This window comes from Paroedura picta, chromosome 1 (genome assembly GCF_049243985.1).
Source record: "Paroedura picta isolate Pp20150507F chromosome 1, Ppicta_v3.0, whole genome shotgun sequence".
Taxonomy (NCBI): Eukaryota; Metazoa; Chordata; class Lepidosauria; order Squamata; family Gekkonidae; genus Paroedura; species Paroedura picta.
The window spans coordinates 133,113,983-133,402,340 of record NC_135369.1 but is presented as its reverse complement, the minus strand read 5'-3'; the positions used below and the strand labels follow the sequence as shown (position 1 = coordinate 133,402,340).

At 41.7% G+C, this 288,358-nt stretch overlaps 1 protein-coding gene and 1 pseudogene across 19 annotated transcripts; both read right to left on the bottom strand.

The window, feature by feature from the left end:
* Positions 1-148,182: 148,182 nt before the first annotated feature.
* Positions 148,183-265,267, bottom strand: LOC143820823 (uncharacterized). Of its 19 annotated transcripts, none has more exons than XR_013225547.1 (8): positions 265,129-265,267; positions 242,820-242,965; positions 226,602-226,690; positions 210,159-210,266; positions 172,332-172,460; positions 169,611-169,680; positions 166,983-167,066; positions 154,850-155,079 (listed from the first exon to the last, which is right to left on the bottom strand). XR_013225547.1 is itself a non-coding variant. In XM_077304118.1 (5 exons), the coding sequence occupies exons 2-5, from the start codon at positions 242,824-242,826 to the stop codon at positions 154,844-154,846; spliced, it is 438 nt and encodes a 145-aa protein (XP_077160233.1). In that variant the 5' UTR covers positions 242,827-242,965; positions 265,129-265,267; the 3' UTR covers positions 149,550-154,843. The 19 variants fall into 19 exon arrangements, 2 of the variants coding, with proteins under 2 accessions (XP_077160233.1, XP_077160254.1); XR_013225545.1 differs by lacking the exon at positions 154,850-155,079 and adding an exon at positions 161,717-166,002 and having other exon boundaries at positions 166,983-167,107; XR_013225546.1 differs by lacking the exon at positions 154,850-155,079 and adding an exon at positions 161,717-166,002.
* On the bottom strand, positions 204,053-204,152 carry LOC143828079 (U6 spliceosomal RNA; annotated as a pseudogene).
* Positions 265,268-288,358: the final 23,091 nt, after the last annotated feature.

Sequence of the window (288,358 nt, the reverse complement as noted above, 5' to 3'; positions counted from 1 at the left end):
TTAGCTAATGATGTTCCAACTTGGGAACAGCTTCCTCCGATCTTAGATGGTTCAAGATGCTTTCTAATTATCCCTACCTAAACTATAGCAACTGGTATTATTCCTGGCCAAAACCCAACAGACCAGAACTAAATATAGTATATAACCACGCCAGAGTAAACAAACCCCTCCTCTCTTCTTGGCCAGTTTAAAAGGGCCCCCGCCAATCCCTGCTCAACCCCTCAAAAGCAATCCACTAATTCAAGAGTTGGGGCTCATGCTCCAAACCGCTTAACTGGGTGCTCTATGGAAGGCAGCAAACGGCTCAGCAAAAACAATAGAGCTCTCGTGCCTTATTTACAGTAGGAACTGGGAACTCAATTGCCTAGAAATCTCCCTAATAATTTTGACGATAACAGTAATGTTTTTTTTTTATTATTGATGAAGAGTTGACAGAGATAAGGGTCCTAAGAGTTTCACTCTTCTAACTCCATTAAAGTCTCTGGACTTAGAGCAGTGTAACTCAACTTATGTTTGCTCTGTAAGTTGCCTCAAGTTATTTTTCTTGGCCCGTTCCTATCAGCTGCTTGGCAATTAAGTAAACCATGACAGTGATGTTGTCTGAAGAGGGTGTTGTTGCTGTTATTAATATTGGCTTATTAAAGCAGCCTGAGAAAGCCTAATAGTTCCAATAGCGCTGCAAACAGAGGAACTGCCACAGAAGACCTTGGAATGAAAACAGAATGATAGCACACATTTTAACTGCCACGGGCTGTGTGTGGATAATAGCTCTAATTTCAACGGAATGAGTAATTCTTCCCATTACTGAGTTGCTCATGGGCATGCGTTGAGGCTGAGAATAAGGACTATAATGAGAAACATAATCAACAAAATGAATTGCTTTGAGAAAAAACCCAGCATGGTGTCCACCTTGCCATAGTAATCCTAGTTGTCAGGCTGCCATCCTAAAAATACTTACTTGGAAGTAGGGGGCAAAGAATTCCTACTATGCAGCACTGCATAAAATAAGGAATTCTAAATCAGATTTGTACAGTTCTGAATCAGGAATAATACATAGAAATAAGTAGGAAACAAATGTCTTTATTAGACAGACATGCAGGCCTGATACATTGTTTGCTTTTGTGCTCATGCTATTGTAATGTTCCAGATGTCTTGCTTTCATCTTGGGATCGTGCCTTCTGATGGCTTCATTATCAGTCCCCAACTCTGGTTCTTCAGTAGTTAAGAGTGCAGTGGGCATGTAGGTTCAGAAACTTTATTGCTTGAAAAGCCCCCATCCCCCAAAACAGGTATAAAATACCAAAGCTACTCCTTTGGTAAAGTATGGGTAGGGGTGACTGTGTGGTTACTCGTGGGAAGAAGAGAAGCAATATTTCTAGTGCATACCTGATGAAAATGCACAAGGGTGTGATTGCAGCATTCACAAATGAAAAAGACACACATCCATAATTCATCAGCCACCCTTTTGCAGTTCCTTAAGAAACTTTCTGCTAGGAAGAAAGTCCTATTGAATTCAATGGAAAGTCCTTCTCAGTACATGTACTTAGAATTGAGGTGGATCAATGTAGTGCACAAAGCAAGCAGGGACACCTAAACGTCATGTCGAATGCACTGACAAAAAATCAGAGTTTAAAGTGGGGAAAACAACTTGCATATTTTATAAAACATCTTTATAAGTTCTGTAGTGGAAACAAGGGCAAATTGGTGGCCATTCTGATACAATATACAAGTCCTTAAAGCCCAGCAGGATTTCCAGGTCATAAGCTTAGACTTTCTAAAGAAGAGGTGTCGAAATCATTTGTTACAAGGGCTGGATCTGATATAAAAGCCACTTTGTAAGGCTGGGCCATGCTTACTATAAAATGTAATGCAAGGGATCAGACATATAAGCTTTATAAAAGACACAGGCAAACCCAATTAACAATATTATTTTTACTCAAAATACAAACAAAAGCAATTGACTCCTAGGAGTGAAAGTATTTGATTTACTAGGGAATCCACAAAAGCCCCAATAAATATACTTAATCATATTCAAGACTATTTTCTCCCCAAAGGGATATTACAAGGGAGGGAAGTGTCTTACATTTCCATACATTAGTTACTTTATGTATATAACTAGTAATTAATCCCGCTGTACAAAAAATACAGCAGGCGCTAGCGGGGTGGGTGGATGGGTAGAAGGAAGGAAGGAAGGAAGGAAGGAAGGAAGGAAGGAAGGAAGGAAGGAAGGAAGGAAGGAAGGAAGGAAGGAAGGAAGGAAGGAAGGAAGGAAGGAAGGAAGGAGAAATTGAATTCAGGAAGGAAGGCAGGCAGGCAGACAGGTAGGTGCCATGAAAGGAGATGGGGAAGGGGTGGAAGGAAGAGAGGGAAGGGTCTGCTGGGCGTTTGGGGGGGGTGAGTTGCGAGGGGGCAGGGGGGAAGAGTTGGGCGTTACAAAGGGTGGGTGTTTGGGGGCGGAGCGGCGGTGGCGGCAGAGCATGTGGTTGAGTGGCAAGGGGGGGAAGAGTTGGGGGTTGAGAAGGGTGGGTGGCTGGGTGTTTGGGGGGAAGCAACGGCGGGGGAGCACAAGGTTGAGTGGCAAGGGGGGCGGGGGCAAGAGGGGGGTTGAGAAGGGTGGGTGCCTGCCTGCCTTGTCGGCAGGCAGCCGCATAATGGCGGCTGTTGGCTGAAGGCGGCATAGCTTGGGGGGTGGGCGCCTCCCGTCTCATCAGTCCAGGGGGCAAGGGGCCAATCATTGCCCCCCATCCCGGACCGAGCCCTTTCCCACACCCCTTACCTTTATTTATACCGCTCCCACTGAGCGGTGTAAGGATACCACCTTTAGAAGAACAAGAAGAGTTGGTTTTATACCCTACTTTTCAGTGCTCAAAGGAGTCTCAGAGCAGCCTTCCCTTCCTCTCCCCACAACAGACACCCCATAGAGGTAGGTGGGACTGAATGAACTATGATATTACTGCTTGGTCACAACAACTTTATGAGTGCTGTGGTGAGCCCAACATCACCCAGCTGGCTTCAAGAAGAGGAGGAGTGGGGAATCAAACTTGGTTTGCCAGGTTAGAAGCTGCCGCTCTTAACCACTACATCACACTGGCTCTCTTTTAGGAGATGAGTCATCTTCCTTGCAAGAAAATAAAATTATTTTTCAGCATCACCTCATACACTCAGCCTCAGCAGCCAAGCACAGCTACAATCCATCTCTCACTCTTTGATTCCTCTTTCCCCCAATGCTACCCCTGAATATCCCAAGGAGGCACATCAAACTCCTCCACCCACTTCCCCTTCCCCATCAACAACCACCACCCTGTGATGTGAGCCAGGCTGAGCAACCAACCATGGGTAACCAGATGATATGTCCTTGGCTTGGGGGGGGGGGGGGGGGCTAGCTGAACCTAGCTCTCCAAAATCCCACCATCATCAGTTCTCTGCATTCCTATTGTTACCATAGAAGCAGAAGGACTGAGGGGAAGACCTGAAGAGGCTGTTTTTCTGACACTTCCAAGGGATGTTTTTTGGCCTCCCATGGCACTTTTTCATTCATAGTCTGAGAACAGGTGTAAGGAATGGAGACCACCATTTCCCACAGACTCACCCCAAAATTCACTCTGCCTTTCTCTTCCACAGTTGTTAGGATGTTGTAGTGATGACAGTGGTGTCCTTTCTTCTCTTCACTCCTCCCCTGGTTTCTGAGGCCAAGACATCTTTCCCCACAGGGTGGCATCCACAAGACAGCCTCCCAGTCCACATGCCAGTCCTCCTCCTTTTACTCTGTCCATGCTGGTCCTGTCTCTTCATCAACAAACCACCATTTCACACACCAGCCCTTTCCAAGCCCCTCCTCATGGTCACCATTTGGTATGGTGGTGGCACCAGCCGCTTGGCTTTGCCCTTCCATGTAGTTAATTTGCTAATCCTTGCTGAGCAGCTGTTGGAGGAAGTGGGAGGGAAAAACACATGTTTTCTTTCTCTGCCGTCATTCCATTCCCACCAAACTATTTCCCCTCAAGTTATGAAGTCCTTTCCTTTCCATTTTTTGGCATCTGTGACCACATGCACCTCACCATGTATACCCGCTGGCCTGCTCTCCCTAACCCCAGAGCAGCCACTTGTTAGTAACTGTTGCTTATGGGCTGGAAAATAAGCCCTGGATGGGCTGGTTCTGGTCCCCAGGCCATATGTTTGACATCCCTGCTCTAAAGCATATAACCTGGAGATCTTATTAGTCTTTAAAATGCTATTCGATTTGAATCTTGCTGTTCTACTGCCAACCAGCATACCTACTCATCTGAAACTGTTCTGATACAGCATATTCTAAGCCAGCTTGGTGTAGTGTATATTCTAAGCCAGACTTCTAACCTGGCGAGCTGGGTTTGATTCCCCACTCCTCCTCCACATGCATCCAGCTGGGTGACCTTGGGCTTGCCACAGCACTGATAAAGCTGTTCTGATCAAGCAGTAATATCAGGGCTCTCTCACCCTCATCTCCCTCACTGTGTGCCTGTTGTGGGGAGAGGAAAGGGAAGGTGACTGTAAGCCACTTTGAGACTCCTTTGGATAGAGAAAAGCGGCATATAAAACCCAACTCTTCTTCTAAAATAAGTATTGCTTTAAGTAAATGTTACTTTAGCTCTACTGCGACTGGGTTAGGGTTGTCAATCTCAACCTGAGGCCTGGGGATCTACTGGAATTACAAACAGCTATCAGCTCCCCTGAAGAAAATAACTATTTTGGATTCTGTGGTATAATGCCCTCCAGAAATCCCTCCCCTCTCCAAATCCTACCTTTTCCAGACTCCACCCCTAATTCTCCAGGAATATCGCAACTGGCAACCCTGTCCACACAGGCCTGGTATATATGACTATTCTCTCAAAATGGGCTGCGGTACTTATAAGCACACAGATTGAGACTGAACTCCATGCACACAGGCTCATTCTGCATTTATCCCCCAAATTCAGATGACGAACAAGCCCAGACATGAATGGGCACATTGGCCCCATAAACAGTTGTTACCTTGTTTAAATGAATCTTCCGTTCCCCCTAGTTTAGGAATCAAAGATCTGCCATGGGCTACATGTGGAGTACAAACTGTTCAGATGTCTTTAATGGTCACAGTGTTTTGGAATGCACCAGGTACACTCACCACTCATGCCAGCTACAGTCCCACCTCCATTTGTTCACATCTGCTTCTCAAACATAGGTCATATTGTTTCTTAGAGAGAAGGGTTTTTTTTCCTGCAAAAGATCAGCTATCCATCATATTTTTCCACTGGAACTGCTACAAGGCCTCCTAAAGCTGAGTATGCTGAACTAGATCCTCATCTTAACTGATGATAGATCTTAAAATGGTCTATGTGGCTCTGCATCAAATGCTAAACTGGCAGAGATACACTTAGGACACCTGTTCTAGATTAAGCTCAGACAGAGGCCTACAAAAATCACCAAAGTGTTTAAGCAAAGACCATATATAGGCATATGGCGAGGTTAAATTCGCTAACCATGTTTGGCACACAGGCTGATCTACAAGCTCCATCTACAGTAAGATCTATATACACATCTGCAAAATTCAGAGGGCAGAACAGGAGATAAACTTCAGTGGCTTGGTCAGATGTAAGCCTGCCAAAAGAGCAATGCTTTACTTAATTTAACTGGATCAGATGCTGCACTGATTCCATAACAGACTTTTCCTGTTTATATTATGGACAGATCAACAAAATCCTCTGGGTTGAGAATGAAATTAATGTGTAGTGCAAGCATGGACACCCATACAAACAAGGGACAACTGCATTAGATATAGATAACAGAAGTTCAAGTCCACTTTGTTTCCTTTTGAAACATAGAATGTGGTAATATTTATGAGGCTCTATTTTTCTCCCCTAAGAATCTCTAGGTCAAAGGCAAGTAACATTGTGCTTTAATCAACCATCTGCTATTGTTGTCTTTCTGGGACAAACCAAAGAGGGAGGTTAAAAAGCATCTGATAGGCCTCAGTACACAGTTGGTGGATCATAGGTTGTGTACATGGGCTTTATGGATATGCTACTGCTGTTTACTGACACACAAGAGCTAGTCGTTTCCCCTTCTCTTCTTCTTTATCATTTAGGGTTGCCAGTTCTGGGTTGGGAAATACCTGGAGTCTTTAGGGGTGTAGCTGGGAGTGAGCGGTATTTGGGGTGAGGAGGGGCTTCAGTGTATAATACTATGGAGTCCACCCTCCAAGGCAGTTGTTCTCTCCAGGAGATCTGATCTCTGTAGCCTGGATATGACCTGTAATTTGGGGGGATCCCCAGGTCCCACCTGGGGACTGGCATCCCTAATCATTCCTTATCGTCATTTCAAATGTCACCGTATCAAAAGAGGGTTAGGCTCCGTGCATGCTCTTCTCATGGAGTACTGTCACCCATGCTAAATAATGGACTTTGAATCCACTTTGCAGCTGGATTTTACTGTGCAAAATGATAAAATCCACTTGCCAGTTATCACTGCAGGGCATGGAAAGAAGACTGAAAGTGGCCATGATGGAACAAAAGTTGAAAGGGATGCTGGAGCTGAAAATAAATGTCTGCTGCACTGACTTGTAAGCAGAGGCATTTTCACAGAGATAAGATCTAGCTTTTCAATTTGCAAAACGTAAAACAATATAAAAAAGTTTCATTTTAATGTGCTCCATGTGTCACTGATGAAGAAAACATAATAGGTTTTTCTACATGAGTTTATAAAAACATCCAGAGGCTTAGATGCTTCATAACATCCAGGTTTCTCAAAATATATTGTAGGTTAGGAGGATTCATTCAACCACTTATCACAGCAATTGACAACAATCTGAAATAGCATTGGAAGTAACAAAAACATTCATATTATGGCTATCTCATATTCTCTGTGTCAGACAGCCAAGTCTGCAGCATCTTGATTTATGCGCTAAAGAGCAAAGTCTTGTATGCCAAAGCTGTTCTTTCCATTGTTGCTGCTTCTGGATCACTTCACTGTTTCCAGGTAATCTCACCAGTGATTCAATTTATTTTAAGTGTTTTAAGTATGGATAATTTTGTTTCAGAATGCAACGTATTAGCATGACCATGGAGAACATGCTAAAATATGAATTCATTTCAAAGACTCCCCTTTGGCATACTTAAATGAGAAAACAGACATGGTGTAGGTACTGTACAAGAGGGTCCTTGATAGATTAACACCCTGATATTCATGCCAGGCTAAGACACCAGAATGTTCACACCATCTTGAGATGTTAAAAATTATCACGTACCTTCAAACTAATGTGGGATGCAGCTAAGGAATGGAAAGAGAGAGAGAGAACTATAGAGGTGGATGGATTTATTTTTAATGGCATTATTTATAGTTCACCTTTCTCACAGAGACTCAAGGTGGATTACACATACTGTGTCACTACTTTCAATAACCAAGGCATTAGACTGGGACCACCAGAAAGACCTGAAGCATCGCATAAGTGTTAACATGACACATCAAGCGACACAAGCATTCCATGATAGGATCTTACTTACAATGAGCTGTACAAAGTCACGTAGATCACATTCTGTAATCACTTATCCAGGTAGGTTTGTGAACCATGCTGTACAATGCAACACTTTTACCTATGCAGAAAAGCCCTCTTGAATAATTCAGTTTTGTAGAGCTTATGGTATGGCTTCCGGGGGGGGGGGGGGGGGGTCAGGAAGACTGCCACAGCACTATCTTCATACAACATGTTCAAAACAGAGATGTTCAGGAGGACATTCTTCTATTGAAACTGAACTGTAGTATGGTCCAGAAGGGTACCTTCATATTAGAGTGAGAAATGGATACTGTGTTTCTTTGTACCTTTGCAGTCCCTTTGCTTACACCATGCAGGCTTGGGAAGATTACTGTTGAAAAGTTTGTATTTAGAGTCCAAGTGCACCGATATTAGCATTTGGCTTGTATGCTGCTGTGTAGTTAGAGGAAAAGTTGAAGTCAGCAGGAAAAGAGGAAGACCCAACATGAGATGGATTGAGTCAATAAAAGAAATGCTCAGCAATCAACTGTGCTGCCGGTTGACATGGCGGAAGGAGGGCTGGAGGCTGACGTGACTGCCCTCTTGTCCATGCAGCATGCGTACTGCGCTTACGCAGTGTGCACAGCGTAAAGAGGCAGGCAGGGCCCACAACGCCTATGAAGGCACTACACATGAGGGTCCCAGCCTCTTTGCCTGGCACACTGCGGAGCAGCTTCCCTCCCTCCCACCCTATGTGATGTACAAACAGGCGTCAGGCTGCGTCTGAGGTGGATATTTAATGGTTAATATTTCATCACAGCAGCAGGTTTCACATGGGTTGGAGCCTGTTGGCAGGGAGTCTGGTGGGTGATCGGATTCCCTGGGGTTCAGGGCCTCCATAGGAGGTGGCATGTAAATGAGCATGGCTTACCCAGCTGGGAGGCCAGGGGCTCATTGCCAGGCGGCCTGGGGGGCAGCCAAAGCAGGTGAGCACCTGGTGGCTCCCCCCACATAGGTTGCCTCCTGTAGGGCAGACTTCAGTTAGCAAGGGGATTTGCTCTCCTGGCTGGGAATGGTGCAGATACCCAGGGCGCCTTGGGAAGCGGGTTTTGGTGCAGTCTGCTGATTGCTAGGTCAGGCTCCTTCTCCCATCGTGCACCAACCCTCCCATGGGGAGGTAATAAAGCTGTGGCCATGTTTATATCCAATAACTGCGTCGCATCTTATTCCAGTCCAAAATGCCCTCCTGCAAGTCAACCAAAGATTCCAAGACCCGAGAAATTTTGTTGCCAACAGGAGGCTTTGGAAATAATGACTTCATAGGGTTATCATAAAGTTGAAGTGATTTGATGCCACTTCTCTCTCTCTCTCTCTCTCTCTCTCTCTCACACACACACACACACACACACACACACACACTGAATAGTTCATTATCCATTGTCTGTCTTATATTGTATGATGATCAGTTTGCTTGCATTGCCATTTAGTTTTGAATTCCTGATGCTTTATTTATTTGTCGTCCTATCCTGTATGATTATTTTCTTCCCTTTCTGTAGTCTGTAATCCACCTTAAATCTCAGTGAGAAAGCTAGGCTATAATAAACAAAAAAATAAATAGTATTAATGGGAAATTGTAGGCCTTTTTCAGTCTCCACAGAACCAGGGAAATGGAGAGTAACACAAAACCCATCCAGAGAGACAAGGAGAGCTTTTATTTATTTTTAAAATTAAAACGATTGCCCTGTGTACTCAGGAGTAGCTCTGTTATTCAAGAAGTGGCTCAGGGATTGTTTTGAATTCTCAGGCAAAAAAAAATAAGGTTACTGTATGAAGCAGTCCACAGACTGATAAGTAAAAATGCCATCCTCACGATTCCTCCTAAACAAGGTTTCAAGGTTCCCCCTGGCCACTGGCTGGGATTGGCGGTAGGGTTACCTGATCTAGATTTGGAAATTCTAGAATATTTGGGGATGAAGCCTGTGAAGGACAGTAACTTTACTGGGGTACAATGCTATACAGTCACCCTCCAAAGCATCCAATTTCTCCAGGGGACTGGTTGCTGGAAATGAACTGTGCTGGTATCCCTACTTCTAAACATAGTTTTATTAATGTCCACAAAAGTTCTTCTCCATTGATGATCATTCTACTTTTATTCCTTTAACATTGCCAAGCAGAAATCTTGAATCCAAGTCACTCCAAGTTTTCTGTCTCTTTTAGTTCAGAGAACTCTGAATCCTGATGCTATTGTGAGGTCATCAAAATGCCAGGAGATTGTTGTACTTAATTAGAACTGTGGATATGTGCCTGAAGCAATTACACACATACACAAATCATGATTAATTACAAAGTGAACTAGCATGTTCCACTCATGATTATGGAACTATGCCAAATAGAAACCAACCGCAATAGTAATCATTCCTTTTTCCATACCTACCTGGAACCTATAACAAAGTGGACGTTTCAAGCACCTGGATAAGTACACAAAGTAACTGGTGGTGTATATTTCCTTGGTGGGACTTAAGTTTTGTTGAATAAAGGTGATGTCACCCAGAATGGAAACATTCCATGACTGTCTGAATTGGTGTCCAGATGTACTCTAGACAAATTTCATTAGATCAGTCTTTGCACGTTCTAGATATATCATCTCATCATCCTTGTTAATGGAAACTAGACAGAAGACAATTTCTCTTATAGCCTGGCTAATGCTTATAAAATATTGACTTGCAATTCATCTACAGAGTGAGGAATCACTAGTTTCACTGTCAGTAACAGATCCTTTTGAACCTCGATGAGTTTGTCTGCGCACAGATAAGGAGCCCACACTTTATTTGTAGTATGACTATCTTTTGGACTTAGGGAAGATTGCTATTTATAGTTTGGCTAGTAGACATCTTGTGGCGGAGTATAGGCACAGTCCTCAGGAAGGGAAGTGGCACATATGATTGCCCATGTACTTTGGATATTCATACTTTAATCAATACAAGTCACCATATTGTGTCCTAGCAAGAATGAATTCATTTCCACTTGTTGTCTTGCTTGGGTGATTTACAGACCAACAAAGTGGATCCAGACTTTATATGTGTAGAATTTCCTGATTATTTCTTCTTTTTCTGTAATTTATTCAGATTTGAGAAGAAAATTCTCATCTGAATGAGAAGTCTGGTCTCTCTTCTATCATTTAATTACTGTTAGCAGACCTGGATTTTAATATAACATTAGATGTGTGCAAATATATAGCTGGTGCATTTAACAATCAATTATTTTAATGTCTATTGAACAGCATTAAGTTTTCCTTATATTGCTATCTTTTTCTGGTCAAACAGTCAATTAGATATAAAACCTAGATGGGACATATTCAAAAAATTCCCATTTACCTTGTTGCCTTTTTTTTTTTTACAAGCAGCATGAGTTATCTAATGTGAGACTATCATTAGCCTCTGATTACGGGGGGGGGGGGGGATTTATATATATATAGGGAAGAGTATAAAAGGAGCTGCATAATATTTAGTTTCCAGATGGCATTGACTTGAAAGGGGGACTGTAGAAGAGGCAAACAGCAGCTTCCCCAATGCAAATAAAGGGGTGTGGGGATTTCAGTGCTGCATGTGAACAAAATTAAGGGAGGATGACAGCACAGAATGAAATTTGCATGACATGTAAAGGAAGAGTGGGAGACAGTGGGATGGGAAGCCTAAAGTTTTGAAAATATTTTCCTTTTAATGCTTTAGTGAACAAAGGGAAACCATTTGGGCAGTCTCTAGATGCCTAAATATTGAAATGGGGGCTGAGCCTCATGGACTGTATGAAAACTGCCAAATTTAAGAATTGCTTGGGATCCATCCATTTGGAGGAAAGAGTGCAATTTTCCCAGGAGGGGCTTTATGAAATTGTCAAGATTGTGATCAGTGTGCAGGATCAAATTTGAGAATCACAAAGGGAAAACCATGCAGATATGCAAGGAAGGGCAGGAAATGAGTGTTACCTTGCAATTGTGTTAGAGCATCAGCAAAAACAACAACAACAACAAAACTTGGCACACTAGCAGCTTTCTAGACTCTTTGGAAGCCTTTTTCAAGTCTTCTGCCTGAGATCCTTTCAGCTGGAGAACCACACTGTGTGCTCTACCTTTCCATGGCCCTTCTCTTCTTGTGAGAGTATTGATAAATAGTCCTCATCGTAATCTTCTTAGGAAGAGTGCTTGCACTTGAAAGCTCACACCTTGAATAAATCTTTGTTGGTTTTAAAGGTGCTACTGTACTCTGATATTATTGTGCTTTTTAAATCCTGGTTTTCTTTTGGGTATTGTTTTGTTTGGTTTTTTGCCATATTCTCTTTAGTTTTTGAATTTGGTCATTTTTCAATTAGTAAACACAATCTTCTCTGAATCAATAATAATTTATGTTAAATGTTCACAGTTTTTATTTCACACAGTTTCCTTGCAAATGCTCTTAATATATAGTTAAATTATGATTATTATGAGGGATTGTGTATCAGAACTTTTATCGGTTAAGGTAAGCTACTTAATACATTATTTCAATGTTTTATGATGCTGAGATTTTTTCTCCCCCCCCCCTGCCATATAAACAAAGAATTAGGCAGAGTTAACTAACTAGATAGATGGTCTGTGTTGCAGAGCCATTAGAGTAACCTAATGAGGTATTAAGTTTGTATTGTAGTCTGTTGTAAAAGCCTTCTGGGTGATCTCCAGTCACTTATTTTTCACCTAATCTGCTTTACAGGGCTGTTGTTATGAGGACAAAATAATGTTGTAAGTTGCTTTGACTCTGTATTTGATAGGAAAGTGATATATAGTTTATTAAAGTGTTAATATTAACCCCATATCAGGTAAATGTATAACATAATGGCTGTTTTTGGATCGACTATCAATTATTCATGCTATAAAATAGACATGATTAGCCAAAACCCAGAGTGCCTTGCCCACTTCACAAAATTACCCAAAGCAACTTCCATATTTCACAGAGAACAGGTAAGTAAAGGTAATATGTGAAGGATAATATTTTAGCTGAGAACTGGAGACAGTAGCTTCTCCAACAGACATTTGTCAGGATTGCCCATATTTCTAGTAATCATGAAGCCAAAATCTGACCATGACAAATACTTAAAAAAATCCCAAAACTTCTGTCTTAGGATTCACTATAGCTAACAGCATCCCTTTGACTCTTTGAATATTGTCACCATCTTCTCTGAAATTTGCAGACTGTAGTAGGAAAACTTGTAGTTCAAGGTGTAACATAAGAGTTCACAACCATGTTTTATTTTAAAAGCCAGTTACTGTTTCCCATAAGTTCCTTCATGTACAAATGTCTTTGAGAATCACTGGTGCATCAATTGAAAATTAATTTCCACGTCTAGAAATCTCGAAAATTTGGTGTTCACATCCCTTTTCAGTTCATTACAAATAGCATTAAGTTGACAATTCACATGAAATTATAAAATAAATCTCATCTTTGTAAGGCTTCCTCAAGATTTGTTTTTGAAGTCTCAGCATGAAAAGCTTTATAAACCATGGAGCATTTTCTTATTTTGTTAACATTCTCAGGCACTAGGAAGATTATATTTGTATATACAAATCATATCGTGAAAATCAGGGGAAAATGAGGAAGAAAGGATGGAGGACTGTCATTTCTTCAGCGCATTCTGTAATTGCAACCAGACAATGTCTTTGCAACTAGTTCTGTTCAGACAAAATGCTGCTTTTTTAGATGTGGAGATATGCTTGTTCTTTTCTCTCACTGAATTATTTTTCAAGCTGTGTCTAAACTTTCAAGTACTATTTGTCTGTGCTTTGTTCTGTGTTAAATTAGAAAATGGGGGAAAGTTATCTGTTTTCATCACATGAATGGAAGTTTAGATTCCGCTCCATGATTTCAATACATACCAATCAACTGTTCTTTTGTTAATAGTATATATTTAAAATATATAGAATATAAAAGAGAATCCTTCTTTAGGGAAATGGCTTCACATGTTTCATGTTTATGAGAGAGAGAAGGCAGCATGGTATAGCCCAAATCAGATCTCAGAAGCTAAACAGGGTCAGCCCTGCTTAATACTTGGAGGGGAGACCCCCAAGGAAGACTCTGCACAGGTAGGCAAAGACAACCATCTCTGCTTCTCATTGGTCTTTCTGGGGGCATCATCCCAGGTGTCCCCTGGGTCCTAGCGCCCATTGCAATCTTGCTTGCAATGGGCTTTCTTGCTAGTTATATTATAAAGGTAAAAATAATAATGGATAAAGACTCCTGTGTTGATATTCAACAGGTTAAAATGTTTGCTGGGTTTTGAGAGCATTTTCTGGGATACTTGTAAAATGTATGCAAATCCACATGCTGTGACAGTTACCCTTCTGTCAGCTTGGTGTAGTGGTTAAAAGTGGCAGACTCTAATCTGGAGAACCAAGTTTGATTCCTCACTCCCACAAGCAGGCAGCTTGGGCTAGTCACACTTCTATAAAGCTGGTCTTACAGAGCAGTTCTGTTAGAACTTTCTCAGCCCCACCTATCTCACAGGGAATCTGTTGTGAGAAGAGGAAGGAAAAGGTGCTTGTAAGCGACTTTGGGACTTTTCAGGTAGGGAAAACTGGGATATTAAAAAAGCGCTTCTTCTCCGAGCCATATATGTTTCCCTTTCAAAGGGAGATAAGTTGTCATGTTGTGTAGCTATTTAAACAGTGGATATGCCCTGATTGGTAGAGGAAAGGGTATCTATCTTTCCTGAAATTACCTTCCCAATATTCATTACCATGATTTCCAGTGGGGTTGCTAAGCATCATAGTTTTCACAGCATCTCAAATTAAATTAGAAGGCTGAGAAAACTACCGTTCCCTTGAACCCTAATGCTTGTTGTGCTTTTCCAATGCTCATCAGGTGATCAGGGAGATTCTGAGTATTGAACCCGGGACTCTCTGCATGCAAAGAAAGGTACTTCCAAAAGTATGAGAGGCGACATAATCAAAACCCAGTAAACTTGTTCACAGATAAAAGGGAAAGTGTTTGATGATATTTAGGAAGGAAGTAATATTATCTTTTGTTGAGATAGGGAGGGGGGAAGGAGAAGATACCATCAGACAGCATTGATGACCTGCATGAGGGTGTGGGGCCATGTGAGTCAGAGCTGAATCCCCTTCTTCCATTGCTATATCCCCTTGTTTGTTCATGTGTATGTGCGCCTGTTATAAGATATTGTGAACATGTGAAACATATTAGATTCACTGCTTACTGCCATAAATTGTCACCCCTGACAGAAAATAGGTCAAGCTAGAGCTCTGGATATTCTTCTAATAAAAGTCATCTTCCTAGATGTTGCCTTAATCTCTCAACATGGTGCATAGGTGATATTATTAAAGGGCAATCTCAGGATCCATGATGTGACACAAGGATGGAGCCAAAAGAGTCAAATGCATCATTTCAGGAAAGGGATGCAGTCTGTAGTTCTTACTTGGGAATAAATCCCATTGAATAAACTGGGCCATACTGGCGAGCAAATGTGCATACAACTGTAAAAAACTCCTAATTAGGGATGTGGTGAACTTTGCTCCAATCAGCATTCAAATTTGCCACAAGTGAACTATTCATTTATTTAAAGACCATCACCTGATCAGCTCAATTATTTTGTTGAAGTTTGAACGAAATGCCATATTGAGCTACTTTGCTCCCATATAGTAGCCATTTTTACAGTAGGTGTTGAAGAAACATTCACTTTCCATAAGACAGTGCAAGAACACACATGCACATCTCACCCCAAATCTTCATAGTCTGCCTGCCTTTGCCACAAGGGACATAGAGAGTCACAGCAAGTCATAAAGGGCATCTTTAAACCACGAACTATGTAATAAAAATGTGTCATGTACTTTTGTATATCTTGTGAGAGCACAAGATGGAGAGATACCAATTATTTGTGCATTGTGTGGGCAAAATCCACAGGAGAACATGCTTTCTTTCACAATCAAACATATGCAAACTATCTGAGTACAAGTCATGCACTAATTACAACTTCTAGGCAACCTACAAAGGCTATCAATGGGTGACTGAGCATTACTACCACTGATGTGATTCCATAAAGGCCCATATGATCTTGCCATAATACCAACCCAAGACATACTATGTCAGTGTTTTTCAATCTTTTGACCATGGAGTGACCCCTGAAATATTCTTCAGGCTTCATGTAACCCCTGAAGTGATGCTAGCTGGCCACCTCCCTGCTACACCCCTAGAAGTCACACATTTACAGTGTGCATGGCATCACTTCCCTAATAAAATAAAATGCTTGTTAAATGAGAAGGAGGTTGGCAACCCCAGCAAAACCTGAGAATATATTTTCAGGGGATGGGGAAACCTGGGAGGAAAGGAATCCTTGTGCAACCTGTGCACAGTGCTTGCGCTGGATCCAGGTGTAGTAGCTCTCAGCTAGGGATGCCAGCAACCAGGTGGGATTTGGGGATCCCCTGGAATTATAGTTCATCTCCAGGCCACAGAGATCAGTTTCCCTGGAGAAGACATTTGACATTGGAGAAGACATTGGCATATTGATGGCACTCAAGGCCATATCTCCAGACCACCTGTGCAAGAGGACACATATCAGTGTTAAATAACATTGGGGAGAGATTCCTGCCCTGAGACATTCCACAAGGGTACCTGTCAAATAGATGCAGGCACCCCACTGTACAAATGGCTCTGGCCCAGCCCAGTGAAGCAGGAAGAAGATACCAAGAGAAGTGGAGTGGGGAAATCTGAAGACCAGGGCTGCGGGGTGGGGGTAGGGTGGGGATCAAGGTAGGTTTGCTGGCAGGTTGGAAGGAGAGAAGGAAGCAGGAGTGGGACTATGAGGGATTTTCATGGAAGGAAAAAAAATAGTAGAAGAGGTGAAACCGAGATGCCATGCCACAAGGTTTTGCCAATCCAACACTTGTGCTGCATACTTTTTTTAGCCAAAACTTCACTCCATTAAGTTGATCAGGGAAATATTTGTAGATCAGGGAAGTATTGTAAGCAGGCTTTGTTGGACTTTCTGATGTCCTATTGTGGATATTATCTTTTAAGAAAATCCTTAGGTATTGCAAAGATTGGTTCCTTAGCATTCTAGAAGTTTTCATGCAGGCCTAAAATGTTGAGCTTCAGGAGCTGAAGTTTTAATTAGTTCTTTTGCAAAGTATAAAAATACATCAGGTGTATTTGGACTACTATTTTAAGCATGAACAGCTTTTTCTCACTTCAGAAACAGCAGCAACTGTTTTAAATGCCGTTACTTTCGGCTAGCTTTTCCTCCGAGTTTTCTTAGTATCTTTCACTGTTTTTTTTCATTTTTTTTCTTTTTAATTTTAACATCTTTCTTATTTTTATCACACAACAGGAAAATGTGCCAATTGCATAAATAAGGAACATGGAAAAAATTAGATTTTCATTTTTTGTGACTTGATTTAGTCTCTTATAAGCTCTCGCCATCTGTATGTCCCAAGCTATTTCTTTTTCACAAGCTATCATACTATTTATATTGAGATTTTTCTTGACCTCCACTGTTAGCTGGATTAACCATGGGACATTTACAGCTGCTGTAGTTCAGCAGAGGTTTCCAGAAAAGGCAAACCCTGCTTAGCACATTTCCACATTTTCCTCAAAATATAACCTCTGTCCCTGTGTCCCACATACATTTTCTTGATGGTTTTGCCTGGATGATATTCAGTTTGAATTTTTCGCAACAAATATATATTCATATACTTTCACAATAAATTCTTTGAATAACAAGAGGCATTTATATGGATAGTAGTGATTAGTGAATTATAATGATCTCGGGAGGGGGTTAATACCTGGTAAGTGAAATCAAAATGTTATCACATTGACTAGACTGTCTTAACTGAGTTCTCTTTGTCAAATCCTACACAAGCATATTGATCCTTTATCTTTAAAAGTTTCCTAAGAGACAGCTGGGCGTGAACACCTGACCCTTGGGAAAAGGCTTGGGGTTCATGCAGCCAGGTGGCCCGTGGTTGGCCCAATGGAGGTGTGCACCCCCTGCGGTACCTCAGGTGGGACACTTCCGAGGCAGGAACCCTAGTGGCTAGGAATCCTTTCTCCCTACTGGGAGAAGGGGAGGGATTCCTGAATGTGCCACTAGAGTCAAATATTTAGGTTGGGAGTGTGGTCGGCCGACCACAAGGCAGGCTCTCCTCTATGCCTTACCAACACTCCAGGTTAATAAAAGCTGTGGCCGGTTATGGCAATACAAAGATTTGTGTCAAGCGTCTTTCCTGGGGCCCAGTAATGCCCACCTGCCTGTCAAAACTGTAAATACCTAAAGAATAAGTTAATGTGTTTGTGTTTAGGAAGAAAGGATATGAAGGATACACTTGTTAATTTTGAATATTAAACAGAGGGAGTATAAATACATTAAAATTATTGATCATATAAGATCTTCCTATTGATGTTTAGAGAAGAAAAGTTGGGGAATTGCCTGGATTTTGTTATTTCTTCCCTTCAGTCACTTACAACTCTACGTGGTTGTTTAGGCTGAGAGTGTGTGACTAGTCCAAGGTCACCCAGCAAGCTTCATGCTAAAAGAGGGGATTGAAAAAATCAGATCCCAGACTGATACTACACCTGGCTCTTGTGTGGTTGTTTTCCCCCTCTCTCTTTGCAAATGCTGCACTGGAGCAAGGTGTTTACATTTTTGGGTTTGTCTTGGGTGATAAATGTATATGCCTGAGTTGGTAAGAAACTAATTTTCATTATTTCTTTATGGATTTGCAAATTAACAAGGGTAAAGTCTGTCAGCTCTTAAAATATGAAATCCTGTTCTTATTGAATATTTTAAGCACCACAGCCACACAAATCTTTAATAATAAAATGAAAGTGGGGTTTAAATTGTACTAAGCAGCAATGAATAGGAAGTAGCAGTGACAGAAGAATATTGAAGAAGTATGATATCGCTATTATAAACAGACAAGAACTTCGAGCAGATGGTGTTATCAGGCAAGTAGAATTCCCACCAGGCTCTATGCAAGCCTAAAGCTTATGGAAAATTTTGAGAACTCTTGCACTCAGAATAATGAAAATAATTAACAATGTGATGTCGGCTTAAAAGAACTTCCCCAGTTTTGATTAATCTTATTTGTATAGTTCAACTTTAAACTTCACATTTGATTTTTTAAGAAAACAAATAAAATTCTTCAAATACACTGGTTATATTCTTTAAACAAGACCTATGAGTGCATTGTGGTGTTTGTTTTTAAATTATATTACAAGGTTTCCCTTTGATCAAATTTCCAGAGGGGTACCCATGTTTGTCTGTTGCAGCCCCATACAAGAATGGATCTAGTAGCACCATAAATATGACAACAATTTTATTCAATTATAAGCTTCCATTAACTGTAAACTACTTCTTCAGAAGTAAAGAAATTCTGAGTATACAGAACTGCATTTCCACCCCAGAGAATGGTGGATTTTCTAAAAGCAGTGTCTTCCATTCTAATAATTCCAAAATACCCCGCTGAGGAAGTAGAACTTTTCAGTGAATACAGAACTAAGCAAAGATGGGGGCCAGTTTCCTAGCCTCAGAATTCTGTGTGAGCCCAAAGGAAGGGGGCATACTGAAGAAAGCTCAACAGTATCTGCTTACTGACCTCTATGGAACATAGCACTTAAAGGTAGCTGATACATGGTCAGAATGGTCCCAAAAGCACTGGAAAGTTGGACTCAGATAACTGAGTAGTCTCAACATTACTTTGAAGAAGCAAATAAGGTTACCGCTAATGAGCAAAGACTGAGCTCATGTGGATCAGACAGAAGGCTTACCCAACATTTACAAAAGAGTCAATTTTTTTTCAGGTTTATCTATTGGTACAGAAGTCTAGTATGTGGATACTGAGTCTGACTCCATAACAGTTCTTCCCTTTGGATCTCACTGTGATGAGATTACAAAAATGTCTTTGTGAAGTGGGAAGATGCCATGTGACTTCACCCTGAACTTTGTAGTGGAATGTTTGCTTCAAATCTCTGCTTACTCATGGATTCCCTTCTCAGATATTAGAAAACTGTTTTTCTGGAACCTCCAGCCTAGATCTGAGCCACATTTTCTAAAACAAAAGGCACTTCTGTCAGCAGAAATGCAGGAACTTTCTTTTGTCAATTCCACCCTTGCACTTCATATCTTCATTTCACCTCTGTGTTTTCACCATGGCATATAATTCACAATGTAAAATCCCAGAATTAGTAGAAAATAACAATTGGCTGTTTCATAGTTAATTTTGCATCTAGGTAGACATATCCAGATGCATTCTGGTTCTCAGATTTATTTAGACTATACACAATCTAGATATAGTCATAAAGAGCTAAATGTTGCGTACAGCTAATGGCCTGACATAACAGATGGGGATGTACATGTTCATCCACCCTGCATGGCAGATGGAAGGTCCATCCCCATCCAAACAGAATATTACTGCTGGGGATTGAATTGGATGCACTGCATCCAGTCCACATATGTTGTTTGCAATTCAGCAAAACATCCATTCTTCTGTGCTAGATCGGAGGGAAAGCACTTTTACCTTACCAACCTCCAAACTGTATGAGGAGTATTTAAGGCTGGGCATTTAATCCTTAATATTCTTGCATGCATAAAAATATAGCAACAAAAAAGAAAAAGAAAATCAGTTACATATTAATCGACACATAGAAGCCTGGCCAAAATTATGATAAAAAGCAGCAGAGACTTACCGCGGCCTCTCATTGACGCCCACGGAGGGCTGGCTGGAGGCGGATGCAACTGCCCCAGCAGCCTGTGGGCCGGGCACACGGCTGGTGCGCATGGCATCAGGGCGAGCCATGACCCGCAGTGCCTATATAAGGTGCCATGTTTGCGGGTCCTGGGCCTTTTGCCCAAGACACCATGGAGAGCAGCTTCCACCCAACCAACGTTAATGTAAATACAGCCTTGTTCTGGGTCTGGAGGGGTCATTTCACGGTCAATAATTCATCACTGTGGTTTTGCATGGGATGGAGCCTGTTGGCAGGGGGTCCCGTGGGCAATCAGACTCCCTGAGGTTTGGGCCTCCCTATGAGGTGGCATGTAAACAAGCGTGGCTGACCATGCTGGGTGGCCAGGAACTTGTTTGCCAGGCAGCCGGGGATAACCAAATGAGATGGGTGTCTGTTGGCTCCCCCAAATAGGTCACTTACAGTACGGCAGATTTCAGAAGGAAAGGAGATCTGCTCTTCCGCCTGGAAATGGTGTGGATCCCCAAGGCGCCTCTGGACTCTGCGAGTTTTTGGAGCAGTCCACTGACTGCTAGGTCAGGCTCCCTCTCTCATGCTATACAAACCCTCCCGTGAGGAGCTAATAAAGCTGTGGCCGTGTTTATACCCAACATTGTTGTGTCATGTCTTATTCTAGCGCAAATGCCCTCCCGCAAGTTAAGTGTCATATTAGATTTCTAAATGGAAGATGTGATGGAAATTATGAGGAAGAGCTGTGCTTTGAAAACATGTCAAATACAACTTTAATAATAATAAATAAATAAAACTTGAATAATATATTTTAATTTTTCAAAAACTTTTGAGAGCCTGATCTCAGGCCTGAGAGTGGTGGCACCAGGCACCCTTGTTACCTTACACATCCCTTTTCAAGTGCCAGAGAAGCCTTTAAGCACTGTTTACTACTAAGGCAGACAGAGAGATGATAGATCAGGCTTCTCAGCCAGGATTTTGTGAAACTTTGGGGTTTCTTGACTGTTCTGGAAGGGTTTCCTGAATGGGTGGGAGTTCATCTTATCCATGGTTCCTCTTAATATTTTTGAAACCGGCTGGGGGGTGCAGCATGTCCAAGTTGGAATAGGGCCAGTCAGGGTGTGGCCAGCCCGCTGCTGCCATGAGCTGCCACCACCACACCATCAGAGCCCACCTCTGCCCACCCTGAAGAAGATCCTGGGCTGACCTTCGAGGCCACAGGAGCTGACGCACCGACAGCAGTGACCCACCTGCCCATCTTGCGAGCCATGTGCCTGCCCCGCACACTGAGGGTGAGCCTCTGACTGCACTGAACATCAGCCCTAGCCTGCCGCAGATGCTGCAGGAGGTGAGTTGGGGGCCACAATTACTGATCTGCCCATGGCTGTCATGAGCCGCCAGCCCCGCACACTGACCACCCAACACTGAATGTGCCGTGGGTCCTCCCCAGCTCCCCGCCGAGGGTGAGTTCAATAAGCCCAGATCCCCCATGAGTGATCTGCTCCTCGTGCTGAGGCTGCGCCACCCAGGGTGGCGGTGACAGTGAGTTCCCTGTCCAACGCTGTCAAGAGCTGCCTGCTCCACCTGCTCAGGGTCCCTGTCACTGCCTGCTCTGCTATGGGGACTGCCCACACCACCAGAGACGCCATCAGCCTGCTGCTGCTTCTCTGGTAAGCTGCTGCCACTGCTGGAAAAGGGCTAGAGCCCATTTTATTTCGCATACCGGCTAGAGCCCATTTTATTTTGCTTATCTGCTAGTTTTTTTTAAACATATTTTTTAAATATCTGTAAACCACTCCTGCAGAGTGGTAAAAATAAAACAGCAAGGGCATTGTGGGTGGAGAAAGGTGCGGGGTGAGTCCATGATAAAAACTTGGAGGGGCCAATTGGAAGCCGCGAAGCAGCTCCCAATTGGCCCGTCCAAGTGTTACTCTGGGGTAAGTGGCCAATAGGGAGCTGCGCGCTTCGACGAGCCAAAGGCTCGATGAGCTGAGAAGAGCAGGCCCACCGCGTCGGAGACATGGTGGGTCTGCTCCTTTTGCCGCGCCAAAGCTGGGACCTCGGGCAGGAGGGGGGAAAAGACTTTGCTGCACTAAGAAGAGCAGGCCCGACGTGTCAGGGATGCGGCGGGCCTGCTCCTGTCACCATGCTGAATGGCCAATGATTGGGGCCCCAAGTGAGTGCGTATAGAGCTAAGCTTCTCAAACAAATTATGCACAATCGAGCCACTTCTAGGGTTTCTCAAACTCCAAAGAATGTTTCAGTAAAAGTATTGATTGATAGAAGGACAGACAGATGATACTTTGAATCCTTGTTTCTTGAACTTCATTCTCTTCTACCCCAGGCCACAACAGAAAGTCACTTTGAAATAAGAGAACATTTTAATGTGGTGGGGAGGTCTGCTGTGCAAAAGAGAGAGAGGCAAAAAGAACACAGGGCATACAACAAGTTAAATCTGGTTTAATCCTTCTTGTCATAAGGTAAAGGTAAAGGTGCAAGCACCGAGTCATGTCTGACCCTTGGAGTGACGCCCTCAAGCATTTTCATGGCAGACTCAATACGGGGTGGTTTGCTATTCCCTTCTCCAGTCATTACTGTTTACCCCCCAGCAAGCTGGGTACTCAATTTACCGACCTCGGAAGGATGGAACGCTGAGTCAACCTTGAGCCGGCTGCTGGGATTGAACTCCCAGCCTCATGGGCAGACAGCTTCAGACAGCATGACTGCTGCCTTAACACTCTGCGCCACAAGAGGCTCTTTCTTCTTGTCATATACAGCTGTAAATTTGATTAAGATATTTGTAGATTAATTTATTTTTGCATATAGGGCACAATGACATTTATCTATATCAATGTATTATTTCCTTATAAAACCTTGTTAAATACAATATGTTGTTTTGGGGAATAGATGGTACAACTTTCAGTTGACATCAGCTGCATTTTCATGTGTCAGCAGCACAGCTCACATCACAGCCCACAGCCTGTTTCATTGTAAAAAAAAGTTTTTCTGAGCTGAGTGACGCTCCTTATGACGCTTCATTCCATTGCTTCATAAAAGCCTGATGAGCCGGAAGGTAACATCAGTAACATGTGTGGCATGCATACTTTTTTACCTGGACATTATCCCACTTTGCAAAGTGGCTCATTGAAAACTTCCTAAATGAGTAAATGTTCTGTATTATATTTTAATGGAAAATCAAGCAGAATTCCTCTGAGCACTCTCAAATTAGATATGCGTATAATTTTCTGCAGAAAAAGTAGCCTTTTAACTTCCTGATTTTTACTTCGTGGCTTGGTGAGTCATGGATATTTCAACCCTATCTGGAGGGAATGCAGAAAAATTCCCATGATAAAGTCTGCTTCTGGTTACCATTATTTTCAAAACAGTGAGCACTGTCCTTCCCATAGAAATCTTTTGTGAATTAAGGTTGAAATACATCACATGAGCCCCTTAAGGCACACATGATTTAACTTGTGAGACTCTGCCATTTGCACATAAGATGTTCTCTTTATCTCCAACTTGATTTATCCTTTGTACTAATGAAAATAAGGAAGTCTAAATTGAAAACATCATTGAACATCGTGTCGCTGTGAGAGGGCGGAAAAGTTAAGCAGCCAACATGTAATCTAAAAACGTATGTATAACAACCTATATTGACTATGGCAACTGTCCTTGTTGGCTTTATTGCACCATTTGGACAAAACTGGGGGAAATGTCAATATTTATTAGCCAGAAATCATTCCTCAAGATCTCTAGCACTTTGGGACAGCATGGATCCTAGCTTAATGCAAGAGAGAATAATGAAAGGAAGATGAATTAACAGTTCTGTACTTCCAAATGCATATCTTAATTGACATAAATATACATTTAACATAACAGATGCTACAAAACATTCCTTTTAGCAGAATGAGCATTTCCTTCTGCTGTCCATAAGCGAATGCATAATGTTAGCACTACAATATAGGAGAATACTGGCACAGTCAAAGTCTCAATCAAATGAACTAATCAGGATATTAGATACTATAAACCAGTGCCCAAGTTCTAGAATCATAGAATCATAGAGTTGGAAGGGGCCATACAGGCCATCTAGTCCAACCCCCTGCTCAACGCAGGATCAGCCCTAAGCATCCTAAAGCATCCAAGAAAAGTGTGTATCCAACCTTTGCTTGAAGACTGCCAGTGAGGGGGAGTTCACCACCTCCTTAGGCAGCCTATTCCACTGCTGAACTACTCTGACTGTGAAAATTCTTTTCCTGATATCTAGCCTATATAGTTGTACTTGAAGTTTAAACACATTACTGCGTGTCCTTTCCTCTGCAGCCAACGGAAACAGCATCCTGCCCTCCTCCAAGTGACAACCTTTCAAATACTTAAAGAGGGCTATCGTGTCCCCTCTCAACCTCCTTTTCTCCAGGCTGAACATTCCCAAGTCCCTCAACCGATCTTCATAGGGCTTGGTCCCTTGGCCCCAGATCATCCTCGTCGCTCTCCTCTGTACCCTTTCAATTTTATCTACATCCTTCTTGAAGTGAGGCCTCCTTCTCATTGTCTACCTTTGGCAAGAATACCATCCTGGAGGAATAGCCTAAAATTGGTAGCTAACAGCTACTTCTCATGGAAGCACAGTACCAAAACTGATTACAAGCACTGATTACAGACTAGAATGTAGGGATATGATCAAGTGCCTTCGTTCCTCCTCCAGTCAAATCAGCAAAGTTTGAGTCCAGTGGCACTTTTAATTCAAGACATAACCCTACCACTACCCATGGCTACCCATATGAATTAAATTACTAGAATGTGACCCACTGTGATTCCTGGGTATGTATTCATGAGTCATCAGGGGTACCATAAGTAATGAACTCCTCCAAAAAGCTATTATATAGTACAGTCACTCTCAACTTGGGTTACTAGTGACCACAGCATTACTCCAGAGCCCCACCGGTTGCGGGGTGGGGGGGATTTAATTAAAAAATATTTTTGAAGAAATTTAACTAACTTGGGAGGAGTCAGGAGGACAATGTGGCTTTCTGCGCATCTGTCTGGTGTGCTGTGGCCTTGTTGAATTCACGTACAGTGGGAAATGAATGGGATGGAAGAGGAATGGGATGGAAGAGCCCCTCATTGGCTCCTCCCATTTCCTCCCTCTCAGAATTTCTTCTCAGAGGCCTGCCAGCAGATGATGGCTAGAGGAAAGCTTCTGCAAGCAAAGGGATTTGTCAAATTATGTCAAATGTCTTCTCCAATGTCAAATGTCTTCTCTGTTAACGAGTGGTCAGCAGGATACACCCCCAATTTTGCTGGCTGACTGTCTGGAGGCTGTGATGGCTCCAGCAGAGTTACCTGAGGCTTAACCCCTTGAAGATGGAGGTCCTGTGGCTGGGGAAGAAAGGACCAGAAGATGAAGTGCCCCTCCATTTGTCACACTGTCAGGAATTTGGGGGTGATCTTGGATGCCTCCTTTTCTATGGAGGCTCAGGTCACAAATGTAGCACACCAGTGTTATATCAGATAAAGCTACTAGTGCCCTACCTGGCCCTGGAAGGTCTAGACACAGTGATCCATGTGATGGTCACCTCCAAATTGGATTCCTGTAACTCATTCTACTTGGGCCAACCCTTGGTTTTGATTGCTATAGCTGCTACAAAATGTGGTTGTGTGGGTCCTCATAATTAGCGATCCCCAACCTGTGGGCTACGGACCACATGTGGTCCTTCAACTAATTATGCATACAGGAAGAAAGTGAGTTAATGTTCTGAATGAAATCAGGGACCGGTACCAAGAAAAATGTGGGGTTAGTTATCACACATCCAGTTATCCATACTTCGACTGTAAAATCAAAATCACGCAATGCACATACAAAAAACAATCAATGGTACACAGATGTGCACAGATTGTGAACAAGGCTATCGTCTTTTAATTCTGTACTATTGCATTGTTTAGATGTTTTATGCTGCATGACTAAAGTGTTTCTATTCTGTAATCAGCCTTGAGTGTCAGCAAGAAAGGTGAGCTATAAAGTAAATGAACAATTGAATACATACTGTTCTTGTCATTCCACAATTTCAAAACAGTTGCATACAGTAACTTGTGTGGTGTCAATTAAGAATAGCTAGTATCATCTAGTTGAAGAATTAGTTCAAAATGTCATCCGTGACATTTGCTACCATTTACAAACGCAATAATTGTAAATAAACAGAGAGATACTTCATGAAGGAGAAATTCACTCCTGAGAATAGACAAGGCTGTGTGCACACATTGCAAACAGATCAGAGATACTCAGAATAAAGCTACCAATACCAAGTACCAGTTGGCAAATATTAGCTGAGTCTCTGTGAATATATCTGAGGAAAAGGGGTCTGATGCCTCTATTGTACTTGGTGTAAATGGGAAGTAGTGTCAGTCAAGCCCCTGCAATCAGGCTTGCTCAAAACCCACTGAAATGAGAGAGGAATAGGTACAGTATAGCTCCACAATACAATCAATAATAGCTTGATTTCCTTGATTCCCAAGAAGAGGAACTGCAAAATCAATTTACAATCTATCTGGGGGGTGTCTTGCATTTCAAGAAGAAACAACTCTGAGTTGTCCATCAAGATCAGTTATTTCTGATCTCCTTGACAGCATTTCAGCGTTCAGGTTATTCAAGTGGCTTATCTTTCTTTGGCAAATTTTCAAAAAGCAAATGTCCATAGAGGTTTTGGGAGGTTTTGTTTATTATTTTTGCCCATTCCTTCAAGCTTTGATGTTCATGTCAAAAAGAGTAGGATACTAAGCAGAGTAAATGACATTTTGACTTAAGCTGACCAGGGCTGAACTGTTGGTGCTAAGGTAGACATTGCCAAGGCCTCAGACATGTGTTCTGCATTATTAGAAATATGTACAATGGGAAAACATTATATGTCCAGCCTTTGTTTTGCACATCTTATGTCTATCATTAAGCTCATGTCTATATCTAAAAGAATGTCCCTGAAGCAAAATCAAAAGATGTCCGGGGGCTGGGGGGGAGAGGGAAAGGAAGAAAACTATGAGAGTATGGTTTAATGGTTAGTTTGAGTTAGGCTCTGGGAGAACTGGAGAACCCAGCACTGTCATGAATCATGCTGCTTGATTTTGCACTAGCCACACGCTTTCAGCCTAACTAAACTCATGTGTTTGTTGGGTGGATAAAACAAGACCTTGTGTCTCCTTCTGAGTTCCTTGAAGGAAGGATAAGCTAAAAACGTAGGCGACTAGGGTGCATTTATTTATGCAAAATCCCACAGTGTTTCTGTTTTCCATCAGTCAGTCTTGCAATTTACAGGAAAACTGAAGGAGTGGGCATGTACCATTCTCGAATGAAGACTGGCAGATTCTAAGTACTTGTATCCATAATAAAAATAAAGAGAATCCCAAAGAATTGCACCGGAGGAGAATAAACCATTTGAACATTTTCTACAGTAGTGTGTGTTTCCTTCTGGGAATAGATGAGTAGTTTTCTATCTATAGAAGAGTAGCTTTCTACTCATCTGTTCCTAAACCTTAGTACAGGGTGTACTGGGATGTAGAGTCAGGATATGTTTGGGGGTGATTTTGTTTGTTATTATCCCCTTTTGGATCTGTTGTTTACTCTGAGATTCATTTCATTGTTTTCAATGAGAAACATATTTCCAGCTGTAATTTTTTTGTCTCTTATCCCAATGAGATGAAATTCTAAAGGATTGTTTTGTACCCTATACTTGTGGGATCCATTCCATTAAATTCCAGGCACATAGGAGCAATTACTTCACATGCCAACACAGGAAGAAAGATGTATTTCTGAATGTATCTCGTACCTGTTACCTAAGAAACTGACCTTGGCAGGCAGAGATGACTGGCCACCGTCATACTCACTTGAAGAGTGGGCACAGGGAGGCATTTGGCAACCCTATGCTGCTTTCCACCACCACCACCCCTGCCCAGCTTAGCTTGGGCTCTATCAAGTGAGATCCCCACCTTTTCCTGGAGGATGGAAGGTAGGCTGCAGAACAAATGCATCTCTGCAGCCTGTCTGGATGGAACAAATGTAGCAGTGCCATGGCATAAGGCATGCACCTCCTCTCTTATTCCTAACCTCTGACTGCCACATGGAGAGTGGTAGCCACCAGTCTATTGGAGAAGAAGGCAGTGTTTCTTGCACTGGTTGTTATCCTCTACCAGATCCATGCCACAGTGTCAGGGTCCAAACTATATTGTAAGATACTGCTAAGGCTTCCACATTCCCCCTTCCCCACTGACAAGGGTATAGGTAGGGTTGCCAGATCCAGGTTGAGAAGTTCTTAAAGATTTGGGGAGGGATACTCTAAATCAGGGGTAGTCAACCTGTGGTCCTCCAGATGTTCATGGACTACAATTCTCACGGGAATTGTAGTCCATGAACATCTGGAGGACCACAGGTTGACTACCCCTGCTCTAAATCATCCATCTTCTCCAGGGAAACTGGTCTTTGTAGTCTGGAGATGAGATGTAATTCCAGGGAATTCTCAAATCTCACCAGAAGGCTAGCATACTATAATCTGCCTTGGAAGCAGCAAGGAAGTTTTGTGATGAGGCAGTTGCCTGGTGTTGCTGATGCTGGTCTCCGTAATAGGTGTCCTGCTCAATCCGCCTTGGATCTGTCAGTCTGCCTGCACAGTCTGGTCAGTCTGCCTGCTCAATCTGATTACTTCTGCTATCATTTCCAGTCTCAAAAACATAAAATCATGGAGAGCAGTAGAAAAGCCAAGCACTTGGGGGAGCCAAATAAATTGGACCAGCCCTGTTTATAGTGCTGCTACCCCAGCAGCCAAAATGGGCAGCACAGGAAATACTTATGTGGTCAATTTAGCTGCTTAGTTTCTCATTGTTTTAGCTTCCTTGTCTGCCCCTGCAATCAAGTGACCACAAGTTAAACATTGATTTATGTTTTTAGAATTGCATTTTCATCTGTGATCAGTGGACAAACCAATATCTTTCCACCAATTTGGCTTCTATTCACAGAGGTCAATGAATCTGACATATCATTAACCGTGTTTTGAAGAATATGTAGATCATTCTCCAAGGAGTAATTTATCAGTATTATGACACTTTCATCCAGAAAGAAACTCCATTAAACATTCATTTTTGTTCATGAAAAGAAGCCATCACACATTAGAAAAGTCCTTGTGGGTTTTATGGATCCCCCTCCGTTATACTACTAAATAGCTGAGAACAAGGTGGTTTACTCTTGCAACAGCCACCCAGTCTAGAAGCCAACCTCTTTTATTGTGGCCAAAAGTGTCTGACATACATTTTTTTTAAAAGTACAACTAGAGCCTATGGCCGTCTCTGTCCAGAAAATATACATATATACTATTCCAAAGTAATTTGCATTATAATAGTCATAGTTACATTACAATCGACTTGTAATGTAACATACTGTAGATTGTAATATAACTATGACTAGTATAATTCAATATAGTTTGGAATTCCTGAAGATTTGGAGGTAAAACCTGGGGAAAACAGGGTTGGGGAGTTGAGGGACCTCAGTGGAGTGACTCACAAAAGCTCATAAAGGTAAAGGTAAAGGTATCCCCTGTGCAAGCACCGAGTCATGTCTGACCCTTGGGGTGACGCCCTCTAGCGTTTTCATGGCAGACTCAATACGGGGTGGTTTGCCAGTGCCTTCCCCAGTCATTACCATTTACCCCCCAGCAAGCTGGGTACTCATTTGACCGACCTCGGAAGGATGGAAGGCTGAGTCAACCTTGAGCCGGCTGCTGGGATCGAACTCCCAGCCTCATGGGCAAAGCTTTCAGACGGCTGCCTTACCACTCTGCGCCACAAGAGGCTCTTGTTTTCTCAAGAGGCTCTTTTTTCTCTACAAAAGCTCATACCCAGCCACAAATCTTGTCAGTCTGTAAAGTGCTACTGGACTCTTGCTCATTTCTGCTGCTACAGACAGACTAACATGGGTACCCCTCTTGACTTAACCATAAGTAAGAGAGGTGACATCTGCTCCAGATGTCTGTGTCTTAAAGAGCCCAGGATAGGTATTTTAAAGTGGATGGTGCCCCTGGCTGCTTCCATGCTTGGGGGGACAAGCGGGGTGCAAAAGGGCAAGAGCTCAGCTAACTGCTGTCAGTAATTGACTATCTATTTGTCCATTCTTCTCTTCATGTAGACATTTACATTTTTATTGTGGCCAAATGTTTCCTGTGCAGTTCAGACTCAAGGATATACAAACAAATCCAAATGGCTGTTTCCCCCCTATTTAGCTCTGGAACCTGCTAACCATTTTCATTATGCAGTAGGTTAATTTACTCTCACGCTCTACCTATAAGTTTGAACTGATTACTTCCATTCCATGGCATCATATCTGAGCTCTTTCCTTTCATAAAACTTTGTTGGTCTTAAAGGTGCTGCTGGACTCTACATTTGTTCTTCTGGACCTTTGCCCTTGGGGTTCCTGGCTGCTAGGAGGAAGCCAAGCCCTAGTGATGCTAGCTTGTCTTGGATCCAACCAGCAGCAGTGGTTCCAGGTCTATATTTCATCCATAGCCTTCTCCTGTGCTATCCCCCCACAGGTAAAACTGAAGCAGTAACTATGGTGATGCATCACAGAGGCTGCTCATCTTGAACTCACACAGTGGCAGGAAAAACAGCATATTCCCTCCTCTCATGCTGCCACTGGTTTCTCTGATGTGAACAGCTGCAGTTCAATTGCTTCCATTTTAGTATCCCAGTTCCATCAACTGACTTATGGTGACCCCAGAAAGCGATTTTCAAGGAGAGGAAATAGCAGGAATAGTTTGTCATTGCCTTCCTCTGCAGAGTCTTCTCATCCAAGTAGCAATCCTACTTCTGCAACCTGATAAGATAGAGCTATACTGTGCTATTCCATATCCCTTAGCATCACAGTCCACCCCTGAAAGCAGAGACAAGTGATTTACTAGGAATGGGTAAAGAAAATAGAGGTGGTCCGTGGTAAACTGGGTAAATAGTTCTAATACATAAGAACATATAGTTAATAAGAATCTATATAGTTAATAAGAATCTAGTACACCTCTCTGGAGTGGTTGTGCACATTTTCTTAAACGCTTCTTACACGTGACCATCTTGAATGACTCCTTGTCAGGAAACCCAAGGCTGGACCCTTCTGAACCACAGCCTCACTAGTAAGCAGAGCTCACACTCAAGGGTTCCTGTGTTTAAATGTGCACACGAAAACCAAAACCTTATGAAAAATGCATACAGGTTTATTTAGCAGTTAAAATTAAAACTAGAGCTAGGCAACACGGTCCCTGGAGTTAATTAGCAAAAACACAACAAGAGCTAACATTTTTCTTTCTGACACTTTTGTGCTTGGCATTAACTGGCACCCCTTTCAAGACTGCAGAGTCCCGGCTAGATGCTTATGCACCTGTCCCATGGGATCAAAAGTTAGCGTAGCAGCACCTTCTCTAAGGCCCAATGATAGGTTCTTGTTCTCTGGCCTCAGGTGGTCTGTGGAATCCAGTCAGAGGGCTCATTCACTGGAGCCCTCCAAGAGATGAGGAAACTTGCTCCTGGATCCCTGCTTTCATCTCCTTACTGAACTAAGTGCAGGTTTTCCACTTAGCCAGTTACCACATTCTGATATCAGGCCTTGAAAGAGATTCAGATCCACGAGAAAGGCTAATTACAAACACCTGCCAGCTGAAGCTGACCCACTATTATTCATGCTAATCCTTCCTAAAACTAGTGTGCTTTCTCACATGGCTGCTTTAATATGTGGCAATCACTAATTAATACCTGTATAGTATGAATTTGTGCGCAACAAGCTCATAGTGAATCCAGAAAAATATAAAATCATAACGTATATCCAGTTGCCAAAAACCCGCTCTCTCCTAGAAGTCTGTCATTCAGCTATGAGAGCCAAAACACCTGGCTCTTGCAGACTGTTTGGCTTAATCCCCCTAGTTTTACTACTGTGTCCATAATAATGTTTGGCATTGCAGTCGCTTGCAAAGAAACAGATCTCTAAGAAGGAAAAAGAGAGAGTTATGGCTGTAGTCTGAGTACCAAAGCAGAGATGCGTGATTTAAAGGACTATAATGTAATGGATTGAGTATTAGAGTTCTGTTCACACTGTGGATTGGGACAGATAAAGAAAGAGAGTAACCATAATTAATTGCTGTCTTTTACTCTCTGTTTAGTACTATATTTCACTTTCCATTTGTGACTATAAAGCAATTCCCTTTACAGCTTAATCTTGCTTCCTTTATATCTCCACTTTGAAATTATTCAGGCCACTGAAGGCATGGCAGACCACTTATTTGTGAGAATAACTTGCTGATTGCAGTTTATCAACAGATCATTTGGGGGTTCCTCCTGTACGGGTCAGATGCAACATTTGGTCAATCTACTTCTGTAAGGTTTATTGTGATGCCCTAAATTGTGACTTGTCTCAGCTAGCTATTATCCTGGTATCTGTCCCATGAGGAAGTTCAGCATGCCCAATTTGCGATCAGTTTAAACAGGGGAATGTGGGCCGCTACAGATTGACTGGGTAAGGTCCAATTCTACAGCAATTAATCTGTTTTATTTAATCTCAGAAAGTCTTAGCGTAGTTAACATGGTGCTAAATTGCAACTTTTTACTGTGCATATGTATGTGCTGGAGGCATTTTTGACGTATTCATCTATCACAAACTTTGCAAGTTGTACTTCGCCATACAAAGGCCCTTTCTGGTGCTGAATAGATTTTTTAAAACCAGGCATTAATAGAAACTACAGCTGCTGGGTTTGCCCCAGTGGTCTCTACTAAATCATGAGATCACATAATGGGTGCCATCCTGACTCCAGTTGAATGGAATTATATGACACTTTGAGGAAAGCTTGAGCATTGAAACAGAGGGATAGAAGGAGGGTTAACAGTACTGCAGTGATTGACTGCAACTCAGATACAATGGGGAGAAACATTCAGCTTAATTCAACATAAATCATGGGAGAAGGGGCAAAACAAGAGAAGAAAGCAAATTCTAAGCTCAAACTATGGGATACTGACAGCAATTAGGAGAAAGAAGAAATGTCTGTAAGTAGCCAGGAGTGACAGTGGTCACTGCTATCCCAGCTGTTGGTGAAGAGCCAGGGGCCAGAAAAGGATAAGAACCTTTTTTCTTCTAATACTATAACCAAAAGAACTCACTTGATCCCTTAAAATACTTTATGACAACCCCCTTGTGTGTATATGTGTGTGTTGATATATATCCAAATATATATATATATAAAGAGAGCCAGTTTGGTGGAGTGGTTAGGAGTGGTTAGGAGTGCGGACTTCTAATTTGGCATGCCAGGTTCGATTCTGCGCTCCCCCACATGCAGCCAGCTGGGTGACCTTGGGCTCGCCACGGCACTGATAAAACTGTTCTGACTGAACAGAGATATCAGCGCTCTCTCAGCCTCACCCACCCCACAGGGTGTCTGTTGTGGGGAGAGGAATGGGAAGGCGACTGTAAGCCGCTTTGAGCCTCCTTCGGGTAGAGAAAAGCGGCATATAAGAACCAACTCTTCTTCTTCAACAGTGGTAGGGGACCTTTGGTCTGGCTTTTATTCTGGTAACTTCTTGGTTTTCATTTTCTCAGGCAGTGGGAATTAAAAGAAGCCTTAAGATGTACTTGATGGGGATGTCAACAATTCAGAATTATATCCAGTCTTCCCCCTGTATGACCGTTTATGCACTGGGAACTTCACTGCCCCAGCTTCCATGCAGGAGCACAAATCGGGGGCAGATGAGGTACACTGGGCCAAATGCTCCCCCGCGTGGGTGCAGGAAGAGGTGGGGCAACCTGCCACAACTAAAACTCCAGCCTGCAGCTGGGCATGAAACCTCCAGTGCGTAAACGGTCTATGAAATAATCATAACTGATTTTCATATTTTCAGTATTTCCTTTTTTTACCAACCATCATACTTCCAGGCTTTGAGATGGCTTTCTAATTCCAAACATAGTTTCCATGTTTGTATGAGATGTTTTAATTATCTGGTTTCTACTTACTAGACAAACTGCTTGCACATATGCTGAATAATGCACTTTCAGTTCAATTTCAAGGCACTTTAGTGATTATTTACAACTGGATCTTGCCATTTTACACTATAAAATCCAGTGGAAACTGTACTGAAAAAGTGATAATGCCCAAAGACTTTGCTTGAATAAATAGGGCAAGGTAGACTGTAGATAGTCTATGGCATCTGCTCCATTTTTTGTACCAGACTTTGGATTGTGAATAAATCACCAATGCAATCATGTAAGCTGCTCAACTAAACAACTGAACAACAAACAGGTATTGCAAGCAAGGAAAGTTCAGTTTTTGAATGCCTGTTCTGCAAACATTCAATGATATCACATATAAGGCTTCTATCTCTGTTAATGTAAGGGATGTAATGTAATGATTGATTGATTGATTGATTGATTGATTGATTGGTATCCTACCCCTCCTGATATTGCTCATATCCACTTAGGAAATGTGTGTGATGCATGTGAGAGAGATTAGTGAAGTATCTGATCATCTTTTATGGGAGAGAACTGTTGATCTGAAATCCAGCAGGTTGTATTTAAAATCATTGGAAGGCCAACTATTTTAATGAAGTAGGGTTGGCAGGCCATTTTGAGAATGTTTTATAGAGATGGTGAAGTTTTAGGGGGGTCGGGATGCTCTGGGAACTACTTTACGGTCTCTACTATGGAGATTGGAGTAACTCCTAGATTAGCATAGAAACTGTGATGTCACTTTGGGATGCGGGGTCAATGAATGTGATGTTACCTCAGGGTAATATTGTAGGAATTCTCCCCAGTCTCTATGCCAAAGACCGCAGAGATTAGGAGGACGATTAGAATGCCACTGTCTACACCATGGGGGTTTTATCTATCACTCTCTAAGGGCCTTAGCTAAGTTCCGTTCCTGTTATATTGTTTAAGATCACTGAAATTGTTTTATTTAGATTATTGTTGTTGTTATATTTGTTTTTGTTATATATTAATTTGTTCCATGTATCCCCCCATGTTGTATGTAAATCGTCCTGAGGCATATGGAAGGGCGATATAGAAATCAAATAAATAAATAAATTATTGAGACTGAGAGACTGAGAGACTGAGAGCAGGAGTGAAAAATTACCTGTTTACCCCTGGGAAAATGGTAAACTTGTTGCAGGAGTCCAGCTGTTCCTAAGTAAAGAAGGAGGGTCTATGTGTGAACAAAAGCAAATGAGTAGACAAGGAATGATAGTCCCATTTCTCCCAACTGACCTTGCATCTCTTGATTGCTTGAAGCATGTTATCTTCTGGTCAGGATCTGATATGGAAAATCAGTTAGGATGAGAAAGAAAAGTTGAAAACAACAAAGAATACAGTAGAATAAGGTGTGAGAGGAATCAGAGTTTAGTTCCCCCAGGCATGAGCTGCATTTTTATAAAAACACTCCATCATCCCCACTATCAATTTGAGTCAGGAGGAAAGAATCCATCTCCATGATCATACCTTCCTATGCCCACTCTGCAAGTGAGAATTTTAACTGTAATACTCAAATCAAGTTTTTGAGACAACATAAATTCTGAACATGGATTCTGAACATAGATTCTGAAGATTTTTGAAAGGTCTCCATTTGTCTTCATGATGTCTCCTAATTTTAGATTCTGGAATTTTTAAATGTGTAATGTAGAGTGCCTTATCATTACAGCATCAGAGTTCAAAATACTTATTTAAATAACTTTGATCTATTGTTTAGCAATGCTTTATTGCATCTTCTTAAATTCCATCGTATTTAAATTTTGGTTTCAAGGAATATGTACCTTTCAGCACTTCATATTTACAAGGCAGAAAAAGGCTGTCCATATGTAGCAACAAGAAAAACATCTGGAAACACCACTGAAGCAGAAAAAGGGTTTTGCTTACTTCTGGCAACAAAGAACTTCTCCTGGAAGCTTTTCAGAGAGGGAACCATAGTCTGTAGGAAATTAAGTTAGACAGCTGGCATTGACCAAGGGACTGATCTCAGTGGCTGCCAAGCCAGTTCATTGTGGTAAATGAGAAGCAATTCTCAGTGGTCTCTTCCTCATTAAACAAAGTTGTGAATGGATAGGTTTTCTCTTCTTATAATCTGTCACCATAAAAGAAGCACAAAGCTTTAGAAGAGAAAGTAATTTTGGGACCTGCTTGTCATAGACGGCTACACTGCAGAAGCTAAGAGACTGAGTCATAAATGAAGAAATCCTTGTTTCAGTTCTTGCCCAGGTTAAGAACTTGTTTATTGGCCTTAGCTACCTTTCAGACTTCTCTCAGTGCATGGAGGTAAGAATAGGCAATATGGGGATCATTTACATCATTTTTAAAAATTCTTATTGTGTTTATTATTACATATTCGTTTTCATTCTTACATTTGCTATTTCCGTTTATTTTAATGAGATAGCACAGCAGTCACTTCTTCATCCACCTCCATCCCTTTGTTGCGATTTTCTCTCTCCTCTCAGATCAAATATGATGACTACATTTTCCAAACTGCACTAGGGAGTGGTGTCTCAGCCACATTGATGCAGCATCTAAGTCTCTGGAAGAAGAAGGGTGAAGATTATTTTCCTTTCCACCCATCTGTTTGTACATTGGCCATGTGCTTTTGCTGTTGTTAGCACAGTGATAAATGACAAGGGTAAGCATGAAGACCAGGAGAAGGGGCAGGATAAGAGGAACAGATTAATGATTTAATGGCATTTATTCATTGGCTAGGTTGTTTTTTGTGGGGTTTTTTGGCCTTCTTTAACATATATATATATATGTTATATATATATATATATATATATATATATAAGAAATAAAAAAAATTACTTTTCAGCCTACCCTCCTTTGATAAAGAATGTATGGCCACTAAATCAGGTTTCTTCAACTAGAGTTTTGTGAAACTCTGGAGTCTCTTGATGGCCCTGGAAGGATTTCCCAAATGGGAAGGAGTTAACCAATGTGTGTATGTGTGTTAAATACTTATCAGGTGATATGACCATATATGATCATGTCAACCCATCCCCCTCCTCCCAAAATGGCCAGTGATGAGCCCGGGGGGGGGGGTTGAGAAGGGGAGCAACCGTAGGTGGGGCTGTACACAGCTATGCTTTTCAACCATATTTTGCACGATTGCACCACTTCTCGGGTTTCTCGAAACCTAAAGAATATTTCAGAGGTTTCTAAAGGGTAAAAAAAGGTGAGAAAGGCTGCTCTAAATAATACTGATAGTCATTATAAGGCTTTTTAATTTTAAAAAAGAATGGCAATGGGTGCAATGCATGTGTTATGCACTGGGCACTCTAAATGCACGACAAAAGGAACAACACAACACTATGGAACCTGGGATCTTTCTTCTCCCGTCAGAAAAGTCTGCAGTATCAGTCTTAATTTTTTTTCTGACATAGCAGCCATGCTTGCAAGATAGTCCTTGTCTAGCCATACAAAAGAACGGGCTTTCATTTTCCTTCACGGAACTTAATCAAGCTGCTTGCATGAACTAAAACAAGTTGAAAGGCTGGCCGAGAGACAGATTCTCTTTCTCAAGATAACACCATCCTACCAAAGATAACAGAACTCCAGCTCCTTATTTCAGCAAACTACACAGCTCTGTAGTTAAATGTATCTCTCTTTGTTCCTTTCTTTTTCCCTTGCCCTATCCCAAGGGCAAGCCATGTAACGACAACTTTAAAGCACAATGCAAGAGCAGAACCACTCTGTCCTGTAAGACTCCAAAGTTTCAGGGTAATGAACCCTTTTTCTCTGCTGTGATAGCCTTTTAGCCCTATGTACAACACTAAAAGAATAAGAAGTAATTGAACACAAGGCACTTTCTTTTATTCTTGCAGACCAGGTGTTCAACCAGCAAGGCACAATTGCGACCAGTGGCAAGTTTTTATTTAGTATCTTAGTACACAAATGGAAGAGGGGGCATTGTTGTCTGGCAGTCTATAAACACCACCCTCTCATCAGGGAACCAATAGGATTCAGCCCAAGGCAGGATGTTGTTCAGTGTTGCCAGCCTGCAACCAGTGGGAGATGAAGGAAGTAGAGACTCACTTTGCAGACATCAAGCCAACACCAATCACCCCCTCATCCCTTATTTTGTCAGGAACCTTTTCTTCTGTGGCCCAGGTCATGCAGTAATGAAAGACATTTAGGCCTCACTAATCTATTGGACTGTCAGCATTGTTAAATATGTCTACTGCAGAAAGCAAATTTGGTAGATTCGGGTGTGTACCTGCATTGGTGTGAAACATAAAAACAAAGTTTGCATCCAGTCTCATCTTTAAAGACAACAAAGTTTTATTCTAGGTTTAAGCTTTCTGGGGCATGCGAACAAAAACTTATACTTTGAATAAAACTTTGTTAGTCTTAAGGTGCCACTGGACTCAAACTTTAAGGTTTGGTACACATTGCTCTTGCAGAAGATCTTAAATGGCACAGTGGTAGAAATGTGAAAGCAATGTGTTTACCAAATCTCAGCTTTTTTCCTGTAGCCGAAATATCTTAACGATGTCGATAGACCTGTCAGACAACGAGGACTAGTTATATTTCACAACAGAATGATGCCTTTTAGACTGAATAAAATCATAGGGCTATTTTCCATAGTATAAGCTATTCTAACTGGCAGCCTCTCCCCAAATTTTTAGTCCAAGGTCTTTGCCATCCCTGCTTCTAGAGATCCTTTGGTGGGAAAACCTCCCTTGATCTTCTCCATGTTCTTTCCTGAGGGCTGGGAGGAGCAATGGTTACCCTCAGACATTCTAAATGGATCAGTTCTCTGTACAGTCATATCTGGCAAAATCATTACCACAAATTACTCATAACAGATTCCATCTCAAAGTTCCTAATTGTTGTTGTTAGCAAATTTTATGCCTCCTGGTGGAACAAGAGCCAGGGACAAACTAAGTCCTTGTTGAAAATGAATCAGGCTCCACTGAACACCAGGAAAAAAAAAGGGGGGGGGGTGGATTATGATGCTTAATTTGTTGTAAACATAATTACTTTAATTCAAACACAGGAGAAAACAAGAAGAATTGATGCTTGCCAAATGCTGCTTTCCACAGAGCTTGAAACAAATGATTAGAAGCAGGAATAAAATCTCCCAGCGGATTCAATTTTGGTCTGAGATAGCATCAGCCATCTATGTGGATGGGAGACAAAGGCCATAGAAGCAAGTAACTAAAGTCAGAGGCTGAATAAAATATTGCATAAATAAAAAGACATAAAATGGTCCGCATGCTGGTGTAGATAAACCAAGAAACACAGAGAAGAAAAAGAAGACTGTCAAAGATTTCCCAAAGCGAGTGAGACAGATAGAGATAGAGAGGCATAAATGTAACCACATTGGAAAGCACTTTAAAGGAAAAGAAAACATTCAAGAAAACCACTATATGTATATAGTGCAGGGGTAGTCAAACTACGGCCCTCCAGATGTCCATGGACTACAATTCCCATGAGCCCCTGCCAGCATTCGCTAGCAGGGGCTCATGGGAATTGTAGTCCATGGACATCTGGAGGGCCGCAGTTTGACTACCCCTGATATAGTGGTTCATATATTGGAAGAGTAAAAACTAGAATTATATGAGTGACTGAATATTTATTCTATAAATACTTGTTAATGTCTTTTAACATTTAAAACATCCGTGAATCTCACTCATAATATGGTGAAACCTGAGGGTACTTAGATCTGGAGGCTAGAGCCATGAACTCAGCCGGATCTTTTTACAAACCTGAAAAATACTCCAGGTTTGCAGAAAAATCTGAAATCTAAAAAGAAAAAGGGGGGAGCGATTAAATCCCTCCCAAATAATAAGAGCAGCTCCTGTACCTTTAAGGAACAAATGGAAGTTTGTTTGTTTGTTTGTTTACACATCACTCTCCTTTGTAGCTCAGGGTGGTTTACATCAGGGGTAGTCAACCTGTGGTCCTCCAGATGTTCATGGACTACAATTATCATAAGCCCCTGCCAACAAACACTGGCAGGGGCTCATGGGAATTGTAGTCCATGGACATCTGGAGGACCACAGGTTGACTACCCCTGGTTTACATGGAACATGGGGGTAAGTACAATTGAACAACTTCAACAATACAGTAGTAAGAGTAGTCTCAACAATCAGTAACAACAATTTCAACAGCATTTCAATACAATTCCAAAGTCAGTGGTGACAACGTTGTCAACTATGGTCCCATAGGTTGGTCTATATTTGGGACTGGGAGCAGTTCATGGGGAGGAGTTTCTGGGGGCCCAAGCAGGAATTGTTCATTCAGTCAACCTCAACCAAATGCTTGGTGGAAGAGCTCCATTTTAAAGGACCTACAGAACTGTGGTAGCTTAGATAAGGCCCTGATCTCTTCAGGGAGCTCATTCCAGCAAGTGTGGGCCAGGACAGAAAAAGTTCTTACCCTGGTTGAGGTCAGACGTGCTTCTTTGGGGCCAGAGATCACCAGCCAGTTGGAAGTGATGAAGTGAGGGATATTTTTTTGGGGGGGGGGGTGATAAGCAGTGAGGCAGTCCCTCAAGTACACTGGACCCAGACTGTGTATGGCCTTAAAGATGATCACCAAGAACTTAAGTCTGTTCTCGAATTCAACTGGTAGCTAGTGCAGTTAATGGAGAGCGGGCTAGATGTGGGACCTCCACGGTGTTCCTGTGAGGACTCTGGCCACTGCATTCTGGACCAGCTGTAGTTTCCAGAACAAAGTTAGGGATAGGCCTGTATAGACCGAGTTGCAGAAGTCCGTTCTATAGGTGACCGTTGTATGGATCACTGTGGCTAGGTGTTCTGGGGCCAAGTAGGGTACTAGTAGTTTTTCTTGGTGCTGATGGTGGAATGCCAGCAATGCTACTCCTGCAGTCAATGCCTCCATAGAGAGGGGGAGCACAAGCTGATACCATGTCACCATCTGATCTGGTCACTCCTAGTGTAGTATCCAAGATGGTATAGATCAGTGGTTCTCAACCTTCCTAATGCCATTTTAATACAGATCCTCATGTTGTGGTGACCCCCAACCATAAAATTATGCAAGTGTTCTTTTACAGAAATTAAAACGAAACCGACCGAAGTGTGAAGATCTGTTGTTCATGACTGTATATAAATTGTTTTTTTCCTGGGGTTTCTCAGTTCAGTTCTGCCTCTTGTCCCGCTTGAAATCATAGCAAGGGCTCTGTCAGCCTCCACCCCCCAAAAAATCACATGCTATGATTTTAAGTCAAATAAAGCATTAATATGACTGGTTATGGTTTCTAAGAATGGCATTCCCTCTACTTTGTGTGTCTTCTTTAGGTGCAGGGGGAGGCACAGTGGAAAAAATTAAGGTGGTTCTTGGAAACCCAAAGTAAAAAATACATTTAGAATATGAAATGTTCCAAACTAGCCCCCAAAATATCATGTGGCATTTTGGTCCTGTCTTCTATGACTAAACATTTTATTATTGTACCCATCCTTACAGCACTCTAAATACTGGAGGCCATTGCTCAGAATCTATTCTAGAATAAAGAAAGCTAAAGCAAGTTGGAAGCTAAGGCGGGTATCCTCACTGACTCTGCCTTAAAACTTATTCCGATACTATACTTGCGCACTGGTGGCACTTTGTCATAAAAAAAATGTGTTTTCTCTCTATTTTTCTCTCTCATATTCATTTTCAGTATTGCAGATAATCAGCAATGACACATCACAAAAGATGACTCATCTTTTTAAAAAAGGAATGATACAATGGAATTCTTTAGCCTGTATCTTGAGCTGCAAATGCCTTTTGTTTTATGTGCCTTTGTATCATCTGGCAGACGTGGCTCTGTTCTGCAAAAAAGACTTTTAGATAACTCAGCCCAAACTTTACATTAAAGGTCACCTTATCAGCATACCCCTCCTTTGGCTTATTTAGTTATAATCAAAACCTGTCCTGACACATGAAAGATGTTCTTATTATGCAAAAAATCTCTGGCCTGGCATAATAATTTGAAAGACATCCAACAACTTCACTTCAAAACTAATACTGAGGAGTCTTCTTTTTATTCACCCACTGATTGTTTTTGTCTACCTTGAGGTTTGCTACAAAAACACACATCATGCTTTCTGTACAAAGGTAGAGCACCTTCTCCCTTTCTTTTTTACCACATATATATACTAACCTCTAGCAGATGCCAGCAATACAGATATATTTAATTGCAGAGTAGATTTACAGTGAATTACAGATTATAATATGCATTAAAAGGGGTCCAATCCATGATATTAAAATAGATCTATGAAAGAAATGTATGGACCATTCATGTCAGTTCCGCTTCTTTCAGTAGCTTCATTATCCTTTTCAGTAGCTATTCATCTTCATACCATCCTTACAGAGCAAGTCTACTTAGAATACCGGTCAAATCTATTTAATGCGGGTTACACAAACAAAGGTTTTCTTATGGTAATATGATTGCCATGTTATTTGCCTAAACCAATAAATAAATTCTGGTCTATATTTATATGTTTAGCATCCCCTGAATCTGCACAACATGTAAATGGTGTCCAAGCGATTCAAAACTTCAAAACTTTGCCCAGGGCTGCAAAGAAATGGGCGGTGTAGAAAGCTAAATAAATAAATAAACAACCAAACAATTACAAAGTTTTCCCATAATTGTAGTATCCCTTAAAACAAACAAACAAACAAACAAAACTCTGGGATAGAGTCAGGGAAAAACTTCATGGTAAAATTTGCCAGAACACAACAGTCTTTTCCGGAGGGGATTATCCTCCCCCTGAAGGAGCAAATTGGACCCTGGTCTACAGTTGGAGGTTCAAGACTCTTTGGCATGTAGCTTCTTTTAACATCTCTAACTGGCTTGCCTGCTACGGTTCTTCCTTGAGAAACATGATCTGGCCACAGTGATCTATGATCTGATCACATCCAGGTTAGATTACTATAATGTGCTCTATGGGGAACTGCCTTTGAAAATGGGCCAGAAATTTCTATTGATCAGAAATTTGATAGTCAGGTTATTGTCAGGAACTGGTTACAAAGATCATATCAACCCTGTGCTGAAAAATTTATGCTGGTTACCCATCTGTTTCCATGCAATTCAAGGTGGGGCACTGCAGTGTCAGGCCAAATTACAGTTGGATGAGGGAGGGGAGAGAGGTGATTTTTCCTGATATCCTGTCACCACTGCAGTCCCATTGACTTGTGATATGTTTTATTTGTTTGGTTCTCAGAGACCAATTATTCACAGGCTGGGAAATGCAGGCCGGCATCTGCATGCCAGTGGGGCTGATCCCTGCTTACATAGGACACCGGTGTCCAGGCCCCCTCTTGGCCCTGGCCTGCATTAGGGCCTCTGATGGCCCGCAGCAAGGGAACATGGATTCTTTCACATTCCCTGTCTTGCTACGGTGGCCAGCAGAGGCCCAGACAGGGCAGGCCCATGCACAATGGAAGAGGCAGAGGCCCAGTTCCTTCCCACCACCTACAGTGTCCCTGCAGGGACACAAAATGCCCCATTTGGCTTCACAGTGCTGTAGAGCCGAACAGGGCATTTGAACACCCCCTTCAATGGTGGGATAGTGACATACTGCTATTCCACCATCATTTCTGGGTCAGGGACTAGGGTAGGCCCGTGTAGATCAAATTACATAATTCTAACCTGGAAGTGACTATTTAATGGATCACAGTAGCCAGTGTTCCAGGAACAGGTAGGGTGCTAGTACCTGAGCTTGGCGTACATGGAAAAATGCTGTCTGACCTACCTTAGTGGCCTGAGCCTCCATAGAGAGGGAGGCATCAAAAATAACTCCCAAATTCCTGGCTTGGGGTACAGATGTCAGTTGCACCCCCATCCAAGCAGGGAAGACGCACTTCCTGTTCCTGCTCCTTTCAACCACATGACCTCTGTTTTGGAGAGGTTGAGTTTTAGGTGACTCTTCCTGATCCATTCAGTTATGGCTTCCAAACAACTAGGAAATGTTTCTGGGGGGAGATCCGGCTCCATCTAGGCAGTTTTAGTGCTGATGTGCTCAGAGTCGAAATGAACATTGTGATGTGAATGTGGCTAAACCTCTACATTTGCTGTTAGGTGCATGATAATGGTAGTACTAGTTCTAGCTCAATTCTAAACAGATGCATAATAGTCAACCAACGTCTTTTTTTATTAAGCTAGTTTTTAAAACTTTCTTTTATACGTTTCTTTAAAAGGTAGAATATTTCATACCTGCTTATCATTAAATATTTCTGTGTATAAAATGAACTTATAGCACTTCATTATCTTGGTCTGATTTGTTAGCCCCAAATGTCCTTTGACTATTCAAACTTGGAACGTTTTGATTTCAGCAGTCTGTTATCTCTGTAAAAACGGATCTTATATTAACTGTTCTTCCACTGTAAAGTTTAGCTGGATATGGGAATGGGAAAAAGCTAAAGTCTCAAGATAATTTATTAGCAATAAATAGCCAGTCTAGCTTTAGTTGCTCTATAACTTGAGTTGTTGAAACAGCCTCCTTTTCTTCTCTGGTCTGCATGCCAGACACTTGATACTATCTTTCTAATCAGTGTTTTGCAGCTTTGTGACCATTTAAGGCATAATCCCTTGGCAATTTTTTTCTACCACTTTCCTCATTACTTGGGAGTCTTGTTTTGTACATTAAAGAGCAGCTCCTTCCATTTCGATGATTCTTCTCTTTTATAAGGATTGGCCTTCCCATTTTTATCTGGAGATCTAAACATCTTGTCAAACATCTTTCAAGTTCTAATACTGTGACAAAAGCTAGGCCATCCACCAAGCTCTGCCACACTCAAAATGCCTTTTATGCTATACTGATCAAAAGGCTTCTTGGGTTCTGAATAGTTTATGTCTAATGTGTCAACCTGCCCTCTGCCATTGTCCCTGACTCTGAAGTTAATCAAGTTAGGTATGCCTGACTTCCTTTTTGGAAATCTACATTGATTTCCTCAGCCCAGTATAAACTGTCCATGGAATTTTCTCTGCCTTCCTCCAACTTTGTTAAATACTGCACTGCAAACCTATTGTCATAAAAAGTCCAAACAAATTTTGTTAATCCTTCAAAACAAAGTGGCTTCCTCCAAAAGGAAGACTTGCCAAAATTCAGTACAAAATACAGCTCCATTAAAGCCTGCCAAGGCTTTAATAGAATCAGGAGCATGTTTATCTTCATCCATTTACAAACTTATAAGATTTCCAACGCCTATAAAAGATGCAGTTCATTGTGTACTGATACTTAAACTGTTGTGAACCCCACAGCTTCAGTATTATCTTGAACACATATCATAAGCACACCACATAGCTACATAGTACCTACACAACATTTCTGAACAGTTATTTAGATGCAAGCCCTATTGATTTAGAAGGAAATTTACTTCTAAATACATTTCCCTTTGGATCTTACTGAACTTAAGTCAATGTCATTGATGCTGGAACTAATTGTTTGTTTGTCCATTCTCTGCATTGCTCAGAAAACAATCTTTGGTTTGGTGAACCCCAGGAGGAAGGGAATTGCACACTGTGATGACAAAAAAAATATTTACATGCCTTTATGTGTTGTAATTTATGCGTTAAAGTAAATCTTTTGTTGTAGCTCCAGTTCATGATATTTGAGTACATAGTAGTAGTTTGTAATTTATGTGTTACAGTAAAACTCCTTCCCAGTTGCAACGTATGGCTGTGAAAGTTGGACCATAAGGAAAGCCGAGCGTCAAAGAATTGAGGCTTTTGAACTCTGGTGCTGGAGAAGACTCTTTTGAATCCCTTGGACTGCAAGGCAAACAAACCGGTCAGTCCTAGAGGAGATCAGCCCTGACTGCTCCTCAGAAGGCCAAATCCTGAAGATGAAACTCAAATACTTTGGCCACCTCATGAGAAGGAGGGACTCCCTGGAGAAGAGCCTAATGCTGGGAGCGATTGAGAGCAAAAGAAGAAGGGGACGACAGAGAATGAGGTGGATGGATGGAGTCACTGAAGCAGTTGGTGCAAACTTAAATGGACTTTGAGGAATGGTAGAGGACAGGAAGACCTGGAGGATCATTGTCCATGGGGTCGCGATGGGTCGGACACGACTTCGCACCTAACAACAACAATAAAAAGAAATAGACAAACATATGGCAGGCACACTAACAGACTATCAGATAGGAAATTCAAGAGGGAAAAGAATTGCAGGGAATCAGGGATGAGAGCAGCAAGACAGAGTGGCAACACAACTGGCCAGCAGAATGAAGGGTGACCTGAATGGATCCCGGATCAGAAACACATTTTGGTTTGGCAAAGCAAGGGTGTTTGTACCCTTCTGGGAGGAGGGGGTCATGCTTGGCACATAATAGGGACATGATGGAAGCGGGATGGGAGCATGATGGAATTTTCCAGGGGTAAGACACTGGGGAAATGGCCTGGCCGGGTGAAGAGATGGGTGATAATGGGGCCCATTCCACACCAGGATCAATGTTGCAAATTGGTTTCGGAATGAAAAAACGCCATTTTAAATAGTGGAATTCGTTGTTATGCATATCCACCTTTGTAGTGGAATCCAGTTGTGTTTCAATCGTTTCCCACAGGTTTCTGGTCTCGGCAAAAATCGCTATCCAGGAAGCAATATTTGCCGAGCTTTGTCCCGCCCCTGGCCATCAATCAAATGAGCAGCCAATGGGCAGCTGTTATGCTCCCGAAAAGCCCCTTTCCTGTTAAGGCAGGTTTAAAAAACACACACACACACACACACACCCGTTGCAATGAATCTGCATTGATTCGTTGTAACGGAGAGACCCATCTAGCTAGCAGGTGATGTGTGAGCTGCCGTTTCATCGTTGCCATGCTCCCCCGAGTGAAAAAAAAAATCCCCCCCGTCCACAGGCGCGATTTTCGGCCGAAAATAAAGGGAACTAGGAAACGGGCTGCTTGATGACTTAAAACAGAGGGACTGCAGCCAGGGAAGCCTCGCTGGGTGAATGAAGGCTCGCTGGTTCATTGCTCTCCGCTAGGTCTGAGAAAAAAAAATGGCGATCGTTTTGCCGGAAGATCAGAGAGAGCCAGGGGGAGGGACTTTGCTGAAACCGCAACAATGGTAACACACAGAACTTTTCTGCTAGTGTTGCAGATTGTTTGCAAGAGTGTAGCACTTTCCAGAGGGTGTATCCACTTTTTTGGATTTCCCTGGAAGCGCTACAACGAAGCACTTTTTGCGGATCGGTTTCAGGAGTGTGGCAGATTGTCTACGACGTTGTGCATAACTGCATTTTAGTAACTATTACAATTTGCCACACTCCTGCTACAATGAATCTGTGCGGAATGGCCCTGGGTTTAAAGAAAGGAAACCATCATGTCTCCATGGGTGTCAAAGGATTTCTGTAGACTAGATCTCTGGGTTAGGGGAGAGATTTCCCCTGGCAGATAGGTTTAGGAGGAGTCAGAGGTGTGTAGACAAAAGAGATCACCTAGAAGCCTCTAGGCAAACTTGACTCTGTCAGCCACTTGATCAGCAATACAATGTGGGTGGGGAGAAAGAAAGGCAGAACGTGTTTCAGGCTGCAACTGTCATGTTGAACTTGTGGCTTGGGTAGAGAAGAGGGAGTCTGGCCAAAGTTGGTCTTAGTGGACCATGGAAGAAGTGTCTGGCTTCAGCATAAGCCAAGAATGATGAAGGGTGCCATGAGTGGTTGGACACATTGTGTCAGTCTATTGAGGTGTAGTTCTGCCACACACACTAGTCACATGAATGTCCCCATCCATTCAGGAATCATGTACCTAGTCACTTAGATGTAATTATATGATACAACTAAGGACTCCAGGGAATGGTACAGGACAAGAAGGCCTGGAGGATCATTGTCCATGGGGTCGTGATGGGTTGAACACGACTTTGCACCTAACAACAACAACAAGGAAGTCAAGTGAATGAATAATACAGAATATTGAAAAAAGGAAAAAAAAATACAATCATCCAAAAGGAATAGGGAAATGATCAGAACACTACTGTAATAATAACATGAATAGTTTCAGGTCAGTTCTATATATTCAGCTAAAAATTGTCATGGAACTCAGAGCACAGGGAGTCTTTAAGGTATGTAGATATTATGCCATGGAGAAGGATGGCCCAACTCACCAGAGGCCACACCATTGCAGTTGTAGTGTGGCAGGGCCGGAAGAGGGCAAGCAAGCATGCGCCCGGCCACCAGAATCCCGGTGACTGCACCAGTGGTTAAGGGTGCCAAGTGTGGCTGACCAGCTCCTGTGCCAGCAGGGGGAGTGGGGAAGAGGGGGATGGGCGAGGCCCCCTATTTAAGGGGCTGCCCGTGTGCCAGGTCCCCTCTGTCTGCCTGTCAGTGGCACTAAAGTACTTGAAAGAGTAGCCAAGAAAAAAAATTACAAAGCACAAATTGAGTAATGCTTTATACACAAAAGAACGCATGTCACTTTTAATGTTTTTGTATACTTAAATGTATGCAAACTAACAAGCCACAGAGTTGGCTATGCACGTACATTTGAGAGCGTGATTAATACTGTGGTTTCTCCATTGCCAGGCATTTTACATGCAGAAACTATTATTCATGGGATTCTGCTTCCTAGCATGCTTACAGATAACAAAAGTGATGCCCAGCTGCTTGGAATATCAAGAGAGAAATCTGAATATGTGCAAAAGTTTTTTATATTTAACTGGTCTGGTGTGCAGATATGGTGACAACTATCCCAGGGAAAGTGATAAACTCCTCTGTGTCAGTCCTGCAAACCCAAGAATGATCTTTCCAGGAGTCAATAGTGGCTGCAGGAATGGAGAAGAATACCCTGCCTTCTAAGGTGGTTGAAGATTAACTCTTGTTAAAACAAGACATAGCTTTTGTCACTCTTTACAAAGGCCCTTGACTGATCAATGCTTTACATAATGAGTGAACAATCAGTTCAAAGACTGAAAATAAGCCAGGTTGAAAGATTAATTTGGTCCAAGACAAGAGGTTGCAAGGTAAAACTTGTAGCCAGAAGGGCTTCACTTTCTCCTTTCCCCTCAAATGCTCCTATCCCATATTTCCATTAATCTGGCATTTTATGAAACATCTTGTGATCTTGGCTCAGCTGTAGCTAGTGTTTCTAAAAGTGACATCAGCCTGAAGTATGCCAGTAGACTGAATCTAAACTTAAGACTCCAAACTTCGTTAACTGTGTTTGCAGCCAGACCCCCTCCGCACGCTAAGGGGTCTAATTCAGTTGTATTTATGTGGGCATAGACCAGAATACAAGAACAAAAGAGCTAAAAAGTAAAAACAAAAGCTTGTAATACTTTAGGACAAGCATTAGAATAAGTTAATAGATATATTACAGTTAAGCTAAAAGAGATATCATTTTAAAATGTTAATAGGAAAATTAAAAATTTTAAAGGTTAAAAGATCAGATTCTAAGATTTCCTGTCCTTCCGGCAAGTTTGAATCACAAAGGCACAAAATATTGCCGTCCAGAGAGAAGCCTGAGGCTTTTTGTCCAGAAGTTCTCTAATCGGCTCTGCTTTAGTTTGATATGGCATTGCATCTATTAGTGGATGAATAAATTTGAACCATTCTAACTCATAAAGCAGGCAGTGAAAGAAAATATGTTCAGTCTTCTCCATGTCTTTTAGCGGGCAGGAACAGAGTCTTTTTGCAAAAGGGAATCTTATGTATCTGCCCTCTAAAACTGCTGAAGGCAGAGTTGAACATCTAGCCAGTATGAAAACTCTTCTGTATTTGTAAAAAGCAATTGTTGATAAGTAGGCAGCTGGTAATAAGGTGTATCTTGAGGGTGTTGATGCTAGAAAGGTGGAAGCACTCACTTAGTCAGTCTGTCATTCTATATCTTCCATTCTATGTTTGATAACTCACTTTGCCCAGGACTCACCAAGTCTAAGAAGATCATTGCAGGAGAGACTCAGGGGTATTTTATAGACAAACACCCAGAAACACTCTTCCTTTAATATTGCACCAAATATTAATTTTCACCATATTTCTTGGCTCAAATTGACAGCAAAATAAATGTCAGCTATGTCTTGAGTACAGAATGCACTGCTTGGATGCCAGCCAGTCTCCAGGATGTACCTGGACAATCAATTTAGAACTTATGGGAATGCAGGTGCTAACTCATTAATGAGTTCCTCCATACCCCAGGGAAGATGCATAATTAGGACAATTGGTCTCTCAGGAACTGATAAGTAATTTTGTCAGTTTCTCAATATCTCTCTACTTTCACACTGACTTACCTTAATAAGCAATTGCGAGCTCCTTGCCCAAACTTAATAGCTTCCTGCTAAGTAATAAAGAGGTTTTCAAGAAATCTTTTCCATCTAGAATACACCTCATGTAACACAATAACAGGTAATGTCCATTTGCTGGAAACACATCTCATGTAGCATTGCCTTACTCCTGACCAACCCATAACATGTCTTCTAATGTCATTGTCAAGCCCAAGAAATCTCATCAACACATTGTTTTAGGGGCTAGCACATCAGCAAAGCCTGGGGTAGAATTTTACCCTATAAAATATAATACCCAGCACTATCGTTGTGTATCTGTTCTGGGTGCCTTGCACGCATCTTTAGTTGTGTGCAGGTCTTCCTTCTTCTTCCTTCTGTGAAATGCTGTCATTTTATTGCTAAATCCATGGACCTCTCTTCTCATAATGAATGGTGAATGTGACCTTTTCTCCCCCAAATGCTATCCCTTCTCATCCCTTGTTCTCAGAAACAACCTTGTTTCTGTGCTTTATGTGCTTCACATGTTTGTTGTACTTTTAATTCTCTTTAATAAAGAATATTTCCAAATCACACCTGATAGTTTAGTTCAGGGTTTTGCAAAGTCCTTGAAGTGTTTTGCTGATTGGGTAAGAGTTATGTTTTGTATATCTGTATTTAAAAATATGATGATGATGATGATGATAATAATAATAATAATACTTTTATTAGTTTAACCAGTCAGGTGATATGATCATATATGATCATATCAACTCACCCACCAATTCAAATGATGGGCATGGAGTGAGTGGGAAGGGGAGAAGCTCCAACCATACACATCCTTGCTGGCTAAGACTTATCACACCTTGTAGTGATGAGACCAGAGAGGTAAGTACTCTCATTTTAACTTAACTGTAGGGTATGGGGGGAATGGAACTGAATAGGCCTTTCATCGCCCTGTCTCTGGCATGAGTGGAAGTGACAGAATGGCATATATCTGCTCCAGCCATGTTATTGGCATTGGGATGGGGCAACAGAGTAGCATAGGCTTGCCCGAGATCTGTTTCTCGTGTGAAAGGGGGATAGGGATGACAGAGCAAAACAGACATGCTCTAGCTGTTTCTGCAGGCTCCCAGTGCAGGCTCTCTTGGATGAAGAAGAGCAAACTTGTAGTCAGCCCAGTATGCAGATATGGTTCTTTTCACTTCTAGGGTTTTTTGAAGCATGAATAGTGTATAAGTGGTTTCTCAATGGTAAAAAGGTTGAGAAAGTCTGGGTTAGAGTTTCTTGAAGGGAACCATCCTTGTATATGCTGGTGGAGTTACCTCTCCCACACAAAATCTCCAATTAAAAGCTAATTTCCTCAATTAATTTAGGAAATCTCCAATTTGGGTAACAACTAGACATGATGCAAGAGTTGTAGTGATTAACAGCTGTGGCTTTGAATCTGGACAGCCAGGTTTTAATCCCCACTCTTCCATGTGCAACCAGCTGGGTTATCATTGGGTATCTTTGGGCCAGTCCTGTTAGAGCTGTTTTCGTACAGTGGTTCTGTTAGAGCTCTCTCACTCTTGCCTGTAGCCCTATGCACCCAAGGCAAGTGGCCATTACAGTGATGAACTGGAAAACACCTCCCATCCCCATGGACAAAAAAGGGGGCAGTTAAACTTTCAAATAACTAGCCATGCAGCACAAGGGGCAGACTGACAACCCTGCAAGGGCAGGAATGTGCACATGTGACCCTTTCCCTCGCTGATCATGTTTTGAACTTGTGATGAGGCAATACACCCCCACATATCCTATTTCAGCATCTGTGATTAACAAGGCCCTTGAATCCCGTGCGGAATGGGAATGTGCCACCAATTCACAGACCTTGAAGGCCCCATGAAAAGCAGTGCAAAAATCCTCTCTAAACAGGGTTCCTTCATATCATGAATGGCAAACCCATGGTAACTGATCAAGCAATTTGCCCAACAAAGCCAAGGTAACTGGTCCGGGCCCAGAATCCAGGCCATGGCCTGATTATCATACAAATATACCACTTTTTTGTTAGAAAAGTTCTCTGTCCACAGTTACCAGAATGCGGAAAAACCCCAAGAAAGTCAAATCATGACAAACCGCAGCTGACCTTTTATCAGGCCACCACTTGCACACCAGCGATTGTCATAAAACACCCCAAAGCCGCTGCTTCCTGCAGCATCAGAGTGGACTTGGAGTGTGTCCCGAAGCTGCTACAGCATCTGCCATATGGCCACACTATTAAAGCCATGCATGAATTGCCCCTAGACCTGTAAGTCAACCTTAATTGCCTGTGTCACACTAATGTGATGATATGGCTTCGGCACACCCATGGTCGCTTGAGCCAGGTGTGAACAAAAGGCCCTAGCCAGGGCCACAGCTTTGCAAGCAATGTTCAAATGGCAAAGAAGGACTTGAATGTCCTTCAAGGTACATTTGTGCTTTACTGATATTTTGGAAATCAACCCCTTAAGGATGGCAAGCTTGTCCTCGAGCAACATTAAGGTGCCCTCAACTGAGTCCAGCTTAATCCCCAAAAAGTAAGGTGTGGCTGGTCCTTCTTTCTTCTCAGCTGCCAGCGGCACCCCCAACTCTGTCATGATTCCCTGGAAAAATTGCAGCCTGGACTGATATGTTTCAGAACCCCCAGGACCCGCAATCAGAAAATCATCAAGATAATGATTGATTTCTGTAAACTGTCCCTTGGACCACACTGCCCACTCCAAGAAGGAACTGAACTTTTCAAATGCCACACAAGTGATAGAACAACCCATCGGCATCACCTATCCACTCGCCTCGTGTTCCTGGCCTACCTTGCTTGCAGCCTGGACAGCAAGCTGTTTGGGTGGCAACATGGTGCGGAAAGTTAGAGCGAACACATGCAAGGCCTCAAATAGGCCTGCGCCCTGCTCCCTTCACGTGCTGATGGCTGCAGCAGAACACGTTGTCACCTGCCTGATGCTGCTCCTTCCTGGGCACTGACTACTGCACCAATGGCACCCGTGCTTAGTCACAGCCATTAATTGTGTCTGTCACAGACTGCAAACAGTTTTACAGTGCAGTCCTAAGCAAAATGGCACTCTTCAAGCCCATTAATAAAATGAGATGGGTGTCACTCTGCTTATGATTATACTATAAGATTTTTTGAATGAAAGCACTTTAAGTTAGTGCATAGAAGTATTATCGTGGTTGCCATTTTATTACAAGAGATATTTCTGGTACTGGCCAGGGCCTTATCTTTAGTATTTTCTTCACTTTTTGCACAACTGTCTGTAGCTGCATTTGAAAAGAAGATACACACACACACACACACACACACACCTGTGTTTCTGTTTTCTACGTAGGGAAGTTTCACCAGGCTGTCCTGTTATAGAACTGAGCACAGCATTTACTATCATTTGTCAGTATTCTGAAACATCCACTATTGGCAGTAAACTAGACAGGCAAATGGCATTCTCTTCCTTAAATGTCAAATATGCCTCCAAGTTACAGGAGAGAAATTCTTTCTGGATAATCTTATTTGCTAGAATGTACTGATCTTAGTTGAGAATTGATGGTGAGCTTATTATTCTCGAGGGGAGTGGTGATCTTTTTTTTTAAAGCTGAAAAGAGGTGTTCTCAGCTGTTGAACCAGGGTTTGATTTGCCCCAGTCCCTCTTCAAATGAAGCACCAGATTGAATTGACTAAACAAAGATAATCATCCACTGACAAGACAAAATAGAGAGCCTATGTAATTAAGGCTATATAATTAATGCCCCTTATTTAAATATTCATATATATTAAATATAAATAATCCACTAATGTTAATAAAGCATGTTCAACACATGCTGTGGTATGTATTTGGGATTCTGGTACATTAGTGTTATGATCCTAGGATACATGCCAGTCCCTTGTGTTATTTCCCTTGCTTCTAGAAAATGTTACAGATGTAATTTCAGTTATTCTTCTTATAACACAGAGTAGATTACTTCAAACTGTGTTCAAGGCCACCATGAGATTCCAGAGAAGTGGAATTTTTGGCAATTACACCAAATAGGTTTCCCTCAACCCTCTATATTGAAATAGTACACGAGTCTCAATTAGGTAATTTCTTAAAGGGCCTAACCAATGGGGAGCTATGGCTTACATCTCCTTTAGCCAATTTTGCTGCTATCTACTGATCTGTTCACACTCCCTTGAAGGTATCATGGGATTAGCTGGTTGCCATTGGGGCTAAGCAGGAATTTGGAGGGCTTCCCTGGATTGCCTGCTTTGCCATGGGGGGTTTGAACTAAATAAGTCTGGTTGCTGACTGTGTAGGCCATAACTAGGGATAGGGCAGGTTGCTCAGGATAGGTGGGGGTGACCAGCAAGCACCTTGAGACACACGAAATGATGGAGGATGTAGCTAGAACAACACAAGGAATACTCTTGGTGTGGAACAATATCTTTCCTAACTTGGTACTGGCCATAGAGTGCACCAGGGGCTAGAGCAGGGTACCTCTTGGCACGTTGCTGACAAAAGACAATGGTTGAATTTGAAGTCAGGATACATCTATTCAATAAATGCAGCCATGGTCAGACTACCTAGCACAGCCTGGCCTCTTGGATATGTTAGCATATGTAATAATATGATGTATAGAAGCTTAATTAAATAAATTATTTAAACCCAATTTGTTGCCTCTGGTCTTAATTTGTGGTGTACCTGGGGCAAGCTTATTAAAGACTGCTCAGTGAGAAATTCAGTAATAATAGAAAATATACCCTAGAAGACAATTGGTCTGCTATCTTCCCTTACAGCGAGTATCTCAGGCTGTTTTCTGGGGCACTATCCTATTTCGTGTGATTATCCATAGGCTACACCATGATATACATGAGGAGAACTGGGGGGTGGGTATATCTCACTTTTTACTACCCAAAGAGTCTCAAAGTGGCTTACAATAACCTACCCTTCTTCTCTCCACAAAGATACTCTGTAATGTAGGTGAGGCTGAAAGAGCTGTGAGAGAACTGTTACTGGCCCATGGTCTCACAGCTAGCTGCATGTGGAGGAGTGAAGAATCAACCCCAGTTCTCCAGATTAGAGGCCACTACTCTTAACCACTACAACCAAGCTGGCTCTATGCTTTAGGGATAAGTTTTAGAGAATTTCCATTTGGTTCAATTTCATTTAGAAAACTGCATGAACACTGCCATATAACAAATATATAAATGCTAATTTTGCTTTGTAGCCATGGCAGGAAGCTGTCTTCTTTATGCATATACAGCATAATAGATATGCATGCATTAGTTATATGTCTGCACAGCATTTATTATGTGAAAGTAATTTAATTTTTCTGAAGGAGATATATTATATAAGAAGTCCTTAAGCTCATTAGGAACTGCTACCTGAATTGTTATCTCTCCAGAATGCAGACTATCTAATTTGCACATTCCAGTCAAGCTATTCAAGGTCACCAAGTATAGGTAGTGTTAGCCATTCCTCTATCAGAATGTCTGTGGTAGATCATTAGTTCCCAGATTCAGAGACTAAGGTTCCCGAGTCCATTACATAATTCAAAGTAAACGTGAGTCATTCTTAGACAAAGCTATTAGATAAACATTAGGACAATTTATATTTCATGTGTGAAGAAGAGCTGTTGCTCAGTGGTAGAATAACTGCTTTATATGTAGATACAAATGGGTAGCCGTGTTGGTCTGAAGTAGCACAATAAAATCAGAGTCCAGTAGCACCCTTAAGACCAACAAAGATTTATTCAGGGCGTGAGCTTTCAAGAGCAAGCACTCTGAGGATTCTGAGGAAGTCCGAGGAAGAGTGCTTGCACTTCAAACAGGCAGAACAATGGGCAGCATGGACTTACCCGTGCTGCCGGTTGGCAGGTAGGGGGCCGGGAGAGGAGCAACGGCTCCACCGGCTAAGCCTCGGGCTCCGGTGGGTGTGCTGCGGTGGCAGCGCGCACGGCGGGGGGCGAGGCCAGGAGCGTCCTTTTAGGATGTTGCTGGGCTCTTTCCTGCCTCTTTGCCGGCCACGCGGGGCAAGAGACCCACCCACCCTCCCCTTTTTGTATTATGTTGGTTATTGAATTTTATGATGTACATTGTCACAGCGTATATTGGCACAAGAGAATGAAGCTGTTTGAGGGGAGCCGGTGTGCAATCGGTCTCCCCGTGGTGACTGGGGCCTCATTAAAGAGGTGGTGGTAACGAGCCGCAAGCAGATCCTGCAGGGTAGGCTTGGATAGCTCGTTCATGACCAGATGGCCCTGGAGGTAACCAAGGAGGTTTGCACCCCTTGGCCCTCCATTCAGGGTCATCTCCCAGGTATAGGCTCATCCATCAGCGGGGAAAATGATGGGCTCCCTGTGGGTTGGCTTTTGAGTGCCGCAGTCAGCTGACTGTGTAGGTCAGTTTCATTCCCTTGTTGCCTCCAACCCTCTGTTTTGGGTGTTGAATAAAAGCTGTGGCCAGTTTTAAATACCAATGTAACTGGAGTCACGTCTTCTTTCCCAAGGGTGGCCCCTTGCCTGCCAATTATGACTAATCTCTATACAAAGTTGTTTCTTTTCTTAATAAACTATTTTATTCCTTTAAGCATCCAAGTATCCTGGTACTTTGATTTCTTTGTGTATTTAGACTCTGCCAACATCAGTCACCCCCAACTGAACACACTTTGCACTTCCTTCATGATAACTGTATAATAAAGGGCAGATTAATAAAAGAACCATTACAGGTTCAAGGCAAGAGACAGAATGTTCATACTACTTCGAAACAATTTTCTATAGGTGCCGTTCTGAACTACTATTCAACAACCAAAAATATATGCTGAATAATGAGCATGCAGGCAAGATTTATATTTGTATGGATTGAAATACAGTAAAAAATGTGTATGACATATCTTAGTTTATGGCTCTTCATTGACCGTAAAATAAATTATTATTTCAATACTTCCAGAACAGTTTGTACAGATGGATTCACTATGTGCACTAAATATCCTTAGTCAGTGCTAATTGAAAGTATTATAACGGTGGCATAAATCAACAGATGGGCAATAAAAACAAATATGACTTTGTGAACCAGAATTTGCATATTGATCAGTATATGCCAATGTTAGTCTGGAAATTTCGATGTTTATAAAGATAATCTAAGATTGGCAGTTAGTCAAAGCATAATTGAGAATTGAATTGGGGTGGAGATTGGTGAATAGAAGCATTTTACCTACAACAAGCATTACCTATGTTTAGTCTCAACTTGAGGCATGGTGTGAACTTTGTCACAAACTTGATTACCAGGAAACATACCTTGCTTCAGGGCCGGTTCCAGGTGTTGGTGGGCCCTGCCAGAGAGAATCCAGGGGTCACCCATCCACATGTTCTCACCTGCCAGTGCATCCTTCCTCTGCTCACATGCAAATTCTCCAACTACCTGTAGTCACTAATGCTCACACTGTGTGCATGCCCTTTCTCTGATAGTGTTGAGTGGTGGGTGTAATTAGGGTTGCCACTATCGAAGCCATGAAGAACACTGATGCTCTGTGCACCACCCATGTACCATTCTCCAGCAGCACTAGGCAGGACGTGCAGCTGGGAGTACAAGTGATAAAGTACTTGCAAGCAGACCTTGGAAGGGTATGATATCAGAGGAAATACATGAGCAGGCAGTAAGTAGAAGTGGATCCTGGCAGCTGCCTCATCTCTTGGTAAACTGATGCCATCCGTGCCATTCTTGACTAGTTTAGTTTATCCTTTGGCAGACACACAATAACACACAGCAGGTATTGTTCAAAATCAGGGAAGCCATGTACATGGATAATATTTAAAATATATAAAAAAGGTTGGTAGAATTGGGAACTACTAAAAATGCATTACAGTGATGAACTGGAAAAGGTGAACTTGGAATCGGTTATTGAAGACAGCCCCTTGAAATACCCTTATCTGTCTATGAACATTTGACATCCAGTGGATATGCAAGGGACCTCCACTTGAATATAGTAAGGAGCCACTGTTATTTTAGTATTTTTAGGTCGTAAGTCTAGTAATCTTTGTACTAACCCTGGTACATTTTTGTCATCCACAGGAAGGTGGTTTACCATCCTGGTGATTGCAAAATGATATTAAAACATATTTTATGTATGCCTCTGTGTTTTTCTAAAACAATTGTGTGTACTTAATATTAACCTCTGAGGAAAATCTGTATAGGACAAAATGTGTTAGGTATTTGGATGTATATGTGTGACTTGTGTCACTCTTTGCTTTGTTTTGTTTTTTATAAGTTTATATATTTGAGTTCCGTAAATGAAATTCAAATGAAATATATAAAGTAACAGTTTTCTCAACCTTCTCAGGTTCTCAACTCCATTATCCTTCCCTTTTGGTTTTTTTGTTTGATTGGACTTAAGAAAAACTTCTTGATCAGATATTTCTTATCAAAGTTGAATAGCTTTGTGTCTGTGCACTAGCCACTAATTCTACAGGTCCAAGTAGTTGCAGCTTCAATTGTTGCAGTTTCAGTTTTCAATCTCTGAATTGCTTGTGTTGATTGACTTTTAAACAAAATTGAACTTTGTGCTATTAGACCATTGTATTTCTATCATGCTATGAGTTGGATAGGCCATCAGATCTTTGAAGCTAAGCTACTCTATCTAGTATTCGGATGGGAGCTCTCCAAGGAATATTAGGAATATGTGGAGGCAGGCAATGGCAAACCACCTCTGAATGTCTCTGGCCTTGAAAATTCTACAGAGTCACCAAATAACCATTTCTACCATAAGACTATATGGTGTAAAATCACTATTCAGCTCCAAAAACAAAACACCATGGAGATATACTTCTGCCAGCAACCGTAAAGAGAAGTGAAAGTGGGTTCACAATCATAACAAGGAGACATTTAAGGCACACAGAAACATCTGAGCAGAGTTCTGTTTTCATTAAAACTGAGTGCACATTGTTAGTAGAGGGAAATGAGGAAATCTTCTCAGTGTGTGGGCTCAAAACTGAGGCCCGTATCTGAAGATTTTGCTGTGCATATAGTCTGGTTTGGTAGAAAGGGTTGATGTTTTGTGTTCATGTAGTCTTTTAAGCCTTAAGTTTGAAATGATTCAGAACAGTCATTTATTTAATATGGATATTGTTTCACTGGAAGATCTTTCCGTGAAAAGTTGAAAAATCTGTTATCCAACTAAAAAGCATCATGATCCAAAGAGCCAAAGGTAGGAAAAAATAAGATAATTATGCCCTCTCCTTCTTTTGTTCCAGGTATTAATTTAACTTTCCGATTTGACTCTGTGTTTACCCTGTTCTGTATCTATAAAGGCTAATGCAAATATATATAAAAAATAGTAGTAACCTTTGAAGGACACATAGAACAAGTAGGTTTTCCAACATTTTCTTGAAGTGAATGGGTTTAGAAGGGTGTAACATAGTTAAGGACAGTGCTGTCATTTGTCACTACTGGAAATGCTATAACACATGCAGCTGAGCAGACTCATCTGGCAGGAGATGTTGTCTAAAATATACTACTTTCGAGCCAGGTGGGAATTGGAAAGTAAAAGAAAGAAGACATTTTAACCCAAAACTGCAAACATTTAACAATGTTTTATAAAAGAAGAATTCTGTCAATTCAAATGTGTTTTTTTTTCATACGGAAATATAACTTGTATATCATTGTTTAACCTGAGTCTTCCTTTCTGAGCCTGATGCTAGCTCAAAAGTCAGGAAAGAGTCTGTCAGGCTTGTGTGTTCCACAATATTGGCTTCTCAGCACACTGGTGTAGGTAGAGCAGGGCTTGATGTTCTCAATCCTTAGTAGGGGCTACTTAGCCACATCTACTCTATCATTATCCCTGCAGAGACATATGTCATATTCATAGAGCTCTAGTGTTTGAGTGTAAGAAAGAGCCCATTTATCCCATATCTCAGAGAGATGTATTTTTCTTTAGTCAAAGTCTGTTTTTATTCAATATCTCAGTTCCGGGTGTTGTATTTCATGGGTATGACAGAAAATGCTGTCCATTTTCACTGATTTGATCACTCTTTTTAGCATGTTTTGCATGTGACATAAATTTGCTTTCAAAAATGGAATGAGGTATTGTTGAACTGAAAAAAAACTGAGCAACATTTGTTCCCCATGTTGGCTATGCTCCAAGAAGAGTTCATGAAAAATTCATCTCTCTCATTTAAAATCAGAAGTTACTTCAAGAAAGTTGGTTGAAATTGCCTCAAATTAGCAGAAAACAATATATTTTGCTTCTTTCTAAGAGTGGTTTTGATCACGTTGCCAGAATGCAATTGCCTTTTATATAATCTATTCATCATTATACATGTTTCTTAATATGGAAGAGTGGAGGTGGGGGTGCAGTTATCTGCCATACAAAGGGAAGTGAAAACACAGGCAGAATGGATCAATAGATCATAGAAAACCTAAATTAAACAGATATTTATGTGGGTTTTAAACCCACAAAGTGATTTAGAAGTCTGAAAAGATAAAGAGTTCCAGTCATAACTTTGGTGGTTTTACAAGCCAGAAGTCCAATCAGCAATATCAAATCAAGATGCAGGGACAAAGAAGAATCTACAGCCAACAGCTCACTGAAGTGAAAGAGTGAATGAGCCTGACATACGAACCCTATTAGTTGAAAAGGATCACAGCTGTAAAACAAAATGTCTACATTTCAATGATTCTTAGACAGAAGCAAGAGATCTATAACAGATGCAAACTTGAATCTGTTTAAAGGAACAATTAAGAAAAAAGAAATGTAAAAAATAAATTTCTGGGTCCAGTAGCTTTATTCATGCAGTATGCGATAACTCCAAAAACTGCTACACAAAAGAGACTAATGTAACATGATGGTGCTTTTCTATTATGGGGAAAAGTCAAGATACATAACTATCTGACATTAAATTTATCATCTCAAAGAAAACACGCATTATGCAATGCACAGCCCGTTCAGTGATTTGGTTTACTTGATGAAGAACTACTGGACTGGGTCAGCAATATGATGAATGCAGTTCTTGTACATGAAGAGCCAGTATCTCAAAGGAAGGAGCAAATTTGTTCATGAAAAGCCCTTTTAACTGTTGTGTCAAAGAGAGGTATTCTCTTTTGCTTATTCTTGGCGTAACACTGAATTGCTGTCATGTAAGAAGATGCTTCGCCAATTACTTTGCATGATGAAGTGCTTCTAGAATCTACTTGGTTCCAATGACCTTTCCTGTTTCTAAACATATTACAGGAAGTAAGGACTTCCCTATGCAATAGATGTTCTGATCTGAAAACCGCAAACCAAATTCAACATGATGGGAATATCCCAGTGTATTTATTGAACTCTGTCAATCCATGTATAACATTATATTTTGTACTGTTCTCTTTTGATCTGTTTAATAGAGGAAAGAGTGGGTGTCAGTGAGGGCATCCAGACTCTGTTCTTCCATTGCATTACTTCCCCCCCCCCTGAGTCTGGTCTTTCTCTGATATAACTAAGCTTGAAGGGGGAGGGGAACCTTTAATCAGAGGAACTGGTGTTGTTGAAGATCAAATTTATTATTTAATTGCAGTGTTAAAATGTAGATTGAAGGCAGCTTGCCCCTTGAGCAAGCAGTGGGAAATTTAAAGAATGTACTGGGTTTGAATTACAGGAGCCACTGAAACAATGTCAAGGGGTTGCTTACTAGTGGTCCCCAAACACAGATCAGGAACAAAGGCTCCAGAGGTTCTGTGCCAATAAGACAATGCTTGATCCACCCCCTGACCTCCCCCCCAAAATGCCTAGTATTTTTTCCCCCAAATTTTAAGAAGTAATTTCTTTGCAGGCCTTCACAGCTTTCCATAACAAAGTAGTCTGCTATCCTGGGCATAGTTACAAGGTGGCAAGTATCACTTGTGGCAATAGCAATGCCATGAGTGTAATTGTGCAAAGGACTGGACCTTTGATTAATAGTATTTCTGCTGTTCAGTGGCAGAGTTATCTTCATCAATCACTGCTAATCACTGAAATGGTGCATTTGCTTGTCTCAGTTAACATCCTGGCATATTTCCTTGTCAAACACTAGTGCATTTTCTTTCTAAAAGCATGCACATTTATTATCATTACTTCATTATGCAGGATATATATATATTTACAAAAACACCCCCCCTCTTCAACTAATTTCTGTTCATGCTGGGTTATTAATTTCTTGGTTCATTTCTGTTGTCTTCCAACATGTTTGGTGGTTGCCTAGACATTTGGTATCGTAAAATAGTGGACTGAAGAACTGTAGTTCCTTTAGCATGATATATTTGATCAATAGAAGAATTTCAGTGGACAAAGTAGTGTTAAAAGTTTATTCATTCTGTGCACTCTTTAGAGATGATTAACTGTCTTTATTATATTAAAGCAAACCCAAAGCCATCTGCCAAAGGCAATTGTGTCCAAGCACTGAAACCATTTCATGTGAAAACTCATTTTCAGGCTCCTAATTATTTTTCATTATAGTGGCAGTGTGGAATAGATTGGAATTGGACAGTAATTGCCAGGTCTGAGCAGTGTGGACCATTGCAATGTATCAGTTTAGATGAAGTGTGACAAGGATACATCTAACTACTATATAACTTCCATTAAGCAACTTCCCTGTCCCTGCTCATGTAACACTTCATAGTATGTGGTCAGCACAAGGTCATCATAATGGCTTTCTGAGTGACTTCAAGCATTTTGTACAAGCAAAAATTGTCAAATCCCCCCCCCTTCCTATCAGCACAATTCTGACAATGTCCAGCTGTTACAGTTGTTGGGGATATTTCTTCAAAATGTGAGACCTTTCAAAGACATCTGAGTGTCAATGTAGGAGACAAACTATTTCTCACAAAATAAATGAATATAATTTGGCTTTGTGTTTTGAAAGACCTGTATGAAGAAGGGAAAAAATCCAACTAGCACAGAAAGATGCTTGGGATGCTAGCAACCCTTGTGTATTCTTTAAAAAAAATGAAAGAAGATGCTATTTTAAGTTCTGGAATAGGGTTCTGCTATTACTGTTTTTCTTTTATAGTCTGCTCTAAACTAAGGTCTAAGGGCAGATAACATTATTATTCACTTTAATGGGATGCAGTTTCCTTTATCAGAGCTTCAAAACCTACAACAGGGGAAATTATGTAGGAAGGATCTTTTTTTAAAGGAATAAGAGAAAGGAAGGACAGAAATTAACAGAAAAAATAGAAAAGAGAGAGAACAGAAAGACAGAACAAATATGATCTTAACCCAGAAATCCCATCATTAAGATCTGTCCTTAGAATTAACTCAAATAACAAACAAACATAGGTTCCCACTTTAAATTTCGACGATATGGAGACTCAATACAGTAATATTTCTGTTTTATGATGATGAAGAAGAAGACTTGGTTCTTATATGCCATTTTTCTCTATCCGAAGGAGTCTCAAAGCAGCTTACAGTCGCCTTCCCTTTCCTCTCCCCACAACAGACATCCTGTGAGGTAGGTGAAGCTGAGAGAGCCCTGATATTACTGCTTGGTCAGAACAGCTTTATCAGTGCTGTGGCGAACCTAAGGTCACCCAGCTGGCTGTATGTGGGGGAGCGGGGAATAAAACCCGGCTCACCAGATTAGAAGTCCGTGTTCCTAACCACTACATCAAGCTGGTTTATCAGTTTATTTTACATATTGAGGTTTGATTGGGTAGGGTAGTTTTCCCTCAAGAGGTAAGAACATAAGAACAAAAGAAGAGCCATGATGGATCAGACCTATGGTCCACTTAATCCAGCAGATTCTTATCTCACACAGTGCAAACCAGCTCCTCTGGAAGACCTGATGTTGCTACCTGGCTCTAGGATTTAGAGGTTTAGTCCCTGTGAATATGATAGTTCTCCTAAGTCCCCATGCTTTGTAGCCATTGATAGGCAAGCTCCATGAATCTATCTAACCTCCTTATAAAACCTTTTGTTCTTGTGGCCATCACTACATACTCTGGCAATAAATTCCACATTTTATTTACTCCCTGTATAAAGAAGTATTTACTTTTGTCCATCCTGAATCTACTAACAATTAGTTTCTCAAGTTATAGTGTTTTGGGAGCGTGAGAAAAGTTCTCTTTGTCAGGTCTCTCTACCTTAAGCATAATTTCATAAACTTCTGTTGTATAGCCCTCACTATCATCTCTTTTCTAAACTGAAAAGTCCTAGACTGCTCAAAGAGAACGTGGTCCAATCTCTTAATCATCTAGGTTGCCCTCCTCTTACTTTTTTTCAGTTCTGCAGTATCCTTTCTAAGATATGGAGAAAATAATTGTACACAGTATTCTAAATGAGGCTGTACTCATGGATCAACACAGGGTTGTTACATTATTGTCCATTTTATTCTTAATTCCTTTCTGAATAATCCCTGACATAGAGTTTGCTTTATTTATTGCTGCAGCACTCTGGGTTAGCACTTTCATTGAACTACCCAGGCTATTTCCCCCTCTTAGTCTGACCAAATTCAGACTCCACTAGCTTGTACTTGACATATGGAATTTTTTCCCAGGGTACATCATCTTACACTTACCAACACTGAACTTCACTTGAATTTCACATTGTCACCCATTCCCCTAGTATTGTTGTTGTTAGGTGCGAAGTCGTGTCTGACCCATTGCGACCCCATGGACAATGATCCTCCAGGCCTTCCTGTCCTCTACCATTCCCCAGAGTCCATTTAAGTTTGCACCTACTGCTTCAGTGACTCCATCCAGCCACCTCATTCTCTGTCGTCCCCTTCTTCTTTTGCCCTATGTGGAGGTCCTATTGGATCTCTTTACAGCCAGTCTTGGTTTTTACCATCCAGAATAACTGTTACCTGCAAATTTGTACACTATGCTACTTACTCCCTACTGATGAATAAATGAAATAGCACAAGCCCAAATATTGATCCTTGTAGAAACCCACTGCTTACTTTCCTCCATTGTAAGAATTATCCATTGGTTTCTATTCTTTGCTTCCTGTAATTTAACCAGTTTTAAATCCAGAAGAGAAATGCCATGACTAATAAATTTACTCAGGATTCTTTGTTGGAGTGCCTTGTTAAAAGCATTCTGAAAGTCCAAGTGTATTTAATAATGTCTACCAGGTCACCCTTGTCTATATGCTTGTTCCCTTTCTAAAAGATCTCTAAGTTTGGTGAGGCAGGACTTCCCTTTGCAGAAGCTATGTTAATTGTCCCTCAACAAGTTTTGTCCCTTTATGTGTCTAACAATGGCAGCCCTGATTTACTGTAGCCACGTGTTAACATGGCTGAGGAGCTGGGTGCCAAGAGGACACTCCAGGACCAGCATGCCTTGGGGCACACTGTAGCAGGCAGACATCATCAGCAAGGTGGGTGGGGCTTGGGCTATAAAAGGCACCATGTGTAAGGTGACCAGATTTTAACATTGGTAAAGCGGGACACCATTGACCGGCGGGTTCTTGATTAAGATTTTGGTCTATATGGAGCAACAAAAAGTTTCATAGATTGCATAGAACACAAAAATAGTATTGTAATATATATTTTTAATTTCAACATAACGACAATTTGCCAGGTACCCTCAGATGTCCCTCCAAAAGTGGGACAAGCTGGTCACCTTAACCATGTGTGCCTTCCCAGCCTCTTCACCTGAGGCCACCAGAGGACAGCTTGCCTTCCACCCTCCCGTTATGGTTAAGGTTGTTGGAAATGTTGTGATATGTTCAAATGTGTTTTGGGATGTTTAGTGTTGATATTGTCACAGCTGGTATAGCATAGAATACAGCCTGCATTTGCGGGGGGGGGGGGGGAGTCTGGTCTGTGTACTGGACTCCCCATGTTTTGTGCCACCTTAAGTTATAGCAGGTACCAACCCGGCTGGGAAGGTAGGACTGCATTGCCAAGGGAGGGATCCCTAATTGCCAAATGACTGAGTTCCTGGCCAGGAACTGGGGGAGCTCTGGGTACTGTTTAAATCTCAATTGAGGATTCCCAACCCAAATTAATATGTGTTTTCCCAATATAATTCCAAAATATTCTCCATTGACTTTTATACCTTTCTAAGTTTCTGCCCTTAAACAATGCTGTCATTCTAGCCATTTTTGAAAAATCCAATACCCTTTTCTAACTGGGCAGGGATCCTTCTTCTCTCCTTAGAAAAACTCACCTCCTAATTTGACTTGAACTGGGAGTTTAATCTCACTGCCCAAATTCCCACTAACAAATATCTGGCCCAGTGGTTCAGACACTGTGTGGATTCACTGTCAGTAAAAACTTTGATCTCTAACTCGAGTTTCTCCTCAGAGAGTATGGTCTGCTAAGGTTGTATCAGATTGTTCTCTGAACCATAATCAGAATCAGAATGAAATCTCTCCAGCACACAGCTAGAATATCAGCTCCCTCTCAGCTGTTGTTGTCCAGTCAGAGCACTCAGAGGAGCCTTTACTTCTTGACATCTGACCACTCATATAATATCCTGGTTGTTCATGGCTATATTGTTGTGCTACGTTTCTCATGAAAAATCATTTTTTTGTTTCTGATTTTTTGCTGTTTAATTTGTAAAATTGTTTGAAACATATAGGCTGTCCTAGTTGTCTTTGTGCTATGAAGGCAGGATATACAATTCTTAAATACTTATAGAATTAAAAAAACAGAATAGAAGAACACAGAATATTTTAAAGGAAGAAATAGATGAGATAGGGAATAATAAACATGCTGTGCGTAGGAACAGGTGAAGTCAGAAGGTGGAGCATGCAGAAGGTATAGAAAGTCAGATCCTAAGGCACATGGTTCAGACAAATGCACTGAGAAGGAACAGGTTGTTATGTACCTGGCAACATTTCAAAAGACATATCATTTGATTTGGTCTCTGAAGTATCTGGTTGCCATTTAGTAATGAATAATAATAAATCACTTCATTTTCATTAAAATCCCAGTAGTTGGAACACATAATACAATCAAAAGCACCCCAGAGTACTTCTATAATACAATGGAATGGAATGGAATCATATAAATTGCAATTGTGGTCAGGAGTGCCTTTTACCATCTTTGACCATTAGCCTAGAGTTTCTCAACATTTTTCCTATTGAGAAATTCCTGAAATATTCTTCAGGCTTCAAAAAAAACCCAGAAGTAGGATGACTGCACATAATATGGTTGGGAAGCATAGCTGTGTATAACCAACTGTGACACCTCCTCTTCCCACTCTCTCCAGGCCCATCATTGGATATTTGGGGAGTGGAGTTTAACATGATCATATAATCTGATACATGTTTAACAAATTAAAAATATATATTAAAAATTAATTTGCTCCCAACCATCTGGGAAACCCTTTCTCGACTGTCAAGAAACCTGAGGGTTTTTGCAAAACTCTGGTTGAGAAAGCCTAGGTTAGCCAGTGGCAGCCTTTCCTATGCAGAAAAGATCTAATCACATGTCTTGGTTCTATCTAGATTACATTAGTATATTGCACTGTACATGCAGCTGCCCTTAAAAAGTGCTCAGAAACTTCAGCTAGTACAGAACGCTGCAGCCAGGATGTTGACTGGAAAGGTCATAGAGACTATAATGCTCCAGTCATGGATGATCTATACTGCTTCCCAATCTGTTTCCAGACACAATTCAAGGTGCTGGTACTGAGTTTGTACAATATGGTTTGGATCAGCATATCTGAAGGACTGCCTATTTTATGAACCTATCAACACACTATAGTCACCTTCAGAAGCCCTGCATTGGATATCTCTGTTTTCTGAAATTAGGCTGGTGGCAGCATAGGAGAAGACCATAGTAGTTGTGGTCCCAAAATGCTGGAACTCTCTTATTATAGAGATTTGTCTGTTCCTTCTGTTCCTATCTTCTACCAGTGATTGAAGACTTTTTTATTTAGCTACAGTGATTCTGCTTTCTGATCCCATGCTTTAATTGTTATTTAATGTTTCTTATCTATGATAGCTCTGATTTAACAATGTGTTTTAAGAAATAGTTTTATTATGTATGTTTTAATTTTTTAGCATTCTTATGAGAGCAGAAAGGTAGGACATTAATTTTCTAAAATAAAAAAAATATATCTATTTGTTATTTTTAAAAGGAACAGAAGTGAGTGTACTAAAGTTGTAAGCAACAGTCAATTCCTTAAAAAAAAACCTGAGGCAAAACTAACAGTGTGAGTTGAACTTTAAAAGTCTTGAAGACTTTTTCAGTTCTGAGGATTATGGAATGAGATAAACTGAAGTCAATGAGCTCCAGATCCCATCACAACAAAAGAATTCTTCATCCTTCCTCTGCAGAAGTAAAAAGAGAGGACAGATTATTCTCAATCACAGAGCAGACTCAACATTTATAGCAGTAGGAGCCCACCCTCTCACGGCAACACCATCACTTTGCATCATTACTGACTGAAGCTGGTTATGTTAATAGAAGTCGTCCCTTAAATATTTAGAGAAAAACCATCTATTTCCCTGTATTTTCTTTAAAAATCTAAATATTTAAATATTAATATAAACTATTGATTTAAACTGCTTAAGGCATTGAGAATATAAATCCAATCTACTAATTAATCCAATCCAATGATAAAAATTAACAAATCTAATCAAATATATTTTATTTGTTACTTATTTAATGCATTTTACCCAGTTCTGAGGGCATTTCCGCATGCGATAAATATAGTGAAATGTTTGCTGAATGTAGACATTATATTCTGGCCCCTGCACATGACGTCGCCTACATCTAGCATCTCGGCAGCAGGAGGCTCGCTGCATCCTCCATTTTAAAGCACGTCTTCTGGAATTGCAAAAAGGATCCAGACTTGCTACTGTAATAAAATTGCATGTAATATCCCATTAAATGAATAAAAAATTATCTTAAAGCACATCTAAGAAAGTCAAAGCATCAAAAGTGGTCATTTTCGTTACTTCCTAAAGGCCAGGATAAAGCTAGAAACGCAGGTGTCAAGAAAGGGCATTCTCTAAGCAAATACTACCATTGAACAAAAAAACTGCTACATTCTTTAGTTAAATGAGTCAAATTTATAATGGATATGAGACCTTCCTGTCTTGTCTCCCCCATATTAAATGGAGCCAAAATGCATATATGCTATTTTGCAGATTTATTTGACTCCGCATTGGTTCTATAACTCTCTGACCTAGTTCTCACAAACAGCAGATGATGAAAGGAAGTTGTTTCTGGAATTTCCTGCTTCCAATCGCTGATGCTATTTCACATGACTGAACATTGCAAAATGTGAGACCCACCTGCGGTCTGAACTTGTAAAGCCCATAGCCAGGTTTCCCTTCTGATCATGTTGTGAGAAATAGGCCTATATCTTTTCGCAGCATGTGCTTTAATGGGGTGTGTTACAGCAACTAAATTGCCACGCAGCAGCTGACAAACAGTACATTGACATTTTGCTCTAGTCACCATGACATAACATTTGTGATAACTTCCATTCACAGAGGCCTTATATGGTACAGGGCTGACCTCTTTCAATTTAAAAAAAAGTGACAAGGTCATCGTAGTCTTTTTTAATTTTCAAAGTCTATAGACCATTTCAGTGGTAACGATAAATATCATTTGGCAAATGTATCGATTTTACCTGTATTCAACATCATGGAAGCGATATAATTGTGTTTTTTTACAAGAGGGTTTTTTTTAATGAAGAAAAGAAATAAAAGGGAAAAATTCAATTAATGAAGCCATCGATCACCATTCAACCTGCAAATTAGAATTTTTTTTTCAAAACTCAGGAAACCTTAGAAATTCATAATTAGCTATTTTTGAATTAGCAGTTAGGTTTTATTTCCCCAGTAATTCCGATACTAATTTTAGCTGTTGCATTTGATAACATTCTTTCAGTGCTAATTTTTTTAAAGTATTTTCAAAGGTTATGATCAGTGCAATCAGAGATCATCTGCCAGAAAAACCTACCAGAATGGCATCCTTCAATTTTTATATCTGGTTTATACCATCTGAAGAGAAACTAGAAGAGTGCTTACACTCAAAAGCTCACACCTTGAATAAATCTTTATTGGTCTTAAAGGTCTTAAAGGTGCCACTGGTTTGGTTTTGTTGTGCTGCTTCAGACCAACGCGGCTACCCACTTGAATCTAGATTCTTCTGCTTAACCAGAAGAATCATGCTCTATTGTCACTATTGTTTCCAGGCTGTGTATAGCATCGTTTTCCAGTAACTTGTGTGGAACTCCAACAGATGCAGAATTCTGTATGCAGCTACATTTTTTTCTACAGAACTGAGGAGTAAATATGATTTACTGCATCTGGTGCATCATGTATCCTTTCTTATGAATGTGTGCCTAGAGAATTTCCTGTCGTAAACCAGAAAGAGCAGACCTCCGAAATCTAAAGGGGCTGCAAAGAATGATGCATGAGAAAAATTACTAAGTTCAGGAGAGTGGTCTTGTAGTGTATAATGGCTGTAAAATAGGATACAAGTTATCAAAAAGATCATATTAAAAGGAGATAAGCCCAAGCCAAAAGTTTCAATATATCAGTATCATGAAAAATATCAGCAGTAAAACACACACACAAAAGAGTAAGCTGTATGAATCTCCAAGAAACGCATTGATCCTTGCAATATATTGCAGCCATAACACTTGTAATTTACGTAACCATCAAGCCCAGATTCTCCTGACATGTGAAGAGTTGTGTAGCTATCTTGCTTTGCACTCAATCACATAAGTGAAGCAAAGCGTGAAGAGGGAGTACAATTTTGCGAAGTCTCTAGGTACTTAAAATCAACCACTGAATGGCTTTCTCTAAGGATCTGACTCTACAGTAATGCCTCTTGTGTGTTACCTCTCAGCAGAATACTGTGGGGTAGAAAGGGTGATTAGTATTTAGTTATATATCCCAGGGAGGGCTGTACTCATGTTGGCTTCATTCAGGGTCGACATTTTCTATTTTGCAGCAGGAAAAGTGTCAGACCAATACACAAGAGAGTATAGTATTTTAGTTAGTTAGCCTTTTAATGCAAGATCAGACCAGTGATTTTCAATTATAAGTTGAGCTCAGTGGTGAAAACTTTGTTGAAATGGTTTTGGAACAAAAGGACATTTCAAAATGCCTCAAAGACAGGAATAGCAAGGCTCAGATGTATTTTAAAAAATAATATGACATCACTACAGATATTTATTTAACAATGCTGACAGTATTTTACAACACATAATACCCAGATTATAAAGTCTAAGGCAGGCTTTCTCAAACTAGGATTTCTTGATAGCCCTGGATTTCCTGGATGGATAGGAGCTAATGAATTTTATATAATTTTAAAATTTGTTAAACATTTATCAGGTGCTATGACCATATATGGTCATGTTGACCCATCCACCCCCTTCAAAAATGGCCAATGATGTGTCTGAAGAGGGGGTGGGAAGGAAAGGGGCCCGAGGTGGACATGTACACAGCTATGCTTCCCAACCACATTCTGCATGGTCATGCCACTTCTGGGGTTTCTCGAAGCCTGAAGAATGTTTAAGGAAAGGTTGGTATAAGTTAACAGAAGGAATAAATGGGGCACAATGATAATATGAGATCAGTGTTAGCAAATGCATATATCTCTTCCATACCATACAGAAACATACAAACATGTTACTATCCCTACATTCTTTGCAGCTGAAATCAGATCCCTCCCTCATTAATCTTTGGGTATGAGTGAGAAAGCTACAGTGTCCTCCCGTTTTGGCTGCATCCCTGCATGCTGTATTTCTATAGGTTTGGTGGCCCTTAGCAATGACTTGGAGAGGGAACAGTGGCAGAACTTCCACCTCTATGGACTTGTTATTTTGATAGTTTATATGGTCCAGAAACTAGTTTCTGCAAACTTAAAGGCCAGGGCCTTTATTAAAGGCCTTCCTAAATGTTTAAATGAGGTGGGTTTCTTTTTTTTCAATTTACAGAAAATTACACTTTTTTCTAATAATGACTAATTCATCTAATTATAAAAGATAATTGGATTGCAATTGCATTAACAATCATTTGTTATTTTGCTTATACTGTAGTTGTGCAAATTCTTAACATGGAATTCTGATTACACTGTAAATAATATGCAGTCTGGATACTAAGTATTGATGTATTTATAGTAATTATACTTGGCTTGTAAATTTATAGTCATATGTTATGTCTGGGGATCAAAACTAAATTTCCTTGTAACACAGTTCAGCAGTAGATATCCTAGTTGATATTGATTAGCAAAGATTTCCAATAGGAACTGATTAGCAAAGTGTCTCTCACTCTGTGAGAAAATATACCACCTTTCCATTGAGATAGCCTACAAGGTCACTTAAAGGTAAAAGCAATAAGAGAATAAAGTAAAAACCATAACAATAAAACAATGACACAAAGGCAAAAACGAAACACAAATATCCAACCAATATCAATTACAGGCTAGATTAATAGTTCAGATTCTACTTGGTGCCTAGGATCAGAGACTTTCTCCTCAGTGGCAGAAATAACAAATTACATGCAGCACCCTTAAATATTTGGGAAGGGAGATGACTCAGTTTTTAGCAAGTGTTCTAAATTGGATCACAAATATTGCATGTTCTCCAATTGTCAATTGGGAATTATACCTAGGAAAGTCACTCAACACATTGAGTAGTCTTGTACTGACTCAAATGTCTATCCAGATAGAAGGAGACTACGAGAAACCCTGCAAGAATGGGAGGGGCTGTTTTGCAGGGGTGACAAACACTATGTGCCTGCGATAGTGAGGAGAGAGGTTTTCAAGCTGTCATGATTCTAAGGCAGTGGGCCACTTTGGCTTTGTAAAAACCCTACACTTAATTCGGAGGCATTACTGGTGGCCATCCCTGAGATCTGATGTCGAGGAATATGTAAAGGGCTGTCCAGTGTGCTTAACCGCCAAGAGCTCATGGGGCAAACAAAAGGGACTCTTGTAACCTTTACCCACTCCTTATGCCCCATGGAAAGAGATCACTATGGATTTTATTACTGATTTGTCTCCCAGCCAAGGGAAGATGGTGATCTTGATAGTGGTAGATGCATTTTCAAAGCAATCTCATTTTATTCTATGAACGGGACTGTCCTCAGCATCCAAACTCACCTCCTTGTTTGCAAACCATGTGTACAAACTGCATGGTTTACCTGACAGGTGCCTCTCAGACTGTAGAGCACAGTTCGTTGCCAAGTTTTGGAGTGCACTTCTTAAGACGCTGGGGGTGGAACAAGTGTTGACGTAAGGTTACCACCCTGAATCAAATGGTCAGACTGAAAGGGTGAACCAAATCTTGGAGCAAAATTTATGTTGTTTTATAAATTATCAACAATCAGATTGGGTGTCCCTGTTACCCCTGGCTGAATTTGCATATAATAATGGAGTGCATTTGTCTACAGGACTGTCTCCTTTCAAAGTTGTGTATATGGTACAGACTTACAAGCAGTTCCTACTTGGATTCCGAAGGAGGACAGTCCTAAAGACGTGCAAGATTGGGCTAACAGCATTGCCACGGCATGACCCATAATTGTAAAAACCCTAGAGGTGGCCAAGAGGAACTATAAACAACAGGCCGATAAGAAACAGGCTGATGCTCCTAATTGGAAGGTTGGGGATCAATTGTATCTGTCTACCAAGAATCTGCGTTGTCAACAGCAAACGAAAAAACTTGGTTCCAAATATGTGGGGCCCTTTAAAGTGACTCGAGTCATTAATGCCATGACTGTGGAATTACAATTGCCAAAAACTTAGAAACATGTTCATCCTGTGTTTCATTCCAGCTTGCTCAAGAGAGCCCTGCCTCCGGATGACTGGCATCCAGCTTCTGCTGCTCCTATTCTTGTCTTTGTGGATAAGGATACTCACTACAAAGTAAAGCAAATCTTAGATTCTAAATGGCACCGAGGCAAACTGCAGTATTTGGCGGACTGGAAAGAGTTTCCTATGGGGGACAAGGAATGGGTTGACGCTGAGAATATAAAAGCCCCTTAGCTTGTTCATAAATTTCATAAATTTCACAAATTTCCCTCTCCGGCTAATGGAGTTTAGATTGGTGTAGAATTGTTTTGGAGGAGTGGAATGTCAGAATCTGCTGATTATTGCAATTATTTATTTTAGCTGTGTAACCATTCTATATTTTCTTCTGTCTTGAATGATTGCTTAGCCTGTCTGTAGCCGTTTTGCCTGTCTGTATTTTACCCTTGACCTGTCTGCTATGCAGTAGTTTGTAACTAGCACTATCTTGGGAGAAGTACCCTGGCCTCTCCAAGGCCAGAGCTGAACATGTTACCTTGGTTGGATGTGGGCCCAGGGGGCACCTGGTGTTACTTTCTGTTTTGGGAGAAAACCATGAGAAGGAAATTGGGTGGGAAATGCTGGAGTAATAGAACTGCTCTTTGAATTTGCCCTCAGTTCTGAGCTTTGTATCATCTTGGAATGATCTGCAAGAAATAAACTCTTTCTTATTTTAACGAAGAGTTTTGGTTCGAGTCTGTCTTCCTGACAGAGGGGAGTATGTGTGTGTATAGATATAGATATAGATATAGATATAGATATAGATATAGATATAGATATAGATATAGATATAGATATAGATATAGATATAGATATAGATATAGATTCAACCACTTCTACTACCTGGTCTTTGTAGGAATTAGCTACTAAGAGACCCAGGACTTCTAGCTTCCATAATCTGTTCTGAGGCCTCACCTCTGTCTCTCACTATTCAGTGTCTAGTTGGCATAGGGACATCTTACTGCCTTGTGTACCATTGACTGCCTCCCTTTCCTGGTGCTCTTTTTACAAATAGTATGCCTGGAACAATGGAGGTCTAAGGTGGTACAGAGCATTGGTACCAATTTAAAAAGCATTTATTTAATAGAAAAATGTTCACATGCACACTGAGTATAGTACCAGATTGAGGAAGAGATCCAAAAGAAATATGTAAAATGCAGTTTCTTAACTTTTCCCCCTCCTGACTATTCTTTGCCAGGAGAGAGAGAAAAACTTTTTAAAATTGAAAGTGGAGATACAAACCTCCAAAGAAAAAATCACATGTGATGGTGTTCTGTGACTCCTTTTTGTAAAATTAGCCGTTGCAAGATTTGTTATAAACCTTACACAATGCAGGCTGGTGCTCCAGTTAGAGAATAGGAATGCCTCTCAGAATCTGCAGAATGAAATTTTGTAGAACCTCCATTCCTGTCCCTGCTTTTCAATACACTTTCAAACAAATTGGAATTGATTTGAAATTGACTTTGAATTCCTTTAAAAAAAAGATGAATGGATTGCTTTATATATATGTATTGTTATATTTCACATAGAAATCATATAAAGAGGAATTAAGATAATTTCTCTTAACAGTTCTAGTCTAACACCATTTAGGGCCTCAAAGCTAAGAACCAAAATTTTTAATTGTGCCCTGACACAGTGTAGATCTATAAGCACAGGAATGATAGAATCCTTGCATACCTTCCCTAATGGTGGTCTGGTTGTCATGTTTTGAATCAGCTGAAGTTTCCAGGCAGTTTTCAAAGGAAGAAATATATAAACGATTTAATCTCATCTGCCTGTAATCAAGAGTGGGGATCACCAGAACCAGATGTTCCATCCTATATGACAGGCACCTCTAGAACCCTGCCCCCAGGGACTAGGTGAGCAGGGGTTGAGTGGGAAGGGAGGTGTGAGGGTTTATTCTGCTGCCAAATAAATTTTAGTAATTATGGGGTTTCAACAATTTTAATTTTTCCTCTGTAGGATTTTATGATTTGATTGTAACCCGCCGGAAGATGGTTTTGATAATAGCAGGATATAAATAAAATAATTAAATAAAAATAAAATCATACCATGAAAAAAAAAACCAATCATGTAATTCATTAAGTGGGTGAACATGCATTTGAGTAAAGTAAAAACAGAACATGAAGGATAAATACAGTACAAAATAAAATAAGAACATTTTCAATTGACTAGCAGAGTGGCATCCAGCCAAAAAGATGCGACACATTCCTTTTTTGGCATCTGTAAGGCCACAGCTTTATTAACCTTTTCCCTCACCATGAATGAGGGTTGGTGCAACAGGGAAAATCAGTAACGCCCCTCATTGCAGCCATCTGGCTACTACTCAATTGGGCTCCAAATGTTATAGGGATCTGTCTCTTCCCAGCCAGCAAGGCAGATCCTTGCCACTGGAGACCTCACTGCGAGGAAACACGGGACATGAGGACTCATGAGTGCCCACCTCATTCAGCCTCAATCCGTGCCTGGCTCAGAGCCTTTGGTCTGCCCAGCTAGATCAGCCATGCTCCTTAGTGCCAGTCTTTTACTAGACCCCTCTGACTCAGGGATCCAGTGAGCAAACTGGATCCCTGCCCAAGCTTATTTCCATGCCAAAAATTCAGCTGAGATAAACTTAACGACGCATAGCCAAATACACACTAAGAAAAAGAGTTGGTTTTTATATGCTGCTCTTCTCTACCCGAAAGAGTCTCAAAGTGGCTTACAGTCACCTTCCCTTTCCTCTCCCCACAACAGACACCCTGTGAGGTAGGTGGGGCTGAGAGAGCACTGCTTAGTCAGAACAGCTTTATCAGTGCTGTGGTGAACTCAAAGTTCACCTAGTTGGTTGCATGTGGGGGAGCGGGGAATCAAACCCGGCTCACCAGATTAGAAGTCCGCACTCCTAACCACTACACCCGTAAACATGTGGCAGGCAGGAGGGGAACTGTTCTGGCGGCAGGATGTGGTGGAGAGGCAGAAGCACTGTACGTGGCGCCTTATACAGATGCTCACACCCTGCCTGTCTCCTGCCTGCCATGCATGCTCAGCCAAGCACGCACCCAAGACTCGCTTCTTCAGGCTGGCCAGGCCACTTGGTACATCAATCTGCAGCCATTACCTATTCAACGGCTACTCTTTAAATAAAAATGCAAACAGTCGTGCAGGTGAAAAGGATGAAGAGACCAAAATAGAAATCCTTTTAGCAGGTGTAACTAAACAAACTACAAAATTATAAATGATGTTCACATAACACATTTACACTTTTTTAGCCATAAATTTAATCATAACTAGCCTGGCATAAATCCCAGACTAACAGGTGTTAGTGCCTAACTTTGAGCACTAGAATATCTCAGACTTGGCCCATCTCCAATGTTCTTCCTGTGGTCTTCCATCTCATGTTCAAATTAGCTTGTCTGCTTAATTTATATTAGCCTACAAAGAGTGTAACATTACACAGTAAAAGCAAAATATGAAAAAAGCTGACCACTGTCACTACTAAGGAAGTTCACACTTCCTTGTTAGTTATTTTATGAAGTATTGTCAGCCTGCTTAAAAACCTCCAACTGAAGCATCAGTATAGCTTTGGGATGTATGTCTTAGCAGTTTTTAGCATGAATTGAAAACCTAGGAGCCTGTCAAGGTTGGGATTTTAAATGCCATTTAAAAAGACATACCATACTCTATATTCTGAGCACAGTGAGGCAGAATTATTCCTAACTCACTCTTTGAAGGCTCAGACCATTTCTGACAAGAGCTGACAGCATAACAGGTTTTTCTCTCACATTCTTCCCTTCCCATCTGAGTCCTTCAGTTACCAATGGGACCATGATTAGCTGTTATCTATTGTGTACATATACACATCTTGCACAGGAATACAGGGGATTGGTAACAGAAAGGGGCAAAACATTTGCCTCTCCATCATGTGGGCACAATCAGGTGAGCAACAGGAAGATGGGTATCAAATTGGGGAAGTACCCTATAGACTAGCAGATTGCAGGTTGGATTCCATGGAAAAAAATTCTGCTAATGGAGGGAATTTCTATCAATAAAGTGAGACTTCTCTGCTCCCCCTTCCCCACTACAGTCTAAAATTATGCTTTTGGGAGGGGAGGTTGGATGACCCCAAAGAACAGAATGAGTTGAGGTGAATGGGGTATGAGTGGCAAAAATTGCTCCACTTTCAGTGGAAATGTTCCTCTAGGTCCATCCAGTAAACTAAGTGATAATTTAGGATGTCTTATTTTATGAAATTACAGTAAACATTCAAAAAGATCTTTTTTTCTAAACATTTAGGTTTACTATAGTCCAGTTATTGAATAGTTGTGAGTTTGAGAAAAATTCTGAACGTCACTATTCTATTATTATTATGATTATGATTATTATTATTATTATTATTATTATTATTATTATTATTATTATTATTATTATTATTATTACTATTACTATTACTATTACTATTACTATTATTATTATTATCATCATCATCATCATCATCATCATCATCATCAAAAAATGGTCCATGTAAAATATGCGGAGTCTTAAGTACTAAAGGCTTCCCTTGGCAGTTTGAAATCCTTTGTTCACAGTCAGCAGTTTTTCACTCCCCCTGCCCACATTCGTCTTTTTCTATAATCTAGCAAAATGTATGTCTCACAAATCAGGATTAAATTTGGCATGTACTGCACTGCAGAAGCTTGCCGATCCTCTGGAGCTGGAACCTGGGGAAATCCTATTTCCTGCTGACGAGAATCCGAAAGCCCGAGCAGTGAAAGATGACAAATTTCAGACAGGGAATGTAATCTATATTTCTTTGAAGTTTGTCACAAGGAGGATGTAAGTTGAAAAATTCTTACTAATATTTTCCATTATTATGAATCTAGAAATTGGAAATTACAAATGATGTAATCTGTAATTGGTTTCATATGACTGGATTTGTTCTTTCTATTATCCTCACAACTCCTGAAAAAAATAGGAGATGCCAATGAATGTGCATTGAAATAAGGCTTTATCAATAATTGGTCTGCATCATTATTTATTTATTTACACCACTTCTAGTCTACCTTTCTCATGTGGACTCATGGTAAATTACACAGAGTGGGTTAATATAATCAAAAGAATGGAGTATCCAATAAATAATAGGATTAGGAAAGTAAAACTACCCAGAAGTCTAAAAATGGAAGGACAGTGTAAGTAACAAGACGACACATTAAATGATGCAAAAGTCCATAGTAGGATCCTCATTTCAGCAACCTATACAAGTAGGATAGATCATAGTCTCTAATAATCTTTCCAAGTACCTTTGTGAATCATTTAATATGGTGCAACTTTATTGTCTTCATAGTAAAGCCTTCTTCAATAATTTGATTTTGCTAGTTTGCAGAAAGCCATGATAATGTAAGACACTCCTGACCTCCTCAGGGAGGCCATTCCACAAAATGGGGGCAACAGTAGTGAAGGTATAGAGTTGGAAGGGGCCCTTGATAAGCCCAATAGGTAGAATAGAACATGTGTATTCTATTATTCATTTGTTAAACTTCTTTATAGATGCTCTGGGGAAAAAAAAACACCACATTTATTTGATCTTGCTATCTTAAGAATGGTACTTGGGAGGGGCAGCAGAGTAGCTCTCTATCCCTGGAGCCTTATAGCTCTGAAGTGCAAAGCTGTGATAAATTGTCCCCGTTCTTGCTTGTAAAAGGGAAGTGGAAAGTGCAGCAACTAGGTGGGGCCTCCAAATAACAACATATGACTCTGTCTAGCAGAAGATACTCCTAGGCAATTGTTGGATATCTAATTTGTTATTAAAATCTCAGAGGTCCAAATAGAAGATGTCAGACTTTGCAGGCATCCAAACAGAAGGAACAGAGAAGGGCTTGCAAGCCCATTCCTTTTCAGTTACAAGCACTGTTTCATCATAACCACTACTGAATGGCCAACATCTTAAAACAGAGGCAAAAAGCAATGGTTTTTATTCTTGCAGATCATGATACTGATAAAGAAATACCTTCTCTTTATTTTATCAGATCTTCTTTGTAACTGTTGTCCAACATGTGTTGGTAGTCTAACAACCAACAGAGGCTTATGAAAATACCTCATTTCCTAAATTCTGTTGGATCTGAGGATCTTTCTCCAGCAGTTGTCCATAGAGTAATAGTGAGAAATTATATGTGACTTAATTATTTGTAGGAATCCATTAGGACACACATGGATCAGGTAAAGCATTTGGGAATAGGTTGTTTAAATGACTATTGGGCAAATTGTTCAGATGTTGCTACTTACTCTTACTGGAATAAGGGACATGTTAATGCCACACGTTGGAATTTAATCACAACTTGAAAAATATTCAATATTTCATCACTTACATTTCCACTATGAAAGTTTTGTATCAAAATTCAGGATTGAAGTGATTTTATTTTATTTTATTTTGCAGTCTCCTCTTTTTTTAAAATTGTGGAGTGTATCACATATGAAATATTTAAAAAAATATTCTCAGATATTAAATACTATGATTTGCTGACAAATGTTAAAATATGAATGCAACTATGTGTCAGATGACAAATGCCATTATATACTGTTAAATATCAAATGCTATCAAATATAAAACATTTCAGTAAATATGGATGCTAGAGTTCACAGAGATATTTTTTTTTAAAAGCAAATTAATTTCACCTCTATTCCTAGTGATCCTGGTACAAAAAATAAAGTACAATTTTAACTCTCTCTAGCATCTGTACAAATTATCACCAATCATTGTTACCAAGGTAAAACTATCATAAGTGGCAGACTGTTCCTCCCACACCTTTGCCTCAGCTGCATTCCTATGAGAGTTTTAATCTAAACTTATAGTTAATTAAAAATAATGAGGTTATTTTACTTTGATTCTAATAAACAATCTCTTACTGTACATAAAAGGAAATTAATAGGCAATGCTTTTGCTGCAGTATTCCAAAAGCCCAAGGGATCAACTAATACTTTCAGAGAGGCAGTAAAATCAGGTTTTGACTGAGTAAAGCCCAACACTGATGGCCTTAACAGTCAATACCATTCTTCAAGTCGAACCCGACAGAGCCTATTACCTTGATTTGGCTGTGTACCCACAGACGTATTATGGGTTATATACAAGTAGATGATTGAATGTGAAAAATACCTCTATCAAGGGGGGGGGGAAATTGGGATTTTTGGACCTGAGTGCCTGTCCATTAGCGACATAAAGTGCTGACAAGCAGAACAAACGGTGAGAAATGTAATGTCGGTGAGAAATGAAGTTTCATAACTTCACTAGAGTTGATGGATGGGTAATGATAACATTTTCAAGTGTAAGTATGTACAATATTAGGACAACTGTGTGAAGCTTTCCAGGGAAGTATATTGCTGGTTTAGAGCTCATAGTAAGTGGCTGCTGCAGCAGTTGGTTGTATACAAAAATGCATCTATTTTTACCTGGGGCTAAGGTGCCACCTCTCTTCAATATGGCAATGTATTTTACATTTCAGTACTTTCAGAGGTTGTGCTAACACTATCTCGGTCAGAGTAAAAGCTGTCAAAATTTCCTCTGCATGAAAGATAGAGAAGTCTGATGTTGACGGCATTATAAATCTGATGCAAACAATTTATCAGTTTGGTAATTACTTCTGAGGAAAAGTTAGCTGAGGGAAAAACTGCATGGCACCTGTGCTTTATCTAGGAGGGAAATAATCCTTTGTGCTTCTGCAAATGTAAGCCACCTCACTCACCGTAGATTACATAGCCGATATAGTCATCTTTAAACCAGTCAGCTATGAAGGAGTTAGATGTCATTAAATTATGTCTTATCTGTGAAAAAAAAGATTAAGTCATACTAATAGCAGATACAAGTTCATTTCAGTTTAAGGAGTCTGACTTTTTTTCTTTAACAAGTGGGGAAGATGCTAACATCATCTCACCTCGGGGAACTATGGATCACAGTTCAGTTAAGCTATTTGTAAGAGGCTTAAGAAGAGGCTCCAGCATGATTTCTGAGAATTAAGACCTTTTCCCATCTGTGTAACTAGGGAGTTCAGTAATGTTCCATAAACAGCCATGCACAAAATGATAATATGGCACTTTGTTCCTGAAGCTTTAAAAACATGACAACAAGCAAACTCAGCAGGGTCTGTATTCCAGCTGCCACCTCTGAAAGCCACTGATGAAGAAAGCAGATGAAGTGCTTTTATAGGAGAACTTCAGGCAGAGGGTTATAACACTGGTAGAGGGAACTCTGCTGCAATACTATTTAGGCACAAAGCCGCATAGTAAGTTGCATAAAGAAGTATGGATGAGTGGGGGTGACATTGCTAGGTCCAGGTTGTTGAGCACCCAACAAATGGGCTCACCTCTCTTTTGTCCTTGGTGTCCAGGCTGCCAATTAATTAATGGGTTGTTTGGCTGCTTGCAACCTGTACCTGTGTATTCATAGGAACAGGTTGCTTGCAGCCCTGAGTCATCAGCATAGGAGACATCAGCTGGGACCCAGTTCAGATCTCCTTCTGGGGACATTTTGCTCATGTCCTTTCTCTCCATTGCAAGTTGTTGGCTTGGGCTGCAGAGAAAAAGAGAGAAACAAGTTATTTCCTTGTCAATACAGGGATTCATTAGTTAATCAATCAGTTCAAGGCACCATTCTCTTCAATAGGAACCCAAAGTGGCATATATCATTCTTCTTTCCTTTATTTTATCCTCACAGCAACCTGTTGATGTAGGTTCGACTGAGAGTGTGAATGTCCATGAACACCCATCAAGCTTCCATGGCATCTGGATCTTCTAGATAAATAAGCTAAAGTCTTAACCACTTCACTGCACTAGCTTTTAAAAGCTGTGCTTCTCTCTTTGCCTAGCTTGGAAGGCAAGGAAGAGACACAATTATTTCCATCTGGTTTGCAATGCAGAGATCAAAAGCATTAGTCCAGTGGTCCACAACCTTTTCTAGGCTGCGGACCGGCGGCGGCGAGGGCGATCGCCCAGCCTCACATGTCATGCATGTGCGGCACTCCCGTGCATGCATGCATGCACGGGAGTGCCGCAAATGCATGTTTGCAGCTGTGCATGCCCGGCCGGGTGCGGCCCTACAGAGGCAGAGAGCCGCAGCCCAGTACCAGGGCCTTCACGGCCTGGCACCGGGCCACGGCCCGGTGGTTGGGGACCACCGCATTAGTCTGTCTCCACCTAACTTGAAGGGGAGGAAATCCCTTCTGTGATCTAGCTTCTTGTTGTGCCGAGGGGAAAAGGTGGGTTAGAACAGGACTCCTGGCTGATCCCCTGATCAGCCATGAGTCAGTTTTTGACCAACAGGCAGCTACCAACTTGTTCAGCAAGTGTCCAGGTTGCTCAATAGAATCTGAACATATACCAGTAGGCTAATAGTCTCACTAGGAATGTCATTCAAGGTTAGTTCATCTGAACAGGTTTGCTTAGGAATTTGTATCTGTCATATTTTGCCTATGTGGTAGGTAATACATCTCTCATATTTACCTTATTTGTTAAGTGGAGCAGAGAGGTTAAGGTCATTGCTGCATTCTGCTATCCACTCAGTAGCCATACTACATGAGCAACCTGAGTGCCTCCATCACTATGTGGTGACGTCTTCCAGTAGAGGCACATTTCTTTCCCCCTTCAGAAATGTATAATGGTGCTAAGTGTTGGTAAATGGCATCCCTCCCAGCAACCCTCCATGTTATCTGCCCTTTACTACACACTATACAATCTTTAATAAATTAGTGTGACATTGCAGCTACTTGTTATTTTCCCATTTATTATTTCAGATGTCTTTGTAGGACCATAATGATTTTCTTTCTAGGCATGGAAAATATTATGCATGTACTACTTTACATGGTAGGCACACCGTGTGACATGATTACTGCAAAATGCCTGCTCCAAAGCCCTGAAAACTAGCTGAAAACTTTCCCTGACTTCAACCAATTCTGTATATGAAGAACAACAACATGGGGAGGGTCTTTGAGACAAGTGAAGCAAGCGAAACATACCTCAAGTAGTGACAAAGCTCCAAGTACGGTAGAACCAAAACAGCTCTTGATTTATAAATATCTCATCCACTTTTCCTGGGGGAAAAAATGACCCATCCATTAAGCTAATGTTAATCCCAATACCTTCATTTTAATCAGTCCTTCAGGACATCTTGCTCTAGTGCTTTATGAAGTAATGTCCCATGTGTTCCACAGTATCATTATTGGTGATACTGAACCACATGGTTTGATTTCTTGAAGCACAGAGATAATAGGACATCATGAGTTAATTATATAACATGATTGGCAATATAGACAGATGGGCTCTGACATTCAGGAATCATTACCAAAGATGAAGGTAAAAAAAGCAGCAGCAGCAGCTTCAGAGCTTTAAATCTATAAGCTGTGACTGTATCTCCTCACTCTCATTTTAGATCGTTCATTAAGTTGCTAGTTTTATATTCATCTGTTCAAGAAGGGGTGCCAAAGGGAACAAAATGACTGCTCCCCAAAACACTTTTCTTCCATGGTCTAGGGCAGCTTACATTATTCTCACCCCTCATCTTTACCCTGTATTGTAAGTGGGGCCAACTGAGTGATGAATTCTTCTTCCACAGAATGGCAAATTTTAAATGGAAATAAAACTATGACCGTTTATGCACTGGAGGTTTCATGCCAGGCTGCAAGCTGGAGTTTTAGTCATGGCAGGTTGCCCCACCTCTTCCTGCATCTGCATGGGGGAGCATTTGGCCTGGTGTGCCTCATGCGCCCCCGAATTGTGCTCCTGAACAGGAGCTAGGACAGTGAAGTTCCCACTGTGTACATGGTCTATAACTCTCATCCCAGTCCTCAGCAAGTTCCCCATTTTCATTTCAAAAAACTGGCACTCATTTATACGCTTCTCAGTGGTGGCTCTCGTGGAACAGGCTGCTGGAGGAAGTCAGGAAAGTCTCCACACTTCTATCAGTTCACAGAATGAGCAAAACTGAAATGTTGAAGAGGCCATTTTTATAAAGGACTTAGAACTGTAATATAATGTAACACCTTTGGGGCTCACTTTCATAAGGGAATAGGATTGTAGTCCATTGAAATAGGCAGGCTATAATGGAAGCAAATAAATAAAATAAACGTTGACACCACCAGCTCCCATTGTACACTTTGGCAAGTATAAATTCAGGGTAGAGAACTCAAATTATATTGTCCAAATAATATGTACCAGCACACATCTGCCAACAGGCATTCTGAGGTTGCTAAGGAGAACTGCTGGTTTAATTTCAGTACTAGTTTAGGCAATATATCCCAGGGGGCAGTGCTTTTACCTGCTTCTTCAAACCCAATAATGTTACAAATGCCAGTTCAAGGCAATGACTCACACCTTAGATGGAGTGACAAAATGCTATCTCAACGGTTGCAAAGAATATATGGAGGCCAAAACAAAATAATATTTGAAATTAATGTAAGGGGAGATTGTACAAAGTATTGCAAAGGATTAGCAGATTTTCTTATTCCTGCCAGCTACAGTATGAACAAGTTGTGAGTTGCTTCCCTGTCCTCTTGGAGCTGTGCTTTGCACTGTAGCAGAAGGTTGGAGGCAAGAAGTCATGCATTTAGGTGGGATTCAAGTGGTCTAAATTTGGAAAGCAATCAATTGCAGTGTCATTCATCCTTGTCCTTGTTTCTTATATCAAATATGTTGCCAAGAATACTGGCACATTTTCAGTGTTGTGTTTGTATCAGCTGCACCTAAATAAGTGGTCTAAAAGTAACAAAAAGGAGAACAACAGCAATGAAAACTGGCAAAGAAAAGTCAGTGACCATGACAGTACATCCATCTGGCAAAGTATGCAAAAGATTTGAGCCTTCATACTCCTTGTTCTTCCTTAGTCTAGGTAAAGGCAAGAGAAGAATTACAATCTGTTTTGGCATCCCTGAATCCCCATGAAGTGTGCCTATATTTCAAAGCCAAGTGAGCATCTCCTGCCTTGTAAACTGTTAGTACTGCTGTTACTGTTTAACATTTCTTTAGTGCCAAATGCATGCATGCTGGCAGGGACAGTTCCCGCCCAGAGGGCTTGCAGTCTGCGCTGGATGGACAAGAAAGGAGTGAAAAGAAAGAACAAGGGCTGATAAAGAAGTAGAAGATTTAAATTAATGGGTAACAAAAGTAAACATGAAGGCATTAACATAGATCAATTTAAAGAGGCATAAGATAAGTTGATTTAAGAGAACATATCAAATATATTCCATCTGCCACTAAGGTTATTGGCAGCATTCCCACTGCATAAATTGGGAACAGAAACTGGCCGAAGGGATGTCACTGTAACTCTTGTTAAGTCTTGTATTGCTTATGTGGGGATTTCTAATATTGTCTGTCTACTTCAGGAATGAGAAGTGTTTATTTGAATAATGTCTAAACGTACATTCCACTGATTTAACATGTGCTTTCCACAGCTGCCCCTGTCACTTCTAAACTGATATTTATATGCACTTTTCTCTCCTGAATAGAATTCACTCCACCAGACAATGTCAACTTGTGTTGTTGCATCCTGCAAGGGGGCTCAATGCACCCCAAGCAAACTGTCCACACTGAGGGTTCAGGCTGCATATGAGAGTCAGTATGACATAGTGATCAGACCAGGAACAGGATGCCAGGGTTCACATTTCCATTCAGTCATAAAACTGACGGAGGGACCTGTGTCCCATCACACTCTCTCAGTTTTGCATACCTCATAGGGTGGTTATGAGAAGAAAATGAAAAGAGAACCAGATAAGTCATTAAGAACTACTTGGAGGAAAGCCTGGATTTAATGTGCAGTTAAATATAGACCTTAGGTTGGATCCAAAGTGTCATGAGTTGATTGAAAATGGCTGTTCAAATGTTTCACAACATCATAATTTAGCAACAGCCCAGTTTGATCAGGCAACAGGCCCTGTTACTAGAACTGTTTACACTCACAGCGCATTCTAGATTTCCATGTCAGGCAACTTTTATTTTGTACTTGAAATAAGTACAAATGCAATATCGCAGGAATGGCAGACAGTGAGAGAGTCAATCATAACATTTCAATCTTCATTGAACATAGACAAGTAGCAGAAGAAAAGTGGGAAATGCAGACACCCTCAAAGAACAATATAAAATACTAAAACTGGGGAATTACTAGACAGCAGATAACTAGATGGCATAAAATAACTTCACACTAGCATATATTAAGGTAAAGGTAAAAGGTAACGGTATCCCCTGTGCAAGCACCGAGTAATGTCTGACCCTTGGGGTGATGCCCTCTAGCGTTTTCTTGGCTGACTCAATACAGGGTGGTTTGCCATTCCCTTCCCCAGTCATTACGGTTCTACCCCCTAGCAAGTTGGGTATTAAGGTAGCAACAAGCAAATAAGAAGTTTCTTAGTGGAAACTGTCCCCGTTACACTAGATATTCCTCCCTGGATCATAATTATTTATTTATTTATCAATAAATAATCCAGGAGATCCTAGGCAAGAGACATTTGGAGGTGGTTTGTCATTGTAGCCATGTCACTGTCCTGGGATTCCTTGGAGGTCACCCTTCCAAGAGTTGGCTAGAACCAAGCCTGCTTGCTTCCATGATCTGATGGAATCAGGCTTTCCTGGGCTATCCAGGTCACGTACTGGAGCAGAAGGCCACAGGGAGAGCAGGAGCGGGGCTCAAGAAGGCAAAGGCTACAGTTTTTCTTTGAGCAGTGCTTAAAGTGAAGCGATGGGACTTGTGAAGAAGGGAGAGGGAGAGGTTAAAGATACAGAGCAGAAAGCTTCATACATTGCCTGATCCAGTAGGAGGAAAAGTCCAGGTGGAAGTAGTATGTCTTTATCGATATTTTCAGTAGGAGGAGCAATATTTGGGATGAGATTGAATCTAATTTCTTTTTTGTCAGGATATATTTTTTATCCTGTTTTCTCTTGGCCATGACCTATTGTGGAGAAATCCTATTGGGAACATTTTTGGATCCTTTCTGCCATTGGGCCAAATTTCTAGAATTCTATCCATGACTAGAGGAAAGTTCCAAATCCTGGCTGTCTGGTTTGGATCACTTTAATTGGTTTGGATCACTAGATTTCCTTAATCTAGTCTTAAAAGCATGATGAGCGGAGAGCTCATGGGATAATTAATATGGAGCAGTGAAAACATTAAGAAAATACGAAGGATCACAATCACTGAGAAAGTTTGGGAAAACGGAATATTATTTACCTAGGAACCGTTTTGGTTGTGATTTATGATTTTGGATGATTTACAAAGTTTTGAATTATTATAAAAAGAAGAAATAAAAAGATCCATTAATGATTTGAAATAGCCTGGACAATTCCTATACATTTTGTTTGGATTGGAGTTACCAAAAGGAATTGATGGTTCATTTGTAGTTCCAGGTTGGTTAAGTCAAGTCAGTTCCCATGTGTCTCCAGCCATTTACTTGTTCACTATTTACAGTTTCAGACTGTAAATATTTAGATCTTCCTGCATTTTCCAGACTCACAGGACTGATGCTGGTCTGCCTGCCTGCGCCCCAGAATACAAACAGTTGCTGGTAAGGCCCATAGCCCAGGAGGGACACACCTGCACCACTCCCTCCCAACTGCAGGCAGTAATGGCTCCTTTGAAGGCTGGACTCTGAGGCATTGTATGATTTTGAAGTCCCACCTCCAAACCTCCAGGAATATTTCCAACCCAGGGGTAGACAACCTCCAGGTGGGGCCTGGAGAGCTCCTGGAATTACAGCTCACCTGCAGAGTATAAAGATCAGCTCCCCAGGCAAAAAGGGCTACTTTGGACGGGGTTGTGGTAGAGAAGAAACGTTTAAGGCCTCCCACACAGGTTGTTGGTGAATTGAAAGACTTGAGGCCTACTGCACAGGGTTGTTGTGCAGATGAAACAGGAGACAAAAGAACTAGTTTTGTCTGCAGAATAACGCTGTGCAGTGGCCTCAAATCTGCAGAGAGTTTCAAAGAAGAAAGACACATGGCTTGGCTGTGTCCAAGCCCCGGCCAGAGCAGTATTTTAAGTGAGAAGGGGCTCTTCTGTGGCCTCCCTGTCAGCCAACTGTTTGGAAGAAGGGGAAAATTCCCACCCTCAAAAGGAATGCCCTGAGGCTCCTCTGCATTGCTCTCTGAAGGAAAATGCCTCCCTCCCCTCATTCAGGGCCTGTCAGAGGCCCCTTTGCAGCATGCCCGAAGGGTGGGGGAGGAAGCACACTCACCAGCCTCCTGCTAGCTTTGTCAGGGTTCTGGGGCAATTTGCAGTTGGACATGACAGTTAGATCAGCCTTGGGGCGAAAAGGGCTGGCACAGCCTGTCCAAGCCTCTGTTCTCATCCCCCTTGGCAGCCCTGCTGATCTCCTCTCCCTTTGGTGTTCAGGAGCAGGCTGGCAGCCATGTCTCCAGATTGCCCTGGAACTCTGGTCTGTCCTGGTGAGGGCCCAATCGGAAGGCGCTTCCGATTGGCACCTCCCCTTGTCAGTCCAGGGCTAAGTAGCCAATCCGGGAGTTTTGATCACGGACACAGCCCACCCCAACACCCCTTACTGTTTTATTAAGATAAGAAATGTTGTTGACTACATAGATTTAGGGGGAAAACTCAGTTATTTTCTTTTTGCATAATGGTAGCAGGAATAGGAAAGAATCCAGTGTCTCATTCTGAGACAGATTCCTAAAAGCAGCTCAGTTTTTAAGAACATGACATGGGAAAGTGTTATCTTAACTAGATGATATAGCTCCTATGAATGATTTGCTGATGCCTCAAAATGAATAAACCATGAATGAATGTATAAAAATATTCTGTTCCTACAAGTACCAAGGGAGACTACCAGGGAGTAGAATTTGGCCCTTTTAGTCTGGAATGTCACATCTCATCACTGAAACAATGGTTTTTATCCAAGGACTACAGGGATATTCTTAGTACTTTGCTTCAGCTCACCATTGGGGGGTACTCATTGTGTATATGAGAGCTTATTGATTTGAGCAAAGTTTTACATTTTAAACAGGCATGTGTTCTAGCTAGGATTAGGCTAACAAAAAGCAGCTTTTGTAACTTGGCCAATATGGCACATATTTTACATTTATTTTTTCAGGTGTCAAGAAATTGCATTCAATAGCTAATGCAGTTGATCTTATTGACTGAGGGACAGATTGATAAAATAAAGGAATACCTTTTGTAAGGCAAAAAGATTTATAATCAGTTTTCATGAAATTCAAAAGTTGTGATGATCAACATCTAATTTACAATCTCCATATAAAATTCAAAAACCCTATAGTAATTATTGCTGTGAATACCATGGATAGCCAAAGTTACCAACAAGATAGTTTTAGAAAAGAGCAAACCAACTTTGTCATTAGAAGGCAAGATATTATGGCTAAAGCTCACTTACTTTGGACACATCATGCGATCAAACTCGTTGGAAAAATCATTAATGCTCGGCATGGTCAGCAGCAAAAGGAAATGTGGTCGCCAAAGGATCCACTGGCTCGACACAATCAAAGCTGACACAGAAATGACCATGAACCAACTGAAAGAAGCGGTCATTGACAGAGACAAATGGCGAACACTTTCCTATAGAATCACCGAGGGTCAGACACGACTGAATGGATAACATTATCATCATCATCATAGTAATTAAAATATACATTTATTTGTGAACCACTATTCACTATCAAGCAAATAAAAAGGGTATACCCCTACCTTCTCTCAGAAGATATGATGTACAATATAATGATATATGTAGGACTATATGACTATTCTGCAGTGTGTGTGTTTGTGTGACCCCCACAGCTATATTTTATCTGCTTGCTGGTGACATACCCAGCCACCCTAGGGATATTGTAGAATAGCTGGTCATTGGTTTCAGGGGCAAATATGAATTTGGGGGGGATTCCTTGGCTGACCATGTTTCATCAAATCAAAGGTCATTTCCGTAGGGGTAAAACATGAGTGGCATCCTGCTGGCAAATGTGGGTTAGTAAAAGACATGTTTGCAGCCCGCCTCATAAGTCTCCCTTCCACATTTTCCCTCTGCCTCCTGATGAGGCTGCAAGAGAAAACAAGCCAAATTTCTCCCTCTGCTCCTTGGCTTGTCAATCACAGCAAGCCACCAATCACAACACAGCAATTCTCTTGTGGACTGAAACTTTCTCCCCCTTCAGCCCTGAATGTTTTTTTTTTTTAGAAAGGCACTTCCACTTTGCTGTGTGGTAATGATACAATAGAGATGCATCTTTAATAAAATCAACATTGCCTCATTGCTATGGAGAAATGCCAGAATGATACAACACCCCCCCCCTTTAGAGATTTTTTTTTTGCACATTTTATTTCTTTCTAGGTGGATTTCTGAGATGGTACACATGGTACTTGGAACCCAAGAAGACATTTTGTGCTAATGGTTGGCTTTAAAACAAGCTGTTCAGACCGTTGTATGATTGGCATAAGGCAAACAGCTCACCAGTTCCCCCTTCTTTCCTAGCTCATTTTCTACCTCCAGAAGATGCAAATGGGACTGTTTTTGCCCTCCTGAGTTGTGGGAAGGCTTGACAGGTAACTGAAGCCCAAAAATACATTATGGGCTAATAGTAGACTTAAAAGCAAAGTGCACACATGGCTGAATAATCAGGAGAAAGCTGCTCGATCACCCACCCACCCCTTTCCCAGCTCATTTCCCACCTCCAGAAAACAAAAACGGGGCTGTGTTTTGCCTGCCCGATCCCAAGAAGAGCATGGGCACTTTAAAGAAGATTTTATTTCACCTTTAGCAATGTAGGTTTGTAGTGACACTACAACATGGACAACATTTTTTTAAAAAATTACTTGGAGCAGGAAATGGAGGCAGCAGGGAAGTGTAAGGCTGGGACACAGCTGCTGAGACTATTGCACATTTTCCCCTCCATGGTTTGCACAATTTAGGATGATAAATCCAGTTTCCTGGATTCCCGAAATCACGATTTAAAAATGGCCAAATCACAACCCGACTATTGGACAGCCTTGAAATGGAAAAAGGATCATAAGAATACAGATATAAGGCAAAAGTCCAAATTATGCAGTATGGCAATTCTTTGCTAAGACAGCTAATCAGTCCTTTTGAGTTCAATTGTAGTTCACAAAAACATTGGATAAATAAAAATATCATAGTTAGTAATTAATGGCAGACACTTTGGTAAAAAGAAATAATTAAAAGAGACTAGTTGAATAGATCTCTGTTGGTCTTAAGTGCTTAAGTGCTATTGGATTCAATTTTTGTTGTGCTACTTCAGATCTACACCTCAGGCCAGGTATTTGATATCTCTCCAGTCTTGGAGGATTTTGCTCTCCTTCAAAATTCAGATTTGTAACTTGGGAGTGGTGCTCAACACATTATAACTTAGAAAATCAGGTGGCTGCTGTGGTTGGGAGTGCTTTTACCAAGATTCTGCTGGTGTATTAGCTGTACCTGTTCTTGGCTCAGTATGGTCTAGCCACAATGAGCTAAGCCTCAGTTACATCTAGACTGGATCATGGCAATTAGGAATGGACCCAATCCAGTTCATGAGCTGAATGGAAGGGCAGTATGTAAATATAATAAATAAATAATTCCGGCTGACCTTGAGCTGGTTCAGAGATCAAGAACTGATGTTCAGAGAAAGCACAATCCCTGAACATTTGTTGTACTTTTGGCCAATTCAGGGTCAATCATTTAAATCTAACAGCTGAGTGACATGAGGTCTACCACTCAGTTGTTAAGTTTAAATGGCTGGCAGCCATTTAACTCTTCACTTTTGTTTCCCCCAAAAAAGAAAAACCTGTTTTAAGATGCATCATTTGTATATATGTTATTGTAATAATCAGCAATTTGAACAAGACCTTTCATAGATGAGAAATTTTTTAGTGAGTAATTATATTGGATGTAGTTTGGAGGTTGTCATATGAAAGCTTCCTTAAGCCAGTGCCCTGTCTGATAGCAGATGCAACCTCACTCTTGACAGAGTGAGCAGTGTGGCTTCCTTCCTTTGTATTATTTTGAGTTCTGAGATATGATAACCAACAATCTCTGGATTGCACCCTGGGGTTGCATTTTCATGAAAAAACTCTATTATCCCCCCCCCCCAAAACACACACCACACACATGTACACTTTCTTGCACAAGCTTTCTGTGCCCTGTCACTGAGATGACAGCAGGAACACATCAAGGGACAATTTTGCACCACAACAGGGCCAGTACCAGCTTGTTATAAAACATGTAATAATGTGTTACCTTTTGGATGCCCATTATGTGAGTGAGAGAGCTGGGTTAAGACATTGGAGTTGAGACACTGGGGGTGAAATATATAGCTGCCTATAAGATTATTTTTCAAGAAATCTATTTGTGGTGATTTTGTTTTCACTGATTAGGGAATTTCTTCTTTATTGCTCAAAGGTGTCCAAAGATAGCGGCTTAGGACAGAAGTGCAGTGTAAGGTCACATTTCATGGAAAGAGAATCCTGGGAACACTAACCATCCATTTTCTTTGCTGGAACAAGGGATCTTTTGCTGTCTCTCAAAGAAATGTGTTTGGCTGCTGAGAAGAATAGTAGCTATGCTACAGTTATTTAGAGACATGTCTCTTTTCTGCTGCCCAGTAAATCAAGCAATGGTGAGCAATCTAAAAGGGAAAACAAACCGTTTGTTGCAGTACCCTGGAAGTTGCTGTGTAAGCACCAAGCTGGTAGATTCAAAAGCCATTAATCTTTTTCTGCAGGGCTTCTTGTCACCATCTCTTCCAGTGACACATATTTAAGTCTGTGTAGAGAAGGAAGAACCAATATACATTGTTTTGAAAATCATCCATTTTTGTAGTTGCATAATCCCATTTTTTTTAAACCATGCCTTCTCCTAAAGAAAGAATACCAACTCGTTTTAGAGAGTGACGTTTTTGCACAGCAAGGCTTCTGATTGTTCATTGGACATTTTATTGGCTCTGCAGATTTTTAAAAACATAGTTTTGGCAGCAGCTGCCTATACAACACAAGATTCTTCACTGTGTGAAGAAAATGGCAGCATTTTGTGGCTGGCTCTGCCTCCTGCAGCAACCATTTTGTGGCAGCCATTTTGTGCCTCTGTCCACCACACACTATGTTGGAATTCCAAAGGAGCCTGTCAGCTCAAAAAAATTGGGGACACTGGTTTGAATGACTGATGGTAAAATCAGCATTGGCTCTGTTTTCACTTCCATGCCTCTCATGATTCAAGCATGCTTCCTGCATTTAAAACTGAAAGGACTGAATCTAAGGAGGAGATCTTTCCTCCCCACTCTCCCTGTTTTCTGCAGCCCTGTTTGCCACCTTCCTGGCAGTCAGGGAACCCTCAGAAATAGTTCAGGCTGCATTGGAGGGGGGATAGAGTTTATGGATTTTATTATCTATGCTTCTGTCTACAATTTTGTTTTGATTTTTTAAAAATAAATATATCCATGGTTGGGGAGGTGAGTACATGACAGATACCACCTTCTGCTACAAACCTGCAGACTCAGTTCAATTAGCATTTAAAGTGGAGCATTATACGAACACTTATTTTTTTGTTCATGAGCACAGACAGTGTCATCTTAAAATACCGGGAAGGGGGGGAAGGGGTAGGGGTGGCGGACTCAAATTGTGGCTCTGCATTAGGATTTTGGATGCTGATGGGAATCCAGATACAAAAATAGGAACCTGATTCCTATTGTATAGACAGTTCATATGAACTAAATTTCTAATGTGTAATTATTGACTGCCATTTCACACCTCTTGAGTGGGGTGGGGGGTGGGAACAACTGTAGTCAGTCAGCAGTTTGCACAGTAGACAAGGTCCTTTTCTGAAAAAAACGTAGATAGGTTGAGAAAAAAGCTGTTTGACTTCTTCTGCTTAGGGTATAATTATATTATGTTTTAAAAATAAACCATAACAGAGAAACTTATGTTCAGAGCCAGAACAAATCTGTGCCCCAAAAGAGAGCTTTAAAAAAAACCAGCCTGTAATTTGAAGAAGCATCATCTTTCTTGACATAGTGAACATTTGGTTAACCTAAATGCTTCTTAAAGTCAATGCATGACCTAATATTGTTAGCCTCTTTGTGATTAAATCAGAGTTTATTCCTCCTGAGAGCCAGTGTTCTGCACTTGATCTGTTTGGGGCAACTGTAAATTTGTATAGTTGCAAACCACAGCAAAAATGATATGGGTGGGATGATATGCCTGGCATGGTACCAAATGCATAATCGAGGGAACCAGCTTTTAGCAGCATTAGATATAAACAAATCAACTTCCTTAAGTGAGCCTTGCCAAAATAAATGTAGGAAACAAAAACCATGGGGGCCAATTCATTCGAAAAGGGGTATCTGGAATGGAGATGAAATGAATTGTGGTGGCCAGGATCAGACATAATTTAGGCAAGAACAATGAAACCCCATTCACACATAGCTTTGCTGAAACAGTGGGATAATCTGAAACATTTTGTAATTGTTGTGCTTCCAAGTTCTCAAGAAATAACGGGGGCATTGTCAGAGACTGACTTTGGCAAGTAGCAAACAGCTTGTCAGCTGTGCTCTCTTCCTCTTAAAACACAGGCAATCTGCTAGAAAGACAAGGAGAATGAAGTGCCATAAAGCTGTGAAGCCGGAAGTAAAGCTCCTGGCAGCTATACCAAGTGAGGGAAATGATAAGGCTGGTTCTGTAGTGCAGTCAAACAAGCTGGGAAGGCTGTTTTAGGAAGGGCATTAGAACTATAGTCTATAACACTGCTCATGGTGTGCATTACCTGCTTATTGTATGCTATCCCACTTTTACTGCATTATTTACTAATTCTGCAATTTCATGTCTTGCATTGTTTGACATTTCATGTCTGACACCTTTATTTTTGGTATTGTTTGTAATTTTGTAATTCTAGCCTGCCCTTTTCACTGAGACCCAATCTGGATCATATAATATAAGTACAGTCGACAGGATGGAACATCCAATGCACTGGACAATAGTGCACTGGGCTACATAAAACTGAAAACTAGTAGATGTCTAAAGCCTGAAACAAAGCAAAAGCATTTAAACATGGCACATTTAACTGAGTTAGTTGGAAGAGACTGTTATTTGCAGTTAGATTAACTTGTTTCTCCAGCAGTAATGCTGGATCCAGTATAACCTCGGGATTCTGAACTGAGTCAGCAAGGATCTGTTGAATCCTATCAGAAATGGGGAGTACAATGCCCTTCAAAGCATCTACCTTCCAAACCAATATCACATCCATCTTGTCTGGGTTAAGCTTCAATTTATTTCATCCATTTCGGCCCAGGAGTCAGGACAGGAGATGGCTCAAGATCTCTACTGTATCACCAAGGGGATTTGGATAAAGAGATGTAAAACTGGGTGGCATCCACCTATCAATGATATAATGCTTTACACTGCTTTACATTGCTTTACAATGTATCCTCCAATTTAAGTAAACAAGAAAGGCAGGCTACAAATAAAGAAAAAACAATACACAAAAAGGGTCAGCATAGTTAGGCCCCAGGAAACAGGCCATAGGATCCAATTGGGAATGGGAGGGGAGAGGCTGTTCCCAGCTGGTTGAGGCCAGGCGTACTTCCTGGGGCCGGGAATGTCAGCAGATTCATAGCCACTGAGCAAAATGCCATTTTAAAGTCAAAACATCTGTGTCGTTTCTCCTTGCAGCTAACATGCCCCACTGCAAGTCAATATGTTTAGGTTTAGGGAAAGTTAGTATAGCACCTTTAATAATTTCTCTCCAAGTTTATGTCCTCCCCACCTCCCAAAAATGCACTGATGCTTCTAAATGCCTTCAAACTATCCAGAAAGGTACATCTCTGTCTCTAACTCTATCCTCTTTCTGCTGAATTCTTGAGATTGGCTATTCCAAATACTGACAACACAAGACAGTTGGGCTTCCCGGCTTCCCAAGCTCCTAGAATTTTATAGCCCTAGTCTTCTACCTTCTTGTTTATTCATTTAACGTATTTTATACCACTTCTCTGCTGCAAATTTAAGGGGCTTTACGCACCGGGATCTTTGTTGCAAATTGGTCACTGAATGAAAAATCGCCATTTAAAATAGTGGAATTCGTCGTTATGCATACCTGCCTTTATGGTGGAATCCAGTTGCGTTTTGTAGCATTTCCCACAGCTTCCGGTCTCGGCAGAAAAGGAAGCGCTATTGCCAAGCTCGTCCCGCCCCTGGCCGTCAGGCAGCCAATGGGCAGCCGTTAGCATGCTCCCAAACAGCCCCTTTCCCTTTAAGAAAGGTTTAAAAAAAAAAAAAAACAGACCCATTGTAACGAATCTGTGTAGGTTCGTTGCAATGGAAAGACCCATCCAGCTGCCTAATGTGAGCTGTCGTTTGATCGTATGATCGTTGCCACACTGCCTCGAGTGATAAAAAAAAAATCCCCCCCCCTCTCACGGGCCCGATTTTCGGCTGAATTAATGTGTAAAAAATAAAGGGACTTTATTTCAGCAAACGGGCTTTTATGTGGTTTGTGCTTAGTGACTAAAGGTGAAGGACTGAAGCCAGGGAAGCCTCTAAACAGAAAGAGGCTCGCTGGTGCGTTTATCCCCGCTCGCTCGGAGAAAAAAAAATGGCGATCGCTTCGCCGGAAGTTTGGAGGACAGGCTCAGGAGGAGGGACTTTGAAGAAACCGCAACAATGTTAACGCACAGGTCTTTTTCGCTACTGTTGCAGATTGGTTGCAGGAGTGTATCGCTTTCCGGAGGGTGAATCCACTTTTTGGGATTCCCCTGAAAGCGCTACAAGGAAGCACTTTTTGCAGATTGGTTTCAGGTGTGTGGCAGATTGTCTACGACGTCATGCGTTATGGCAAATCAATAGCGTTTCCAATTGGCAACCATTGTGCGATTTTGAAGGCGTGCAAAAAGCCCCTAAATTTATCCTTTAATTTCTAAGTCAGATCTTATCATTGTTCATGTCCACAAGGAGTACAAGCAAAGAGACACCTGTATTTAACTTGTTCATACTGAGTAGAAAATTTGATGAGGAAGAACATGGTAAAGAGTATACGAAAGGATTATATCATTAATGAGGAGTTAACATTGGGAGGTGGTATATGACCTAAAGTTTATTCCTGCATTCTGTATGGATCTTAGGATGCAATATATTCGGGGGGGGGGGGATGTTTAGGATATTCTGGACTCTTCAGCAAAGAACTGGGTAAAGTATATAAGTGCCCATTTTATATTTTATTTATCCAGAATGTGGGTTGACTTTGTGAAGGTAAAGGTAAAGGTAAAGGTATCCCCTGTGCAAGCACCGAGTCATGTCTGACCCTTGGGGTGACGCCCTCTAGCGTTTTCATGGCAGACTCAATACGGGGTGGTTTGCCAGTGCCTTCCCCAGTCATTACCGTTTACCCCCCAGCAAGCTGGGTACTCATTTTACCGACCTCGGAAGGATGGAAGGCTGAGTCAACCTTGAGCCGGCTGCTGGGATTGAACTCCCAACCTCATGGGCAAAGCTTTCAGGCAGCTGCCTTACCACTCTGCGCCACAAGAGGCTCTTGACTTTGTGAAGCTGTACATTAATTTGATTTTACAATACCGCATCTGAAATATATTAAAAATTTGCAAAGAGGGAAAGGACAAAACTAATTGAATGCAGGGATAATGCAGGTTCCTCTGGGTATGAGAAACCTTGCCTCTTGTATTTTCCTTAGGGATGCCAGCTTCCAGGTGGGACCTGGTGATCCCCTAGAATTAAAGCTCACCTCCAGACTGCAGAGTTCAGTTCCCCAAGAAAAAATGGCTGATTTGTATGGTAGCTTCTATGGCATTGAATTACACTGAGGTCTTTGTCCTCCCCAGGCTCACCTCCAAATATCCAGGGCTTCTCAACCTGGATTGGGCAACCTTACCCCCCCCCCCAATCCCCTGCCAATGGCCAGTGTGGACCTGGCCGTCTCTAATCCTCCAGATAAACTAGGCTATGTCATATGGTATCTGTTTTCTTTCTTACCAAATCAAAGGAAGAAAGGCAAAAGAGAAACTGTTATAAATGGAGGAACCACACAGCTAAGTCTATGACATTAAGTGAAAAAGTTGTACTGATCATCAATCAACTGTGGAAAACAAGGTCAGTATTTAAAAGTTGTTTGTGTTTGCTAATCAAATGAGGTTTGCTACATATAGAATGGTATTGTTTAGCTATCAGGTAAAAAGATTTCAGAGTAGTTCAGCAGTGGAATGGGCTTCCTAAGGAGGTGATAATCTCCCCCTCATTGGCAATTTTTAAGCAGCAACTGGACAGATACTTACCAAGGATGCTTTAGTCCTGCCTTTCTCAACTTTTTTAACATTGAGGGCCTTTTTGCACGGGGATCTTTGTTGCAAATTGGTCACTGAATGAAAAATCGCCATTTAAAATAGTGGAATTCGTCATTATGCATACCTGCCTTTGTAGTGGAATCAGTTGCGTTTTTTAGCGTTTCCCACAGGCTTCCGGTCTCGGCAGAAATCGCTAGAAAGGAAGCGCTATTGCCAAGCTCGTCCCGCCCCTGGCCGTCAAGCAGCCAATGGGCAGCCGTTAGCATGCTCCCAAACAGCCCCTTTCCCTTTAAGGAAGGTTTAAAAAAAAAAAAAAACAGACCCATTGTAACGAATCTGGGTAGATTCGTTGCAACGGAGAGACCCATCCAGCTGCCTGGGGTGTTTGAGCTGTCGTTTGATCGTTTGATCGTTAACACGCTGGCTCAGAGTGAAAAAAAAAAATCCCCCCCCCCTCTCACGGGCCCGATTTTCGGCTGAATGGAATGTGTGAAATGTGTGTGCTTAGTGACTGAAGGGGAGGGACTGAAGCCGGGAAGCCTCTGTTTGAGCTGTCATTTGATCGTGGCCACGCTGCCTCCGAGTGGGAAAAAAAAATCCCCCCCTCCCCCCCCCCCTCACGGGCGTGATTTTCAGCTGAAACAGTGTGAAAAATAAAGGGAAAATACATCAGCAAATGGGCTTCTGCGGGCTTCTTGTGCTTAGTGACTGTAAACAGCTCTGAGGAGGGACTGCAGCCTGGGAAGCCTCACTGGCTAAACGGAGGCTCGCCGGTGCGTTGATCTCCACTCGCTCGGGGAAAAAAAAATGGCGATCGCTTCGCCGGAAATTTGGAGGACAGGCTCAGGAGGAGGGACTTTGAAGAAACCGCAACAATGTTAACGCACAGGTCTTTATCGCTATTGTTGCAGATTGGTTGCAGGAGTGTATCGCTTTCCGGAGGGTGAATCCACTTTTTGGGATTCCCCTGAAAGCGCTACAACGAAGCGCTTTTTGCTGGTCGGTTTCAGGAGTGTTGCAGATTGTCTACGACGTCGTGCGTTAAGGCAAATTAGTAGCGTTTTCAATTAGCAACCATTGTGCTATTTTGAAGCCGTGCAAAAAGCCCCTGAGAAACCCCTGAAACGTTCTTCAGGCTTCGAGAGACCCCCAAAGTCACATGACCATGCAGAATGTGGTTGGGAAGCACATGCTGTGCACATGCTTACCTGGAGCCCCTCCCCTCCGCTTCCCACTCCATCCAGGGCAATCAATGGGCATTTTGGGAGGGGTGAGTAGGTCGACATCACCTAATAAATGTTTAACAAATTTTAAAATATATATAAAAAAGAAGAAATCCCAGGGTTTCATGAAACCCTGGCTGAAAAAGCCTGCTTCAGGCTTATCCTGCATTCAGCAGGGGACTGGACTAGATAGCCTGACTGGCTCCTCTCAACTCTATGGTTCTATAAGTTTATAATCTAATGAGAAGAAGAAAGCGCTAGAATAGGGATGAGGAATGCCTATCACTATAGCTATATGTACATGTTATGACTTACTAGCCTTTCCCCTCATACTAGTCTGACCTTGACCTAACAAGGACAACACATTGACATTCTTCACATTCTTCACAATTAGCAATTTAGAGTTCATATAATTAACATTTAATTAGTTGCATGTTAAGTGAATTCTAATTGGCAGTATTGGTGATTAAAGACATAATGAATGCTTTAAGAAGTCTGAGAGAGATTTTATAGTAATGAAGAGAGAGAAAGAGAAGTGGGAATCTATCTCCCACTGAAACTGATGGCAAAATTCCCATTATGGTGGGGCTACATGGCATCCTGAGATTTTTAAAAAAACATAAGAAATGGAGAAATGTTCAAAAATGTATTTGTATTGATAAAAATGTTTTAATCAATGTGATTCTTGATAAATTATATAAAAAAAGAAAATACAGTGCTATAACCCTCTGTATGAACTCTTGACAATTCTAGACAGAATAATCATTATAGCCAGAAATTATGACAAATGAGGTGGTGATGACTGACAGATACACAACCCTCAGTTTAGCTGTGGTTAATAATAGGTTCTGTTTCTGGCCAGGGTAACTCCGACATTAAAAGCACTTCATCAGTTGTCCATCTGGCTGCACTGTTCATCACAGAATACAATCCACAATTGCTGATGAAGCTAGGATGCAGCCAACTTGTAGTGTCATGCAATTCCATGAATGGATAGTTGTATGTGAGGAAGGTTATGTGTAAAGAGAGTGATGTGCCCAAGGGTTCATTCATATCCAAGCAGGGTTATGAACTTGGGTTTCCTATATCTAAAAACATAAAATCTTCCTAACCACTACACATTGGCTTTCTGATCAGGCACTTCCTTTAAGAAAATTAATTGTTTTTATTATATTTATTAGAGATTTATTAGGGCTGCTAGAAACCTGCTGGTTCAGCTCACACACCCCTCCCCAGTTCTGATCAGGGAGCTGATTAGTGTTTGCAACCTGCTTGTGCCATTTGGCATCAACAGCCTAGTTGCAGCAGGAGATAAGAAGCTAACATCCAGCCAATCTGCCATCGGTTTCTGAACGCCTGCTGTGGAAACAGCATGGTTTTGCAGAGATCTTTGTTGTGTTTCAGCCTCTGCCAAAACACAGCAATTGGACAGAGAGGTGGATTAAAAATCCACTTCTAGCTGAGCTGCATCTGTGTTTCTCATCCACGCCCCCACTCAATTAAAAGACTGCATTTGGGGAAGCCAGAAACACAGCAAAGTTAGTGGATCTGGCCCATCTTTATGACAGCTGTTTGTACTTTTCAGCCTGAGGGGCAAATGGCACCCAAGGAAGGAACACACAGGCTGCCTGCAGCCATTTCTGCTGCTGACAGTGGCATGGGAAAAAAGCCTGAATCCTACTTTCACCTCCTTGCAGCACTCCCAAGGCAAATGGAGCCACAGAACCCTTTGAAAGTGAGTTCCCCTGATTATACCTATAAGTACAAGTCAGAGCAGGCACCCGTGAACCAATTTATGTCTCATGTACTTTGATCCTGAGCTGAACACATTTGTGGTTGGTTCACAATCTGATCAGGAATCAGCTGTTTGAACAGACCTGCTGTGTAATTTGCAGCATCCCCAGTATCTCTTGTACAGACTAAGTATGCTTATTTATTGTACTCTAAGCAGAGCTAACTAAGATGAGTGCCAGCCTGAGCACAGTCACACCCTCCTATATCTATTGAGTTCAATGGTATTGGAAGTATAAACTCATCTGAGAATTGTCTTGCTACTCTAGTAGTAAGTGAATCTTGAGACTGCAGGCAATGGTTCCAAATATTTATCCATGGTCCTGCAATAAACCTTGACCCTTCCTAAGGAACTAGAGAACTAGATGACAGCCCAGAGGAGAGAGACATGACAAGCTCAGTGCTTGATGGAATTGTACAGAAAAGCATCAAAGACAAAGAGCTGAGTCCTCAGAAAAGTTCACCCATAGAAGGAAGGAAATCACTTATCCTAGGGACCAATCAAAGGTCTTAAAAGTTTTCCATAGCTTGGTTCAAGTGAGTAGCTGTGTTGGTCTGAAGCAGCAGAACAAAATTCCTGTGGCACCTTTAAGACCAACAAAGTTTTACTTCCATCCCATTATATTGTATCTGAAGAAGTGTGCATGTACACCCAAGCTCATACCTTGAATAAAACTTTATTGGTCAAAGGTACCACTGGGCTCAAAATTTGATCCATGGTTTGGGTCAGGGACAAAGCATGCATACTGCATTATTATATTAATCAAATCCCAAGCCTATTTTTCTTTTCATTTCCATTTAGTCATTCCATTCAGTCCCTCATTAGGTAGTCTGGGTAAACATTGATACAGTATATACCCAAGTAGACCTGTGCTAGCAAAATCTCAAAGATGTACATGCCCAAGTTTAGGCTATTAAAATCCAGTGAAATTTGTTGAGCAAAAGTACTGCTTTATTCAGTCGAAAGAACACTGTTAATTGGTCTGTAACATGCCCTATGCATTTTAAGTAAATGCTTTCTGAGGAAGAATATACACAAAATTTGGCCTGAGCAAAATATATCACCACTGCACAGATACGGAATGCTTTGCTATGTTTAATGTAATGCACCCATTCAACATTTTCTGGACAATCTCCCACATACTACTCTTTGCTTCCACTGACATTGTAAGGATCCCCCCCTTCCTCACAATAATTGTGCCAGATCATTTGGCAGAATTTTAGATCTTTTGAAATTTGCATACTTTCTGCCTAAAATTTGTGTTGCAGAATGGCTTCTAAAATTAATATACAAATTTTAGAGAAACAGAGAAAAATTAAAGACAAAACCATCATCAACATGCAAGTTGGAAGTGTATAAATGTCTAAACCAAAATGAAGCAAATGTTTCCCAGCCACAGTGGATGAAGACAAAACTGGGGGGGGGGGGAAATCATCTTTAGAACATACAGGTCGTTACTGATTCACACAATCACTGTTCTCATAGTCCACATTCCCCTGCTCATTCATCAATGACCTTGGTGATGGGTTAACTGCCATCCAGAAAAGTAGCATTTGCCACTACTCAAAGTAGCAGGTCCTGTTCATAGTATATTATTCATGTGGCCTATATTCTGTGCAATAATGGAACTGAACTAAAAAATCAGATGTTGTTAAATCCTAAAATATCTGCAACAAGCACTGAAACTTTGGGGATTCCAGGGTGAAACTTAATATACATTGTGAGTCTTCATTTATATATCTAATTGCCACATTTGGGCTTATCTGCAGATCGCTAAATCTCCCCCTCCCAAATTTGAAAAAAACATCTAAAATCATTTGATTGTTCTCTGTGACAGTGCTGAGGTTACAAAACTGCAAGCTTGGAGGCAGGTAGGGAAGCCATGGAGGAAGGGAAACTGCTGTCCAGGATGTAGAACTGTTGCTGTTGCTGTGGAGGGAAGGTACTATGAGTAGCCAGCCGGGAGAACCGTAGGTGTCGCTGTGGGAGGAGATGCCAGGCAGGCAGGTAGAATGTCCACTGCTGCCATTGGTGAGCCACTGCTGCTGCTCTTAGAGGATGCTGCTCAGGTAGGAAGGAAAGTCACAAATGTTGCTGTGGGGGGGGCAGTGCCAGGTAGGCAAGTAATTGTTATGGGAGGCCATGCTTGGGGGCAGGCAGGAAAGCTGCTGCATGGCTGTGGAGGGAGGAGAGTGTAGGTGGGCAGGTAGGACAGCCGGTATTGCTTTGAGGTGAGAAGCAGGCAGGCAGTGAAGAAAGCCACTGCCCTTTGTGGCTATTGCAGGCGACCAGAATAATATTGCCAGACTTCCATGCATAGTTTCTGTCAGTAAAAAGGCAGGGGTTTCATCCAAATGTCATCCAATAATTGTCCATTTATAGGTGGGAGTGCCTCCAGCAGCACTTAAAGCTAAGCCTCATCCAGCACCCTGCAAAGGCTCACAGTGGACCTTGTGCTGCAGAGCTGGAGGAACTGTCACCTATAAATGATCTCAGTTGTACCTGTAGTGGAATCAAGAATTTTATGATGTTTGTTATCCCTCAGTTGACTTGGGCCTGCATGAGGTCCCTAGGTTGGAGCCCTGGTAACATCATAACACTTTTTCCTTTGACTGGTATTTAGGGGTGTGCCCTGAAGCCTTGGACATCCAGCTGGGTACTCCACTGTCTGTTGTGCTTCTGCCCAGGCTTTCTATCTTATCTGCACTTGTGGTCCTGGAGATGACTATGGAATCCCTGGTAATATGCCACTCTCTTTCAGAGGTCCCTCTGTAATCCTAGTTTCTGGTCCTGGCTCCTGCTTCTGACTCTCCAGGGGTTTTGGTCTAGTTGCTGCAGAGGGCCACCATTTTTTTAATGACACCTCAGGGTCTGTCATGGCTTTGCCATCCATGGGACCTACCAGCACACTTGTGACTTCATCCTATTATTATGAATTGTTAGCCCAGTTCTGACATGTGTTCAGTTGTCAGAGTGTGAATGTACAAAGAGGGGCACAGTACCAGGCTGCTTAAAAGAATAAAATAGTTTGATTATAAAGATAACTAATTTGCATAGAAAGAGGAGAGAATTAGACCTAATTGTCTAACTGTTGCCTGTAGTCATTCTGGAGGCAAGCAGGACAGAATTGTTTTCGAAACAGCCAATCAGGACAATGGAGGAGATTATTTGAAAAACATCAGGAAGTTCCTAAGCTTAACTATGCAAAAAACACATCTCCTCCGATGCCCCCTGCAGAGCATTCTTATATGTTTCTGAACCATGCACACTACAGGTTTCACATATTCCATCATGTTCTACTTCTGGAACTTACCTTGCTCTATGGGAGCAATGGGGTAATTCTTGTGAGTGATATATTTCCCAAAAACAATCAATCCATAGTTGAGAGAAACTGTAGTTAATAAACTATCTTCAGATCTTAGTTGGAAGTAGCTGGCTGTACTTAATGGGATGAACTGAATTCAGATGATGAATTAAACAATAATTTCGCATAGCATCAGAATGGATTCCTTGCAAGTAAATACTTAACGTGAGGAAGGCTGCAGGGTAGATAGTAAACATGTAAGTATTGTAATTAATTTCTTTAATTGATGGACTGCAATAGTACTTTTTCATAGAAACCATAACCCAAAGGTTCTTTGTGGTTAAATACCATTTTGCACGTTTCTGTTCAAATAATGGTGAGTAAAGGTACTTACCATGTTGCAATCTACACCATTTCATAGAATATTTTCCTTCAGAGTAAAATATTAACTTGCACTAATGGATTCAGAGTCCATACTTTTAAAAAAAAGACCCTCTATTTTTGCTCTCTTTATCATTTACAGTTATTGCCAATGGCATTCTGCAAGAAGGAGCAGAAGCTGTAATCACAGTTTCCGTAAAATATACAAGATGCTGAGCCCATGAGATTTAAAAAAGTAAATAAATCAAACTTATGCAGGAAAAAGTTACTAGAAAATAACTTTTCCATTTCAGGCTACTGTAAGTCGTTTCTGGGTAGAGGGCAAATTGGGACATTGTACAATCCCATGAGTGTGGTCCACACAATTTCTTCAAAACTTATCTGCGTGAATCCATAAAGATATTGATCCAGTCATCTCCCTGGAAATTAAAATTGACATTCTCACTATCGCAATATCCTTAAAGGACTTTTTATGTCTACAAAAATTATTTACAGGCAAAGAGATGAATCAGGATCTTGTATTCTACTCATTACACCAACCTTCATGGCAAAACCAAAATTACTTGCCACCTCACCCAGAAAGCATGCAAACATATCAAGTTTTTGATATGAAGTGTAACAGTCTGAGATCTTGTGAAAAGATGTTATCATCAGAAAAACCCTCTTAAAAAGCTTATGTTTGTGATAAAGACACCATACTCTGTTTCACAGACCTCGCTGTCTTCTCTCTCTGCCTGTGCACATATGTAATTAGCTCTGCACTTAGAAACTTTATTCAGTACACCTGAAGTGCTCCTGGAGATGCAGTCCCTCCTTAGATGCAACAGTTTAGCCATGTGCTCTGTCTATAGGTATACCCGTGGAAAGACCATGTCCTACATTATATTCATTGAGAGAATGTGGCTGCACTGTAAAGGTTATCAGTTATTCCACATAAATATGGTTTGGGTCTTTCTTTCATATACTCACTCCCTAATGTGTCCATTGGCTTGCAACAGTAGTATCAAGGTCACAAAAGATATTGGTACAGCTATATATTTCTTTGGTTAGACTTCACCTGGAGTACTGTGTTCAGTTTTGTGTTTAGCAACCCAGTTTAGGAGGGATGCCAAGAAGCAGGAAGGAGTCCAGCATAGGGCAACAAAGCTGATAAGGGGTCCTATGAAAAGAATTTAAAAGAGTGAAAAATCTCTATGCTGAAGAAGTGACATTTGTAAGGTGATATGTTTGCCACCTTTCAATATTTAAAGGAATGCCATGTAGAGAATGAGATGGATTTCTTTTCCGTCATTTTGGATGGCAGCAAATTTGAGGAAGAACTTTCCAGTGGTAAGATGCGTTCAGCCCTGTTATGGACTCCCTCATGAGGTGGTGGATTCTTCATAATTATCAATTGGGTGTTTCTAGAAGTATCAACTACTAGAACATTCCATGTGTAGAAAAGTATATTATTTTGACTAGCCCAGTATCTTATGTGAGGGCAACCTGGCTGTGAAATCTGTTACCCCACTGATCACCAGGGTTGATTCAGCTGATTTGACTGACTAAGTGGATGACCCCTACCTCATTCCCCACTCCTTGTGCATCCCTCCAGAAGCTGCAGACCATAACACCATGAATCCCAGAAAGAGGAGGAAATGCTTTATTGTTGTGGGGTTTCTTCATAGCAATATGAAAGTGTTAATTAAAAAAAATTATTTTGTGTTGTGGTGTTACCACATAGCAGTGTGGAAATACTCTTTTACTAAAAATTCCGAGCTCAGGGGGACGGAGGTTTGAGTCCCTGAAACAACCGCTGTGCTGAGATTGGTGGCTTACTGACAAGCTGAGGAGCAGGGGAAGAAGTTCACTTTGTTTTCCCTTGCCACCTCACTGGGAGGCAAAAAGCCATGATGAGATGGAGGGAAAATGCAGGAAGGGTCTCCCATCAGGAAGCTTACAAACATGCGGCTTACAGCTGCACTTTGCAAGCAGGAGGTGGTGTGAGTTTAATGCCTCCAAGGGGAATCGGTCTCAGTCTGGGTGTAAGAAGTGATACTGCTGGCACATCCATGTCTGTGCACCTGGAATCCTGTCCAGCCTGATTTCCTGCCTGTTCTTGACCAGGATTGCCCATGACTTCATTGACTGTCACCTGCTCTCAACTCTTGGACCGCTGTATGTCTACACTGCCTGTCTACCTGCTGCTGAACTTTGGACTGCCTACCAACTTGCTTGACTGGTAAAAGCCAGCTTCTCACTCTGTGTGGCATTCCCATCTGCCATCTGAGGCTCTACACGCATTCCTTTTATACGTTTTTGGCCTCCAACCAGGACAGATAACAACACAGGTGGAATCTCTGCCCGCTCCATGGTCAGAATGAGCCAAGCCAAGAAAGCATCTCCAGTCCAGCCTGTGAAACAAGCTGAGTCTCCAACCCAGTCGGAGACAGGCCATTACACATAGCTTATGAAGTAGGTAAGGGCTAGGGCACAAACTGGGTCATGAATGAAGATTCTTAATGAATTTCAGCCAGTTCATAGTTCACAAGCCTCCATGAATATTAAGGCAGTCTGCAGTGGTCAAGCAAGGATTTGAATGGCTTCAAGCCATTTAAACCTGTGCTTTCTGCTCTTCACGAAAACAGCTGAGTAGGGAGGAGCACACAGCAGTGGTTCAGATGGCTCTGAGCCCCTGCCACTTCTCACAAGGAAACCTTGGCTTTCTGCTCCCCACACAAAGTGGTAAGGAACAGAAATGAGAAGCTCACATGGCTCAGAGTTATTTAATCCCCTGCTTTCTGCTCTCCACCAAAAGGGTCAGGGAGCAGAAAGCAGGGATCACAAACCAATACAAACCAGTTCCATTGTGAAGAAACCTGATTTATATCAGTTCATGGTTTAGTTCATTGTTCAGACACAAAAAATGTTGTTTATGTCCATCCCTATTAAGTGTACCATAAAAATATAATTTAAAGTATCAAGTAAATTAAATTGAACAGTTAACGATGCTTGTCAATTTAACCAGCATTTCAATAGAATAAAATAAAGTCAAATTTGTCCTAGTGTGGGAAATAAAAGAAAAAACCATGTCAGAATCCAATAAGCAGATTATAATATAATCAAACATGCACATTTGTAAATAGACAATTCAAACAAAAGCATAGAGAAATAAAAGCATTTTATATTGCACTTGTAAATTGTGCCAGGTTAATGCTTGGGGGGCAGGTTTTCTACAAACTAGGTGTCACTACCGAAAAGACCCTGGAAGGCGAGCTAACTCTGAAAAGGGCTTCAGTGGCATATTTGAATTGCTGAGCTAGTTTGTCTGCCTTTCATCTGATGCCTATCATTTGATAACTTGCAACTGAAAGTGTGGATTATTGTTCAAGCTGATATAAAAGCTCTGTCTGTGGAGCTTGATTTGTGGTGGTTATTTGATTTCTGTAGCTATTAGGCTGTGGTCTCCGAGGTAGAGCGTTGCCCCCCCCCCGGGGGTCTGAAGTATACATCACCTTCCTTCACGCTCTATCACCTTGGTAGGTGGGAGTAGATTGTGATTGGCTGCCGCCATGTTATGTTATGATTTTTAATGTATTTTAATGGGATTTTAACTGGGGTTTTTAAGACAACTGCTACCTGCCACAAACCTACCAGGGAGTGGTGGGAAATTAATTAATTAATTAATATTATTACTTCACAATGCAGAAATAAAAAGGTAAATGTATCTAAGTCTACCTTTGTTAATCACTTCTATTTGATTTACCTGTATTGTTTGACATACCCCCAACAAACTTTTATTGGTCCTCCTTCCTGGTTGTGCATCTCTGTTTGTGTGTTTATACTTTAAAAAAAATATTTAATTTGACATCTTGTGGACCTTTTCTGGGTGATAAGGTGGCATATCAATGTTTTAAATAAATAAATAAATACAAAAACAATAGTATCCTAACTTTGTTCTGCAATTTAGCCTACACTAACTGTTAATTAAAGATGTAGTAGAACATTATTAACGCCAGAAATGATATACACATGCATTGCATATATTAAATGACTTGTGGCTTACTGTGGGGAAAAATATATCCTGAATTTTAATATATACTTTCTAGGAAATATATCCTTAGGTCCTACTATGAAGAAGCAATCTCTTGCAGCAGTTCCCCTAAGCAGAGGTTAGCATAAAACAATCAACTCTGGAAACGCATATTTTCCCAAGGGTCTGACTCTACTATACATAATGAGATAATAACTGAATTGATGCTATGGGACAACTAATATGGCAGATATTGGAACATGTCTCTCTTTATTACAGGATGCCAGTTCATCAACAGAATCATAGACCTTGGGAGGACCGCTATCTCTCTTTTTCTTGACAACAGTATGCATCCTGCACAAAGCCCAAGACAAGAAATATTGAGAAGGTTTGTCATTTGAAAGGGACCCTTGGAGGATTAGGAGTGAGTGAGAAGAGCAAAGCAAATGTTGAACGGAAACATCCCTAAGCAATAAGCCCAAACCCCTGTTGCTTCCTATGGTGCATAAGTTGCCATGGTGCTCCATGTGCTGGAGAATGAAGTAAAAATAGACTATGCTAGATGGGAAAGTATCCATCACAGACTATACAAGAGGGATATGTTATGCAGAGGCAATGAGGCATAAATAGGAAAAGAAGCATCTACAGACGCAAGCTTGTGTCTCTGAGGTGTTTTGGCACACAACATAGCCAAGCCATATCTCTAATACCTCAGAGCTATGAGTGCTAACTAATTATCACATAGTAACCAGCTCCCTAGAGTAATCTCACTGCTATTAGAAACCTTTTGCATCATGGGAGGAAAATACTTCTAATGCTGGAAGAAGATGGTATTTAAAACTATGAATAGCAGCAGTGCCTTTTTCGTTGTTTTGGAAAGTCAGAATAAATAGTGAAAATTACCTATGAAGCTCTCTCCATAGTAACTAAACCTATAAGCATTTTATTTTCATATAAAATACTAATACTATTAGGTTACCTACAGATATAGCTCCCAGTTACACGCGACCTGCTTTTTGTGATCTATTCCCATGTAGTGAGGCTGTAGGTGATTTAGTTTAAAAAAATATTTCTCAAAAAGTTACTCAGAAAAAAAAATCAGTGAAACAACACAATAAGCTCCATTAAACACTTGGAACAGCAATTTGACACAAACTGAAGAGCAAACAAAAGGGAGCCATGAGAAAACTACAATACTACAAGGTGAGCAACAATAGATAAAGAAAAGAAAGGTGGGGAAACGTTGGAAATACTTAGGCAAACAGTGGAATCTAAGACAACAGAAAAGTTTTCAGGTTTATCCCCCTTGGATAAGAATTACAGAATTCGGATGCTGTACCAGAATCTACCCTTCTAATGGGTTGGTTAGTATGGTGGTGATAGAAAATGAACAAAATATACATAGATTTGTGAGAGATGGGTCAGAATCCCAGCACGGGAAGGTGCCATAGAGGTCATCAAGTCCTCCCTCCTGCTTAACGAGGGATCAGCCTAAAGCAGTGGACCCCAACCTGTGGGCAGCGGCCCGACGCCGGGCCGCAGCTCTCTCTCCCCGCCACTCCCCCCGCAGTAAAAAACTTCCCAGGCCGCAAGCTTGCAGCCCGGGAAGCTACTTACTGCGGGAGGGCGGGGAGGGAATCAGGGCCGGGCTGCGCCAAGGCAGGCCGCGCCCGCGCGGCCCGCGGACACGGCCCGCGAGTGCGGCCCGATCCACGGGCGTGGCTCGCGGGCGCGGCCCGGTCCGCGGGTGCGGCTCGCGGGCGCGGCCAGAAGCGTGGGCGTGGCCCGCGCGGGCGCGGTAACCGCGGGCGCGGCCCGATGCCCTGCCGGTCCCCAGCCTAATAAAGGTTGGGGACCACTGGCCTAAAGCATCCAGGATAAGTATCTGTCCAGCTGGTGCTTGAAGACTAGGGGGAGCTCACCAACCCCTTACGCAGCCAATTCCACTGCTGAACTACTCTGAAGGTAAAAAAATTATTCTTGATATCTAGCCAGTACTGTTCTTCATGTAGTGTAAACCCATTACTGTCCGTCCAATCCTCTGCTGCCAACAGGAACAGTTCCCTGCCCGCTACCCAATGACAACCTTTCATATTCTTAATGAGAGCAATCCTGCCCCCTCTCAGCCTCCTGTTCTCCAGGCTGAACATTCCCCAGTCCCCCAGTCTTTCCTCATAGGGCTTGGTCTCCAGGCCCCGGATCATCTTACTCACTCTTCTCTGAACATTCTCAGTTTTGTCCACATCCTTTTGGAAGTGAGGCCTCCAGAACTGCACACAGTACTCCATACTTGCTTCAAAGACGGTTTTATAGGGAAGAATGATGAGCATGCACATCCATGCTAACAGAGGAATATGAGATAAATAATGGCCAGTTGCTTCTACAAAGCACACTTTGTGACCTTGGCCAAGAAATACACTATGCTATAATGGATAAAACATATTCTTTTTTGGCACGTGTTATGATTTTTAATTTTTTTAATGTCAAAGAAAACCCTATACTGATACTCAATGAGAAGTATTATACAAATAATGAAAATAACATTGCCTTCACTTCATATGTTGTCTTGTAAGAATTATGAGCTGGCAGGCACAAGCCCAATGGACACAAATCAGTGCAACTAAAAGAGAAGATTTTAGAAGTTATTTTTTTCTTACAAGTGATGCAGGAGCTAGTACTTCCTGAGAAACAATTTGCCCATCAAACAGAGCAGAAGGGAGACGCTTTCTCTTGTGCGCACCCATGACAAATTTGATTATAAGAGCTACACTTTGCAGTTCTTATACCTTGGCATGTGTGAATGAGACAAGACAGGTTTGAAACCTTTATTGTACCTTTATGATCATTAGAATCCAAAGATTAATTGCACATACCTGGTAAGTATACACTTACCAAATATTCAGAAAGGTTCACAGGTATTATGCATTGGAAAGAAAAAAGAAGACCTTTACATTCTTCTTCATCATAATTTAATTTGGTCCATAGGGATGTATGATGCAATCTTGAATGGCACGAATACACTGTGTTCAAGTTTGGCTCTGAATTAGCTGACATTTCCTGAGCGTTTTGATACACAGAGAGAATACTTGCTAGGAACATTAAAACAACACAGAAAACACTTCATTAAACAGCTTACTGCAATGTAATTGTTTAATAATATTTTGATTAGGTTGTTTAGTTGACAATCCTTGCTGTAAAACATTGTCTTGCTATCAAATGACTTACTGCCAAATAAAAACAACACCAGCAAAATGCTTCAGGCCATCCTCAATAAGGCAATGAGAACAGCTGAGAAAAGTGTGGCATTTGTAGGAAATCTGTCTTCACTTTCCATAGCTCACGTGCCTAGCATGTGCCATTCTTCCAAGGGAGACTTAATATTAGTTAGTGCTCTGTAGTAAGTCATCTGAGCAAATTGGGTGGAATTGTTCATAGTTTTGAGCATTTCAGTAGGTCTTACTTATGGTCCAGCATGCACCCTATAATACATAAGCTCTTAAGTTTAATATTCTCTATCATGGAAACAGCATATGTATGTGTTCTTTGTATACTTAAATGTATACTTATAGGCATCATGCTCATGAGCCAGCAGTTGCTGGTAGGCAGTGGGCAAATCTAGTGTACCTTTAATGCCCTCTGCAGAGAGTGAGTGTGTATGTGTGGTCCAACTATAAAGGTGTAACTGATTACACAGAGAATTACCAAGCATTCACACAATTGGTACTGTTCTTTTGGCAGGTTGACCCATAGCTTGTACTATTTTCCCACCTGTTCAGCTGACTGTGTGTTCATCTATCACTAACAGGGAGCCAATTTTTCTTCTTTCTACATTGTTAGTAAAGATTTCAAACTTGTTTGAATTACTTTTCACATATTTAAACTGAGTAGTGTACCGTGCCACCCATAGTGTTTCATGCTTGTAGTTTATTAGCACACTGGGGTATTCCTTTCCTCAGAAACTTGTTGCTATCTGCACTCAGTTCAGCAGCCACTCATAGGCAACAAGTAAATCAGTCAGCCAATGAATATATGCAAGACCTATTTTTTTTAGAAAGTCTTTTGGTTTGGTTCCGTTATAGTCCGTATAAATGTTATCTAATGTGTGTTCATTTTTACACAGCCATGGGGAAGCAGAGTCATCCTGTCTTATAAGACAAACTCAAGATACAACTATAGGAATGGCAATGTCAGTGCTGCAATTTTTCATGGCTGAATATCAGTTTCCCTAAATGAGACTAAAGAATGAATGCAGATAGAAGTATGGAAGAAGGAATGATAAGCTTTTGGCGTTCCTCACGGCCTGCAAGATGGAGCTCTGCTGCCAGGTTTATGGTTGAGGCCGGAACAGTGAGGAAGATCTGATTGGGGCTCCCCCGGTGCTAGGCAGCATTTAGGCCATGTGTTAGCTACAGTACCCCTCTTCCCACTCCCTTTATTAGATGTTTTACTGGGGGGATGGGAGATAGAGTAATACCACCATATTTGTTCTGGTTTTTGTTGCATGATTTCTTATGTTCTTGCATTGTTTTAATGGGGTTTAATTGGGGTTTTAGCATGGACAACTTGTAACCCACCATGAGCTGGTCTCAGGGGTGGCGGGAAATAAATTTAAATAATAATAATAATAATAATAATAATAATAATAATAAACATATAACATTTGAATTTCTGGCATTCAAAATCTAGTTTCCCACCACCATAAATACTGTGCAATTGTAAATTCATTTGAAATGGACAGCCAAATCTATTGAGCATTTGGCTCGTAAGTGTTTATGACTTTGGAACATGGCATGTCTGTCTATTGAACACATTTATCATACAGTTCATACCATAAAATTCATCTATATCCTTCATTCATGTGTACTTCCCAATCATGCAGGATTTTATAATGGGGAAGCAACTCATGTTCCATGCGTCATGAATGCATGTAAAGGTAGCAGCAGTGAAAGTGATGGACTTAGTTAATGTATTTGGCGTGTACTTCCCTGCCACTCGAAATGCAACCTGCATCCCTGAGTTCACTCCCCTCTGTAATTCACCAGTTTAAATTATGCTAATTCAGAATAAAGAATTGCTATTATGTATTTTAAAGTTTTTTAAAAAATATTTTGTAATATTATTTTTATTTTTATTTTTTTAATTCTGTCTACAGAATTCATAGTTCCAGAGAGAATACAAGTTGGCCTGTAAACAAGGCAAAAAAGACTAGCCAGGCTTGGTAGTATGCTCCATGCCTTGTTCTCTAGAGTAAACTGTAGCAATAGAGTCTTTTCCTGTTTAAGGAACACAGCATGCCTATTAAGCACACATAGATGCAGGGTAGGTTTATGACATAGGCCACACAATAGCAACCATGTGGTAATTCCGAAATTTCCCTCTTATTTGCAAATACAAATCCATTACAGACACCAGCTACTTTCTCATTCTACCAAACATTAATGTTTTCCTAGGCTGTATGACAAACCTGGTATAGCCCTGGTCCCATGAAGTCTCATGGCTCATTCATAATGGATGATGGGGCAAAATATGTCCCCTATTTCCATAAGGATGGCATACCACATTGTAGATATGATCCACTAGAATGTTACTGCAGATGGCAGGGATTATGACCACATAACTCAAAATTTTCCCCTCCCTTCTCCCGGTGCAGCCCCAAAATGCCCCTCAGTACTACTGTTGGGAAACAGGGGCCTGCATTTGGGGACATTCGGGTATGTACTGTTTAAGGAAGATGAGAAAGTTTTGCTCCGTGGACTGAAGCACTTTCATCTGTGAGATCATTATGTTGGATCTAAGTCTTTAGGATGATGACAATGAAGTGACTGAGGATAACTTTAAAATCAGAGTCCAGCAGCACCTTTAAGACCAACAAAGATTTATTCAGGGTGTGAGCTTTTGAGTGCAAGCACTCTTCGTCAGACTATGATCTGTTACTTATTATTTATTCTTTTAAGCGATGACACCAACAATGTTGAACAACTTTGTAATTCTGTTATGTTTATTCAGATGGTATAGGCACAGTGGGATTTGACAAGCAATTATTATGAAGAAATGTCATCTCAAGGTGACATTCCCCCTTCCTCCTCCTGCAATTACTTAATCTGACATATGCAGCCTATAAAACAAACTCAAGATACAGTTATAGGAATGGCAATGTCAGTGCTACAGTTTCTCTTGGCTATATATCTGTTTCATTAAATGAGACTAAAGAATGAATGAGAATAGAAGTATGGAGGAAGGAATGATAAGATTGAACAGATACACTTAACTTTACATATAAAATTTGAACTTCTGGCATTCAAAAATCTATCAGAGCTTAATTATTATTAATTACCATGTTGTCTTGATTCTTTCTTGCATAAAGCAGATTGTATTGAAACATCCAGGCAGTGAGTTGTCCTTGTTAAACCAAGAAATGCCAGGGCGTTTGCAAATGGTTCTTGTCCAGATCAAGCAAGTATTGATTTCTAACCAGCTGTCTATTATTAGACAGGCAGCAAATATCCAATGAAGGTTTGGTTTGCATTCACATTTTTACTGTCATGTACTGCTACTCTGAACCTTGTTGCATTCTGTGTTGATATGGGAAGATGGAGCAGTAGAGAGTCTGGGGTGACAGGATGGTGAACAATCAAGGAGTGATTCCTTTCCTTGTCTCTTCAGTTCAATGTGGATTAAAAAAAATATTTAAAGATCAGATGCCAAGCAACAGAATGTATATCTGAAGCTGGCATAACATTTGATTTAAGCATCTTGCCATTCTCTGTAAATCTCCATGTTTCAAGCTGGAAACATAGCCAGCTGTATCGCACTAAATATTGTTGTTCAATATCAATAGCTCCCTTAAATGAGAAAGGTAAGAGTGATACTACTCTCAGCCATACAACATAATTTCTGTTGCCTTGCCAGTATATTGTGACTGATTCTGCATGAGGAATCTGCCCCTGAGCAGCCTCTGTTTGCTGGCGGGTTTAAGCTTCCTCGACATGACGTTGCCTGCATCCCAAGGCTGTCGAGGGGCTGCATCAAGTTTTGGCCAGATTTGCCTCGAGATGAGAGAAATTGCCAAAACGGGATTTGCAACTTGTTATCTTGCTTCATATCAGGGAGCAACCAGAGGCAAGCTTGTGTGCAGGGAGAAATGCGTGACAGTATCTGCAGTGTTTTGCCCACCCTCACACCTGCCCTCCCCCTTCCATTTCCTACTCTGATCATTTTTTAAAAAATTGTATGGTCAACGTTGCATAAGTTAAAATGAAATTTTCCCTAAACTTTTTCATGGCATTTTTGTGATCAGGCAGACAAAACACAGAAACTACCTTTTGAGTCGATTAAAAACTCAAATACTGATGGATTTGGTTCCTGGAAAGAGTGTATCAGCCTCCTAGGAACCAAGAGAGTCAGAGAATACTCAAAGAAAGTATACTGGAGTGTTTGGGTAAAATACTGGAACAAATGCCTCTCTACATAAAGCTGTTGAAAAGCTTTAAAAAAAACAGAAAAGCTTAAGAAATTCTCATTAGTCTGAAACATATGAACTAAAGGCTTGTGCATGTATTGATTTTACCTTAGAAATGTTCAGCCCCTGTTTTCACCTGACCTTTCCACTCTATGTTAAATAAAATATTTTGTTATTTTTGTATTCTAAATACCTCAAAGGTCATTTAAGTTGTTTAAGCAAAAGTGGGCTCCTGATCCTTCCTTCAGGTTCCTGGGCTGAACCAACAGCCAAAATATCACAGTATAACATGGTAGGACAGCCGGAGTTCTTCAGCACAGGGGGAAAAAACAGATTAAGAGAAGAAAATTGAAGGAAAATTTTACCTCTGAGGGAGAGAAGTAGATGAGGCTGTCATACCTGGGCTACCCAGGTCAGGACAATTTGTTATGCTCCTATTGGAGCATTCATATCATGTATTTCAGTTACATCTTAACTTTCTGTCTTCCTAAGGAAATGTAAAGAGGTTTCTCATCCAGGCATTCACCCAACCCACATTGGCTTCATTTTAGAAAGTTGCTGGAACATCTGCTAGGGATCTAAATGGGCTAATTCAGGATGCCATATTTGAAAAAGACAACTTCAGCATTTTTCCCTTTAAAATCAAACCCAACATACTCCTGGCATATAATGTTTCAATTTGATTTTAAATACTATATCATAGTTTTTAAAGCAGAAATGTAGTGTGCATATTTTATACAGAAGCCACTGGTTATGACACAAGACTGGTCAGTTTTCTTCTCCAGCTAGGTGTAGTGGTTAGGACTGTGGACTTCTAATCAGCGAGACAGGTTTGAGTCCCCACTCCTTCTCCACATGCAGCCAGCTGGGTGACCTTGGGCTCACCGCAGCACTAATAAAGCTGTTCTGACAGAGCCGTAATATCTCGGCTCTCCCAGCCTCACCAACCTCACAGGGTGTCTATTGTGGGGAGAGGAAAGTGGAGGCAACTGTAAGCCTCTTTGAGACTCCTTCGGGCAGAGAAAAGCAATATATAAGAACAAAATCTTCTTCTTCATCATCATCAGCATCATCATCATAGGGTTGAGTGGGTGGAGGGGTTACTTTATCTGTTTTTTAGGTATGATCTATAAAAATCCACTCAGTACTTTACGGCAAAGAAAAGAAACAGAGAGGACATTGAATGAACAAAGCAAAATGCAAGTGAGCTGGAAAACAAAGTGGGAATGATGTGGCAGAGCAAATTATCTAAATAATTTATATAGGTAGCAGCCTGGATTGCTGCAAGTTATTCCTAACTGCAAAAAGGAAAATAAAAAAAGACACTGAGATGGAGACGATATCTGAATACTAATATAATTATCACCATGGTCAGGAAAAGAATTGACGTTTAGGGTATACTTGGAATGGAATATATGGCCCATTTTTAAGATCGGTAGAGGCTAAACACCACTGAATATACACAAGAAATTAAGATGTTTGGTATTCTTTCACAGCTAAATATGCGTAATTCACATTAGGAAGACAAGGGAAACTGCAGCCCTACCAAGACTGCAAATAAATATGTGGCATACGGTTCCAGTGGGGAATCCCTGATTGCCTGGCAAAGCCTCTCGTAACTTCCAGTTTGTGCTGCTTTCTTCCCAGCAGGCCAGCAGCTAAGCTGTGGACAGGATTGAAAGTTTTAGCATGATATTATAACAAGAGCAACAATAAAATGAAGCCTGTCTTTACACGGCGGGATATGCTGGGTTATTTTCTCTATCCAGAACTAAAAACCAAGAAGTGATTAACACACAAAGCAATTCCCAATGCTGGAGAATTAAAACTATTTTACTATATTGCCTCAAAACTTTAGCTGACACTAACTATACTGCAACCTTACTATGTAAAGTAAACTGAAATCTTCCTTAACAAATACCAAGTCTGCAGCCTCAACATATGCATCTTTGTGTCCTATATCAATGGGACTTACTCCCAGGTAAATGAGTTAGGATTCTTCAAAGGATTTCGTAGCATATTCACTGTATTTTTATATGTACACATAAACAAACATGTTTTAAAACTCTGGGGCCTACAGAATGGCCTAGTTTGAATTACACTGAGAAATAAATTTGTGTCTTAGAAGCTCATATTCTGAGACAGTTGGAATGATAGATTTATGACCTATTATGCATCAGTGTTTTCTCTCACTGTTGCCATGCCAAACTTAGTCTGATGAAGAGTGCTTGCACTTGAAAGCTCATCCTCTGAATAAATCTTTGTTAGTATTAAAGGTGCTACTGATTTTATTTTGCCATGCATGTTGGGGAAGGAGGGTGTTGTGGATTTGCATTGATTTTCTTCTCTTCAGTGCTCAGTTTTCTGCAAGTGCTTTTGCGTCTATTTGCCTCTTGTTTCACTTCCAAGCTAAAGATAATTCACAAGTATACATATTCACTTTGAGTTTCCCCTACACTTATGCTGCCCATCAAAGGTCACTCCCCAGCCTATACTGAGATCATTCCACCCACTCTTCAACTTCTGCCATAGTTTTCCCTCATTTTTTACAAGTAGCATGAGTCTATTAATTGAAAACTATTGTTAGTATCAGATCGCTGAATAAAATAATGGAAAACAATGGTGGGGAGCTTAAAAGGAGCTGTATGATTTTAAGTTCCCTGCTGGTATTGACTTGAAAGGAGGATTGGAGAGGAAGCAAATGGCAGCATCCCCAGTGCTAAAATAAAAGGATTTCAGTGCAGCATGCAAACAAAATAAAAGGGGATCATCTGTATGGAATGAAATTGACATGGGATGGAGAGAGAGAGAGAGACTATGACCATTTATGCACTGGGAACTTCACTGCCCCAGCTCTCATGCAGAAGCACAAATCGGGGGTGGATGAGGTGCACCGAACCAAATGCTCCCCTGTGTGTGTGCAGGAACAGGTGGGGCAACCTGCCATGGCTAAAACTCCAGCCTGCACCCCAGCATGAAACCTCCAGTGCGTAAACGGTCTATGATGAGAAACCTTAAGTTTTGAACAACAAAATTTGAGTCCAGTGGCACATTTAAGATTAATAAAGATTTATTCAAGGTGTGAGATTTCGTGTGCATGCACACTTGAATCAGTCTTCAGTTATGAAAACATTTCCCCCTTTAATGCTAGTGAGCAAACTTGGAGGGGGCATTTTGGCCTAACTTTGGCCAAAAGCCTAACTTGAAAATGGCAACTGGGCTATATGGACATCCAGCAAACTGCTGAATTTAAGAATCATTTGATTGATTCATTTGGAGGACATAGTGCAATACACAGGGACAGGCAGTTCTAAGGTTCTATACAAATATTCAGAGGATTCAGAATATAAACCAAATGCATAAAAGTCATGAATATATCAACATGGCTGAGCTTCCATTTAAACATATCATATGTAAGTGATGGTTATGCATGTACATAATTTTAGATATTTGAAAAAGTTCTATAAAGTAGTGGTCCCCAACCTTTTTCAGGCTGGGGACCGGTGGCAGCAGGGAGGGTGATTGCCCGGCCACACAAGTGCAATGCGCACACGCAATGTGCATGCCCAATGCGCACGTGCATCCGAAAACACGCATGCATGGTGCTTTTGCACATGCACACATGCGTGAAAGTGCTGTGCATGCGTGTTTTTGCCCGTACATGGCGCATGTGCAGCCCTGCTTCCCTCTCTCCCCCCCCTCCCACAGTAAGAAGCTTGCCGGGCTGCAAGTTTGCGGCCTGGGAAGTTTCTTACTGCGGGGGGGGGGCGCGGGGAGAAGGAGCTGCGGCCCAGTGCCAGGGTGCCGGGCCGCAGCCCGGGGGTTGGGGACCACTGCTATAAAGGGTTACCTCTAGGCTTGCCACCATTGTTGTTCTAAGTTGTTCTTATTTTTTTTAAGTCTTCTCTGTTTGGAGGTATGATTTATAAATTAAAAAAATTAAAAAATATGCGGGTTTTCCCATAACTACCATTTTTTCTTTATGGAAAATCTGAAAACTCCAGTATTTAGGGACACAGTTTAATAGTAGAAACTTATACAAATGAAAAGGCTAGTGAGATTTGCTGCCACAGAATATGCCATGGCTATTATTAATTCTGAATACAGATCGGGTCATTCTTGTGCTAATTTGTATATAAGTATAAAGATAATGGAACAAGGGCTATATTCATGCCAGGCTTATATGCAATAAATATATTTGAGATATCTGGTGTTATACTGATCAAGTGCTGGGGAAAGAAAAAAGACTGGCCCCTTGTCATATGACTGGGAAGGAATGTCAGTGCTCCCAGTCAAGGTGCTGGCTAGAACAAGCTAATTAGGCCTGCCACATCATGTCAGATTTCAGGCATGGATGCAGGACAGGACACAGGACAAATTTGCCTTACTTGTGTAGATTATTGCTGCTCTATGCACTCTATGAGAGCACAGTTAGATGCAGGATTAAGACATATGGCGCACGAGGTGATGTAATATACTGGCAAATACAGTGTGGAACTTCAGCCAAGACCTCTCCTGATCAAATCTTCCCAGTCATGAACCAACTTGAGCTTAGCATCCATTCTGCCAGTCTCATACAACCATACTGGCCTACCTTATAGGCCATTGTGCCTGTCTATCCCCAATAACTGCTAGTTGGAAGTTATTTATACCCTCACTCAGCAAAAAGAAGAGGTTAAATTATGTATTCCTTAGCCATCTGCAAACTACTGCACTCTAACTGCTGCTCTTTCTTGGTTTTTCCTGTTCTTTTGGCCTCATTTTGCAAAAAAGTAATAATAATTAGCTAAATATCAAGCGTTCAAAGAATTATTTGCATGTCTTCCAATATGAGTATCCAGCAGTGAATCAGAGGCCAGAGTATTTTGATCATGACGCACATGGAAGGAAACAAGCAGCACAATTGTACATTACATTTCCTGATGGGCATTGTGAAACGCACAGGGGTAAAAACAATTGCAAGCCTGTCTAAACAGTTATAATTTCCAATTATCTGTAGAAATTTCAAATTAGTGGAATAAAAACTGTTCAAATAAGAGTCTCTCATCAGTAGATAGAAAGAAGGAGCATTAAGAGAAATTTCAGTTATATTAAGCAAATGGTTCATTGTGCAATATAACATTTTAAAATGAATGTTCTAGTGTTAAAAGGAAGATGCAATTAAGTTACATGAATTAAGGAAAGCAAGCATATACAAATTTGATGTCGCTCCAAAAAGCACTTAAATAGGATGCTGAGGGCAGGAACTTTTTGTTTGTCAAAGTACACTAAGAGAGTCATCTATTCTTGTTGTGACTAGTGGATATATTTTATATCCTCTGGTGCACAGTAAAAAGTTGAACATGGTAACAAACTTTACTTTTAGCCAACACCAATAACAAATAAAATGAACTTTTTAGTTTATACAATTCTTTCCCCAAAATTCCAGAACTCGCTTGAGGATAAAATGGTTAGGATTAATTTCTCAATCTCTTCACAGTATAACTGGATGTTTGAGTATGCTCAGATTTGAAAGATAAATATTCATTCACACTCTTTTACCTTTTATTTACCTTTTATCTTTGGAGAGACTTTCGTTGTGAAGGTATGTATAAAATCAAGTTGCATAGCAAAATTCAGTCCTTTTGGACTGTCTTGTATGATGCATTTGACCTTTTTGATTTCTGCATTCAGATGGCCCCACTATTTTATGTTAACAATAGAACATGTAGTTCCAAAGCTCAGTGGTGCTTCGACATTTGAAAGGCACTTCAGAGACATATACACACACAGAGACGGACTGTTGCTGAGATTACACATCTCATAGGAGTGGCATCATCTGAATTCTTAATTCACATGAGTTAAACAAATGTGTGGAAGTTACATTTAATCTCGTCCTTAGATGTGATGCAATAAAATATATCACTTTCCTATTTCTTAGGAACTGATGGTTATGGAGATCTATACTGATGCCACATGTATGCCTTCATGAATCTTTATGATTTCTCAAAGAATTTCTGTCTTGAATAAAGAACAACAAAGCTTAAGGAGCAACTTTCTAAAACCTTTTTAGTAGCACCTTCATTACATGTATAATTTTGGCAATAAATCATATCTTGGATTAATTGAATTGTTCCATGGAACAAACTGAGAGCCACTGTAAATAGTCCAAGACTGGAAGAAGAAGAGTTGATTTTCATATTCTGATTTTCATTATGCAGAGGAGTCTCAAAGTGGATTTAAAAAATCTTTCCCTTCCTTTCCCCACAACAGAGACTTTGTGAGGTTAGGGCTGAGAAAGCTCTGAGATAACAACTCTGAGGCCAATTCTACACTGGTAGAAAAGGCTGGACAGTATCATTATGAATGCAGGGCTAATTCCTATGTTCGCATGATGCTATCACCATTCCAGCCCTTCCAGAGCCTGTCACGGATTGGGCCCTCATTTGACCTGGACTAAAGGAACATGGAAGAATCTGCATTCCCTTTCCCCATTGGAAGGGCCAATGGGGCCTGTCTTGCAGCATGCCTGTATGAACAGGAAGAGCAAGGCCTGAAAGACCCAGTTCTTCCCCACACTATGGGGGCCCAGCAGGGGGCAAAAAATGCCCCAGTCCACTTTACAGTGCTTCACGGTGCCCTCAGGGTGGACTGGAGCTTTTAAAATATTATTTAAAATATTATTTAAATATTATTATTTTGCAGGATGATGTACCTTCTTGCAACCCCCCCCCAAAAAAAAAACCCCACTGTCCTCCAGCATGGTGAAACCTCTCCTCTGCAGCTGTGTCCCCTGAGGAAACAAATTTATGTGTGGAACCAGGTGCTGGAGCTGATCCCGTGCTGAAATGTGTCCTCCATGGGGACACAGAAAGCTGTGGAGCATGGAGCATCATACTGGCGGCACCCCGGGTTGGCATCACCGGTATGGAATTGTTCTAAGAGAACTGTGATTAGCCCAAGGTCACTCAGCTGACTTCAAGTGGAGAAGTAGAGTCCTCCAGATTAGAGTCTATCGCTCTTTAACCACTACACCTCCCTGCAGCATTCTCATCTGCTGAAGCTTCTGAACACTTTACAAGTGCAGTACCACCTGAGCATATTACAGTAAACTAATCTAGATGTTACTAGGGCATGTACCCCAGTGGCCAAATCTTTTCTGCCTAGAAAAGCCATAGGTAATTAACCAGTCAAAGCTCGTAAAATACATTTTTGTCCAAAGCTGCCACTTACTTATTCAGCAGTAGGCCCATGCTCAGATGCATCCCCAAGCTAGTGAGCTGTTCCTTCAAGACCAGTGCAAGCCCACTGAGAGCAGCTGACAAGTAAAATTTTAAGACAGATCTTCAGTTCACCAGTTGCACTTCCATTTTGTTAGGATTAAGCTGATGTGTAGCAGCCTCCATTCACCCCAAGATAACTTGGTATAGTGGTTAGGAGTGCAGACTTCTAATCTGGCGAGCTGGGTTTGATTATCCGCTCCTCCTCCACATGACCCTGGTCTCACCACAGCTCTGATACAGCTGTTCTGACTGAGCAGTAATATCAAGGCTCTCTTAGCCTCACCTTCCTCACAGGGTGTCTGTTGTGGGGAGAGGAAAGGGAAGGTGAATGTAAGCTGCTTTGAGATTGCTTCAGATAGAGAAAAAACAGCATATAAGAACCAACTCTTCTTCTTCTTCTTTGAAGCACTGGTTCAGGGTTTCAGCAGCCTTTTGGGAATTGCTGAGAGGAAGAGCATGTCAACTGCATATTGATAGCAATGCAGTCGAAATCTGTGGATGATTACTCAGTGGTCTCATGTAGATATTGAAAAGCATGGGGCAGATAATGGAACCTCGCAGGACCCCACAGGCCAAAAACCAACATTTTTTTAAAGTGTCTCCCAGCCTAACTCTGAAAGACAGTCCACCAGGGTACCATGAGTGATGGTTCAGGAGAATCAGCAGAATCACTCTACTAGTGACAGTCTCCTGGAATGGGTTGTGCAAAGAGTAATCAAGGGTGTTTCAGTCCCATAACCAAGCTTTGGGTAACATGTATGTATTTTTTTTTCTATGCTGTTTTTCTATATGAATAATTTCTGGTTCCCTTTTTAGTATGGTTTTTAATTTGTTTTTATTGTGATTGTTTAATATGCTAAGCCACCTTGGAGATTTGCGTTGGCGGAAGGGCAGGAAGGAATTTTTCAAAATCTATCCATAATAAAATGATGTGGGAGACCTTTAATGCATTAATGGTGCAGGGGGCAGGCAAGTCGAAGGAACTGCTACATTAACATCTTCTATTTGTTTAAAATTACAATCCAGAAGGCCCATTCCTTTCCACAGTTCACAGCACAGAACTCGTTTACATAGTCTATGTGTGGAAAGAGGTGAATTTTATCCCATTAAGAGTCCCCATTTAAAAAATTTCCTATGGTGATGGTGGAGTAATTGTGTGTGCAAAAATCATAAAAGTAACAATTCACTGACTGTTAGTATAATAGGCTAGAAGTATAGTGGATTTTGGTCCATTATATAGTGGAGAATAATGATATTTTTCCTTTACTAACTTGACTGAAATTACTGTTATGAGCTTCTCTTTTTCTTTGGACTGTCACAGAACTTTAGTCCCCGTCACCTACTTGCTCTAATCACATGCCTTTTTGTAGCTAGTCAACAGCTTGTGCCAAAAATATTGACATATTAGCTACTGCCCAGCAAAAACTCCTTGGAGTCTCTGCCCTCAAAAAAGAAAAAAAGAGTCTGTATCAAAAATTGTATTATAGAACCTTTGTGCTTGAAATCTCTTCTATTACTTCAAGTATCAAGTCAATTTTCTACATGTATTTGCTGGTCATCTTTTCATTTGAGCTTATGTTTGTAGAATTGAAATGAATGTTTTTCAATTTATTTATTTATTTTTAAATGTATAGACCGCCACTTTCAGCCTAGCCAGTTCATGGCAGTTTACATTAAAAATATTTTTTAAAAACATTAAAACCCAATACAATTAATACAATCTAGACAATTGGTGATGGCAACAGTCATAGTGTCCGAGCAGATGACCCCAGGTGATATTGGCCTAGGGAGGTTAAGATTACAAAAGGAAGGGAAGGACCTGATATTACTTACCAGCCCGGTAAGTTTACTCCAGCCCGGACTCAACCAAATTCCACTGAATAATTAACTATGCATGACTAGATGCTTCATGTTCAGATGTTTAACTTCTAAAAGAAGATGTTAATTGGCCAAGTTTGCATTAAGGAAGGTTCAGTCTCCACTGAACTGTAAAAGTATTGGGGGGAGGACTAGTAGTTTTACTTACCTAACATTTATTCTTGACCCAAAGATGTCTTAATTTAATGTAAACAAATATTTTTATAACAAAATCATTTAAAATAAACAAAATATGAATCAGGGCCAAACTAAATAATTGTTGCTGTCAGCCATTCAGTTGTGTCTGACTCTTGGCAGACAATACAGTATCTCAATCCTGCTTGGAACCATGGTGCATGGGGAAGAGGGGCTCCTGTCCCTACAAAGTTTTCAAGAGCCTAAATTCCATAGCCCCAACCAGGACTAGGTCTAACAGTATTTTTAAAGTAAATAGATTCTAGAAATAAATTGATGGCAATGTATTTTAGATTGGCTGTCAGAAACAAACAGAAGAAGAGGAGGAGGACGAGGAGGTAGATGAGCTGGTTTTGTTTGTACACTGTTTTTTTTCTATCCTAAGCAGTTTCAAAGCAGCTTACAGTCTCCTAGCCTTCCTTTCCACACATCAGACATCCTGTGAGACAGCACAACAAAATCAGAATCCAATAGCACTTTTATGACCAACAAAGATTTATTCAAGGTGTGAGCTTTCGAGTGCATGTCTGAGGAAGAGTTAATGCACTCAAACATTTACACATTGAATAAATCTTTGTTGGTCTTAAATGTGCTATTGGACTCTGGTTTTGTTGTGCTACTTCAGGCCAACATGGCTACCCACTTGAATCTATCCTGTGAGATAGCTGAGGCTAACACAGTTCTGAGAGAACTGTGACTGGCTCAAGATCACCAGTTGACTGTATGAGAAAGAGTGGGAAATCAAAACAAGTTTTCCAGATTAGAGGTCACCACTCTAAGATGGCTCTCACATCCATTGGGCTAATTGATTCTGGTACCATGGGCTGTAAACAAATGACCAAATGTCAGGAATCATTTGGCTATTCCCTTTCATGTTGTGCCCTAAGTTTCATACTTCTGGCTATAACCAGACTTTATACCTGCAGGCAAGGAATGAAAGAAAAATTCAGCAATATGGAATATAGTTGGCAGACTTATTCTCATCTCCCTCCCTGCCATGAAAGCCTCTGGCCATGGCTGGTATTTTCCATGATAGGTAGGCATCTCAGCATACAAACATGTAGGTTATAACTATAAAGATTTATATGTACAGATAAGTGCCATATACATTTTGTTTATACCATGCACATATAAAACCAAACTGAGCAAACTCACAGAGGAAACCAAACTCACTGAGCAAAATATAACAAACTCCAACAGGAAACAAACCAGGTAGCATTGCTCATCTCCACCAGGATGTTTGCTAGTTGTTGAATGACTCCATCACAGCACTGATAAAGCTGTTCTGATGGAGCAGTGATATCAGGGCTCTCTCAGCCTCACCCACCTCACAGGGTGTCTGTTGTGGGGAGAGGAATGGGAAGGTGACTGTAAGCTGGTTTGAGACTCCTTCGAGTAGAGAAAAGCAGCATATAAGAACCAACTCTTCTTCTTCTTCTTCTTCTTCTTCTTCTTCATTAAAAGAAAATAAACAGGGAAAATTTGCAGTTACATTGAAATCCTGTCACCTTTGAGTCTACATGAGAAGATTTACTTTAAAAAACTTCTGTCATTCTGGTGACTGCCACAGGGATAGCCATTTGCCCACCAGGAAGACATGAAGTGATTGAGGAAATGATAGTTTATAGCGGTGTTCTTTTTCACTTTTTCATCCCAAGCAATGTCTGTAATGCCACTGTTTCATCCTTCACCACTTTCCCTCACTCTGCAGAAAAAGTTTCTAGTGGACAATGATATTGATGACAATGTTGATGAAAAACAGGACAGCAAAAATAAAAAATGTATTGAATCTACTGGGGGGGAAAGCATGTCTGAACAAATGACACTATTCTAGGGTCTCAGCAAAATCTGAATCAGATAAAATGGAATACACACACATTTGTATGAAATATTTATTCTTTCTAGTGTACTGAAAGCAATACAAATACTGTTACTAGCATTATTGTGTCCATGCTAGTTATTTAGATCCTGTTTCATAAAGATGTACACTTTGACTTCCATGTTTTCCAGAAGTTTTTTTTTTTAAGCATTTCCTTATTTTGCCTATCCTTTGACAATGTAAAGGGGGGTGGGGGATGCACACATGCAAAATCTTTGAGATTGATTTCCTGAAGAAGAGATGGGATTAAACACCTCCTACAAGCCAAAATGCTGCAGACCTTATTAATGCTACATTGCTACAGGTATTTTGCATTTGTTTAAGGGGCTGCAAAAGGAGCACAAGAAACCTCTCTGATGCCATTTAGTAAGGGCTGCAGATATTCCTGTTTGGGTAGCTTTACAGACATTTTATTTTTATTTGATTTACTGATAAAGAAAAAGAAGAGTTGGTTCTTATATGCCGCTTTTCTCTCTCCGAAGGAGTCTCAAATTGGCTTACATTCACCTTCCCTGTCCTCTCCCCACAACAGACACCCTGTGAGGTGGGTGAGGCTGAGAGAGCCCTGATATCACTACTCAGTCAGAACAGCTGTATCGGAGCTGTGGCGAGACCACGATCACCCAGCTGGTGCACGTGGAGGAAGAGCAAATAATCAAACCTTCTGACTGGATGGAACTCTGGTCTGTCCTGGTGAGAACCCAATCGGAAAGCACTTTGCGCCTTCCAATTGGCCCCTCACCTGATTGGCTGGAGTTCTTGTCAGTCTGGAGCCAAGGGGCCAATTGTTGGTCCCTGTTTCCTATCCTGGACTCAGCCCACCCCTTTAACCTTACTGTTTTATTTATACCACTCCCTGAGTGGTTTACAGATGCTATTATGTTATTATACTAGTGGTGAATACAACAGCATAGCTACGGTATGGCAGCCATGGCATGTGCCCTGGGTGCCACTTAATGGGGGAGTGCCACTGTTCACCTTGTGCCACTGTCATTCTGCCTGGCTCGCTGCAATGGCTGTCAAAATGCACAGAGCCCTGCTTTACATGTATTTCTTTATATGCCCCAAGGTTAACTTGTTGAAGGCTCATTAATGAATCAGCAGTTTCTGGCCCATGCCTCATCTGAAGATGGGAGGGAGCCACAAAGGCTGCAACCTGTGACCACCATTGGTGGGGGCTTGCAATTTGTTGGCAGCCCCAGACACACACACCCATGTCCCCAATGTCTGTGCTGGCTGTCTGTTCCCATTTTACTTTCCAGTGGTAGGGATGCACCAGGGGACTCATGGCCAAAGGCATCTGGCTCCTCAAGACAGTGAGACATCAGGCAATGGGGTGGGCCTGGGGTGTAGTGAGTGTTTCTCTGTGGTATCTGTGGGGTTCAAGCTGGTGGATGGTGGGTATACCAACATGGGTACTGCACCTTTCCTTCACCTGGCTGCCCCTCACCAGGGTCACAGGACCTACCAGCAGGGAAGTCCACCTGAGCCAATCAGAGGTTGGGTGAGGACTAGTCCTCTCTGCACCACAGCATCACCCTGCCTGGTTGGCAGAGTAGGTGGAAGCTCAGACACCATTCCCCCATTGGCTTACCAGTCAGTGAGGTTCCTTTCCTGTGAATCCAGGAGTGATCCAGCAAGCAAGAAAAGGGTTCCCCCCACAATCCCAGGGTTCCCTCTTGGGAAGAGGAGAGAGGTGGCTGAGTACACATTCCACCAGCTGCAGAGCCTGTTTGGACATGCTACCCTCCCCAACCCCATGTCACCAAGCCCTCCATCCTCCCACCTCCTCTGCAGCTCCAAGCCCTGCTCACCTGCCTGTCCCAGGAGCCAAATAAGCTAGGTATGCCACTGGGTGAATGTGTTAGCAGCTAGGGTTTTGTTTAGCCAGTTCTAAACCTTGTCTAATCTTGAGATAACCAGGGTTGCCATCAACTGATCCTCAAAACTGATTACTAACTTAAGTTTGAGCAAAATCCTTTTCTGCTTTTTACTGACAGAACCACCCTATGTGGTGAATAGCAATACAAACCAGAAGCTATTTTTGAAGGGAAAAAGCATTCTGGGATGAGTTACATTCTTTCCTCCCTCTATCCCGGTATCACAATCCAAACTTCCTTCCCCCAGAATTTCTCTTTACCGTGGATATCTTCCATAGTGCTCTCTAATTTGACCCACATATGCAGGAGTTAGGGTTTGCCTGTTAGTGGTTGTATTATTTGATTTGATTTTTCTGTTAAACTGATTATGAGTATGTAAACCACCCTTAGCTTTTTATAAGGACAGTATAAAAATGTAATGAAAGAAAGGCAGACAAATTGACTGACTGACTAATTTATGGTTAAACTCTCACATATTTGACAATATGGGGAAGATAATGGAGCAGATATTAAAAGGAGCAGTCTGCAAACATCTGGAGGACAATTTGGTGATCCAAGGAAGTCAGCATGGATTTGTCTCCAACAGGTCCTGTCAGACCAACCTGGTTTCTTTTTTTGACCAAGTAACAGGTTTGCTGGATCGTGGAAATTCGGTTGATGTTGTTTACTTGGATTTTAGTAAAGCTTTTGATAAGGTTCCCCATGATGATTTGATGGATAAATTGAAGGACTGCAATCTGGATTTTCAGATAGTTAGGTGGATAGGGAATCGGTCAGAGAACCGCACTCAAAGAGTTGTTGTCAATGGTGTTTCATCAGACTGGAGAGAGGTGAGTAGCGGGGTACCTCAGGGCTCGGGGCCCGGCCCGGTACTTTTTAACATATTTATTAATGATCTAGATGAGGGGGTGGAGGGACTATTCATCAAGTTTGCAGATGACACCAAATTGGGAGGACTGGCAAATACTCCGGAAGATAGAGACAGAGTTCAACGAGATCTGAACACAATGGAAAAATGGGCAAATGAGAACAAGATGCAATTTAATAAAGATAAGTATAAAGTTCTGCATCTGGGTCAGAAAAATGAAAAGCATGCCTACTGTATGGGGAATACGCTTCTAGGTAACACTGTGTGTGAACGAGGCCTTGGGGTAAACTAAACATGAGCAGGCAATGTGATGCAGCGGTAAAAAATGCGAATGCCATTTGGGGCTGTATCACATCAAAATCACAAGATGTCATAGTCCCATTGTATATGGCACTGGTCAGACCACACCTGGAGTACTGTGTGAAGTTCTGGAGGCCTCACTTCAAGAAGGACGTAGATAAAATTGAAAGGATACAGAGGAGAGCGACGAAGATGATCTGGGGCCAAGGGACCAAGCCCTATGAAGATAGGTTGAGGGACTTGGGAATGTTCAGCCTGGAGAAAAGGAGGTTGAGAGGGGACATGATAGCCCTCTTTAAGTATTTGAAAGGTTGTCACTTGGAGGAGGGCAGGATGCTGTTTCTGTTGGCTGCAGAGGAGAGGACACACAGTAATGGGTTTAAACTACAAGTACAATGATATAGACTAGATATCTGGGGGGGGGGGGAAATTCACAGTCAGAGTAGTTCAGCAGTGGAATAGGCTGCCTAAGGAGGTGGTGAGCTCCCCCTCGCTGGCAGTCTTCAAGCAAAGGCTGGATACACACTTTTCTTGGATGCTTTAGGATGATTAGGCCTGATCCTGCGTTGAGCAGGGGGTTGGACTAGATGGTCTGTATGGCCCCTTCCAAGTCTATGATTCTATGATTCTATATTGCAAAGCCTCCAAGCTAGGAAGGGGATTAGAAACACGCCCTCCTTTCAGTGGAGGTGTCATTGCATTTCCAGAAGGATCCAGAACCCTCTACAAAGCAGCGTGCTCTGAATTCATTCTGGAAATGTTTTCATCCTCTGGAAGCCATAGTTTTGATGGGAGTGGATTCTAGATGGTGTGCACCTATAACATGTGTGGCAGCCCTGGTCATTTTGACCCAGATATCAATGTGGGTGTCATGTCCTGAAACTCAACCAAACAGGGTTAAATAGATAAAAATATAGTAAAGAATTTTTTTTATAGCCCTATATAGAACTTTCTATAAGATTAGGTACTGCCAAGTAACACATTTACAGAGGCAGATAAAGAAGCCCTTGTGGAAATCTGCTGTTGGTACTGCACAGGCAGCTTTTCTCTAGGAAACAAACTCATGACTACCCTCCAGCAAGAAACAAACTTTATGTCAGGTCAGCCAAAACTGAACTCCAGCTAAGTACCAACATTGGTTAAGTTCTGCTGTGATTGAATCACACAACTTGTCTTTCAGCAGATAATGGGAGAAGATCTTCCATTTCCCCAAAGTTACAGACACAAACTATAGCAGTGTGCTGAATCTTGGGGGTACTACTGTGATGTGTTATGTTTATTGTTGGTATTGTTACCGAAAAAGTGATATAAATCTTTTGAACAAATATAGCATAACATAAAAAGATTCCCAAAGCTGGTACTTTGATACACTGAAAAATGCATTTTCAACCCACTTTGCAGGTGGATTTTAATATATGCAATGGTAAAATTCACTAGCAAGCAATCACTAATGTGATTAGAAAGTGGATTGAAAGGTTATTATTCAACATGGGTGGAAGTGCCTTTATAGAACAGTCTGTTATGTGATTACTGTGTACAATTTTGAGGTCACAGGTTTGAGCAAGTGTCTTGTCCCTCTAACCCCTGACACTAGTTTTGCCACAAATTCAGCTGGACCTACTTTTATGGTGTTGGTCACATCTGAGAAGCTGTCCTGTTCTCTATGACATTTTCTGAGAATGCTCATGTCTCAGACACCGTAGTTTGGTACCAGATTTGATGCAAAGTTATTCATAACTCTCCTTTATTTCCATCAAACTTACTATCACCTAAGTGTCTTTGCGATCTTGCATCTGAAAATGAAGCACCAAGTTTGATTTCTCCTGTACTATTGTTTGGCACTGCAGTAAGCAATCATAGATTACAGAAGACTGAATATCCTAGGTAGCAATTTTTTTACGCAGTTAAGTGAAATCATAACATTCAGAAATAATATTTAATGTAATTTGAGGGGGCCGATTGCAAACACTGATCCCCCCCCCCCCAGTTTTTCATCGGGTATGATAATTTTAGTGATTATGCTATCTGCCCAACAGAGTTATTATTTCTTACCAGACGTTATCAAAAATGTTTAAGACTAGAATTAAATAACACACAGGGTGTCCCAAACTATCTATTGAGAATTTTAGGTTGTACATAATGAGAAGTGGTCGAAAATGATATGCCACTAATGTTTTTTTAAAGCTGCTATTCCTCAAATAATAGACTCAGCTCAACCCCTGGGGTTACTTAGCTTTAAGAAAAATGAGCCAAAGGATATTTCTTAGAAGTCAAAAGACATTTACCACAGTTAACCAATAATTCTTAGCATCTCATTATAGAATAAACGTTTCCAGTGGAGAATCCACAGTATTCGCACAGTGCTATCCATTACTAAATACAACGCTTAAAGTCATTTTGCATCTACAAAAACAAAACTAAGGAGCTGCACTATGCCTCAGAAATTGCTAAGATCATAATTGAAAATGAAAATATGATTACAAGATTCAATCAGGAATTTAGGATAAGTAATGGACCCAATTCATGAAAAAGGACATATGCTGAATTTTCTTTTCTGCAGAGAACAGTTTGCCTGTGATCTGTTTAGATGGCTGGAGGTTCAGCCCTAGCTGTGGTCAGATCACTATCTACTGAAGGCATGGTTGAGCTTGCTTCCTCCTCCCTGTGGTGACGGTGGATTGGTCTGGATGGCTTGTCCTCAGAGATTAATGGATCCAGTCAGGAGTGGTTTAAGGATTTGTGGGGCCTGTAGCACCAGAGCCAGTTTAAGGATGTGTGGGGCCCTAGCAGAGTACAGTCTTGGTGGGAACAGCCAGCCTGGGGGCAGCAGTCCCCCGTCCAGTGAAAAGGAGTGTCACACTGAGTGTCCTTAAAGAGGGAAAAGGGAGGAGTAGAGAGGCTACAGCCCTAGTCCATGGGGGGAAGGGACCATGTGGGGCCCTGGAAGTGCAGGGCCTGTAGCACCTGCAACATGTGCTATGTGGATAAACCAGCCCTGGCCCCGATTGGTTTCTAGGCACCTCTGGGAGATTTTGAGTGACTCCCTGGTGGCTCTATGGATGCCATTGTAGCTGTGTGAGAAATGGGTGAGCAGGAGCCTTTATCAGAGTTACTCCTTCATGATGTTTTCCATGATCTTTGAAGCTTAATTATCTTCTTCATAGTCTTTGAATCAGACAGAGCACATCATAAAAGCCCAATTGCAAGCCTATCAGGTGGCAGTGATAACAGTGGATAAGACTTTCTTATCTGCTACCATTGCATCAGCAGAATCTCATTCAGCTCAGTTGTTTAAAGTGGCTCGTGACTTGAAACACCTCAGTTTGACACTATTAGCAATTAAAATTTGTCCCTCAGTTGTGATGTTTTTACAAGGTTCTTGAATGACAGATTCTTTCTCTTCTGTACTGATTTGGCGGGCAAGTTGAATGTCAATGTGGTACCTGAGGTATGAGAAGTGTCTGCTTGTCCTTTTGTTATAGATAGTCTCAGACTGATCCTGCTGACAGGATCTGGCCCCCTGTTCATCACTGGGGAAAGGTATCCACTAAATCTGATTTGCCAACATTAGTAAAAATCATTAATCCCTGATGGAAGGCAAAGGCCAACTTGGTGTAGTGGTTAGGAGTGCACACTTCTAATCTGATGAGCTGGGTTTGATTCTGTGCTCCCCCACATGCAACCAGCTGGGTGACCTTGGGCTTCCACAGCACTGATAAAGCTGTTCTGGCTGAGCAGTAATATCAAGGATCTCTCAGCCTCACCCCCCTCACAGGGTGTCTGTTGTGGGGAGAGGAAAGGGAAGGCAACTGTAAGCCTCTTTGAGACTCCTTTGAAAAGCGACATATAAGAACCAACTCTTCTTATTATTTGAAGAATGCAGTTATTAGGTCTCTGCTCAAAATAACTTAATTTGCTAGGGATGAGGCAGTTAATTACAAGCCAGTCTCCAGTTTACCATTTCTAAGGAATGTGATATGCCATGTGCTGATAGGACAGCTTCTGGGATTCCTGAATGACACATTTGCCCTTAACTGATTTCAATCTGGTTTTGGTATGGAGATGAATCTTGTTGAACTGGTAGAGGATCTTTGTTTACATATGAATAGGAGGCAATCATCCCCAATGATACTGTTGGGCCTCTTGGTGGCCTTTGATACCAGGTTACCACTCTACTCTTATCCATGGGTTTGGATATTGGTATTAATGGCATAGCCCTTTGCTGGTTTCACTCTTTTCTGTCTGGCTGGACACAAAAGAATCATCACCAGAGATGCAGAATCAACATAGTGGAATATTGTGTAGGTCATTACAAGATTCTATTTCCTCACATATTGCAAGGTTACAAACTGAAACTGTAACTGCGGATCAATAAAGAAAGCCTCAAGTTGGCCACTCACAAGCTAGACACCTTCCTCACTGCCAGAAGCCTGTGTTCTGGCCTGGGAAGCAAGCAGTCTGGAGGTCTCACGAGAAAGCATCTTTCTTCGGGTACAGTTGTCACATCTATTCCAGCAGTAAGCACTAATGGCTAAATTGCATCTAGGGACTGAACAAAAGTGGTATGCTCAATTGCTGGCAGTTGGGTGCAGAAAAAATGCACCAACATTTGCTTGGATGATCACTGTGCTGAAGAATTTCTTTCAAATGTCCTTTGTCCATAATTTCCCTCTGAATTTTGTTGGTCTTAAAGATACCACTGAACTCGCACTTAGTTCTAGCTGAAGAAGTGTGCATACACACAAAAGCTTCTACCTTGAATGAAATGTGTTGGACCCAAACTTTGTTCATTTTTTGTTTCTTTGACCCAGTTTGTTCTGCCACATGGCTCTGTGTTGAAGGATGCTAGGATTCAAAGCATGTCTGCCTGTAAGTGCAGTAGTGCTCACAGCTAAGTTAGTGTGGAGGGTTGTTGGTCTGCTTCAGACCAACATGGCTACAGATCTGAAATGATGCTAGTGGTAGGTTGGACTTAGTTTTTTGCAGAGCAAAAGACAAAAATGGGGTTTCTTTTTTGTCAGGAAACAGAAATCACGTGGTGGTGATTTGCATTCTTTTAAGCACAGTGGCTTGCTGGTCTGTTTGTCAGATATTTTTCTTTAGCTGTATAAGAATAGTAGAAAAGTGTTTAGGTGTGTATGCGGAAATGGGTAATTTCCATTGATTGTCCCTTCTGTATTCAATCTACGAAACATTTTTTAATGCATAACTCTACTTTGCTTATTGGGTTATTTGGCAACAGTTCAATACCATCTATATTTTCTTCTTAGAAAATGGTCAGGTTTATAGCTAAAGGTGGGCACCAACAATTTCTTGATGTCAAATGCAAGAGAGTAGAAGCATGGAGGTTTTTGTAGACTGCTGTCCACTTTGCTCTACTGCTCACTCTTCTAACAAAAAATGTCTACAACCCTGCCACACTTATTCATGCTTCTGTAACATCACAGCTGGATTACTGCAATGTCCCCTGGGGGGACTGCCCTTGAAACCAACCAGAATGTAGCATTCTGACTGTTGTCCTGGGCTAGTGACAGGGAACATATGTTGCTTATTTTGAAAAGCTATATTAGCTGCCCAGGTTTAAAGTGACTGCTAGGAGGGAGTGTAACTCAGGAAATATACCTGATTTTTCTGCTGAAGAATCACAAATCTCAAGTGCACTTATTTATACATATGCATATTATTTTAATTATTTTAGCAGGAATGTAGCAGAGAGATTTCCCTGTCTAGCAAAATCATCTTGAGATGAATTGAATAACTATTATCCAGTGATCAATATAACATTTTTGGATAAAGTGTCTAGAGCAAGTCTATGCTGAATAATAACAGGGATTTTTTAAAAATGAGATGGGTTATCTAAACCAGTGGTCCCGAACCTTTTTATCACCGGGGTCCACTCAACGCCTTTTACTGAGGCCCGGTGGGGGGGGAGTTTACTCCTCTACTCTCAACCACTGCCCTAACACTGTCTGATCGCTATGGTAATGTTTAAACATCCCTTCAAAATAAGATACAGACACGCCACAACAATGAAGTGTGTTGTAAAGGGCTGGGGGGGGGGGGATGAAGTAAAGGGCCAGGGGGGGGAGAAGGCGTCCTTCGGGGCCCACCTCTAATTAGTCGAAGGACCACATGTGGTCCGTGGCCCACAGGTTGGGGATCGCTAATCTAAACTATTTCTCCTCAGCTTCAGATCTCGGTTTGGAACAGAAACTGCCTTGATTGGATGACCTATACTGAGTCAGACAGAAGAAATGATAAATTCTTCATATTTATGGATCTCAGTTTTAATGGCTTATGTTATAATCAATTATGGCATTCTTCTGGATGGTTTAGGTAACATTCTCTGGCATTTCTATTCCTATATGGCCAATTTACCTAGATTGCTTGGCCTCTGATCTGATGTTGACTCTGTGGGCCTCCAAAGGATGGGTCTTCGCTCTCATCCTTTTCCATTTCTATATGAAGCTATTGAAACAGCAGTCCTGAATAGTGTCTACTAGTCTGATTTGCCTCTGTTTAAAGAGTTGGTTATCTTTCTCATGGTAAGTGGGTAGTGGTGATTGTTGGGCCTTTTCACTCTTGGCATTAAATTTTAGACTGTCCTGTTATGGATGGTGGGTGCCAGGTTTGTTATCCTTCCAGCATCAGGTAAATACATATTTATTTTCCTAGGTACTTTCCTCTCCCTTGCCTTGGATGGCACAAGCTATCCTAATCTTGTAAGACCTTGGAAGGTAACCAAAGTTGGCCCTGGTTAGTGTTTGGATGAGAGACCACTAAGAAAGTGGTGTCTATACAGAAGCAAGCAATGGCAGACTACCTCTGAATATTTCTCATTTTGAAAAACCTATCGGGTTGCCATGAATCAGCTGTGACTTGATGGCACCTTTCACCACCACTATTTTTCCTGTAGCCAAACATTGAAATGGACATGGATTTTACAAATGCTTTTTCAATCTAATAATGACCTTGAAAAACGAAAAGTGATTAGGACTTAGTGATGTGCATATCCTTAGACAGGATATACAGGTTTATCATGAAACCCGTTGCTTTGTGTCTATTCTCAGACCTCCCTAGCCTCAAATTTCTGGGTACGGATGGGTGCTGCTTTCTAAGAGAATGGCAATGTGAGGATAGTTAAGAAGACTTCCTGTTACATTTAATGATGTCAGTCATATCCTGTAAGGACGAATTATGATTACCATCTCCTAATGAACTGAGTTGCAGGTGTTGGTTCTCTTTCTTGCCATCTTAGGGTAGCATTTTGAAATCACAGAGCCATCAGCTAACCAGCACGTTTGATGGCTAATTTTTTCAATGTTTGTCTGCTTGTGCTATCTCATAGACTTTTTTGGGGAGATGGAAGGCATTGGTCACACACTCCATGGCAACTGATCAATACAGTTCATTTCCCTTTCTTAACATGTTTGGTTTGTGTGCTGACTTTTTTCATCATTCCAAAGCACCATTCTAAGATGACATATGACATATGGTTGGTGATGTGTAGAAGTGGTACTTTTCATGCTACTATGCATTGAAACATTGCCAGGATGCATAAGCAGGATAAGGATGTTGATGTCCCAGCATCCCTAAATTTAATACCAGGTCCCATGTTTTGTGCTTCCTTTCATGCACCATGGATAGGATCTGATATAATTAAATGATGTTCATTACTCTCACAGGGCCCAGTGCACAGCTTTAAGAGGCTGCTTATAGCACCATTATTGCAACAGATGACTTCTTACTTTGACTTACTTTGACTCTCTCTCTCTCTCTGTCTCTCTGCCTCTCTCTCTCTCATACACACACACACACACACTTCTTTTCAAAGACTCCACCTGGGACCTGTGTGCGGCAGCAATGATAATAATACCAAGAGGCTTATAGTTCTTGGTAAATCAAATGGGGGTTACAGAAGTTAATACTGGTGGCTGTAAAATGAAATCAGGAAAATGCCCTCTAAACAGGAAAATAGAACCTATCATGCAGAGATGGATACGGGATTGCAATCCAGTAGGTAAGGGATAAGAATCATGTCAGAAGCCGACTTAAATATCTCTCTGTATTCTCCAAGAGGGAGTTTTAAATAAATGAGAAACATTAAATTTAGAGGCATAGATTAGAGGTAAAAGATTTCAGAAAGAATTCTGGCAGTGCCTCATTTCCCCTTTGGCAACATTGCCTCGAGACAAGGACAAATGAGGTCATTTACTTGCCACGCGGTCTATAATCCGAAATAAGCCTATTTATAGTTGCAAAGCACAATGAAACCTCATTATTTGAGACGCTGGATATACAAAAAGTGCCATCTATACTTACATGTAGCCACGAAAAGCAAAACCTAATGCTAATTGTCAGATAAGTATTATCTCTCCCGTATGACTTAAGTGGAAATGACATTTGTGTAAGGGTAAAATGAGACCCTGAAGATTCATAAAATGTACATTAAGGTATAAAAGCCTCTAACTTCACCTGCTGTAAACTCAAAACTCAAGCTATTTTAATTCAGTTCATAGAATTTACAATTATATCCCTTTAGGATGTAGCCAAATATTTATTTACTCAATTTCTAAGACTTTCCTCTGTGAATAAGACATTGGCATAACGGGTGTGATATAACAGTAAAAGAAAAAATAAAAGAAATTGTGATCAGGACTGTTATTGCCTATCTGTGTGCATGTTTGTGAGAGAATAAACACATCCACTCATCTAAAAAAATCTCCAGCAAACTAATATGTGCTGATGGTTGTAAGGAGTTGAATTTGGAAGCTGGGGGACAGGGAATCACTGATGGTAGGGTGCTGCATATTTAAGAAGAATAGTATTCTTTTTTTATTTAATGAGTTCTCCCCACACACACACACACACACACACACACTAGTTTCTCGCTTCTCTTTACAAAGGTAAGTTTTCATTGCAAAGGAGTTGGACAGGCAGAGAGGGCTGGTATGTCAGACAGAGCATAACGTATGCCCATTTTGGGTTGTTCTTAATTTGAAAGGGGGTCTGGGCCAGGAATGCAGAAAATGTTGAAAGGACTAATTTTCCATGAACATGTCATGCCATCCCATTCCGTTGGCTTTCTGGCAGTTACATTAAAGAAGAAGAGTTGGTTCTTATATGCCACTTTTCTATACCCAGAAGAGTCTCAAAGCGGCTTACAGTCGCCTTCCCTTTCCTCTCCCCACAACAGACACCCTGTGAGGTGGGTGAGGCTGAGAGAGTCCTGATATCACTGCTAGGTCAGAACTGCTTTATTGGTGCTGTGGTGGGCCCAAGGTCACCCAGCTGGTTGCATGTGGGGAGCGCAGAATCGAACCCGGCTTGAACTCCTAACCACTACACCAAGCTGGCTCACGAGATCACTTCAGTATTTTTGGAATGTCATGTCAAGCACTTTTGAGGTGGCACCTGACCACTTCTACAGGCTTTCTTGCATAAATGCTTGATATACAGTGGCATATTTAGGGGGTGGCAAGCAGGGCGCATGACCTGGGTGCCACGTTGGGAGTCACCTGTCTGGACAACACCTTGAGCACCTGCCACCACAGTGTGCCCAGTTGGCCAGGACATTCTGCAGGCCAACAGTCCCCAAAGTACTGCAACCTCAACAGTCCACCCACCACATCCCCATTATATGCATCCATGCCACTTCTAAGTGTTGGTATGCCTCCCCAACAAGAGCCCCCACTTTGCATCCCCTGCTGCCTGCTCTCAGCCAGCAGACCACAGTTTGAGTCCCCAAATCCACTGGTGTGAAGAGATTGGTGTCTTGTGTTGATTGACTGCCTGAGGAGTTGGGAGAAAACTTCGGGTTGCCCATGCTTCCTGCTTCTCCACCGCCTTGTTGGGACAGTGGGATAACGCAGGAGGGGTCTCCCATCAGGCAGCATGCAAATGTGTGGTTTCCTATTGAGCGTTTGCAAGCAGGAGGGGGAGTGCATTTTAACCTCTGTCCGGAATTGGTCTGAATATTTGCCTACAGATGTGTCAGAGCTCAGAAGCTGAGTTCTTGCCTTTATGATTAAATTGCTGCATTGCTGTCTTGGATGTGTTAGGAATTTGGCTTAAGATACCTTTATGTCATCTACAACATTTCTCCTTTGGTGTCACAACTACTGAAATCTGAAACGAGCTCAGCTTGGCAAAGAGTTTGCTTTCACCGTTAACTTTCTTGCAAAAGACTGCTCTGCTTTGCACCCTCCTTGGAAGACTCAAGGTCTGATTCATGCTACTCTTTTCTCTGAGACTAAAAGCAAATGTATGTGTGTGTGTGGGGGGGGCTTTTAGCTGCCCCTTTTTGAATTGATCCATGTTATTCTCCCCTCTGACCTTTTGGCTTCTGTTCTTTGGATTTAAAAGCAAGTTTCTGTATTTTCTAGGGTGGGCTAAGGTCCTAGAAGACTATTGTGGTGCTGGCAAGATAGCAGATAGCGTGTGTGTGTGTGTGTTTTGGGGGGGGGGGTGTTACAATACATGATTTAGTGTATCATCATATTTTTTCCAACGTGCTCTTGAAATGTTAATGCGGGAAAGGTGGCCTTAATAAGCCCTTGTGTGTGTCAGCCTGTCATAGATATCTATAAAAGTTGAGGAGGATAGAAGGAAATACAACAAAATATGGATACGGAACCTACAGTATAAGGAAACATCTAAAAACCTCAAGAACCATTTTCCAGACTGCAGCTGACTTTTAGGATTCAAGGGTATTGTGGTGGCCCCAAGGATTGCACTATTTGTTCACACTTGCATCCTCCCACCCCCTGCCCCGGCTTCCCCTGTGTTACATTCACGTTCATATTAATAATTGGTTGTTGGGGGTCAAGTTGTTGTTGTTTTTAAACATGCACTGAAGCACTGCAGAATTTCAGCAGCCTCAGGGGGGCTGTGCATTCCCAGTTAAAGTATGTTCCCTGTCTATCATACACCATCAGGCTGGACAAGCCTGCCCTGGTCTCCTGTACATGTGTCCTTTCTTGGGGGAGACTTTCCACGAAATCCCTCTCCTCACTCTGGTCTCCTTCCCTGGGCCTAAATTCAGAGTTAAGTGGTGTCACATGATGAAGCTGTCAGCATCGCCCAAGCCTATCCTGGAACACAGGGGCAGGATGTGATCCCCTTTACATGAGAGTAGCCCCATTGGCATTGGTACATGTATTCTTGTGTATAGTTAGGGATGGGGACAGGATCCAGGGCCTTCAAAGTAACAAGAATATTGCCCTCTCTTCCCCTTCTGAGGCTTATGATTAATGTGTGCATCTTTTCAGTCTCTCCCTGCATTGTTTTGATAAACATTTCAAGAGCCAGCTTTTAAGGAACTGGAGTTGCATAATTCTTCCCCACCCCCTACAATCACCTTGAAGATTGACTCCGAGTCAGCTTCCTGTATAAGTGGAGCCACAGGAAGTGGTGTCAGGCCTCCCAATGGGGCTGGCTGTTCGTTTCAGCTCTGTGATCCTATCCATATTTTCTTGGGTATGAGTCCCATTAAACACAGTGGAGCTTGCTTCAGAAGAAACCTGCCTAGGATTCAGGTGACCATTTATCTTTGGGTCTCTTTGTTTTAAGCCTAAATCTTTAGCCTTGTTGCTGAAATTAGGATTATCCTCTAAAATCAAAAATTCAAGAGGAAAAAGGTCACATGTATGTTACAACCAGAACTGGCTTACGTTGAAGTTGTGTTTGTTCTTTCACGGGAAAAAAGGGACAAATGGGGAACCAGTCAGTGTTCCTAGGTTTTCTTTTAAAACACAAATGTTGACTTGAAAGCATCCCTGCCGCTGTCTAAAGTGTCGCTCAGGCAATGCACAGTCAGGTGGAGAGGAAAAGGGTCTCTTGTTTTTGAACTGCAGCTACTTTAGTCACATGTGCCAGATTTCAAAGGATAGCACAGTGTGCTCCCATTCCATTCCAACCATTGTGCACTACTGTTCCTGAGTCAGCTGGGCAGCTTTCAAGCTTTTCCATTCATTTACTCAAGTAAATTAGAAGTTTTGAAACTTCAGAGGATCAGGCTGCTCTAAAGCTCTGCAGAGTGCCTCAAGCCAGGAAGGAGGCAGGGAAAGAAAATGACATGTTCTAGACTGGCTTTTCTGCTAAAGGCAGTGGTAGGTGTTCAAATCACGAAAGGGCCCTGCCAGAGAAAATCCAACGTTGTACTTTGAAAAAACAAACAAAAAGCCACCAAGACTATTTTTAACCTATTTTAATATAACGTTATTTGCATTTCATTTGAAGCAAATGTCTTGACATCCTTTCTCGGGCAAAAAATAACTCACTGAATTGCCTGATTCCTGTACTCAGTAACCCCAAAGGCAAAATGAATTTTACCTGACAGGCATGTAATGTGATGGAGTATGAGGCTGCATGGAGGGATGCTTCAGTTTAATGCTTAATAACTGGAATTCTAATCGTCAGCCTGGGGTCTCTCCCTGTCCTTGAGTGTGTTTGGAAGATAGGGAATGCTGTGTCTTACAGCATTTCTCAGTGGTTGTGTTTTACAGCCGAATGCTTCCTGCTAGTGCTGCTGCATTCATGCCATTTTACTGTATTTTTGCAAAACATGGATACAGTTGAGACACACACTGGCTTCTGGTAGTAGTTGCTGAATCTTCAGACCAAGGTCACAAAGAGCAAGCTGCACTGAAAGACAAGTGGCATGTTTGATTGTTTTGGATTGTTCTGAATTTTGGCTCTGGGTTTTCCAGAGACTCCTGTAATAAACCCCGAAGTATCTCAGTTTTTGTTTGTTTGTTTGTTTGTTTTGTTTGTTTTTTGCTATTACCACTATTCAACAAGAAAATGAATGGGTGAAAATTTTCCACAGTGGAAGCTGACCATGGTAGATGTTCACTGGAGCAAGAAATGTGGTTAAGATTTTGTCAAGAACTTGCCATATTGATTTGGTGTACTGAATCTGATCAGTCTATGACATATCGCATGATCTAAGGTGTGTTATCCATGTTTTAGTTGGCTAGTCCATGAAATATTTACAATGATTTGCCATTGCTGATGCTAGCTTTGCTTGACCAAAGAACAGGGGTAGCTAGAAAATGAAAACCATGTTATTCTAAATTTGTGACCCTCAGGAAGGCTGGCAATAAATCCCAAAAGTCTCCTAAGTTCCTCCTTGTTAGCTCATGACCTTGGGTAGTAGACAATGCTCTTTTCTCCTTTTACTTGAATGGATCTGTTGCATGGGAAAAAGAATAAATACATCTAGGGTTTGGTGCCAGGGAAAGGGGTTTGGAGTAGCTTAAAGTAGCTTTTGCTATTCGTAGTTTTGGCAAAGAGCATTCATGTGTCTGTTTTGTTAACTCTTTAATAAAGAGATTTCTTCAACCAAGGGTCTGCTTATTAGGGAATTAGACTTAAATGTGACAGATATATGCCAGGGTGGTATTGTGGATAATGTAGTGCTATATTAATGATATCTGCATGTGTGGAGAGAGGTAGGGCATGGAGCAGGAGAAGAGGCTGGGGCCATCGACGCAGCTCCTTATAAAGGAGCCTGGCCTCCGCCCCTCCCTTCTCTGCCGTCGCACCTGTGCCGGCTGCAAAGGATGCTGGGATATGTAGTCCCAATCTCCCCTGCAATGTCTTCTCGGCGCTCCGGCCCCGCGGCAGCAAAGGCCCCTTCACTTATTTTCAGGTGCACTTAATTATATCTGCATGTGTGGAGAGAGGTAGGAATAGGATTGTGCAAACACTTTCCAACTTCCATACATTCAAGTCTGCTTAGAGTAGGTACCACCAGCTTTTTGAGCCTGAGGGCACATTTGGAATTTTGAGATGGGATAATAAGTACCACACCAAAACAGCTGTCAGAGGAAGTGAATTAAAACCACAGTGACTGCTCTAGAATGTAAAACTGATTAAAATACAGTCTTCCTCACATTTTCTAGGAAGAAGGAAAGCTTGAAGGGGAAATGGAACTATATACTGCCTATGGAAAGCCCAGGTGTTTACCAGTCTTCCTAATCTTCCAGTGGAAATCCCTTTCTTTTGAATGAGGGCAGCCAAAACAAAAACCTTACAAAGGACCACTTTTTGAAAACTTGTGAAGTGCTAAGGGACGTGCTGGCAGGTGCCATAGACACCATATTCATAAACAATGTTTTAAATCCTATTGTTGCCCAACCAACACACATACCATGACAGGCTATGCATGTGTGAACATCCTCTACATATATAGGACTAGGCATAAATTTTGTGAGCTTTTTAAATCTGTTGCATACAAAATTTCCAGATTGGCTCAGTAGGTCTTCCAGAGAAAAAAAGGCGAATAGAGGGAATGATAATAAGGAAGTAATTTTATTGACCTGACCAAGAAACTGAATAGCAAAAAGAAACAAAACAATAGCTATACATGACAACATGGCTGAACTATTCAATGGTAACAATACAGTAGCAATGTACTTGTGGCAAATCCACGAAACACTCATCTTTGTGCAATCCAAATGTTCAATTATATTACTTAATTTATGAGATAGAAGCAGATAGACAGAGGTGGTGTGACAAATTCAGGAAGAAATGCAGAATGAGAGAAGGAAAAATACACTGCCTGTTGATGAAGAAGGCCAGTCATTTTGTTTCTGTAGTGATGAATAAAGGCTTAGTAGCACAAATAAATAAAGGCTATTTCTACTACACCACAATGTAGAATTAGGATCCTCAGTAACATTGAGCCATACTTCAGGATCTGGCTGCTCATTGGTTAATGAAGAGGGGTTGCACTGCAATAGGTGGGAATGTAGAATCCAAGACCCAATTGGTAAAATTGTCAGGACCTGAGCAGTAATGGGATAATTAAAACCTTCTATTGTCAAGGCTATTGGTAAAGATATGCTTAAGTGATGTAATGGGAAAGGGAGATGTATCCAGTTGCAAAAGACTAATTAACTGGGTGTCAGGCATGATTTAGACCATCTGGCAACTTGATTAGATTTACAGATAAGTCTGAAACATTGTAAGGGAGATTCCAGGAAATTAGATTTTTGTCAAAAACATGAGTTCTTGCTTATTGCCAAAGTGTGAGGAGTTTTCAGAGAATCGCATGAAAGAGTCTTGATTTATCTCCCCCCCCCCCCCGAGCTTTCATGGCAGCCAAGCTACTTCCTACTGAAAACTCCTGAGGACGTTAATACTAAGTTGATATCTGAAAGACAGATTCATGTGTACCTCTCACTTCACTTGAACTGAGGATCTGGGGGTCCAAAAAAGACATGAATGGTGGAGATGGCTATGGAGGCAATATTATGATCCTCCCATTTTTCATTATCAAAAATATATGAGGACATATAGAACATTGTAGCCGTTTTTTGTAATACATTTGCATGTACACACATAGGAAATGAAAGTCTGTAAAAGGAAAGTTCCCTATCTCTTACTTTACCTCAAAATATTCATGCATAGCTCTTATTAGGGGAGTTTAGGGAGGAACTGTCAGGCACTGGAAGAGCCTCTGCCTTGCACACAGACAATCCGAGGTTCAATCTCAAGCTTCTGTGTTTAGGATTATGTTGTAGGCAATATGAAAGACCTTAAACTGAGATCCTGGAGAGTCACTGCTGGTCAGAATATACCATGCAGACTGGGCTTGTGCACTAAGGGTCCTATCTGGACCAATTCATCTTTTGGATGAAGCTGCTTTGGACATTTGGCTTCAGATGAAGTGGCTTTGAACCGCTCTGAGCCTGTGGGAAGGCATGCATCCTTTCCAGTGAGAAAATTTTATAGAACAATCATAATGATTGCTTTACTGGGGTGAAACAAAGATTTGGGCCATGGCTTGATTGCCACTAATGGCCATGTTGATGATTCAGGAAGGCTTGGCCAGACAGGTGACACTAAGATAAAGCGATTAAGTTGCACTTAGGAAATAGCAAAAAGGAAAAGGTGATTTTTATGGATACAAAAGAAGGTTTGCAGGTAATTGCTTACTTGAGTTGGTGATGAAGACTTCTGTAGATGTTTTGCATATGCCTGAGTAATATATTTGAGTTATATGTCTTTAGGCTGGGGAAATCTATTCTGATCACCTCCTCATCTAATCACAGCATACTCCACCAACTTTTACATGGAGTTACATGACTGGCATCCATATTTGAACTGTGTCCTGGCCTGCCCAGGCCCTAGTAGTGCTTGCCTAAGGATGCTTTGAACTTGAGGTGAGGTTTGGCTACTAACAGATAGTCTGATTCAATATAAAGATGCTTCATTTGTATATTCATGCTTGACTTAGATTTGCTCTGAAGCATAGTATTTATTTATTTATTTATATTTTAATTTATATACCGCTGCTCTCAAAGACTCACAGCGGTTTACAATAAAAGAATAAAAGAGCCCAACCCATAAAATCTCCAGAAATTAAAAGATGGCTATTCATTGGAGTTAACTCCCCATCTCTCTCTCCCCCCCCCCCCCGTCTAGCTGCAGTCAGGATCTCTTTTCCTTAGGAGCAAAGATCCTGTGAATTCTAGGGGATTCACAGATGGTAACTCCGGGACCTCAGCCTAGACTCAACCGTATGACTGGAGGAAGAGCTTCATCTTGCATGCCCTGCACAAGGCTGGGAACTCCAGCAGGGCCCTTAGCTCTTCTGGAAGTTCATTCCTCCTGGCTGAGGCCAGGGCCAAAAAGGTCAGGCAAATGTCCCAGGGGCCTGGGATGACCAGCAGGTTCATACCCGCAGAGCGGAGTGCAACTAAGTAGTTGACCTTAGTTGAGTCACTACCTCTTAACCTCAATTATTTACCATATAGGCCTGCTGGTCTATGAAAGGATGAAAGGATAGTAGAATCAGGTACTTCGTTGAATTCCACAGTGGAAAAGTAGAATGAAAATGTATTTGTTTAAAAAGAAAGAAAGAAATATTTGGCTTGCAGTGAGGTAGAATTATTGCTATGTATGAATGTAAACTGTACATTTGTGTAGGTGGAGAGAAGGGAAAGGATGATAATATTTCTTTCTGCATTTTAAAGCTTATTTTAAAATGGAATTAGGCTAATGTTTTATAGTGTGATATGAGAAATGGTTCTTCCATAGTTTTCTGACCTTCCTCAAGCTCTTTTCACAGAGTGAACTATATCATAATAATCAAAATTGTGTATTTAATAGCACTCAGCCACATTGAAAATATAAGATGTGAATTATTGTCACATAATTCACATGCTGTCATATCTTGTTGCGTAATTATCCCTTTGTCACTCACACCCGCTCCTTCTAGAGTTTGGAGGAACCAGCATGACAGGGGGAGGTCAGGCAAGTTCCCAAGCCTGTATTAGAAAAAGAATATTCGGAAATATAAGAAGTGTTCCAAAAGCTACCCTACATTCTCTAGTATCTATTTATCTCACTATGTAATAATGATCTTGCCAAATCAAGTGTAGCTGTGATGGTGAGGCATTTTCCAGAGTATCAGAGAGCTTTTGGGATTTAAATATAACCACACACTATTCATTTGTAGAAATAATAAGTGTTACAAGAAAATAAGCATCCACAGCCAACAAAAAGGTCAAGAAGTCCCTGAGTAAGGCTAATCACTGCCACATTTTTGACTTATTGAATGGAATGAAATGTGCACATTCTGATCATGCTCACTTGGAATGAACCCAGGGACTTCCAAAGCAGCACAGATAGTGAATTTAAAAAGGCATTCAGCTTCCTGAATGAACGTCTGCTTTATTTTCATTATTAAAAAAATTAACAGGACTGGGAGGAGAAGGGTAGCCTTCGTATTTGTATGGTTTACTACACAACAGTGATTTGCTGTGCAGAGCTGCACGTTGCAATATAAAGCCTGCAGAAAATGGGGTATCTTTTTCTTAGCTCGTACTGATTATAAGGTTACTGTAATCTTCAGTGGTTTGCAACTTTTTATCATGAATCTGATGCATGCACAAAGAGATAATTAGATTCATTGGAATTTTTGCATTTGTGAATAAAGAAGTTAGGCCTCTCTGGGGCAGTGGAGGGAACTGCTGATGGGTCTCCCCCCGCTGCCCTAGACAGTCCTGCTGAGGCCTGGCAAAGCCATGGCCAGAGCTGCTTGGGGTGGCAAGAGCACTAGCGGGGACTGGCACTCCCTCTCCCACCCGGTAACGCTGCTGAAGCTTGTCAAGGCCACAGCCAGGGCTGCTCAGGGTGGGAGTGAGTGGTGGCAGTAGCTCCCTCCCCCTCCCCCCATGGGCCACAGTCCCTGGCCCTCCACTCTCCCTTCCAGCTCCCACTGACTGGGATGGCACTTCTTCCATATGGAAGATGTTGGGGGAGGGTCATCCCTCATGACTGGCCATTTATTGGATGGATGGCCAATCAGGGATCAGACACCCAATGTAGTCTACCTAGTTGATGGTTAGGTGAAGAGTCCCAACTCCTCCCAGCACCCTCTTACCATTTTATTTATATGTTCAGATGACAATGCAAAGTTGTTCAGAGGAGCATGTTGGAAATAGTTGATGTAGGAAGATATGGCTATGCAATGAACCATTTGGCCGTCAGTACTGTGCTAACCAATCACACAGCCCCCTGCAATAAAAGGCATCCCACTTGCTAAACCATCTTTAAGATTTTCTTGCTCAGCCATGGCACTCTTATACAATGTTTTCCCTTTATCTGCTTGTCTACTCTTATGAGTTTTAAAGGACAAGCAGTGACTTGCTTTTTCCAGGCCTATAGTGAAAGATAATAACAAGACTGTTGATTTATAAAAGGCCAGGACTTCTTTGTAGAACATGTGGGCAGGACATCCCTTTATTAAACTAGAATTAGATTTATTATCATCTCAACAAGATGTTTAATAGATCGCTCAAAACTAAAGAATGCCACCTTAGCTTAACATCTTCCCAATTAATTATCTCAAAGTGTCTCCCTCTTTCTTTTTCAACCTTATGTATTCTTACACACAGTATTTAAGGAAAGGATTTTACACTGAATGAAAGTCAGACTGGACAGCTCCATTTTTCTCTAGTAAGCACACTTCTGGAGTCTAGTACTATTGCATAGAGTTTCAGATAAGCTTTTACATGAATAACCAATCGTATTCACAAAACACTCATCCGATTGCTGCTCTGTGAAATTACCTTCAGAAGTAAAATGTTCCTCCAGCAGCCAGTATCATAGCATAGCCAATCAACAAGTTTCAGCATTAGCATGTCATTCCCATAAGCTCTTTTTTTCTTTCCTTCTTTTTTTTTTTTTTGGTTCAGTGACCTTTTTAGAAGCAGACATAAGGATCTATTCAGCACTGGTCAGAAGGAATTTATCAACAGTGTCAGTGACCCTCTGCTTGACTGTAGCTTTTAATTTCTGACAATTTTTTAAAATTCATACACAATGCATCCTTCACATTTTTTCAGTGTCAAGAATTTAACTTCCTTGACTTGTGCAACAATCAGTCGGGGTGATCCTCTTGAATGGGGGCTTCCAGATACCCTCATTCTGAGAGTTCCGTAGTCAGTTATGACAGATTCATGTCAGTTTCATTCCATCAAACACACAGCATTTACAGATTTGGACCCAAAGTATTCCATGCATATGTGAAAGGCAGACAGAATGCTATAACAGGTCACCAACTTTTCCCAGTTACATTTCACTGAAGCCCTTTGTAACACTTCATATACTAATTGTTTTCAGAGGCACAAAGAGCTTCAGAGGACAAACGCAAAAATACTAGTGTCTATATCTTGCACTTCTTTAACCAGATCATAGAATCATGGAACCATAGAATCATAGAATAATAGAGTTGGAAGGGACCTCATGGCTCATCCAGTCCAACCCCCTGCACTATGCAGGACACTCACATCCCAATTGCTCATCTACTGTAACCTGCCACCCCTTTGCCTTCAAAGAATCAGCCTCTCCGTCAGATGGCTATCTAGCCTCTGTTTAAAAATTTCCAAAGATGGAGAACCCACCACCTCCCGAGGAAGCCTGTTCCACTGAGAAACCGCTCTAACTGTCAGGAACTTCTTCCGGAATTTCTTTTGAATTAATTTCATCCCATTGGTTCTGGTCTGTCACTCTGGGGCAAGAGAGAACAATTCTGCTCCATCCTCCATATGGCACCCTTTTAAATACTTGAAGATGGTTATTACATTCCCTCTCAGTCGTCTCCTCCCTAGGCTAAACAGACCAAGCTCCCCCAGGCTTTCTTCATATGTCTTGGTCTCCAAACCCCTAACTTTCTTTGTTGCCCTCCTCTGGACACGTTCCAGTTTGTCAACATCCCTCTTCAACTGGGGTGCCCAAAACTGAACACAGTACTCCAAGTGAGGCCGAACCAGAGCAGAGTAAAGCAGTACCATCACCTCCCGTGATCTGGACACGATACTCCGTTTGATACAGCCCAAAATCCCATTTGCCTTTTTAGCCACTGAGTCACACTGCTGACTCATGTTCAATGTATGCTCTACTAAGACGCCTAGATCCTTTTCGCACATGCTCTAAGAAGCCTATCTAGATGAACAGAAAACTTCAAGAGGAACTAAGAAAAGAAAATGTTCAGGATGCTGTTTCCATTGGCTGCAGAGGAGAGGACACGCAGTAATGGGTTTAAACTACAAGTACAACGATATAGGCTTGATATCAGGAAAAAAATTTTCACAGTCAGAGTAGTTCAGCAGTGGAATGGGCTGCCTAGGGAGGTGGTGAGCTCCCCCTCACTGGCAGTCTTCAAGCAAAGGTTGGATACACACTTTTCTTGGATGCTTTAGGATGCTTAGGGCTGGTCCTGCGTAGAGCAGGGGGTTGGACTAGATGGCCTGTATGGCCCCTTCCAACTCTATGATTCTATGATTCTATGCTACTGCCAAGACAAGTCTCCCCCATTTTATATTGGTGTATTTAGTTTTTCCTACCTAAATGCAGAACTGTACATTTGTCCCTATTGAACTTCATTTTATTCAGCTTAGCCCACTTCTCGAGCCTATCAAGAGCATCCTGTATTCTGTTGCTGTCTTCAGTTGTGTTTGCTACCCCTCCCAGTTTAGGATCATCTGCAAATTAAATAAGTATCCCCTCTAATCCCTCATCCAAATCATTTATAAATATGTTGAACAACACAGGGCCCTGGACAGATCCTGGGGTACTCCACTTGTCACTCTTCTCCAAGAAGATGCTGAACTATTAACAAGTACCCTGGTTTTGCCACCGTTGCGTTCCGTCCCGTGTGTAAACGGTTTGCTTCGCTTCTTCCTCCTCTGCGTTCTCCATGCCGCCGTTTCAGCGTCCGTGCATAATAGGCCATATGGAAGTCTGCATTGTTGCTGCTGAGTCCCTCCCTCTGCTCACCTCCAGAGAACCTCCCTCCTTTGTGAGTGTGGGCTTGCCCCTTCAGTGTGTATGTCCAGAAATGAGGCATCTGTACATGCTAGTTACACTGCAAGAACATTTGCTTTCTCCAGTGAGTATTAGTTCTCCATGGTGCCACATATACTCTTGTTGCTCAGGATTGTGCTGCTGGGTCTCAACCCATATAAAGCTATGTTCAGTGGCCTAAGGTAAGATGCTTTTGTTTTGATAGGAGTTAAACCACAGATCCATAGTCAAATCAAACCTTTTTAAAAAATTCAAAGATGTTATTTTCGGCCTTTCTATGATGTTCACCATGAGCACAAAGTGAAACAATAATGAAGAGTTATGCAATTTTTGACACATAGAGCCTTGCAGGCTGGTTGGTGACTAGGCTCTGGGACAACAGTAAATATAACTAGTTGACACAGTGAATCCAGGGATGTCAAAGATAGCTACATGAATTGAAGGTAAGTCCATTTATGGATTCTGTGGTTTAACTAGCAGGTGAACATAGCTCAAGAGATTTGCTGTATTACCTTCAAACACAATGTTGCTATGACATCAATGAAATCCACATGGTATGCTTTTTAAACTAGATGCATTTTAAAGTTAAGAATAAAAGTCTAATGATTTTCAATAAGCGATGTTCCAACTTTTAAGCAAGATGCAAAAAAAAAAAAAGAAGAAGGATATAGAAGGAGTGGAAAACCCATCCAGAAATGGCTAGATGAAGAGTAGTTTTCAAACATTTTGTCTGATGTATGATGGTAAATTTCATGTAAGCTATTGTCACTGAGAAAATCTTGTGTTCCAAGAATTGTAAATCGCTTCACCTTATGCCAGCATAAATGCTGCATATGTGCAGCTGTACTTGGTGGGTGGAGAAAGAAATGTAAAAGCCAGAGTCAGACTACTGTGGTTTTATCTTTTCAGTCGGCATTCTACTAACCTTTTAAGGGAATAATGTAAACTAACCTTTTCAGAAAAATGTAAACTAACTCAACAAACTTTATTGCTTATCCTGCATTTCTTCAGGGGCCTCATGGGAAAGGGTGCACTGAAGAAAGAAACTACTTGGGAGCCTGAAGCTCCCTTTCATTGAAGAACATGGCATTCCCTCATGAGTCCAATACCCTGCAGGCCTTGGTTAGGGCCTAGATGACTGAGATATCATCTCCTCTGGCATGCCTTCTTACCATGATCAAACAGCATGCTTGCATTTGGGGCACTTTCACCCCTGCTTTCATTCCAATTTCAATGCACTTTGCAACTGGATTTTGCTGTGTGAAATGTCAAAATCCATTTGCTAAATGATCATGAAAGTGCAGTGAACACAGGCAGACAACTGATTTTTTAAAGGAATTAAGCCATAAATATGGAACTTATTCACATGGCCAGTATTGTATTGCTTATTATTCTTGTCTTATTATTATTATTATCCAAGGATAGTCTGGCAGGCAGGCAAGGGATGTTTGAAGATGGTTTGCCATTTCCTGTCTCTGTGTCATGACCCCTAGTGTTTTTTTTGGAGGAACTACCACACAAATTCGTGGTGGTGACCCATCCAAATACTAGCTAGGTCAGTCATGCTTCTAAAATCTGATGGAATTGGGCTTGCCTGGGCTATCCAGGTCAGGGCTAAATAATGAAAATAAGTAGACACAAGTGGCACCTATTGTCAGTGAAAGGACTGAAGGACAAAGTGTCACTGTGATGGACAACATCTAGAAAATGAAGTTCTGAGGGCTGTAACAACAGCTACGGTTGACTGGCAGTGTGGTAGCATGGCCAAACAAGACACGAGTCATAATTCTTTTTTGGCAACAAAAAGGCCACAGCTTTTATTCAACCCAACAGAACTAAGGGTTGGCCGGGCACAAGGTGTAGAGTACAATCCCCTGCGCAGCCATCCGGCTGCTGACATGCGCTTGAGGGGACCCTGGTCCTCTCCCTCCCAGCCCCTCAAAACCCTCCCCAGGAGGAGGTTGGTTAATGGTTGCCAGACATCCACCTCATTCAGGTAGGAACTCAGAAGTTGAGCTGTACAATAAAATAATGTAAAACTTGTTGATTATTGATGCACAATTAAAAACAGAATAAAAACTTCATAAAAACAATACAGAACTAACAACACATAAGACCAAATGCATTTGAACCCTACTGGGTCTTCCTCAGTAGTCAGAACTGTGATGATATACTCTTATATTAAATACCCATATTAAGCTCTTTATAAAGTGTAGTTGAGTGGTTAAATGGGATCTGTAAACTATGGCTCCAACCAATATATGTACATTTTATCCTTCTTGGAGACCATCTCCTACGATATGTACCTAGGGTCCCCACTTGTCGCTATTGTTTAATTCTCTGCTGAGAGTGTAACTCATGTGTGTCAGAAAAAAAGCCAGAAAAAAGCCTGTTCTCTCTTCCTGCTCATCAGTAAGCATGCAGAGGGGTCATGTGTTAAGGGACTACAGTAAGTAATTGTACTTGGGAGGAGGGATAAGATCCATTAATACTACTTGCAGTTTTTTAGTCTGAAGCCACTATGCTTAGATCCAGCACATAGACCCCCTTACACATAGAGGAATACTTTATCCAGTTTCTCCTTGGAATTCAACACGTCCATATCTTATTAATTTCATTTTAATGAAAGAGAAATGCAAAGAGAGGAGAAGCAGGAAGGGAAGTTCTGCAAACTTCCAGACTATTACTCTGTAAATGCTCAGAGAGAGGCAATGTCTTCCCAAACATTCCTGTGCTCCTGCCATGGCATCACCCTATGGTGTGTTTCAAAAAATGAAATTCACTTCAGCACAACAATGCAAATATTTCAAAAACAGAGACCTCTCAGAGGCCTAATAATGGTACCCAGTTTGTGTTACCCATAAGAGCATGGAAGCAGAAAATAGGGTATATATTTTCTGTCTTTTATGACTGACTAGTAAAAAAGCCCATTGTATCCAGAAGACAATGGGCGCTAGCAGGCAGGGACCAGAGCGAGGGGCAGGCGAGGGACAGAGCAAGGGACAGGCTACCTGAAAGAGGAGGTGGGTGGCGGCTCCTCGGCGTCTCGTGGTTTTTGGTGGGGAGTCCCAGGCGTGGTGCGCTGGGCTGCGGCGGCTCCTCTGCGTTTTTTTGATCTTCTGCAGCTGGGGGGGGTGGGTTCTTTCTGCTGCTTCTCGGAGGCGGCGCCCACGGATCGGGCCGCACCCGTGAGCCGCGCCCGCGGATCGGGCCGCGCGGGCGCGGCCTGGCCCTGATTCCCTCTCGGCGGCTGGAGTCTCGGCGGCTGGAGGTTCTCGGCGGCTGGAGTCTTGCCGGGGCTCCCTCAGGGGCCGGCCTGACACGTCAGGCCGGGAGCAACTGCGAGCCGCGCTGCGCGTGGCTCACAGTTACTGGGGCTGGGAATCAGAGGGACCAATCGGCAGGCGCTTCGCGCCTGCCGATTGGTCCCTCTGATTGTCTGTCATGAGGAAGGGTCCAATCTGGACCCTTCCTCATCCCGGACACATCCCGCCCCAGAACCCCTTACTATTTTATTTAGTCCGTGGCGCCCGCGGCGCCACGGGCGGTGTACAGATAAGGCTTCATCAGAGGAGTTTGGAAGGGAATTTAGTATTATATCTCAAGATATTACTTCCCTACAGGCAAATTACAATGGTCAGATAATTTCCTTCATTGGAATCAAAGGAAAAAAATAGTTGTTGTAAGGGAAGATTGCAAAAGGGACCGGAAGATCAAAATGTGACATGTCTTCTGTGACCAGTTTGAATGCCATATCATAACTATAACTATGCCATGGTGAGAAAATGTCATGCTGACTAATTAGGCACTGTGAATACAAGCCTGGATAAGTCCAGATAGCATATTGTGAAGATGTTCCATGGGCTTCTTTAACCCACATAAAAAAAAGATGAAATAAATATACTGATGGTAAAGGTAAAGTCAAAGGTATCCCCTGTGCAAGCACCGAGTCATGTCTGACCCTTGGGGTGACGCCCTCCAGCGTTTTCATGGCAGACTCAATACGGGATGGTTTGCCAGTGCCTTCCCCGGTCATTACCGTTTACCCCCCAGCAAGATGGGTACTCATTTTACCGACCTCGGAAGGATGGAAGGCTGAGTTGACCTTGAGCCGGCTGCTGGGATTGAACTCCCAGCCTCATGGGCAAAGCTTTCAGACGGCTGCCTTACCACTCTGCACCACAAGAGGCTCATGTACTGATGGTAGATGGATGTTATGATAAAAGAGCAGAAATACATTTTGAGATAACAGTTTGAATGTGGCTTAGCGGCAATGCATCTGCTTGAAATGCAGGAGGTCTCATGTTCAATTCCTTGTATCTCCAGTTAAAATATCTGTCCGTAGGTGATGGGAAAGGGCTCTGCCTGAGACCTTGGAGAGCCGCTGCCAGTCTGAGTGGACAGCACTGACTTTGATGGACCAAGGGTCTGGTTCAGTACAAAGCAGCTTCATGTGCTTATAACAAGGTAGTCAAACTGTGGCCCTCCAGATGCCCATGGACTACAATTCCCATGAATATTCGCTGGCAGGGGCTCATGGGAATTGTAGTCCATGGGCATCTGGAGGGCTGCAATTTGACTACCCCGGCTTTATAAGATGCTTTCTGAACTCATTTCACTTCAGAACATAACACCAAAAGCCAGCACATTGGGCTCTCGTTTCTTTAAGCAAAAAGGCAAGGCCTGTTGGGTACTGCAAGGTTAAATTTGACCAGTGTACCAACAGTATCTTTAAAAAATCAGAATCAAACAGCCATCCAGTCATACCTCAGCTGGTTGCTTCATTGAGAGCTCAAATGCTAAGGCTCAAGGTAGAAGAAATAACTTCAAGAACAACTTATCCATTTATTTGTTGTTTAAATGTGTTCTCTATTATACAATTTAAAAAGAAAACATATCCTGCCTATAGAATTACCACCTAAAGAGCTCATTGAGATAAGTCATTCCTCCTTGCCACCATTGTAGTAAATTGGATGTTGTAGCAAGAACAACGATAGCAAGAATAATGCAACTTTATCCCTCTGAGACCTGTTGGAAGTAAGGACAAATTCAAAGTTAAGAGCCTTCTTTCTTAAAGCCCCCTTCTAGTCACACATCTTGACTTAAGCAATACAACTGTACTTATTGCAACAGAGGGAAATTATTTTATTTATTTATTTTATTATTTGGACTTATTGCCCGCCACTCTCATGACTGAATTGCGGCGGGTTACAGTTTGTTCGTATTAAAACCCCATTAAAACTATTGGACATATCTCCAAATACAATAGACTCCTAAAAACATTAAAAGGGTCATGGCGGATTGCGCCCCATTAACCCCTCAAAGAAAAGTAATACAAGAGTGGGGGCAGGAGGAGGGAGCACAGATCGACGAGCGAGTGCTAAGCTCTTAACATTGGGGGGGGGGGAATACACTTTGCATCCTGAGTATGCCACCCCAAAACTATTTTCCCTTTCCAAACCAAAGGTCCATAATCTGAAAATGAGCAATGGCCTATCAAGTCAGGGCCTTACTCACTGTTCATTCTGAATACCACTCTCTGCTAGTGTCCTGGGTTTTCAAAGTACTGTCCTTCAGCAAAATATGGCTTGGCACAAGGTGGCTCCTGTGGTCCCATTGCCAATGTCCCCAAAGTGCTGACTTCTTGCAGAATCTGGCACCTCAGAAACAGGCCTCCCAGGTGAAGGAAAGTTATAGGGGTTGTGCTTCTCACCAGGAAGTGATTTCTGAAGGTCCACATCAGAAGAATTCAGTTTGAATTGATGGTCTGGGGCTAAGCTCTTCCCGATTAAGCTTTTTTAGTGAAGAGAGGCTAGGATTGAGGGCCCATGCCAGACAAAACCCAGGACAGCGGTAGGAGTGTGGATTCAGTTGTATCCAAGCCCCCTCCAAAATCCTACCAGTAGAATGGCACTGGGTTATGCTTGGGTGACAGTACTAGGTTGGTACTTGGTTCTGCTGTTGGGCACTACTGTACTGATTCTGCTGTCCTTGCAACCACCCTCCTCCTTACCCAGATTGTTATTCTGTGCTTGACATCAGTCCTGTTGAGCTGGCATTTCCCACAATTGTACTGGGTTCTGCTGCCTTAGAAACCAGCAAATGACTATTCATATGGCCAAAGCTACTGCCACTAATTGCCAGGAGTGGAAACATATTATAAACAAGGCAAAAAAATCCAGCAGCACCCACAACAGCATACTGGCTGAGAGGACAACCTGCTCCACCAATTGCCAGAAGAAGAAGCAGAAGCAGCAGCAGGCTCCTGTACAGCTACCCTCCTCAGTTTTTACTTCAGGGAGAATCCTGTTGTGTTTTGGCTCTGCCACAGTGGCACTGGTTCTGCTGCTAGTGTTGCAGCACACACACATCTACAAACACAGACACACACACACTTCACTTTCCACTAGAGAGATTTTCTAGGACATTCTGCTGGGCTTATTACCTTGCTAATTCCACCCAATTGGAAACAATGGAGAATAGCAGCACTTTCTTAGAGTGCCCATAGAATTGGACCCCTTGGTCTAATCTTTTTGAAACGTGGGGGTTCTTTTGAGGAGAGGCTACAGTAGATATGCTGCAAGTTTGGTTCCTATATTTCACACACACACACACACACACACACACACACACTGACCACTTCATAGATTTGCCCCAGGGTAGATTTACCATTGACTTTAATGGCCCCCATAGGGTATAATGGACCCTATAATGAATTCAGGATACTGTGTATTGCCAGATTTGAACACCATGCCAGTATTGGGATTTGGTAATATCACGTAATACTTATATTTTTCAGGTTCAATATACCCAAATAAAAAAACCCAAAAATGTCTTGCACATCCCCAGTCAGTGATTAGCAGAAACAGTTCAGCAACAAAATCCTGAATAAGACTTCAATTAAACTTGCTTTCTTCATAGATGTTGCCTATTCCATCTATAACCAAGGCCTTTCAGTAATAAAGCAATTATTTCAAGCTAACACTGTTACCCCTAAAGTCTGTTAATAAACACATGGCAGTGGGGAATAGCTAAGCAAGAGGGAGTAACTAGCAAGATCTACTGCCAATGTTTTACAAGGTAATCTTCTCCTTTTAGGAATCTGAGGCAGACAACAGATATTAAAGAAAATTAATTCAGTTTTTATTGGAACAATCACATAAGATGAATGATGAAGTTGACTAACAGATATGCAATTACACTTACATATTTACCCAAGGAGAAACAAAGCAGAGAAGGAAATGATTAGGTATGGGGATAAGGGTCAGCAAGATTTGTAATTACTGATGATCTGGATGTGGGATCAGCTGAAAAGAAGCAGAGCAAGATGACTAAACCTGCACTCGAGTTGGGCATCTGGCAGGATCCGTACCAGAGAAGCTGGCCACCATAGGCATGCTATGGGGGGCTGAGGGAAAGGTCTTTATTAGGGTTGGCTGCTTCGGCACCTGAAGAGGTCGGTCACTCCTGACACAACCAGTGCCGCACTGAGGGAGGGGGGAGGTGCAGACATTGGAGCACCAGTGGGCGCACACACGCAGGTGCGGCACTGACTGCATCAGGAGTGACCGGCTGCTTCGGGCGCTGAAGCACCCAACCCTAGTCTTTGTACCCTTTTGCAGCCATGCATGTGGTGAGAAAGCCCATAGGCTTTCCATGGAGGAAACAACATCTTTGCCCTAGGAATGGCAATGATCAAGATGATGGTATTAACAAAAGGGGTTATTTGGAAGGGGGTGGAGAAAGTTTCTAGAAGTATTAGGAAACTGGCTGCTATCTAATGTCTAGCTTAATGTTGGGACAGGAAAGGGCTTTGGTGGTAAACAAAGGATTTTAGCTTCAGGATGTGGTTAAGAAAGGAGCCTGCTGGGCACTGTTTACCAATAGTAAGGAGGAAGAGAATGTCAGGAAAGGCAGATGCTCTTTGTCTCAACGGAGATGTGTCCCTGACACCCAGTTTCTGTGTAGAAAAGCAAACATGGCTACTGGTGCTCCAGGAGTGCCTTGTGATGATGGTCTGGCTCCCCAAGTGTGGATATTGATGGTGGCTTGATGCAGAGGTTTATAGTGCCAGTCCAATGATATAGGCTCTTGCCTGTGGTAACAACACAAGGACTTCTGAAAGCCATGTTTTCAGTGAGCAAACTTGCTACATATACTCCTCCCAATATGGAAACTATGTTATTTCCATTACTCTGCCCAACTGCCTATAAAGCTCTACCTCTCTCTGTGTGCTTTTTGTCCTTCTAACTGATCTGGAAACTGGAGTGTATGTGTTAGCCAATACTCTAATAACAAAATCACTGGACCTAACAACATCACCTACATCAGCAAAGGCTTATTCACATGCTCATCTTCTAACATTGTATATGCCATTACATGCCAACAATGCCCCTCTGTTCTCTACATAGGGCAAACAGGTCAAGCCCTCTGCCAAAGAATTAATGGACACAAGACTGACATAAAAAATCACAGGACTGAAAAGCCTATAGGGGAACACTTCAACCTTCCAGGACATTCAATAAGGGACCTCAAAGTAGCTATTTTATTGCAAAGGAACTTCAAGAACAGATTAGAAAGGGAGATTGCAGAAATGCAAGTTATTACAACACTAAAAACAATGGAATACCCTGGACTCAACAAGGACATTGGTTTTTTATCTCACTATGTATGCTAAACTCATTCAACTCTTATATCCACATTACTTACAATCCCCTCTTCTTTTTATTTTATTGGGACAATGTGACTGCATGTGATGTAAGAAGTATGTAATGTAATTCAGAATCTAACTCCCTGGTCTCAGGACTAGATAACTTTCAAGCATAGCTTGTCACTTGTGGGGATGCTTCCATGTGGAGACAGATAGGGCAAGCAACTGGTCTCTTTTAATTATTTATTTTCACAACTGGGGAGGTGTCTGCCATTAATTACTAACCTTGACATTTTTATTTCTCCAATGTTTTTGTGAACCACAACTGATCCCAAAAGTCTGAGTAGCCTTTTTAGCAAGGGATAATCATAACCTTGTTCCATTGTTTGTTATCTGAGAAAGAGTACATACCCTCAAAAACTCATGCTTTGAATAAATCTTTGTAAAGGTGCTATGGGATGTATTTTGTTGTGCTGCTTCAGACCAACACGGCTACCTACTTGAATAAATAGAACATGTAATAATAGTACTATGTCTGCAGCTTGAACTAGGATCCCCTGAAATCTAGCCTAGAAAGATTCACCACCAGTCCCATGACTGAGATTTGAACAAAACCAAATTTTATGGTTCTTCGCTTATAAATCATTTTCGGAGTCATATAAACATATGAATGTGCCTTATTCTGAATCAGACCATTAATCAAGATCAATATTATCTATTCAGACAGGCATTCAGCTCTCCAGAGACTCACACAGAGGTCTTTCACATCATTTTCTGTCTAATCCTTTTCATTGAAGATGCTGGGGATTGAACCGGAGACCTTACACATGCCAGGCAGATGCTGTACTACAAAGCCAAAGCCGCTTCCTAAGTCTCCATAGTCTTCCTTCCTTCATTCTTTTTTTCTTTTATTCAGCTAAATGGCAGGCTCTGATGGACATGACCATATTTGATATCACTAACTCAGGTAATTTTTCAGAGTTTTCGGTGGCTTGTTTTCTTGACCTTGGGATGCCCAGTAAGAAAGTTTGAAAATCCTTGTAGCAATGAAATGTTTCTAGCAAATGCTTCTATCAACTATTTGCATTTTTTTTTCTTTGCTTGCCACAGGAACTTTCCTCCAACTACTTACACTTTTGAAGTGCTCTGGAAGTCTGGAGCAATGCCAAGCAGGCTTAGCAAGGGTTAGAGACTGTCCAAAGTTTGAACAGGGAAAGGAAAGTGTTTTTTCTTAGTAAAAGCACTCACAGATTTACTCACCCAGGACTAAAGTAATGCTGCAGTTCTCCATCATCAAAATTCAGATTCACCCTCTTTTTTGACAGGCAATTTGGGAACTTGATGCTTGGCACACTCTTTGGCTGAATCCCTGACCTCTTTTCACTTCAAAGATTTCCGAAGGAAATTTCCTTACTCTGTATTAATTTTATCAAACTTTCCGAATTGCTTGAAGCTTTCTCTGTGTGCAAATGTTAAGAGTCTAGAACAATTTTATTAAATAAAGCAATCTACAAAAGTCTCTACAATAATGAACATAATATATAGTTAGCCCAGCCTTTGGTTTTCTGAGCCGAAGATATGAAATGGCAACATTCACTTGAAATAATAAGAAATATCTTTAAAAGTCTGAGAGAATAGGAGAAATATGTTGGTCATAATGGAGATTAAATCTGGGAGATAAGTTTACGAGAGAATCACAGGTTTATAAATGTTTTAAATAAATGGGTTTTATTTGGCGAGCTAAGTAAAGAATCAGCGGAGGTCAAACTACCTAAAGTTAGGGAGGGATGATGGAGGAATACATATGAATGCTAAGAGTATATTTCCAGGCCTTCCAAACTGGACCTAGTCAACATTTGAAGCTTAGTTTGCTAGATATTCTAACTTATTCTTAGTCCTTGAAAGTAGCAGCTTTGTATGGAGATCAAGTCTCACAGAAATTATCAGACAGTGAATCCAGATAAGAAATGTAAGCACAAAGGTAGAGATTTCTGAGGAAGGCAACACTAAAGAGCAGTGTTTCATGCATGAACATTTTTAATATTCTGTTTTTTAAAATCATATACAACAACCTGTTCCTGTGGTAGGAACAACAACAAAGTTAAAGAACAGAGTTTGTCGGCTACAGATGAATCAGATACCTTTTTTTTCTCCCCAAACAGAAGTTTCTTCTTTGCTAATAGCTGTAATATGCTGTAACCATCCCTGCATCTATGGACCCTTAATGACAGGTTTTAGATTTTTAAAAGCATTCCCTGCAAGGAAAGAGAGGAATGCAAAAGTGATGATAATCTGCTTTGAGACTCCTCCTGGTAGTGAAAAGTGGCATATAAGAACCAATTCTTCTTCTTCTTCTTCTTCTTCTTCTTCTTCTACTACTACTACTACTACTACTACTATTGGGTTTCTAATTGTGACCGTTTACACACTGGGAACTTCACTGCCCCAGCTCTCATGCAGGAGCACAAATCGGGGGTGGATGATGCGCACTGGGCCAAATGCTCCCCCATGTGGGTGCAGTAAGAGGTGGGGCAACCTGCCACGACTGAAACTCCAGCCTGCAGCCCGGCATGAAACCTCCAGTGCGTAAACGGTCTGTGAGCAGCACAGGGTGAGAGACTGCCCAAAAATTACTGGTGTCTACTGCTAGCAGTTCTGGCCAGGCTCCATGAGGTTATCGTATGCTGGCTAGACAGCTGCATGCTGCCTGAGCTAGAGAGAAAATAGCCAACTAAGGGAAAGAGGCCCTCTATCAGGTCTTTTGCAGTGATATAAGACAAAGCTTGTCTTGGTACCATGCCTCAGAGAGAGGATGGAGCTTGGGGTTTGGGCAGGGACTTCATTCAAGGGTTAAATAGTGGTTGGACCCTTTGGTTGTCTTCAAAAGAGGAGCTGACAGTGTTCCCTCTAAGCCAGTGGTTCTCAACCTTCCTAATGCTGCGACCCTTTAATACAGTTCCTCATGTTGTGGTGACCCCCAACCATAAAATTATGCAAGTGTTCTTTCACAGAAATTAAGCCAAAACTGACCAACGGTGTGAAGATCCATTGTTCATGATTATATATTATATCTTCATGGTGTGAAGATCCATTGTTCATGATTATATATAGATTGTATGTAAATTGGCGGGCACGTTCAGGAGGAGCGGCAACAGTGGCAGCCTGCCCCCGCCAAGCTGCTCCCCCTGCCTCAACCCTTGTGAAAAGGTCGTTTGACCCCCAAAGGTTGAGAACCACTGCTTTAAGCTGTGTGCTTGAGTGGCTGCTCATTAACACAGGAAGACCTGCTCAACAGCCATCTGGAGCTCTGCAAGGCCTTTTGCCCATTGCCCATGTTAAGATTACAGCAGTTCTATTCTGCTCAGTTTGTGAAGTGCCCCACTCAGTCGGGGAAAAAAACAGAGGGATCATTGCTTATATTTCTGCTGCCTTGGAGGGAGCCACCAGCCCCACCTGCAAGCTGCTGGTGGCTGAAGGAGGTCCTGCACATCCAGCTTCCTATTTAGACATCTTGCAGCATGCTTTTCTGTCAGAGAGTTAAGTCACACACCACTATGGGTCCCTGCACCTGTTCATCATTAAAATTCATACACAAATCTGTAAAAGCCCTTTGAATTGTTTCATCTCACCCTTGCCCACCTTTTCAGTTGAACCCTCATTGTAGGTTTGAGGCAGATCATGTTCCCCCTAGAAAAGCACACTTCTACACAGCACAAGCTCATAAGCTTTCACGACTTTTCAGCTAGTAACATTCTTATTTTGATCCTGTTATTTTTGAACTTCAGCAGTATCACTAATTAGAAACTCAGGGAAGAAGCACACTCTTCGAGTCAGAAGCCAAACAACTAATAGCTACACACCCTTAATGGTAAAAAGAGTATACCCATTAAGCAGGTTAGTTATGCAAATTCAGTTAATAGGTTAAGAAGAACAATCTTCAGAAAACATTAATGCTAATACCTGACTTTCAGTGAGCATAATGAATCGGGTTATTGTTCAGCGGAAACAAACAATCAAGAAGGTTTGAAAAGTTTCCCATATTAAAAACAAACAAAAGGCATTCTTTGTAGAGGCAAAGATCGTCTATCAGAAAGAAACTTGCAGCGCTGTGGTATCTTATCTCAATTCACTGAAGTTAAGTGGCTTAGAAGCATTTAATTGCTTAGAATGGCACTTCTAGACTGGAATCCTTGTTCTTGTGCAAGGAGGGTATTGTTGTTGTTGTTGTTGTTGTTGCTGTTATTTTTAAATGTGGTTCCCCTTTCAGTAAAGGGTGGAGCTTGACTGTCCTGTAGGAAATGGAAAGCAAGAGTCCTGGTAGATGTGGCTGGGCTGGATGCCTCATGTGAATCATAGAATCATAGAATCATAGAGTTGGAAGGGGCCATACAGGCCATCTAGGCCAACCCCCTGCTCAACGCAGGATCAGCCCAAAACATCCTAAAGCATCCAAGAAATGTGACACTAACAATTAGGAGTGGAAGCAGGGCATCTGTTTTGATCAGCTCTGTCCACAAGCGCTTTGCATTGTTAGGAGTTTCTTGTGGACAGCCAGAATCCACTTTGGGCAAACTCCCTCCCTTATGGTTCTCCTGACTCCCCAGTTGGTACCAGATTTCTGCCAGATTAGGCCAGAAAGAGGGAGGAAAGGCTAGTGGGAACACAAGCAGAGATTCAAGCCAACATGACACTGCCCGGAAATGATGGCAGCTAAGAGGGCTTTCCATTAGCAATAACCTATATCAAAAGAGGTGTTGACCATTATACATTATTATTATTATTAATTATATGGCAGAATATTATGCAAATCAGTCATTAAAACCTCTTAGGTTGCCTCATATGATGTGACTTCATTTTTGCAAATGAGGCTAATACATATCAGAGAGAACATTTCCCCCCTCTCCAGCATGTGAAATAGCACAGCCAAAGTAAATTAGTATCACTTCAAAGCTTTCATCATTTGTTTTGGTTGTTAGCATTACCTTGTTTTCCATAAGAAAAGCTTTTATCAGAAAGAGTAGCTTTTTATTAACTGCTGTTTCAGCTTCAAACTCTTTACAATTTAACTAATTTAGCAATAGCCTTTACAGGAACAGCCTAGAGTGATCTTTTGTTATCAGGCTTATCCTTGATAGCTTGAATCACTCTCAGGCTTCCATTACTTGGAGATTATTTTTTAACTAAGTAACCCCTTTTCTTGTCAGGCACGTAAAACTTTTAAGTCAAATTTAGGTCATTCAAAACCTAGGCCAAAGGTCTTCAATATCACCTTTAATATGAATGTGGTAGAATCTTCTCTCTGTCAAGAATCTGACAGGAAGAGCCATCCCCAAATCCTGCTGGCGACAGCTTCCTGGTGGTGTAACATGAGTAGAACTTAGCCAGTACTTCATGCTTTCCAAACAGAAAATGAAAAAGAAGTGATAGATTTTTGAGAAACAGTTAGCACAACACTACCACTATAATGCATGGAAACATCATCAACATCCACCAGTCCTAGAATATCTTGCCAACAATACCCCCACATGAACTACACATAGAAGGAACCAATCCACCTACATGTTCAACTGTGTGGATCAGTATGGTGGATCCAGTCAAAGTCATACGTAGGCATTTGAGTTTGTCCAAACTGAAAATATACCCCAAAATACCTTTTCAATATTGTTCATATATATTTTAGCTTCCCAAATATATCCAGGATTTTTGCGAGAACCAGAAAAAAAAATCTCCATATAAAAATTGCAGATATATTCTGGAATTATTGCCAAACCAGCTGCCCATCGCTGGCCCAGCAAAGCCTGTGGGGAGAAAGCTCACTTCAGGAATGTCTGCTGGGCAGACTCTATTGGGCAGTCCAGTCTAAACCAGACTGCTCAGCAGAACCTCAGCAGAGCCCACACAGAGAGTTCTCCCCACAGGATTGACAACTTAGTGGGCTCTTTTGGGTAGTTTGGTTTAAATGCACCATCCAAAAGAGCCTCAGTTGAGCTGACAGGTGTTTTTAGCATCTTTTGCCGATTCCACACTGGAGGCTTCACACCAGGCTGCAGGGTGGAGTTTGAGTTGGGGCAAGTTGCCCCGCCTCTTCTTGCTCCTGCATGGGGGAGCATTTGGCTTGGTGCATCTCGTCCACCTCGGATTTGTGCTCTCGCACAGGAGCCAAGACAGCAAAGTTCCCAGCATTGATTATGGGTTTGTTTTCTTGTTTTTTGTTTTATCCATCTGATTGCACACCCTTAGTGTTAACTACCTCAATAAAGTCTTAGTAAAAAAAAAATCATGGTCATTGAGGCAAGGGATGTTGTTGTGCCGGCCCCTTCTAAAAATAAATTAAGAAATGGTACATAGATTAGCTTGGCATCAATTGCTCAGCCTTTGGGGGGACTTAGTGATTGGGAAGTATATTTGCAATCACCCAAAAGCACGTCACTTCTGGGAAAATCACAGATACCACAATTTTGTAGGGATCATTAGAAACACTTTAATAAAACCTAAGAATTTCTGGTTAGTTCTAAAGTGGATTGACATAATCACCTGACAGCATTTTTTTCCATTATTTTTTCTCCCACCAGCTGCAGGAATGGCAACAGGAAGATGGCAAGCCCAATGGGGAAAGAAGCCTTGGGTGCTGAACAACATTAACAAAATCCTTAGTTGTCATATGGCATGTTGGGGCAAGCTGATGAAGCTTAGCACTTCTCAGTACCACCCATGTGCAGGTGATAATAAACAAAACTGGAATCGTTTGCCAGCTGTGATTGAAGCAAGGATAGTGTTCTCCTGCTAAAGGGAGCCATGAGAGTATGCCAAGCATAGCCTGCCCATTTAAAGTAGGAATAGGTTGTGGTGTTGATTGGCTATTTAATAAACTAGTTTAACATATTTCTGGATGTCTGGAATCTCCTTTAGAAGACATACTGGAGACAAATAGAAATATGACTCATTTCGACTACTGAGGTCTTTGAACTCTCCTGTTATGCATGTGGGTTCATTGACAGTGTCTATCTGGTGAACTGCAAGAAGAGAAACTCAGAGTAACCATCCTACAACACCTTCCAGATCCATAGTGCATATAATATTGGAAAGTGAACTATTCATATTGATTTGAGTTCCTTAGAGAGAAGGAATGATAAACATATAATAAATATATCACTAGGGTTTCCATCTCAGAGTAAAAAATACCTGGAAATATGGGAGCTGAAGGAGGGGGAGAGAGGGACCTCATTGGAGTACAATGCTACCTGGTGTACCTTCCAAAGCATCAATCTTGTCCAAATAAACTGATCTTTTTTTGCCTGAAGATCTGTTGGAATCTCAGGAGATATACCTGGAAACTAGTAACCCCATAAATATAACATGCTTTAGAAATTAGTCTAAAAGTCTGCTCAGTGCTTTGAACTGGAACAATTAATTGTGGCCAGGTAGTGGTGAGTCTGGACAATTGCACCTAATATTGCCTGGACTAGGTCACTCTTATGCAGCTTTCTGTGGTCTACCTCCTTCTGGCAAGCTATATAATAGGGGAGAGGGACATAATTGGCAGTCAGGCTTTAGAAATTGTTAAGAATGATTTGTGTAATTTGAAAAGTTTCTTTCTGACTCAGATAAGATGATGCAGGAAGCAAAGACAAAGTTCTACTGATCATAAACTAGTAATTTAGATGTACAGTTAAAACTTTGCAGACATACATCAATGCCAGTAGTGCTATTCATATCCTTCAGATGCATTACATGAAGCCTACATGGGACCATGGTGATAATCAGACTGACACAATGATTTGCCTTGGGCCTCAATCTCCAGTTTATTGACAAATGCACTGACTAGCTGTGTTTTCTTCGCTCTAAACTTCAAGAAGCCAAAATTAAAATGGAAAAGATTTATCATCCATAATCTTACCCATGACTGATCAGACTTGGAAGAATCATGAAATTACCATGCACAACATAGATCTTCTCTCTTGACTTTGCTGCAAGATATTTTAGAGTCAACAAGTTAAAAGACAGGCATTGGGTTACAAAGATATACAGCACTCATTTAATCAGCTGTTCATAGGCAATAGATCTGTTAAGGAAAACAGGCATATTTATGTTCCACCTAACATTCTGTTGCTTTGTGGCCTTGATCTTCAGTAGGGATGGACACAAGCTGAAAAAATGCAGTTCATTTTGCAGGCTGTGAGTCCAGCAAACTTACTTTAAAGAAACTGCAGTCACTTTAAACTGGGTTTTCAGAAAGCTGCAAAAACATTTGAACAGTGGGACACTGGGATCTTTGGATCAATGTCTGCTCAGGCTCCCTAGCCCTAAGAATGTGAAATTGGCATTGACCATGGCCAGGTTTGTTTGTTTGTTTTTTATCCTTGCCCCAGCCTGGTAGAGCAAGCTCTCCAGAGAGATCAGGGCCCTGAGGGACCTTAATCAATTCTGGGGGGCCTGTAAAATGGAGCTGTTCCACCAGGCTTATGGTTAAGGCCTCGCTGCTGGGAGGAGGAACAGAACCAGAAGATCAGTTTCTTGCCAAAAAAGGACCCCCTTGGCTGGGAAATTTAGTTTGGGTTGCTCATACACTTTTTAAGTATTTTTTTTAAATTGTATGTTGATTTTACTGCAGTAACTCACCCTGAGTGACTCGGAAGGGTGGATTAAAAATTAAAGAATATATTATCTTATATTATTTTAATTAAACAATGTGTAAAGCATCTTACAAAGGTAGCACAAGGTAGCAAAGATAAAGCAAGAAGCAGTGATCAAAATCCCAGCGCATGTGAAATAAACTCTAATGCTCACTAATCATATAAATTATCAGTCAGTCTCCACAGAATAGCCTTGGAAATAGGAATTGCACTTGGTACAAAACCTCTCAGAAAATCTTCAGGCACAGAATTCCAGAGCAATGAACTTCTTACTGAAAATGCTATGGCCCAATTTCCAGAAGACCAGACTGACTTAGGAGAAGGCAGACCAAGGAAGCAAATGTTTAAGTAATGCCATTGGTGCATTAGAGTATATCAGGGATGCACTAATATTCTCTAGTGCAGCTTGGTGTAGAGGTTAGGAGTGCGGACTTCTAATTTGGCAAACTGTGTTCGATTCTGCACTCCCCCACATGCAACCAGCTGGGTGACCTAGGGCTCAACACAGCACTGCTAAAGCTGTTCTGACCGAGCAGTGATATCAGGGCTCTCTCAGCCTCACCTACCCCACAGGGTGTCTGTTGTGGGGAGAAGAAAGGGAAGGCAAATGTAAGCCGCTTTGAGACTCCTTTGGGTAGAAAAGTGGCATATAAGAACCAACTCTTCTTCACTCTGTCAGTACACTTGCACTGGAGCATGTCAAGCCATAATCTCAGCAGCATAATACAGCAACGTGTAAAAATACATTGAAGCTTTTCATAAACAATCTGGTTATCTATTGTTTTCTTAAAGTGTAGGTTTTATTATTCTGTTGAAACCATTATCTTTCTGCCTGCCTGTCCTATGCTCAATTTTTATATTGCCAGCCAATGCTGTTGACAGAATGAAGTCAAAAGACGTTATAAAAGAGCAACATGTGACTCTTGGAATACACAGATACTTGTATGCATAACAAGCATAATACAAGTGATGGGAAATGCATGCCTGATGCCACTCAGATTTCTTTCTGTCCGTGAAATCAATGACATAACTTGAATGTTATAGAGAAAGAAATGGATTGAAATGCGGATATTATTAATAAACCATGAGGGCTGCATGAATGGATAAATAATGCATTTGCTTCCAATGATAAAAGTATGGAAGATTGATATCATTTCATCTTTATTAGAGGATCTTCTGCACTTGTATCTGGCTGCTCAGATATGAAGGACAACCATGCACAGGATTGTCCTAAAACTCTAGGTAACAAAGATAGGAACTACAAATGGCACCCCACCCCACCCCAATTGTGAGAAATGATCAAGAAAACCAAAGACCCATGGCCTGATTAGACAATATGTTAAATATGAGATGGCTTGGAGTTTCCCCAACTTGCATTTTATATATTGTCTAATCAGACCTCTAGCTAGCATGTTCATTTTGTTACTTTTATGGTGTATTCTTTATGTCATTATCATTTCATCATTATCTTTCTCTTTTGTTATCTTCACTTTTTAATATTTCCCTCATTTTTGTAAAGTTCCCTCTTTTGAAACCAAACATAACAATTTGGGGTTTTAGGGGTAACTTTCCATTGACCTGAGTGCTGGACTCAATAGCACTGTGGTCACTGTTCTCAACTGATGTAAAATCCTGCTGTAATATTGATATATCAATATTGTAGTTCCTTCTTTAAAAAGTCAGCCATGTAGCCATGATATTGGTAGACCAATATAAATGTACACAGGATAGAAACAGGGTTGGGCACTCTGATTCCACTGATGATGGCAGTAATCCCTTGAAAATACTCATTATTTAAGATATGCGCAGAAGAAACTAAAGACCATGCATGTTGGCTTGCACAGATCAAGACTTAATGTAAGAGATTATATCATTGAAATATAACATACAAGATCAACTCTCTCTCAAAAATACCTCTGTAGGTATTTTGTTGTAAATATGCTTACAACTGCAGTAAGATAATGGTTTCAAGAGGCCAGTCATACCATGATGTTTTGCCACATCCGGCCAATGAAAGTGATTTCATCACAGTGCCATTCTACATCCCGGGAAAGAAATGCAGTGCATGACAAAAGAAACCATTCATTCCTTGGAGGGATCTGTTGGCTGGATTCCTATTCAAAAAAATGCATGACAATCAGATAGGGTGAAAGTAAGCCAATATGAGCTGGTTACCCAGTAACAAAAAGAAAATGCTCAAAATGGTGCCCCATCCTCTGCCTTGAGCCATTCTGTGTAGAGATGGGCACAAACTGAATTTTGTGGTTTGGTTCATGTTTATGGTTGAATCACAAACCTAACCTTGAATCTATACACTGGTTTGAGCATCTGACCATTTCATATTGGTTCATGAGCCACTTAACATTTAAGCCTCTGCTTTCTGCTCCCCTGGCTTATCACGGGGAACCAAAAGCAGCTGTTTAGTTTAAATGGCTCCAAGTCATGTATACCAAAGTAGGGGTTTCCAAACAGCTGAGCAGTGGTTCAGTTTGTGGACATCACTTTGTGAACTACAAGCCAGCCAAAATTTGTGAAGAACTTTAATTCATCAACTGGTTTCTGCCCACCCTTACCCCTAAGATACACAACACCAGAAAGAAATTTACTGGAGAAATTAGATGAATACTGTACTGAAAGTGGCTGTATGACAAAGCGGTGATCTATAGACTTTGCCATTCACTCAGGTAGCCATGCACTATGGGAGATGGTAAGCATATTTTTGTTCATTCTGCACTGAAACAAGGAAGTGGTGAAGCAGCCAAATGAGCACTTCAACACATGATCAGTTTCCGAAAGGATCAATGTTGGCATGCAGCCGAGGTTCTATGAAATGACCCACAATGATAGAATCCTTCATAAATGCTGTCTCATGTAGTATTTAATGCTGCTTCTTTGCTAAAGCAATCTGGAGAACAGACCTTGATTCTTTGACCAGTCATGAACATCACACAACAGTTGCAGCCGATGAAGTCATGGAATGCATTAAATTATTGCTGGCAAGTGGAATTTTTAAAAGAAAAAAACACATTTATTAGGTTTCTTGATGAAGAAAGAATGAGAAGGCTAAAATTATATAAATATTACATTTTAAATGTGGACATATCACACTGAGCATATTTGTTCAGCAGTTTAAAATGTACAAGAAGTATTTTAAACATTGTTTCTCTGTTCAAGGACATTTCCATAAATGCTGTACTAAGCTGGCAAAATTTGTCTTCATCAAAGATGTTTGATAATGTTCAGGAAAATTATGACATGTCTCCACTGTGGCCTGAATATTTTTCATATTTTCTTTAAAAAATTACCAGCAATCATTCCATGCTGTCCCTTATATTTAGAGGAAGGTTTCTGCTAACTAGTGTTCTTTGGAATGATTTCAAATTAGTATCTGAACTTTTTTTTTTGGCATTGAATCCTCCTCTCTGATGACTAAAGCAGTTTAAAAGGTCAGGAAAGAATATGCTAAGGGGATCCCATTAGAACTAAGACCCCATTAATATGCAAAGATATGGCATATCTTTCAGGTTATATATTAGCAGTAACTCCAGTTGTTTGCTGTTTCTGGCACAAAAACATCGAGCTGCTCAAAAAAGTCAACCAAAAGTGGAAAAAGAAATAATAAACAGAATTTGGTCAGAAATGCTTCAGAGAAGTGTCTGGAGGAGGAGGATTAACTTTGCCAGGGCTCATAAAGCTTGCAGGAAAGCCGAGAAATTAACTGGCAACCATCTCAATCCTATGGTAAGGAAACACAGAATCAAATATAGTAGAGTCATTGGGTATACTACCTTACCTGAAACAGCCATTTGATTCACCTAAGAAATGCTTTTTGAAAACAGGATTATAATTTTTTTTAAAAATGGGGATGATAATATTTTTGCATAAAAAGGAGAAGTGGATTCTGGTGGCACTACTCCCCAATCACACGGCAAACTCCATTCATTTAATTATCTGCTCATCTGTTACTCATCATGGGTCCTTGAAGACTACTGGCCAATTAAGGACATTGTGCCCTTTCACTGGAAGCAGGTCTTGGGTTCTTCCACATCACATATGATTGGATCCTTTGAGCTGGAGGTTCAACCAGAATCCTCCTACAAACACACTTATCCCTGATGCACTGCTGCTCCCTGAAGAACTAGCTATTTGAAGCATTGTGTTCTGTTGACTTTCTACCATCTAGCTATCATTTTCAACAAAACTGTGTAGCTTAACTCAAACATCTTGTTTCTGCCATCCCTGGCAAGGTCCTTCTCAGAATGGATTGGTAAGATACGTTATATCTTGGATATGTTATATCTTCAATATGGCTCAGATAAGCAGAACACTATTTCCAAATCTAGTGAAAGGCATTGGACTTAATCGTATTGATGCTGCCATTCAATCAGCCTGACTGTAAAGCTTCTCAGTGAAGTAAAATCAACACACTTATGTTCAACAAAGCTAGTTTTTACATGGGGACAGACTTGCATGGTTTCTCCACTGCTGAAGAGGCAATGGCGCCTTAAAATTAGCAGGCTTCCCCACAGTTCTCCTGTCCAAGTCCCTCAGTAGCAACCAGCTTCCTTGCCTGAGTCACAAATACATTTTCAATATTTTTCTAAATTGGCATTAGAATATCATTATATTGAAATAACGTAAAGAAACAGATATTACAGGGTGTCTGAATCCCCCCAGGAGTGCGGACTTCTAATCTGGCATGCCGGGTTGGATTCTGCACTCCCCCACATGCAGCCAGCTGGATGACCTTGGGCTTGCCACGGCACTGATAAAACTGTTCTGACCGGGCAGTGATATCAGGGCTCTCTCAGCCTCACCCACCTCACAGGGTGTCTGCTGTGGGGAGAGGAATGGGAAGGCGACTGTAAGCCGCTTTGAGCCTCCTTCGGGTAGAGAAAAGCGGCATATAAGAACCAACTCTTCTTCTTCTTCAAATGTCCCACACACGTGGCAGCCATCTAGGCTTTAATATGATCATCCCAAAAAAACTTCACCACAAAGCGAGTTTAAGAGAAAACAGAGAGCCATCTGCATCCCTGTAGAATTTCCACAGTTCAGCCAAACTTGTACAAATCTTGGTCCTGTCCTCTTGTGGCTGGTGCAGGGGTCTGATTCATCCATTTCAAATGTACTGTTGAAGTCACTTTTCTTGCTATTCCCTAGAGGCGTGTGATACAGCAGTTTATTTATGTAGCAAAATGAATATGAATATAATCCAGAAGGAATTTCTTCTGCACAAGCTCTATAGAAATACAACTGGAGCTGGGCAAATACACAATTAGTCGTTGTGCTATTTATTTATTGAGAATGGACTTTCTCACAGCACTGTATCTGTTCATTCATTGGAGTTTTGGTTTTGTCATCTTGCAAAAGGACTTGTCATTCAGCCACACCTCCAGGCTATAGAAACAGTTTACACATATGTATCCTCCTTCAACCAGTCTTCTTTCGTCTAGAAATCCCAAGAGGTCCAGTGGGGACCGGAGTTTATCTGCAGCTGCAATCCTTTAACCGTTTACTACTAGATACTGTAAAATAGTTATAATCTGATTTCTTACACAAAAACTGTGCAATTCCAGCTATCCCAGGATTTGTCTATATATGTGACCAATACAACATGAATGTATTCTTTACTGACAAGTACAACCACTTTAAAGAGCCTCTTGTGGCGCAGAGTGTTAAGGCAGCAGACCTGCTGTCTGAAGCTCTGCCCATGAAGCTGGGAGTTCAAACCCAGCAGCCGGCTCAAGGTTGACTCAGCCTTCCATCCTTCCGAGGTCGGTAAAATGAGTACCCAGCTTGCTGAGGGGTAAACGGTAATGACTGGGTAAGGCACTGGCAAACCACCCCGTATTGAGTCTGCCATGAAAACGCTAGAGGGCATCACCCCAAGGGTCAGACATGACCCGGTGCTTGCACAGGGGATACCTTTACCTTTACCTTTTTACAACCACTTTATGTTGCAGTGATCATTAACTGAAGAAACAGAAGCAAGACTGGCTAGTGGAAGCATATATGAGGTATAATTTTTGGGTGAAATCACAACCCATGAAAAACTTTCAGGAAAGATACCAGAAAGTTGCCTCTTGATAGTCTAGGCATTAGACGTCCTTGACAAGACCTTCTGGTGTTCCAGGAGAAGGGCTATTAATATCAGATGCTCAGCCTCCTTGTTGCCTATAAATGTCTGGAAAAGATTCCAGCAGGAAAAAAAAACTGGAAAAGATTGTATCAAAAACCTTTTGGGCTTTAGGAAAAGATACATAAATTGTAGGCATAAATATGACAAAGGAACTAGCAGAGTTCTCAGAAGTCTATAATTTAACAATGTTCCCATTTACTCAGATATCCACCTTTTAAAGCCAATTGGCTCATTTGTATCTACCATTATAAATTCCAGAAACTATGCAAGGATCGATTCAACAGCCTAAGCAAGCAGCTTAGTGCCAAACCAGAACAGATGCTGGAAGTTCATTGAATCAGAATTCTCAAGCACTTTTTTAAAACAGTAGGTCCTTGGGACTCAAATACAAATTGAGGGTACAGCCTATGTTGCCTAGGGGAGTTTAAACTTTCTCCCCATGCCTTATCACGTCATTGATCTCACAGAGCAAATAAGAGATTCAAAATTTATTGCTGGTCAACAAATAGCTGGGGGGGAGGTATACTTAAAGCTGTATTCCCCAATACTGTGGTTCAGAAATTTAAAATAGTCTCACAAACTTGCAGGTTTTTTAAAAATCTGCAAGAAAGCAATAGCATCTTGGCTTTTGTGCAAGGAAATACTAGCACTTACCTGATTTGTGTGGAAACTGAGAGCCTGTGGTTAGAAGAAGAAGAAGAAGAAGAAGAAGAAGAAGAAGAAGAAGAAGAAGAGTTGGTTCTTATATGCCACTTTTCTCTACCCAAAGGAGTCTCAAAGTGGTTTACAATTGCCTTCCCTTTCCTCCCCCCACAGCAGACACCCTGTGAGGTGGGTGAGGCTGAGAGAGCCCTAATATTACTGCTAGGTCAAAACAGCTTTATCAGTGCTGTGGTGAGTCCAAGGTCACCCAGCTGGCTGCAGGTGGGGGAGCAAGGAATCAAACACAGCTTGCCAGATTAGAAGTCCGCACTCCTAACCACCACACCAAGCAGCAGCCTTTAATCTGGAAAGATGCATTTGAGTCCTCACTTCCAGATGCAGACAGTGGGGGGACCTTGGGCTAGTTACAGTCCTGTCAGAACTGTTCTCATGTAACAATCTTGTCAAGGATTTCTCAGCCCCATTTCCTCACAGAGTGAGGAAGGGAAGGTGACAGTAGGTTTGAGACACCTTCAGGTAGTAAAAAGCAGGGTATAAAAACCAACTCTTCTTGTTCCAGGACCTGGAAAGGCGGCAGGCAGCTGTTATGGAACTCACCAGCAGGGGCAGCTTTCACGCAGCAGAGATCTGCAGCCTCCAAGCCTCAGAGGGAAGTGGAAGGGGGAGGGGGTGGTCAGGGGTGGGGGCCAGAAGGTGATTAGCTGGCCACTGGACAGACAGGCAAGCTGGTTGGAGGAGGAGGCACTCATGGGTGGGGAGTGGGTGTTAAGCGCTGAGTGGCACTTTAGCCATGAGATGCACCTCCTCCAATCCCTTGCCAGAAATATATTATGTGGAACAGATTATACTTCTAATAATCACATCTCAGCTTTCCTATATCTTTAATTCACACTGTGATCCAATAAGGCAACCTTGCAAGATGTTAATAGCATTCCGCACAAATCAAAGAATGTTGGCCAAATTGTAAAATATCAACAAACTCTTATGGAACCTTTTGTTTCTTTCAATTACATTTTTATAATAGTTTTGGTTTTAAAAAATATATCTTTTGCCATAAATTCAAAAGGGTATTTTTGTATTATCTTGTGAAGTGATGACTCACTCACATAAATTATCTACAATGAATAATAGCAACATTATCATTTAAACAGGGATTAAGTCATGATATATTGAAGTAGGAAACACATGGAAGGTAGATCAATTCATCATAATCATTGTCAATCCAGTTAATACTTACAGAAAAAAATGAAATGTTTCATAATGAAGTAATTGGATTGTAACCAGTCTTATATAATCTATAATTCTAAATGCATAAATATGCATAATGTTTTGCATATTTTTGCAAATGTTTCATTGTTCTCTCTGTATAAGTTCTGATGGTGGTTCCTTGGTAACTTTCTTTCAAGTATGTGCAGCCCTGACTAAAACTAGGGCCTCCTGTTGACACTGCGGTAGGCCAGCGAACATGGAGCGTGGCTGGAGGCAGGCCTGTGAGCATGCACAGCCACAAGGCGTACATAACACCTCAGTTGGGCACATAGCCTGGCTCACCCTCTTCACCCATTGCAGCTCTGGAGCAGCATGTTCCAGAGTGGTTATGGAGGGACAGGGCAGCCATTCCCAGTCTTGGGGCTTGTGGGGTTGGCCCCCACCCCCTCCTGTTTTAGCAGTGGTGATCTTGGGTGAGGAGAAACAGAATGCCTTGGCAGCATTCATTGGCTTCTCAGCCTGGAATGGCATGGGGCAGATGGGGCCTGGCGGGAGCAGCAGAAGCCCCAAGGCTGCCTATTGGCTCTCAGGACAATGTGGGGAGCAGAGCAAGTGCCTTGCAGGCCAGGGAGGGCTTGTCCATGGCAGTGCCTGGTGGATGGTGGGCGGAGAGAAGCCTAAGGGTGGAAGGTGGCAGCACCTGGGGGTGGGCCCATGCAGTTAACCTGATAGCAAGATGTCAGCCAATGGGCTGGCAGGCCAGGTCAGAGGAGCTAAGGGACTGTGCGTGCAAAGGGCCCAGTCAACCAGCAGCATCTTCTCCTCCTCTGATGTGGATGGTCCCAGCCCTTTGTCCAGTGAGGGGGGAGGGCAGGCTCCACAAGGGAAAGATGGAGGCAATCCCCGTCTACCACCAGGGTCTGGTGAATGAGGTGGCAAAAGGGACTAGTAGCTCTTGGGCCAGCAGAGGGAGGTTGCCAGGACTCCAAACCAGTGCATCCCATAGGGGGAACAGGGCAGGCAGAGCAGGCATGAGGGAGTTTGGGATGTGGGCAGCCTCCAGGCAGGCCAGGAGGACATGGATCAGTGGCTCAGAAAGCCCAAAAGGGGACCAGAAAGGTTTTGGGCATGGGTATTTGCAGGCTGTGGCCCAGCTCATGGGGGTAGCACCACTGGGAGCTTGGTTAACAGCCTGAGCATGTCAGAGTCGGCCAGGGAGGATGAGAGTGCAGAGCCCATGGTGTCAACCCATGAGGGTACAGGTGTGGGAGTCCAGTGCTAGAAGAGGCAATCAAAGAAGGAGCACAAGCATCAGTGGACATCCCACCGCAGCCTTTCCTTGGGTGAGTCATCTTCTTGGGAAGAGTGTTTCGAGGATCTGAGTGAAGGGTTGTATTGGCTGGAGTGTGGTTTCACGCCTGTTCTCCCAGCTTGGCTCCACAAGTGCAAGGATGAAGTCCGCCACTTGTTGGATGAGGAAGAAGTTGATCCAGGGCTACAGAAATGCCCAGGTTGGTATATGGATATGGAGGCACCCCTGGAGGTACATTTGGCAGCAAAAGTGTCGGAAAGAGCTCTAGAAGGTTCTTCATGGATGTGATGGCCCTCGTTAAGAGGCAAAGCAAGGGTGGTGATATTGGGATCAGTAGAAAAAGGAAGAAGAGCGAGAAACCGAAGCGTGAAAGGTCATTTACCAACTGGCTTCAGTGATACACCAAGTTCATGGCCTTAATCACAGCAGCCTACCAGGAATGCAGGTGGCACTTATCTTGCAACTTATCTCAGCTCCCTTGCCAGGGATGAGGTGACCATGGAGTATGACCAGGTGTTTCAGGAGCTGCCAGCAAGGTGGGATCTCAAGCACAGTGACACCTGGATAGTGCGGGTGGGCTCTTGTGTGAGGCAGCATGAGGAGGAGATAAGGACAAGTGGGGCCAGCAACTGATCTTGTGTGCTGGTATTATAACAATGGAAATGCCAGTTCAAGCACAGGTGTAAGATATGCAGAGGAGGGCACTCTGTGTCCTCCTGCAAACAAGGGGGTGAGACGGGGGCTTCCTTTCATGGAGCCTGATCCTCCAGGAAGAAGGATGGGGATTGGGGACTGAAGGGACTTCTGCCATTACAAAGACAACATAAGAGGCCAGTGGCATGACAGGGATTGGGTGGATGTCTTGCTGGAATGGATATGGGCATATCCAGACAAGGCTGTGGGAGCCTATTTAGCTGCAGGTTTTCAGGTAAGGTTTTGGAACCCCTTCATGGGGTCGATTAACAACACCATTGATCCCAAATCGTGTGCAGTAAAGTATGCCTTGTTCAATGATGCTTTGTCAATTGTACGGGGCTGTGGAGGTGGCACCACCTGTGGGTGGCAGGCATATTTTAGCTCATCTGCAGACACTCAGGGATGTGATTAGTTTCCTGAATGCTCTGTGGGACCTTATGCATCCTGGTGACTCATTGGCAGTGATAGTGGAGGACTGGCAGTCCCATTTGTATGCCGTTATTGTCAAGATTATTCCCAGGCGCCCTCTCCATCCTCACCTGTAACTGGCTCCATGGTATACAGAGAGCTAAGGGAGAGGAAAAGGGAAGTGAGATGGCTAGAGCAAGTGTAGAGGAAGACTCAAGATGAAATGGCAAGAATATCTTGTTGCACACTTATGAGGACATGAGATGGTGGTTAGGGTGGCTAAACAAGAGTTTTATGCTGCCTCTATCGTGTCCATGAGCTCTCATCTGGCTCAATTATTTAGGGTAATTCGATCTCTGAATGCCCTCAAGGAGGGGCGCCAACATAGTAGTCAATTGGCACTTGGCTGTGAGGCATTAGCAAGCTTTTTGGCAGATAAGGTCTTGTTGTTCTGCTGGGATCTTCCTGCCCCCCTTATATGAAGTAAAGACCTATTGGCTAGCACAGGGGGATATGTTTGATGGATTCAGGCAGCTCTCAGAAACCGAAGTGGATGAATTGCTGGGATCGGTGAGGGCACCCACCTGCCACCTTGATCCCTGTCTGTCTTGGTTACTCAAGTCGAGGAACCAGCAGATAGGAGGCCTTCTAGGGGAGATTATCAACCTCTCCCTATCTAGCTGGATGATTAGAGCAGAGTTGCCTGAAACTCAATCCTTCCAAGATGGAAGTCATGTGGATGGTCAGGAATGTGCAGGACAGGAAGTGTGCCTACCTACCTTAGCTGGGGTTCAGCTTAACAACTTGTCCTCAGCAAGGAATCTGGGTGTGGTTCTGGATTCCTTCTTATTTATGGAGGTCCAGGTCATGAGGGTAGCTCATACTGAATTTTGTCATCTGCACCAGGCAAAGATACTAGCCAGAAATTTGGGTGTGATTTCAATGGAGGCCCAGGTCACAGGTGTAGCCTCACGACATTTTTCATCTTCACCATACAAGGCTAGTAGAACTCTAACTGTCATTGGACTGCTTGGCCACAGTGATCCAGGCAACTGTCACCTCTGGATTGGATTTCTGTAACTCATTCTATGCAGGCCTGCCCTTGTACAGCTGGTACAGAATGCAGCTACTTGGGTCCTCACTAGTGGAGGACCTATATCCAGCTGGTGCTGAGGCATCTGCATTGGTTGCCAGTTCTGACCCAGATCAGGTTCAGTGGTTTGGCATTGATCTTTAAGGCCATTTGCAGCTTGGGCCCAGCCTGAGGAACAGTTTGTCTCATTATGCTCTGCACAGAGTTCTTCGCTCTGTAGGTACTAATCTGTTGGAGGTTCCTGGCCCTAAGGAAGTATGCCTGGCCTTGCAGTCCTGGCCTCAGCCTGGTGGAATGACCTCACCAGAGAGCTGAGGGCCCTGAGGGCACTATCACAGTTCTGCAGGGCCTGTAAAACAGAGCTCTTCCTCCAGGTCCTGCGTCAAAACCAGAGCCAAGATCATCGTGGCCCCTCCTCAGGCTGGACATGCTCATCTTTGCACCCCACCCCTAAATTAGTCTTAAGGAGTAGAGGGTATATTTGGCTGCTGATCTTGGAGTGTTTGTTGGGGGTTTTATTGGGGTTTTATTGATCTATAAAGTTTTATTATTATAAGCTGCCATGAGTCTCTGGAGAGTGGCAGGATATAAATCCAAAAATAAATAAACACGCCATTATGCATGCATGTGCACACTCACGCACATATTTGCACTTGCACACACTGTTTATAAATAATATAACTTTGTAGGTGGGCATTTGTAAGTAGGCATTTATACCCAGTCACAAAATATTTTGTGAGAAGCTAATCTAAGAAAAAGTGTTGTGACTAAGATTTAGATACAATGTACCACAAGGGAAGAACTACAAAACCAGTGAGAAGCCCAATAATTATAACATGTGGAAGAGACAAATTATTTCTCCCAATCTGTTTCAGGCAGTTAGTTCCTCATTAGAAGAACGCAAAATAACATTTTCAACTTGGTCTGTTGCGTGTATAAACCTGGGCAGTAGATTCAGAACAGATAAAAAGAAATACAAACAATTAAATTGCGGCATTCATGGTCAGTAGATTCAGTGGTGGCTATAGCAGAGCTAATTTACAAGAGAATTATAGAGATTCATAGCAGGTCTATCAGAGGCTATTAGTTATGATGACTAGGGGAATTTCCACATCCAGAGATAGGTAAACTTTGAATACCCGTGGTAGCAGGAAACCTCAGAGGAACGGCCTAGCATCTGTGTTGTGGTTGTTGGCCCTACAGGATGCTGGGCTAGATGGCCCAGTGTTCTGATGCAGCAGGGCTCTACTTTCCCCAGGGGTCGGGAAGGCCACTGCCATGCTGCCGCCACCATGCTGCCGCAGACGTGCCACCCCCCCCCCCCGCCCTCACTCCGCCACCGCTGTAGCGACATGGTGGCACAGCAGCGGCAGCAGCCCAAAGGGGGTCTCAGCAATAGGAAGGTTGAGAACCACTGGTTTAGACTGTTCTATGTGTTATTCCTGCAATGTCTCCTGTGAACCGCCCTGAGCTGTATGGGAGGGTGGGATAAGAATCAAATAAATACATACATTTATTTCCAGTTTGACACTCTAACTACTCCATTGTTTATTGGTTTAACAAGAAAATATCAACACAAAAAGACATCACAGTGTTATGACTACTGCTAAAATTATGCCAACTATGAACAGCATTTTTCCATAGCACATCTTAGAATAAACCTTCTTTTATCATGTTCATAAATTCTTTCATCCTCCTTTTTCTGTCTTTTGGGGAGAGTATATCAACAGGAGGAATTGTTCCTTACAGGATGAGGTAAAGCAGAAGAAATGATGAACAGAATTAGAGAACAGGGAAAGGGGGGACATTTCAGAGCTTTTTTCCCTGTCAGCCATCCCCAAAGTATTGATAGAATGGGGAACAGATTTGCTCCTATGTATTTCTGACATCCAGTTTCCTGATACGATCTGCATCCTGCTGTCTCTAATAACTCCATGGTCTCTCCTCTCTATTGGACTGCGTCTCTTGTCATCCATTTTTGTTATTACCATGGCTATCCAGCTGCAGTGCTTTACAGGAAGCCAAGTTGCACACATCCATCATGACAAATACAGATCACTGGGGGAAAAAACTTACTGAAAACAACACAACCAGCTTGATTATGAGCTACTATTTTCACAATACATGATAGGGACTTGAGGGGAAATATGTATGTTGTCACAACCTATATCTTCAAATATAGACAGACCAAGTAACAACTGTTTTATTTATTTTTCTGAGCTTTCCTTTCTTTCTCCCCTTTCTTTTGCATTATATTTCTTCCTTTCACTTACTCCCTTCTTTTCTTCCTTGTTTTGAGCACCCTTGGAAGTACAGCTTGAATGCATTACAGGGATGAATTGTCAATGCCATGAACTGCAGAATCAAAGAAAAGGAAGCAGGTAAGTGCCCACCTTCCCTGTGATGAAGACTTAGGTCTGATAACATGGGTCAAAGCAAAATTAATTGTTAACTATAGATCTGCACAACTTAGAATATTCCCATTGTGTGAACTCTAGCTAGGGACTACTCAGCAAGCTGACATCTTGGGCACTTTATCCTATTCAAACCTCAGCCTGGCAATTGTTCCATTCAGTTTTTCAAGCCTGCACACATACAAAAAATGTATGCAACAGGAAGCTGAAGTCTTATCACCACCACCATCCACACTGGTCATTAACACAGGTTACTTTATGGAGCCTTAAGCCAATGGGATGCCTTCTCCATCTGCCCAGATCCCATTATCAAAGAGATCCCATTATCTAGATCCCATTATCAAAGAGATCCCATTACCTAGATCCCATTAGCAACTTTAGGATGGTATTCAGTTTTCATTACACGTACAGCACCTTGGCTTACATCTAGCCGCATTAATTCAAAGACTTAAAGGCATTTTTATCTTCAGAAAATGGAACAATGATTTCCACAAGGCCGCTTTCTTGCTCCTTATGTTGCTACTACATTCCTAAACAGAAAAACACAGCCCCAGCTGCCCCCCCCCTCCCGTGTGGCAGAACCTTTCTACCCCGGCTTCCTTGTGTGGAGGCAGAAATCCGGGGCAGAACAGGTACAGTGGGGAAAATTTCCCCCCTTGAGGATACAGGAAGCGGCAGGGCAAACTGCCTGTCGCAAACACCCAGTGGCAGCCTGAGTTGAACCTGCACTTACTTTGTTTATTCCATTGTGGATCCTGCTGAATTCATATCAATTTGAACTCGGGTCTTCCTTCTCCCCCCCATTGAAACAGAAAAGTGTTCTGCACATGTTTAGGGGAGTTCAGAAGGGGAGGGGGGAGCCAAGCACAGCCGGAGCCTCTTTCTTTCTTTTCTTGAAGGGGGGGGGAGAGGATTGGAGACAGCAGAGGAGGGAGAAAAAAACCAAAAGGCAAATCTCTACCAACAAATGTTAGGGCTTCTGGGAGCTTCTTCTAAGAGAAATTAGTGGCTTCCCCTTTAAGGCAAGCTTGTCACCTAGGCAGCCTTGGCCAATCAGGGCTTCTCTGTCATGGAGTCAGCATCTAATTTGAAGCAGCCATTGCTCCACATGCTTTCTCATGTTTTCTCAATCCAATTCTTCAAATATTGAAGGTTAAAACTACTCTAGGATATTGTAGGATAAAGGTAGTGTCACTCCCAATCAATCATGCTTGTCGCATAGGGAAAATTTAAATAGGACAAAATCAAAATGGAAATCGCATTCCGTGGAGATGGCAGGGACTGAATCGACCTGGAATTGGAATAAAAGCTCCGTGCTAGTTGTTAATTGTCACGCCATTAGAGACTGTGACTCACAGCAGTGTTTAAAGAATGTATTCGAATTCTGAACTCTCCAAAATGCCAACTTTTCTTCTTCCTTGACAAATCCCTAGATTGTATGGAAAAGGCAGGCTGTGGTAAAATAGTTCAAATGATTTTTGATACCCATTTTTGATGATATAAATAGACATATTTATATTAAAATTTTAAAATCAGCATGCTTTTAATGTGGGTATATATGTTTGAATAGTCATATTTAAGGCATTCATGGGTTGTGGGGGGGGGGTTTGTGCATCTCAATAATGATCCTTTAAGATCATACAGGAAGCAGGGAAGGAGTTTTTCATCCTTTTCCCCAAATATTCCTAAATGACATTTTTTTTTCCTTCAGGATTTTATCAATATATCTATTCTTAGCATTGTCCCATCTGTAGAAACTTAAATCTAGAGATTGGAGACATGAACATACAAGACAGATCCACTGTCAGGTCTAGCTGCTTGTTACTATTCAACAGCAGCCATCACACAAAAGACAGTCTGGGAGACCCAAGTTCAAATCACCGTTTTGTGTGTAATGTTGGACCAGTCACATACTCCCTGCCTGATCTACTATACAGGGCTGTTGTGTGGATAGAATAAAGGACAGGAGAGCTATGTAAGCTGCCTGGAGACCCATTGGGGAGAAAGGTGGAGTATAAATTTTAAAAATTCAGCTGAAGATGAGGTGCATACAAAAGACAGGTTGACTGGCAGAGGGGGAAAGAGAGAAGGAAGCAGAGAAAAGGCTAAGTAATACAGAGGGAAATGAGTCCTTGAGTCTGCAGGAGGGGCACTTTTATGTTTCTCCATACTTGAGACATAATTGTAGTTTCCTTTTTCTTCATGCTAACAAGTTTCATAGAAATATTGTTGTTAAAATGAATGTCTGGTATCCAATAATTGCCTAGAAATATTGCATAATTGGCATAATGTGCAAAATGACTTTAAATGCCGTATATGTAAAAAAAAAAAAAAAAACAGAGCAAAAGAGGAAAGATAAATTTATACACAAATAAAAAGAAACAAGCAAGGAAACAAAACTGCCTGATTTCATGTGCTTTTTTAAAAAACTTGCTTATTTCCTTTAACTCCAACAAGGATAAAGTTGCAGGAATGTGTGTATGTGTTTTAAAATTAAGGGAAAGGGTTAAGCATACATGCATAGAGTTTCTCTGGTTCCGTTTCCACTCCCACACTGATATTCCTTTCTAAAAAGAGTTTTGCATCTCTTATATACATATTGTAAGAGAGATGTCGCAGTGTAGGTTATTTGCACAGGGTGCCTTTTGAAGGTTTCTAGATCATGTGCATGTAGAAGCGATGAGCTCATGACACTTATCGATGGCAAAAGTGGGTATGATCTCACTCTTCTCCCCACATCCATTGTAGATGGCTTTCAACCAAGTGGAAAAGGATGAATATCTGTTGATAAGTTATAGTTTTAGTTGGTCAGTAATGTATCTATACCAGCAGTGAGCAAATGCATAACCCTGGATCAAGTCTGAACCCTTCCAGAAAATTTCAAGGAAGAGAAGTGTGAAAGGGGTAGCTTCTGTAGCAGGAGATCACTTCAGGATCCCAGAAGAGGAAGAGATATTTGTGGGAACTGGGGCCTGTTCCTTTTTCTGTGATTCCACAATGGCGGTGGGGGGCTCTTGTTCCTAACTAGGAATCCGTGCTCTACAGCTTGTAACGAACTTACAAAGGTAAAAGACTCATTTTCCCCTCAACTGTTGTTTTTGTTTGCCTTTCGTTCTTCACAAATTTATGTAATGGAACAGATGTTACTGCAGAAGCATTTTCAGATTTCAAAGCACAACCAGAGGAGCTCCTTTTGCCCTTAACATTGAGATGTGCTACTGTAGCTAATGTTTAAATTTGATGGGATATTTACAGAAATAGCAGAAAGGTTATGGCTGCCTTTTTAGCAGTGCCCCTATGAGTAGCCTTGTTTGAGAATGAAAGAAATAGTAGGTGAGCAGGTCTCCTGCCCCTCCGCACTGTTTTTTGTTTACTTTAGCTCAGCAATGTCATGACCAGAACTAAATACCTCATTTCAGATTGTGATGGTTTGACCAAGTTTTGCACTTTTCTGTTTTTCAATATTGATGAAGGTTCAGAATGCCTGGTGAGTCTTTAATATAAAATGCCACTTTTTGTGACCTTTCTTGAACTCATCTGGGATTTTTAAAGGGCTCTATTTTTCTTCATGGAAACTTTCTGTACTAATGGTTCCTTTTCTTTTTGGGATTTATTATACTGACTTGACTTGGACATAGGATCAGGACTCACTGCTTTCTATGTCAGACTGTTGAGGTTATGGGAAATGCAGCATTTGAGAAATAAGCAATAACTTTTTGTTTATATTATAAGGAAACAGTGGTTCTTGTTTCATCCTGAGGACAGATGTACTTAGTACATATTTGTATAGTGCATTTTTGTGGTTTTCCTGTACAGCTTCTGAGGAGACAAAAAAAAAACCTCTTGTTTTTTCCTCAAATGTTCATTTTAAGGGTAAAATCTCTACAGAAATCCTACAGATAGAAGCAACTCTGTACAAAAATGCATACAAAGGGATTGCAAGTTAATCAGCAACAAGCAGGCCCATTCTTGCCCATTTTCTTTGACTAATTCCTCTTTGTAATTCCACACACATAAATCTTGGGAACTTCATTGTACCTAATGTTGAATCAGGAGATCCCACCCTTGTTGCTCTTAAGCTCCTTTTAGCTGAAAATGTTGTTTTAACACATGTCTAGACAGCACCTTGTTAAAAAGCTTTTAATCCCTTGCTGGGTCTCCAAAAAGCATTATGGCAATACACCATTAATACGACGTCTAAATTACTTTTAACAATAGGCCGAAAAGCTTCCACCATCTTTCCAAGAATTGTTGAGAACAATCATTAAACTAATTCAGGAGCTTTTATTTAGAGTACAAGAGGGTGTTAATTAAAACTGAGTTCCAGCATTCAAATATCTAATACAAAAGGAAAAAATTAAAATTAAATAATGACAGGATTGTCTACACAACTGATACTAAAGAAGTGATTGTTAAAGAAGTGATGTGTGTGTGTGTGTGTATATATATACATTCAGCCCTTGGAATACTATATATGTAACTGCACATTTTCTTTAAAGTAATAGTCGGAAAGCACAAAGCATAGCCTTGATAGTTAGCAATATTTACTCTGAATAAGCAAATTCTCTATATAATGAACCATTAAATGCTGGTTTCTGGCACACACAGCATTCCAGTGCACATGCGAAGTTTCCTTGTCCAGGGGGTTTCTGTTTGCTTCAGTGAAAGGGACAGGTCCATGTTGGGCTTTTATGCACATGCTACCAGACATAAAATGGGCACCTTTAAGGGGGGAAGTGCATTCTTAAACAAACATTCATGCAGTTCAGAAATTCAACCCAGTGTTATGTTAGGTGGTATAGAAAGTGTCAGGTAGCAGTGAAAAACAAAGTGAGTAATCCAGCCTTCTCTAGAGCAGCAGGCCTTGAGCAAATCGTAGGCCTCAACAGAGTTTTACTGTTCTCAGCCTATTGACTTCAATGGATTTAGAAGGATGTAACACTGCTTATGATTGCATGGCATGCAAACTCAGAAGGGTATGAGCCAAAGCCAACTGTGCTGTCTTTGTGTACCTGAGATCTCTTCTTCGGTTTTACTCTGAGTGTTTTTGATTTGGCTTTTGATGTCCTGCACTGTCAATAATGTTGGAGGGGGGACATATGTGATGTGAAGTTTGAATATAACACTCTTCTGAACAGAACAGTCAAGTTCCCAGTTCTCAGGGCTTTTTTCTACCTTGAATACGCTCAACAAGAAGGTATTCATGGGCATATAACAAAAATGGCCTTGTAAAGACGCTTGCTATAATCATGTACCACTGTGCAGTTTCAAAAACCCTGAAATCATGCTCAAGTATCCTCCCCCCTCCCCCCACACACACAAATGTTCTCTTCAGCTGGAGGGAGTGGTAAAACCTATTCCTGCCATGATTTTGTACACACTGAAGCATGAAGAGGAGGAAAAGTGGAGCTTGCAAATGCGCAGCATACACTTGAATTTATCTGAGAATGTGATCCCCCCCCCTGTGAATCCATGCTTTGGACTGTTTAAAACGCATTTTCCTTAAATACATCTGGGAACTTACCCCACACTGCTATTGATGAAGTGGCAGGCGGGCAGAGGGAGGGAGGCACAAAAATTAAATAATAATAATAATAATAATAATAATAATAATAATAATAATAATAATAATAATAATAATAATAATAATAATAATAATAATAATAATAATGTGTTCACGCAGTTGTCTCATGGGCCAGGTGTGCAGGTGCTGGATGGGGAGGGCACGTGACCAGCCACATGTATTTAAGGCGTGGGGCTGCGTCATGCAGCCTTTCCCCTTCCAAAGGCACAGAGCCATGTGGCTCCCACCCAGCCACCCACCCTGTTCTGGTTATGGTTCTGGATAATGTTGATATGGATTTTGTTATTCCTGTTTATTGGTTGAATTTATTGTCACAGCTTTTATGGGCGGCTTAGGCACGGGTAAGGAGCCTGTTTTAGGGGAGTGCATTCTGGGGGATTGAACTCCTTAGGATAGGGCCTCCTTAAGGAGGTGGCCTGGGGGTGACACCAACCCAGAAGGGAAGGCTGGAAGCTTGCAGGGCCAGGTGGCCTGGCATGGGCCAGGAGAGGTCTGCACCTCTCCTGGCGTGTCAGATTAGAACACCTCCTGGTTGAGCCCAGCAGCAGAGGAGATCCATTGTTCCCAGGAGAGGAAACGGGTGGCTCCCTGATGCTGTGGTTGATAATTATTGTAGCAAGTGCCATGGGTAAAGGCTCCTTTGTTCTGTGCCAGGTAAGGGGCCAATATCTGTTCCACAATAAAGCTGTGGCCAAATTTTGCACCCAGCAAAGTGTCATGTCTCCCTTCCCACCCAAACAGCCCAACTGCAAGGCAATACTCAATATGCTGCAGGTTTTATGCTTCATATTTCCCTGTGTGCCATCGTGTTTTCTTTGGCAGCCCAAAGCCCAGGAGTCAGTTTTTTTCATGGAAGGGTTTGTAATTTCAGAGCTGTGCAAGTCCCCTTATGACCGTTTATGCACTGGAGGTTTCATGCCAGGCTGCAGGCTGGAGTTTTAGTTGTGGCAGGTTGCCCCACCACTTCCCACACCTACATGGGGGAGCATTTGGCCTGGTGTACCTCATCCGCCCCCGATTTGTGCTCCTGCACGGGAGCCTGGGCAGTAAAGTTCCCAGTGCGTATGGATGTATGAATACCTTTAAGTGAGCCCTCAAGAACTAGTTCCTCCTTCAGGGTCGATATAGGAGAGTAGTTTCAGAGGGTTGTCATGTTGGTCTCCAGCAGAACTGCTAGATTTGAATTCAGCAGCACAAGCTTTTGGGAGTCAAAAAACCCCATCATTAGATACAAAGGGAGATATGACTCTCAAAAGATAGCACTCCAAGCAGCATGGTGTAATGATTAAGAATGGCAGCTTCTAATCTGGCAAGCCAGATTTGATTCCTCGCTCCTCCATAAGCTGCCAGCTGGGTGATTTTGGGTTCATCCAGTCCTGACAGTGCTGTTCTGACCAGTCCTGTCAGAGCTCTCTCAGCCCCACCTCATCACAGGGCATCTGTTATGAGAGGAAGGGAAGGCAATTGTAAGCTGCTTTGAGACTTCTTCGGGAAGTGAAAAGCAGGGTATAAAAACCAACTTCTTCTCTAAGGTGCTACTGGATTTGAATCCAGTCGCATCGAATGGGACACATTTTGGTCTTGTTATTGGCATTGATTGCAGTAATCCAGTGTGTGTACATTTCAGTCTTCTCAGTCTTTTTCTTCCAGCTGGAAGCTATCAGGAGGTTGGTAACTGAAGCTACCAGAGACTTCTGTGTGGCTACTCAGCAGGACTGGATGCTTTAGGATGCTTAGGGCTGATCCTGCGTTGAGCAGGGGGTTGGACTAGATGGCCTGTATGGCCCCTTCCAACTCTATGATTCTATGAAAGAATATACCCATATACCCATCATGCTTCAGAGAATACTATAGTAATGTTGGCCCACTGTGAGGCTCCTGCACCTCCCCCCACTTCCCAACAGGGGCAGAAATATAAGAAGTATAAAAGCATCATTATATTTCTCTTGTAGAAATGCAGTCGCATTAGAGCCATGACAACAAGCTCATAAAATGCTTTTAAGAGGATGGATTTTTAATATGTTGTTATTTTGACTTTTTCAATCTTGCAATTCTTAAAAGGGGGGGGGGAAGAACCTATCAAAGTTGGTAATAGCAATTGACAACCTTATTGTACTAACAATTTTCCTTCTCACCGGGTGATCTAATTTTATGTCATATTACCAACCTTCTATTCTATTAATAAACTAATTAATTAATGTGACAGAAGATTCACTAATTTGATAGGAATTTGATACCACGCTATGTTAAATTGATATCTTATTAGCAAATCTCATACTTTATTAAATATGATACATTTCTAAGCACACTGGAAGTACTGATGACAGCCAGTATCTGTTTGGAGTTAAAATAGCATTCATATGGGATGGGTAACAATTTTAATAAGGTACAAGTCTCAGCAATGCTTCATATTTAACTATTCATTCCTTTAAATCAGCATGTGGCTGAATATTTGAATATAGAGGACAAACATCTTATTTATTAGTTTTCCACAGCTACTACTCTGTCCAAAAATATGATATAATTTTTAAAAGAATTTTGTAACATGGTGCTGATATACATTGCATTAAAAAAAAACCCCAATCCTAAACCTTTGGAAATGATCGGGGGCAGGGGGGATTGTGCCTAGATTACATGTCTTTTGGCAGAATGTGGAGATAAATGGTTGAACAGCATTCTCCTTATAGGACCTTGTTGTCTGAATGTCAGTAAACTACACCCCCAAAGTACAGCTGTTTATTGTTTATGGTTTGTTTTTTCTGCAAGCAGATATGCACAACTCCAGACATCTAATGGGTTCTCCACTGGGGTGCTTGTTCACCCCAGGAAACAAAACATAATGGGTTGTTTGCTTTTTTTAAGTCTGATGCAGGGAAATATTGAAGCAAAATATCATAGTTGTCAGTAGCTTAGCTCAAATATGGGATTTCACTGAGAAACAGTGTCTTCACTACAGACTGATATATTCTAGGGGGGGGATCACTATGTCACCTACTACTGCTAATGTGGAAGGGTCATATGAAGACCCTGCTAGTTAGCTAGCTAACAGCTGAGTAAAAACTAGTTGAGTCTATTCTTCACAAGTATTTAAGGAATGTGAGAGCCAGAGGCACAAACTCTTGGGTGTAAGTCAAAGGGTTCTTGTCTTTCTTCCTAAGGTTTGTAGAATAGAGAGAGAGAGATGTTCTTCACTAAGACCGATTATGCACTGGAGGTTTCATACTGTGATGCAGGCTGGAGTTTTAGTTGTGGCAGGTTGCCCCACCTCTTCCTGTACCCACATGGGGGAGCAGTTGGCCTGGTGTACCTCATCTGCCCCCGATTTGTGCTCCTGCACAGGAGCTGGAGCAGTGAAGTTCCCAGTGCATAAACGGTCTAATAGAGGACAATTAATTAAGTAAACAAATGTTTAAATACAATTTTGCACTGAGTTTTAGCATCCAATATTTTGAAAGGGCACTTAGTGAAATGGGGATGGAGGCTAAGTTTGAGATAGTTAAGTTGGAGCTTACTACTTAGTGTTTATACATGTCTTCAATGACTTCCTATCAATACCACTAAATTTGTAATCAGTTCTTGAATAAATGCCGCTTTGAAAGCTTAGACACACACACAAAGCAGCCAATGCAATTTCATCCATCTAACCCTGCAGATTCAGAGAGGGAATGAACAGCAAGTGATTTTGTGCTTGATACAGGTTGATCACTTTAACAATGCAGATGACCATGACTCCGAGGAATATGGCCTCATCTGAGCAAATCAGTACTTGGACTGAGCAAAAACAGCTGCAAGATATGATTTTATTAGGTGAAGGTGTTACTACAGAGTTCTTAATGTGCCTGCTTACAATAAGCACGTAAAATGGCTTCTATTCAGTATGTCTTTTCCTGTGTGATGTTGAAGTATATTGAGACATTTGGGTTTTCTGGCACAATTATAGCAATTTCTTTTGTCTGTGAATAAATTGTTTGTTCTCCATTTATTTGCAGATCCACCCAGAAAGATGGGAGCTTCATCTAACTCTGCTTGTATGAATATGGGGCATCTGGTTTATTAGACTGGTGCTTTGTGCAACTAAACCAGTTTACAATGCATGGGTGAAACAGTGGCATAATCTGAACCAAAGGAGAGAAGAAAATAGACTGCCAAAAAACTAAAAGCCATTGGTCTCTTTGAGTCTAACTTTAGACAAATACCAAAAGATACCTATTTGTTTGATGGAAAATAAATACTGTGCAAAAATCTTATTCATGTAAGATAAAAGTACTGGTAGCCTGGCAGATTGTTATTGATGCTGGTGTAGTTTTGGAAGCCCTAATCTGTCAGGTTTCCTGAGAGCAGCTATTACAAAATATGACAGAAAAGTCATTCTGGGTGATATGGGGAGCCCATATTTCTGTATAAACAGAAACATTCTAAGAGTATCCATTTCTTTTCCATTAGGAAAAGATGTACCCTGACCCGGATGTCCCAGGCTTGCTCAATCTTGTCACATCTCAGGAGCTAAACAGCATTTGGCCTGGTTAGTATTTAGATGAGAGACCACCAAGGAAGTCCAGGTTTGCTATGCTGAGGCAGGCAATGACCAACCGCCTTTGAATATCTCTTACCTAGGAAACTGGATTGCTACAGGTTGGTAGGGTCTTCTAGGCACTTTCCCATAACACCAGGAAAAGGGGCAGCATTTGAGTGCTTGGATGAACAAGAAGATACAGCCCCCTTGGATTATATTGCAGAATCTATATATTGTTATGTCTTAATTTCCTCCATCCCAAACACTTGAGGTGGCTAAGCTTTTTAAGCAAATCATATGCTTCATTTTTTTAAAATACAGCAGTTATGTGGATATGCAGCAGTGTGCTGAAATTTTAGGGTGAAGTAGCTATAAAGTGGTGAGCAGGCAAATATATTTGTGAAGTTTGCTGCCAATGAAGCCTGCACCTCTGCACAAGGATGATATATGACACCTGGCTAATATCTTCTAGTTCCACTAAATAGCCGCAAAGACATTCAAGCATCATTAAGGCATCCCAAGCCAGACAGAGTACCGGTGTCGACTTGGGTTGATGGTTTTGTATGAGTATAGTTGATAAATTGATTTCACCTACTTTTATCAATCTAGTTGGAGATACAAATTAAAGCAGTTAGTACCTGAGTACAAAATGGGGAGTGAGAAGCAGCCTTCAATATATTTAGAAGCGCGGGTACAGGTATTGGGGTTTTAGTGGATTTGTTTGGGGGGTGGGCTTTGAACAGATGGACCAATGTGGCCATTGTTGTTTCTATTTCATGTCATTGTCATCAGTTTCAGGTCCCCTAATTTTGCTGCTGTTTGGTGACCTTTTGTTTCTTTTATATTATATGTATGTAATTTTATCCATTTGTGCCTGTACTTCATTGATAGCTATAGGTACCTTTGTGCCATCCCCTCTGCCTGTATCAATCATGAGACACTATTGCAAGAGCTTGATGATATGTACTGTTGACTCACCCACCTTCTGGTTGGGACAATACGAGACTACCTTTGAGAACAAGCAGCATTTTTTTAATCTCCTATGAATCATTTCTTACCTTCTTCATGTTGCTCAGGAGAGATAGTATAGACAGGTTCAGTTTTGAAAATGGTTGGGCCATAACTAGCAATGGAATAATAGCATGAATTGCTAGATGGGATTAATGTACAAGCACTAATGCACTGAAAGATGAAGGGGCATGCACCAAACAGCCCATTATTTATTGTAGGTCAGGATGGGTTCTAGCTAAGCAAATTAAATATGGGTATAGGATTTTAGTTTTGATATATATGTCTGCTTTAAGATTATTTTAATTAGACATTGGATATGTTTAGCTCCAAAATCCATGTCAACACTTCCACAACAAAATAAACACCTGCTTATTGCTTAATCCGCTATAATACAGAGTATTTAGCTCTTGCATGCTTGCTTTATATTGAAATACATATGGCACAATCAGGATTTCCTTGACACACAAACAAAATTAACCTGCACGCAACAGATTGTGGTGAATTGTTTGCTGGAGGTGCTGCACTGCAATATTCTCTGTCAGCTGATACACAATCGACTTGGGAGCTGGTCCAAAATGTCTTCTATAAGATTTAAGGGTATCTAGTATCTGTAAAAATAACAGCTAATAATTAAGTCTACATATTTTACAGCACAGTTCAGTGCTGACAATAATGACTGCCTTTCATATTTTTCAAATCCCAAATCTGATCTTTTTTTAAAAAAATTAGCTTATTATTCTCTTGCACAAGAGGTGTTAATTTTGTTCTTTTCCTAGTTTTCCTGTAATGTCCTCATTAGGGATGGACACAAACCAGTTCACAATCTTAAATCTATCGTGTATTTGGCTGGGTCATGTCCTCCCTGAACCCAGGTTTGGAGGAGGTGCCTCCCCTGAACATTTCCCAGACGTTTGGTCCAGTTGGTTTGGATTTCATGCCATTTAAACCTTCACTTTCTACCCTTCTGAACCTAGGAAAGTCAAATGAAAGTTTCAAATGGCTGGCAGCCATTTTAACCTCACAGCAGACAGGTGTGTGCCCCCTGCTGTGAGGGTGAAATGGCTAAAAATCATTTCAGGGATTGATTTTGCTTCCTCCTGCTTAGAAGCCTCTAAATGGGGATATGTGTGTGAAATGAACCAGCCCAAACTTGGCTGGTTCATTTTGGGGTTTCTAGATCATTTTGGATCAGGGGGTTTGGTTCAGGAATACACCAAACCCTGAAGTTAACTAGAATATTCCAGTTGTGTCCAGCCCTAGTCCCTATACAGTCTGTATGGGATCAGTTCAGTACTCATTATAGTACTGCTTATAAAATATAATTTTTAACAAGCTTTTGTTACTATGGAAGAGATTGTGCCTGAAAGAGAATCTCTTGGGTTGGATGGTCCCTTATCCCTTATGCCTGTATGAGTATGGCATTATGGCTCCTTCTTATCCTGCTTTGTGATGCCAGAAATACAAGACTGTACAAGATACAAGATCATGTGGGAGAAATACATTCCATGACTTCTGTCCATGTCAGCATTGTCAGTCCAGGTACTAGGGATAATTGTGGTATGGAAAGAGGCTGGAAGCTGTGGGACTGGCTCCTTCCACATGACTTCAGAGCCAGCTTGGTTTGATTCCACGCTCCCTCACATGCAGCCAGCTGGGTGACCTTGGGCTCACCACAGCACTGATAAAGCTGTTCTGACTGAGTAGTAATATCAGGGCTCACTCAGCCTTGCCTACCTCACAGGATGTCTGTTGTGTGGAGAGGAAAGGGAAGGTGAATGTAAGCTGCTTTGAGACTCCTTTGGATAGAGAAAAGTGGCATATAAGAACCAATTCTTCTCCTAGTGGGTGTGGCATAGAAATGAGCACATTGTGGCAGTGGTTCACAAATTCCCATATAACAAAAGTTCCCTAAAGACCATTGCAAATGCCACATGACACCAGCTCAAAACAATATGTTCTTGGCTCCACAAGGCAGCTATAACATGAACAGTGCCTTCTTCCATTGATTATCCTCATTGTGTGAGGAGTAAATATGCTACCCACAAATATTCCTGGCAGTAGTGATATGAGAAATTCTCCTGAAGGAGGTTATTCAGATAGTGTTCTAGGACTGCTGTATGGGTTACAATCTGTTGCAAAGCATCTCTATGTGATAACTGCCACACAAAGAGCAGGAAAGATAAGCTGTACTACCTATGTGTACCAGTTCACTGATAACATGCACATATTTCTAGAGACCGAAACAGGTGGTTTGAAGGCATCATACCATGTTTTTATCTGTCATGAGGTTTTAAAAATACAGCATTAAAGGGAGAAGGGTATTTTTAGCTTCTCTTTGGAAAGAAGCCAGAGTCTGAAACTTCCATTGCTGTTAGCATCCAACAGCTTATCACATTGATCAGTCAAATGAGACTGTCTGTTCATTACCTTGTATTGTACTGTGAACATGGTAACAGAGTTCCCTGGAGTAATCACAACTTCTCTTTTGATGCTTGTGCCACAATTCATTCAGGAACGGCAGGCCCTTGCGACCAGGGAAGTACAATGCTCTGTAGAAGTCTGTGCACACACAGATCAATCCTCCGCCTCCAACTGAATCTGAAGCCACAGGGGATTCTGTGGACTGATTGGCTATGAACACTTTTGCTCAATAAAACCCATTGCAAGGCTAAAAGCTCAAAGAAACAGACTTGGCATGAGTTGCCTCATGCCAACTGAAGCCTTTTTAAAATCTGTAACACCCAAATGTAAATGTGGTGGGTCAGACATCAATGAAACAGACTTTAAGTAAAGAAAAGAACATAATCTTTTCCTGTTTGTTCTTGTTTGTAAACACAAACAGGCCTTTTGCATCTGTTTTCTTCCTTGTTATAATCGCCCACCCATGGTACAAGACCTTGCTAAATACACACCATAAGAATATTGAAAATCTTCCTTTACGTGCTATTTTGCTCTTATTACACAGGGCAATCTTTTTTTTTTTCCAAACACCAATTTATGGTTATCGTGGACCACCTAAAAGACAAATCAGTGAGTTCTAGAGCAAATCAAGTCCTGAACTCACCCTAGAAGCTAAAACAACTCTCTCATACTTTTGTGCTCCCCTACTTTGGTCATGTTATGAGAAGACAAGAGTCACTAGAAGAAGACAGTAATGCTAGAAAAAGTGGAAGGCAGCAGGAAAAAGGATGGATGGACTCAATCAAGCAGTTTCCAAGACCTAAGCAAGGCTGTTGACAATTGCCATAAATTGGAGGTGACTTGATGGCAACAGATATTTTAATATATCATAGTTAACCATATCTAAAGTTTTCTATTTGTATCAAAAATTGATAAAAGAGGACCAGCTAGAAAAAATGTTGCCTATTACCATTTCTTACTTTCCAGCATATACGTGTATTTCCATGAGCACAGCAAGCCACACTTTACTTTGTCATTTTCCATTTTTGATTGTTTATTTCGAAGTGACTTTTCACTGTCAGAGGAGTTCAGCAGTGGAATCAACTGCCTAAAGAGGTGGTGAGCTCCCCCAAGCAGTGGCTGGACAGATACTTATCTTGGATGCTTTAGGCTGATCCTGCACTGAGCAGGGGGTTGGACTAGATGGCCTGCATGGTCCCTTCCATCTCTGTGATTCTATGACTTGATTCCATGTCTTCTGTTTTCTGGATGTTATATTTCTTGTATGTTTAATATATTTGGTATGACCAGAATAAGTGTTGAAGCTAGCCTACTGGCAAGCATCACCTGTGCTCACATTTATCTCTTCTTTACAGTGCCAACCAAAACTGAGTTGCACACTTCTCATTAATTTCAATGGAGTTATAAGGGTATATCTCTGTTTTAGATTATGCTATCTGGTATGTACATTTAGAAGGCTTCCAACTGAGTAATAGTGTAATTCTAAACATGTACATTTAGAAGTAAAGCCCACTCATTTATTCCCTAGTAACAATGTTTAGGATTGAAATCTAAAAAGTGTAATCCGAGACATATTTAAACCAATGTGAGTCCACTGAAAGCAAGGAATTTCAAAAAATATGGTGGAAGGGAAAGAACCAGTAGGATATGCTCATCCCTAGATACAAACTCTACATATCCCTGAAGATCTGGCAGATTTGGGAAGGTAGGGTGCTTTTTTTGGTCTATACCTAGCTTGCTGGGGTGGAGGAATTGTGTGTGATTTCATGTATTTTACTTGTATTGCATTTTAGATGGCGATGAGGCATCCTATAAGTAAGATGGATGGATGACAGTCAAGAACACACAGGACAATTCCACACAATGGGCAATTTCACTAAGTCTGAGCGCTATTGAAAAACACTGGAAACAAAAGCGGAGGGTCTCGGTAACGCACACAGCCGGTTCAATTGAAAAAAAGGCTCTCCCACTAGCGCTGCTCTCATAACACACAAGTTTCCGGTCTCACCGAAATCAAAACAAAGGAGGCGATATTTTTTCGCGCTTCCTCCCTCCCCTGGCCGTCAATCAAAGATAGCAGCTAATTAACTGTTGTGTTCATGTTTCCCTTTTTAAAAAAGCAACGCATATTCGTTTATTCGTTTATTCGATGTATCAGAAAGACCTTTTTCACTGGCTTAGAAGCTGGCGCTTACTCATTTACACGCTCTGAAAGTAACCCCCCCCCCACCCAGTGCTTTCTGGCTGAAATTACGGGCAGTGTCGAACAGGGGGCTGTATTGTGCTCGGAAACTTTACAGACAATTGCTTGTGGAGGGATTTCAGCCAAAGAAGCATTGCTTATTCATTGCTTGGTCCGGTTTAAGGGGAAAAAATGGCGATCTCAACACCGGAAGCTCGGGTGCGAGAGATTAGGGAGGGACATGCTTGCTACCGCTGTATTGAGAATGCCCATGTCTTTTTTCAGATGTGCTGAAGATTATTCTCAAGAGTCTAACGTTTTTTTTAGTGGATTCCCTGAAAATCGCTACAACAAAGCGATTTTTGTGGGAGTGTTGCAGATTGTGTACGACGTCGTGAATAATGAAAAATAAATAGCGTTACACAATGGTAACACTTCAGCAACATTAACGCTGTGCGGAATGGACCACAGTGGAGATGAGACTTAAAGGAGACTTAAAGAGACTTTTTATGAGACTTAAAGAAGAAAGATGGCCAATAGACAGGTGCTTATCTTTTCCTTTTGAAAAACAGCCAATAACAGCCTATAGTACTGTGTGGTCCAAATGGAGTACCCATGCTGCAGTAGGAGAGTTGTCCTGTCCCCTGATACAGCCTTGATCTGAATTATCGCCCTTAGTAGCTGATATTCCTGTCTTAAAAAATAGTGAGATCAGATCATGGATCTCCCAGGATCCTACCAAGTTAGAGTCTGCTCCTTCCTTTCATTGGTGTGTTACCTTTCAGCTATAAGAATCAAGCAGTACCCTCCTCTGTCTCTTTTCTATTCCTTTCTCCTTTGTTGTGGCATCCATATTTAAGCACCTTTAAAAAGTAGCCTTCGTATTTTCAATTGTACAGCAAATTTTATTGAAATCAATTACATTAGGATTATAAACATGTGGAGGAAACTATTGAATCATGCAGGAAATAAAACACAAAGAAAAGATCTACCTAGACAGTTTAATGAGCCTTCCATTCCTTTTCATGGGAGCTGCAGGAGTTCAGCAAGCAGCACAATAATATTTTCCTCTATTTTAGGTGGTTAGAGATGTAAGTGGAAGGTTCAAAATATTTCTGAACATTCTTTACTGTCTTATAACTTTCCATCTGGGCAATTTATCCCTGTATCAATATATATATATATATATATATATATATATATATATATATATATATATATATATATATATATATATATATATATATATATATATATACACACACACACACATACATACATACATACATACATACACACACACACACATACATACATACACACACATACATACACACACACACATACATACATACATACATACATACATACATACATACATACATATTGTGCTTTATAGTACAACCTCTTTTTGAAAGGCTACATAAGTTCACCTACAATTTCACTCTTCTTCCTTGTGTATATTGGTCATATTATTTATAGAATTGACCTCTGCGAAGGAATTTGTGACATAAATATTGTGTTTTTGGAAGAGATGATGAGAATCCATCAATATTCCTTTCTCCATAATTGATTGGCTTGTTTTCACATGGTGAGTGCCGTATAAGATATTTCATTTTCAGATGATGTTTGGTAACAAATCTCCAAAGTACCAGATGAACCGTGGCCCCGTGAAAGAGATGGGTGCTCTTTCTCTCATTGCTAGCATGGTTAGTCTTCCCAAGTAAATTCTGCCATTTCAATTAGACAGAACTATTTACAAGGAGGACATGTGATCCTATTCAGACACAGCAACCCTGGGCTTCCTTGGTGGACTTCCATCCAAGTACTAAACAGGGGCTGACCCTGCTTGGCTTCCAAGATCAGACAAGAGCAGGCTAGCCTGAACCAACTGTACAGTTTGGCTTGCTAGCAGTTAACAATACTGATCAGGTACTTGCAGGTATTGCACTTTGTCACAGCTTGCAGTTTTGGCATGGGATGGAGCCTCTGTTTGGGGGGAGTTCGCTCTACACATTGGACTCCCTATGTTGGGGACCTCCCTACGAGGTGGCAGGTCTGCGAACGGGGCCAACCCGGCTGGAGAGGCTTGGGGCTTGCAGTGCCAGGTAGCCTGGGGTGGGACCAAGAAGGAGGTGGATGCCTCTCCTTGGCACCCCAGGACTTACAGTGCTGGGTAGCCTGGGATGGGGCCAAGGGAAGTGTGTGCTTCCTCTTGGCACTCCAGGTGGACGCTTTCCTATGGTGGAAATCCAGCGGCAAGGGGACCCACGTTTCTGGTGGGGGAACTGAGTGGGCCCCAGTGCATCGCTGGCTCTTCTCGTGGATAGGATCCCAGCAGCAAGGAGACCAGTGTTCCCAGTGGGGATCTGGATAGGCTCCAGGGTGCTGCTGGGGTCCAGGTTCTTGTGGTCTTCTGACTACAAGTCAGGTTCCCTCTCTCATGCTTTGCCAACACTCCTGTGGTGTATTAATAAAGCTGTAGCCTTGTTTAAGCCAACAGAAATGTGTGCGTATCTTCCTTGAGCCCAAAATGCCCTTCTGCAAGTCAATAGATGTAATCTGTACATAAACTGAAATTTAGAACTAGCTTGCTACCTATGTCCTATGTCTGACCACACTACATATCAAATGCACTTGCCAGGTTTTTTTCCTCTCTCTTTTGTTTCTTTGGGAAGGAGCTGATTTGTTTTTGCATGTGGACCTACCAGTACTTCAGGATCTGAGACTGTGGCAAGGGGTCAGGATCGTGGCTCAGTGGAAGAGCATCTGTTTTGCATGTTTAGGGTCTCTTGATATCTCCAGTTGAAACAGATTAGGTAGGAGGGGATCTGAAATGCCTCTTCCTGAGACCCTGACAGTCAGCATAGAAAGTAGTGACTTCAGCACTACTCACTCAGGACAAGAACTTTTGTATGTTCAAGTCAAACTCTTCTATGAATTGTGTATATTTTTATAACTCTACAGAAGACCAGTGTTCCATTATACATAAAGGTTATGTTGCGATGTCTGAAGCATCAATCAAACTCAATTCACATTGCTGGGCTATATGAAATTGTTGCTGTGGCTCAAAAGAATGATTCTCTATACAGGAACATATTATTAACAGTTTAGGCATCTAATCTTACATTTATACATGTTTAAATTTTAAGTATCTATATCTCACTTTTCTCCCCTAAGAAACAAATATTACACGCAGAACAGACCTTGATCTCATTTCTGCAAATAAATGCCCTGAAAGTTCAGCAACTTCAGTGAATAAACTTTCCATCTACTTTTTAATAAAATAATACATAAAATCTAACAAGTAAAACTAATCCCTGGGGAGAGTGTTTGTGTGATGTGTGGGCATTAAGTTGTGCAGCACTCAGGAATGTTCAATCTGATGTAACCTATAATTATGGTGAAGGGAAAAGAAAATGTCAGTCTGCTTTGGAGTGCTTTCTTCCATAACCCTTCATCTGCACAGTGAACTATCTTTAAATAGGAGGGGAGTTTTCATTTCAAAGGGTTTCAACAAAAGGCTAGAATCTAATTAATTAGTTAATAATATATGAAGCCTGCACTACATTATCAGCATAGTCACCCAGATGGAAAGGCAGTAACGTGGAGAAGGTTCAGGTTTAATTTGAGTCTCCACTTTTTCTTGAAAGGTGCAGGTGGCTCTGACATTTTCATCAGTTCTACTAGACAGATATCATTGTCTTTAGCCATTGTCCAAAGTGATGTGGCTATTAGTATATGTGAGTAGGGACGTGCAATAATCATGAGGGGATGTGAATCCATCCACTGGTATTGCTGCTGATTCCCTCCTTAAGGCTCAGTGGGGGGGGGGGGCTGGAAGACTCATGGGGGATCCCCTATTTCCCCCCCCTGGCCAAGTCTGGTGAAGCTCCAGACCCGACCACTTACCATGAATCCTTCTCTAGCATCCCCTGGCCTGTTGTGCTTGCCAGCATCCACTGCCACACTCCAGTGCACGGAGCAGCCAGCATCCATTGTTCCTGTGCTTGGACCTGGAGCTGATGCTGCCATCAGTGGATGCCAGGCCCTGGCCTGCTGATGTGGGACTTGTAAGAGATGCAGTATTTCTTGTGCCAGGGCCATGCTAATCTCCCCTGTATTGTTCCAATTTTAGTATATGTGCTGCTGAAGCAAACGCATTGGAATATACATTCTTCATTGAACCCAGGCACTCAGGGGCTGATTGCTTTCACTGCCACCTAGCCTGGAGCAGCCACTGGCCTGAACCTCTGGATGACGGCTGCCACTGCTCAGCTGGAACAACGGCCTAAGCACGTTCTATATGAATGTGCAGAGAATTCTAATGTATTTGGGGGGGGGGGATTAATTCCCTCTCAAATTTTTTTAGTTAAATTTTTTTTCTGCAAGCCTGGGGTATGGCCCAAGTTTGACGAAAGATCTGTTTATCCTCCATGTAGCCCCAGTCTGTGAATTTTTTCCATCTGGAAATGAATGTGCATGCCTGCCTAGTATAGGAGGCAATTGGACTGGTGAGCTACAGTGAAGGATATTTATTCAAGGAAGCCAAAAGGTTTTCCCTCTTGAATGTGTTAATATAGGGAAAACCTCAGAGTTCTATATGATTTAGGATGCCAGCAGAAATCCAAAAGTCTCTGCAAAGAGTTTCAACTCAGCATGGCTTTGTCAAGAGGAGCCAGCAGTGCCATCATGCATGCTTTGTTTATGATATCCTGAGGGTCTCCTTCTGCTTTCCCTGCAACCAATTTGGACACCCCATTAATATGCTTGGTCCAGTTACTGAGAAGAGGAGCAAAAACATACTGTTTCATTACATTTCCCTTAATAATAGAGCCAATTTTAAAGTCTAATTCTGAAAGCAAATGTTATGCTCCCCTTGTTAAAACAACATCCCCCCCTCCCGAATAAAACATTACACATACATAAGGATTGGTCTATATGGGGCATAATGATCTGAAGAGAAGATGAATATTGCAGGATGCTTCAGGAAAAGGCTTATTTACTAAGCAAGACCTCTTTAAACATTAAAATGCTTCAAAAATAAACAAAGCCTTATTAGCATTTCATAGGCTTACCATGGTAATGATACCAACTTGGTATGTATCAGGAAATGATAGATATTTATCCAGAGATTTCTTTCTTTTTATTGTAAACAGAGTTATTTAATTGTAGGTAAATACCAGCTTCTTGCTTTAATGGCATAACACCTGGAACCCTTCACAACAGAGATAACAATATAAATAAGTCACCAAGTTTTATTTAGACATGGGCCCCAGTCCAGAAATTCTTGCATACAACTATGGGCTGGTCTCCATGCTGAGTGTAAAAGTGGTCCCAATTCATGATTGCCTGGCCAGGTACAGGCTAACTTGGATTAGCCAGTAAATAAAACTCCACAAATTTCTTACTGGTACAGATTACAGTGTTTGTTCTAGTTACCCATATAGCTGACCCAAATAAAAGCCAGGCTTTTCCAGCTTGACTAAGGGGATATTCAGTTATACCAATAAGAATCCTCCCAGGTCTGTGTGCCATGATGATTGGGAGTGACATCAAGCCAGTCTTGTGGGGAGAGCTCCCTTTGCGGGATTCAACTGTTTTTCAGGCTCTGCCAGGCAGCCTAGTTCAACCTGGGAAACCCAGCAAAGCCCAAGCTGATCCTGCAGGGAGACATCTCTCTGCAGGATCAGCTGTTTAAAGGGCTTTGCTAAGCAGCCTGGTTTGGACCAGGCCACCTAGCATAGCCCATGTTGATCCCGTGGGGAGACATCTCTTTTCAGAATCACCTGCTTAAATGGCTCTGCTGAGCAGCCCAGCTGGAATCTGCCTGCCCAGCAGAGCCCAAGCTGCTCATGCAGGGAGAAATCTCTCCACAGGATCAGCGGTTTATCAGGCTCTCTGGGTTTAAAGGTATCCCAAAGTGTGTTTTAGTGGCTTTTGCCACTGCTTTTTTCCTTTGAGGTTTTTCTATTCAGGTTTATTAGACCCCAGAAAAAAATGGTATTTCAGAAAAATCCCAGATTCAAATAGTGTACCAGTTATTTGGATCCTCTTTTCCCCAGGAATCCACCCCACCCCCACCCTGGGTGCAATAGACCCATGTCAAAAGTTACCAGAAAAATATGACACTTGCCTAGAACTGGTTATACATGGCCTTATTTATTTATATAAACATTATCCTTTACACTGTCCCAAAGAATTAGGTTAAAATTAAGCTATATAGAAGAAAGTTTACTTCTTTACCAAGGGTTCATGCTCTACGAAGAGTATTATACAATAAAACAGAGAGGTCTGATTAAAAGGTAAGGGGCCAGCTGCAGGAAGCAAATAGTGCCAGCAGGTCTTCACCAGCCCCCTCCCTGCCCCCTCCCCATGTCCAGCCTCTGGGAGAGCCCACTCATTCCCAGCAAGACATTATGAGGCAACAGGCAACAAAAGAGGCTAGGGTGAAGTTGCAGGGACTGGCATTGGCAGTAGTGCCACTAGCACCCAAAACAGGGTGGCAGGTAGTGGCAAAGAGAGAAGGGAGTCCAGAGGAGACAAGGAAGACAGATAAAGTGCAGCCCATGCTTGCAGTAGGGCCAGAGCCACCAGGACCTGCTGCAAAGTCCACACAATGAAAACTTCCTGAGCCAGGGTGGAGAAACCAGGCTGGTTCATCTTGAGAGTGCCAGGAGACAAGCCATATCTCTGCAGGTGGTGCAATCCTACCTATTCCTGGTCAGGATGCAGATGGAACTGGGAAAGGTAAGATGCTGGCCTGGGGATGGTGAGAAGTGGGGTGGGGCCCTCATGCACATAGAAGCTGGCCAAGGTCCAGCGAGAGAGCAGAGAATGACCCTCCAATTGAAGACCAGGGAGAAGAAAGGAGACTCTGGTAGAGAGGCCTGGGAGGAACAGTACTGGGTGCTGAAGCTGTAGCAGAAGGTGTTCCAGTTGGGAAGAGGAGGATAACGACAAGGGTGTGTGAACTCTTCCCTTCCTATTATGAGCCACTGGGGCATCCCAACACCGGTAGCATGACGGTTGAAGGAGGCATCCCCCTGCAGTAGTGTGGTTCCTTTGTTTATCATGAATAAAAATAAAATAAAATATTTGTCACTAGTATGACATATGTCAGGATAGTATAGGAGTGGAGAATAATGATGCTTAAGCACCCACTGGTTTGGCTCATTTCCTGTTTACCAGTCTTGTATAGGGAGTGGCTTTTCCCACCAGTCCAGCTGTTTCTCCACCCAATTGCAGCTATTTGGCTGGTGCCTTCACTATATTTCTTTGTAACGAAGCTGTAGAGCACAGTTGGCTTTTTGTTCAAGCATGTTTTCCCATAGCCCAATTTTCTACTACCCACCCCTGTCCTTGCTAAATAACTGCTTTGCTCAGCAGGCAATTGTTTAAACAGACAATTAAATCAGTTTCGAATCATATAAATCAATCATAAATAAGTTGCGTTTTAATAAAACCCTACTCTTTGGTGTTTGTCTAAGTAGGCCCTAGTGACCCTTATGGCTGCCGATCTGTTTGAATTGGCATCCTCTTTGCATATGTGCAGTTCTGTGAAACCCCGATGCAAAACTGTCTGGCAGGCATCCTCAGCTGTTCATCATGAACCAGACAGGCTAGGTGATCGGCTCACATCTGACTTAAACTATCAAATACAGTAAGTTCGACCGTCAAAGATGTTCATGATGAAATTCACAGCCTCCGTAGCTGGAAATAGGCATGTGCCTATACTTCTAGACACGTACAAGGGGCTCAGGACAAGTGTCTCTATGGGAGAGGGTGATGAGAGAAATCCTGCCTACGTGGAACTAGGAAAGTGCAGTGAAAATGTTTGGCCTTTTAAAAATGCTTATAGCTTAGTTTCATTGTTGTTATTACACAGCTGCTGCTTTTTTATTATCTTCTTTTGCCCTGCAACCAACGGGGATTGAAATAATCAGAGATGGCACCACAACCACCACGATACCTTCCCCTACGTATAGCAAATAAGTACTATAAATTCACCCCCACCACAGAAAAACTGTCTGATCTTTCAGTTCCGATCTCTGAAAAAGAGTTGCTGTCTGTACCAAGAGATATACAGTCCTCTGCATGGGTGCCAGTCTTGCACCACCATAGAATCTGAGTATATGCCAGTTCAACAAAGAAGCTTGGACAGATGGAACATGCTGTTTTGCCCAACGGAGACAATTCTGCTCAGAGAAAGAAAATGAGAGTTAGGGAAGGAGAGGAGGAGGAAAGGGAAGTGAAATACTCCTCCCCCCAATACTAATCAGGATTTTTTTTTATTAGAATGAAAAGGGTGTTATCCCTAAGGCACCTCTAATCCTTTCTATCCAAGACAGCAAAATTAATAGCATCAAGTCAACTAAATTAAAAGTATCAACCTGTGAAAAGGGCATAGCTGGGCTCAGTTCAATGAAGAATATTTTCCATGTGAACAAAAGGCTAGATAACAACATAGTGGGAAAGTCAGCTACCAGCATAACTGAATTTGCTCACACCAAAAAAGGAGGTACACATTCTGTTCAATCTAGTCAGTGAAAATTTCTTATATACAGAGGGTAAAACAAATATATCATTTAAAAGATAAAAACCAGACATTTCTCAGGAAGCTTTCCTATGACTGTTTTAAGCACAATCCTATGCATGTTAAGTCAGAAGTGATTCCTATTGAATTCAGAGGGTAGCCCTATTGGTTTGCAGTTAAACAGCTAGCTTTGAGTCCAGTTGTGCATTCAAGACCAACCACATTTTTGGGATTCCAATAAGTATGTGTTAAAATGAGCTTTGACTCTCAAAAACATATGCCCACAACATCTTGTGGTTCTGAAAGGTGCTACCGGACTCCAAGCTAGTTGTTCTATTGAATTCAGTAAGACTTGCAGCCATAGTCATCTCATGATAACAATCAAAGAAGAAAAAGGCGGCCAAGATTTACCGCAGCACTGTGGAGGGCCAGCTGGAGGCAGACCCAATTGCCTCAGAGACCCGTTAGTGGTGTGCATTGTGTACACACAGTGTGCATGGCATCAGCGGCAAGGTGGGACCCATGGTGTCTATATAAGGCACCACATATGTGGGTCCCAGCCTCTTTGCCTGAGAGGTTGTGGGAGCAGCTCCACTTCCTCCCACCCTATGTTAATGTGTACACAGCCTTGTTATAGAGTTTAAGGTAGATTTTTCATGGTCAGTATTTTGTCACAGTTGCAGGTTTCCGTGGAATGGTGCCTGTTGGCAGGGAGTCCGGTGTGCAATCAGACTCACTTGGGTTTGGGGCCTCCCTAAGAGTCAGCACATAAATGAGTGTGGCTGATCCAACTGGCAGGCCAGGGGATCATTTGCCAGGTAGCCTGGGGGCAGCCAAATGAGGTGGGAGCCCATTGGCTCTACTGCATAGGTTGCTTCTCTTAGTGGTTGACTTTAGTAGGCAAGGGGATCTGCTCCCCCAACTGGGAATGGTGTAGGTCCCCAGGGCACCTCTGGACTCGGTGGGGTTTTGGTGCAGTCCACTGACTATTAGGTCAGGATCCCTCTCCCATGCTGCGCCAACCCTTACCATGGTAATAAAGCTGTAAGATTGTGTATACCCTGCATTGGTATGTCACATCTTATTCCAGCATAGAATGCCTTCTTGCAAGTCAAATATTGTTGTCACCATTATAACCATTGTTATCATCATTAACAAAATAATCAGATGTAGGTTAGGGTCAGAAATCAGAGTGAGAAATTCTGTCTTGATCTATGAATCCTATTCAGCGCACACATGTTGAAATCATGTACATACTGATGTACGGCTGTCAATTCATTTAAAAATAAAACCCTTTCCTCTCAGACAATAAGTGTATATTTGCATATACCCAAGCCAAAATTAAACCCAAATGTGAATATTCTGGGTTGGCTTGGGGATGTCCAAAATAGCTCAAAAACTCACTGAATAACAAAACGTTCTCTCATGGAACTCTAGGAGTGTTCCATAAGAGAATGTTTTGTTACTCTGAGAGTAAAGGAGGGAAGAGAACAAATCAAGCAAGCCAGGACAAACGTGTGCCTTTACATTTTAAATCAACCAGCTCTACAGAGGCCAGTTCTACCACCCACAACAGCAGCAATATAGCCCTGGGGAGCCAACGTGCTTATGCCAGCTGGCAATCTTACCTTTGAAGGCCAGGAGACATCATAAATGACTGTGTACTGGAACAATTGGTCACAGAGCCAACCAGAGGGGCAGTGAACTTGGAGTTGGTTCTGAGTGGGTTTCAGGACCTGGTAAGGGATGTAGAGGTTGTTGCACAAATTGGAAACAGTGACCCTAAGGTCCAAAATAGCAAAAGAATGTCCTGGATGGCATTTATAGCTTCAGGTTCTGCTGGATCCTGGCCTAAAGTTGGAGGCTCTGATCTTTGGAGTGGTGTGTAGAACTTTTTATTAGCTGCAGCTGGTACACTAGCTATGGTCATTCCTCTGAAAGCGTGACCCGGCCACAGTGATACGTGCTGTTATTTAGATTGTGTTACTGCAGTGGACTCTAGATAGGGCTGCCTTGGAAACTGTCTCGAAACACTAGCTGGTTGTTCATTTACAATGTGTTTGATTCACTTATACTCTGCCTTTCTCCCCAGGGGAGCTCAAAGTGGCTTACATCATTCTCCACACCTCAGTTTGCATCCTCACAACAATTCTATGAGGCAGGTATGTTTGAGAATGTGTGATGGTCTTGAAGTCACTCAACAAGCTTCCATAGAAGGAGAGCTTTTTTTTGTACCCCACTTTTTTACCTGAAGAAGTCTCCCAGCAGTTTCCAATCACTTTCCCTTCCTCTCCCCACAACAGGCTCCCTGTGATGTAGATGAGGCTAAGATAGCTTTAAGAGAACTGTGACTGGCCCAAGGACACCCAGCTAGTTACATGTAGAGGAGTGAGGAATCAAACCCAGTTCTCCAGTTTAGAGGGTGCCACTCTTTAACTACTACACCAAGCTAGCAAAAGGGGGTTTCAAAACCAAGTCTCCCAGATACTCATTAACCATCAAACCACATTGGTTTTCAAAATAGCTCAAAATGTTGCGGCTATGTTTCTGGCAGGGGGCTGGATATAATGATTGCATCACCTGAGTCCAGAAAGATCTACGCTAGCTGTCTATTTGTTTCCAAATACAATTAAAGGACCACCTCATCTCAAACTATCCAACATACCAATTAAAACCATTCCCGTACTACAGAAGGGAAACAGTTGGCAATTTAAGTGGAACCTTGGCTATGGAATGCCCTCCTCCTTGAGGCTAGCTTGGTGCCTACCTTCTCTTTCCAATTCTTAGCCAAATCATTTGTTCTTACAAATGCTTGCAACTAGGGATTGACCTGTTTGATCCCCCCCACCTGCTTCTAGCATGAGTAATGTCAGGAGGAGCATGTAGGTTGCCAAATGTTTTATTACCTATGTTTTTAATGGCCATTAATTCTGATAATTTTATGTTTGTTGAGATTTTATCTTGTTCTGTTTTGTGAGTCTTATGAATCAGATCTCTGAAGAGGTAGCGTATAAGTATCCCCTCTCAATCGTTCTGCCCAATGGCCCTGCCTGATCCTAGCCACAGTCTTCATACCATAAATGTTGGTCTAATTAACATGACAAAATTGCAGTACATATCCTGCAGTAGCAAACCATTTTGCCTAACAAGCATGCATCAATCATCTTTTTAATAATGTCACTTTATAGCACGTCCCTTTCCTCACAATATGTATCTGGCATTTATTTTAATCTTATTTTAATGGGAGCACTTGCATACTGGCAGTGCCTTAGAATATTTGTATACCTGATGCACAACACATTCTAAGCACTGTTTTAATACCCATAATAAGAAATAAAGGAGGGATTTATTTTGTTTACTTGTGCAGTACTGAAAAGGCAAAGAAATAATTCACCTTACTATGTTGTTTGTTTTTCCAAATTGCATTTCTCGTTCCCTTTTTGTTTTTAGAAACCATGGAAATAAATATTCATGGTAAAGATTCTGTTCCTATGTAATAATCTGTATGATAAGAAATGTCTAATGCTATGAATGGCAATTAGCTGTGGTGCAAAGATGACTGGTAGTTTGCTCATCAAAGTGCTGAGGGGGAGTTTTGTTCAGTTTCTTAGCAGCATTTCCCCCCCCCCCCAAGTTTCATTATCTGAAGAAATGCATATCAGACGACAGGAAGATGCTAAACACTCATACCACAATGTCACTGAATTTATTGATCCTTCTCAAAGCCTCTGGAGTTTCCATAGAGTGGAATGTGAGCAAATCCTTCTCACATAAGTGTTAATGAACTGTATACAGCCAGATGCAAATCTCCAAAAGCCAAATGAAGAGAACCTGAGTTGGGAGTTTGCCTGCACTGAGAATGTTGCCCCAGCTCCTGTGCGGGAACACACATTTGGGGCAGACCAGACCAAATGCTCCCTTGTGTGGGAGCAGGAAGAGACGGGGTATCCTGCCCCAGCTCAAACTCCACAACGGACTCTAGATTTGTGCTGTTTTCAATGTTGAATTTTCATCAGTGGTTATTTCATCCTATGATTGTGAAGAATGCAAAGAGCTAATTTAGATCATACTACAGCACAGAAAGAACACACCTAGGTTTGTTTGTTATTTGTTCGTTTGACCTTAAATGTCTTTGTAACAGCAATACTGGCCTTATTGAGGACTACAAATGTACTGATGTGCTATGTATTTTGTTTCCACAGTAAAGCAAATGACACCCCCTAGAGCCATTTAATGTTGGGAAAACAGTGAATATGGACGGGCTAAAGCCTGCTCTTTACTCACCATCATCTCAACCCAAGTTAGGTCTGCACATTCCTGGAAAGCACTTCAGAGCACAATCCCCCACCTAACTTGGTGACATTTACCGGGAAAAAGTAACATGTAGTTTGGTCCTAATTAAGTAAAATTCATCAGTAACATTCTGTTGACAGTGGCCCCTTCATCCAATGCAAGAAACCTTTCTGCAGTGCAACAGGTGAGTTCTGCCAGTGGAATATTAGCACTGGTAGAAGACTCATTATGTTGGATGAAGGTTCCAGTGTTAATGGGATGGAGTCAGATCTTAGTATTCTCATAGTTATTACTATATAGTTATGTTTTGTATTTCTAAAAAGGTGAAAGGTTAACAAGAATGGATCCCTGTCAAGCTTGATAGTTTAAACTAGATGGATCAAACACACCAACAAAGATAACAGAATAATGACATTTTAAAAAAATGGAATGCATGCTTGTGGAGCATGAACGAAGAGAGATGGGTCTAAACCTGAGAAATGCAGAATCATCTACATCATTTTTTGACAGTCAAAACTTTGAATCTTGAAACTTTATACCTCCAAAGTCTTGTTGGTCTCTAATATGATAAAGGATTTGAATCCAGCTGTTCTGTATTAGGATTGTACAACATCTGCCTCACTAATACATGCCATGCCCACTAGATATGCATGGCAGCCAAACAGAGGCTCAAGAATAATCATTTGGTCATGATGTAAGCAACCCTAAGCAGGATACTTCTACTCCTTGCAACGTGTCCTTAGGATTGTACCCTGGTTCAAGTACCTGTCAGATCACACAATACATTCACAGGTCCCACAGTACATTTACATGCTCTGACTTTGCAGTTAATTAAAGATAACAGCCGTGGGCAAACAACTGTGGTTGGGGTTTCATAATATAGGCATCCCAATGTTTGTCTTTTCCTTGTGAAAAGATCTTTTTTGTTGTATTGGCGGTGGGAAGTGCCATCAAGCCCCAGACAACTTGGGATTTTCAAGAGAAGAGAGGAACAGAGCTAATTTGATGTTGGCTGCCTTTGTGCAGCAGCTCTGAGCTTCCTTGGTGGTCTCCCATTCAAATACTAACTGGAGCTGACCCTGCTTAGCTTCTGAGATCTCATGAGATCTGAGCTATCCAGGGTTTGTGTTGTATTACAAATAAAATATACATCAATAAAGATCCAAGAATGCATGCATAATTCCATTTTTAGGGTTTTTTTTAATGTGCTTCTGGGATCCCCAGATTGTTGAATTGCTTTGAGTTAAAAAATAATTGCTTAAAAATTAGGCACAAGAGCTTTCCAAAGAGGAAGTCAGGTGAAAGTAGTATATGCAACCACAGTTTCCCCTTGTAACTTTTCTGATGAGTTATTCATACAACAGTGCAACTGTTAGACAACAGGAAACTGACAGAATTTGGAAGAACTGTTAAATTTTGTTTACAAATGCTGATTGTGGTTATCGGAAGTAGTTTCTGTAGGTAGCACATTGTATTGTTGATAAAATATGTCTCAAAAGGATTTGGTTTTAATATTTGGTTATGGTGAGTGGATTTTAATTCTGTCAGTTACTTTTAATATTTTGGAGTCATGTGAGATACAACCAAAAGAAACTTGAGTTGTTATTGTTGTTGTTGTTAATTGGACTTATAAACCACCCTAGATGGGCTCAGGGCAGTGTACATGTCAAGAATTCAATATAATATAAATATAAATTCTAATAAACCATAAAACAGTAAAACCATTAATTATACTCCTGAGTGCTCCATTATCTATGTTGAAATACCCCCCGGGGGGTATGTTCTGAGGGAAGGTCGTGTTGCTTCAGCAAATGTTTTGTTCAGTACAGCAAAGAAGCAAAATTTTACTAAATAATATCCTAGGAAGCATGTATTTTAGTGTGGGAGAAAGGAATGTTTCCATTGCATGCTTAACAAGTGTCATTCACTGCCTTTTCCTTACAAAATATTTTGAGGAATAAAATTTTAAAATGCATCAGGCGCTAAAATAATGTTATGGGTGCATATTAACTCCATAGTAACTCATTCAAGGTATCACTGCAAAAATTGTAAGCCATGTTGGAAGACCACAAGTTCCTATTATTATGGAATGAGAAAGGACCCCTTCCCCCAAAAAATGCTATGGTGAATATCTACTTCCAAATCACTAAAGGGGGAAAAAGTTAATCATGTTTCACCATAAAACTATGTGCATGGATGAGACTGTAGGATTCAACCTCAATATGTAAATTATTCCATCGATAAAGTAACATATTGATTTCTGAAGAATAATGCAGAGTGAAGGTTTAAATCTATAATGCTGACAACAGCAGAGGAAATCAATAACAGACAAGAGATTCAATGCAAAAGTCTACTAAAACAATATAGTTAAAATAACCATCATGGTCCAATATCCACAGTTTATAGACAAAGAGATAAGGACTAAAAAAGAAACCCAGTTATACTAATGAACCTTTATTGCTGATTTCCTGTGTTATCAACATCAATAATACTCACATACGTCAAAAATGCTCTGGGAAAATAAAACTGATATTGTAAGCCTGCTGCATGAAAGACATATGAACTCTTTCCAAGTTAGATTTCAGAAACAATGCAAAACATGATTGCATAGTCTCAAAGGAAGACAAGGATAGCTCCTGAGGTATTACAGTTTCAAGAGGACATTGTATAAAAGCAGGCTAAAGTAACTACTTAAGAGTCAGGTCTTTTCAGGTAGAAACTGGAAAACTGCCATAGCTTGGCATTTCCTTGGGGGGAAAACAACTAGTAGGTTGGATAAAACATTGTTAGCTCATAGATTTAGGTAAAATAAAGGTTTCGATGTGAACTAAAGAGGTGGGGATCGGGGAGGGATGTCTGTGAATCTGAAGAATGCAGACAACTATGTGGGCCAGTCAATTAGGGTGCTGGTTTTACAGACGCTTAAATATGTAGTTAACATTTCTGGACTGTGTTCTCTGCCTGTTGTATATTCCATCATTTGGCTTCGAGAAAGAACTGATAAGGCACATGGCCTGGGTTCTGCATCTAATCTGGTATCTGGAATGAAATATCCACTGCTAGGATTCTTTGATCCATGTTCAAATCTTAATGTAAGGCAGGGCAAATCATGATAGTCCCCATCACTTTTACTTGCAAAATTCTAGCCTTTTTGAAACTCTAAGAAGGTAGCCCATCTCCTCCTTGCTGCATATAACCCACATACCTGGAAGAAATCAGTCTGGAAACAGGTAAGGGAGAAAGGAATTGATTCTTGTCCATGTGGCTCTTATGAAAAAATCTGAAACAATTTTATAAGAATGCCATGGCTTAAAAACTCATTAGAGATGTTATGAAATAGGTAGTAGTAATTGTAGGCAATTGTGTTAAACAAGCAATAGGTTTGTAGAGATATAGGCATGGATTCAGCCAAAAATTTCTCTTGATGGAAGAATTTTTGCCTGCAGAGCATGACTTGCTCACATCCTCCTCCGGAACATGATTTGAGGTCATTTTGGGCTATAGTGCAAAGAGAAAGTAAGTATTATGCTTCCTGGGTAGAAATCCTCCTATTTACAGATGCAGTAAATTGGATCCAAGTGAACAGAGACTTAAGGATGGATTGAATGGGCAACTGGCAAGCAATAGTTCACCCAGTATGGTGCATGAAAGTTAGCAGGGACTATACTATACATGAGAAAATGATTATAACTAGTTAGAACAGAACGATGTACAATAGGAAAGCAAGGCAATAGCAAATTGTGCATTCAATAACATTATGGAATATCTATTCAGGAAAATTGAATATTCACAAAAATGTTCCTGAAAATAAAATGCCATAGTTGGCATCTGGTAAAGCTTTGAAGCTGGGGAATTGTTTGCCTAAGCTCCATAGTTTCAAATGAAACACAAAGCTCATGGGTAGCTCTTCTGTGGGTCCAGACAATGGAGAGGCAAGGTTCACAAGCATATTTTTGGGCTGTACCTCCCCTAGGCAGGCATTTCCTGCTGGCTGCTTATCTACCCATCCACCTCTATTATGACTGCTCCCCAAAAAAGTTTGACCTTCCCTGGAGAAACTACAGAAGGAGACCTTTTCCACCTGATTTGTGATGCCTTGGAAGAAGTTGGGTTAAATAGGTATTGTATTTGACTCTTTAGGCCATAAACAGTTTGGTGGGGATAACAGGTTGCTCATGATAGGCAGAAATGATCACTAAGCACCCCGAGACTTAAAGAGTGATGGAGGGCATGCCTGGAATTGTGCATAACTAGCTGTGTGGTAGGGTGTGGCTGGGAAGAAGTGCCTTTGAGGCTAAACAACATCTTCTCAAACCTGGCAGTGGCTTTACAAAGCATCAGAGAATGGGCACCTCTAGGCATGTTACATGTAAATGATGATAAATGAGGCCAGCAGAAGATACTGGCCATCTTTGGAGTCAAGTGAATGTGTCCAATAAAGGCAGCCTAGCATAGCCTGCCTGATTAAACTTGTTGGTATATTTAATAGATCAGCATAATTAAATTAATTAGTTAAATCCAAACTTATATCTCATGTCTTCAATGGGCAGGAGTCAATCTATTGGGGGGGGGATATTTTTAATATTTCCTGGGCTTCTTAGATAACTGCTTTCAAAGCTAAGACTGCTCTTTACCAACTGAATGATGGTAGACACACCTCATTTGAATTTATGGACAAAGGATCCCCAAGGAAAAAGGGTAAATTCTAGGCAAACACCATTAACACTAGAACATTCCCTTAGGATAACTGAGTTATAATAGACACATTCTCAAATTGCCCCTAGATGTAGGGTTTGGCTTTATTGCAGACTCAGATATAATAGCTGCTTGAGACCTGGGACCTCTTCATCTCAAAATTCAGCACTAATGAAAACCTATGCAGAAAACCTTTAAATCCAAAACTGCTGAAATCTGGCTGTCATTTCAACTAGTACTTTCTTTTTAGTTATCACTCTCTGCCTTTTATACAAAACTCTGTGTTATAATTCCATGAAGTAGAAGCCTGACTTTTTTTCTTATGTCACTTAATAACATAGGTCTACACTGACAGAGGACATCAGATTAAATAAATAAACAATATGAGGCCATCATAGTTCAATTTTAGTTCTTCAGTTCAGCAAAACTGAGTCGAGATTCTGTCTATTGAAATCAATGGGACTAATCTAATCAATGTGACCAATCTAACTAGTCCTGCTAAAATCAATGGTCCTTAAATTGGTCGTACCAACATCCTGCTCCATGGCATTCAATAATGACTCAATTGAGCTGTATTGTCCCTGATGTGTATTTCTTTTTTCTCTCAGAGAATAGCAATAAATTGACCTACATTGCTCAAATTATCCCTGGAAGCAGAATTTGATTTAATTGCATATTCAGTTATAACATTTGCATCTTACAGCTTGAGCTTTGATATTTTATTTCATGGGAAAGAACTGACCAACATGGCACACACAAAAAATTGGCTTCTTTTAGGTGAATTTCAATTGGCTTATTTTGCTTAATTACAGCAGTTATTGTTATACAAATTGGCTACTAATGCATAAATGGTCACCATTCAAATGCATTACAGACTGGAAATTATTGATAGGACAAGCACAGTTCCCTTGCGTAGGGAGTAAGAATTATAGGACAGAATGATTAAAAATGGATGTTTTTCCCCCCAGAAGAAAAACCATGCAGTGAAATGGTGAAGCAGAATATGAAATGAAATATGCAAACAGGGGAATTTTCTGTGGAAGTCTGGTTGCTGATATGATTCCTTATGGAATTGCACTAGCAATGGAGATTCCAGATAGCCCGGGGTAATCCATATCTCTCCATTGTTAGCCGTGGTTTCCTTTTCTCACCTGCTGCACATTGAAGCCCTACCTCCTGCAGTCTTCTCATGTGAACTTCAGGATTGTCCACTCACCCTAGGTTTTGTTTCATTTTGAGGAGTGTACATTATTGAGATGCAATGCTACTCAATACATTTAATTATTTTAAATATTCCACATTTTTGCAGACATCTCCAAAAATTATCTTCTCCCTTTCCACTGTGGGTGATTGCATAGGAATGATGCAATAACTCAGGGGTAGTCAAACTGCGGCCCTTCAGATGTCCACGGACTACAATTCCCACAAGCCCCTGCCAGCATTCGCTGGCAGGGGCTCATGGGAATTGTAGTCCGTGGACATCTGGAGGGCCGCAGTTTGACTAGCCCTGAAATAACTATACAACATGGGAAGGGGGGGGGGGTGAATCCCTTCTCCCATCTAATCTGTCTAAAAGGCAAGCAGTTAATTTCTACAGGGTACTGGCCCTTTGTACTCAACAGCAAATGAACAGAGTTACTGACTAGGATTTGATCTGATTATGTCCTTTCCTTTTCAGACATGAGAAACTTCTAGTGCTGATAGCATCTTACCCAGCAAAAAAGAGTTTTGATGTTTAAAATAAAGCATATTTATGCCTGTGTATGTGTGTGGAACAAAAGGGCTGTTAACGATCTGTGAACTACTTGCATGGTGAACACATGGGAAATGCTCGGGATGGAAGGAGGCCAAATTGTTCTCAGTTTTATTCCCAGTAGTGGCAATCTCACTTATGTGAGGGAGGAAAAGACTGGTGTCCTCCTGTTTCACCATACTCCTTAAACAATGTGTGGTTTCATGTGTTCCATGGAAAGGCTCATAGATGCCCGAGTCACGTGATCTAACAACAATTATATAAGTTACCACATGATTCAATTACATCATTCTAAACCTATTATTTTTCTGCATAGGATTGCATGGTTAGAACATGGCATGTATGTATCTCAGTGGTTTTATTGTCATGAAAGAAATAAGAATATAATCAGAACATATAAAGGAGTATGCATATTTCTGACAATATGCTGAATGTTCCAAAGCGTCCAGGCAGAACCTTGCCCAGGTGAAGAGGCAAAGCCCTATGAAGGTAGGGCGGGGAGAGCATTTAAAGGGAATGGGCTGCTGCCTACCTGCTGACAATGACAGCCATACCACTTGATTCCTTTAAATTACTCCCCAAGCTACCTCAGGTAGCAGATGGCTGCCCAATTACCTTAAATTCCTCCCAAGCAAAACATTCCAGTTCCAGGGTATTTTGAAACCTGAAAAATATTTCAGGGTACTTTCAGTGTCAAAAGGTTGAAAAATACAGATCAGTCTAATCAAGCCCCTAAGAAGTCAGATAATATTAGAAGAGGAGCTGGGAAGGGTAAGATGGCCTACTCCCTGCAACTTATTTCTGAGCCTTGTCAAATATGTTAAAGGACTTTTAGCTCTGATAATAAACATAATACTGAAAATAAATGAAATATGTCTGCTTGAAGGAAGGCCACGTGTTGCACAGTTTAGCTTGTTCCTCTTCAAGCCAATTCTTTGCTTCAGCAGATGTTCCATCTGCCCTAGTGACAGATAAATTAGAAGTGCATGTTTACACCTTCTTTGCTCTGACCTCTGTTCTGCTGTGTGATGAAGCTAAATCTCAGCCTATCAGGTCAGAGAAGCAGGATATGCAACAGTTTAGCCAGGCTAAGCCATCTCCTTCAGTTTAGCTTGTAGTCCATTTCAGCGGAATGATAGGAAGTCAAAAAGGTGGATAGTCCTTGCCATTTTCAGTACATGCTTTCTTAAGGGATGACCTTTCCATTAGACATGGTATAGTGACCCGCACTGTGGGAAGCTGTTCAAAGAGAGTTTGTCTTTCCCCCCCCCCCACCACCACCACCAAATGGATTTATTTGTCTGGAAAGCAAATCATTAGCTGTCTACTAGCCTGTTCACGGTTGTTCCTATCAAAAGCTTCAAACCTCTTGAAACACTGGAAGTAAGCCAGCTAAATACACATTCTTTTCTAAAGCTCAGATCTAAATTCTGTATGGTGAGGTTACATGTACCTCAGCTTCTCAGTCTCCATGGGAGTAAGATTGATCTATTGCAAGGATGTAAGAAATGGAGACAGCAATCCCCAAGTAAGATGAACTAGCAACTTATTCCAGGGGAAAAAAAGAGCCTTGTTGTATTGCCATAATATTTTAATGAGATCATTTTACTTACATTTAAGTGTATAACTCACTGTCGTTTCTCCTTTCCAAGTTTTTTTCAGTTGTCAAGAAATATACATTGCTAGTATTACTATTAAGAATGGCGTATTTTTGGTTGTAATGTGCCAAGTTATGTGCACTTATGGTACATTCATATCAATGGGACTTCAGTACTGGTAACAAAGAGCAGGTTTCCAGCTTTTCACAGTTCATTGTTTGTTGCTTTCACCCTTTCTTTGCTCAACATGGACAAAATATTTAAGAATTTGTCATTCTTCATGTTAGAATGATGATGATAAGATTCAGATGCAAAGCAAATCTCCCTGCAAACTGCAAGACTACAAAAAGGATTTTTTTAAAAGTAACAGAAATATAGATTTACTAACCCAACTTATCTAGTTAGTGGCTTGGCTGCCTCTGGAGAGGGGATTTGGCTGCCTCTGGGGAGGGAGTTGATTGTTTGCACCAGTAGTAGGCATCGTGAGCTCCTCCAGGACTAATGGACATAGCCACAGCAGATGGGCATTTGATTTTTCAGTTCAGTTAGTGCCTATGGACCACACCATGGTTCTTTGTTGCTGTTGCTGGTGAAACTTTCTGCCTTTTCCAGGCTGCAGTACTCAGGGAGCCCACTAACTCCAGCCATGTCCCCCCAAACTGCCAATAAACACCTTAGTGCAGGAGCCTATGCCTTGGTTGTGGTTGTGGTATGTTGGTGCTGTACCAACATACAACAGTCACATAGTGACATCCTGCTTCTGCTGCTCCAATGGAGATTCCAGATAGCCCAGGGTAATCCATATCTCTCCATTGCACTTTCATAACTGGCCTTTACACCTGTATATCTTGGAGATATATAATCAAAGAGGCCAGTTGGGTCCCTCAGTGCTTTCACATACATCCTTTGGATTGAGCTGCATCTGAATGCTTTGGATAGCATACTACTACAAGCATATTTGCAAAAGCAAAGATTTTCCACATATACTTATATGCATGATGGAAAATATCAGCAGCTGTGATTTCAGTGGGATACCTTCACATGTGAAATTCATAGCCCAAAATCCTCACAACTGCAAGATTTTTCTTCTTCTGAAATGACTTCTATAGAAGTTAGATTCCAAGTCTTCTATCAACATCCACAGTGATATAAATGTTATAAATATAAATATATAAATAAAAATATATAACAACACTACAGTACAAATATACATAGATAATATATCTTAGAAAAATGACCATCTTTGTCACCATGATCAATTGTGAATGTATTTTGTCCCACTATAAAGCATGATATTGTCAGGCTGACAGACTAGCAACAAAACTTCTGGATTAATAGAAAGCCTTTATTACATAGCAGTTCAGATACCTAGGCTGATTCTGCACTTACTTTGTTTTTTTCCATTGTGGATCCTTATGAATTCAGATCGATTTGAACTTGATCTTCCCATTGAAACAGAAAAGTGTTCTGCACTTGATTGGGAAAGCTCAGAAGGGGAGGGGGGAGCCAAGCCCAGACAGAGCTTATTTCTTTCTTTCTTTTCTTGAATGGGGGCGATTTGAAGACAACAGAGAAGGGAGGGAAAAAAAAACCATGAGGCAAATCTCTATCCACAGAAGTGAGGGCTTCTGCAGTTTCTACAGAAAGAAAATAAAGGCTTCCTCTTTTAAAAAAAGCTAACAGCCTTGGCTGGCTTCACAGGTTTGCCCAATCAGGGCTTCTGTACCACGGAGCCAGCTGGCCAATCAGAACAGCTCTATCACGGAGACAGCTGGCCAATCAGCGCTTCTCTAGCACAGAGGGAGTGCTTTCTCATGCTTTCTGAACCAGAATATTCCAATATCGAGGATTAAAAGCACTCCTGGATATGGCGAAGAAATGGTAGAGTGACTCTGGATCAATCCTGCTTGGTGCAGAGGGGAAATTAAAATTGCCCAAAATCAAAATGGAAATCGCATTCTGTGTAGACAGCAGGGACTGAATCGACCTGGGGTTGGAATAAAAGCTCCGTGCAGTTTACAACCTAGACTTCAAAAGTCGAATCTGATCACTACATGAAATACATCCCCTTTTACAGGTTCAATCTCCCGCCCAAAACCAGGCAATTTCCCAGAGGCTGAAAGCCCCCTCCTGCAGGTGCCATCCTGGGCCTCCGGCCAAAGATGATAACAGGCCCGACTTCAGCCTTGAGTGTTTCACAGCTACCATTCTCAGGGATAACAGTCTGGAATAATTGTAACAATAACTAAATCACTACACAAGCAGATCATGGTTACACAGGAAAAGAGATATGAACACACTGATACAAAATGGAACCATTCAGGTCAAACATAAATCATGGCAGTAGTCATGTGATTCTGACAGATATCTGCCTTTGTTTATTCTATATTGCAGCGGATCCTTCTGCACTTTTCTTCCTTATATTGTATTTTTAATATGCTATTAAAGGCTTTGTTGTTGTTCTTGTTGCTTTGCAGAAAAATAATTTTTGTCAATGTTTGGAGGAAAATGTCACTTTTCTCAGCATTTTTGCTACATTTTTAACCATTCCCCCTGCCCTTACAGTTTTCATTATATGGGTTCAAATCATAGCTATCTAAAAAGTTTAAAAAGTTAACTATGATTATAATGTTACACATAATTGTCAGCTCAGCTGTTTCATCTAACCATACCTCAAAAGTAACTCTAGTTCTGGTAAATCGATTCTAAACATTTATCTCAGCCTGAAAAGAATGAGGTCTCCATAATATTCTTTATTTTAGCCATCACTGTCTGTCTTAGCCACACACATCTCTGGCAATGGTTTCCCAGAAATGAGCCCTGTCAAATAAGTTAAAGGACTTTTAGCTCTGAAATCTCTTTAATCAGCTTTGGCAGTATATATAGGCATCATGACATTGGACTGTACCTCATACGGATGGCTTAAATCATTACTTGCAGCCTAGGCTGACTAGAAATCTCTCCAAAATAATTTCACTGACAAAGAGGACTGCATGACATAGCTGAACATTGATCTCAAGAAAGCTGGTAGAAAGCAGCTGGGATTTCTTCTGAACTCACAAAGCTGCAGTTCAACTGGTACCACTGTAAAGCAGCTTCATGGTTGCTAGCCAATAGCTCACATCTTCTTCCTAGTTGTACTTTGTCCTAGAGTAAGGACACACATCTGAGACAATGTTGTTATATTTTCCTATCTCCTTCCTCCTCTTTCAACATTTTGGGACACTGAATGTCTCAGGTACTGAAACCCAAGTTTTGCATTGGCACTCTGTTGCATTTCTATATACTAGCTGTGCTATTTGTTATTCGTCTCTGTAGAGGCAACTGTGACAGGCTTTTTTCTATAAACTGAGCCTCCTACGATTGTTTAAAACTATAAGGCCTCATCTCAGTTACCAGGTGTTCTAAAGATGGTGAATGCATAGGCTTTGGGTACACTGCTGTGAAATAAGTTTTGTGGCATTCAAGTAGAATATGGAGGCAGGAATTATATAGTAACAACAAATATTGTCTCCAATACTGTCTCCAACAGGTCCTTCCAGACCAACCTAGTTTCCTTTTTTGACCAAGTAACAGGTTTGCTGGATCAAGGAAATTCGGTTGATGTCATTTACTTGGATTTTAGTAAAGCTTTTGACAAGGTTCCCCATGATGTTCTGATGGATAAGTTGAAGGACTGCAATCTGGATTTTCAGATAGTTAGGTGGATAGGGAATTGGTTAGAGAACCGCACTCAAAGAGTTGTTGTCAATGGTGTTTCATCAGACTGGAGAGAGGTGAGTAGCGTGGTACCTCAGGGCTCGGTGCTCGGCCCGGTACTTTTTAACATATTTATTAATGATCTAGATGAGGGGGTGGAGGGACTATTCATCAAGTTTGCAGATGACACCAAATTGGGAGGACTGGCAAATACTCCGGAAGATAGAGACAGAGTTCAACGAGATCTGAACACAATGGAAAAAATGGGCAAATGAGAACAAGATGCAATTTAATAAAGATAAGTGTAAAGTTCTGCATCTGGGTCAGAAAAATGAAAAGCATGCCTACTGGATGGGGGATACGCTTCTAGGTAGCACTGTGTGTGAACGAGACCTTGGGGTACTTGTGGATTGTAAACTAAACATGAGCAGGCAGTGTGATGCAGCGGTAAAAAAGGCAAATGCCATTTTGGGCTGTATCAACAGGGGCATCACATCAAAATCACAAGATGTCATAGTCCCATTGTATACGGCACTGGTCAGACCACACCTGGAGTACTGTGTGCAGTTCTGGAGGCCTCACTTCAAGAAGGACGTCGATAAAATTGAAAGGGTACAGTGGAGACCGACGAAGATGATCTGGGGCCAAGTGACCAAGCCCTATGAAGATAGGTTGAGGGACTTGGGAATGTTCAGCCTGGAGAAAAGGAGGTTGAGAGGGGACATGATAGCCCTCTTTAAGTATTTGAAAGGTTGTCACTTGGAGGAGGTCAGGATGCTGTTTCTGCTGGCTGCAGAGGAGAGGACACACAGTAATGGGTTTAAACTTCAAGTACAACGATTTAGGCTAGATATCAGGAAAACGTTTTTCACAGTCAGAGTAGTTCAGCAGGGGAATAGGCTGCCTAAGGAGGTGGTGAGCTCCCCCTCACTGGCAGTCTTCAAGCAAAGGTTAGATATAGACTTTTCTTGGATGCTTTAGGATGCTTAGGGCTAATCCTGCGTTGAGCAGGGGGTTGGACTAGATGGCCTGTATGGCCCCTTCCAACTCTATGATTCTATGATTTATTTATCTATAGGTTGGTTTCAGTGAACGGACCAGCAACACAGGTGTTCAGAAGGAGAAGCCTAGCTGAACCATATACATTCAAGCTTGTTATGGCTTCAAAACGTTGTTTTTATTTTCTTTAATGCTTTCAGGCATAAACAGGCTTTTACTGACGAGCTACTAGTTTGGTTCCTCTCTTGCACACAGGATTCCACCCACACCAGCCTTCCCTTTCCCAAGAGTCAGACTAAATACTACAAGGTCTGTTCATTATCAGAGCCAGGCCTAACAACTGGGCACTCCATCCCAAACAGGACTGCAAGAGAAACATCTACATGTCATGGGGCATGATCTTTCTCATGCAGCCCAGTTTAAACCGGACTGCAGTAATTTTCTTCACAGGTCTATTGGGCTTGAAAAAAATGGGATTTTTTTTGGGGGGTGGGGGATCAGATCAGAATATAGTATCAGTGTTGGGCTCCAGGATGTTTCAGAAATCCTGACATCTTTTCAGGTACAACAGATCCGTGAAGAAAAATATTGGTTAAAAATATATTGCACATTCCTAGTATTAATATCACAAAAGCAAGTATGCTCCCCTAAAGTAGTTCCTAAAATGAAAAGACATTTTGAACAGGTATGCTGTATTAGTTGACAAATTACAAGCTTACAACTTCTCTCCTTTCTCTCTAATGACATCTCTTCCACCAGCTCCAGCCAAGAACTTCATGAGAAGAAGACAGGCAGAAAGACATGGAAAAGTAGTAGGACATTTAATACTATTACTATGACTTTAACATAAACTCAAGCAATCCTTTCAACTGCAGGTACAAGCCTAAATTTCACTGACTTCAATGCCACAATCCCCTCTGATATTAATGGTTCCAGACAATTCCTTTTTGTCATGACATTTCTATTTCTACTTAAAGCTTTCCATTGCAAATGATTTTTCTAAGACATACAAATAAAATGGGTTCTTCAAGTACCTCAGTGCCATTCATCAAAGAATACTTATGCCATTCTGTCCTCTTTCTCTTTTATGCAAGTGCCACAATACCCAAGAAATCATATGAGACTGAAGAAGAGAGAGAAGAAACCACTATGTAAGCAGTAGTGATTAAAAAGTGTACAGTTTTGACCTTAATGGCTCTAACAGAAAATTAAACTCCCCTCACCATCCATTTGATTATCGTAAAAAACAAATTATTGTTTTTTGTTTCCGAAACAATAAATTTGACCTTATCATCATCTCTGCAGCTCATCTGGAATATAAAATTATGTTTCCTTTCTATGTCAGCTTTACACAATATATGTAAAGATACTTCAGCGTTATTGGCTGACAAAGAGGGCATTTCCACAGCAGAGAGAAGAGCTGAAATTTGATACCTAGTTATTCCAATATTTTACTCTTTGAATACTGGAAATATTTAAACTATATGTTTTAAAATATATAATAACTGAAGCCTGGGATGCAAAAGCATTCTTCAGATGTTTGCCCACATGTATGGTCATGGCCACTGGACTCACTCCCAATGTTCATTACTCCACAGAATATCTGGGGTAAGCATACCACTGTACTGTTGACTCAGATAGGACCTAGGTGACCAGATTGTCCCACTTTTGGAGGGACATCTGGGGGTACCTGGCAAATTGTACTTATGTTGAAATTATATATGTGTACATATATATATATGTACATACATACGTACATACGTACATACGTACATACATACATACATACATACATACATACATACATACATATATATATATATATATATATATATATATATATATATATATATACACACACACACACAGACACATATATATTTACAATACTATTTTTGCATTCTACGTGTTCTATGAAACTTTTTGTTGCTCCATATAGACCAAATTTTTAATCAGGAATCCCCCGCCCACCCGGTCAATGGTGTCCCGCTTTACCAATGTTAAAATCTGGTAACCTCAGGATAGGTAGAAGTTTTCCAGGATCTCAGAGGCAGGCCTTTTGGATCATCTACTACTTTATTCCTTTAACTAGAAATACTGGGGATTGAACTAAGGACTTATGCAAGTAAAGCAGATACTCTATTACTGAGCCAGATCCTGACATTCAAATAATTTGTCCTGGAAACAGATAATTTGAATGTGACCTAGATTTATACTCAAAAGTTAGTTAACCCACAAAACTCATGACGACTTGTTAGGAGTAGTGTTACGTCTTCTGTACTTGGCCATGTAATTTGCTCCATCAAGTTGAAAAAGAGTGATCATAGGCTTGGTTTTAACATCTGTAATAAAATCAGGCTTACCCCCATAATATCATTCAAAGTAGACATTTGCCCAAGTAAAAATAATGCTGGAGATGAGTTATGCTTAATAATATCCAAACATATTAGGCAGACGATTACAAGTGCTATACACAAGCCATAAAATCTAGGCTTTATGGATGAAATACACTCCCTGAGTGGCATCTCTCACATTATCAGATGCATGAAATGAAATTTAGGGGGAAACATTTTACCTTTAATTAGCTCTAATTTCTTTAATCAGTTTGCCACTTAGTGTTCAAATAGCATCGATTAACCTCACAATATTCATTCATTCATCTTAACATCATTCTTCCGATCATAAGCACGAAGGGAAAATAATTTTTACTAGCTCTCCTTTCTTCACTACAGAAAAGCTGTAAAACTGTTGTGTTTAATTTTCTCCCTGGTGTCCATGAAACAGCTAAGCTTTTCTGTGCTGTTAGACAAAGAGCTCCGTATCACCACCACATTCCAAATGGAAATAATCCATACCTAAGGCCAAACAACAGGCACTATTGCTACCCTTCAGAAAATATTTTTGAACCATATCTCACCTAACAATCTACCCTGCACATGCCTTTGTCCAGGATTTACCCTAGATATGCATCAATGAACACATGAGACAACACCTTGGGTTTAATTTGTTAATTAATTAAACTGATCTACACCATAATATTAAATATGAAACATATTTAAATAGGTGATCTGTGGTAGACATGTCTGTCTTCGTTTGGCAGACCCACCCTGATTCCAAAAAAAAGCCAGCATCTTATAATGCTGGTGGTTTTGTATAACATCATTTGCACAAAATGTGCCAAGTGATGCTCAGCACCTGATGCATCACACAGCCATTACCAGGTTCAAATAGATGCTGCTCAACACCAAGAGTGCTCCTTCCCAAATGTACCTTGCTACACAGCAGCCTAATGAGCCTCTTGTGGCGCAGAGTGGTAAGGCAGCGATATGCTGTCTGAAGTTGTCTGCCCATGAGGTTGGGAGTTCAATCCCAGCAGCCGGCTCAAGGTTGACTCAGCCTTCCATCCTTCCGAGGTCGGTAAAATGAGTACCCAGCTTGCTGGGGGGTAAACGGTAATGACTGGGGAAGGCACTGGCAAACCACTCCGTATTGAGTCTGCCATGAAAACGCTAGAGGGCGTCACCCCAAGGGTCAGACATGACTCAGTGCTTGCACAGGGGATACCTTTACCTTTACCTTTTACACAGCAGCCTGTGATGCTCTCTTCAAGACATGCCCTCCACCACTTGGGATTTGTCAGGGTGAATCCCAATAATCTCTTCCTATCCCAGTTTAGGAGAGCCTCTTGTGGCGCAGGGTGGTAAGGCAGCCGGCATGCTGTCTGAAGCTCTGACCGTGAGGTCGGTAAAATGAGTACCCAGCTTGCTGGGGGGGGGGGGTAAAACAGTAATGACTGGGGAAGGGAATGGCAAACCACCCTGTATTGAGTCTGCCAAGAAACGCTAGAGGGCGTCACCCCAAGGGTCAGAACCGGTGCTTGCACAGGAGATACCTTTACCTTTATCCCAGTCTATCTATTCCCTGCTAAGTTATGGCGTACATAATCAACAACCAGGTCTATTTAAACCAATTTCAACTCTAGCATAATTAAGCAGATAAAGAAGGCTCCCCTGAAGGCTAATTCTGAGGATCCCCTACTATTCCTGCTTAGCCCCAGTGGTGACTGGCTAATCCCATGATGAATAAGGGGAGGTGAGTGGGTCATCAGCCAGCACAAAAGCCCTGCCCGGGAAATGTGCAACTACAATATAATTTGAGCAGCTATACCTCACAATTGGCTGCTACTCAGGAATCACCCAATAGGGCTTCACGTGGACATTGAATCCCAGTGGGCCAAGGCAAACTGCTCCCTCGTATTAATGCTGGGAATTCTACATCTAAATGGAAGAGCTGATTCATTACTCCTCTTCATTACTCAGTGTCTTGTCACCTGATGGCTAATGAATGAACATGTGAATTGTCTTGTGTTTCAGGTAAAATAAATAAGACAAAATAAGGATTTTGATTTGTGATATCTGTTTTACATCTGAATCCCCAAGTCTTCTTAAATGTGGATACAACAGCTATTTTGTAAACCAAATTGTATAAGTTGTATAGTTCTTTTGACCCTCCACACCAGTAGAATCAAATGATCCCAAAGGGATTCATGTGGAACACACTTTTCCAAAGGTGTTAATACAAAATAGACCCATTGGCATTCTGCCTTCCACAGCCCACATGTTGCTCACAGAAAACATAATGGTCAGTTTCTCACACACTATTGAATCTTCACATGTCCCAAACAGCACTAAAAATAACTGCAGTTGATTTGTGTTTCACTCTGAATTAAGTAAAAGGGCTAATTGGCAGCAATTTATTTTATGATGAATGCTTATATTCTACCTTGATTGACTTTGTGAGTCTGTGGGTGTATGTTTCAACTAAGCTCAATGTCAAGGTTATTTATGATGAAATCATGATCATGTACATTTAGTGAGGGGCAAAACTGAGGTGGATTGAATAATAGAAAGAGATGTAAAAGGTATGGGAACAGTCCTTTGGCTTCTGCTCCCTGCTGATTTGGGGGGGGGGGGGAAGTAATCAAGATTTATACAACTTTGGAACCAATCAACATTTTTAATAAATGTACCCATCTACATTTAAAATATGTGATCATATGTGTGCAATACCAAAAGAAAATGTGTCTACGTCCTGGGAAGAATTAAAGTATACTCTGGTTTGTAATGCTGAAACCCAAGATGGTTAATCATGTACAATGATTCAACAGTGGCTCAATTCAACAATTCTTATTCATTTAGAATGTCTATATGCCACCTCCTTGAGGCAGCTCACAAAGTAAAACAACATAAGCAAATAACAAAACAACAGCATGAAGACACCAGGCCCTAACTTCGATTAATATTCTGTTCTATCTTTCGGGAAGAAAACAACTTCTATGATTGTTCAGTCTTTCCTCCTGCTGATAAAAAGTTCTGTAGTGACATAGTTTGATTAATCAAAATGATATTTTTCATCCACACCTTAGATAAGTAGAAGATCAAGAGTATTTTCTTACCAATATAGGTATGAGAGACAACAGTGCATACTAGTGACTGAGTGCCCTCTTCTTAGCACCTGGCATTTGGGGGGGGGGCATTATGAAAATCCTTGAAGATCTTCTGGTCTGTTGCTACATGCCACAACAGTGTGACATGGGCCATTCATTCATCACACACTCAGGCTTATTACAACCCTGTTAGGGATAGGGATGAGCAAATGCTCACATTCAGATCATGATAGTCTCCTCTTTTTGTTGCTGTTTCTGCAGATTCCTTTGTATTACATTTGTACGTCATGTACAGTTATTACACATGATTTATACAGTACGCCTTCATGCAATGTAAATTGTTTATATGTGTGAGTCTCATCAAAAAGGAGCCAACAAATGAAAAGAAGAACTGGTTTTGTGCACTCTGCTTTTCACTACTCAAAGGCATCCCAAAGTGGCTTACAAACACCTTCCATTCCCTCTCCCCACTACAGACACCCTGTGAGGTAGGTGAGGCTGAGAGAGCTCTGAAAGAACTGTGACTGGCCCAAGGTCACCCAGCTGGCTGCAGGCAGAGGAGGAGTGGGGAATTAGATTATAGTCTACTGCTCTTTAACCACTACACCATGCTGTAGAAATAATATGTGGATTATCTAACTTAAAAAAACATTCTGTGTAATTTACAAGAATGGTGAACCTGCTTCCACAAACCTGGGGGGATCCCAAGATTTGCAAAACATATGCACTAAAAATGATGGTTGCCTAAATTCCAGCATTTCAACTTTCAAGACAAGCCAGCCAGTATATGGTAAAGACGTCATTGTGAGATCTCTGCAGTTACTGGGGAGGGGAGTAGGTGGACAACTTAGAAGCTTGGCTTCTGTGCTTCAGCTGGTTTCAGCTGATACGAGAAGAGAGAGATTGAAAAGAGTAGGTGAGTGAGCTCATGACCATAAAGCTGGTCAAGAGGGGCTGTGGTGGACTGCCTGGGGAAAGGAAGGAAGGAAGAGCAGCAGGGAGAGCTGAAGCCCAAGGGAAAAATACAAAATGGTAGGTAGGTATATTAGGTAAGGAAGAAGTAAAAAGTCTATGGAGACCATCAGGTTTAGGAAAACAGATGGCGAGGAAGGGAGAAAAGTCAGGGTCTTGTGGTTCTCATTCTATGAGCCTCACAGGTCTCGTTCTGGTAGTGAATAATACACAATTTGTTGATGTATCAATGATGTTTCGAAAATGCAAAATGCCTGAAGAAAAATCAAGGAAACAAAAACAATGGAACAAAAATGCGGAAAAATAATGGGGAAAAAATAATAGGAGCTATTGTTAAAGGAACAGATGGACATGATAAAGAGACATTAAGGTCAAAATCCTTATCCATTGTTGTTCCTCTATACAGTTCTGAAACAGCCCAGGTGGAACGTGTCCGGCTATCCAAGTTAGAATATGGCCAATCAGGGTGCAGCCAACTTTGTCCTGATTGGCCCTGCCCTTGCGGCTCCCGCCCTCCGGTCCTGGACTCTAGCCTCTTTGCTCTCAGACGCCTCAGTGCCTGGAGTCAGTAGCAGGTGAGAGAGCCCTGGGCAAGGGTTGTGGTGGAGAGCCTCCTAACGAGCGCCTCTTTTCCTGATATCTAGACTATATAGTTGTACTTGTAGGTTAAACCCATTACTGTGTGTCCTTTCCTCTGCAGCCAACAGAAACAGCATCCTGCCCTCCTCCAAGTGACAACCTTTCAAATACTTAAAGAGGGCTATCATGTCCCCTCTCAACCTCCTTTTCTCCAGGCTAAACATTCTCAAGTCCCTCAACCTATCTTCATAGGGCTTGGTCCCTTGGCACCAGATCATTCTCGTCGCTCTCCTCTGAACCCTTTCAATTTTATCTACGTCCTTCTTTAAGTGAGGCCTCCAGAACTGCACACAGTACTCCAGGTGTGGTCTGACCAGTGCTGTATACAATGGGACTATAATATCTTGTGATTTTGATGTGATGCCCCTGTTGATACAGCCCAAAATGACATTTGCCTTTTTTACTGCTGCATCACACTGCCTGCTCATGTTTAGCTTACAATCCACAAGTACCCCAAGGTCTCGTTCACACACAGTGTTATCTAGAAGCGTATCCTCCATCCAGTAGGCATGCTTTTCATTTTTCTGACCCAGATGCAGAACTTTACACTTATCTTTATTAAATTGCATCTTGTTCTCATTTGCCCATTTTTCCATTGTGTTCAGATCTCGTTGAACTCTGTCTCTATCTTCTGGAGTATTTGCCAGTCCTCCCAATTTGGTGTCATCTGCAAACTTGATAAGTAGTCCCTCCAGCCCCTCATCTAGATCATTAATAAATATGTTAAAAAGTCCCGGGCCGAGCACCGAGCCCTGAGGTACCCCGCTACTCACCTCCCTCCAGTCTGATGAAACACCATTGACAATAACTCTTTGAGTGCTGTTCTCTAACCAATTTCCTATCCACCTAACTATCTGAAAATCCAGATTGCAGTCCTTCAATTTATCCATTAGATAAATATCCATCAGATAAATAGTAGTATAAATATTTCTTATTTTCCCTAACTGCTCCGGCCAACCTGTCTGAAAAGTCTTGGGGTAAAAACCTTTGCGAAAACATGCAATTTTGTGAAAGCTCTAGACTGTGACATATTATATGGATGTTAAAAGTGTGTTAAGGCTGCAAAATTTTGGCATGCAGCGAAACATTCAGTTCGTGCCAATTACAATTTGTTAGCAAAGAGCCTTTAAATAGTGCCATTAATTTCTTCAGCATTAAAGTAAATTATTAAGAAGGCTTTCTTAATGCTCAGAAATATATTTAATAAGATAACTCAGTACAGTTTTATGTGAATTATAGTTTAATAATGTTGGCCTTACGAAGATAATCTTTATCAGAAGAATAATCTGACCACCCCATTTTAATGATAAAATTATCCTCCCAAGTTCATATTTCTTTTGGCATTAACTGTGCACCTCAGACAAGGCGAGACTGAGAAGAATAAGCAAACTAATTCTTTCCCCTTTTACTGGGTTTTGAAATGCATTCATAGGTGACTCTCTTATCATTGCCGCTTTACAACTATCATTTGTAGTTTTGTGTGATGTTGTTAAAAAGCTGTTAAGGAACATTAAAGTGCAGAGTAACGGACCAGTAAGGGCACATCTTTCCAGGTTTAAACACTCCAACCGCAGCTGCTTAGCTATGGGTTTCATGTTTCATAACTTAAATGTTTTAACTCCTCCATGTGTTCACAGATATAAATCAATGATTTGTGACACTCAGCTAGCTGCTCTTCCATTCTCCTGACCCCCTGGATTCCATTCTATTCCCTCCAATCTAACTCTTGAACCGGCTCTTATGATGCATACAATCATTCATGGATGTCTTCCAGGTTGCGGCCTTTTAGGTTTTCTCCCCCACCCTTCCAATCCTTTCTTAGTTCACTGTCTTTTCCTGCATGCAACTGCCATGCCCTCAAACAGCTGTGGGAAACAGTGGCATTTGTGCTCATTCAACATTGTAAGATCCAGATCCTGGAATGGGTCCTATATTTTGAAGAGTGTAATTAGATATTTGGGCTACCACCAACACAATCAGTCCAATGTTATTTTCTCTCCACATGATGACTAGCAGTTCAAAACATGTGTCACTTTATCATGGTGCAGTTCCCTCTTTTTGTTTCACTGGCTGGGAGCAGAATAATCTGTACTATGGTGACATCACATTCTGGATGTTTGTTTCTCTAGACTTTTCGGGAAGCACATTAGTGCTTCTTGTTCCATGTCTCAATAAGCGACACCCATCCACATTTTCTTTGCTATGAAATTCACATGGAGCGGTATACATACTTGGTTAAGAGCTAAGTAGGCTGAGAGTAGGCGGGGCCTGTCCAGGTGAAGGCCCAATCGAAAGGCACTTCGTGCCTTCTGATTGGACCCTAACCTGGACAGACCAGGGTTCTAGCCATTCGGGTGACGGCCCAATCGGAAGGCGCTTCATGCCTTCCAATTGGGCCCTCATCAGGACAGGCCAGAGCTCTACTCAGTTGAGACGCACAAAGCCTCAGACAGGTCATGCCCACTCGGGACTTTGGCCCAATCATTAGGCCAAAGTTCTGACAGGGCCCAACCACCCAGCCCGCCAGAGGCAATCTGGAGACATCACTGCCAGTCTGTCCCTGACCACAGGGAGAGGAGGTCAGTAGGGCTGCCAAGGGGGATGAGAACAGAGGCTTGGACAAGCTGAGCCAGCCCTTTTCATCCCAAGGCTGCCCTAACTCTCATGTTCAACTGTAACTTGCCTCAGAAACCTGAGAGCTGGCAGGAGGCTGGTGAGTGCGCTCCTTCCCCCCTTCTCTTCAGGCCTGCTGTGAAGAAGCCTCTTACAACCCCTGACTGAGGGGAGGTAGGCGTTTCCAAGAACAACACAGGGGAGTCTAAGGGCATGGGTGAGGGCCTTCCTTTTGCGGGTGGGGAGCTTCTGCCAAACAGTTGGCTAACAGAGAGGCTACAAAAAAGCCTCTTTTCACTTAAAATACTGCTGTGGCCGGCCATGCTGCTGGAGGGAAGAAACAGCTAAGCAACTCTCTGCAGATTTGAGACCTACCACACAGGTTTGTTGTGCAGGTGAGACTGGAAGCTGTTGCAGAGGGTTTTTTGCCTCTTATTTCATCTGCACAACAAGCCTGTGCAGTAGGCCTCAAGTGTTTCAACTCTACAACAACCTGTGTGAGAGGCCTTAAATGTTTCTTCTCCTCAACCCTGTCCAAACACCATAGCAGCCCTTTATGCCTGGGGAGCTGATCTTTATACTCTGCAGATGAGCTGTAATTCCAGGAGCTCTCCAGGTCCCACCTGGAGGTTGGCTAACCCTGGGTTGAAGATATTCCTGGAGATCTGGAGGAGGGCCTTAAAACTGTACAATGCCTCATAGTCTGGCCTCCAAAGTAGCCATTTTTGCCGGCAGAGCTGATCGTTATAATCTAGAGATGAGCAGCGATCTAGAGAGGAAGGTAGAGGTTCACAGACTGTGGTTGGGGTAGAGAGGTTGCAGGTGTGCCCCTCCTGGTCTATGGGCTTTGGCCAGCCTTTACCAGCAACTGTTTGAATTTTGGGGTGCAGAGAGACAGACAGACCAATATCAGTCCTGGAAAGTTCAGGAAGATCTAAAGAATATATACAGCCTGAAACTGTAAATAGTGAACAAGTAATTGGCTGGAGAGACATGGGAACTGACGTGAATTTTTTCAAGCTTGGCCTGGTAAATAAAAACTCCTATGATCTCAATGGAATAAGTGGCCCAGAATTTCAAGTGTAGTTAGCTTTACAGGAAAGTAGACAGTGAGACTTTGGGGGGAACTAGGTGATCCACTTTTATTAGGAAACGACTTGGCCTTGCAGACAACAACAGGGCCTGCAGTTGCCAGCAGTAGGTCTGAGGCTTCAGAAGGGCAGACATCACCAGCCTAGCAACCAAGTGGATTCTGGGGCCACGTGCATTCCTTTTGAAGGGATGCTGCCCATGAGGCTGGGAGTTCAATCCCAGCAGCCGGCTCAAGGTTGACTTAGCCTTCCATCCTTCCGAGGTCGGTAAAATGAGTACCCAGCTTGCTGGGGGGTAAATGGTAATGACTGGGGAAGGCACTGGCAAACTACCCTGTATTGAGTCTGCCATGAAAACGCTAGAGGGCGTCACCCCAAGGGTCAGACATGACCCGGTGCTTGCACAGGGGATACCTTTACCTTTACCTTTTTATGTGAGGGGAGAGATCTTTCTCTTCAGCCTAACTGCCTAGAGATGAGTTGTATTTCCATCTGGAGGCTGGCATCCCTAAACCTCAGGGGGATACAATGCTACACAGTCAAACCTCTAAAGTTGCCATTGCTGCCTGTGGAGCTGGTCTGTATAGTCTGGAGATGAGCAGCAATTCCAGGCCCCACCTGGAGGTTGGCTGTCCCTGGTCTGAATATTCCTTGAAGTCTGAAAGTGAGGCCTCAAAAGTGTGTAATGCACCCACAGCTACCTAGCATCCCCTGACCTATTTCAGGTCAAGAAAACATTGCAGAGAGGAGGTAAGATTGCCAGATTGTTGCAGGTTCATCTTCTGGATTTCCACACTGCCTAGGTGTGCACAAACCTGACTAAGGTCAAGACTGCTGTGCACAGAGGGACTTCCTTTTAGGGTCGTCATCTTCCAAGTGAGGCTCTCTACCTCACCTCCCTCACGGAGAGTCTGCTATGAGGAGAGGAAGGGAAGGTGGCTGGAAACTGCTTTGAGACACCTGAGGTCTGCTAGGTGACTATGGCCCATTCCCAGTTCTCTCAGACCTCTCACAACCCCACATCCCTCACAGGTAGTCTGTTGTGGGGAGACGAAGGGAAAAAGTGTTTGTAAAACACTTTGCAACTCCTTTGGGTAGTAAACAGCAGGGTACAAAAATCCAGCTCTTCTTCTTCTAAGGAGCAACCATGAAAGAAGCATGTGGGCACATAACATTTTATTAACAGTAAAAAAATGGAGACAGACAAAGCAGGGTGGACACCTGTGTACTGTGACTACCCCATGTGTATTAGGGCAGGGAGACAAGAAGGGAAATGATGTTGAATGCAGTATTGGGAGGAATTGGTTGCCATGTAATCTCCCCCTAAGAAGAGTCTCCAGTCTGATTTTCCCTTCACATATCGGAAGACATGGCTCTGGAAAGCTCATCTGTAACCACTATGCCACAATTCCCAAAGGTCAGTCCTCTCTCACAGTCAACAGACATTCCAAACCACAGGTTCTTGACACCCATCTCTCCACACCCATGCCCTTATTTTGTCTCCACGCCAACACAACCTCCCACACAACACACATATTCAACCCCATGCCCCTACAGACTGGACAACTCCTCCCCTTCCTCTTCCTAACACCAAGTTCTAGCACCTGTTGTATTCCTGGATACAATGGGCTTTGCCCCTAGTTAACATCATAATACAGTGTGATGTCTATTTATTGAAAATTTATGCATCACTTTAGAAATTGAGCATGTCGCTAGAGAAACTGCAGTTAAGGTCTGATTGCAATATTCATCTTTTATTTCCAAAGTTTGTAAACTGACTCTTTGTGAAAGGGTAATGTATTTGAAGAATGTAGGATAATTTAATACTCTGACCCAGGGCAAGCCTTTTATTTCTGGAGTTTTGTGAGGTTTCTCAATTTGAGAAACCCTCATCCATAAAATTTATAAAACATTCATTCACTACTGATTGAATCTGAGCACAGGTATTGAGCAAATTTCCTGCTGGTAAAAACTCACAGGTGTATTAAATGTAATGCACATTAAGTGTAATCCAAGGCTACACTCCTGATGCAGGCCAAATAATAAGGAACTGAATGTTCAGAACCTATGACCTTGTAGAATAAACTCATTTTATGAAATCTATAGTAAAACAAATCACTATGAACACAATAACATAAATGCCATAAGTAAAGCAGAGATCTCAAAAAGTTTTCCTGTGGGTTTGTTTCATTGTCCCTTTTTCTTTGTTCAAATGTTCTGGCTGTGTGTGTTTATTCTTGAACTTTATGTTGTGTTCAAATGAGTTTTAACCCTTTAACACTCAAGGCCATGTTAGATTATTATGATGGCAGGTCTTTCAACATATTTTAGCTCTACAAATAGGAGCACCCAGCATGGATTCAGATCAAGGTCACATGATGGGAAGGTAACTTTCAACCTCTGCACAGTTTCATCTACTCCCCTCCATCGTATGTTCAATTTTTAATAGAAGAAGAAGAAGAAGAAGAAGAAGAAGAAGAAGAAGAAGAAGAAGAAGAAGAAGAAGAAGAAGAAGAAGAAGAAGAAGAAGAGACTAGAGCCCCATCTTTTTTCCTTCCGGAACCAATAGAAACTTGGGAAAAACAGTTCTATTCAAAGAGAACTTTCAGGAGGAGTTCAAAACCCCATCTCCCATCCTTGTATTGTCCGAATCCTTCACTTTTGAAATATAGCATTAAAAGATCCTGGGAGAACCATGATCTCCACCTCACATAGACTGGGTCTCACTCTTTTCACATATTTCTCAATCACAACCTCTCCCAAAGGTTATAACATTAAGGATAGGTACTTGAACACCAGTCTGTTTGCCAGTCACTGTGAACAACCCCATGCGCCTTAGAGTTGGTCCACCTTCCACCACCTTTCAACAGCATCTTTGATGCTCCCATGGCTTCAGATGTGGGAACAGTGGGTGGTTAAGTCACCCTTTCTCCCTCTCCTTCCCTCAGGCTGACACTCTTTGCTCTTTCTCTAGGCTTTTCTGTGAGCCATATCCAAGTATTCTTCCTGGCTACTTAAGGAAATGCCATCTGCTTGATCACCCTGAAGGCATGAAGCCATCTGCTGACCTGTTCCTCCTACTTTTACCTCCCATATCCTCCAGGCTATCCTTCCTCCTCCCTCACTCCACATGTGCTCTGCCTGTTTAAAATAACAAGACAATCATGAACAAGTTCTTGCTTCAGATTTGAAAAGCACACAACTGAGCTCAGAAGCAAACAGGAAACTATATAACTGTAAAAGAATCAGTAGAGTTATGTTAATGTAGACAGGCTCCATTTAGGGCCCCAGTTACTAAATTTTGTACATGTCAAAGTATCTAAACCAAGCTTAAATTTGGGATACACAAAGGGTGTTCCTCAAGCATCTCATCTGGGACTTTGCACTCTTCCACTGGATGTGGTGGGCCTCCCAAGGTCTCCTGAATCAGGGCCTTCTTGCTCATGTCTTCCTTACAAGGAACTGTCTCAGGGGTAGAGAAAGTATTCCCTGGCTACCCAGTCTCTGTGGTGGGGACTGGAGTTTACTCGGTCTATGCCTGCATTCCTTCACAGAGGTTGCCATCCTCAAGTAGAATGCTCTATTCTAGAACAAAAAGGGCCTACTCCCTTCTCTCTGTCCCTGGGGAGGCCCGTACACCTCTTCTGACCCTGGTTCTGGCACTGGGGAGGAGCCGCACATAGGTCCCCCTTCCACAGAGAACAACTCTTCAGAGCCACCAGCCAGAGCGTTCCCCTCGCAAGATGCAACTGGCCGTGCTGAGGGAAAATTCTCTGGGTGGTTTGAATCATCTCATTCAAGGAGAGGGGGGAAGACTAAATCACTCACCAGTTCCTTGTCAGCTGGCGAGAACTGGAGATTTCAGAGCTCTTACAGTCCAATGCATCAATGATCCCAACAAGATTTACAACACAAAAGCAGTTCTCCACAGGAAGGCAAGGCAATTAACACATCAGTTGGTTACTTTAAAATACCAATAGTAGTAACTATATGCATAAAAAGGTGTGTGTGTGGGGGGGGGGGTAGAATGATACCACAATTGGAACTACAAAAATTTGACAGAACCAAATTGGTTCTGACGGGCTTTCATGCATGCATGTTGGTTCTTGCAACCCAATAACACTGCAGGCCTACCTCTTTTCACTGCAACCAAATTTAAATCTCTCAGAAACATCTTCCCAGAAACATCTTCCCAAATGAATTACTTTTGAAGTGCTGACATTTGCTCTTCTATACACATCCAGCAGCAGTATGGCTTACTTGAATGTGAAGCTTTGAAATATTTGCCATAAAACAGGAAATTGATCAAGAAAACTAAGGGAATGAATCATAGACCTTCGAGCCACTGCAGACTTTGGCAAATTGGGCAAACTTTACTGGGGAAGCTTCCCAGAGCGTCACTCTCAATATCTCCACCATCCCTACATGCAGGTGGGGAAGACAAAGAGAAAATAGTGGCAGAAAGAACAGAAGAACTGTTTGTCCATACCACTAACTTCATAATCTGTTCCTCATTCTATTTGCACCTTTGCATAGTATTACAATGTATTTCAACATAGCCTATAAAAAAATTGTATGCAGTTGGTGAGTCCATCACCCCATTACTTTGCTTAGGCAAAAAAAAAAAAAAAGTGTAGCTGCCTATCAACACAGGAGGTGTTCATGACTAGGGTTGCCAGGTCTGTCAGATTAGTTGGTGGGGACGGGAGGGGGGAATTTACCAGGATTGGGGATGGAAGAAGCCTGAAAAAAAACCTACAAGGTTTCTACATCGCCTGAAAGTGATGTACAGACATTGGTGATGGTGAGAGTTGATGCTCTGGTTTGGGGGCAAAACTCTATGGCAGTATTAGCTTCTTACCATAGAGTCTTGCCCCCAAACCAGAATCCATCCCTCTCGACATCACCAATGTCCTTATGTCACTTCCAAGTGATGTAGAAATATCACATTTGTTCAGACATCTTGACTATGGGGGGGGGGAGAGATTTCCCCTGGTCTCCTATACCATTGATGTGGGGGGAAAGGCATCATGATAAGCCATCTGTCCAACAAATGGCCCCTGTCCGCATCCCCCTCCACTACCAGCCCACTCTACTCTACTGACTGTGAAAGGTAAACCAGCCAGAAAGCATGACCTGAGAGGAGGGGGAGGGCCTGGGACTATGGTTGGTGGCCTCCAGAAGGTCAGCCAGCCAGCAACTGGGGTCTGGGAGGGAAGGGGGGTGAGCCTGGGCCTTGCCGGCATGTGAGGAGGCAGGAAAAGTTATGTCCCCCCACTAGCATTCCCCCCTGCTCCCAAACGACTTGCCACAGCCTCTTCAGGCCATAGCAGGCCTGCCTTGGTCAGGGGGAGAGAGAGGGAGTCCTCTATCAGCACTCCCCCCTGCCCCAAGAAGTCCCACCACAGTCTTTCCAGGCCTCAGTGGGCCTGCCAGGCACAGGAGGAGGGTAGGAGGAAGAGAGTCAGCACCAGTGCTCCCCTTGCCCCCAAAAGGGCCTCTTCAGGCCTCTGTGGGCCTGCCCAGGGCATATGGAGGGAGGGAAGGTAGCTCCATTGTATTTTTTATTACAACGGGCTTTTTGCTAGCAGTAAATAATGCAAATGTGCAAAATAGTCATTTATATAGTATCATATAGACAATCAATGGTAATAACCATACAATACTGTCAATTTGTATGCAATTATACAAGTGTAATATTAAAAATAATTCAGGCAAAAGACCGATAGGTTAATTCCAACTGAAGTACAAGGATCCAGTAGAAGAAGAAGAAGAAGAAGAAGAAGAAGAAGAAGAAGAAGAGTTGGTTCTGATATGCTGCTTTTTCTTTACCCGAAGGAGGCTCAAAGCTTCCCTTTCCTCTCTGTGATGTGAGTGAGGCTGAGGGAGCCCTGATATCACTGCTCAGTCAGAACAGCTTTATCAGTGCCGTGGCGAGCCCAAGGTCATCCCAACGGCTGCATGTGGGGGAGTGCAAAATCAAACCCGAGTCACCAGATTAGAAGTCCGCAGTTCTAGCTACTATACCAAGCTTGCTCTGCAGTAGCCCCTTTCACAGGATGGCTTCTGCAGCAATTCCAACAGGAATAAAATAACATTATCAATTTCCTCAAGGAAATAACCAATTGACTCAGAAGAATTTTCCAAAAAGTGAACTAATTTATTTCATCAATTGGAACTTTTTCATGCTACACATAGCCTGCTTAGTGATCCAGGAGAGGAAGAAATTACTATTTTTTCCTGGTATTTTCCATTTACTGTGTACTCTGGTTTTTGTTTGTTTGTTGTATTCCAAACTGGGGACTGGCAACTCTATTCATGACATGTGCTCAAGCAGTTCTGGGCTTAGATTCATAATGGTCACCGCTAAAAGATTACGGTATTCCTGGCAAAATCCCTAACTTAAATCCACGCTTCTACTTTAGAGCATATGAAGCACCAGATGTATTTACAAGTATAATCTGAATGGATACAAATAGTCAGATACTTACACATCATTTCTTGTCTTTATTTTCTTTGGGTGAAAGCAAAGTAACTTCTCAGTCATGGGAAACAGCCGACCTCAGAATTTGAACAGTTTTGATTGTGAGTTTTGCAACAGAAGAGCCGCTGTTGTACCTTTCAGAATGTTTTCTCTCTAGGTAATCACAAAAAAGTGACAAAGTATGTTTAGATGAAATATCATGCTGCTCACCTGTTAAGCTGCCAGAGGAGAGTCAATTTTGGAAGTTGTGTAGGAAAGAACTCCAGTGCTAAAGTTGAAATTTCACTGTGACTATGAGTGAATAACATCTCAGGGCAGTTATAGTTGCAGACTTTATTTATGGAAAGGAAATGAACTAGATTGTTGGTCTGATGTTCCTTAGTTGGTGTTTCCAAAGTCCTCCCAACATTTTTTTTTAATGTTCCCTCTAGGCTTACTGTGCAATGCAGCACACTTTTTATTTTCATTATATTTGTTTTCTTTATGCTTGACTTCACTGTACAGTGCTGTTCCCTATAATACTGAGCAATCTAGCTTGCAATTTTAAAAGCATCATTCACAGTAAATAAATGCATCTGTCAGAGCTGAGAACTGAGTAGAAATGTGCTGTATCTTCTATGAAAGAATGCTCAATAAGAAAACTCTTCAAAGTAATTTTCTCCACTTCCATCGTATACACATATTTAATGGGCATTTCAGATCAGAGTACTATACTTAAAGGTGTGATTGTTTATGTGGTGGTAGTGATATTTCAAGGCTCCACACAGTAGAGATATGAGATGGGATTGTCAGGATAAAAGAGATAAATGTGTTTGAAAATGCACAACATATTTACTATTACAGGTGCTTTTGCACTCCTCAAAATGTACCTGCCAAGCTGCTTTGGGCTCACGGATATATGGGGGGGGGGGGGGGATGCCATGTGACAAGAAACAGATTGCAATCTTAAATACCTTTACTAGCAATTAAAGCGCACATCTCATGCACACCTAGTAGTAGTATTTATATTTTACATTTATATTTTCATTTCATTTTTTTCCTCCCTCATATTGAATGTGGCGTGCCTAAGATCCTGAGGAAGTCTCACATTCAAGCACTGACCTGGATCCACGCTTTCACAATTGTATGGGAGTGAGGTTAACATTTTGGTCGACTTGTTTAAGATCGGATGACAAAGTGTTTTCAATAGATCAGCTGGGATCCACTGGACCAGTCAGAAACTGCATACTCACTATCATGGTGAGTACTTATTACTCCTTAGAATGCTATTCAAGGGCTGATCATTTAGATGTGTGGGTTATGAAGGGACTTCTTCATCGTTGTGTTTAGATTGTGTGAAGGCATCCAGTATTAAATATGGGAACTTTGTCAGGAGCATTTCCTTTCTCAGTCTTTTTTTTTTAATGAAAGGATTAAATTCAGCAGAAATAACAAAAAGCAAATTCTCTTTTTTAAATAAAACATCATAGCAAAGGGAAAGCCTGCAGGGATTCAAATGTAAAGGCTGGCTTCAAATCGAAAAGGATTTTAAGAGCTAATGAATACTTCATTGAAGATGTGGACAAATATAGTTGTTGGACTGCTCCTTTGACCTCCTGCCCGCCCCATCAATATTTTAATTTTATTTTAACAGTTTTGATTGTTTTGTTTCTTGAGTGATCTGGATTTTATTTTACGTGTTCTGGTTTGCAGACTTGCTACAAGTCCAGACATGAACATTTGAAGCAGATAAACTTTTCATCAGCTTGGAGACTAGTCAGGTTCTGGTTCGGATGAAACTTTTGCTCTAACGAAGTGAATCAGAAGAACTTTTTGTAATGATCTTAGGATCTTTAAATAATTTCAGCAACCTGCTCAAAAAGTAGTAGGCTTCCAGACATTGCCTTTCTCTTTGCTCCTAATTTCATAGGCTAGCAGTACTCTTGACAGGGACGTACGTAAGCCAGGCATAAAAGTCCTGATCTCTGTGCTCTTTATTGCTAGCCCAATAGTTGATACCAGCATAATATAGTGGTTAAGAGTAGTGGCTTCTAATCTGATGTGCCAGATTTGACTCTCCGCTCCTCCACATGCAACCAGTTAAGTGACCCTGGGCTCATCACAGCCCTGATAGTGCTCTTCTGACCAAGCAGTCCTGTCCGAACTCTCTCGGCCTCATCTACCTCACGGGGAGTTGCGGGGAAAGGAAGGAATGCGATCATAAGCCACTTTGATACTTCTTCTGGCAGTGAAAAGTCTCCACCTCTTCATCCTTTTTCTTCTTCTAAAAATGCACCTTCTTGGGCCTACTGGCTTCAATGTATCTCCATTGGACCGAAAATGGACTAGCAGTATGAACATCATAGAAACAGATATCATACAAAATATATCTCTTGTGGTGAAATTTCTGGCAGCTGTTAAATTAAATTATAAATTGTGTAGTAATTTTTAGGCTTTCCTTTTGTGGGGTAATAGCCTGCTGTTTATGACTCTGGTGAGTGGCTGCTATTGGAACTGTTTTGGAGGGTGGGAGGGTGGGTGGGTGGGCTACAAGCCACAGAAGGGTCTCTGGGCTTCTCCAGCCACCACTCTTGCAAGGCTTTAAGGAGTCCCACTTTGACCCAGGAGGCCCTTTTCTGGGTGGGCCACCAACTGTGGGCAGGGGGAGTGGAGGGAAAGCTAGGTGCCATCTCCATGCAGAGTAAGCCAGAGAAGGAAAGCGGCTTCTTTGGCATACTTCAGCTGCCTCCACCCTTCTTCCTCCCCCAGCCCAGTCTTAATTTATTTCACCATCAATCTCCCCCCCCCCCCAAAAAAAAAGACTGAAGGGTTTGACTCTTGCCCTTCTCAGTGCTCAGGGAGAGGAATGTGATGGGAGCTTCTCTCAGCATCACCTGGAGCCTGCTGTGCCTGGCCAAAGGGTGACAGAGGGGAGGGGACTAAGCCAGCCTCCTTGGGATTGTCTTGAATCTGATGTTTGCAAAATATTCATTCTTCTCCAATCAACCCATCATGATATCCTCTCTCTCTCTCTCTCTCTCTGTGTGTGTGTGTGTGTTTGTGTGTGTGAGAGAGAGAGAGAGAGAGAGAGAACGGGGGGAATATGATCCATCCGTATCATATGATGATGTTATCCGTTCAGTCATATCTGACCCTCGGTGATCCTATAGGAGAGTTTTCTCCATACATTTCTGTCAATAACTTCTTCTTTTAGTTGGTTCATGGTTATTCCTGTATCGGCTAAAACTAAAACTATCTAAAACGATCTTGTTGATAACTTTGTCTGTCCATGGTATTTGCAGCATTCGTCTCCAACACCATAATTCAAAAGCATCTATTTTACTCCTTTCTTCTTTCTTCAGGGTCCAGCTTTCACATCCATAGCTTTGTATTAAGGCTGATATCTTTATTTTTCCATATTCACTTCATGCTTAACATTGCGTTCTGGCCCAGTGTTATTCGTCATTTGATTTCACGGCTGTATCCACCACTTTGAGTGATCATATTGTTTGCATCTAAAACCAGATTTTTTTTAATCTGGGAAGAACTCCCTGTTGCTCTCTGACCTCACAGTTTGAAAAGACACCCTGCGCATGCGTGTTCACTGGATTTCTTCCTAAGATTTTTGTTTCTGCTTGTGGAGATGTGATGGGAACCCCCTTGTCTGTCAATGGTCAAAGCACACCTACTTGATCTGAAAAACCTTTGCTCAGCACCAAATTGGGCCTTCTATTTCTGTACAAACTGACACCTTCCAATTCGCAAAACATCTTCACTCATGGCTCTAGTGTCACATTTACAGCTGCAGCTCTCTGCCATGCCCTTACTTGCAAGGAAACCTCACCAAATAAGGCAGGCCTCATTTTTTTAAGCACATAGCTCTCTTCATTCCATGCCAAGTGGCCATTGAAATGAAGGAGGTTTGTTCTTCAAAGACAGAGCAAGGTGGACAAGTGTGTTAGGCTGCAGCAGTCGAAAAGAGCCAGAGACCAGGAGCACCTTCAAGACTAATGCTATTGGTGGCAGGAGAGGAGCTTTCATGAGGCACAGCTCACTTCTTCAAATACTGAAGAAAGATTTGGAGAAGTGAGCTGTGACTCACAAAAACTCCCACCATGTCACACGTTTTTGATGTGAAAACACCTTTCGCAGTGACCTAGGGGGAACATTTGTGCTGGGGTGAGAATGAATGCCAAACCCAGGAGAAACCTAACTGACTCTCTGACACCCCCCCACACACACACACAAAGCAACCAATACCATATTAGATGCTGTGGAAGAAAAGGGGATGGGGCCTCCACTGGTGACTTAACTAAAGGAGGGGAAGAGGGGCAAGAGGGGCAAAACACCCAGGTATTTGCATCTATCCCCCCAGCCATGACATTTTCATATAGATCTTACTCAAGAATCTGATTCTTGCAACTTTATTTGTAGGTTCAGAATCACACAGACCTGGAAGAGACCACAAAGGGCCATTCAGTCCAGCCACCTGCCTCATCAAGGACTTAAAAATCACACACACCAGATAGTTGCTCATCTAATCTCTGTAACGTCTTTCAGGCTTTGAGAAACCCCAAAAGTGATGTCAGCAGGCCACATACACCCTGTCACACATCTGGAAGTAGATCAACAAAGCTAAATACATTTAAATGAACCAAATCCATGCTGTTGTCTCCTGTCTTCATTTGGGGTATTAGGGCAATATGTTCTGCAGTTCCCACTTTCTTCAGTTCTTTTCTGTAAGTCAGGCTTCCTCAACCAGGGTTTTGTGAAACCCTGTGATTTTTTTTGGCCCTGGAAGGGTTTCCTGAATAGGTGGGAGTTAATTAATTATATTATTTTTAAGATTTGCTAAACATTTATCAGGTGATATGACCACATATGGTCGTGTCACCCTCCCCCACCTCCCAAAATGGTCCATGAAGGGCCTGGAAGGGGTGAGAATGGGAGGGGCCCTGAGTAGTAATGTACACAGCTATGCTTCCCAACCATATTCTACATGATTGAACCACTTCTGGGTTTTCTTGAAGCTTGAAGAATGTTTCAGGGGTTTCTCAATGGTAAAAATGTTGAGAAAGGCTGCCATAGGCCTACAATGATCCATGGCCACTGAAAGTTAGAACTAGGGGTTTAAACTACCACGGGTCAGGTAACATGAGAAGACAAGCAAATCACATGATTTGTTTATGTAATAGCTGGGCTTCGAAATATGAGGAGTGTAAACAAAACTCTTTATCTGGGAGTCCATGGTGAGTCTTGGGAGCTCAGCAAAGGCACATAGAAACATAACTAATCCATTAAACCAACAGTTAAACAAACAGTAAAACCTATTACCTTCATTGTAACTGGAACCTGCAGCAAAGTGCAGTTCCCCATGCCAGTAGGGGACATCCCTCTTACCATTTGTGATATACCTCTTACCTGTAGTTTTTGGGAAGCTGTGGGGGAAGATTTGTGGACCAAGATGCATAAACTTTCCACTTTTACCATTCCCTATAATTTCATTTCCACTTTGAGGCCAGAATATTATATTTGCACAGGGAAGTGAAAATACAACTTTAAATCTCAGTGGTAACACCTTCCTAGATAATTCATCAGACCATAACTTATTTTGCTTTCCTGTTTGCTGTAAGCTCACAAAAGGAAATTAAACACCTTTTCAAAAATCTGATTAAATATGATTGTGAAGTTGGCCAGGATTTTGTGACACCTACTAGAAATCTAGTTTTTAAAAATATTATTTTCAACTGGGTGGGAGAGTTGACTTTTAACTCTAAAACCTTCCCTTCCAAGTAATGGCATAATCTGGCAAAGGATGTTTCAACTAGATTTACACTCTGATCCTAAATATTTGTGCTGAACTTACATAGCACTGACAAAATGCTACCAGAAACCCACCCCAGTGTCATATCCAGAGGAGGCTGTATTTTTATAGCAGTTGGTAATCCATTTTACACTCCCCCCCCCCTCCAATTTCTTCGGTGTTGGCATAATAAGTCACAGACACAAGCTGTTAAGATGTTAAATGAACGGATGGATATCTTTCCCAGGTTCTCTTTCAAGCTGCTCAGTGAAACCTTTCTGCTCATACACCGAGCAAAGGAAGACAAGGGGAGGGAAGCCGTCGGTAACCGTAAATTGAAAAATATCAAATCTGAAGCAGCAACATTTCGTTTTAAAGCATCTGAGAAGACGCTATAAACAATAATGAGAAAACAAACCTAGAGAACATGCACACATAAAATAAATAACAGTTGACAGAGTAATCTTAAAAAGCTATTTGTATTTCAGACTGACCTAGAGCAAAATGTATTCCAACTGACCTACAGTAAAATTGTTCCTGTAAATATATTTTTAAAAAGAACCATCAAACCTGCTGAATAAGGCAGAGACAAACAACTTTTAAAAGGGATTAAAATCAGAGAGTTACTAAGTGTCACCAAACAGATATGAATCAAAGGTTCTTTCATATAGTTACTGTTAGAGAGAAGGGTATTTAAATGGCTATTTATAAAACAATGAAGTGTTTTTACTCTCACTTTAGCATTACCATTGTTTAAGGTGGGTTACTGTTCCATTGTCTTATTGTAGAGGTGACGCTTAATATTTAAGCTAAAAGCCATTCAGACTGGTATAGAAAATTTAGATGGTGGTTCTTAAAATAAAGTGTTTGCAAATGTAATCTGTTCACATTATCATTACAATCTCTCTGTAAGCAGAAGACTTTGATTCGTTCTACAGCAAGCAGCAAAATTGGTTACATGTAAGCCACTCTTGATGTTAAAATAAACTTTTTTTTGTAAGGCAATAGGAATTTTAGGAAAACAAAGCATCACACTCCTTTGAAAATCACACTTAAAAACGAGTTCATATTTAGAATCTACCATTCCAAAAGCACTCATTTTCAAACCATTTGTATTTCTCATGACTTCTAATGCATTGTTCAATAACTTCTAAGAGAAACAAACCTAACTTTAGATAGAGTACTTCACAAAATTTTAGTTTCATATTGTTCAAACATTTTCTTGCTTTACCGTTTTAATCAATATAACTGTAGTTAGTGCTTCTAAGAGAAGCCTCCTCAGGCCATTGTTTGGAAAGGGCTTTATAAATACACTAGACAGATAAATAATACATGTCATGCCGCTCTCATGGAGAATTCCACTGAAAAGAGAGATGTGGGTACACATCATGCTATAGCTACTTCCAGCCCTCCCTACTCCTGTTCAAAAGGAAAACCCCAACTCTTTGTCCATATTACAGCTTGATTTAGGACCAGTACACAAGATGTTTTTAATGAAAACTCTGTGAGTGTCTAATTCAGCTCAGGACCACAGCATGGAGGAAGGGCTCTTGCCTTCCCCAATACCATTTTCCTGAGCAAAAACAGCCCATGAGGAGTTATTTGTCTCATTTAGACCGTTTATGCACTGGGAACTTCAGTGCCCAAGCTCTCATGCAGGAGCACAAATTGGAGGCGGATGAGGTGCCCCAGGCCAAGTATTCCCCCATGTGGGTGCAGGAAGAGGTGGGGCAACCTGCTATGACTAAAACTCCAGCCTGCAGCCTGGCATGAAACCTCCAGTGCATAAACGGTCTTAGAAAAGCCTTGTATAGTTTGGCCCTTTATAATGTATACTAGTAAAGAAGCTCGCTGCACTCTGAATGCAGTGGGCGCTAGCGGGGCTCGGGAGTGTCAGGGGCCAGCTGTCCATGCATGCTGGGCCAGGGGCCAGACCGGAGGGCGGTCGTGGGCCGGTGCATGAGCCGGATCCGGCTCGTCCTGGCTCCCGCCGCCCGTGGCGCGGCCTACCTGGGGCTGAATGGCGGTGGAGCTGTAGGTGAGGCCGCTGTCGCCGGGGCGGTTGTTTCGCGGCGTGGCTGTCCGGCATCGCGGTCGGGGGCAGATAAATGGTAATGACTGGGGAAGGCACTGGCAAACCACCCCATATAGAGTCTGCCATGAAAACGCTAGAGGGCGTCACCCCAAGGGTCAGACATGACTTGGTGGTTGCACAGGGGATACCTTTATCCTTTACTTATTGTGAATGGTTGTTTTATTTTCTCGTTTCAGTTTTTGGTACATTACATAAAAGGCACTGCAATGGCAGCTTTAAATGAAAGTAGAATGATTGCAAACTGGCATAAGGTGATGGCATGACATATAATTAAAAATCATCAATCATCAGACAGCAGATGAACTGCTCAGCACTTTAGCTAAATACAGTTTCAGGTGATGGATATTTCCGGTTATTTCAGAACTTATGAATCTGCAGGGATTTTCTTTATGAAAATGATGCAGCCTGGCAAGTATGGTTTGTCATGTAATGTGGTATACAAAGACAAGTAGAATTGCTATATTCCTAGCAATTTCTGATCTACCCCATAGAAGCGGAAGTTGTTTCATTTTTTGCTGGAGGCAAATTGTATGTCTTTTACACTCAGCATCTACAGTGTCTTGCTTAAACCCAAAAGACGTCAATTGTCTGCCTATTTCAAAATGCAGATTGTTCATGTCACAATCTATGCATAATGAAACCATTGAGAAATATAAAGGAGAATATAGTTCTAGTGTGTCATCTTTGATGGTAAATTTACAAGGAACTTCATCATGAAGTATTCTGACTTTCAAGAAACCATTTTGTAGATAGAATCATAGAATCATAGAATACTAGAGTTGGAAGATACCTCATGGGTCATCTAGTCCAACCCCCTGCACTATGCAGGACACTCACGTCCCTATGGCTCATCTACTGTAACCTGCCACTCCTTTGCCTTCACAGAATCAGCCTCTCCGTCAAATGGCTATCTAGCCTCTGTTTAAAAATTTCCAAAGATGGAGAACCCACCACCTCCCGAGGAAGCCTGTTCCACTGAGAAACCACTCTAACTGTCAGGAACTTCTTCCGGCTATTTAGATGGAATTTCTTTTGAATTAATTTCATCCCATTCGTTCTGGTCTGTCCCTCTCGGGCAAGAGAGAACAATTCTACTCCACCCTCTCTATGGAACCCTTCATAACAGTGGTCAACGGGGTCATGGCAATGCCCATCCAGACCACTACAGCATTCTGTGAAAGGCACTGGTAGATGGAGATCTTTCCCACCTGCTTGTCCCAGCAGTTGCCGATGAGTACTGTAGAAAGCAATAGCAGGGGTTAGGGATCCCATCTGGACAAAAAGCCATGCAGAAAAGTTGGCTTCAATGAGCATCAAGAAACATATCTCCTACATGTTGCACCAGTGGAACGTCAACCACTGGCAGAAGTTGTAGGACCAATGACTCCCCTTTCCCATTTTATGGTAAGAAGAAGAGTTGGTTTTTATACTCTGATTTTCACTACCCGAAGGACTCTCAAAGCAGCTTCCCTTCCTCTCCTCACATCAGATACCCTGTGTGGTAGGTGGGGCTGAGAGAGCTCTGACAAAGCTGAGAGAACTCAAAACAGCTCTATCAGGACTGTGACTAGCCAAAGGTCACCCAGCTGGCTGCATGTGGAAGAGCAGGGGATCAAACCTGGCTCATCAGATAAGAAGCTGCCATTCTAAACCACTACAGCATGCCTCCACATTCTATCTCCCGCTAAACAAATTCTAAACACACTTCACATTTTTAATGAATATTTATATTTTGTCTTCTCAAAGAAGCAGTCGTCAGATATTTAGTTGGATGAAAGGTAACCCTAAAAGCAAGTAAATAAGCCCCCCCCTTTATAGCTCACCCCCTCATCACTTTGCAGCTGATTTATAGTGCCCCCATAGGGCTTTCAAGGCAATAGACATTCATAAGTAGCTTAGCATTGCCTGCTTCTGCATACTAACATGAGACTTCCATGCTGGCATCCCCTGAAAGCACTAACCAGGCCTGAATCTGTGCAGTTTTCAAAATTTGACGACATTTGGCTGGCCTGGGCTATATGGATCAGGGTTTTGATGGCATACTTTGGTGGGGGGGGGGGCACTATTCTTTACATTGGAGTGAATACTGTATGACAAAATTAATTATTTTGTTTCTTGTTTAAAAACTGGTACTAAAATGATGTAATTAGAGCCATTAGTATTTAGACATAATGGCCTTTAAACTTTTCAGTAGCATTTATCCAATTTTGGTATAACTGGAAACCTGTATTTTTTAAGTGTGACGGTTGTGATGTGGGAGGATAATCACTGCTTTCAAATACTGGATTTCTTTGGATGCTTTACTTTATCGCATCACTCAAATTCTGACCACAAAAATAAACAGCTACAATAATTCTTCCTTGAAGCACATAACTAATTTTATTTGTTATTAACATCCTGGCTAGAATGTTTTCCTAAAGGGATCATATTTTTCTCCCACAAGCAGCTTTTTCAAAAGTCCCCCCCCCCAGATAGTGGTCTATCACTTTAGCTGCTTAAAAGTGGGCCTCAAAGAGTTGTATGACCAATGTACAGGTTTTTCCTTATCTTTTTTTCCCTTTTATTTTATCCCAGGAATGTTCAGATCTTTTCTTTATGCTTTCTGAATCCGCACTTAATTTTATTGTCTCTGATGTACTGAGACACTCTCAAGATATGACTTCACAATTTCTAAACTAAAGAACATAATCCTAGTCACCCACACCTAAGAGTAAGTAATATTAAACTCAATGGACTTTATTTCTGCGTAGATTTCAGTGCTGGATATTGTATTAGTCAGACGGCACCTGTGTGCCATTCTGAAGGCCTCACTTCAAAAAGGACGCGGACAAAATGGAGAGGGTGCAGAGGACAGTGATCACATCATGCACTCCAACTCAATGGACAAAACAATTCTGCCAGGAATGGTCAGTGGAAAAAGGAAACCAAGCCAACAAAGGGCATGTTGGTTAGACACGATCAGAATGGACACCAGCCAGAACATTGCACAGATGAGGGAGGTGGTGTGGGACTGGTTATCATGGTGACAGCTGGATGACAACAAATACAACAAAAGAGGAGAGCAACAAGGATGATCCAGGGCCTAGGGACCAAGCTCTATGTGGAAAGGCTGAGGGACTTTGGGAATGTTCAGCCTGGAGAAGAGGAGGAAGCGTGGGGGCATGATTCCTGTCCTTAAGTATTTGGAAGGTTGTCACTTAGAAGAGGACAGGGAAAGATGCCTGTTGGCAACAGAGGATAGGACCCGCAGTAATGGGTTTAAACTACATGTATAACGGTACCAGCTAGATATCGGGGGTGGGGGAAATCACAGTCAGAGAAGTTCAACAGTGGAATAGGCTCCCTAAGGAGGTAGTGAGCTCCCCCTGACTGTCAGTCTTTAAGCAGTGCTGGACAGATACTTTTCATGGATGTTTTAGGCTGATCTTGCATTGGGCAGAGGGTTGGACTAGATGGCCTGTATGGCCCTTTCCAACTCTATGCTTCTATGATTCTCATTTCTGCTCTTGCTTCCCCCAAAATACTGTTACTTTCTGTCCTAATCAGAATTCAAAGTAAAATCACAGCTTCCAGGTGGGATAGCAGCGTTTGAAGTGTATACCCTAATTCTTGTTTACAAGGTAGTTCTGGGCGCATTCTGTGAAAAATGCTAGTTCCACATGGATCTACTCTCACAGTTGAATTCAGGATTAAAATTGCTACTGCAACTAGTGTTGTGAATGGCAGCGTCTGAATAGGCCATTCCTGCATGTGTGCGCCGAGTTATGAACCAGTGCCTGCACCTCCCCCCCCCATAGTGGGGCACTGGCTGCATTGGCCTAGAACGACCAATATTTAAAAGGCTGTCATATAGAGGATGAAGCAGAGTTGTTCTCTCTTGCCCCAGAGGGACAGATCAGAACCAATGGGGTGAAATTAATTCAAAAGAAATTCCATCTGGAAAAAGTTCCTGACAGCTAGAGCAGTTTCTCAGTGAAACAGGGTTCCTCAGGAGGTGGTGGGTTCTCCATCTTTGGAAATTTTTAAGCAGAGGCTGGATAGCCATCTGACAGAGAGGCTGATTCTGTGAAGGTTCAAGGGGGTGGCAGGTTGCAGCGGATGAGCGATAGAGTTGTGAGTGTCCTGCATAGTGCAGGGGGTTGGACTAGATGACCCATGAGGTACCTTCCAACTCTATTATTCTATGATTCTTTGATTCTAAGAACTCTTGCTTTTTGTCCTCCTTTACCTCTGTCTGAGACACAGCTATCTCAGGAAAAATGTGGAAGATAATCTGCAATCCTAAATCAGAGAATTTCTGCTTTAAGTGTCTTTCTTGCCTTTTCCAGAACTTCCTGAGAAAAACAGCAAAGATATTGAAACTGGGAAAAACTTACCTGGACTAGTGATAGAGCATGCTTATATAGACAGCAGTTTCAAGAAAAATATTCATTAAATTGCTTTATATATATATCATCTTTGGCACAAAATGTGTAACAACGTATTTCAACAAATTTCACATATACACATATGTATTCAAACGTCATCCTTCTTTTTCAGTCTTTGCATTAGTCCATCAGAATTTGTTCACATTAACTTCTAATACTTAACAAAAAGTTCTTCATTTTTCTATTTACTAGCATGCCAGCCACTAGTATTGATCCAGTGATCCATTACTGGAAGGTTCTGAGTATTGTTAGATCTTCCTCACTCTCTGCTTCCCCGGCTGCCATTTCTGACCCCACAGGGATACAGGGCTGGTATGGAGTAATAGTCATGCAGATTGGTGGACTGTGGTGAGGAGCAGAACAGGGCAAAGTCACACATCCCATCAGTTCTGTCAACAGACCTGCCTATTCCATCCATAAAGCTCTGCTGATACAAGAAGGATGAGGAAGAAATTATTTTGCCCCCTCTCCCTCTTAACTGCAGCCCACATAACTGTGTGGCTCTAACTCCCTAGGATGCTGGGGAGCACCATTCTCAGAGTTGGAAGGAATGCTGGTGGGCAGTGCAGACAATCTGCAATCCTTGTTCAAGGGTATCATGCATCTAAACTAATGACTTCCATCTTTGTATATATAACCACAAAAAGGCTGGTGCAGGAGGTAGAACCAACCACAAAATATTAGGGAGTGGGGTTATACATAACTCTCCTAGGAAACCTTCAACATGTCAGCCAGAAATTCTGTTTAATAGATGCCTCAAAAATATTGTTACAACATATTGCTTTGCAGACACTCAGTTTATTTTCAGTCATGCAGTGAGATCCTTGTGCTATGGTGGCAGCTCTTGCCCGAGCACCATTTTAAAAAATCTGCACAGCTAAATCAGTTTTTCAGCCACCAGATACCTTGCTGTGCAAATTTCCCATCTGCCCCCGCTCACTTTCTAATAAGCCTTGGTGGATACCAGAGGAGTTGGCAAATGCCGTAGTGCCCATGGGTGTCAAGTTGTAGATACCTGGATTCGTATTTTGTCCCTTTTTAGAGATACAATTCAGCAGGTTTGGGGGATAATCACTATTTTTAAGCATTACCTACCTCACTAGATTGGAGTGAGGATAATGTTGATATGTCAAACTGAGCTCCTTTCAGGAAAGATACATGTGTGTTGCTTTATTTACTACATTTGTATGCTGCCTTTTTCCCCTCTGAAATCCATGGTTCCTCTATATATTTGTGAAACGCCCCTGTGGGAGGAACATGTCTGGGGTGTTCGCGTTTGAATACGGGCCAATAAGGGTGCGGCCAGCTGCTAGCACCCATAATATCAGCTACAACGGGCTTTAATTCTAGGAGATAAAATAAGTGTCCATGAAGAAAAAGTTTGGGAAGAGGAAAGCAAGCCAACTCAGGTAACAACTCTTTAATTTTCTTACTTTGAATTATTGTGTGATTATATCACACAAAGTTATAATAATTGTATACTTTACATTTAAATATTCAGGGGCATCCAAACTGTAACACTCAAGATATCTGTGGACTACAATTACCATGATGATAATTGTGCTGGCAAGAGCTAATGGTAATTGTAGTCCATGGACATCTGGAGAGGCCCAGTTTGGACACCCCTGTATTAGATGATGACTATATGCCCCAAACGCCCATACAGAATGCAGCATTCCAAATCCACATAAAGCCACATTCACATGATTTGGCAGAACTATAGAAAGATGAATTTAGTGAATGCTTCATGAAGCACAATCTTATCACCAGTTACCTAAAATGCTTGAGTAAAAAAATTTAATATAGAAATCATTTTTAATTAAATTGTACACAATGTAAATTGTCACATTTCTGTTAGAAGCAGAGATATAATTAATAGCATTTAACTAGATTCTTGGAGCAGGCTAATTATCAACACATCTTCCAGGCTGGGCATGAATTAGATTTATACTACATTAACATGGGTGTTGTTCTATTTACTTCACTGGTTTCTGATTTAGTCTATTATATCCAATAGAATATGTGGGTAATTTGAAACAAATTTTTTTTGGGATCCAGTATTTTGCAAAGCAAAATGTCTGGCATCATCAGTACTAGACAAATTAACCCTTGACATTTCATAGCCTCTCAGAAATAGGTCTAGCTTTTAAAATAGAAAATTAAAACATACAGACACAATACATTTTCTTTAAAAAAAAAAGCTCTTTTGTTTCTTCTACTTTTACTATTTTAAAGCTTGGGTTATGTAGTTAGAATGTTACTAATCAAGATTCAGCATGAGCTATGATTATTTGAAAATTAGCATCTGAAATGTATCTATATATGTGTATATGCAGTTGTACAATATGACTCTGAACACATTTAAATTACCTGGAAAGACAAACGGAAACAGAAGCTCAGCTCAGATCTTGTTGGTGGGCAGAAAAGTTACCTAGAATTTCCTTCCCTTATTTTTAGTTCATTATTGAATTAACATTTAGTTGACACTATTCCTACAGTTCTTCTAAATGGGTTTGCAGAAAAAATGAAGCTGTTTGGGGCTGTATTGTGTAGGCCCTTTAAAATTTAAAGAGGCTGCAAAATAGCACAAAAACAGCTGTATGGTGGGAAGGTGTTTCCTGCCACACAGCTGTTTCAGGCTGTCTTCTACAGTCTCTTCAAAATGTATAAGGACTGTAGAAGACAGCCCAAAATAGCTGCGCAAAGAGAAGAAGAAAAGTTGGCTCTTATATGCTGCTTTTCTCTACCCCAAGGAGTGTTAAAGTGGCTTACATTTGCCTTCCCTGTCCTCTCTCCACAACAGACACCCTGTGAGATAGGTGAGGCAGAGAGCCCTAATATTACTGCTCGGACAGAACAGCTTTATCAGTGCTGTGGCAAGCCAAGGTCACCCAGCTGGTTGCATGTGGAGAAGCACAGAATCAAACCGGCTCGCTAGATTAGAAGTTAGCACTACACCACACACCTCCCCACCATGAAGCTCTTTCATGTTGTCATTAAATGTTAAAGGGACTGCAAAAGACAGCCCAAGAGTTGAGTGTCAGGGAGTGATCACCAAGGAACCTTTCCCCCCACTGACCAGAGTCTTCTGCAGTCCGTTTAAAGTTTAAAGAGACTGCAGAATCAACCTGAAATAGCTGCATCAGCATGGAAGGGTGGTTAAGAGCAGCATACTCTAATCTGAGAACTGGATTTGATTCTCCACTCCTCACATAAAGCCAGCTGAGTGGCCTTGGGCTATTCGCATTTCTCTTAGAAACTGTTCTTGTAGAGCAGTTTTTTTAGGAGTTCTCTCAGTCGCACATACCTCACAGGGTGTCTATTACAAGGAGAGTAGGGGAAGGTGATTATAAACTGCTTTGATATTCCTTTGGGTAGTGATAAGCAGGGTATAAAAAACAATGGTGGAGTGTGTCTCCATTCCACTCAGCTATTTTGTAGTTTTTGTGGAGAACAGAAAGCAAGAGTTTAAAGACTCCCTTTAAACCCCTACTTTCAGCTCTACTCATAAACCAACATGAACCATGCAAACCACTCTAAACGTTCATGGAACAGGGTAAAATTTATCATAAATTTTGCAATGCGGTTTGGGGGAAAAAACTGTAGTTTCCCTACCTCAGACTCCTGGCAGTAGCCACCTCCCCATACCACCAGAGCCTTTTCATTATTTAAAAAAGGAGCAATTGAATCTTGCTATATTGTTGCAATATAATAACAAATTGTGTATTAGGTTATCTGAATGCTCATATCTCCCCACCAATATAAATCTCTAACCACTTTTGTTACTCAGAAATGCCCACATCTGATTATTGTGTTCCTTCTCTCTTCATTGACTTTCCTCCTTTCCGCCACTCTAACTGTTTTACCTACTGCAAAGAACTAAGCCACTAGTCTTCATAGTAATGAGATATAATGGCAAATGAGGCAGAACAAGACATCTCTGTCCTATTCAGTTAACAAGAACTGATAAACGAAGATGTAGTAAATAGCAAATTTGCATTTTCACAGCTGCAACATCAACTCTCAGGGCAATCTGTAAAATCAGGAGGCCTGTTAATGTCATGATATGGACTTGCTGTGCATAGTATTTCTCAATTAGAACACCTATAGCCTTTTCAACAAGAAAGCTAATAGAAATTGTTTCTCATCTAGGGTGAAACTAGTCAACTGTTAGGTGGCATAAATATGTCTTGACCATGTTTTCTAAATACTAGAGAGTTCTAGGGTGGCATGCTCATTATGCATGAATTGTCAGGTCACAAATCTGAGAGCAAAAGTAAATCAAGAGTGTGAGAATCTTTTAAAACACAGATCATGGTGTTATCATAAATTATCAAGATCATGGAATTATCATAAATGACATCCTAAACTGGGAAAATTATTGCTCATTATTCTAAGTCTCCTTATAATCCATAACATGATTAGCAGTTTCTTCAGGTGGTGATTGTGTTCACATCATTTTGTCCTCATCCAGTTTCCTCACTGATTAAACCATTCTTCATCTATTTAACTAATATTCTGAGATTATAGGGAAAGGTAAAGGTATCCCCTGTGTAAGCACCGAGTCATGTCTGACCCCTGGGGTGACGCCCTCCAGCGTTTTCACGGCAGACTCAATATGGGGTGGTTTGCCAGTGCCCTCCCCAGTCATTACCGTTTACCCCCCAGCAAGCTGGGTACTCATTTTACCGACCTCGGAAGGATGGAAGGCTGAGTCAACCTTGAGCCGGCTGCTGGGATTGAACTCCCAGCCTCATGGGCAGACAGCTTCAGACAGCATTTCTGCTGCCTTACCACTCTGCACCACAGAGGCTCATTCTGAGATGATAGTCGATGTCTAATACCAGAACCACAAATTCCATAGTACCTATCTTGTCGCAGCCACACAAGTATTTTATTGCCATAGGCAAATTGTGAGATTTCACTCTCAGAACACACAAACCACATTATGAAATACAGAGGAAATTGATGCTCAAAGAGAAGCCATTTGAACACTCCAAAGTGCTGTATAAAGTCTGTGATTAGTGTAACTAATTTCTTCAAAACCATACCTCTGTCTCAGTTTGAGTTCATTTTTACAATTTTATGATCATCTACAAGTACATTCTTCAACCTTTGTTGAATCAGAAGCCAACTTAATCTTAACCTTGGACACACAGATGTATAAATAAATATCTATAATTGCCTTATACAAATCCAGGCCATTGAGGCCTCAGTATCATATACTTTGATTGATAGTGCTTCTCTGGGCAACCAAAGTTCTCTCAACATGAGACTGAAGTAGATATATGAGGATCTGAATCTAGCACCTGCAGCATCCCCTCCACAGTTCTTTAAATCATTTTTAATCCTTTTATCTTGTTTTTAATCCATTTATCTTGTTTCTTCCCACTCTCCATCCTTTATCTTTATATTTATTAAAAACAAAACCAACAGTGAAAAATAATAATTGTGGGACCACTGATGCAACCCATCACAGGTCAAGCATGGTTCACCTGCAAGTCCTGACTCACCTGTTGAAGACCAATGGTCTATAGCATTCTATCCAGGCTGTTTTGAACTACACTCTGAAATGCAACTCTTTTTATAGTGTCCACTGTAGATTTTCTTCTCCCAAACCAATTCCTTTCATAAAGTTGGAAAAATAAAATGAAGGCAGGAGGTTAATTTCTACTTCATGAGAAGCAGCATGACTTTTTTCACACCCCTGCCAGGAGTAATTATGAGTGTACTTAATTCTTAGATGTTCAGCCCTTTGAACTGTTATTGAGTCTTCAAGGTTTATGCTCAGAGGGGGGGAAAATCAATGAACAACATTTTACAGAGTACTTAAACTTGATATTTACTCCCCATTATTCTGCAATTGTCAGGAAGTTCCAACTGTAATACAGAAGGCCAAATCTTTTCTTTTTTTTCCAGTCGCCTCCTGCCAACAGCTCATTCTACAGACAAAGGTGACTTTGTCCTCTTTTCCATTATGGTAAAAACTTGTGAAATTTAGGGCCATATTACAAAATGGTCATCAAACTTTTCCTCAGTTCAGTGCACTCTGCCATCATCTGTTTAATTCTCATTTGTGAAGACTCTTGCATCAGTATTTAAAATAAAACCCATTTTCTTTGTGGCTGGTCCTTATACAGATTTAACATGAAATAAGCCATTATAAAGGAGGTCAAAGTAGTTTTGAATCTTCTGCCATCCCTTGCATGTTCTCATGCTGCACAGATGCTATCTGGTCTTCTGTACGAAAATGCTACATATTCTGCCTAAGTTAATTTTTTTGGCTCATTTCACCACACTAATTGGGGTCCACTGGCACACTAACCACATAATCTTGTAATTCATGTCCCTTTGTGTCTATAAAATTGTAATTGGATATACTCTTTCCCACACTACAAATTCACACCTCCTTCATTAACATGCAGTAGTCAGGCCAGCTACTCTTAAAAGGACTTTTTCTGCCCATACTCACCTTCACCCCAAGAATACACTGACCCTCTGAAATTAAAAACAAAACAAAGTCCGTTTGACCCATATGTTTAATAGCCAGTTGTTGACATGAAGGGGAAAGTAACTAGACTGAAAACCGGAAAATAATTTACACATGTTTAAGAAAGGTCTTATGCATATGTTTCTGAAATTGTGGAATGTAGCCCCCTTGAAGATCACAAGGGAGCTGACAGGCCAAGAAAAATCTCTAGCTGTCCATCACTTGGTGATCTTTGCTTCGGCTGTGATGTAATGCAATAAATGCAAACTGAGAACACTTGTCAATCAGCTGTCATCTTTCACAGTGAATGTCTTGTTAGAGACTAGGGTTGCCAGTCCAAGCCTGGCAACTATCAGGAAGATTGGGGTGGGGACATGGGGGATACAACAGCAACTGTGTCACTGCATCACTTCCAGGGAAAACCCAGACAGATTCTGCATTGAGGCGTAAAATGCACACTTCCTCTTCCTTGCAACGTGCAACAAGAAACTAAGTTTTTGCACACTACACTTCTTGATAGGAGACCTTTCCCGCATTATCCCACTGCCTTGTTGCAGCACTTTGCCGCCCAATGAGGCAGCAGAGAAGCCTAAAGCATGGACAGCCTGCACTTCTCCCCTTACTCCTTGGGTTGTCAATCAACACAAGCTACCCATCCCTTCACAATGGTTGTTTTGGGACCTCAAGCTCCCCCCCTCCCGAGTCCTGAAGTTGTTGTTTGTTTGTTTTTAAACACTTCCATGTTGCTATGGGGAAATGATACAACAGTAAAACATTTATTTTTTAAAATTGCACTTCCGCGTTGCTTCGGAATTGCTCCACAACAATAAAACATTTCTTTAGATTTCTTTTGGGAATTCTTTGTATAATGTGTTATAACTGCCCGATCCCAATATTACCATGCACAATGAATGAAACATTTTATTTGAAGTGAGGGCACATCACTTTGTGGTCCCATAGCAACAGAGACACACCATTATTATTATTTTTTTTTAAAAAGGTTCAAACAGGAAATGGAGAGAGGAGGGCAGGTGCTAAAGTGGGCAAAATGCTACAGAGGCTGTTGTACATTTCTTCCTCCAGACAGGCTTGCCCTTGTTTGCACCTTAATTGGAAGCATGCCAAGAAATGGGAAATCGGTTTTTGGCAATTTCCCTCATCGCGGAGCAAATCTGACAAAAACTTGTGCCACCTACTGGAGAGCTCCAGGTTGCTGCTGATGTCATGTGGAAGCAGCACTAAAACCTGTGAGCAATGAGAGGCTGTCCAGGGGTGAATTCCTCATGCAGAATCGGTCCCAGACTTGACAGAGTAGTTCTAAGAACTGCCAGAAGCTATGGTAAAATCATAGAATTTCAGGCAATTCCTAGAGCTACTTTGTGTCACATTAAGGTTCTCTCCTGAAGTGATAGCAATGCAGTTGCTTCAGGTTTTTGGTTTTTCTTTTTTCTGCTGCTGCCACTGGCAGGCAATTAGGGCTCCTGGAAGCATGATGCTTGGCAACCCTTTTAGGGACATATCATGCTTCCCAGCTGTTGGCAATACAGAAAGGACAAAATATCCTGAGGATCAAAAACTGCTGCTCATGTGTTGTCACCTTTTCTCTGATCACAGACCGCAGCACAAAATAAACATAGTAGTGAACCTTGCAGAAGCATAAAGTTCCCCAGGAAGAGAAATCCTTGGAAGCCCCTGTGCACACACAGAAATCAATGAACAGCTCTTTGCCCCTGATTCTATATTCAATGGGCTAAAAAGAGGGAGAAAGTTCAATAGGTTTGTGAAATCTTTTTCAAGGGCATATGTCTAGATTATGTCTACCCTCCTGCTCCAAACCAGACAGGTCCCTTCCTGCCTAGTGGAAAACTATCAGTTACTAAAAAATTCTACACCTTAATGGAGAAGATGCTAATGCTTAGGATTTTAAAGGTTAAAATCAACACTTTCATGGGCCTTGACATTCTCGATAGGACAATTTTGAAACCCATACGATGAGGCTTTATTCTAGGATCATCAAAACCAAGAACCACTATAGACAAGCCAAAAAACAGTATCTGATAGCTGATTCACATATTGTTACCCACCTAGATTTTTCAAACTGTATCATAATGAAGTGAAATGTGACATTCAGTATTACTTATATTGTAGGGGGGGGGGGATGCATGTAAGGTCAGTGAAAAAACTTTGCCATGTCTTCTTGCTATATTCCTTTTCATTATTGTTGGATATATAGAAATCAGTTATTTCCAGAACCAATATACTGGTATAAATATTGGTTTTATACATTTTTGGCTTCCTCAGCTAAACACAATGTGATCTAAGTGCACCAAAGTGGTAAACGCCCTCTAGTATGTCCTACTTTATTGCTCTAAACTAGGCTTTTTCAACCATCACTACCCACATCCTTAGTCCTCTTTTTTCTCCCCCCCCCTGCCCTCCCTCATGTAGGCCAGAAAGAAGATCAGGAGCTTATTAGACAGCCGGACCACCCACATACTATGCTGCTTCAGAGCTCCTGCAGACCCCAAGGGTACTCAGAGCCCTGGTTGGGAATCACTGCCCTAAACGTCCATCCTCTCATGTGAAATATCTTCCCTCACTGCTGGAAACAAAGCCTTGGCACTCTGATGAATTATTAACCCCATATCTACTGTAAGATAAAGATCCCCAAATTTCACCAGCTGTAGCTCACTTTTTATGTGACTCTGTTTATCCTTATGAAACAGATTAACTATGTATCTGATTTGTGCTGAACCATCTTTCTTAATTTTGTTTTTATGATGCCATTAAAGGTATTTTGGGGGTTGAAAAAAGATGTGGCAAAGTTTCTTCAGTGACATTACATGAGATTTTCCCTCCAGTATCTTGTTACTTATTCTTTTTCTTTGGTTTGCATTCAGCATTATTTCCCATGAAGAAGTATAGTTTTTGCCATGACTGTCCTATACCAAACACAACCGGACTGGTATTGTGGTTAGAGGGCCAGGTCAAATTCCCACATTACCATAAAGTTTAAGCCAGTTCCTCTCCCTCAGCCTAACCTAACTCATGGAGTGGTTGTTATAAGGATAAAATGGAAAGGGGGATAACTAGATATCCAGCCTTTGCACTCCTTGGAGGACAGGTGGGATAAATATGCACCAAGCAAATAAATATTGAGATCTTGGTTTTCAGGCTATATAACCATCCACTCCTACCACTTTTTTCATATTGGAAACATGACTGAAATTCACTCAGCAAATGAAACAGCCTATTCCTTATGTTGCTAGGAAAGGGAATAAAAATAGCTCTTGCTGTTTACTACCCATCTAATAATTTGGGCTTCTTTGCTGTCCACCTGCCTTCTCCTTCTTTCCACTGCAAGCACCGAGAACACAGAGCAGATCACCATGTTAAGCAACAAGCAAGCAATTACTCAAATCTCAGAGGATGGTTAGCATGGTTCTTTCTCTTTCCTGGCACCTAGAGTACAATTATAGCTCTTCCCCATCCTGTTATTTTTCTTTTGCCCTCCCTACTCACATGTTTGTAGGACGGAGACTGTTGTCAGGAAGAGGCTGAAATAATGTGTCTGTCTTCTGACTCTCCCTCATTCATTTCTGCCCTCTCTGTGTTAGATCCCCCTCCTTTTCCTAGACACACACAAGCCACAAACCTTAAATAAACAGCATTTGCAAGAATGAGAACAAGCCAGCTACAGATAAAGTAGGAAGGGGGCAGATGGGAAATCTAGTTGGACAATGATTTGCCTTAGTAAAATGAGTTTCCGTGTATTCAAATCAGCAGAGGTATTAGGACAGGACCTTCAAAAGAAAGGTTTAATTCCTACTAAGTAGGCTTTTGTTTTGGAAAGCGTCAATATGCTAGTTAGCCTGTCAGACGTCACAACCTTTTCTCTTTCAAAATAACTGTTTTGAATGGAACAAGCTCAGCAGGAAAATTACCAAAGCCTTCCATAATACCCCCACTTTATCACCACAGCCTCACACAGAAAAGAAAGCAGACAATTGGAATGTGGAGAAGACTGGCTGGTGAAACAAAACCATTTAAAAAGTATCCATTGTTGAGAGAGAAGGGAAATATTAAAAGACAAGTGCCCACTTTTTGTGAGTGAAAAAGCAGAAAATGATTCAGCTGTGGCCAAGTGTGGCTAAAGTGAATGGAGAGATTCCCAAACAATCTTTTATGAGCAGTCTGTGCAGGACAAACATTGATTTTAAGTTAATGGTGGGCTGGAGAGCAGTGAAATGAAGGATGTTACTCTCTGCTGTGCAAGCATTTTCTCACAAAATGACCTGAAGTTTTAAAGTCAGATTCCATTGAAAAAAACAGCCTAAACCTGAGGAGCCCATTAGAGTAAATTAAGGATGAGTCAATGTCCCCTGTTTACACTAATGTTTTTGTCAATGGCTTTTGTTCTCCACATGATGTCGATCTGACAGAATCCTTTGCATTGTCTTTACATGTTACATGCAAACTATGGATAGATATTATATATAATGCATACATTGCACATCACTCTATATGCATGCAGCTGGTTTATTGATGTCTAAATAATAATAATAATAATAATGCATTTCACAAAAGAAATGGCGTGAGAGAATAGAAAACACTACAAAAATGAGAAAGCAGGTTACAAACTGCACAAGACAAATGAAACAATATGTTGTGGGTCAAAATAGCAGGGATAAGAAAAGATATATCCTTAAAGTGAGATAATTTTCAAGGTGTCTTCCTTCTGAAGGATGTTTGAAAGACTTTTTGAATGAAAAAATATATTTTTAATGCAGTATATAACAATCACTACATTCTGTAGTGCCTGTTGAAAGAGCCTGTTGATGCGGGTGAAGGAGGAGAGTGCAAAAGTTGGCTTGAAACTCAACATCAAGAAAACAAAGATCATGGCATCCGGCCCTCTCAATTCATGGCAAATAGATGGGGAAGAAATGGAGATAGTGACAGATTTTATTTTCCTGGGCTCCAAGATCACTGCAGATGGGGACTGCAGCAAAGAAATTAAAAGACGCTTGCTCCTGGGGAGGAAAGCTATGGCAAATCTAGACAGCATCCTAAAAAGCAGAGACATCACCCTGCCAACAAAAGTGCGTTTAGTCAAGGCTATGGTATTCCCAGTTGCAATGTATGGCTGCGAAAGTTGGACCATAAGGAAGGCCGAGCGTCAAAGAATTGAGGCTTTTGAACTCTGGTGCTGGAGAAGACTCTTGCGAGTCCCTTGGACTGCAAGGCGAACAAACCGGTCAGTCCTAGAGGAGATCAACCCTGACTGCTCTTTAGAAGGCCAGATCCTGAAGATGAAACTCAAATACTTTGGCCACCTCATGAGAAGGAAGGACTCCCTGGAGAAGAGCCTAATGCTGGGAGCGATCGAGGGCAAAAGAAGAAGGGGACGACAGAGAATGAGGTGGCTGGATGGAGTCACTGAAGCAGTAGGTGCAAACTTAAATGGACTCCGGGGAATGGTGGAGGACAGGAAGGCCTGGAGGATCATTGTCCATGGGGTCGCGATGGGTCGGACACGACTTCGCACATAACAACAACACATTCTATGGTTTGTTTAACAATAGACTGGAGTTCAAACTACTGCTTGGATATCAAGTATGCCTCCATTCTTCCTTATGTTAGATCGACCACCATGTATTTGGTTTCTCTCTTAATGAATTTAAGAAATTGAATAACAAAAATGAAGACAAAGAGATAAAGCTAAAAGCTTGCCATATAATTTACATAAAACATTGGTACTTTGTTTGGCTCACTTGAATTTACAAGAGAAAAATATTTCACTTCAAATTTTACATGCCTGAATTATCTTTGTTTTATTAAACAACAAAAACCCCCATACAAGTCTAGTATCTGTTGAGATGCTAGGGCCATTCTGCAACTCTAAAAACATAGTGTTAAGCAATGGCAATGGAGAAGGGAAAGTGAGGTGGGCACTGGAGACAGGTATCATGCTACTTCTGGCCACTTTGTTTATGCATAGCCATTTCAGTAGTGGTTGCTGGTTGCTCTTCTGCTTAGGCAATATAGTTGGGGGAATCCACTTTTGGATTTTGGATTTTGTGGATTCCCCAGCTCGTGCTTTAAAATGGAGGATGTAGCTGCCGGTTTGCTGCTGGAATGCTGGATGCTGACAACGTCATGTAAAATGTCAACAAAAAGTGTCTGCAAGAGGTAACCCTCTGCAGACTGTAGATTGAAATGAGAGCCATGGTGCTCTGTAAAAATTAATCCATTTCTGCCAGTTGTTTTGATTTGAACTAAGATGATTAGGAGGTTTGAATACTTTTCCTATGAGCAAAAGCCAATGAATCTGTAATTTTAAAGAAAAGAGACAACTAAGAGAGGACATGATAAAATTAAGCATGGGGTGGAGAAAGTTGACACTTTTTCTCCCTTTCCCAACATACAAGATCTCAAGGGCATCCGGTTGCTGATGGGCATTAGATTAAGGACAGGCAAAAAAAAAAAAAAAAAAAACTACACAGTGAGAGATTAAAACACAGAATTCACTGCCAGAGGATGTAGAGATGGTAACAGAAATAAACAGCTTTAAAGGTGGATTAAATAGATTAATGGAGGATAAATCTACCAATGGCTGGTAGTTTGACTTCTGAATCCCTGAGCCAGGAGACAATATCGGGGAAGGTTTCAGGAGAGAAACTGGTTGGCCACTATGTGAAACAGAATGGTGGACTAGATGGACTATTGGTCTGATCCAGCAGGGTTCTTCATAATGTTTTCTTTCCAAAATTAAGAATGCAGTCCAATACAGTTGGATTTATTCCTTAATCCTAGAATGTGGACAAATAACTCTGCAGAGAAGTTTGTTTTGTAATGTTTTGCTGGTTGATTTAAAAAACACACACACACACCTCTAATATCTATCCTGTAGTAGAGGAAAGGCTCATGAGACTACAGCATTTCCAGAAACAGTTTCTTTATTATTTTTAATAATAAACATTAATAGATTTTAAAACTTTAATATTCATGGCTAAAATTAAAAACAAACCCATCCATTCCACCTTCAGGCCACCTCCTCTTTGTGGGTGCTATTTGGTCGCAGAACTGAGATAGGCCATATAAGTCCTTAAAGAACTTGTTTGAGATGGATATTCAAGCAGGGAGGCCTGCATCGCGATGTTATTTCTACGTCTCAACCATAGGTCTGGCAGGATAGTTATGTTTTACAGACTCTGTGGAACAGATGAAGGTCCTTTAGGGCCCTGATCTCATCAGGCAGAGCATTCTACTAATCCAGAGCCAGGGCCAAAAAGTCTACATTGAAAGGAGGTTTGCTACTAGGATCAAAATTAAACCCCATTTTCTGAGATAGCATTTAAAATAGTTTTGTGGAAATATGCTATCAGACACATTTTCTGTTGGCATTGCAAATCACTATTTGCCGTTTTACTTATGAAAAGGGACATGAGATAGATTATAATTATTTGTTTGTTCATTTTTTATTTACTCTCTCTATATGCACACAAACAAACATGAATTTACAACAAGATGAGACACTCAATAAACAGTGAAATAGGATCTGGATTGTAGAACTAGCCAGAAGTCTAAAAATCAGAACTGAAGCAAAGCATAAGCATTAACATCACCCGTTACATGATCCAAAATTACGCAACAGGATTCAGCCCACAGCAATCTATACATAGTAGTACAGAGTCCCCAATAATTTAATTCAAGAAACTTTTGCGAAGTCTTTTCTACAGTGCGACTCTATCGTGTATTCATGTGGCTTTCTTTAGTAATGCAAAACACACAAGCACAGGTGTATATTCTACAGCTCCATTCAGCTAGTGGCAGAGCTCTGCAATAATATAAGAAGTATTTCAAAGAATCTGTGACGAAGGTTTAGTCAATGGTTTTAAACAATAATAGTAATGTTCCACATTTATACAATGCTTAAGATGGTTCAACAGATTAGTGGAGGAAAAGCTCATCAATGACTGTCAGCAAGACTTATATTCAGATTCAGCAAAACTGTGTCAGAGAGGGCTTGGCCTGTATGCTCTGTTTGATGTCCTCCAAAGACACCTGGTTGGCCACTGTGTGAAACAGATTGTCAGACTAGACAGACCACTGATATGATCCAACACAGCTCTTCTTTTGAACTTACTTTCTAAATGCTTTCAATGTTCTAAATGTAAGTCAGTATCATTATTTGCATACTCCAGATTGGGGCCAATAGTCAGAAAACAGGTAGCTTGTTGAAGGGCATGCAATGAATTGATAGCATATGTGAGATCTGAACAGACCTTTTTGATTACAGTCAATGTATTTGAGAATTGTATTATGCATTTACAACAGTGCTCTCTGCTTCTGTGCTGATGATGTTAGTCATATGGACACCAGTCCACTTCAAATGTTCAACTAAGGTACCATGTAGCATTTGTCAAGCAGAAAACAATTTGGACTCTGACAATCACCTTTCTTTTAGGGATCCTGCAAACTTCAAAGTGAATGTTCAACAGGTAAACATAGGATGTTCTGCAATTTCAGGTAGCCATTGACCAGACCTCTGATCCCTTTGCCTGTCCACTGTCCATTTCAAACGTCCCTTAGATTACTTTGCAGCTTTGCAATAACTGAGTGCGATCACAGCTTACCAGGCAGCGGCCATTGAAGTGGTGGTGGGTGGGCGAGGGAGGAAGGCACTCTTTGTGGGGTGTTGGGGGTGAGGGACGCAGGGGGTGTGCACCCTGCAGCAGGGGAGCTGGAGTACACCTCAGATAAGGAGCCTTGTTGGTGTGGGCCAACCCAGATTGGAAGGCCCATAGGTCTGGCTGGGGACCCATAGGTCTGGCTGGGGACCACAACATGATCTTCAGGGTGCTGCTGAGGTTAGTCAACTGGGTCGGATGACCCAGTGAATTATGATGTGGGCTCCATATCCCCTTGCCAGCCAACACACGGATTAATGAAGTTGTGGCCTGTTTGCCAAAAGCTGGAATTGAGTATGAGCCTTATTCCTAGCCCACATACCCACCTGTAAGTCAATAGCAATGGAACAGCACTACGTCATGGTAGTGGTTTTTTTTCCTTTTTGTGTGATAGCCTTTGCATTTGTGTTGGAAATGAGATGATGCTACACAATGTCATCTGGAAATTATGCCTCCTATTAGGCTTAATGAAAATATGCATGTCTGAAAGAGAACAAGTAACACAGATTTGAAAAGGTAAAGGTAAAGGTATCCCCTGTGCAAGCACCGAGTCATGTCTGACCCTTGGGGTGACGCCCTCTAGCGTTTTCATGGCAGACTCAATACGGGGTGGTTTGCCAGTGCCTTCCCCAGTCATTACCGTTTACCCCCCAGCAAGCTGGGTACTCATTTTACCGACCTCGGAAGGATGGAAGGCTGAGTCAACCTTGAGCCGGCTGCTGGGATCGAACTCCCAGCCTCATGGGCAAAGCTTTCAGACAGCTGCCTTACCACTCTGCGCCACAAGAGGCTCTAACACAGATTTGAACAACCATCAAATAGGAAGATTCTTTAATGCAGTTTTAATAATCAGTGGCTGATTTGCTCTCTGGATTTTCTTATGCCATTGGCTGACAAGCAATAAGCAAACATGGAGCAGGAACAAAAATATTGCTTGCTATTTACAATAACTTGACATCCTTACTTCTCTATGCTCTTCCTAACAACTTTTAATTTAATTTTAAATGTCCAGAACATTCCCAGTACTTATGCATACAGAGATCGTGGTCAATTTAAAGGGGATGCAACAAACTGTTCATGTGAAATACTGAAAAATTATCGTCATCCAAGTGCTCTCTGGTCACAACCCATGTGTTGCAAATTGACTTATCTTTCCTCCTGCTTCTGCTGGGAGTTTCCCACTATTTAACTGCAAAATTGGTATGGTTCATTTTAAAAAAATTGCAGACATATATGTTTCTTAGCAACGCCGAAACTGCAAAAAGAAAAACACACATTAAGAAGTTTAAATAATTGTGTGTATACTACATTTAGAATAACCAGAGGAAAAGAAGGAAAGACATTCTGTATTCCAATGGTTATTCAAAAGGCAGCATGGCAGGAGATGTAGCACTCTCTCAATGGTCTGCAAGACAGCTCTGGCTAACATTCCCTCTTCTACATAATTCAAGATACAGCAGACCTTTCCTATGCTGTTGCCCCATTATATTTTTAAGGACACAGAAAAAGGCTACCAAATAGGTCAAAGGGGTCTTCATTTCTCAACAGACATTCACATACATTCTACTAAGAGTTTTCCAGTGGATCAGTGATGTTTCAAAACATCTAAGTGCACAGGAAACAAAGAGCAGCTGCACAACAAATATGTTTCTGTAACCCAAAATAGTTCAAGATATACTAGCCAGAAACATTTAATAAAAAAACAGAGTAATTTTATCTCCAACTGTATTATCTTTGTACTCCCATGCAATCTGCTGCAAAGAAACATCCTGAAAAGAAACAGAAAGCTCTAGAGACATCTCAGCAGAATTTGCTTCTATGAGTTCTACTACAAATAACATAGAGCATGGCCAGAGAAAAGGACAAGCAATAGGACAGATAGTGGATGTACAAGCATGGGTGAATAACATGTGGAATAATAAATAGTTCAGTGCAGCATAGTTCTGATTTCAAGGACTTCCTATACTGAGGGTCAAATTAGATCTGTGGTTTTTTAAAACATAAATAGGAAGAAACATATTTCCTACTCTCAGTTGCTGTTCCAGAGCTCTGATTTCATCCATGAGGAACCATAAGATTCCCACAGAATGGATAAAAACATGAGGGGAGGAGGAAGATTTAACAACAAGAAAATTTTGTGGCAAAAACTTAAATGCCTTTCTCCAAACCATGATCACCTGAAAACCATTCACAATGCTATGACTAGTTTGATCTTCAGTAATTCTGGCAAAAGAATTATACTCTAATCTCCAAAGACTCAGTTCACAGCTACACAGACAGCCACCTTATCAAAACTCCAAGAGATTCTGTTTCCCAGTCTCCACTAGGAATAGGTACTATAGCAGCATGGAAGCCACATCAGCAGCAAGGCTGGTAAGGTAACCTGAAAATTCCTGGGTTGCAAAGGGCTAATTCCTATGAAAATAAGGTATCAAGCTTCTGCAAACTGCATGAGCACTGACATGGAAGACAGCCATAATGTGGCCATGAACAACATATTTTCTTGAAAGTTCAGCAAGATCCAAGAAGTAAATGACAATAGAGGTCTGTACAAATCCTACTATCATCACTATCACTTATCAGTATTAGTAAACTGTACTAATGTTCAAACTGACTGCTCACCCACTACCTGCTTGGCTCTTAGCCAGGAATGGCCAGCCCTGGTAGTTAGCCAGTAAGTTGTGCTGGCCTCCTGGCATCTTTCAACTCAGAGGACCTGGGCTGGGGGGAGTTGGACAGTCTCTGTACACCTCCTGGAGGTGGGGGGCTGCAAGAGGCCCAGAAATGCCTCGAGTTGACCCTTTGGGAACCATGGTGGCCAGGAAAAGCTTCTGCCCTCACAATGCTTACTCATGAGTTAGTCATGGCCCTCAGTAAGGAATGGCCCACCCTGAAAGTTTAGCCCCAATCAGGAAGCAACCCTCAATCAGGAAAGCCTTAATAAGGAATCAGCTCTCCGCCTCCAACTTCCTGTGGGTTTCAGAAATTTGCTGGGTGGAAGAGGAGCTAGTCTCAGAACAAGCCCCACTGCCAGTAAACTTCACTGGCCCCTTTCAGAGGACATGGGGGGGGGGTCATGGGCAACCTCCCCACACCTTCTGGAGGTGGGAGGCTGCAGGAGGCCCAGAAACGGCCCCTGCTGGCTCTCTGGGACCCAAGGTGGGCAGGAAAAACCGCTGCACTGAATAAGGCATGTGAAGTTTGCAATCTGAGAATAGAGGAATGCTTTGGGGGTAGCCATCACAGCAATTGCAACAGGGAGAAAAATGCTGGTGTGGGAGGGACTGGGAAGATGTAGACATTCCCTTTCCATATGAATATTACCTTGGTCTTGCTGCAGTCTTTCCAATACAATCACAACAAAGCAAATTTGAGACCAATGTCACAGAAGATAGGGAAACTGTAGAGTAGGCACAAAAGTACCATGAGGATATGTGCAGGAGGAAGACACTATTTCCCAGTAGCACCTTCCCAGAATAGTTGGTTTTTATACCCTGCTTTTCACTGCTCAAAGGAATGTCAGAGTGGCTTATAATCCCTTCCTCTCCCCACAACAGACACCCTGTGAGGTAAATGAGGCTGAGAAAGTTCTGAAACTGGTCTGTGAGAACAGCTTCTGACAGGACTGTGACTGGCCCAAGGTCACCCAGCATGTGAAGGGAATAAGATTGTGCTCACCATAGTAGAAACTGCTGTTCTTAACCACTGTATAAATTGTCATTGCCATAAAGAGATGTTGATAGAACGCAGGCAGAAGAAGCTGTTGCAGGAGGATTTGTACACATCTTTTTTACTTGCTCACTGACTGTTATGGGATTATTTTCCTTCCTTCCTTCCTTCCTTCCTTCCTTCCTTCCTTCCTTCCTTCCTTCCTTCCTTCCTTCCTTCCTTCCTTCCTGGCTGTGTGTGGGTTTGTGGAGGGGAGTGACGCACAGTTCCCATCTGATGCAGCCCTTTCCTCCAGGGGAACTGATCTCTAAGTCTGGAGAGCAGCCTTCAACTGGAAGCTGGCAGGTCTCAACTGGAAGATGGCATCCCTGAACAGTGGAAGGGATGCCAGCCTTCAGCTGGGACTTTGGCATCCCCTGGAATGACAGCTCCTTTCCAGACTGCAAAGATCACTTCCCCTGGAGGAAAGGGCTGCTTAAGACTGGGATGGGGATGTGTGGTACTCCCCTCCATACATACCCACACTCACACACAGAGAGAAAGGAAGGGAAAGTATCCCATAACAGTCAGTAACCAAGTCAAAGAAGACTTACACCATCCTCCTGCAGCAGCTTCTTCTTCCTGTGCACTTAGTGTAGTTGTTAAGAGCAGTAACTTCTAACCTGGTGGGCTGGATTTGATTCCCTGCTCCTCCACATGCTTGGCGATTTTGGGCCAGTTACAGTCCTGTTAGAAGCTGTTTTCACAGAGCAGATTCTCTCAGCATCAGCTTCCTCACAGGGTGTCTGTTGTGGAGAGAGGAAGGGATTATAAGCCACTCTGACATTCCTTTGAGCAGTGGAAAGCAGGATGCAAAACCCAACTCTTCTTCTACTGGGATGCTGCTACTGGGAAACAGTGTCCCCCCCCCATATGACCCCATGGCCTCGTGGTGCTTCTGTGCCCCATCTTCCATGCCATTGGTCTCAAATTTTCTGTGTTGTGTTGGTCTTGGGAAGATTGCAGCAAGACCAAGGTGGTAGCCATATGAAAGGGAACATCTGTATCTTCCTAGTCTCACCCACATCAGTATTATTTTCCCTGCTGCAAACTTCACATGACTTACTCAGTGCAGAGGTTTTTCATGGCTGCCTTGTTTCTCAGAGGGCCAATACGGGGCCATTTATGGGCTTCCGGCAGCCCCCCTCCACTTCTAGAGGGTGCACAGAGGCTGCCCCAGATCCCCCATGTCCTCTGAGTTGAAAGAAACCAGGAGGCCAGGGCCACTTACCGGCAGTGGTGCATGCTCTGAGGCCACCTCCTCTTCCACCCAGCAAACATCTAAAACCAGCAGGAAGTTGGAGGCTGAGCTGATCCCTTACTAAGACTTTCCTGGCTGAGGGCTGCCTCCAGATTGGAGCTAAATTTCTTGTGTGGGTCATTCCTTACTGAGGACCATGACTTACTCATGAGTAAACATTCCCAGGGCAGAGGCTTTCCCTGCCAGCAGGGGGGCATGTCTGGGCCTCCTGCAGCCCCTCAATTCCAGAAGGTGAACAGAGGCTGCCCAACCTCCTCTGCCCATGTTCTCTGAGTTAAAAGACACCAGAAGGCCAAGGGAACTTACTGGCAATGGGATAGGCTCCGAGGCTGGCTCATCTTCTATCCAGCAAACATCTGAAGCCATCAGAAAGTTGGAGGCAGATATCTGATCCCTTATTAAGCGCTTCCTGGCTGAAGGCTGCCTCCTGATTGGAGCTAAACTACTAGGTCAGGCTATTCCTGGCTGAGGGCAGTAAGCTTTACTGATGATTATTGGTGATTGTATATAGTTCTCTACTGCACTGTATTTTGTTACTCTACTTTAAGTTCCCTACCTGTCAGAGGAAGGGAATCTGACTAGAATAGAGCTGGACCAATGGCAAGTCAACAAGGAGCAACTTTCACCACAGCTACTCCCCTCATTGTCTCAGACATGAGAAACAACACAAAATGGTCAAGTTTTTGTTTGAGACCAAACAAGACTTTTTAAAAATTCCTTTGTAATGGAGTCTTTTTCACCTACTTGATACTGTTGTCAGGGATTTGGGTGTTCTTGTATTCATTATATCTGACTCCAGGGATTGTTTAGGGCCAAACAAGGCAGACCTTGACAGAATGACAGGAAAATATGGGTTGTTTACAATAACTGGCAAGTGCCTAATGATGTAGGGGAAATATTCCCAAGCCACTGACACATTGGTTTGTATCGACAATTTGGGGCTGGTTCATCTCTGCACCATTAGCAGAATCCTTAATTGCTGCCTGGTATGGGATGAGGGAAGGAACAGACATAGCTCTTCTAACTTTAGAATTATTCTGTAGGCAACGATAAACAAAACTGGAATAGATGCTGCTTGGACCTGCTATTTCAAGGCAGATTGTTCAGCCTCAATATTTCCTCATATTTTAAAGATATGTCCTTAATTACATTTTATCAGTAATTCTTGCATGTTCTGCGGTTAAAAATCAGTGCTGGGTCTCCTGTCCTATATGTATCAGGTATTCTGTGGCAGCACTTTAATGATGAAATCACACTTTTAAATTTGTTTTTTAATGCACATTTGTCACACTGAAGAAACTTTTCCCAAAGAAGTAGGGGAGGAGCAGCAGCAGCAGCATAAGCTGAGGTTCTGTAAAATTACACGAAGAATTCAAGCTGTAAATGGATAAGCTGGTACAAAACAACAAGAAGAGGGGAGGGGAACATGAGAGTCTGATTGTATCACTTAATGGGAAAAGCCTAATGAATGGGAGTAGTCTTTCCAGAGGATGTACAGTACTTATTGTTCATACCAGTTGCTTAATTGTCTCTCTGCCAATTCATTTCTTCTTGCAGTACTGTTAAGAACTAAAAACTTAAGATCACATATTTTTAAAAAATCAACATAGTGTGAAATGTACTTCATTATGTATAAAACAATGGCCTACTACACTTTCACTTGATCCAGAACACTGCAGCTGCATAAATCACACTGCATTTTTCTCCAACCTGTATTGGAAAGACACAGCGGGCCGTTCCATCCTTAGTCAGTTGATAGCTTGGAGAAGGGGGCAGTGGGAAAGATCTGTTTTCTCTTTGCCAGTTTGTAGGATAGAGTCCATAGACTTCTGTAACTCACACTACGTGGGTCTGCTCTTGCCCCTGACCCAGAAACTGCAGCTGGTGCAGAATGCAGCTGCTAGGGTCCTCACAGGAACATCTTGGAGGCCCATATCCAGCCTGTGCTGAGACAGCTGCATTGGTTGCCAGTTGCGGCCCAGATCCGTTTCAAGATTTTGGTTTTGACCTTTAAGGCCCTTTGTGGTTTGGGACCCAAATATCTGACGGACCGTTAATCACCCTATGCCCCCCGCAGAGCCTTGCACTCTGCAGGTACCAACTTGTTGGTCATTCGTGGTCCTGGGAAGTTCCGTTGGCCTCAAACAGGATCAGGATCAGGACCTTTTTGGTCCTGGCCCCTACATGGTGGAATTAGCTCCCGGGAGGGCTATGGGCCCTGCAGAGATGTTGGCTTCCCACAGGGCCTGAAAGACGGAGCTTTTCTGCCAAGTCTATGGTTGAGGCTGGTCTAGGAAGAAGATCTGGTAGCCCCCGCCAGTAAGTATGCTACCCTTTGACCATCTTGGGTTTTTGCCGACATAGCCCTCTGCTGCCCTGTGGCAGGTGTCCTGTTATGAGGAAGGATTGTTTTTCTGCCACTCTGGGGTTTTGTATTATTCTATTTTGTTTTAATGGGGTTTTATTGTTGTGGGAACTTTATGTTGTAACCCTCCATGAGCCAGCATGAGCAGTGGGTAAGAAATATAAAGCCAGTTTGATAAAACTGTTCTGATCAAGCAGTGATATCAGAGTTCTCTTAGCCTCACCCACCCCACAGGGTGTCTGTTGTGGGGAGAGGAATGGGAAGGCGACTGTAAGCCGCTTTGAGCCTCCTTCGGGTAGGGAAAAGTGGCATATAAGAACCAACTCCTCCTCCTCCTCCTCCTCCTCCTCCTCCTTCTTCTTCTAAACAAACAAAAAAATAAATAATAGCCATTATACTTTCTGGATGGAATCATTCACCAGAATCCCATCTCACTGGCCTTCAAAAGTAGAGAGTGAGGTGGAGAAAAACAAGACTACCATTTCAGACCATACATGATTATTTTAGAGGTTCTATATTTCTAGCCAATTCACTATTTAGTGCAGGAAACTTGGACCTCTTTCTTAATTATCTTCACTTAGTTCAATCTGAAAGACCACAAATATCCCAAGGTTAGGCTGCCAACTTTCAGGTTATTTCCAAAAAGCAAAACATGGGATTTATATCCTGCTTTTCACTACCCGAAGGAGTTTCAAAGTGGCTTACAATTGCCTTCTCTTACTCTTTTCACAATAGACACCATGTGAGGTAGGTGAGACAGAGAGCTCTGACAAAACTATTCTGTGAGATCAGCTCTGTGTGACTAGCCTGAGGTCACCCAGAGCAATGCATTCAGTTAAACACTAAATCATAGGTCTAGAAGCAATCCTTCATTTTCAAGGATAATAAAAAACACTTTGTATTTATATAGTACTTTATTATTCAAAATGCTTCACATCCATTATCTTGTGTCCTGTATGGTAGAACTGAGCCTTTGTTTTTACCATGATGCACACAGGGAACTGAGAAACAGTGTCTTGCCTTAGACCAGGGGTAGTCAAACTGCGGCCCTCCAGATGTCCATGGACTACAATTCCCAAGAGCCCCTGCCAGCTAATGCTGGCAGGGGCTCCTGGGAATTGTAGTCCATGGACATCTGGAGGGCCGCAGTTTGACTACCCCTGCCTTAGACCATTTTATCACTATGTAACAGAAGCCATTTTTGATTCAGGAACCTCCCAGTCCTCAACTCACTCAATAAACTGCAATAACCCTTTCGCAGTAATTAGTTCAGTGGTGGTAGCATATGCATTATAAATATGTGTCATACAGCATGAATTTACTCCAAACACAATATGCCAAAGTAATTTGTTTGGATAATATAAGACAGAAACATGAGAAGATGAAATTAATTTATGAGTACTTTAAGTGCCAGACATGTGTCATTAACATCTGTGGCAAGTCTATTGTTGGTTTCAATAGTTCTGAATTTCATCTTTTGTTTTAATAGTTTGTTACGCTGTGGTTGGGATCACTACCAGGAAAGGATTCCAATTGAAAAAAGGCCTGTTAGAAAGTGGAAAGCTGATCTAACCTCAGAAATAACATTAATAAGCAAGTTGTGTTGTTATTAAGCGGCTGCGACTTACCGCGGCCGCCTTTGGCGCGGCGGAGGGCAGGCGAAAGGGATGCGTCTTGTCCCTGCGTCCTGGGGCAGGCGCGCTCCGTTTGGAGCGTGCACGCTGGGAGGGCGGGTCCTTGGAGCGCCTATTTAAGGCGCCGCGTGCCAAGGGCTCGGCCTCTTTGCCGGACGCCTTAGAACAGCTTCCCACCCTCCCACCCTTTACTAAGGAGTTAAAATATACAAAATTGATTGTAAGTTTTATATTGTTTGTTAATAATTTTGATTGATATTCGTCACACCTTCGGGGTTGTGCGTGAGAGGGAGTAGATTTGAAGGGAGGCGGTGTGTGACCGCACTCCCATGGGTATGGGGGCCTCCATAGGAGGCGGACCGGGAAGGGCAAAAAGCCAACCCAGCGGGGTAGGCGCGCGAGCCCCACCCCTTTCTGGTCAAGCTGTCTGAGGGTCAGCCAGAGCGGCTTGCGCCCTTTGGCCCCCCTTTGTCGGGCAGCTTCCCTGAGCAGGCAAATTCCTGAGGCAGGTGGTCTGTTTCCCAGCGGGGAACGTCAGCAGGCCATTGTGCCCAACAGGAATTGGTTCTTATAGCAGTCAGCGGACTGCAGAGATGGTACCCTCTCACGCTATGCCAACCCTAACAAATTATTAAAGGTTGTGGCCATGTTAAAAGCCAATCATTTGTTGTATCTTTCTTGAGCCAAAATTGCACTCCTGCTAGTCAATCATTTTTTTTAAAGCCATCAAGAAAGGCTAAATGTCCAAGCAGCATCTTAAAAAAGGTTTTTCACAGTAATTTAGAAAATATATTGATGAACTCAAACAGAAAAAGACGAGAAAGAGTTAGTTTTTATACTCTGCTTTTCACTACCCAAGGGAGTCTCAAAGTGACTGACAATCACCTTCCCTTCCTCTCCTCACAACAGACACCCTGTGAGGTAGGTGAGGGTCAGAGAGAGTCCTGAGACAAACTGCTCTGTAAGAACAGGTTGAACAGGATTGTGACTAGCCCAAGGTAACCCAGCTGACTACATGTGGAGGAGCAGGGAATCAAGCCCACCACTCCAGATTATAAACTGCCACTCTTAACCACTACACCAAGATGGCTTTGCTGCATACAAAAAGAAATGAGGGAAACAATCATTCAGTCTTGGACATTAGTAGAAATTATAAGTAAACAAACAGTGCAATTTGAAGCATTGACTGCAAGAGGTTTAATAGGTGCTTAGGTGCAATTGTATTCAGAGTTTAATTGAATGGAATGGAATAACTCTTTGTCCAATTGCACTGTAAAGGACTGCAGTTTATGCCACTGTGTATGCTATATACTGTCTCTGGTGTATGTGTTATTCTGCTCTGACTGAACTGTTTTCTGCTTTTGTAATTCCATTTTCTGCATGGCTTGATATATCTTGTCTGATATTTTGTATTGATATTTTGTACTGATATTTTGTACTTCCTTTCAAAATGTTTCTCGTTTTTGCAATCCTAGTCCTATTGTGTTCCTTATTAGAGCTCTCTTCTGTTGCTTTACACCATGTTGGTTATGTATCTTCTATTCTTATAGGATTTCTATGTGTTAATTTTACCATGTGATAGATAGATAAATAAATGCACTAAGTAATCCACATTGAGTCTCAGTAAGAAAGGTGCACCATGAAATAAATAAAAATTAAAGTTACATCTGAGCAAACATTACCTCATTGTGCATTTTTAAGTGTTCCAGATCCAGTACCAAGCTGAAGGAAAATGTATCACTGCCTCTGTCCTCCTCCGTGCATACCTATTCTATTCTCATATGTACCCTTTCCATTCAGCCACAGAAGAAGACCCCTTCATTGGCCCAAGGATTAAAAGCACTTTTGATCTTTTAAGCACCCTGATGGGAATGTAACAAAATTAATGGGTTAGGTCTTATGAGTTGCTCACTTTATCCCATGGCAATACTGTTCCATGTATTGTTTATATGTTTAGTGTAAACCGCCCTGAGCCTCCGGGGAGGGCGGTATAGAAATATAATAAAATAAATAAATAAATAAATAAAATTGGATAAAATTAACTGAATACTTGGCTAAAACTTAGACATTACTTTTTAAAAGAAAAAAAATATCCAAAGACAATTTCATTCTTTCTATTTGCCTTTTCAATGGATACCAATTTTTATTCTCCTGACTGCAGTGAATGGTTAAAAGTTTCCATCTATCACAAAATATGCCTTTAACTTTGAATCTAGTATATCGAAATGTTCTTGCAGGTTTATGGTTTCTTGGTCCTATGCCAATAGTACAATATAAATCACACACTATTTTTAATGTGCACAAAATAATATTTTATAATTAACAATTAGCCACTTAAATTCTTGTAAGAGAAAGGATACCTACAGGCTAATCTCTAAAACCACTTTATAACCAGTTTCGCAAGTTGATGTGACCTTTCTTTATTTTTCAATGTTAAGGACTTTGATTCTTACAGAGGAAAAATGGGGCTGATGTGCTCCCTGTACTGAAGTAATCTAAAACTAAGGATATATGATGAAAGAATTATTTGAGAAGAATTTCACTACATAATCCAGTTATCCTACATGAGACCACTGAAAAACCCCTGTTACATTAGACCCATAGCCCATCTAGTTCAGCATTCAATTTTCCACAGAGACCAAATAGGTGCCCTTGAAGGGCAAATACATTAAAACCTTCCTAGCAACAGGTGTTCAAAGGTTCCTTAGCAGTATGTCAAATATTTTCATGAAAATCCACCATGTTTTGTAGTTATGGCTGCCCTTTGTTGTGCTGTAGTTCCTATCTTCGGAAAGATTCGATAGATGGTATTTTTGAGAGTCATCATGAACCATGATCTTTTTTTCCCACTTTTGCTGTCAAGTCACTGCAATGGGCTTTTCAAAACAAGAAATGTTCAGAGGTGGTTTTCCATTGCCTCCATCTGCTTAGTGACCCCTTTATTCATTGGTGGTCTCCCTTCCAAATATTGACCAGGGCTGACCCTGCTTAACATTCAAGATCAGATGAGATCGGGCTGTCCAGATCACAGCCCTAGGACTTTAGAAGTCAACAAATTAGGGCCCCAAAAAGCACCAGGTGGAGGAACTGGAAAATTTGGAAATTCTACTCCACCCTTCAAAATCAACTATTCCATGAGTCAATAAACTATCAGGACTTTGTCAGATATCTGCTCCCTGTTTTCTGCTTTACAAGCTCTCAAAATTTCCTGTGACATATTTTCAAGTCTTCCATTGGCCATCTTTTTGGTGTGGATCACATCTACTGCCACGCTCCCTCAAAAGGAAATGATAAGAGATGTGATGTGCATTGTCCTGCCTTAGGGAGCATGCCAGTAGATAGCAGCAGCCAAGACAAAGCTTCAAGGCTCAGAGCTCTGCTGCTCTCTAGAGAACAAGACCAGCCAGGGAAGAAGGGAGACACAGCCAGAGCTGCGGCAAAGCTGTGAGGCTTAGAGCTGGGTGTCAGAGCTCTGCTGAGGTGCTGCCCAGCTCCCTGGGAAGAGGGGAGCTGTGTCAGAGCTCCAAGGCCCAGCTCTAAGCCTCGATGCTCCAGCACAGTGGTGCCTGTCTTCCAATGTCAGTCTTGCTCTCCGGAGAATGGGACCAGCCTGGGAAGATGGGTGCCATGACAGCAGACTTTCACAGCTCAAAGCTGGGCCTCAGGAGAGTGAAACTGGCCTGGGAGGAGGAGAGCTGGCACCACAGCAGAGCTCCAAGGCTCAGAGCTGGGCCTCGAAGCTCTGCCGCAGTGCTGCCCATATTCCAAGGCTGGTTTGGGACCAGCCTGGGAAAAGTGGAGCTGCAGAGTTGTGAGGTCCAGCTCTGAGCCTCACTTGGTGCTCAGCTGCACAGCCAATGGAGGGAGAAGGGAAGGGAGTGTATGTGAGAGGGAAGGAGGGAGACCAGGAAGGAGATGTAAGGGGGAGAATCTGTGTCTCCATGTTTGTGTGTTTGTGTGAGTGTGTGAGTGTGTGCACATGTGCGCGACGACTTGCAAGGCAGGCAGCAACAGTGCAGCAAGTGTTGCTCAGTGCCTTGCCAGCAGCCCTCTCCCATGTTGATGTGTTCCACGTAAGGGGCAAGAATCCTTGTCGGTAATTTTTTTTTTGTGGGGGGGGGGGAATGCTAATATACACAATCATTTTTTCCCGGCATGTCTGGGATGCCCTTCACTTTATCTATAGTAAATCCGGTTTTCTGCCTTCCATCATGTATACAGAATCCTGCCAGTTTAATATGGGCACCCCAGCATTTTATTGGAATGCTACTGCACAAACCCCCTTCAAGGATCGCTGCCTTGTTGTGGCAAGGGGGCTTGCGTAGTTCAGTGAAGCTATGAGCTATACCGTGCAGGGCCACCCAAGACGGACAGGTCATAGCTGAGAGCTCTGACAAAAGGTGATCCACTGGAGAAGGAAATGGCAAACCACTCCAGTATCTTTGCCATGAAAACTCTATGGACAGTTCCAATAGGCATAACGATATGACGCTGGAAGATGAGCCCCTCAGGTCGGAAGGTGTCCAATATGCTACTGGGGATGAGCAGATGGCTAGTACGAGTAGCGCCAGAATGAATGAAGCGACTGGGCCAAAGCCGAAAGGACGCTCAGTTGTGGAAGTAACTGGTGGCGAAAAGACAGTCCGATGCTGTAAAGATTTTTATTCCATAGGAACCTGGAACGTCAGATCCATGAATCAAGGTAAGCTGGACGTGGTCAAACAAGGAATGAGAAGACTGAACATCGACATTTTAGGAATCAGTGAACTAAAATGGACAGGAATGGGTGAATTTAATTCAGATGACCATCAGGTATACTACTGTGGACAAGAATCTCGCAGAAGAAATGGAGTAGCCTTCATAATCAATAAGAGAGTAGGAAAAGCAGTCTTGGGATACAATCTCCAAAATGACAGAATGATCTCAGTTCGAATCCAAGGCAAACCATTCAACATCACAGTGATCCAGGTCTATGCCCCAACCACTGCTGCTGAAGAGGATGAAGTTGATCAGTTCTATGAAGCCCTACAACACCTTCTAGAAGCAACGCCAAAAAATGATGTACTTATCATCATGGGGGATTGGAATGCTAAAGTAGGAAGCCAAAAGATAACCGGGATAACAGGCAAGTTTGGCCTTGGAGTACAAAATGAAGCAGGGCACAGGCTGGTAGAATTTTGTCAAGAGAATACAATGGTCATAGCAAACACTCTTTTCCAACAACCCAAGAGACGACTCTACACATGGACATCACCAGACGGTCAACACAGAAATCAGATTGACTATGTGCTCTGCAGCCAAAGATGGAAAAGTTCTATCCAGTCAATAAAAACAAGACCAGGAGCTGATTGTGGTTCAGATCATGAGCTTCTTGTTGCAAAATTTAGGCTTAAATTGAAGAAAGTAGGGAAAAGCACTAGGCCACTCAGGTATGAACTAAATCATATCCCCAACGAATACACAGTAGAGGTGACAAATAGATTTAAGGAATTAGATCTGATAGACAGAGTGCCTGAAGAACTATGGATGGAGGTTCGCAACATTGTACAAGAAGTAGCAACTAAAACCATCCCAAAGAAAAAGAAATGCAAGAAATCAAAATGGCTGTCTGAGGAAGCTTTACAAATAGCTAAGGAGAGAAGGGAAGTGAAAGGCAAGGGAGAAAGAGAAAGATACACCCAATTGAATGCAGAATTCCAGAGAAAAGCTAGAAGAGATAAGAATGCCTTCTTAAATGAACAGTGCAAACAAATAGAAGAAAACAATAGAATGGGGAGGACCAGAGATCTTTTCAAGAAAATTGGAGATATGAAGAGAACGTTTCATGCAAAGATGGGTATGATAAGGGACCAAAATGGTAGGGACCTCACAGAAGCAGAAGAGATTAAACAAAGGTGGCAAAATTATACAGAACAACTATACAAGAGCGAGCTTAACATCCCTGATGACCACACTGGGGTAGTTACTGACCTGGAGCCAGACATCCTGGAATGTGAAGTCAAATGGGCCTTAGGAAGTCTGAGCAACAATAAAGCTAGTGGTGGTGACAGCATTCCAGTTGAACTATTCAAAATCTTAAAGGACGATGCAGTAAAAGTGCTACACTCAATATGCCAGCAAATTTGGAAAACTCAACAATGGCCACAGGATTGGAAAAGGTCAGTTTACATTCCAATCCCAAAGAAGGGCAATGCCAAAGAATGTTCAAACTACCGCACCATTGCACTAATTTCTCATGCTAGCAAAGTTATGCTCAAAATCCTACAAGCTAGGCTCCAGCAATATGTGGACCGAGAACTTCCAGAAGTACAGGCAGGATTTCGAAGAGGCAGAGGAACTAGAGATCAAATTGCCAACATACGCTGGATCATGGAGAAAGCTAGGGAGTACCAGAAGAATGTCTACTTCTGCTTCATTGACTATGCTAAAGCCTTTGATTGTGTGGAGCACAACAAATTGTGGCAAGTTCTTAAAGAGATGGGAATACCAGAGCATCTTATTTGTCTCTTGAGAAATTTATATGCAGGTCAAGAAGCAACAGTGAGAACTGAACATGGAATCACTAACTGGTTCAAAATTGAGAAAGGAGTTCGGCAAGGCTGTATACTGTCGCCTTGCCTATTTAACTTGTATGCAGAGCACATCATGAGAAATGCGGGATTAGAGGAGTCACAAATTGGGATCAAGATTGCAGGGAGAAATATCAACAACCTCAGATATGCAGATGATACCACTCTAATGGCAGAAAGTGAAGAGGAACTAAAGAGCCTGTTGATGCGGGTGAAGGAGGAGAGTGCAAAAGTTGGCTTGAAACTCAACATCAAGAAAACGAAGATCATGGCATCCGGCCCTCTCAATTCATGGCAAATAGATGGGGAAGAAATGGAGATAGTGACAGATTTTATTTTCCTGGGCTCCAAGATCACTGCAGATGGGGACTGTAGCAAAGAAATTAAAAGACGCTTGCTCCTGGGGAGGAAAGCTATGGCAAATCTAGACAGCATCCTAAAAAGCAGAGACATCACCCTGCCAACAAAAGTGCGTTTAGTCAGGGCTATGGTCTTCCCAGTTGCAATGTATGGCTGCGAAAGTTGGACCATAAGAAAGGCCGAGCGTCAAAGAATTGAGGCTTTTGAACTCTGGTGCTGGAGAAGACTCTTGCGAGTCCCTTGGACTGCAAGGCGAACAAACCGATCAGTCCTAGAGGAGATCAACCCTGACTGCTCTTTAGAAGGCCAGATCCTGAAGATGAAACTCAAATACTTTGGCCACCTCATGAGAAGGAAGGACTCCCTGGAGAAGAGCCTAATGCTGGGAGCGATCGAGGGCAAAAGAAGAAGGGGACGACAGAGAATGAGGTGGCTGGATGGAGTCACTGAAGCAGTAGGTGCAAACTTAAATGGACTCCGGGGAATGGTAGAGGACAGGAAGGCCTGGAGGATCATTGTCCATGGGGTCGCGATGGGTCGGACACGACTTCGCACATAACAACAACAACAACTGCACAAAGTTTCTAGCTTGAGATGGAGGCAGGATTTCAGAAGTGATACTTCAGAAGCGTCTCCTCCAGAACCATCCTCTGCTACAAAATGTTTCCATCCTGAAGGAGGAGGAGGAGGAAGAGGAGGAGGAGAATAAGAAGAACAAGAAGAACAAGAAGAAGAACAAGAAGAAGATATGATGCTTTTCTCTACCCGAAGGAGGCTCAAAGCGGCTTACATTCGCCTTCCCTTTCCTCTCCCCACAACAGACACCCTATGAGGTGGGTGATGCTGAGAGAGCCTTGATATCACTGCTCGGTAAGAACAGCTTCATCAGTGCTGTGGGGAGCCTAAGCTGGCTGCATGTGGGGGAGTGCAGAATCGAACTGGCATGCCAGATTAGAAGTCCGCACTCCTAACCACTACACCAAACTGGCTCTAGAAAACCTTTGGGGAAAGTGTGGATATTCCTCTTATACAATTACAGTGATGCATAATATCCAACCCATAGATTCTACAGGCAGGCATAAACCCTTCGTCACCTCTATAAAAATTAGAAAACTGTTTCACATCTCTTTGAAGTTAGAGTCTAACACAATTAGAGCCATGCTAAAATCCAACAGGCTTAATTGTAGGATTAAAATCTGAGTGTTTTAAAACAAAGAAAAGAGCATGATTAAAAATGCCAATAAACAAATTCAAAGACAACCAATTACAAGCACTACACTTGAAAAAGAGGAAATGTAGCACTGAAAATCTTCTCCACAGTCTACTGAAGCTGAAGCACTTGAATTTAAGCCAGTTAAGCCATTAGAACTTTCACCAACCTCCTGCTTTCTTTTCAGTGGGGTTCTATTAATTACTTGCTTTACAAAACAACTTTTAATCTGTTATTCACTGTGTTTATTCCTTTTGTGTTTTTCAGACTCCAGTAATCAACAAATTAATTAAAACAGAGAACAACTGAAGGAGACCATTTTTGGTATGATGAGACTGATGCTAAAGAAGCAGGTTCAGCAACTCCAAAATCCACTGCTTCAAGTAAGAAGACGAGAAGAGCTGGGTTTTAATAACATGCTTTTCTCTACCCAAAGGAGTCCCCAAGTGGCTTAGAAACACCTTTCTCTTCCTCACATCAGACACCTTGTGAAGTAGGTGAGGCTGAGAAAGTTCTAACAGAACTGCTCTGTCAGAACATCCCCAAGAGAACTGTGACCAGCCCAAGGTCATCCAGCTGACTGCTTGGGGAGAAGTGGGGAATCAAAGCCAGTTCTCCAGAGTCCATCACCCTTAGCCACTACATCACACTGTCTCTATCTTTCTTTACTGTATTTTGATCTGGTCAAAGACTGGGGCAGGGAGAATTGCTGTTGTTGGTCATCACATCACCAATCTGGAACACAGTCAATAGTACCATGTCATCATATTAATAGCAGAGCAAGACAGGAGTTCTCCCAGCCTTCTCTTATGAACAGATACCAGCAACACTGTTTAAAGCAGCCAAGAACAAATGTAAAGATTTCTTTCTGTAGCATCTAATCAGTTTCAGTTGTCTCCACCAGCCAGCAAGTTTCAACTAATCCTCCTGGCTGGTTGGCACACGGTTTAGC

What these genes read in the sequence shown, in the direction of transcription:
- LOC143820823 (XM_077304118.1), bottom strand. An exon ending in CCAAGTCTGATCAGTCATGG is followed by an intron (nt 167,108 to 169,610) that starts GTAAGATTATGG and finishes CTGTTTGGAAAG; the next exon opens with CATGAAGTACTGGCTAAGTT. An exon ending in CTACCACATTCATATTAAAG is followed by an intron (nt 155,080 to 166,982) that starts GTGATATTGAAG and finishes TTTATTGTACAG; the next exon opens with CTCAACTTCTGAGTTCCTAC.